We start from the raw sequence: 284,582 nt of genomic DNA on the forward strand, positions 1-284,582 counted from the left end.
AGACTAAACCCAATTCTTTCCATTCAGTTCTTTCCTCCATCGATCATGTTTTCTAGACTTTTACTCCTCCTCTTGCTCATCTCTGGACCTTCTCTAATTTGTCCACATCCTTCCTGAAATGTGGTATGCAGAACAGGACACAATATTCTGGTTGAGGCCTAAGAAGTGTAGAGTGGAGTGGAAGAATTACTTTTTGTGTCTTGCTGACTTTTTGTGTCTGCTAATACATCCCGAAATTATGTTTGCTTTTTCTGCAATAGTATTATACTGTTGACTCATATTTAGCACTGTGATCCCCATACTCCTATCCAGAGTAGTCCATCATAGGCAGGTATTTCCCATTGTGTATGTGTGCAACTGATTGTTCTTTCCTAGATGGAGTACTTTGCATTTGTCCTTACTGCATTTCATCCTGTTTACTTCAGACCAATACTCCAATTTGCCAGATTATTTTGAATTTTAGTTCTATCCTCCAAAGTACTTGCATCTCCTTCCAGCTTGGTATCATCCTCAAACTTTATAAACAAAATCTCTATGCCATTATCTGAATCACTGATGAAAATATTGACCAGAGCTGGACCCAGAACTGATCCCTGAGGGACTCCATTCAATGTGCCCTCTCAGCTTGAGTGGGAACCACTGATAAGTACTCTCTGGTAGGGCCAGTCCTAACCAATTGGCAGCCCCGGGCCAAGTAAAAAAAAAAAAGGTCCAGCTGAAATGTGGTCGCAGCTAACACTCGCTCAGTCGGTGGCCCCTTCAAAATGGCCCACCCCTAAAACAAGCTCTGCTCTCTGGGAATGGTTTTCCAACCAACTATTCACCAAGCTCATGGTAGCACCATCAAGGATGTATTTCCCTAGTTTGTTCATAAGGAGGCCATGTGAGACCATATGAAAATCCTTACTAAAGTCAAGATTTTAGTGAAGTCTTGAAGTCGTAAAGACTTTACTGAAACAATGAGATAGTGAATACTATGGAAAGAGAAAGATGTTCACATTTTTGATGCAAGCAGTTTAGTTTTCAGACACATTGAATTTCAGGATCATTCATTTCAATAAAACATTTTTCTCGCATGTAAATTTTCATGTAGTTCAGATGTTTTAAATTCTCAGATCCTCACCACCATCTGTAACTCTATTTCTTAAAAAATTACAGACATCTGTTTAAATACCCATCTCTTCCTTCACACAGAATATCTGATTCAGAAACTGATCTCTAAAATAATACCAAAGTTGGGTTACATTTCCAGGCAACCATGGGAGACTGGCATTTAAAATTCTGTTGGATTGGCTGAACTGCACTCCACACTACATTAGCCATTGTCTAATTGATATCAAATATTAATATTTAATGGAACAGTCAAGTCATTCTTTTAATTTTTTTAACACTGAGATGTTCAGAGTGGAACAGTCACATTTTTGGTTCACAGCTTTGAACAGTCAGTCTGTTTTCTTAAAGGTCATTAATTTGCTCAAATCTACGCTATAGTGACCGGCTGCATCGGTGGAGATAATCTATAATCTCACCCATGTTGATGGAAAAACATTTTCTGTTAGGTTCTCCCTACAGAGTTTCTTTTCAGTTCTTCCATTAGTGGAGAGTGGGAATAAGACCCAATTCTCTTCCCTGCCTCCCACACAGAAAAAAAACCGGAATCCCTAAGTGACGGGGTACAGATGACCCCCCGGGGGTGCCTCCCGGGGTGCTGACATGGCCACTGCCACTCGCCTTCCTGCTCTCTGGGGCTCCTCACCTCCTGGTCCTGCTGGGCCAAGTCCGCTGGTCTCCCCAGCCAAGGCCCTGAGCTGAGGTCCCTGCCCCCACTGAGAAGCAGTACTGACACTGAACCACTCCAGGTCCAAGGAGAGTGCAGTTTAGGGCCCAGCCTCCTAAGAGAGCACTCCCCGGATGGGATCAAACCCCAAAGAATTAGGTAAGCTACCTTTAGCAATGAAAGGGGGAATGTGCACACTGGTTGCCCCTCCCCCCAGGTAACAATCGCTTACACTGGGTTTGATAGAAAATAAAAATGGTTTTATTAAGTTGAAGCAGTAGGATTTAAGTAGTAATAAGAGAAAGTAGGCAGAGCAAAGCAGGTTACAAATCAAAAGAAACAAAACTGCTTGGCTAATTCTACGCTGGAACCTCAGTACAAACTTAATCCAACTCACCCTAAAACCTCTTTTCCATCTGCCCCTCCAAACCAGGGCTCTCTACCCCCTGGGGTCCCTGGCTCCTTCCTTCAGGTGCAGCCCAGCCAAAAGGCCCAGACCTCTCCTCTCCTTTTTGTTAAAGGATTGAGGCCACTCCCTACCAACCACTGCTCAGGCTGAAGACAAAAGAGATAATTTAACAGTTGAGGGTAACACCCTCCATCTCTCTCATTCATACATTTGAAACACACAAATTATTCCCCACTCTCTGGGTCTAATTTTACACACACAAATGATACATATAACAGAGTAAGCTAAAGAGAAACAGTGGATCGTGACATGGAGATTGATGGGTTACACAAAACGATTTGCTCTAAACACTTTTGAGATATGTATATTCATGTCCATAAGTCCAGTTCATAAAAGCTGTGTTTAAGGGTCCCAGTGAGGCAGGCGTGGGCTGGATCCAGTGGCTTGGTAAGCCGGATCCGGCCTGCTGGCAGCCTCTTGCCCACCCCTGCTCCAGACTCTCTGCCAATGTTACCATGTTTTTGGGCAATAGCACCTGGAATAACCCTCCACTAAAGGAACCAGTCTGTATTAACTCCTGAGTGGATGCCCTGCAGGACTGGGTGATGCATGCGTAAGTGCCATGGGAAAAGTGACACGAGGGTCAGATTTTCAATGTTAGCTTCAAAATCCATATGAAGACACCGGCCTCTTTTTCAAAGATAGTCAGCATCCAACAGCTCACATTGAGGGGGAGGCACAGCTCCACATTCCTCAAAAGAGCAAGGCCTCTGGCAGAAGAGGGGGGGTCAGGGGAGCCATCCTTCAGCGCTGCCTGGACCAAACTTTGTCCCCCCCAAGTCAGCCCTTAGCATCACCAGGATTACAGGCAGCCCCCGGGTTACGTGCAAGATAGGGACTGTAGGTTTCTTCTTAAGTTGAATTTGTATGTAAGTCAGAACTGGTACATATTGTAGGGGAAACTCTAGCCAAATATTTCTCCAGAGCTCAGTTTTATTCTCCCACACCTCACTTCCCTCAGTCCTTTATTCTCAAGCTGAGGTGTCTGCTGAGAAAAGCCGCTCCGCGTCTCCCTGGTCTGCTGGGGGGGGAGGGGCGCTAGCTTCGCGTCTCCCTGGTCTGCTGGGGGGAAGCAGCTAGTGCGGGGTTGCCTCACCCCATTTGTAAGTAGGGATCCGATGTAAGTCGGATCCATGTAACCCGGGGACTGCCTGTATATTACTCAAGGCTCTGGTGGCGATCTAAAGGACCTGGGGCTCCAACCACTGGTGCCACTGCCACACTAGTGGCAATGGGGGCTGGGAGCCCCTGGGCCTTTTGAATTGCTGGGCCCCAGGGCAGTTGCCCCTTCCCCCCCCCCCGCCTACCCCGTCAGCAGGCCTGCTTACTATAGGATCCACACTTTTGTGCACCATTCTGTGAAAAGGGGCTTGATTTTCTTTGATGACTCACGTGCCTACTCTTCGCTCACAGGTAGTTGGATGGAAACCAATATAGACCTGTTTGAGAGGCAGAATATTTCATGCCTCCAATAAAATATAGTTGGAAAAAAAAAAACATTGCTCAGCTGACTTACACATCAGTCAAATAAAATTAAAACCTTTGATTTAAACAATTCTTTGAGGCCATCCTCTGCCTAACTACAATTAATTATCATATATATAGTAGCCCATTGTCTGTAATGCTGACGTACATGGCTACGCCCCCTGGCCATGTATGTCAGCACCCCATCCCCCTTCCCCTCCCTCCGAGGCGCACTGCGCCACTCAGCTGGGCTCCGGTGGGGGAGCAAGCGGAGGCAAGCGGCAAGCTGGGCCCTGGCGGGAGCACCACTCAGCTGGGCCCTGGGCGGCAAGTGGCCATTTGGGGTCTGCATTCCCCACACGTGGGGAGCGCAGACCCCAAACGGCCACTTGCTGCCACTTGCTCCCCCGCTGGGGCCCAGCTGAGCGCTCCCAGCTGAGCACACCACAGAGGGAGGGGAAGGGGGCGGGGCTGTCTGGGAGGGGGGCGGGAAGCAGAGCGGGGGGGAGATCAGGGGTTGTGGGGGTGGGGGGGAGGATGGCAGGGCCTGGAGGAAGGGGGACAGGAAGCAGCGCTGGTGGGGGGGGGTGTCCGGCAGGAAGAGGGGGCGGGAAGCAGAGCTGGGGGGGATTGGGGGCCATGGGGCTGGACGGGAGGAGGGGGACAGAGGCAGGGGGGCGGGAAGCTGACCTGGTGGGGGGGGGTGCAGCCACTGGCCGCAGCCAGAGTCCTTCCAGCCGCGCCCCTGGCAGGCGCTCCCTTTACTTGCCAGCAGAAGGCTCCCAACCAGAGGCTCCCAGCTGAGAGATGGGCCACGACTGGCACTGGGAGCCTCTGGTCCCGTGCAAAAGCCGGGCTGGGGGTGGGGGGTGGCTGGGAGTCCTGGCCCCCGCCCCACCCGGCTTTTCCATGCGACCACAGGGCTCCCAAAGCCAATTGCACTCCGCCTCCCAGTCACTCCCCCGCCCACGCCAGGCTTCCCTCCGGCGCCCGGCTGGAAATTCACAAAATACCGGATATTGCACATGTCTGGTATTTTCTGAATTTTTCTACCGGACATACGGTGCAAATACCAGACTATCCGGTAGAAAACCGGACACCTGGCAACCCTAGCCCAAGCGGGAACACTGCTCAGCTGGGCCCCGGGCAGCAAGTGGCCATTTGGGGTCCGCGCTCCCCATGCATGGGGAGTGCAGACCCCAAACGGCTGCTTGCTGCTGCTTGCTCCCCCGCCGTGGTGCAGCTGAGTCGCACTGGCGCTGCGCCGCTCAGCTGAGCCCCAGTGGGAGGGTGGGGCACTGACGTACACAGCCAGGGGGTGGTGCCATGTACGTCACCACCCCCCTTCCTCCTCCTGCCGTGGCGCTGAGTGATGCACCCCTCAGCCGGGCCACCGCGAGAGAGGGGAAGGGGGAGCGGTGACATACACGGCCCGACCCCCTGGCCGTGTACGTCACCACCCCGCCCCCCTCCCTCGCGGCAGCCCGGCTGAGCAGGCAGCACTCAGCCAAGCGCCACGGTGGGAGGGAAGGGGAAAGGGGGCAGGGAGAGACGGAGGGGAGAATGAGGCAGGAGGAGAAGAGAAAGGGAGAGTGAGAGGCAGGAGAAGGAGAAGAGAAAGAAAGAGACGGAGAGAGAGGCAGGAGGTGGAGGAGAGCTGAGAGAGAGGGGGATAGGCAGTAGGAGGAGAGAGAGAGAGAGAGAGAGAGAGATGGCACAAGAGCGCTCAGGAGAGAAGACCTGAAAATCCCATCTTATGACGGGCTAATTGGCTAGTTAATAATAATAATAATAATAATAACAATAATAATAATAGTTACAAAGCCATTAAGTTACGTGCAGCCCACGCAGAATTTGCACTACTTAGACTTCACCAGTCGAATCCAGGGAAAAACAGGAAAGTTGTTATAGACAAAAGCACAATAAAGATACAAACATCACAATCACATGGAACTATTTTACATGCTTCAACAGAAATGCACTACTTTTAGAAAATTCTGTAGAGAACCATGCAACTGACTTCCCTCTTCAACTAGCAGCTTCACTAGATTTCTGAACAACATATCATCAAAATAATTTTGAGAGACATATGTGATACAGAAGAAGCCAAAGATGCTATTAAGAACACAAAACCTCATAAAGACCTTGCCTTATATGGCTTCCTTGCTGAATGATACCAAACATGTGTAGACCAAATACACTCTTTTGTTACTTAAGGTGATAAGCAGAAACTAAGACTAGGAGAAAACTGCTTCCTATGTTCTAAATGGCCCTGATTACTATCTTTTTAAAGCCAGGTAACTCTGCAAAACACTAGTAAAAGTCTTGCTATAAAGGCTAGAAACTACAGTACTCTACTTAATATCACTCACTCTAACCAAGAGCGATCAGTCCACAACATGTGTAATTCAAGCAACCTAATTCCAATCTCATTGCTCTAATGACTCTCTACAAAGACTCTGTTGACCACATTCATTAGTAAATCATTTGATGCCGAAGATGCACTCAGTAAAGCGAGCTAGGACTTCTTTTTCATCAGCTTGGAGAAATATGGTTTCACTATTTACTTTGGCTAAAACTATGTACAGAATCCAAAGCATCCATCAGTACAAATAGCCTCGTCTCAATTTTTTTTGCCCAAGCTATGGCATGCAACAGGAGTGCTTTTTTCTTTTGTGTATTTTATATTGCCAGAGTCCCTGCCTATGGTGCTTTATGCCCACCTTTACATATAACTGAAAGCAAAATCCATCCATGTGAATGCAAAACAATGATATCAGGTAAGGTCGATTCCCCCACAATTTCTTTACAGGTATTCAGAGCAATGTCAGGATTAAAAACTATTTGGGACAGATCTGATATTCCCCCAATATTTAGAAGGCAGAAATTCTGTTTAACCAGTTTACTTTGTAACCAGGACTTTACATCCCTAAAATGGTCAAGACCTTGCTTTTTCTCTCCAATAGGAGAGATGACACTGCTAGCAGTAAAGCATCTGCTCACACCCTGCTATTGCATCATTTTACTGCTGAATTACGAACATCACTTCCAGCGACATCTAAGTGTTCTTTGCTCTTATCCAAGTCCAATGCCCGAGTGAATTCCTGGCTTCATTAAAGTCCATGGCAAAACTCTCATTGACTTCAATAAGGCAAGATTTTCACCTGCAGCATGAAACTTGTTGGATCTGACAGTGACTTTTCTCATGACTGTGAGATCTTTGTCATTTTTTTAGTAACTGAGATCCTTAAATAATATTTATAACTAGTTTATAACATTTTATAACTTTTCCCCCCACTTTAATTAGAATCTTACTTCATTGTTCAGGTTGGCAAAGTCTTGTCTTTGTAATATGCTGTGTAGATTCTAGTGCTCTGAGATTTGCTTTCTAACTGAAGTGGTTACTCAGGAAGTTTGCAGTATTCCCAAAGCAGCATTTAAAATAAAAGTTCCTGTATTATTTTTAGAATAAGCAGCTACAGCATGGTCCAAAGGAGCAATCACACTCAAAGCATCACCAAAACCCTGGTATATATATTTTGTATGTGTGTGCTCTTTTGTCTGCTTGTTTTTTAATGAAGTCAGCTCCATCAGGACTTCACCACTTGTGCTCAAATGTAAAGTTTCATCTTTTGAAAAACTTAGTACTCAGTACAAAATGGAAGTGGTGCTCTGCAGTCCAAAGGAAGCCTCCTGGGCTTCTCTGCAGCTCAGCTGGTATATTTATATAATTCCTAACATGGAGAGATTTCAGTCCTGATTGGTCCCTCTGGAGAGTACTGTAATACAAATATGATTTTTTTTTAAATGGAACTATTTCAGATTCAGAAGGCATGTAGCTCTCCTTAGCTACACCAGGTCAACTTTAGCCCTCTTACTATTCTTATAAAAATTAGGACTGCATAAGAATGCTTAGGAAGTCTCCCTCAAATACATACAAAGGGATGAGCAAAAAGAAACTCAAATTTTAATGCCAACAGTATTTGCCAGTGAAGTCTGCTGGAGAGGGCAATGTTTACTTGTCTGTGTAGGCAGCTTCATTCAGACATATTGAGTTCACAATAAGGATTTTAAGAGGCGGATAACTGACTGACTGTGTAGTTGATCCAATTTGGATTAGTCAATAAGGGAAGGTGCTCTGTCCCCGCTTGCGCCAGTCCAGGAGCTACCTTGGCTGTGGTTCTGCTGTTTAAATGTAGTAGGAGCTGTCCTATTACATTTAAACTGGAGAGGCGCAGCAGGGGTATGTCCTGGACTGGCAAGAATCAATACAGAGCTGGGACCGCTGCAACTCTGCATTTTAAATGTAGTAAGAGTCAGGTGTACTGTAGAATACAGAGCGGCAGCGGTCCCGGACTTGCTCAGTCCCAGCTTGCATTGGGTCCAGCAGCCCCTGTCTGCGGCCAGCCCTGGCTGCCACAAACAGAGGCAGCAGAGTGTGTGTGGGGTGGAGGATGTGGGGGACAGGCAGCCCCACAGAGACAGTTCTGGGGAAAGCGGCTTTTAAGCCGGCTCCCCTCCAGCACCAGCTCCTGTTTCCCTCCCTTGTTGCCTCTGTTACAGGGGAAGCAAGTAGTCAACTCGACTACTCACTTACATCCCTAGTTCACAATTGTTCTCCCATTTAAGGCCCTGGTTCGGTTAAACTCTTAAGAACGTGCTGAAGTCCCACTGTCTTCATCTTACGTGATTAAGCACTTGGTGGAGTTAGAGTCTATAGCAGTTTGAAGCAGGTCCATAACTAATCTTGCTACTCATCCGCCTGCAGGGCCTATTTGTAGCAGGGGTTCTGTTAATAAAATGATCAAGTCCCACATTTAAATCCTCAGATCAACATCTTGGTGGATAAAAATGTGTTTAAGCAGTGAAAATCTGAAGGTGAACTGGGTGACTAAAATGCAGGATGAGTGTCTGAGGGGACTGTTCGATGTCCAGCACACAAATTTCTAATGTATCTGAACTAGGAACAAGAACAGGAATTTATAAAGGATCCTGTTTATTAAGCAAATGTAATTTCAGCTGACACAAAAAGAAATGGATTATAAATGTCACTGGGACACTAAAATATCAAAGTGAGAATAATTACAGGCAGTCCCCGGGTTACGTACAAGACAGGGACTGTAGGTTTGTTCTTAAGTTGAATCTGTATGTAAGTCGGAACTGGCGTCCAGATTCAGCTGCTGCTGAAACTGATCAGTTTCAACAGCGGCTGAATCTGGACGCCAGTTCTGACTTACATACAGATTCAACTTAAGAACCCCAGGCATCCCCAAGTCAGCTGCTGCTGAAACTGATCAGCGGCTGAAGCCCGGGGCAGGAGCTTCCTGTAGTCAGCCACTGGTCAGTTTCAGCAGCGGCTGACTTGGGGACGCCTGGGGCAGAGCAGCTGGGGTGCTGCTGGGTTGGTCCAGTAGCGCCGCCGCTCCTCGGCGCTACTGGACCAACCCAGCAGCACCCAAGCTGCTCTGCCCCAGGCGTCCTGATTCAGCCGCTGCTGAATCTGACCAGCAGTGGCTGAATCAGGACGCCTGGGGCAGAACAGCTGGGGTGCTGCCCGGTTGGTCCAGTAACGCCCAGAGCGGCGCTACGGGACCAACTGGCAGCGCCCCAGCTGCTGTACCACAGGTGTCTGGAGCAAAGCCGTGGAGCACGGGGGCAGCGGGACAGCCCAGACGCGCCGTGGCTATCCTGCTGCCCTCGGGCTCCGTGGCTTTGCTCTGCTTTGTTCCCCGTCCCCCTGGTCTGCAGACCAGGGGGACGGGGAGCAAAGTGGCGGAACACGCGGGCAGCGGACAGCCCAGACGCGTCTGGGCTGTCCGCTGCCTGCGTGCTCTGCGGCTTTGCTCTGCTTTGCCCCCCCCCCCTCTGGTCTGCAGACCAGGGAGATGGGGGGGGCAAAGCAGAGCCAAGCCGCGGAGCGCCCGGCCAGCTGACAGCCCAGACGCTTCTGGGCTGTCAGCTGATCGCGCGCTCCGGCTTGGCTCTGCTTTGCCCCCCCCCGTCCTCCTGGTCTGCAGACCAGGGGAAAGGGGGGGGGCAAAGCAGAGCCAAACAGAGCCAAGCCGCGGAGCGCGCGATCAGCTGACAGCCCAGAAGCGTCTGGGCTGTCAGCTGGCCGGGCGCTCCGCGGCTTGGCTCTGCTTTGCCCCCCCCATCCCCCTGGTCTGCAGACCAGGGGGAGGGGGAGGGCAAAGCAGAGCCAAGCCTCGGAGCGCGTGGGCAGCGGACAGCCCTGTCCGCTGCCCACGTGTTCCGCCGCTTTGCTTCTTCTCCCTGGTCTGCTGGAGACCAGGGAGAGGAACCCCGTTCGTAACTGCGGATCCGACATAAGTCGGATCCGCGTAACTCGGGGACTGCCTGTACTGTAATTTTACTATAAAAGAAAAAGCAACTAAATTCAAGTGCACATGGCAGATATTTCTCTGTCATGCCACAGGAAGCACAGTCTGGCCATGTAGTACATGACTGGAACCCGGATCTCTTGGGTTATATTTTTGGTCCTATCATTGGCTCATTGTGAGTTGCTGGAAAGGTCATTTTAACCATGCTCAGTTCTGCTTTCAGGTTTAATAAATTAATTGAATATGGGTGAACTCCTCTATGATTTATTAACATAATAATGTGAAGTATGGTTATAGTAATCTGAAAGTTCCTATATCCTAAAACAGATAGTTAGGATTTTTTGGTAGGACCTAAGTAACACAGACCAAAACATAGATGGTCAGGTCTAGGGGGCAGAGCAGGAGCTAGGAAACAGAGATCAAATAGGGAGACAGAGTCAGAGTCAAAGGTCAGAGCCATAGTCAGGGATCAGGGAAGAGTCAGTAGCCAAGGGTGGAGCCTTAATGGAGAGATATGGAACATGGGAGGAACCTGGATCAGGACTGGACCAGAGGAATAAGGAGTCAGGTGAGAAAGCAGGGTCCAACGGGGCAGCCAACCAAGAATTCAGCTAGTTTCTCAGAAAACTTCCTGTGCCTCTTTCTGAATAGCAGTGGTGTAGCAAGAAGGGCTCGCTTGGGCAGGCCCTGCCTTCAATGGAAAGGCGATGCTGGAGGTCAGGGTTAAACCCTAGGTCCCAAACCGTGCTCCCCAGCTGCAGAACAGAGTAAGCCCCTAACCTTGCTCCATGGCTACAGCGCCAGGTGGACCAGGGCAAGCCTTGGCCCCGGCCCCGCACCCCATCTGGAGCCCTTATTGGAGTAGGGTAAGCCTTACCACCTGCCCCACATCCTGGGTTGGAGCTTCAAGCAGGGCAGGATGAGCCCTGATGCCCTGGCCGGAGCACCATACTGGAGCAGAGTAAACTCCAGTGCCCCAACACCGCTATCCGACTGGAAGCACTAGGCAGGCTGAGGGGAGGGGGCTGGAAGCAAAGTGTGGGCCACGGCCTGCTCAGGCCAACCCATGGCTATGCCTCTGTAAAATAGCAAGCCTGAACCAAATGGAGAAGTTGGATGTCTCCTACAATTGGTAGCTTTGTGGGCGTTGTCTGTGCTGAGGTAGGATCCACCATTCCACACTCCCTCATGGCTATAGTCTGTGACCTACTAGTAGACCCACAGAATTGTGCTCATGAGCTCTCCCACACAGTTTCTCATTCAAGTACACCAGAAACCTTCTTCAAGTATGAGGGGGAATTTTCTTTTAATACTCACAGATGTAGATTGATACCATCAACCTGGCTCTAACAGGAATGTCAATATTTCCATATTCTAACAGAGCTGCTGAATTATTATATTATTAAATTGTTTGGATATGGATATTAGGCATAAGCCCAAACTAAAATCAGCACTCCAAATAAAAACAAAAATTGGGCAAGAACAACATCTGAATCCAGATACCTTTGCAAATGTCTCCCACGCTGATCCAATATCATCAAAAAATAAAAAAACAAGTCAGCCCAACCTTGGGTTTCCCCAAAATCTAAACTGCAATTGGAACTTGATTTTTGGAACCTGAGCAAATCTCTGACAAATATGGTAAGTCTGGCTTGTAGACATGCTACCATATTTCCTAACTTTCAAACAAATTCTGCATAGTACTTACATGAATATCTGAATACTACTCCTGCTCAGTTTCCTTTGGACTGTCTACATTTCATGAAGTATGCACCAGATTTGAAGAACCCTGCAAATTTGCACATATCTGCTTTATATCGATAGGTTTCTGCATCCTCAGCTCATTGTTGCAGATACAGGCGCCGATACAAATTTTATATTCACACAGGGCTCTACAGATTTTCTATGGTGAATGCTTTTTCTTATCCTTCAGAGACACAGCATGCATATCAGCACCAGCTGCACTGGAGCTAATCTACCTCCCTCTCATATGAGCAACATATGGAGCAGCATGAGTGGCAGCAACAGGGAGGCTTTTTGAACTACTTTCTTTCTGTCAAAAACTCATCTTCTTGCCCTGGTCTTCACAGCTCCACTGAACTACTTTCTTTCTGTCAAAAACTCATCTTCTTGCCCTGGTCTTCACAGCTCCACTGAGTAATGATGAGGAATTTAACATTTGGAAAAGTCTCATAGGGGCAAATTCATCTGTAGTGTAACTCTGCTGAAGTCACTGTATTGCATCAGAGATTAAACTGGCACCATAATATTAAGAAAAAATAAGGCAGTGTGCTACAGTGTGTAATTACTGTCTCAGAAAGCAAAAATAATAAAAATGAATCATTCTTAAAGAACTAGGAGGGCACAGCTGGCTTAGTCATTTTAAAAACTGAAAATAAGAGAAGGCAGCAAGACTTTGGTGATATTCATAAAAAACTGACAGCAGGGTAATACCAGAAACAAGATCCAACAATACCAATTCTAAATTACCATCATGTGAAGAAACTGATGAAAAAAAAACCCAGCCCTTCTGAAATCAAGGGTAAATCAAGAGTAACTTCACTGAAAGTCAAGAATTATAGTATAAATAATAAGTGTAAAACTTGTGGAAAAGGAATCAGTTTCTCCAAAAGCCTAAATGGGTTCTTTGTAACAAAAGCTGACATCAGGAATTGCTTTGTGTGTGTGTCTGTGCATATGTTTGTTTTACTACAAAGGCAACTTTTTTAAGGCAGTTAACATTTAAAGGTCATTGTTACGGGAAGGAAGTGCCCTTTTAGAAATGTTCTTGTGCTGAGCATAGTTGGGAACCATGCATTCCGTTCCTTTGGATGCTCCACATTACAATATCATATGGAGGTTTGGGAAGGACATTTTAAGCTCACTGGTAATACAAGATAATGGCACAGACAACAGAGTGATCTAATAGAATAACTACACAACCTTTGACACATCAGTCAATATCTACCATATTTCAACTTTTCTTGTTACTTAAATGAGAATCATCCAGGCAAAGATCTTTTCTAACCAAGGGAATAATATCCAACAATGAGAACCCATCTTGTAAGTGCAAAAGGCTCTAAAGAAAACAATTCTGAATACTTTTCTGGTATTGGACTACAGAGTTGCATTACTACTGATATCTTTCAGTGTAGTTATATCATTTTAATCAATAACTTATGGTCATTTATTCACTTAGTCTTCTTATGGCATCTCATGCAGAAACCCCAGACTCTCTTAGCTCATAATCAGCAAGAAGTTTCACTCTTACCTCTTCTACTTGCATCGCCAAAGCACAAGATCACATTCTCTTACATGTCAGACACTGCCGTTTCTCACAGTAAAATAATTTAATGAGTCCACTTTTGATGTTACAAAAGAGATAAACTTTTAACGTCAAATAGACAACAGAAAAAAAGCAAAGAAAATACAAGCATTTAAACAATTAACATGAAATCTGTGAAAAGATTTGGAAAACAAAAGGAAATCTTAGTTTTTATAATAAATAAACATACAATACAAAAATATTTGATAGAAGAAAATGCTGCTTCTTTCTTCTCATACCATAATGATCTATTACACTTTCCTTGTAGAAATCTCTACTTACATGGATTTGCTCATATATAAGGAAATTCTCCTTTGATCAAAGAGGACACAATTGCCAGTGATATTAATTTTTAATTGATTTCTCAAAGTACATGTTATTCTTGATTAAAAGGATTCCTCCTGCTGGAAGTTACAGAAGTATACAAAAATGGCAATTTCCTTTTTCCTGGTACCAAGTTGACATTTCATTAGAATGCCTGTTCTAAACATACTAACTATTCCAATATCATGAGTCAGAACTCATATAAGATTGGCATAAAAACCATGATATTTTAAACAAGTAACATTTTAAAATCATATTTCAGGGTTTTTTTTATTTGCCTTTGTAGCATTTGAGTCATCAGGGCATGTTTAGATCACATTTTCCAGATTTTCAACATGGGCATGACATGAGAGTTAAAAACTTACTTTTTCTTTAATTGAAAAATGAGAGCCTTATAAAATCACATAAACAATAAGGAGTCCTGTGGCACTTTAAAGACTAGCAGATTTTTTGGGGTATTAGCTTTCTGAGCAAAAACCCACTTCATCAGATGCATGTATTGGAAATTACAGAGGCAGGCATAAATATACTAGTACATGACAAGAAAGGTGTTACCTAACTAGAACTTATCTTCAACTTGATATGGTAACTCCCTAAACAGCTTGGCTACGTCTAGACTGGCATGATTTTCCGGAAATGCTTTTAACGGAAAAGTTTTCTGTTAAAAGCATTTTCAGAACAGAGCATCTAGATTGGCATGGACACTTTTCCGCAAAAGTACTTTTTGCGGAAAAGTGTCTGTGGCCAATCTAGACGCACTTTTGCACAAAATAGCCCTGATCACCATTTTCGCGATCGGGACTTTTTTGTGGAAAATAAATCTCAGCTGTCTACACTGGCCCTTTTGCGCAAAAGTTTTGCACAAAAGGGACTTTTGCACGAACGGGAGCAGCATAGTATTTCCGCAAAAAGCACTGATTTCTTACAGTAGGAAGTCAGTGCTTTTGCAGAAATTCAGGATGCCAGTTTAGATAGCTGGCAAGTTTTTCCGGAAAAGCGGCTGATTTTCCGGAAAAACTGGCCAGTCTACACACAGTCCTTCTGAAGGTATAGTCTTTTTTGTTATTATTGTTGCTTGTTATTAAAGACCATTTCATTATTTTTCTACACAAAATGGCCTCTATTTATACTTGCAATTATAATACCTGTTGGTTCAAGTGAAAGATGTGCAGAGAGGAAATAAAAGCCTCAGTGCTTTCTGTTCAATTAAAAGGGCAGCCACAGAAGTAAGGATATAATCTTTCAAATTAAAATTCATCCTTGCTTAGAGCCACAGACCTACAGGCTATTTGGATCCTGGTCATCCTCTTTATTCTATGACTGAGTGAGCAATACTATTTTGATTCCTGCAGGACAGCAACATATGACATTTCTGTTTATATTAAACCACAAACAGTTTTACTGCAGTCTTATCTTTCTGGAGGACAGGTGGCTAATATCATTGTTGGTGGAGACTTTTTAGATACTATATGTTGTTATAAATTTTTGTGCTTTATTACTGTGGGAGCAATAAAGAAAAGTCTCAAGTGTAACACTCTTGGGACTATGAACTTATAGAAATCATTGAGGGGATTTTCTAATCCCCCAACACTTTCTCAAATGGAGCTTGAGAGAGTGGAGGGGAAAAGAATCTGGGAAAAAGAGTAATAGTAGATTAGAGTGATGTGGACACCTGTGGCATGGGCACCGTTTCTTCTGTAGGGTTGCCAGATGGCTGAAACAAAAATACCGAAGACCTGCCCCTCCCCCCCCCCCAAAAAAAAACACCGGGGAAAAATTCTGTTGAAGAAAAAAAGACTCCAAGACTTAAGTAAAAGAAAAAATTAAAATAAAACAGCATTAAAACAGCATGTCCCCTTTAAGAGTGAGTGCAGGGATAGGAACAGGGGAAAGGTTGAGCACTAAGATTCAGGGGAGTCATTGCTTCCCCTTGGTCTTTTAGCTGGCAGCCATTTTGTGCTGGCAGCCTTGTGGAACCAGGTAAGCATAGGGTCTGGGGACTGGAGGTGTTAGGGGCCAGGGAGGGAGAGGCCAGGTGCTGAGTGTTTGTAGGGTTGCCAGGTGCCCAGCATTTTTGCCTCCTGGCCGGGGAAAAAAATCAGAAAATACCAGACATCGTAGGTGTCCGGTATTTTCTGAATTTTTTTTTACTGGACAGGAGGTGAAAATATCGGACTGTCCAGTGAATACCGGACACCTGGCAACCCTATTCTTCTGTCTTACAGTCTCAGTTAAATCATACATTTAGAAATAGGGAAGTGAAAGTGTAACCCTGTACCTGGTTAATCAATGAGCCCAGGCTCATCAGTTAACATGCAGTTACACACAGGCCCCCTCGCTGCCTCTGTATCAGAGGCAGCAGTGCAGGGAGGTAGGCGGGATCAGGCTTTTAAGCTGGCTCCCTGCACACACCAGCTCCCGCGGAGCCGCCCCTCCTCCCCCTCCCCCGCTGCTGGCTCTGTATAAGAGACAGCAGCATGAGGTGGCAAGGGGGAGCTGCCTGCTCACCTTGTGTAACCACTGAACTTTTCAGCAGTTACATGATTGCTTAAACACATTTTAACATTCCTGCTTAGAAGGTGGGAGCAAAATCAAACCCCTATATTGCAAACCCTTAGGGGGGTAGGAAGCTGTGGTCATTGTGGCACTAACTTACTGTTGTACAGTCCAGTGTCAACGTACAACACTTCATACATTAGTAACAATAACTTTACTTGAGCTGCAGCTTCTAAATAAGAGAAGGATGAGTTCTCTGCCTGAAGTATTTATGCAATTAGGACTAAAGTCAGGAACATACTTAAGCATGTGCCAAACTTTAAGTACACTGAAGTCAATGTGACATCTCGCAATGCTTAACTTTAGGTTGTTTCGTAAGTAGCTTGCTAAAGCAGGGTCATGTACACAACAAACAGATTCTACTGTGCTAACACAAAATTAGCCATCAAACACAAATCATGCTTCACACAATTTCAAAAATTTCTATACATAAACCCTTTGAACTATGTAGGATTGAGCAAAAGGATCAGTTCTTTTAAAGATACGCAATTAGAATTGTTATAAGTATGTTTTGCTAATTTTATCAATCTGAATATTTTTTTCTGGTTAAACTCAAGCACTGTATATTACCCTTTAAAGAAATTACACTCAAATAGTCCATAAAAAACAACATTTCCAAGTCCTATTTGTATTAGGGATGTAAAAGACTAGTCAACTATCCAAGAAGCAAATGCTTATTTGATAGTCAGTTGACTAGTCAATTAGTTGATTTCTCCTCCCCTTGCTGCCTCTATCACATAGAGGAAGCAGAGGGAGTGAAGGGTACTTGAAAGTGGCAGCACCACAAACTGAACCCGGGATCAGTTGTGCGGCACTGCTGCTTTGAAATGCTGAGGCAGCATTCAAAGGGGCAGTGCCAAACAGCTGATCCTCGGCTCAGCTATGTGGTGCTGCACACGTGGGCTACGTCTACACTGGCCCCTTTTCCGGAAGGGGCATGTTAATTTCAGAAGCCGTAATAGGGAAATCCGCGGCATTTAAATAAAAATGTCCGCCGCTTTTTTCCGGCTTTTAAAAAAGCCGGAAAAGAGCGTCTACACTGGCCCCGATCCTCCGGAAAAAAAGCCCTTTTCCGGAGGATCTTATTCCTACTTTGAAGTAGGAATAAGATCCTCCGGAAAAGGGCTTTTTTTCCGGAGGATCGGGGCCAGTGTAGACGCTCTTTTCCGGCTTTTTTAAAAGCCGGAAAAAAGCGGCGGACATTTTTATTTAAATGCCGCGGGGGATATTTAAATCCCCCGCGGATTTCCCTATTACGGCTTCTGAAATTAACATGCCCCTTCCGGAAAAGGGGCCAGTGTAGACGTAGCCGTGGAGCCTGGGGTCAGCTGGTGACTCCTCAGCTGATCCCGGGCTCCAGTGTGGCATTTCCGCGGAATACGGGATCAGCTGGGAACTCCCCAGCTGACCCTGGGTTCTGGGGAAATGCTGCATGGAACCCATGGTCAGCTGAGGAATCCCCAGCTGATCCTGGGTTCCGCTGAAATGCCGTGGCTCCTGGGATCAGCTTGGGACTCCCTAGCTGACTGCGGGTTCTGCAGAAATGGAGTTCCCAGTTGACCACGGCTCTGTGTGGCATTTCACAGAGGCAGCGCAGCAAGGAGCCTGGGGTCAGCAGGGGACTCTTATGCATTTCAAAGCTGGCACTTGCGTGCAGCCCAGAGTCAGCAGGATTTCCTGCTGGCCCTGGGCTGCACGTGGAGTTCCACATTCCTCCTTTGAAATTACAAGAGCCCCAGCGGTCGTTTGAAGTCGATGAAAATTCCATTGACTTCTTGACTAGTCAATTAACTGCTAGTTAACATCCGTAATTTGTACTTCACAGTATTTCAGATCAGGCCCATAGTGCACAAATGTTTGCAAGATTGGGGGCTATTTTCTCCTGTGAGTAGTTACTCCAATGTAGAATTCCATTAACTTCAATATGTCTCCACGTGTTGGTATGTGTGTTATCCACAAGCATAACTGTTCACAATTTGATCCCCGTTATTTGTTCCCATCTCTTAGCGCCATTTCAAAATATGCCAAGACAACAAATATTGCACTTTCTTCTAGACCTTACATGATAAATTACATCATCCCACCTCAGCCTCAAATATATATTCATTCTCTAAGTAGTAATGAATGTCCTTTGATATAATGTAAGCTGCTAAAAGGGGTTAGCCTCTCAAATTCTCAGTTCAGAGAATTACAAAACAGAGTTGGAAAATACTGATCTTTTAGTCATTGCTTTTTGTTTCAATCATTTTTACTATTTTACAGAAGACGGACAGACACGTGCACTATTGCTATGCTGATGTAAGACGGGTACACTAAATGAAAGCTAAACATTAACATATGGTTCAGAGAGGTAGCTGAGTTAGTCTGTAACTGGAAAAACTTAAAAAACAATTAATAGTCTAGTAGTACCTTAAATACTAACAAAACATCTATACCTTACCATGAGCTTTCATGGGCAAAACCCACTTCTTCAGATGACTGGAGTATTAAAAGTCCAGATTAATACTCCAGTCACCTGAAGAAGTGGATTCTGCCCTTGAAAGCTCATGATACCACCTTCATGTTTTGAGTCTTTAAGGTGCTACTAGACTATTCATTGTTTTTGAAGGTTTTCCATTACATAAGAACGGCCGTACTGGGTCAGACCAAAGGTCCTTCTAGCCCAGTATCCTGTCTACCGACAGTGGCCAGCACCAGGTGCCCCAGAGAGGGTGGACCGAAGACAATGATCAAGCGATTTGTCTCCTGCCATCTCTCTCCAGCATCTGACAAACAGAGGCCAAGGACACCATTTTATCACCTGGCTAATAGCCTTTTATGGACCTAACCTCCATGAAATTATCTAGCTTCTCTTTAAACTCTATTATAGTCCTAGCCTTCACAGCCTCCTCTGGCAAGGAGTTCCACAGGTTGACTACACGCTGTGTGAAAAAGAACTTTCTTTTATTCGTTTAAAACCTGCTACCCATTAATTTCATTTGGTGACCTCTAGTTCTTCTAGTTAGGGAACTAATAAATAAATTTTCTTTATCGGCCCTCTCCACACCACTCATGATTTTATAGACCTCTATCATCTCCCCCCTCAGTCTCCTTTTTTCTAAACTGAAAAGTCCCAGTCGCTTTAACCTCTCCTCATATGGGACCCGTTCCAAACCCCTAATCATTTTAGTTGCCCTTTTCTGAACCCTTTCCAAGGCCAAAATATCTTTTTTGAGGTGAGGAGACCACATCTGTACACAGTATTCTAGATGTGGGCGTACCATAGTTTTATACAGGGGCAGTAAGATATTCTGGGTCTTATTTTCTTTCCCTTTCCTAATAATTCCTAGCATCCTATTTGCCTTTTTGACCACTGCTGCACACTGCATGGAAGTTTTCAGAGAACTGTCCACGATAACTCCAAGATCCCTTTCCTGATTTGTCGTAGCCAAATTAGCCCCCATCCTACTGTACGTATAGTTGGGGTTATTTTTCCCGATGTGCATGACTTTACACTTATCCACATTAAATTTCATTTGCCATTAAAATAGGGGTTACACTTGCTATTCTCAAGGAATGCTGACGTGAAAACTATCTTCCTTAAGAGCATGCAACTAGCTGCCTACATCAGCTCTCGCCTTCACGTACAGTTCACACGGTGGCGGGACTGGCATGAGAAGTCCCACATCACACAGACCCAGGGGAAGAGTCAACAGCCAAGCGGAGACGCCGCTGTCTGTACGGGGCTATCCCGGGGCTGCCCCGCGAGCTCTGCAGAGGTAGGTGACGAGCCGTGTAAGTGCCGCAGAACTGAATAATGACCCAAGTCACGGGAGTGCAGAGAAAGTCGCGAGCGGCCACGCCCGCTGCGGCGCCTCCACCCCCACCCGCACCGGGGTTTGCAGCCTACGGGCGTTAGGAACCGCACAGCGCGCCCCTAAGGCCTTTCCACTTTGCGGGCTGAGCCGGGCGCGCCTCCCCTCTCTCCCCTCCCCTCCCCGCGCTGCGGCGGAAGCTGGAAGCGGCGGGGGCGAGGCCGGGCCCGGAAGAGGAAGGGCTCGTGCTGCGGGAAGGCTTCGGACGGGGGTTGCTGCGCGCTCTGGCTGCAGGGCCGGCGGGTGAGCGGGAGCTGGGCGGGGGGACGCTCGTTGTGTCTGTGGGCGCTGGGGGGGACTGGAGCAGGCGGGGAAGCTGTAAGGGAAATGGGGGGGGGCAGGGTTGCAGAAAATTTGAAGGTGCCTAGAGCTGCCTAAGGCTCGGGGAGGGAGTTTGGGTGCAGGGGATCGGGGTGCAAGAGGCCTGCGGGCTCAGGGAGGGAGTTTGGGTGCAGGAGATCGGGGTGCAAGAGGCCTGTGGGCTCTGGAAGGGAGTTTGGGTGCAGGGGATCAGGGTGCAAGAGGCCTGCGGGCTCAGGGAGGGAGTTTGGGTGCAGGGGATCGGGGTGCAAGAGGCCTGCGGGCTCAGGGAGGGAGTTTGGGTGCAGGGGATCGGGGTGCAAGAGGCCTGCGGGCTCAGGGAGGGAGTTTGGGTGCAGGGGATTGGGGTGCAAGAGGCCTGCGGGCTCAGGGAGGGAGTTTGGGTGCAGGGGATTGGGGTGCAAGAGGCCTGCGGGCTCAGGGAGGGAGTTTGGGTGCAGGAGATCGGGGTGCAAGAGGCCTGTGGGCTCTGGAAGGGAGTTTGGGTGCAGGGGATCAGGGTGCAAGAGGCCTGCGGGCTCAGGGAGGGAGTTTGGGTGCAGGAGATCGGGGTGCAAGAGGCCTGTGGGCTCTGGGAGGGAGTTTGGGTGCTGGGGATCGGGGTGCAGGGGATTGAGGTGCAAGAGGCCTGCGGGCTCAGGGAGGGAGTTTGGGTGCAGGGGATCGGGGTGCAAGAGGCCTGCGGGCTCAGGGAGGGAGTTTGGGTGCAGGGGATCGGGGTGCAAGAGGCCTGCGGGCTCAGGGAGGGAGTTTGGGTGCAGGGGATCGGGGTGCAAGAGGCCTGCGGGCTCAGGGAGGGAGTTTGGGTGCAGGGGATTGGGGTGCAAGAGGCCTGCGGGCTCAGGGAGGGAGTTTGGGTGCAGGGGATTGGGGTGCAAGAGGCCTGCGGGCTCAGGGAGGGAGTTTGGGTGCAGGGGATTGGGGTGCAAGAGGCCTGCGGGCTCAGGGAGGGAGTTTGGGTGCAGGGGATTGGGGTGCAAGAGGCCTGCGGGCTCAGGGAGGGAGTTTGGGTGCAGGGGATTGGGGTGCAAGAGGCCTGTGGGCTCTGGGAGGGAGTTTGGGTACAGGGGATTGGGGTGCAAGAGGCCTGCAGGCTCAGGGAGAGAGTTTGGGTGCAAGCTCTGGCTGGGGCAGATGGCAGGAATGCAGGAGAGAGTGGGAGGGGCAGGCTGTGTGACGGAGCTGGGAGAAAGGGGCAGTCTGTGGGAGGTGTGGCACTTACCTGGAGTACCCCCCTCTGGAAGTGGCTACTAGGTAGGGGTAGGGTTTCTACATGTTGCTGCCCACAGGCACCACCCTCACCGCTTCCATTGGCAGCAGGGATACTCACGGTGGGGACAGCGCATAAAGACACCCCCCCCATTGGGGCTGCAGGATGCATGTGTTGGCAGGCATGCAGAGCAAGCACTGCTCTAGCCCCGCTGTGCTGCTGACAGTCATGGCTAGGGCCGCCAGGTTGTTTTAAATCACCTCAGGGTGGCAAGGAGGCAGCGGGGTGCACTACGAGAGCATATGAGGGCAGCAAGTGGGCCCAGGGCAAAGACCCAGCCCTGAACTTTGGTAGAGCAGAGCTCCCAGACCAGGAATGTTCCTGATGCCTGGGCACCATGGGCCCATGTAATTCACTTCCCCTGATGGGGGATTCAGTGGCTGTGGGGTTCTAGAGGGAGCAGGGGGAGGTTGTGTGTGCGGTATGGATGTTAAGCGTGTAATTTGTTAATTGTGTAGTCAACAAATTTTGTGGACTACACGATTAATCGATAAGGGTTAGCACTGAAAGTATTTGGTCCTGGCTTAAGCTACCTCCACTGCAGCTTTGCAGTAAAAGTAATTTAGGAGCCGGAAGACAGGCAACCCGGTTCAGCTGCAGCAGGGGTAGCTCCTGGGACCCAACACAAGCTGGGATAGAGCCAGGCTGATGGACAGCCATCCAAAAAATTTACTGTTAGGAGGAGGGAGAAATGTATATAGTCAATAGTATTAACTGATCAGCTTTTGCTTATTGGTTAATCGTTTAATCAACTACACTGTTGCATCCCTAGTGTGGATACTGGAGGGGGGGTTTATGGAGGTTGTGGACTGGCAGGGGCATTATGTCTATGGGGATTGGAGGGGGTGGGCAGTGCTGTGTCATGGGGTCTGGTGGGAGGATGCTGGGGGCCATGAAGAGGGATCTCTACCTGAGATCTGCTATTGGTTTATGACTCCATGCATTGCTAGCTGTGGTTGTCTCAGCTTGACTCCTGTTTCCCTCCCCACACTTCTTACTGTGGGCTGGTCAGAAGTGATGCTTGGAGCCCACCAGTTTTGAGGCCTTTGACTGATTGGAATACAACCCAGGTCAGAAGTGATCTAAACGTTAGGGATGAAGCACTGGAATGGGTTACCTAGGGAAGTAGTGGAGTCTCCATCCCTAGAGGTGTTTAAGTCTTGGCTTGACAAAGCCCTGGCTGGGTTGATTTAGTTGGGATTGGTCCTGCCTAGAGCAGGGGGCTGGACTTGATGACCTTCTGAGGTCTCTTCCAGCTCTATGGTTCTATGGTTAGATATTGGGTAACTGAATAGTTGTATAACTGCAAGAAATCTTTGCAGTTACACAACTATTTGATAGTCCCTGAGGGTGGGTCTGGCAGCCAGTGCACTGCCTGGCCCACATCCAGGGAGCCCCCTGCTATCCCGTGCTGCCCCTCTGTATCAGAGGCAGCAGTGCATGGTGGCAGGGGGAGCTGGTCCACCACAGGAATTAGTTTAAAAACCAGCACCCCATGCAGACTGGCTGCCTGCCAGGGTGGCAGCACCCCATGCAGACTGGCTGCCTGCCAGGGTGGCAGCAGCCCCTGTCCGTGGAGGGTCTGAGTTCCGCACAGAGGCTGCTCTGAAGGATGAGGAGCAACCTCCATCCGCGGGGAGCTCAGGCCCCCCCACGGCGAGCTCAGACCCCCCACGGCCAAAGGCTGCTTAGCAGCAGCCTTAACAGGTGCCCTCCCACTCACCACTGCTGTCTCTGATAGAGGCAGCAACGGAGGCACTGTGGAGCCAGTGTGGTGGGGGTGAACCGGCTTTTAAGGTGGCTCCTGCTTCCCTTGGGATGCATGTAATCGAGAAGATTAGCCAATAAGCCTAGGCTTATCAGTTATTCATATAGTCAACTATACCTTGACATACCTACTAAACATACTGCTATATAATAGTTGTCCCTATTAGGTGGCTGAGGTGTAATAAGTTGGTTTCAGTTCTGTTTCTAGTAGATTGTTGTCCCTCAAAAACCTCTCATTATAGTTGGAATGTTTGGTAGCAATCCCGCTGTAAGTGGCAAAGCTTATAAACCAGTAGTGAGCAATCTATGGACTGAAGGCCTCATGTGACCCATTGGGATTCCATGTGTAGCTCATGAAACATTTTGTTTACTGTTCCTCATGTGAAAGGTTGCCAAATTCTGCTGGATTCCGTCCGCATCATTTTTTTTCCCCTACTCATATTACTAAAGTGACACACACATAAAAAACAAGTCATGTGAAGTGAAAGCTGATTGTACACATTGACTATGAGAGCCATATGCTCCCTTTGCATCCAGTCAAAGCACTGTTATGGCTCAGTTGGCATACCGTGCAAATTCTAGGAACACAAAACTACCCTAGCCCTGGAGATTGTCTTCTTTACAACAATCTTCCGCACCACTGAAATGAAGGAGGGACATTTATGTACCCCACTCACTAATCTAGGTTGCCCATTGCTATTGTAAACACATGGAGACTGGACTACTCTTTCCGTCTTAGAAGTGGTCTGTACAATACAAAGCTGAGGCAGTGAAAGGAAATTAATGCTTACCTGAATTTTAGATACTTAAGACAATGTCAGTCCAATACACAACTAATAATTTAAATTTAACAAATTTCATTACTTCAATTTTCATTAAGTGGATTTGGTCGCTGTCCATTTCATGTGTTTTTTAAACTGCTGCAATTGCATTTTATGTCTAATAGGATTTCAGAATGACTTCCACTCTCGAAGTTCCTCTGAATTTTGAAGAGATGTTTTCCCATCGATTCACACCAGATGATGAGGACTATCAAGAGTATCTGAAACGCCCAGCAGATCCACCTCCTTTAGTAGAAGAATGGAAAAATAGATCTGGTGGTAACCAGAGAAATAGAGATCGGTACTAATATTTAAAATTTGTTAATTTCACAAACCACTCTGATGTCATAGCTAGAATTCTAAGATATTTATCTGCTTCCGAGTAAAAAGCAGGTTTGCTATATATACCAGATTATTATTTGGCAGGTCTCTTGATCTGAAAGAAATTCATCTCTCTCCAGGGTAACAGATAGGATTTTTCTAAAATGATACTAGCAATGTTTTTTTCATTCTATATAAGAGTATGAAGCAGACTGCTATTCTGTAAGGAATGAGCTGGAACCACTTAAATCATTGCCCTTGGGGCCCACAAACTGTCCACAAACTGATTTTTTTTAAGAGGAAAGATCAGAGGTTTGTTTGCGCAACCACAAACAGCTTGTCTTTGGGAAGTATAATTGTCAACAGAAAACAGTCTGCCAACTAACACACCAGAGACACGATAACTCTTTCTACAACTAGCAAAAATATTATTTGCAACCCAGATAATATTTGAAATATTGTGACTAGGCTAGCTTGCATTTCATGTATATATATTCTGTAGACATCTGCCTCTTGCAAGTGCACTGGAAGGTCATATTATATGCCTACCAAAAATGTTTTGAATTGTACTGTTTTTCTCCAGGCTGCGAGAGTTGCTTTTTACTCTTAACTTAATCTTGGATACTGACATATGATTTGGGGTATTGAAAAAAGTATACATTCCTGCATTTGATGTTCAGGCAATTTTTTTAAAGTTCTGCTGCTATTGGATTTCATATTAAGTTACCCTAAGTGTTTGCAGACCTGGGACTTAAGTATATCTACACTGCAGAGCTTTTTTCGTAAAAATGGCCGCTTTTCTGAAAAAACTTCACTTACGTAACACACTGCAATTGCATTCTTTCAAAAAAAAAAAATCAAAAGAACAGAGGGGGTTTTCCAACATTGGTAAAACTCTTTCTACAAGGAGGAAGCCTTTTTCCGAAAGAGCTCTTTCGGAAAATGACATGTGAACAGGGAGTTCTTTCAAAAGAAGAAGAAAAAGCACACGTGCCCTTGTGGCCATTCTGTCCATAGTAATCAGAGCTTAAATGTGAGAGTGTCTCCACACTGAATGGATGCTAGCTTTCGAAAAAGCAGATCACTTTTTTGATGCGCTTTTGCTGTGCCGATTCTCTCTTTCAGAAGAAGTTTTTTGGAAGATCTCTTCCAGAAAAGCTTCTGAAAGAAGCCTGTAGTCTAGGCATAGCCTTAGACACATCAGTGAAATTTCTCATATGCATTAAGTGCTTAAGTGTTTGCTGAATTGGAGCCTTATTTTTCTAACAATAAATCCAACATTTTCATTATTCTACAAATTTGTCATTGTCTTCACATTTAAGTTGTAAATTACACTTTACCCAAACTAGTGATTGTTGAAGAAATTACGTTTTCAAAATCTGTCTTATGAATTACTTATGAACTTTTATGCTAAGTTTTAGTAAATCATTACTCTTCTGAGACTTTCTTTTTAATCGTTTATTTGAAAGCTAATATTTTTTCCTCTACAAGACAGCCAGTAATTTGTTGTGTAGTATAAGTAGTTGATCTGTCTTCCTATCTTTGGTACTAGGATAGCTGTGAATAATTACATCTTAGACATATGTTTTGTCCTGAAGAGAATTAGCAGTTGTTAGTGGATGCAATGAACAGGAGCCAGATTTTAGAAATGCACTGAAATAGTTTGTTTATGAAATTCAGTATCCTCTCTCTTTAAAATCTCAGAGCTGGTGTTCATGCAAGTTTCTTTTTTTTTTTTTCTTTTTTTTTTAATTCAGGTTTCAAGATGGCAGGCAATTTAGAGGCAGAGGGGACTGGCAAAGTGGTAATAGACATAATCAGTGGCCGGGAAGAAGCTGGGGTAACAACTACCAACAGCACAGACAAGGACAGTCTTACTACCCCCAGTATGAATATGGCTACAACTCCTATAATCCAAGGCCTCATTATGGTCGCTATTAATATTCATTGAAACCATTTCATTTGAAGCCAGATTGCTCAATTATCTTGTATTTTCTCTGTAACTTTAAATAATGGTTATTGGTTTTAGAGAACCTGTTGATGTCATTTTGTAGTTCAAATTAACACAGATGTGACCTTTGTTGTGAGTAATAAAAAAATTCTATAAATAATCTCTATTGAGCCCACAGACATGATTAAATTTTTCCTCCAGTTCTTTTTGGTAGGTGCACATTACAACAGTGTCTTCCTCTACCTTGTTTTGAACATCATCTCATTATATTACATCTATTAAAATTAATAGTTCAGATAAACAGATGTTTGCTTTGTGCATAAAGGACATGGCAATGACTGTGCATACATACCAGGGGGGTCTTGAAATTCTGATGCATATTGTGTCCTTTGCTTTGGAGGAGTATTGCTTATTATGGTCATCCATAATAAAAGACAAGCATGCAATCTGGGTGGGATTTGTTTTTCAACTGTTAGTACTACTGAGCTAATTAACAGTGTGGGAGTTCATGTAAGTTCAAGGAAGACATTGCTGTTTGTGTTTTAACTAATGTTGACCAAAAAAGCAAAGAAGAGGAAGAATTGTAAAAGATGTGAAACAAGACTCTTTATATGATATGTATTTCTCCCTGCTGAATCCGTAGTTTAAAATTGTATCCAGTGTTCCTCATCTATTTCTTTAAAGCACTACCTTTCTGCAATATTTTTCTGCATGACAGTGCTTCCTATGGCACACTGATGGAGAAAATTCATAGACCTAAAAATTCAGCTCCATTTTAACCTTTGTTATATATTTTCAATGGCATAAGTATTTTCTTTAAAAGCAGCCTAAAATGTGAAATGAAATAACTCAGTTTGGATGTATTTGTTTTCTAGTTCCAATAGATCATCACTGAACTATTTTTATATGTACTTTAACCTTTTACATCCTTACTTTTAAACAGTTACCTGGTAAGCATTAGCCTTACTGACATGGTTACCAAAGCAGCCTCCCTCAGTTAACTGGTTAAATAATTTAGGCAGTTTTTACATCCCTACTTAAAAGTGACATATCAATAATGAGTTTACATACTTTTAAAATAAACTCAGTAGGTGTACAGGTCTCTTTGGGAGTCTTGTTTCCTTTAATGTCAACTATGAGATTGTGATGGCTATTTTAAACAGTTTTTTCCCTTCTGTGTGGTTGTCCTACCACTTTTGTCTGTTCTTGGTAGTTTTCTTTTATGAATGCATATAGTCTTTTGCATGAGAAAAAAAGCAAGTACAATACAAGGAAGTATACTTATTACACTTTTTTATTAATTGAACTCTTGTATTTGCTGAAAAATGGATTATAACAACAAAATAAACATTACTTAAGATTCAGGAATTGCTATGAATAATATTTATGAAACCTGCTCTTAGAATGCTATTATGTCATAACACTGGCATTTTAGATTGACAGCTACACAAGAAGTGACATTTACTGATGAATGTTTCATACTGGGCAGCGGTTGATTGAAAGAAATGGTTTACTAATTAAGGCAGACTTACCATTAAGAGGATGAGACATTGTAATTGATTAGAAGTCTGGAGTGCTAATCTACTACCTTACCCTGTATTATACTAGGGTCACAACCCTTCAGTTTATCTGATAAGCACATTTGTGTTGGGAGAAGAGTGGGTTTTCTTTATTTAACATTTCACTGAGCTATTCTGCAGAGTTCAAATCCAACCAGGCCACTCTTATCATACAAAGATACACACTGCTTTGAAACTATTGTGATATTTAGTAATAAGAAAAAATATTAAAGCCTCTTGATAGAACATAGAGGAAATGCATAATTCATACTAGCAAAAAAAGTCATGCTTTTTACATTATTTTAAAAGTAATTTTATTTTTATCTACAATTTTATAAATCTGAACTGTGGGTAATTATATAAAATTAAGGATGGAAAGAAGCTATGGACCTCAAATGTCTAGCACCTAACTAGTAAGCATTTATTTTTATTTCTATTTTATTCCTCTGTCTTTTTCCTTTTAATAGCTTCTGGTGCAAACTGTTAGTATATTTCCCATAATAATCATCTTTAATTTTATTTCTGCTTGTGTAATCTCTTACCCATTCAGTTCTCTAGCATCCAGTTTAGTTTAGACCTCAGCCCTATTCATAAAATATTTCAGAAGGTAAAATTAACCTCTATGTGGCCTGCAGAAAATTCTCCTCAAACATCAAATCATCACAGCTGTCAGTGGAGCAGTTGCATGGGAAAGGGGGAGGCTGGGAAAATAAATGGAACCACCTTGCTCTCTGCATGCTGCAGATAAATTCTCAGCATTTGTTCTGGAAGTCACCAGCAGTACCATAGGATTCACTGTTGTATAGATTCACCTTGTGCAAGATTCTTAACATCCAGAACTCAAAGTTAATGGGAACTAAGATGTGTCTCATCTGCAAAGATCAGGCCTCCATAGTGCAACTGCGGGCCAGGTTACTCTTCTATTTCATAGGCTGGTGTGGCATGTCAAAAAGGATACACTGCAGCCTGAGTGGAGGTAGTGGATTATGCATCATCTGTTCTTTGTCTGAGGCCCACATACTTTATTAGGTGGAATTACCCAATTTCACCTATAGTAAATAAAAGATTTGGGTAGGGGAAAATAGATAGCTGTGACCCAGTTGTAGGTGGAATTAGTTCAACTGTTAATTGTGTTTATTCTTTCATTTTAGTGGAAGTCTGTTTTGATTTTAAATGATTTAGCAATCCTTTTAGTAATAACTTTTAAGCCAGGAGTTACTTGGTTAAAAATGTTATTAATAAACCCTTTAACTGGATTCATGTGCCAGTAACTTTTTTCCAATTTATAGAATAGTTCTGCCCATAATCCCTATGAACCTGAACATGTTTAAATTTTTCAAAGTTTGTCACACCAGCTAAGACCTCAGCCCTAACTGTCGCATCGGAGGCGAATAGATGTCCTGATACTTACCATGGTTAGATTCTGTCTCATTGACAAAGTAAAGAGTAGCTAACTGCTGAACCTGCTGCAAAAGGTAGGTACTTTCCACCAAACTCTGGTCTCTTTTGAGCCTTGTACTCTCTCGCCAATTAGCTTGCAGCTCTTCCTCTTTAAGAGACTGGAAGCTTTTCTAAAACGTACGCTCAAAATTTGGTCTCTTCTGGCTGTGGAATCTGTATAGAGAATCCAGCAAGGCCCAGAGTCTTTTTCTATTCCATGCAATTCTCTCCTGACACTATGATCTGCTCTGTGAGTAAGCAGCAGGCAAATTTGTTGAGGGGAGCTGATAAAGTCTCCATTGTTTTTTCTGGTGCTTCCCCCCTAAGAATTAGATGGATTGATTTCAGAGGATGCATCTACACTGTACTGTGACGAGAAATAATATATGCAGTTTGAGCTACGCAAATTGCATAACTTATTTTAATGCTATTTCAAAATAGCTTATTTTGTCATTTGGTGCTGTCTACGCAGCACTGAATTTCAAAGTAAAGAGTTATTCTGAAATGTCCCTTACTCGTCATGGAATGAGGTTTACAGGGATGTCAGAATAGTGAGCCCAAAATTACGCTGCTGTGAAGACGCGGGATAGCTATTTCAGGATACTTCAGTATCCCAAAATAGCGTTGTTGTGTAGACGTAGCCAGCTAGACGTAATTCATGCAACACTCATTTCAATATAATTTGAATGTATCAATCCGTAACTTCAAGTGCTTGAATAGTTAAAACATACAGAACTGTCTATTGTTCATCTACATTGTAAACTCCTTGGTCCAGTGAAGAGACTGTCACTATATAATGCTCTGAACTGATAGTACTTTACTTTGTCAAACAGCTATACCAACAGTTAACCCTCACAATATTCCCTATTAAGTAGGCAGGTAGGTAGCTGCTATTACACTATGTTATAAATGGGGAAACAGAGACCATGTGATTTGTTTAAAGATCACCCAAACTACTGGCACAGCTCAGGAGTTCCCAGGCACAGGACTAAAATCCAGTCCCCTAGACTCTGTTTTCTCCTTGTTCTTGCAAGTCTGAATAGTGTTATTCATATAACCTTCTTCAGCATTAAAGCTTTTGCTGCGTCTCCAAAGTCAGAGTAGAGAGTAAATGTCTGCGTGCTGTGAAAAGCTTCTGTAAACTAATAGAGCTGAAACCTAATTTTGTGCATGAATAAAACATTTCAAAACAAATCTAAGCTAGCCTCACACTGAACTGAAATATAATTGGTCCTCATCTAGGCCGTGGCATCTTGAGATTAGTTTATTGGCAGCCAGGGTTGCAAACATGAGTGAATGTTTCCGACAGACTGCACTCTCTCGTCGTTTTCGTTCTCTATCACGTTAAATCCATCTAGGAAGTGTGCACTGTGACAAAAGCATTTCTCCTCTGCTTGGGGTTATGTTACTGCTGATGAAACTCGAGTCTGGCATTTTTTAACATGTCTTGCAACTTCAGATACTAAAGATACATAGTGATTAGTGTTTATATAACACTTTGCCTTTAATATGCCATAGGGTTAGTCTGAAATACCAGTGTCTGGAATCTGATTTTGAAAGATGCCTGCCCTATAGACCTTTGTTCAGATGTCTGGGAGGAAACTAAATAAAAATGTTCAAAATAAAACACTTATACATAACTTTTTATTGTTAGTGCAAGTGCCTTAATGCCATATTATAAAGGATTTAGTTACAATAGGCAACTGGAAGATCCAACTGTGGCTCCTACACCAATTCTAACTGCCCCTTTGCACATATGTAGCAACTGGAAAACATTTATTCTCCAAAATATTGTATAACTGACATGATGCCCTATTATAGATGTTGAGAGACCTATAACGTTGACTTCTCTGTTCTTTGTACCTGTCAGTTCTTGACTGTAATATTAAATATAAAAAATGTCTTCAAAGTTTTTCCAAGCTGGAAGAAACTGAAAAACATGAGAACACTTGTAGATGCAGAGTTTACATTATGCTTTGTGAGTTACAGTTATACAAGCATTCTTTGATATTTAGCCTTTGTTGATTCTATATTCTTTGGTTTAATTCTTCAAGTGGCTGTTGTAATATGCAGACATTCCTGGAAGATTTAGCTAAAAGCTGACTTACTTTTAAGAGGCACAAGAGCCTCTTAAAAGATATGGATGATGGAAGTCATTTTTGTTCCATACAATTTCTGTGTAAGGATGCACTTCAACTTCTAGCCCAGAAAAATGTATTTGAATTGTAATACAGTGGAAGCATTAGTTTGCTGTTTAAGTGTTCTCTTGTTAATGTATTTATTAATTAGCTTACTAACAACGTCTTACGGTCTTTATTAGAGTAGGTGGGGAGGAAGAATAACTTCAACTTCATATAAACAAATACAGTAATTTAAGATAAATTGTGCTGGTGTTTTTTTAGGTCTTTACTAAATAAAAGGAATTCCCTGGATGTTTTTAAAGGCTCTTCAAAAATATTCCAAGTCCCAGATAAAATGAATTTTCATGTAAAATATGCCTACTAGCCAGCATGCAACTACTAACCAACAAATAGCTGTTTCCCGGCTACCCACAAATAGTAGACTGTTTGGTCTTTGTGAAAAAGTTGCAGTACTTCTAGCAATAATTAAAATAAATTCTCTTGTGAATGGAATCCTTAATTTGCATCATTCTTCAGAACGAGAAGTTAAGCGAGGACACCTCTGTTTAAAAATTGAATTATGAAATTGACAATGACATCAAAATTACCTTCATTGTGAAAAAACTGAATAGTTTATGAAATAATTTGACTGGCCAATAGACAAATGAACATTATTTTGTATATTTAAAGTTGTTGAAATTAAGCAGTATGTAAATCAGCCCACCACTAACATTTTTAGTATTGTGTTCAGTTCTAACTATAGAAATTCAGTGAATAATGACTTAATGTTCCCTGGCAATCAACAATATGTACTATATCCTCATGTCTCTGTTTAAAGCAGAGCTGTATAATCCCTATTTAAATTAGGCATATCTGGTATTCTGCCACTCACCAAATAAGAAAGATTATGGACAGCTTAGGAGTCCTTCAGAGTGCTTAGGAAAAATGCTGCTTGATCCAGGACATATGCACGTAAATCCAAATGATCAAAACAAGGGCCACTGTCTCTGGAACTGTCAATACTGTATTATCAATGGTAACGTTAGTGATGCATAATGGTCTCTTTCCTCTCAGGATTATTTTTTCATTATTCCATGCAGACCTGAATTTATTTTCATATTTACCACAGAATAAAACTTATGCCAAAGCACTGACTCTTGATTGTCGGGCTCATTTTGTTCTGCTTAATGTAGATACCAAAATGCTATTTTTATACAACTGATCCTTTGACCTCTTAAGTATATCTCTGTTTTATTAAATGCAAATGTACTAAAAAGGGTGGTGAAAAAAATTTCAAACACATTTGCCTTTAGTCTGCTCATAACACAAACTAGTATATATCAGCATTTTTTCCTGTCTGGCAACATGTTATTTTATATTCCTCTTTTGGAAAAGGAATATAAATTTACAGGCTAAAAATATTTAATATAATTTCCCTCTCTCCCCATTTTTAAAAAAAGTCCTTTATTAGGGAAAATGGAAGCTGTTGATCCAAAATGAGTTTGCCTGTGCAGGTTTTGGAAAGTGTTTTCTGGATGCATTTGTTAAAGGTGCATTATCTTTAAGTACAGGCAGTCCCTGACTTACGCGGATCCGACTTATGTCAGATCCACAGTTACGAACGGGGCCCTCTCGCTGGTCTCCAGCAGATCAGGGAGAGGAAGCAAAGCGGCAGAGCACGCGGGCAGCGGACAGCCCAGACACGTCTAGGCTGTCCGCTGCCCGCGTGTTCCGCCGCTTTGCTCTGCTTTGCTCCCCGTCCCCCTGGTCTACAGACCAGGGGGACGGGGAGCAAAGCCGTGGAGTCCGAGGGCAGCAGGACAGCCACGGCGCGTCTGGGCTGTCCCGCTGCCCCCGTGCTCTGCGGCTTTGCTCCAGACGCCTGTGATACAGCAGCTGGGGAGCTGCTGGTTGGTCCTGTAGCGCCGCTCTGGGTGCTACTGGACCAACCCGGCAGCACCCCAGCTGCTCTGCCCCAGGCGTCCTGATTCAGCCACTGCTGGTCAGTTTCAGCAGCAGCTGAATCAGGACGCCTGGGACAGAGCAGCTTGGGTGCTGCTGGGTTGGTCCAGTAGTGCCGAGGAGCGGCGGTGCTACTGGACCAACCCAGCAGCACCCCAGCTGCTCTGCCCCAGAAATCCCCAAGTCAGCCGCTGCTTGAAACTGACCAGCAGCTGACTTGGAGACGCCTGGGGTTCTTAAGTTGAATCTGTATGTAAGTCAGAACTGGCGTCCAGATTCAGCCGCTGTTGAAACTGATCAGTTTCAGCAGCGGCTGAATCTGGACGCCAGTTCCGACTTACATACAGATTCAACTTAAGAACAAACCTACAGTCCCTGTCTTGTACGTAACCCGGGGACTGCCTGTATTGATAATTTTAAGTCTACTATCTGATTTCTTTTCAATTTCACTTGATTCATAGCATGAACTAAATTAAGTCTGAAGAATATTGTTTCAGCAGTTCTAATGGCTTGAACATTTGCATTCAGCAAATGGAAACCTTTAGGTGCTTAGATCTAGTCAGTGCCCGAGATCATTTAAAACACTGGGGGCTGTGAAATAGGGTATCTTTGAATTGATCTAATCTATTGCTGCAGCTAGACTTCTCTATGGGTACATCTACACTGTGGAGCTATTTCAGGATCCCAGAAGTATCCCAAAATAGCTATTCTGCTTCTATTGAAGCAGCCCATTATTTCAAAATAGATTTTGAAATAACAGACAGCTTATTCCGACATCCCGGTAACCCTCGTTCCACGAAGGTTAAGAGGCATTTTGGAATAGCGAGTTATTTCGAAATTTGGCGCTGTGTAGAAAGTGCCAAATTACCAAATAAGCTATTTTGAGCTAAGGGTGCTGGGTAGATGCATCCTATGAGGCTTATCCTTGAATTGCTATCAAGGGCAAATCTTATATTTCTCTCCCTGTGGTTGCAGAGGGCACTCCCTGCAACAGAATTGCAGTACAAGTTGATCCTCTCTAGTCTGGCACCCTCGGGACCTGGCAGATGCTGAACCAGAGAATTTGCCAAACTATGGGATAAATGGAACTAATGAAGAGAGACAGGTTCAAGCCTGAGTTCCAAATCAGGAAGTGCAGGGCCTAGAAACTTGTGTTTCCCCCAATTGGAGGCAGTGCCCTAATCACTGAGCTATTGGCTGTTCTGGAGATAAGTGTGTTTGTTCTGTCAAACATATCCTGGACATATGAGACTTCCAACAAAATTTCAGTATCAACAAAACCAGTTAAACATTTCCCAATTAATTTTTCTCTGTGGTGATAAAGGGGAGTTTTAAACCTCATGCAACTACTTTGTTCTCCCTGCTTCATGGATCAAATGGCCATTTCTTCCAGTATCCTGAGCCTTTTACCAGAGTGCAATGTCAGTAGGTAAGTGCGGGGGCCCCCAGTGTGAGGCATGGGGGAAGGAGGCAGAGAGGGGGTGTGTGGACCACATATGAAACCCCATGGGGTTTGCATGCGGCCTGTCAGCTGTTCTAGGCCATGCTCTTCCTGATTTGGAACTGGATCTTTGAATCACTGGACTATAGAGCCAGTCACTCTTTTTCTCTGTAACCCAATGATGCCTTATCCAAATTAGTAATAGAGATGTAGCCATGTTAGTCTGGTCTTGCTGAAACAAAATACAGGACTATGCAGCACATTAAAAACTAGCAAGATGGTTTATTAGGTGATGAGCTTTCGTGGGCCAGACCCACTTCCTCACATCAAATTGTGGAAGAAAATTGGCATGACCAATTTTATATATGGTCATGCCGATTTTCTTCCACAAGTTGATGTGAAGAAGTGGGTCTGGCCCACGAAAGCGCATCACCTAATAAACCATCTTGTTAGTGCTGCATAGTCCTGTCTTTTGTTTATACAAATTAGAACAGCTCAACTGATTCTATTGTAGATGTAGGATTTTAAAACTCTAAAAAGATGACTTCATAACAAGGCAAGTTATCCCTATTCTATAAAAGGGTTAAGCAGAATATTGGTCACGTAATTAAAGCATTGGACTGGGGCTCTGGGCTTAATTCCCACTTCAGCCACAGTCTTCCTGTGTGACCTTGGACAGGTCATGGAATGCCTTTGTGTCTCAGCTTCCCATCTGTAAAATGCTGATGATAATCCTTCTTTCTCCCTTTGTCTGTCTTATAGATTGTCAGCTCTTTGGGACAGCAACTGTCCCAAAGGTACAGAGTTTGCCACAACTGATCCTAATACTAATTAGGGTCTATAGGCTACACCATAAAACCAGGAGGGAAATTTTGGTGGGGGAGGGGAAAGGAAAATCACTACCCTGTATCTCTCATCTCCTAACTGAATGCAGACCAAGGATTTGATCTAAATGCAGCCTGTCTTACACAACAGTATGGCATGTAACTTATAGCATGTGCATGGCAGATAAGGCTTTGTGCAGCCATGATTCTGTAGCCAGTAAATTTACTGCAAAATGTATCCCCTCCTGCAGAACTGTACCACTGAACCAGGCTTCCATTAAAAATAACTATGAAAATACCTTAACTACCATACTGTATGTCAGGGTGGGGCTGTCTTGAGGCATCTGCAGACAGCCTAAGCAGTAGCAGAGAGGCAGGAATGGACGTATTGGCAGTCAATTGAAAACTAAAGCTTGACTATATTTCACGCTAGTCATTTAAGCAGAAATATTGTTGTAGCAGTGAATATCCCACAAACCCAAACTGTCTCCCCAGGTGCCAAAAGTCCCAAACCTCTATCCAGGGGTGAGTGGGTGCCTGTGGGGGAAGGGGATGCAGGGAGGACTACCCAGAGAGGCAGGGAGGGGGCACGAAAGGATGCCCCATTTAGCAATTAAAATTTTGGTGGGAGCATACGGGAGCAATGCACTTTCCAAGTGCCTGCATGAGTCACCAATGCCTCTTTCTTAGCTTTGCATCTTCATTCCCTCCAAAGAAGAGGAGATGGAATAGTGGCCACTCTAATTCAGCTCAGCATTGTCAATACAAACAAATGTGACGTAATGCAAACTAGAAATGTGACCAACATAAACAAACTGAAATTAAGATAAATGGAAATAACACAGACTATTTCATTGAGTCTACTATTTATTTTTATTTTAAATAATTTAAAAGTTATATGATGCTGCTGCAATCTCTACAGTCCTCACCACTGAGTATAGTTCCTGCTTGTTGCAGGGTTCACGAGTCCTTGACTGAAACAGTGTCTAAGATTCTTATCTGTATTGCATGAGTTATGACAATTTTACATAATTGGATGCAAAGAAAGCATGTAAATGCAACATGTTAAGTTTGCACAGTTACACATTCAGGTGTCAGCGGTGTGAAAATTAAGACTGACCTTTGTCTCCTTGGCAAGCAGAAAGAAGAGCTAATCTGATGGGTGAGGGAAAAATTGGCCCAGGAGGAAGGGAAAGGAAGTGAAAACTGGACAAGAAAGGGAGGGCGAGGGATAAACCCCAGGGGAGGTTTAGATTGGACATTAGGAAAAAATTCCTAACTGTCAGGGTGGTCAAATATTGGAATAAATTGCCAAGGGAGGTGGTGGAATCTCCCTCTCTGGAGATATTTAAGAACAGGTTAGATAGACATCTGTCAGGGATGGTGTAGACGGAGCTTGATCCTGCCTTGAGGGCGGGGGGCTGGACTCGATGACCTCTCGAGGTCCCTTCCAGTCCTATTATTCTATGATTCTATGATGGAGCTCCAGCATTCCTGAAAAACTGCCTCTTGCCAGAAATAAAAAAAGTCCTGTCTCTAGAAGAGTCTATAGCAAGGTCAAAGAGTTGCCAGGAGCAGTAGGGAATACGGAATCGTCTGATTGACTATAAAATACAAATCTGCTTAAAAGCCAGATATGTTTAATGAGAACTGGAAGAGAAAGGGATGGCATCACGCTGCCTTGGCATAAAAATCCTTCCAGATTGCATCTGTTTTTCACGAACGCTCTGGGGGAGGTTCCTAGACCTCCCACCCATTCCCTCTGTGATTTGGATTCAAAACCTTCCACAAATTCAGCTGCTCTTTGGCACAACTCCACCGATTACTTACACACACACACACACACACACACACACACACACACACACGACAGAGTGCAAGTTGTTCAAATGACCTCAAAGTATCCATTTCTGTATTTCCAGGCCCTACCTCAATACACATTTTTAAAGGCAGTAGCCTGTAAATATTCCTGGGGCTCCCTGGCTAGGAGGTGAGTCTCCCAGTGCATATTCTAGGGAGGCTGCTCGGGCCCAAGTGGGGCTCCTCGAGTTTGCACAAACACTATAATTAATTATTAGAAAAAGCACACAAAAAAGAAACCAACAAACTAATATTTTGGAGTCTCATCTCCTGAATTATGTCCAAACTTTTCAGAAAACTTCTAACCTGAAATAAAATCCAGCTCTACATGTCAGGTGTCTTCATTTAGTTTGGCAATGATAGTGCAGGATTTTTTTTTAAAGCTTATATTTGAAAGATTGATATACCCAGAGAGAGGGACTAATGAATCAGTAACTTCTGGTCAGTGATGGACTGATCTAATGGGCTCCTTTGCAAACACAATTTTTAAGGCAGTTTATAGGTGTGACTTCAAAACAATTTAGTTTAATTATTGCAAACGGCTGAGTTTAGGCTATTATTTTTATTTAAACCGAATTTCTCATGTCCTCTAGTGGATTTCACTCTTAAAATGAGTTAGCTTCCTTGCAGAGTTATAAATTACTGGTGTTCCTGCAGCGGACTGTTTGGGAGCAAAAAGGCATTTTCATAGTTCTGGGTTTTTTTCTTCTAGTGCACAGGGGCCATGATATGACACAGAATCAACCTCCATCTGACCACTCCTCCCAGAGGAAAGTAGAATGGTTGTCTTCTTAACACATAATCAAACACCGCTTTAAAATCTATTTTGTATTTATGTTTGCTGTAGCTGGGTCCGGTCTTCCCTTTTGCATTCCCTGCAATAAAAGACATCTCTGAAATAAAGTACTCTTTGTATCTCAGGCTATGTCTATACTACAGGCTTATTGTGCAAGAAGCTTTTTGTGGAAGAGATCTTCCATAAAAACTTCTTGCGCAAGAAAGCGTCCACACTGCACGGATGGTCTCTCAAAAGAAAGCGCTTTTTCCTCTTTCCTGTTTTTACACAAAACCCCCGTTGCCCATCCACACACACCTTTTTGCACAAGAACTCTTGCGTAAAAAGGAGTTACTCCTTGTAGGAGGAATACTTACACCAGAAAAAAACCTCGGTTCTTTTGTTTTACTTGCGCAAAAACATGCTTGAGGTATGGACACACTGCGAGCTTTTGTGCAAAAACGGCTGTTTTTGCACAAAAACTCTGTAGTGTAGACCTAACCTCAGGCTGGCTCTATTGCAGATCTCCTCAGATAAGGAAGAAGCATGTGTTCATGGGTCCTCACAAGAGTATAGCTCTAAATCTAAAGTTGTGGGGCACCACAATAACATTTAAAAAACACACACACACAAAATTGAAGTTACTAAATGAAGCTTGAAGAATCTACTGAAGTTTAAAGAAAAGCCTCTTCTGCCTAAAATGTCCCCCTCTTTTTAATGTTCTTAAGCACCTTAGTTCTATGAGTCTAAAGTTGTTTGTTTAAAAACAAATAAAAATGTCTGAAGAAACTGTCACTATCACATCAATGAGATTTGTCTGATTTCACATTGGCGGTACCTGAGAAATCACCTGTTTCAAATGTGCCTATTATAATGGTGTCTATGTGTTAAGAAAACCCAGAGTGGTCTAAGTAACCCAAAAGTGGCCAATTTGTTTTCCCTATGATATCCATTACTGCAGGAACATTATGCTCATGTTCCCGACTATTTCTTTTCTCATGACACATTCCCAGTTTCTTTAATCTTTCCTCAGAGGGAAGGTTCTTTTTGTCTCTTATTTTTGCTATCAGTGTCAGCAAGATAGATATTAGAAGCAAGGGAGCTATTTATGGGGGACTTGGTGGGGAGGGAGCAGGATTTCACATTGGAGGTCTGCTTAAAGCCCATGTCCTGACTCCAGAGGCCTCTTCTAAATGCAACAGAGTTTGAGGTGCTTGCAACTTTGCCTTTGGGGCAGGGAGTTTGTTAATATAAAGAGGAAGGCAGATGATTATGAAGAGCAAAATGCTGGGCATTCAAGTTATTGAAGGATTGTTAGATCATCATGAAAACATTTCTGGGTACTCCACTTAAAAGATAGGGGGAAAAATAGAGTAGGAATGAGTGTTCTGCTGCTGGGATTTACATTTGAACCATTGCTGTTAAACTTATAAATGCTCTTGAAAAAGTGGTAAACGGTGACTAATCCAAAGCTGACTGCAGAGTTACAAAGGGATTTCACAAAATTGGGTGATTGTGCAGCACAAGGGCAGATGGAATTCAGTGTTTACAAATGCAAAGTAATGCAGATGGGAAAATACAATCTTAACTATAGATACAAAAATGATAGGGTCTAAGTTAGCTGTTACCACTCAAGAAAGATCTTGGAATCCTTGTGTATAGTTCCCTGAAAACATCTGTTCAATGTGCAGTGGCAGTCTAAAAACTAAAAAGCTGACAGAATATTGGGAATCATTAGGAAAGGAATAGATAATAAGACAAGATACCATATTGCCTCTATATAAAGTCATTGTATGCCCACATATTGAATACTGTCTGCAGATCTGGTCACCTCACCTAAAAAAAGATATATTGGATTTGGAAAAGGTACAGAAAGGGCAACAGAAATGATTAGGGTTAAGGAACAGTTTTCATATGAGGAGAGATTAACAAGACTGGGACTTTTCAGTTTGGAAAAGAAATGACTAAAGCATGAGGGCCGGGGAATATGTTAGAGGTCTACATAATCATGAATGGTGTGGAAAAGTAGAATAAGAAAATGTTATTCATTCCTTTGCTAACATAACACAAGAAGCTGAGCCAATTACATTTATGGGCAGCAAAATTAAAACAAATACATTAAATGATTTTTTCAGTCAACTTGTGGAACTCTTTGCCAGGAGAGGATGGACAGGTTCAAACCATAGCAGGGTTTCAATAAGAACAAAATAAGGAGGATAGGTCCATGAATGGCTATTATCCAGAACGGGCAGGGTTGGTGCCCCTAGCTTCTGTTTACCAGATGCTGGGAATGGGGGATGGGATGGATCATTATGATTGCCTCTTCTGTTTATTCCTTCTGAAGCAACTGGCATTGGCCACTGTTGGAAGACAGAATACAGGGCTAGAAGGACCATTAGTCTGATGCAATATGGCCATTCTGATGTTCTTGTGTAGAGCCCAAATATATCTGAGTTGTAACACACTAGACTTCATTCCCCTTCCAGAGCTGAGATCGTCAGGACTCCTGTGCTCTGAGAAGCTGTCTCTCCAGAGAGTTAGTATCAAAGTAAGAATATACATTACAAATTTAAGGCCAACCACTGTCCCTCAAGTGACTTGTCACACGATGTCAGAACATGTTAGTATTAAAGCTGAGTGGGTCTTTTATGTAATTTTCTTTCTTTTATATAGGAATTAAATACAGTGCTCCTGTCAGTTAATTGCTAAGTTGTCTGCCCAAGAAAGTTGAGCTTTCTGGTTTCTTAGCAGCCCCTGATAAAGATTATGTATGTAGGGTGAGAGGGGGAAGGAGGGAAGATGGGTTGGTTCTCCCCCACCCCGATTTGGTGCTCGGCTTGTACTGAGCATGCTCAGTAACACTGCTAAAACCTCTGTCCTAAGTCTGCCCCCCATGCTCTCGCTCTCTTCTCCTCCCCCATTACTGAATGCACAGTTCTCTCTCCCCCCCCCCCCGACCAAAATCTGAAGAGGTTCCCCTGATTAGAAGGGGTCCCAAGTTCAGAATTTTATTATTTTAATTCTGATTATTTGTAAATTGCTAAATGAAATTTTTCAGTAAGACTAGAATCTTGAATATGTAAGTACTATACACAGCCATACTTAAGTCAATCAGCCCAACACAGTCTCCTGGATACCTAAATGAACATTACAATGCACTTGATTGGGCTCTAGGGCCATCAGCCTTGCCTGGCTTCCAGGATCCCCTGAGATTGCTACACTCCCAACTTCATCATGAAATTGTAGGACAACACCCAGGCTAGCTGCATTACTCTACCATCTATTCTCAGCCCTTCAGCAAACTATTTAATCACACTGTCAGGTTACCTTGTACGACCATTCACTCTGAGCAGCTAGGGATTTAATCTTGAGAACATTATTGAAGGGAAAATGGCATGACTTGTGGAGTGAGGTTACAAGTAAAAGTAGCATCTTGCAAAACATATGTTCAAGACTTTGACATAGTTCATCATTCTTGGGTCCAGGCAAAACAATTTCCACTCCATTCATATGCAGTCACTTGTGTATTTCATGTAAGGGCTGCATCACAGTTTAGGATGGGAAGTACCACACAGGCACTACCTTCTTACTTAGACTAGTGATTGCCCTGCTTACCTGTCTTATGCTGATGGCCTGGAAGCAGCACTGTTGACTGGAGACTTATATAATGGAGCCAATTACCAGTGAGATGAAGCTAAATGAAGAATTCCAGCACAATATGGGAAACTTACATTTTAAGCTTGTGTGCCAGAAAAACATTTGAATAGAATGGTGTTTATTTTTATGATTTAATCCAATGAATTATCTTTTATCTTGCATCCTTGACTTACCTAGCTTCAGTTTCATTTTATTATATTACCTGAGATAGAGACCTGAATACAGGCAAGTGCTAAAATGGGGTTAAATTAATAAACAACTTTATAATTCCTCTCCACTGGCCTGCTGCCATAAAACTCCAATGTAAAACATTGAAGAGAAGGGGAAATAAAATTAACTAAAAAGCCCAACCCTACTCCGCATGTTTGGAGAAGCCGTAATAATGGACATTTTTGATTAATAGAGGTAACCTCCATGAACCCTGAAGCAGCACAATCTTTAAAGAAAAAACGGAAGGAAAATAAAATAGCATTTTCCATGTTTGCCATGAGGCTGCTCTTTTAACTGTGCAGTGCAAGGTGTGTGCAACATTTCTAACATGCTTATTGCTATCCTGTGGAGCTTGTTTCAGCTTGTGCACTAGAACAGTGTTTCTGAAAGTGTTCCGCAGAATCATTCTCAGAAACACATTAACTGGCTGCCCCGCTTTGTTTATTTACTGGCGCCGCAGCCATGGAGCCTTGCGGCTCCCATTGGCTCTGTTTCATCCTTTGCAGCCAAGTGGAGCTGCAGGAAGTGGTGGCCTGGCCCATGTGTTTCTGAGAGTGATTCCGCGGAACACTTTCAGAAACACTGCATTAGAGGATCAGGGATCCAAACCTTTGTTCTTACAAAAAACCCTTCTCGTGGGATGGAGGTGGGAAGTATTTCCTTACACACGCTGTAGAATAAGGGCCTGATCTATTTGAGGCTATACAAGACAGATGGTCTGTGGCCCACTCAAGAAATCCCCTAGGATGATACTAATTTTGAAATGACTGAACTGTCCAAGGAAAATCTTATCCTTAGAACATGTCACTCAGCGAACCCCCCCCATAGAAGAGGTGTAGAGAGGAAGGGTGCAGCAATGCTACTGCTTATTTTCAGGTATCTGCCACCTGGCACCAAATCTGGCACTCCATATCCTGCAGGAATTTCTCTACCTCTAGCAGTCCCTGACAGGCCTGAGTGGCATGCTGGGTATTTCCTGGCAAGCCTTGCAGCAAGTAGTTTCTTTCATTTTACAGAAGGGGGAAATCTCCTTTCTGCATGTGCATGTGAATTTTAAACTCATGGCAGACTTGCCAGACTGAACTGCTGCCATGGAAAGAACAGCCCTGGGACCAAAAGCAGTTCAGTGACTGCATACCCCAGCCATTCCTTGGCACCTCTGGTGAGACTGCAATCAAGGGTGCCAGTTAATTCCTCTTTTCTGGACCAGCAGGTTTTCCAATGTAGACAAAGACCAAAACAAACGATTGCAGTGACCCATATGAAAAGCTGCTGAGAGAAATGATTTTTTTTACCACCAGCTCGGGATGTATTTGAATGACCAGAGCCTCAAGTTACAAGGCTTTTATTCTATTACCAAGCACTTGAACCAGCCAGCCTCCAAGTTAGAAACCACCCATTTTAATACCTGACTTCTCTCATCCATGAATGCCAGCATGTCAGTATTGAGGGCTGGGTGAAGCTGCAGTTCTATTGTGGAAAGGAATGGTCACCAGTTCCATCTATCAAGAGGTAGTGCAGAAGGCACCACTTCCTGACTTTGCGATTCACGTTATGGGAGGAACAGACAGGTATTCAGCTTGACAGACCCTTCCATCCTCTCTCTGGAGTTGGGAGACACATATGTCCCAGCCAGGCTAAAACTGAGTTTCCCTGACACAGTTGTTTAGGCAGTTAATAAATAACTCCCCTCTAATAAGGGCATTGTAGAGTTGCCAGTGTTGGTTGGATGCTTTCCTGGTGATTTAATCACATGACATAATCATTAATTCCTAGATGCTCCAGGCCAATCCTGGAGGTTAGCACCCCTAAGGCACTGAGGGAGTGGCTGGGACTTTCTGATACTCCAAATAAACATACAGAAGAGTCTCGATTTTCCGACCTTCACTTATCCAACATTCCATTTTAGCCAACGTGACGAATTGACGAAAAAGAACCCCAAACGTACAATAGCCAATCACAATCAGTGCCATGCATCCATACCGCGCATGTGAGCGCAATCATACTTTTGTTTGATGACACCAGTACTGTATTCTTACAAAATACTGTAGATTGACATTTCTTTATCAGCATAGCAAGTGAAAAGAAAAAGAAAGTAGTTGTTTCAATGGAAACTAATTTACGTTGAGCAACAGTGGGAAGCGACCGCTACAGACTTACTGCTGTTCAGACACTGGCGTGATCTTGCCGCGAAGAAAAGTAAGGATGGCCAAAAACAATTCCCGATCACTCATTTCTTTAAAAACTAAACTTTTTTATATTCACAAAAGTGTGGAAAATTCTATTTTTGTTCGATGAAATATTCTATTTTATTTTTTCATTAGAATTAGTAACACATTGAGTTCATACATATTTGTACCCATGTTTTTTATTAGTATTCCGTATTATTTGACATTTCCTATATCTGACCATCCTCTGGTCCCATTTAGGTCAGATAATTGAGACTCTAGCGTATCTGGTTCTTAAGGCAGAAGGAGGGAGTCCATCATATTAAAAGAGGGATTATAAGGAAGCTATTTAATCTATTGCTCTACAGCAGCATCTTGAAATAAGGAGCAGTTTCACATCTGTGATTCTTTCTTAACTCAGCAGCCTCATGGTCTTGATCTGGCTATATCAACTCCATAAAGCAGTGTTTGACACAGCTTTTAGCTCAGACAGCAACAGGACATTAGCTGTCAACCTACAACTGAAAAAAGCCGGCATAATTTTGTGGCCTCCATTTAATTTTTAGCCTACAATGAAACAGTTACTCTTGTCATTTCCAAACCAAAATCTAATCTCATGAATGGTTTTATTCACTCTAAATTGAAGGAGACATTGAATTGCCACAGGAATTAAGATGAACATCAGGAAGGATGTTATAAACTGCAGGAACATTTTGTTCTATCTGATGCTTTACTGCACACAAACAATTTGAACAATTGGATTATTTTTCTGTTAGATTCACTTCTTTTCCCTGCTAGTTCTACAGCATAAATACCAACCTGGAAAGGCCCCAAGCTCTGCAACTAAAACTGAGTTGTGTGAAAGGCTACAACACAGGGTTCATGAATTCCATGGGCTAACTTGGTATAAGTATAAGAGACAATCGCAGATGAACACAAGAGAATCTAAATAGAAGTAAACTCTACACAAGCCTGTTTAGACTAGACCTTGGCAGGATCAGAATCCTTAAGTACCTGGCTTCTAGGTGCCTACCTTTCTACACACAACACAAAGTAAAGTAAGCACATTTAAGCTTACATTTGCAAAGTAAGCACATTTTAAAAACCTTGTTTAAGGATAGGGAGAAAAGCAACCACAGTGACAGCCTTCAGCTAGCTTACACCTGGCGCAGGACCAATGGTCTTCAACATCAAAGCGGCCAAGTCAGTCAAACTTTGTGATGAAGACATGGCCTCAGCTGTGTAAGGTCAATAGTTACACAGAAGTCTTTCTATTTTCAAAATGATTTTTACCCTGGGCACTACTAAATGCAGCCAGAGACAACTGCTCCCAGAATACTAAGAAGTAGGAAGGCATTTTTGAGTCATCTGTAATCCTTCCTTGTCAGAACAGCTTAATATCTCCCAAGTGAATAACCAACTGTATTTTGTTCAATCCCCTTGGCCCAGAATACAGAAGAGTTAATCTTGGCTCCAACCTTTTGAAAACGATTCAAGGTTATTTTCCAGGCCATGCATCCAATGTGCGTGTAATAGAAGAATGCCAAATAGGAATTTCAGCTCCTTCTTAGAGTCCTATGATTTGCATTCACTTATTTTCACATTCTATTTAATGGCATTATAATTACTGTAAGTCTCTAATGTTCAGCATTCACGCAAAACTAATACAGCCTTGATTATGGTGTCATTATTAATAATTATTTGTATTACACTTGTGCCGAAAGACCTCAAAGCCATGCTGTACACAAAAAGAACAACAGCATGTCTCAAAGTGATTACATAAGGGGGTATAACACTCTAGAGAGGAACAGGGATAGGAAGTCAAAGGGGACAGTGGGTTGCCATCCATTTTATATCCTCTGATCCTCTCACTGCTGACTTTTTAAACCCTTCTCTGGGAACAATTCCATCCTTCATGAAGTTGGAAACAAAGCGGATCGACAGTACCAGTCTCTGAAACCTGATTGCTATGTATTGTTTAAACAGTGGTCTCCAATCTTTTAAAGCACAAGATCACCGTTCGAATTTAAGTGCAACCCAGGATCTACCTCAAACCAAATATCCTTTCCTTGCCTCCTTTCCCACCCCGTATCCTTGTCCCCCCCGCCCCACTCTTTCTGCAAGGGCCCACCCTGCTCACACTGGGTCAGGAAGTGAGTGTGAAAGACAGAGTGTGTGTGTGACAGACACATAGACAATGTGTGTGAATGACAGAGATTCGCATTGTGCTCAGCATACTTAAAAGGGGCATTCAGACATAGGAGCAACTGCCAGCAACCTCCCTCCATCCCAAGCCCTGTCATGCCCCCTCCCCTGGTGTAGATGGGGGACAGGGATGGGGAGGGGACACCTAACATCAGCTCCCCTCTCCTCTCTGCCTCTTCCACCCTGCACAGCAAGCAGGGAGTTCCCAAGACGCAGCTCTAAGGCAGAGAGCAGGAGTAGCACAGCAGTGAGGGGAGGGAAGAGCACCTGAAGAGCCAGCACTCAGAGCCTTCCCGCCAAACCAGTTGGGATTACCTGTAGGGTTGCCAGATAGTTTCGCAAAAAATACCGAACACGGCGGGAAAAAAAATTGGTTGAACAAAAAATAAAAAACCCGCACAAAAAAAGAAGTCACATCCCCTCTAAATCCCCACACACTCCCACACTCACCCAGCCCCCACCACACTCAGTGGGGGGAGAATGTCCCAAGCAGCCTTCCGTCTGAGAAAAACCGACAATACCAGACATTTTACATGTCCAGTATTTTCTGGGGGTTTTTTGTTTGTTTTTTTTACTGGACACATGCGGCAAATACTGGGCTGTCCGGTCCAATACCGGACACCTGGCAACCCTAAACCTGTCAGAGGTTAGATCCCCATCTAGTGGTGGTGACTACTGGTTTAAAACAAGCCCCCCTTCAAAATGCATAAACAAAGAGCAATTGGCGCTGCTGCCAATCAACAGTTTACAATAGACTCATAGTTTACTATCTACTGCTAGTTCTCCCTGCTATGGTCACTGTAGCTCAGCGGTCAGAGCCTTTTCCTGGAGCCAAAAAACCCTGGCTTAATTTCCCATACACAGATGTGGATGCCTACTCAGAACCATGCTGAATCACAGAACGACAGGGCCTGCACTATGGGCTAAGCAGCATTTTGGATGGGGCACTAAACCAATGTCATTTCTGTTGCTGTCTAAGTGGAAAACAGAGTGAAAGACATGGTCTCTGATCTTCTCTTGGGCACCTGGGATTATTTAGAGACACGAATTCATCCCAAAACCTGAGGTTACCTTTCCTCCAGGACTTCACCTTAACTGTGCAGCGTAGTCACCTTTTGCTATTTACTCTTGTGATGGGGGAGGGCGGATTAATATAGTAAAAAGGGTGGATCTGAAACTGATTGGTTGAAGGCAGATTTGTGGTAAGATTCCCCGTGCTCTGCTTTATGAGTAGGGCTGTAAAGCTGTCTTTTCACAGATCCTGAAATGAGGGATGTTCCCATGCTACAGCAACTTATTTGTACCATTGTCCAAGGCTATGTGCCCTTTGCTGAACAGGCTCTCCCAGCGTCCACTGAACTGAATCAGCATGTCAGGAGGGAGCTCTTCCCTCTGCCAGTGGCTTGGGGCACTTTTCCCAGAGTTGCCAAGTTAGCACAATGGGAATCTGCAGAAGCTTTCACAACACTTTGCTGGCAGCTCTGCTGATGAGACAGGACCCTAGAGAGAGATGCAGAGGGCAAGCTTGTGCAGCAGAGGGATGTGCCAGTGTCTCACAGCAATTACAGGGGCTTAGACTTGCCTCGCTGGGAAAGATAACAGTTCAGCCAGGAAAAAAAATGGGAAAAACCTTAGGTTATAGCAAGATTCAAGCAACTTAGATCAGGTGGGGGAAATATTTCTGAGGGGTTCATAAACCATTCCCCCAACCCCTGTCATGTAAAACACTCTCTCCTACAGTAGGGCAACACACGAAAATGGCCTTTTATTGGTACAGCTACATTGCCCCAGATTGTGCTCCTATCTGCCCCTGCCCAACATTTCCCCTTATAATACTCTGTTTTCAGTTGCTTATAATGTAGCCAAATATTAAGTGTTTGCACTGAAATTTCCCAAGCCAGGTGTTTGCCTCAGGCTGACTTCTTCTGGAACATTTCAGCCTGAATGGTGCAACCATTTCTGAGAATAAGACTAGGCTAAAACACATTGTTTTGTCCAGGTTAAACAGTTATGGAGATCTTCTCTGAGAAGCTCTAGGACCTCTATCCTGCATTGGAGCAGGGACTCGAGATTTGGCAGGGCATGGCCTTTTGTTGTCCCTGTGAAAATCTACCCAAATCCAGCGAATGTATCATCCTTTGAAAAAAAATCAGTTTCCACCTGCTCAGTAGAGACTTGTCAGAACATCACAGCTTTAAATTCTCCAAAAGTGATGTCCCTATCTCCTGCCAGTTCTTGTCATTGTTGCTCAGCCTGTCAGGCCCTTTTCCTGGAGCCAAAAAGTCCTGGTTTAATTTGGGATTATGCTGTTTTGTGAATGTGTCACAGGGTTGTACACTCACCCCACCCCGGGAGAAGTACTTGATTCCCAGGACTCTTAAAGTTACACCGCAACCCCCAGCCCTCCTGTTACAACCATAGGGCCTAACTGCAGCAGTTAGTACTCAACCTGCTCACTGGGGCAGCATGTCCTAGAGGTCAGAGTCACGAATTAACACCCTTCTCACTGGGGCAGTGTGGCCTAGTAGCTGAAGTCAGTAACAAATACCTGTCTCGCTGGGGCAGTGCGTCCCAATAACAGGAGTCACTAATAAACCACTCTTGCTGGAGCAGTGCGGCCCAGTAGCCAGAGTCACCCCTCTCACGGGGCAGTGTGGTCTCATAGCCAAAGTCAGTATAAACCAGGTGCAGGCCCCACTGGTTAGGGCAATGAGGCAAAGGGGGTAGGGGGACCCAGGCCCTCCCTATTCTACCACGTCCAAACCCAGGGCCCTAATAGCAGAAGTGCAGGCCACTGCTCACTCAGTGGAGAATCCTACCACAACACACTGACCTTCTCAGGACTCTCCTGCCCTGGGCTACTTCCTACCGTACTCAGCTGAATGCCCTCCAGGGTCCTTCCTCCAGCCCTTCCATAGCACTGGTGCCCTGCTGGCTGGATTCCAGGGCTGGTCTCTCTGGTGGTTCACCTGCAGGAGTTCTAGCAGTTCCTCCTAATCCTCGCCAGGGACATGCATGTTTCGCTGGCTGGTTCCCAGCCCTGGTCCTGCCTCCTCAGTAGCCAGCCCTGACTGAGCTTTTCTCCAAGCTTTTATGCCTGGGCTGCAGTCTGAGCATACCCAGCAGGGCTGGGGGGCAGGGCTTATTCAGCCAGGTGAGCCTGACTTTCCCAGAGCGGGGCTGGTACACCCCCTCACAGTATGCAATAAATAAATACCCTGGAAGTGTGATAAAAATAGTTGCTAATAGGATCCTATATCCCAAAATACACCTGAACAAATATCTGCCAATCAAAAAGTTAAATTAGTGTTTTCCCATATTTATGAGGTCACTGTGATTCAACTGTTTGAAAGTGAAGGGCATTGAGATATGACATTGTGTGAGCAAAGTGTTCTATCCAAATGACTATATACATGGATATTAGCATTTTAATCACATATCCATAGAGCCAGTTGAGCTGCAGTAAAAAATTGACTTTTCAACACAATTGATCATTATTCTTTTAAAATGGAGAACATGTACAAAAGCAACTTACCTGATGCTGAACTGAATTACTAGTCTTACAAGGCCACTGAAAACATGACTAGAAACATGTTATTCCTGTGACACATTCTTTTTCTTCTACTCTGACTTTATTGTCCACCATGTCATCTGTATGGGGCAGATTTCCTTCTGGCACAGTGCAGCCAAAGCAACATGCAGCCAAAGCTATCTCCAACCAGACACCCAGAACTGTTAGCAGCTCAATCACCTGGGAGTTGGGGAGAATTCCATCCACCCTAATAAGCTATTATATTTCTTTAAATCACACACTCCTGCGTTAAGCTAGCACAAGCAATCCAAAAGCAGATTCTTGCTATAAAGCCTAATGAAGTTAACCCTTGCTGGGTACAACATACTGCAACAAGAGGCCATAAATCAATCAGGGTACATCTACACTGCGGCGCTATTTCAGGATACTTCTGGTAACCCGAAATAGCTATTCCACATCTTTTGAACAAGCCTGTTGTTTTGAAATACAACAGGCTCGCTATTCTGACTTCCCTGTAAATCTCATTCCACAAGGAATAAGGGATGTTTCCGAATAGTAGTTTATTTTGAAATTTGGCACTGTGTACACAGTACCAAATTATGAAATAAACTATTTCGAAATTAATTTGAAATAAGCTATGCAATTTGTGTAGCTCAAAATGCGTAGCTTATTTCAAGCTTAGGGTGCAGTGTAGACGTACCTGAAGATTTTATCTAGACAATGAAGAAATATTAGCATCTTTAATTAGCTTTGATCAGCATGTTTTTATCCCTGTGAGCAGTTATTGCTCAAAAAAGTGTCATCATTTGGCCATCTTAATGCCTGGGGATTACTTAAATGAGCTCTTTGAATAAAGGTTTGCAGCTCTCAACCTACATTATTAGTGTTAGCAACATGACTAGATGCAATGGACAGAGCAAATGTCTCCATGTCCAGATGAATATTCTACTCTATTAGTTATTGATGTCAAACATCCAACTTACTATGGAAAAATGATTATATATAGGCACTTCTTAGATGGCTTTGGTAGGATATAATCTGAATCATTTACCTTCACAATGTTTAGGCTGCCAATTTGTGAGAATTAGTTAAACACTAGAATAGCAAATAAAACCACCTGAGACTGGAACTAAGAGTCTTGGTCTGAAATCTGGACAGTCTTCAGAGCAGTATTTCCAAACACCACATTTCAAAACTGTGTATGGTTTTGCTGATACCTGATTGTTTTAAAGTGGATTTTAGCTCTTGAGAAAGGGATTTGAAAGTCTGGAGTCTCTCTTCAAAGCTGTAAAATGGGGATGATAGTTACCTCCTATCGGAGGCTGCTAACATCTCAAATCCAGTGGCTTTTTTCCTTCTTCTTCCAGATTTCACCCCTGGTAAATCTCATCATCCCCGTTTTCCAGATGGGAAGACCATGATTTAGGGAGATTATTTGCCTTGGCTAGGGAGCACTAATGGAGCATGTATAGGGATGAAAATCAGAACTAACCCTTTTTCTGACAAGAACCTTGGGCACACACAAATGCTCTGACTTTGTTTCCCCATCTTTAAGCATGGAGATAGTAATATTTACCTGTCTTGCAGAGGTGTAATGAAATCTAACATTGTCAAGGGCTATCTAAGCGTAAATCATTCTGAAGGCCAATGAATGACAGAGAAGAACTCCCAGCCCCTCTGTTTTTCTTTCAGATTACCTGGACTTTAAGGAGCTCCTACTGCCTTCTCAAACTACTGTACAAGAGTAAAGTTTCTTAGCAAAGGTGGCTTTTAGTTCCTCTGGCAAGAGCAGAGGTGAAAGTAAGCAGGTGTGCCCAGTTGCGCAGCTCTGGCAAGAGCAGGTTGAGCTGCAGCAAAAGCCAGCAGGGAGCTCTTTAAACAACTGACAGGGACCTGGGTTGCAACAGGACAGTACCTGTAAGAAATTTTAAGTTACTTTCATTGCTGGGCAAGACAGAAAGTATTCCACATGAAACTGAAGCAACTTTTTAAAATGTGCTCCAATGTCCAGGAAGATTTGAGAACAGACCAACTTTAAAAAGGGGCTTTATCTTTTGCAGGAAATCTTTGCCCAACTATGGTAGCCTTGGCATAAGCTGTCTTTACTGCATCTCAAATGTAACTTTTTGCAAACTGATATTTGCTCTTTAAAGTAAAAGTGGGTAGGTCTCCCTCTCCCCCGTTCCAATTCCTAAAGAAAATACATAACAACATTGCTTTGTTGAATGCTAGAGACAGAAATGAAGGTTTCCCAGACACAAAGGGAGTGGTTCCCTAGCAGTGTGGGTAACCATTAGTAACTAGTTCATTTCACAAGTTTCTTTCCTTTGCACTAACTGCTTTAAAAAGGCTGTTAACAACCGTAAGATTAAAATTCCCAGATGAATATAGTGTTATGGTCTAATGACATCTCAGCATAGCATCACCTAATGAACATCTGTGTGAAAGCCAAGCTTCCTAGCTTTCATTTTAAATATTTCAAAGGGTACCTTTCAACCTCAAATCACATTGTTCTAAAGACTTTTTTTTAACCTGTGACTGTTCGTAATGTTTAAAGTAACTATAAATGAAGGACAGTAGAATAAAATGTCTTTTACCCCTCTACTTCATTCCTTTACTGACACTTCATAGGCTCAGTTTTACTCTTCTCGCTATATAGTAGAGATGGTCAGAAAATCGTTCCTTTCCTGCAGAAAATTTCTGCTTCACACTGAAAAAAAGTTTGTTTTCAAGTGTTTCGCCTTTTAATTAAAAAGCAAGTGTTTTCCATGGACAGGAGATACTTTCCGAGAAAAAATATTGTGCAGGAAAAACACCCAGTTTTCCATCTAAAATGATTCAGTGGCTATACTGCAGCCAGTCCTGCTGTAAAGTCAGGTCTTGTCTATACTACGGAGAAAATCAACACAACCGCAATTGATCTTCCGGGATTCAAATTAGCGGGTCTAGTGAAAACTCGCTAATTCAAACTGAGAGGGTGCTCCTGTCGGTGCTGATAGTCCTGCTGTGTGGAGGGCACCAAAACAGGAGTTAAGATAATTCAACTCCAAGTAGGTAATTATCGTAGCAAGAGTTGCATATTTTAAGATAACTTTCCCCTTTAGTATAGACTAGGCCTCAGTGAGTTAGTCAGTTTCCCCTGTTGTTTGAGTGTCTCTCTGGGTACGTCTACACTACAGCGCTAGTTCGAACTAACTTAGTTCGAATTAGTTAATTCGAACTAAGCTAATTCGAACTAACGCGTCTAGAACTAAAAACTAGTTCGAATTAGCGTTTTGCTAATTCGAACTAGCAAGTCCACATTGAGTGGACTCTGAACAGGGCTTAAGGATGGCCGGAAGCAGTGCCGGCAGGGCATCAGAGGAGGACTTAGAGCATGGAGATGCTGTCTCAGGCTAGCCGAGGGCTGCGCTTAAAGGATCCCGACCCCCACCCCGGACACACAGTTCTAAGGGGTGCCCCGCTTGCAAAGAAGTTCTGGCTTGGAGTGCCCGGAGTACCCACACTGGGCACATCACACCACTCGGCCATCAGCCCGGCTGCACTTGCCGCAGGCTGCCATCTGGGGAGAGAAGGCAATTGGGGGGCTGCAGGAGAGCTTCCACCCCCAGAAGCCCGCAGAGCCAGCCCAGTCCTCCCCATCGGGGGCTCGTACCCCATTCCTCCCTCACCTCCTTCCACTTACCCTTCCCTAGCCCCTTCTTATTGATGTACAAAATAAAGATAACGTGTCTTCCAACATTGACTCTGTCTTTATTGAACAAAACTGGGGGAGACTGGGAAAAGGAGGTGGGAGAGGGGAAAAGAGAGGCTAGGAGAGGGGAGGGCAACTAAAATGATCAGGGGTTGGGAACAGGTCCCATATGAAGAGAGGCTAAAGAGACTGGGACTTAGAAAAGAGGAGATGGAGGGGGGACAGGATAGAGGTCTCTAAAAGCAGGAGTTGGGTGGAGAGGGTGCATACAGAAAAGTTCTTCATTAGTTCCCATAAAGAAGGACTAGAGGACACCAAAGGAAAGGAATGGGTAGCAGGCTTCAAACTAGTAACAGAAAGTTGTTCTTCACAAAGCAAAGAGTCAACCTGTGGAACTTCTTGCTGCAGGAGGCTGTGAAGGCTAGAACTAGAACAGAGTTTAAAGGGAAGTGAGATCAAGTCATGGAGGTTGGGTCCATGGAGTGGTATTAGCCAGGGGGTAGGAGTGGTGGCCCTGCCCAAGGTTTGTGGAAGGCTGGAGAGGAATGGCATGAGACAAATGGCTTGGTCACTGTCTTCGGTCCATCCCCTCCAGGGTCCCTAGGGTTGGCCGCTGTCGGTAGACAGGCTACTGGGCTAGATGGACCTTTGGTCTGACCCAGTACGGCCATTGTAAGCTCAGGGCTCAGGGTCGGGGTTCTCAGTGGACCCCCTTGATTCTCTTGCACACCTGCTCCTGGGTGGCCAGGCTGGCAGCTCTCCTAACCTAGCCGGCCACTTTCCTGTGCCTAGTGCAGAGATCGTGGACGAGGTCCACGATGTCTGCACTAGCCCAGGCGGGTGCCCGCCTCTTGCGGTCCTGGGCAAGCTCCCAGGAGCTGCCAGCCTGGTCCTGGGAAGAGGGGGAGGGCTGGGGGGCATCGGGTGGGTGGCTCGATCCGTGCCAGGTGCAGGGTCTGCTGGCTGGGTGCTGGCAGGCTTGCATCTGGCACGGGCACCGTAGCCAGCCCGTGCCCCTTTAAGGGGTCCGGGGCCGGGAGGGGGGCAATAGAGTTTCCCTGGTGCTGGCCAGAGTGGCCACCAGGGAAAGCTGGGGAGGGCTAGCCTCCCACTAGTTCGAATTAAGGGGCTACAGAGCCCTTAATTCAAACTAGTAAGTTCGAACTAGGCTTAATCCTCGTGGAATGAGGATTACCTAGTTCGAACTAAGCGCTCCGTTAGTTTGAATTAAATTCGAACTAACGGAGCGCTAGTGTAGCGCCTATCAAAGTTAGTTCAAACTAACTTTGTAGTGTAGACATACCCTTACAGAGAGAGAATAGTGAGTCGGCTTTACAACCTTAGCTAATAGCCAGCTGGCTTTTAGCTCAAGCGGTAGAGCAGGGGTGGGGAACCCAGGGGCTGGACGCAGCCCCAGGTTTGCCTGGATCTGGCTCCTGAGGCTCAGGGCTCCACTCCAGCACTGGGGAGTCCATTTTGGTGCTTCAACTCCTACACCATTTCACCATAGGGCTGGAGCGCACAAAATCTACTAGCCTGGGCCCCCCAGGCTCTGGTGTGTGAGGGGAATGTGGAGAGTGTCTTTCTCCTTTTCAGTCAGGGGCTATGTCAATCAAGGTTTGTTTTGTGTTGTTATTAATTAATAATGATCTATTATCTATTATCATTATTTTGCTTCTTACTTGTGTGTGGTCCCTGACTGATTTTCCTGTGGGTCAGCTGCCCCGACCCAAAAAAGGTTTCCCACCCCTGCAGTAGAGGTTCATGCACTAAGCTCCAGAGGTCTCAGGTTTGGTCCTGCCTACCAGTATTGCAAGTGGGGGCTTGTCCGGGATTTCAGCTTGGATGTCTCTTGAAGCTGGGGATGCATTTCCTCAGCTCGGGGAGATATTAGAGCTCTCCCTTGCTTATTGCACACAGATATTTGGATACTGAATGACCAGCCTTAACTGTTATCAATGTACACAGCATACTGAATTGACAGCTATAATCAAATTAGTGTTTTCAAATGCTCTGATTTAGCAAATCTCAACTTGTGGGTCAGGATTCAAAGTGGGTTGCAACCCAATTTTAATGGGGTTGACAGGGCTGGCTTAGACTTGCTGGCACACAAGTAAAAGCCAAAGTCTGAGAACTTCAGCACTGACCGGCAAGGATGAGGCTACACGCCCCCTACTTGAGACTGAAGTCCTTGGGTAGAGGCAGTTGATGAAGCTGCCGTTTGGGGAAGCAAGCTCCCCAGCCTGTGGCCCTGCTCATACTTTACCCCTGCTCTGCTCAGGCCCCGCCCCCTCCCACTCTCTAGCTTTTCTCTTTCTTCACCCTCCCTGCTCATCCTCTTGCAGACAAATCCCTGAATCCAAATGTAGAAAATAACATCTGAAAAAAACCACTCATCTATAATTTCTTTCTAAAGAAAATGGAGCATGTTTTCTACTGCATGCCAGATTGTGAAGACCGGATGTGCAGAAGGTATCTAATTAAAAGCACTAACTTTGGGAATAAAAAAAATGTCAGTCACAGGGTTTTTGATATATCCTGAAGTTTGTCAGAGATGTATTTGCAAAAACGTTGCAGTAAGGGCAAGTCAGTTGTCCTGCTGAATACAATGTTAAATATTATGGAATACATGATGCCATTCTTCTCTGTTTTACATTTTCTTAAAAGTATTTCTAAGCTGATTTTAAATATACTCTTAAACCTTCATAAAGTAATCATTTCAGATTACTATATATTTAATGAACTGAAACAAAACCATTGTTTTAAATTAGAGTGATTTAGTGATAACAAAGTTTGTTGCTTTTAGAAAAAGGTAATTCTAACTTATTTTGTGTGATCTCCATAACAATAAGCATGTTCATGAAAATTCTCCATCTGTTTATGTTAAAAATGGGTTTCCAAAGAGTTTAGGCATGACAAAGACTTTTCTATCTTAATAAGGCACTGATTTTGGTGGAGGGTTCTCTTGAAACTAGGTCATCAAATAATCAGAAGTAAAGAAAGGGAAACACATCCAGCTATTCGGAAAAAAAAGGAATGTTGTCCCTTTAAGAGTTCTCTTCAAAAGGGAGGGTGAAAGGAGAGAAAGGATGAATAGAAAGGACAGAGAGACTTTGGAAGCAAGTTCTTGTATTATAATAATTAAAATGTGTATTTTAGATAAGGATGGGGTTTTGAAGAATTTATTTAAAAAATTATATGTCTGAAGATCCAAATGTTTAAGGCTAGAGATGAATACTCAGACTGTGTATCTAAAAATGTATGCAAGGATTTTGAAGAGATGTGATTTTATAATATTCAGCAACAAACTAATGGAATAATTAAAGCAATTTTTAAACTGAAGGTCCTGTAGACATAGTAATGCACAACTGTTTCTGTCCATACTTTCAGGGTTGGTAGATGCCTGATAAATGGCTTCATTACCACTTAATGGCTCTTTCACAGGTCCAGTGTTATGCTAGTAAGTCTGGCAAGCTGCAAGACTTCACTTTTAAGTTAATAGATCCACTTCTGGGAAATATCTACCAGTCTGCACTAAGGATGTAAAAAAAACATTAAAAAAGTAACCATGTAGCCATTACAATTCCTAGTGGTTACATGATCACATGAGCTGCAAGTGAGCCTGCAGTGCAGCTAGCATCCCAGGAGCGGGGCTAGCAGCCAGTGCATGCCAGGAGCCAGATGATGCTTATGGTTAACCAGTTAAACTCTTACAACCCTAGTCTGCAGCAGCCTGCTATGGGAGCCTTCAGGAACAGTCAGAACAGAAGACTTTGACTCCCTCAGAGAACTGATGCTAACATGAAGGGGAAAGGAGAACTGGCAGCATTTTAAAGAAGCCTTATTAAAATAGTCACAGGAAGAAACCATCCCAATGCGCAGTAAGAAAAACAAAGGTGGTAGGTGATCAGCTTGGCTTAGCAGTGAAAGCCTTGGTGAGCTTAAATACAAAAATGAAGCTTACAAGAAGTGGAAACTTGGATTGATGACTAGGGAGGAGTATAAATATATTGCTCGAGAATGCAGGGGAGTAATCAGGAAGGTGAAACCACAATAAGAAATGCAGCTAGCAAGGGATGTGAAGGGTAATAAGAAAGGTTTCTACTGGCATGTTAGCAATAAAAGGGTGACCACGGAGAGTGTGGGGCCCTTGCCCTTACTAAGTGAAGGAGATAACCTAATGACAGATGATGTGGGAAAAGCTGAAGTACTCAATGCTTTTTTTGCCTCTGTCTTCACAGACAGGGTCTGCTCCCAGACTAATGCACTAGGAAAAACAGTGGAGGAGGAGGTGGGCAGGCCTTGCTGAAGAAAGAACAGTTTAAAAACTATTTAGAAAAGCTAGACCTACATAAAGCTATGGGCCTGGATTTAATGCATCTGACAGTACTGAGGGAGTTGGCAGATGTCATTGCAGAGCCTTTGGCCATTATCTTTGAAAACTCATGGAGATCGGGAGAGATCCCGGATGACTGGAAAAAGGCAAATGTTGTGCCCATCTTTAAAAAAGGAAAGAAGGACAATCTAGAGAACTATAGACTGGTCAGCCTCACCTTAGTCTCTGGAAAAATCATGATGGGGATCCTCCAGGAATCCATTTTGAAGCACTTGGAAGAGGGGACAGTGATCAGGAATAGTCAATATGGATTCACCAAGGGCAAGCCATGCCTGACCAATCTGATTAGCTTCTATGATGAGGTAAACTGGCTCTGTGGACATGGGGAAGTCGGTGGATGTGATATACCTTGACTTTAGCAAAGCTTTCAATATGGTTTCCCACAGTATTCTTGCCAGAAAGTTAAGGCAGTATGGATTGGATAAATGGACTGTAAGATGGATAGAAAGCTGGCTAGACTGTCTGGCCCAAGGGGTAGTGATCAACAGCTCGATGTCAGGTTGGTGGTCGGTTTCTAGCGGTGTGCCCAACGATCTGTTCTAGGACCAGATTTGTTCAACATCTTTATTTGACATGGATAGAGGGATGGATTGCACCCTCAGCAAGTTTGCAGAGGACACTAAGCTAGCGAGAGAGGTAGATACACTGAAGGGCAGGGATAGGGTCCAGAGTGACTTAGGCAGATTAGAGGATTGGGCCAAAAGAAATCTGATAAGGTTCAACAAGGACAAGTGCAGAGTCCGACACTCGGGACAGAAGAATCCCAAGTAAAGGTTGTGGACCGAATAGCTAAGTAGCAGTTCAGCAGAAAAGGACCTGGGGATTACAGTGTATAAGAAGCTGGCTATGAGTCAACAGTGTGCCCTCGTAGCCAAGAAGGCTACTGGCATATTAGGGTGCATTAGGAGGAGCATTTCCAGCAGATCTAGATAAGTTATTATTCCCCTTTATTCAGCATTGGTGAGGCCACATCAGGAGTACTGCATCCAGTTCTGGGCCCCTCACCATAGGATGTAGACACATTGGAGAAGGTTCAAGGGGAAGGCAACCAAAATGATTAGGGGGCTGGAGCACATGACTTATGAGGAGAGGCTGAGGATTTGGACTTTAGTCTGCAGAAGAGAAGAGTGAGGGGGGATTTGATAGCAGCCTTCAACTTCCTGAAGGGAGGTTCCAGAGAGGATGGAGAAAGGCTGTTCTCAGTGGTGACGGATGGCAGAACACAGTCTCAAGTTACAGTGGGAGAGGTCTAGGTTGGATATTAGAAAAAACTATTTCACTAGGACCGTGGTCCCCAACCCGGTGCCCGCGGGCGCCATGGTGCCCGCCGGGCCCTTAACATGTGTCCGCGGAGCAATCTGGGCTGGCCCCGCCCCCGGGCGTGCGGCAGGTGCCAGCCCCAGGCGTATGGCTGGCCCCGGGTGCGCCGCGCGTGCCGGTGCCAACCCTGACCCCCGGCCCCGGCCCCCACACGTGCCCTTGCTGGCCCTGGCGCCGGCCCCGGCCCCGCCCCCGGGGGCGCTGCGCCGGCCCCAGCCCCGGCCCCACCCCCAGGGGTGCCACGCGGAACCTGGGCAGCCCCTGCCTGGGATCGCAGCACATGCCGGTGCCGACCTCGGGCGTGCGGCGCATGCTTGGCCACACCCCCAGTCATGTGGCCTGTGAGCAGCCCCACCCCCATACGCGCAGCGTGTGAGCGGCCCCGCCCCCAGGCGCCCGGTAGCCCCAAAACATTGGGGACCACTGCACTAGGAGGATGGTTAAATACCAGAATGGGTTACCTAAGGAGGTGGTGGAATGTCCATCCCTAGAGGTTTTTAAGTCTCAGCTTTACAAAGTCCTGGCTGGGATGATTTAGTTGGAAATGGTCCTGCTTTGGACAGGGGGCTGGACACAATGACTTCCTGAGGTCTCTTCCAGCCCTAGAATTTTATGAACAGGGATAGGAAGGGGTTGAGCACTAAGATCCTGGGAAGGCATTGCCTCCCCTTGCCTCTTACCTCCCATGCAAGTGAAAGCACTGCAGATGCCACCGAAGTGTCCGGAAGACATCGACGCTGGATTGCGTAATGCTTTACAAATGTGTGATGAGATGCCCAAGTGGCTACTCTACAAATGTCCCTAAAGGGGACACCTTTAAGAAACGCTGGTGACACTGCCATGGCTCTGGTAGAGTGAGCTCTAGGCCACGCTGAAAGCGGTATGTTAGGCATTGCATAGCATTGGGTTATGCAGGAGACAATAGTGTTGCTATTCTTTGGGATGATATAGGCTCACCCTTGGACTGCTTGGCAAAGGAAACTATGAGCCAGTCGGTCTTTCTAAATGGTTTTGTGCATTCTATGTAGAATGCAAGGGCTTTACATACGTCCAAGGTGTGGAGCGCTGCTTTGCATGGTAAAGTGTGTCGTTTAGGGTAAAAGGATGGTAAAACGACTGGCTCATTAACATGGAAGTCTGAACAGACCTTGGGAATAAAGACTGGGTGGTATCTGAGAACAATGTTATCCTTGTTGAAAATGGTGTATGGAGGTACTGCCATTAGCGTCAATATCTCACTGACAATTTCATAGTCAATGTCTGAAGGGGTATTGTAGCCAACGGTTCAAAGGGTGGTACGGTCAATGTCCCCAGTACTAAATCCAAACTCCATAGTGGAGGAGGAGGAGTTCAAAGGGAAGGATTCAAGTTCGTGAGACCTTTGATAAATCTTTTTGTAAGAGAATGGGTGAATACTGATACGCTGTCAACAGGTTGTCAGAAGGCAGCAATTGCTGCTAGATGGACCTTGATCGAAACTAAAGCTAATCCTGTTTGTTTCAGGTGCATAGCGTATTCCAAGATGCTAGGAAGAGGAGCTACCTGAGGTTCTGAATGGTGCGCAGAACACCAGGAAGCAAATCTATGCCATTTAGCCAGGTAAGTAAAACGTGTGTTGTGTCTTCTACTGTGGATCAGGACCTCTTAGACCTGTGAGGAGCAGAAGTTCTCTGATGCATTGAGACAACTAGGAACCACACTGTCAGCTGTAGAGTGTGTACTTGCGGGTAGAGAAGGGAGCCCTGGTCCTTTGTGAGTAGGTCCGGAAGTAGTGGACGTAGGTATGGAGGGTAAGGTGACAAGCGTGGGAGAAGAGGAAACCAGTGCTGTCGTGCCCACGCCAGAGCCACCAGTATTACTGTGACACTGTCCACTTTAATTTTCTGAAGGACTCTTGGGGTGAGGGCTGTGTGTAGGCATGCATATAGGAGAGGACCTCTCCAGTTAAGGAGAAATGCATCTCCTGAGGTATGTTTAGACTACATGCCTCTGCTGACAGAGGCATGTAAATTAGACATACCGACATAGTCAATGAAGCGGGGATTTAAATATCCCCTGCTTCATTAGAATAAAAATGGTCACCGCGTTGTGCCGGCTCAGCTGTTTGTCAGCACAAAGTGGCAGTCAAGATGGGGATCGGTCAGCAAGGAAAGCCTTTGCCGACCGATCCCCGTCTTGACTGCCGTTTTGTGCCGACAAACAGCTGAGTCGGCCATTTTTATTCTAATGAAGTGGGGGATATTTAAATCCCTGCTTCATTGACTATGTTGGTATGTCTAATTTACATGCCTCTGTCGGCAGAGGCATGTAGTCTAGACATACCCCTAGAGACTGATGACCCAGTCCCGCTCTGGAGCAATAGAGGTGGCATTTTCTGTTGTTGTAGGTAGCAAAAAATCTATCAGTGGTGTTCCCACCATCGAAACAGGGAGCAAAGGACTTCGTGGTGAAGTTCCCACTCGTGGTCCGACGTGATATTCCTGCTTAGAGAATCCACAGTCATGTTGTTGATGCCAGGTAATTAGGATGCCACAAGAGTGGTGCCATTGGTAATGTACCAGTTCCAAAGCCAAGTTCCCTCTGCATGTAGAGATAGGGAGCATGCACCTCCCTGACAATTTATATAACACATTGTTGCAACATTGTCCATAAGGATTTTTACTGTAGTGTTGCAAATTTGATTGCGAAAATACTTGCAGGCGTTGGCGACTGCCCTTCATTCTAGGAGATTTATGTGGAGTAATGCTTCCTGAGGTGACCATCGGCCTTGGATGGACATAGTGCCCATGTGCACTCCCCAGCCGATGAGTGAGGCGTCTGTTGTAATATGATGGAAAGGCTGCGGCTGGTGGATGGCGACTCCGGAGAGGATGTTTTTCTCTCTGGTCCACCACTTGAGAGAGGCTCAGACTCAACTGATCTGTGCACGTTGTGTTTCGTGAAGTTGTAAACTGTCGCTAGCCAGTGCTGTAAGGTACGGAAATGAAATCTGGTGTGGGGAATCACGTTTGTCGTAGCTGCCATGTGACCCATCAAATTTGAGGCCTGAAAGTATTTGTACTGTACATCCATAGAGGAAAGCATATATTAACTCCTGAATTGCACGAAACACGTGGATGGGTAAATAAGCCCTTGCCGTAGTGGCATCAAGATGAGTTCCAATAAATTCCAAGTCCTGAGTGGGTTGGAGCGTCAATTTGTGTTCGTTGACAAGGAGGCCTAACAAGTGGAATGTTCGTCTGGTGATGTGCAGCTTTTGGAAACCTCTGCTGACGACCAACTCTTTATGAGGCAGTCATTGAGATATGGGAATATTATAACTCTTTTCCGTCTCAAGTGGGCAGTGACTACTGACAGTGTTTTTGTGAACACTCTGAGGGCAGTAGATAGCCCAAAAGGCAGGACCCGGTATTGGAAGTGGTCTGAGCTAATTGTAAAGCGGAGGAATCATCTGTGTGCAGGATGAATGGTAACATGAAAATATGCATCCTGGAAGTCAAGAGCAGCAAACCAGTCCTCTAGATCCAGAGATGGTATTATGGATGCTAGGGCTACCATCTTGAATCGCCATTTTTTGAGATATTTGTTTAGTTCTCTGAGATCCAATATCGGTGTCCATCCTCCCATTTTCTTTTGTACAAGAAAATAACGAGAGTAAAACCCTCTTCCTCTGAATTCTTCTGGCACCCTTTCTACTGCCCCTATAGATAGGTGGTGGTCAATCTCGCTGCATAGCAAATCTTTGTGAGAGGGGTCCCTGAAGAAGGACAGGGTTAGTGGAGTTGTGGGAGGGATGGAGAGGAAGGGTATCATATAGCCAAATTGTATTATCTTCAAAATCCACTTGTCGGTGGTGATGGCAGCCCATTGATGGTAGAATGGACGGAGGCGGTGATGGAACAAGTGGGTGGGGGAATCGGTTCGATGAGCATGTGTGACTGTTTGCGTGCTCTCGACCAAGGAGTCAAATCTGCTGCTTGTTATTGGGCCGGTTCTGCGAGCGGTTGTTCTGGTTGCAGCGTCACTGCAGTCTCTGACGCAAGCATGACGGATCAAAAGGACGCTGCTGTTGCTGCCACTGCTGCCTGTTGTGGCTATAGTTGTAACATCTCTGAAAGGGGGTGTAATGTCTTCTCCTGTAAGGTGGGGTGTACATTCCCAGGGTGCGTAAGGTTGTTCTTGAGTCCTTGCTGGAGTGAACTACTGTATCTCTCTTCTCTGCAAACAACTTGTCTTTATCAAAAGGTAAATCCTTTACCTTTTTTGCAGGTCCCTAGGAACTCCCGCTGACTGGAGATAGGACACCCGTCTCATTACTACAGTGGTGGCTGTAGTTCGTGTTGCTGTCTCTGCTACATCCACGGCTATTGCAAACCAGCTCTCATGGAGGCGTAGCCTTCTTGTATAACTGCTTTTAAGATGGGCCTCTTGGACTCAGGCAGGGACTCCATTAGTGTTGTCAGTTTTGTATAGTTATCGAAGTTGTGATTCGATAAATGCACCAAGTAAATAGCTATCCTGAGGAGGAATGTGGAGGATGTATAAACTTTTCTACCAAATAACTCCAAACTTTTAGTATTCCTGTCTGCTGTGTGGTTTCTGTACTGTGGCGTTTTTGCTCTCTGTTGCGCCGCGTCCACTACCAAATAATTTGGCTGAGGGTGTATAAATAAGAACTCAGAGCCTTTGGGTGGCACAAAGTACTTTTTATCCACTCTTTTGTTGGTGGGTAGAGCAGATGCTGAAGTTTGTCATAGCTCGTCAGCGACCTTGAGAATAGCCTCATCCAATGGGATGGCTAATTTAGAGCTCTGTGATATCTGAATATTTTTAAGGAGGAGATGTTGTTTCTCCTTTATCTCCATGAGCTGTACCTCCTGGTTCACTGCTACCCAATTAAATAACTCCTGAAACTGTTTAAGGTCATCAGGAGGAGGAATATTTCCTGGGATGACAGTTTCTTCGGGTGACGAGGATGATTGATCTGTGGGAGATACATCTGGTGGCTGTACTTCCACTACAGAGGGTTCCTCTGGTTCGGATTGGGGAGGCTATGGGGATGCAGGGTTCTGGTCCAAAGTGGGTGGAGATGGAGCAATTGAATGTCTAGATGTGCATTCGCACTGAGATGTGTAGTGATAGGAGTGGCGGTATGGTGAATAGCACCTGCGGTGATCATGGCAGTCATAACGGTCATCATGGTGATAATATGAACTATGTGAGGGGGAACATCTGAACATGTGAGATTGTCTGTTATTCCCCCCAATAAGCAGATCTCGGTGATCATGGCGAGGAGGAGAGGGGGTGTAAGACCTCCTTGGAGGTGGTGATGGAGAAACAGAGAAACGTCGGTGAGAATAGCGAGGCTGCTCCCTGGGTGGAGTGAAAAAGGGAGATGGTAATCTTTGAGATCAGTGCCGTCTAGTCAGCTGGGGTGATATTCTTGGTGACATCAGTGCCGGTGGCAAAGGTGACAGTGCCAGCGCTGGCGAGAACACCGGGGATGGGGAGCATTGTGCAAGACTCAAGTGCCGATGCGTTTTTGGAAGTGCCTTCCTCAGTGTCGCCTGTTCCGGTGCCGAGGTCAGTGCCGGTGAGGGCGATTCAGTGTGTATCAGTGCCGGCTGTTTATGCGGTACCGATATTGATGATGGTGCCGGCAGTTTTGGTGCAGGAACCAGTGGTGCCATAGTCTTTGTCAGTGCCGGTGAAAGGCATGCAGATGGCACCTCTGTGTCCGTCTTTTTTGACTTGGAGGCCACGACTGAATTGGTATGGGGAATGGCCATGCCAGACATGCCAGGCTTGCTGCCAGGAGCGGCCCGAGGCTGGCTTCGGCAGTTGGTGCCCCAGGCGGGTGGCACAATTGGTGCCTCCCCACACAACCAGTAATGGCTGTGACATCATCATGGGGTGCCCCAGCGCCCCGTGACGTCATCATCGAGTGCCCGGGCCAGCGGCGCTTTAGGCAACTGCCTAGTTTGCCTAGGCTCATGGGCCGCCCCTGCTTGCTGCCAATACTCAATCTGCTCTGAGAAATAGCAGGCAGAGATCTCACCGGAGACGGTTTATTTTTTTTGACGAAGCAGCAGTCTGGGATGAGGTTCTATGCTTCTGACCCTGTTGATGTGACCGGGTAGGGGGCAGGGGGAGGCTGATCCCTCTGGCTTAAGAGTCTTGTCAAAGAGGATCATACATATACATGCCAAGTGTCCGTCTGAGGCGGGCATGGCCTCGCGGCAGGCCTCGCACTTTTTAAACCCGGGGTAGCCAGGCATTTTTAAAAAGTTGGTTTCCTTTTTTTTTTTTTTAAATATGAGGTTATCTATTGGTAGGGATCAACTATGTACACTAAGGAAGAGAACTTAAGACTTAACAATGACTAATTAACATATATACACATATATATTTTAAATAACTCAGAACCGTAGGGAACAAAGAACAAGAGAAACAATGATATTAACAGACTAAAGAGTTGGAATTCTCTCACAAAAATGTTGACTTGAGGAGAGCAGTTCACTAAGTCTGCAGCCTGAGGTGGTTGAGAGGAACTGGCTAGAACTGGACCGCATGATGCAAAAGAGCGCAAAAGCTGTGAGACGTCTCCACACATGCGCAGTCTGGCCAACTACTGCTATGAAAAGTCTCCGATCTGCCGCGCTGGTGCAAGCCCAGCACCTACAGTGGAGCACCCACGGGGACATTACTCAAAGAAGAACTTTTGTTGTCAGAAGGACACCATGGTGCAACGAAGTTTGAGAAGCCCTGCTCTAATTTCACAACGGAGACTCTGGTTGCCAGTAATATTGCATGGCATCACCATGTATAGACAGTGACTCTGATTTGTAGGAGTCACAAACAACATGACCTTGGAGAAGCAGGCAGGCCAAAGCTATCATTATAATCTGCTAATTATCTCTTTAAAATGTCCTTCTTAAAACTCTGGGGTTCCTTAGGTCTGCTTTACTTTCACTAGCTTGACCTAAACTTGGCAATGAGGTGACTGAGCAGAATGAGACATCCTTATTAAGCAACAACTACCTAAGTACAATTTGCCTAACTGGTCCCATATGAATATTAGCGCTGATGCTTTTTCCATCTGTGATGGGCTCACTTATGGCCTTCAAAAGAAATGAAAATCCATCAAGTTTATTAAGAGCAGACTTGCATTTTCTCTGTAAAAAGACTACCAAGAACCAACTAAAATACTGAAGAAAATCTCTGCTGAGAAGTTAATCATAGTAGCTAAGAGCAATTTTTCTCACTGCAGGAAACTGACCTCCCATGAGCTCAGGATTATGGCTCTGAGAATTACTGAAGACAGAAGGAGGTATTTTATTAAAAGGACAAATGCGAAGGGGGCTGCAGATCCTTTACATGACCAGACGGTGCCAGAAGGAATAAGGCTGCCCTGTGTTTGTAATGAATATGCTGCATGGAGACTTCATCTTCCCGTAGGCAAAACATTTCAAAATGCTGTTGGGCCTAGAACACTGGATAGCAAAAATAACCTTTAAAATATATAAACATTTAGAGGGCCTGAGCATCACCTGTAATATTGAAGAAACAGGAAAGAATCAATGGAAAGAGCTACAGCCACTTACAATACAATAAGAAGGCAGAGGGTGCTTTTACCTGTAGCAACAGGAACAGGAGCAAAACTGAAGAGGTGATAAACAGGTATGTGCTTCCTTAAAGTAGGCACGGTTGGGACCTCATTGATTGACATTGTTTCTCTAGGAAATGCACACCTCTGTTAGTGCCCTACTTCCTACTGACTTATAATAATGCTCAGGGTTCACCACACCCACAGGGCCAGAGTGCAGTGTTCCAGGCCCTCTCTCTATGGTAAGTAATGGGGGAGCGGTAGACACAACTGTCAGGTTTATACTAGGGTCCCTTATTGTTCCTTTATTTAGACTAACTTTCCAGCTGTCTTACCCAGCAGCACAAAACAAGGTTTGGCCATTTTTTTTAAACGTCCCTCTCACCCCACAAACCTTCATCTATTGTTACCGTGATTTATCTTCACTGCATCTGTACAGATTGACTACTCAGAGGAAAGTCTAAACATTTCTGTTACTCTTTCTGGCTCTTATTTGGGTCTAGGATTCTATGAAAAGCTAATATACCATTTAAGCAATGTTCCAAAAAGGTAGCCCCAAATTACATCTGCCTGGCATTTTTAGAAATAGCCCATGGTTGGGCTTCTTTAAGAATCTCCCTCTCAAAATATTTCACTCAAGGTCTCCCAGCTTTTACACAGACATATAAATCAACACCACTTAAATACAGTATTTGAAGATTAAAGAGCTATGTAAGACTCCTCAAACGACTAAAAACCAAAGGAGGGAGAGGAAAGGAATTCACAACAGCAGTATCAGACTCCCACATACAGCAAGTGTTTCATTTCTTAAATGTTGCTTACAATGGCCCGGTGAAGGACTCTGATAAAAGGCTTCTGCCTTTTATAGCAGAGAGTAATAATAAGCAACATATGCTTTACAAACAAGGAAGGCACTGTGCTCCCAGAGGGAAACTGAGTGGTGCATCTTCATACTGGCTAATATGGCAATGGATCATCTGCCTGAAATAAAAGTTAAAAACATGAAGAGGAGAAATACAGTAGGTTGGGATAACAATCAGGTCTCAGCTGGTTCAGGTTTTACATGCACACCAAAACAGCAGGAGAGGGGAAATAATGAGGGCAAGAGGAGTCTGAAGTAATGAGGAGAAATATCAGGTGTGTCTATCTGCCTGGAGGCTAGAAGAAGGAAGATATTAAACTGTGCTTTCTGGTAAATTGCCACTGCCAGTTATTGACAAAGCTGTCAATTATACAAGACTATTTAGATTGATGAAGGTGGAGGGAATGTGGATTTAGAGACACATGGGATTATGGGAAGGGTAGAAATGAGTTGCAGATGATAAATAGACTGGACTTCAAAGGAAAGGAGCAAACAGGCCAGCTAGCTAGTGTATCATTAAATATCCTTAATTTGCAGGTTAGAACAGGGTAATATAATCACACAAACCCCTTCAAAGTCAAATTTCAGAAAGTAAATCTTATGAAATCAGAAAACGGAGAGTACATGGCCTGGAAGACAGAGTCTTAGCAAAAAAACAAGACAGCTGTATGTAGCAGGACTGCTGGCATGGCACTCGCTCAGGGAATATAATCTTTGCGTTACATCCATGTTTAAATAACTTATTTGAAAATGCAGTTCTGCAGTAGCTGGCCAGCTCTGTAACTGCTAAAATACTATTTGGCACATGATTGTCTGACATATCTGATACCTGTCAACTAGTAGGAGAGAAAAAATGAGTATTTACTCAAGTGCATGCCTAACTTTAAGCAGGTATTCAGTCTTATGGCTTAAATGCTCATCTGAAATGGGGACAGACACGGTTAATCCTGGATAGTAGCAGCTGTGCAAATTTTACAAGCTGCTTCAAAGACATGTTGGGACAGTATTTATAAAGTCTGTAAAGTCCTTGAATGAACAATTTTATAGAAATGTAAAGTGTTACCCTTTTGAAGAATTTACCCTGCTTAGGGACGGTTAGGGAAGGATTGCCACTCCTCCGCCTCCCAAGGGTAATGGAAGGTGTTTAATTTTGGTAAAGTGGGTATCATCTCTTTTTTCACACACAAAGTTTGATACTGCAAGGGGAATAGTGATAGAGATGCAGCCGTGTCTTTTGATACTGCAAGAGGCTTTCATCTATGAGAAAAGGTGCACCCACACTTCAATGTACAGTATGTATAATACTGATTTCTAAAATATGTAATTTCATTTACTCATGCCAAAGACATTTTCTATTTACAGAACAAGTACGGGGTAGGTAGCCACAGTGCAAGCTCTCCCACACCCTCATCATGGGCATCTCAATCTTCGGCAGAAGACAGCAGTGTTAGGGAAAAGTGAATTTAATTTCCATGCCTCTGCTGAGATGAGGTGTCATTTGTCATGGCTCTGAGACACTAGGACCTGTACCAAGGCTGTCAAATATTCTGCAGTTGTGTGGGGCTGAGAGCCTGGTAGGTGTTAAGTACACGCAAACAAGGAGATTCAGAAGGAAAGGAGGAAATGGATCAAAGATCGGGGCAGAATGCTCATTTCCCAAGAACTAATAATCTTCCCTGCTGGATAGGGCAAGTCTGACTAACATCAGTGATCAACATGTCAGTAAGTGTCAGGCCCATATTACATAAACTGGAGTGCGGTAACTAAGGCACCTTTGCTGTATTCAAGGCATAGAAGGCAGAGACTGAATGATTGGGAAGAAACAATGCAGAATGCCAGCTTGAGGAGTTCAGGACACATTAATTCTCCACAGTAGAAGCTGCTGACGCTCTTAGGACAGAATAAATGTATCTTTCAGAAAAAAAGTATGGAGGCTTATGTTGGCTAAAGCTGCAGTGAGATATCTGTTAAAAGATCAATCGTGTATATATTAATGGATTTGATCTCCTTCCAAGACTAAACATACCTTTGGGGACATAAAGTGGTAAAAAAAAATGTAACATGTTAAATGTGGAATTTTGAAATAATGGTGTAGATCTGCTGCCTGGGGAGAATTTGGTCCCTCTTTTAAAACAGCATGTATGTAGCTACCTGCAACTGGAGAAAATCATATAACCAAGATGTAAATCACTACTGCAAAGTTTTTTGTGATAGAGTTCTTTCTCTGATGGAAAACTCAGACATAATACATTTAGCAAGATAAGTAGCTGAGAGTTATGCAGAGGGAACTCCCTAATTTCTTTCTAGGTAGGGCATTTCCACTTCACTCTAGCAAGTACTTAGCAGCACCCAGAACATAAGTATGTATCACTGAGGACTACAGATGAAAGCAAACATGTATCTGTTTTAAATTTCCCCTTGAAGAAGCCTGTGATGGACAAAGTAGTTGGAGCAACAAGAAGCATCAATGTAAAGCTAAGGAGTAGAATGCCAACTGGGCTAGGAAAAAAGCAAATGATCTCAGCTGAAATGACACAGTGTGACAGGACTGCAATGTGGGAAATGAGGAGATGTATGTCGAACAGTAAATATATGGCCAGCAGCCTGAGGAAGCAAAACATGAACTCAGCAGTATATCATATTTACAGCCTTTATTCCTGTAGCAACTAACCTTAGTAGCACATACATAGAAACATCCTGACAGAACCATTAGCAATATCCTTTTACATTGCTAAAAATGGAAGGGGGTGGGAGAGACTGTTAAGGTGAAAAGCAGTTTTTTATCATAGAAAATTGAAACTTGAGATGTGTAGCTTGTTGCATTATGCACAGCAGGCAAACCTTATTAAAATAATAGAACTGTATTTAAAATGTGGATTTTTTCCAGTGAAAAACACAGAACATTAGTAGGGTTTTAGACCTGTTTATTGACTTTTAGGCATTAAAATTACAAAATCACATTTACACGTTACAGCTGTTGGAGAGAAACAAAGTAGAAAATAATACAATCTAACCCATTACAGCTGCAACCTAGAAGGATTGCTAAAGCAGCTCCATACAGTGACACCATATATATTAGTGGGGAACACAAGCTTGCAGTCCAGTACTTTGTCAAGAGTTATTAAGACATTACATCTACTTTTCCCATTTCATCTCATGTACAATCTTTGCTCTCTGTACCATCATCCCAGGTTAAGACTTAATTTCTATGGGCTAGAAACTGATTCTTGAACACATCTAATTTATTTAGATCAACACAAGATCATCAATTTTATTTTGTTCTTGGTAAGACTGTCTAAAAAACACAATTATGTTTTACTAATGAAGTCACAGCCAAAAAATCCACTCTTATTGAAAATACAAAAAAAGTTGATAAAGTTTAATGCTCAGTGTTTTTTTATTAAAACAAAACAAATAGCTAAATTTCACACATAAGGTAAAGATACCACTTTTGACCATTCTATTAGAAGTTCTACCTTTATTAGGCATTCTTTGATTATAGATTCCTAGTGACTCAAAGCAAGCTTAAATACTGTATCAGTTTCTCATATTGCAGGCTCAAATTATTCTGATTATTTAAGGGGAAAAAGTTCTGCTCCTATGTAAATCCAGGGCAATGCCACTGGCATCAAAGGCATTATTCTGGATTTACAGTGGTGTAGATACAAGTAGAACTGCACCCTAGGCATGCCACTATACATTGCACTGATTGCCCTTTTAGACTCTCTCATCTAAACTGATTTTTCATTCTGCACCATATTTCTCTTGACATTGTTCCAGTGCTTTATCATAAGCCTGTCACTCCAAGCCTTTTACTTTGTGAACCAAAAATAATTATGCCTGCATTCAAAAACACTGCCCAAATACTCATCAGGGCTGGATTTATGCGTCAGATGCTATTTTGAAGATAACTCTGGACAAAGAGCCCATGAAGTCATGCTGAATTCATGATGTAGATTCAGCTATCAGTCAGGGTAAAATGGCTTTCCTATCCAGTGATAAATCCTGCTTCAGCTTCTAGTCTGGGCCTCACTCTTGTGGGATTATTTAAACCAAAATTCAGAATAGGGAATAATAGGGAAGAGATTCATAATTTACAATGTAGTTAAATGTATCAATACATTTACACAAAATAATCTTTGTTTCTCTTAATGTATGCCCTCATTTAAGGATGTGCTTCCTCCTCTTTACATGAAAAGCATTTTTCCAGTGCCTGCTTTTGTTTTGTCTCAACTGGTAGCTTCTTTTTTCAGTTTTTCTAAAACCTCATCTGGAGTCATCGACACCAAAATCTTCACCACTTTTTCCCGAGATTTACCACCCTGTTTCAACACAAAAATGAATTCAGAGAACTATTTCTTTGCTTCCAAGTACACAGTTTAAAACTATCCAGTCAGTCACAATAGTGGGTACTTTGTAAACAGTACTAATCTTATACCCAACCAACAATAGTGAAAAAAGGTTATTTACCAGTAACTCTAGTCAGTTATTTCCTCGGTATAGTCACATTTGTGAAACATTCTCTAGTGCAACAGGGCTTCAGAGACTTTATGGAAAGTGTGTGCACCCTCTTGTGACACCACACTTTCTAAGTTGAGGGTTATAGGAGGGCCATGTAGTTGCAGCAGCCACAACTTCCATCACCAGAGCTCTCAGAGGATGATGGACAGTTAGTAAAAAACGCCACAAAAAGCACTCTCAAAGTACTAGATTTTATTGCTAAGTAACATTTTTCTTCTTCAAGGTGCTGCTGCCTGACTTATGCAAGTCTAACAAGCAGCAGACTGGGGTGTGCAATTCAACAAGAATGGCAGAACTACTCTTCTCTTCTGAAATAAACATTGAATCTAGATGACTAAGTGTTCTAAGTAAATGTGTGAATGACATGCAGGCAGTAGCTCTGCAATGTCTAAAATTTTTCTAATGTTACAGAAGCAGGCCTTGGATGCCAGCTTGGCCTTAGCAGAACAAACTTCAAGACAGGCTTTAAAAACCCACTTATGTGCTTATCCAGGGAGAGAAGATTTTCTTTCTGGGTAAAGGGGGCTGAATAGGCACAGGGACCCAATGTCATTGTTAGTTATTCCGAAGATGGGAAGGAGCAGAGTTGCTGCATCTGTTACATATTTTGAAGCAAGCAGGCAGGCTTTTTAGAGTGAGAAATAGGATGATCTCCAAAAGCTCAGCAATGCATCCTGCATGTGGGACTATGCAGATGTCACCTACAGATGCATATACTGAAATACCTGAGTTTATTTTTACCCTGAGGCTAGGGTGGCCAGATGTATGGCATTCAACTGGAATGCCTGGTCAAAAATGGAACCTGATGAGACTGGTCAGCATTGCTGACTGGGCTATTAAAAGTCTGGTTGGTGGCCCCGTGGGGCTGCCTAAAGGCCAGCTCCCTCTCTGCTGCTCTGGCTTTGTGTAGTTCCAACTAAACATCCAGCAGGTCCCTGCAGCTCCTAGGCATACATGGGGGCCAGAGAGACTCCACACACTGCCTCCACCCCGAGCATCAGCTCCATAGCTCCCACTGGCTGGAAACCACAGCCCTAGGCAAAGCTCTCATGCCTCACCTCCCTGCATCTCAACCCGTTGCCCCAACCCTGAGAGCCTCCAAACCCTTCATCGCTGGCCCAATGCTAGAGCCCACACCTCCAGCCAGAGCCTTACCCCCTTCCATGTCCCAATCTGGTGAAAGTGAGGAAGCAAAAGGGAAGATAGAGGAAAGGGGGAGGGCCTCCGGGAAGGCACAGGACAAATGTTTGGTTTTGTACCATTAGAAAGCTAGAAACCCTACTTTGAGAATATACTTCACATATACTTGTTGCTTTGCATCTAAATTCTCAGTTTGATATATAAAAAAGAACTGCATTGTATGAAATATAGAAACAAGCTAGGTTGTTTGTGTGTAACTGCTGCCTTAAATCAGAGCAGTTAAGTTGTGTGCATTATTCACATCCTTTCTGTACAAATGCATTGAATAGCTCATGCCAAGTTAAAATTTATTACAGGTGTACACATAGAGCTCTCTTCACTATCTTGTAAACAACTAAAAAAGTAACCATGCGAAAAGAACACAATCTCATGACATCTTTAGTATGAAATTTTGTTTTTACATTTCTAAGGTGCTTGTCCTTTTGACTTTGATGAGGCATTATTTAAATAATAGAATCATAGAACACTAGGACTGGAAGGGACCTCGAAAGGTCCTCGAGTCCAGTCCCCTGCCCTCATGGCAGGACCCAGTATTAATAGTTTGGCCAACAGATGTTTATTTTTTATAAAGATTCTAAATCTTGTATAAAAGTTCAATTGAAAGTACAAATTAGCAGTTTTCCATCTTAAAGAGACTGCCCACAAATCTACTGAGTACAATTTCTTCCTGTATGTTAAGATAATCACTGTTGAGAAACTGAAAGCAGTTTCTCAAGTTGTGGCTTAGCCATGGGGAGTTATAGGATAAAAGTTCTGTTTAAGGTAAGACAAATAAGGGCAACAAATGTACTTCTGCATTTTCAATTTTAGCTTGGACCTACTTTTCCAGCTAAGAATGATTATACAATAGCTGAGAGGTAAGAGAATGCTAGGAAGCAATCTCTCTCTTTTCTTCTCTTGGCGATCACTTAATATTGAGTAGGATGTCTTCCTGTCACCCTCCTATTTGTGGATCCGTTGATGGCTGACCAGCCCGATTCTGGAGCCACACATCTCATCACAGAAGGAGCAGGTGCTGGTGGCTATTGGAGAAACATGGGGCAGTTTTTGCTGCTCTTTTCTTCTTCTCTGCCTCTCCTCGTCTGTGCTGCGGTGGGACCTCTCAAATTGCTCCACCCCCCTCACAGTTTACCGTTCTCCCAAGTGTTGACACCGATGCCATACTGCTTCATGTTTGCCTTCAACATGTCCTTAAATCGCTTCCTCTGGCCCCCAGCGCTTCTTCGTCCTTCCTTCAGCTCAGAAAACAGTACTTAGGTAGCAGTATTCATATGGCATTAGCCTGTTCACATAGGTTGAAAATCTGGCTGAAGTCACAAGACCAACACACTTCATAACTTAGACACAGTTCAGAATGATTGAAGGTCTGTGGCTGACAAGTCCAAATTTAAAATAGCCTGAGTGCTGCAGGCCAGACTAGAATTACCAGAGATGACTGGAAAAGGTTGAACAGTGCTGCTCCTCATTATGCCTGATGCTGCTTAGCAATTATATAGTGCTTTTCAAGTGTAATCTAATTAATCCTCAACATGGCTCTGTGGTAGATAAACAAGTGTTATCCTCTTTTATGGATGGGATAAACTGAAATAAAGGTTAAGTATCTTGTCCAGCCTGCAGCAAAGCCAAGATATAAATCTTGGAGTTTCTATCTATCAGCCAAGTAGTGCTCAGTCCATTAGACAATGTAGCCTCTAATAGCTATTTAAAAAAAATCTTATGTATTTAGGTTTAAATACAACATAAAAAAGCATCCATTCCAGGCACTCTCTTTATCTTCATGACACTATAAATGAATACATTTAGTTGATAGCTCATTCTCCATCCACTTTTCATACAAGACTAACTGGCAGTCTTCTCAAAACAGGACACAGACTTTTCTATTTCCTCTCAATGTCCTATCTGTTGCTGCTACCCTAACTGAACAGTTCATTATTGGGTGGTAGAACAATAATCTTCCTAGCATGACTGCAACAGAAGTTAACCTCAATTCTACTATTTGCTATTTTCTTAATTTATTTGTATACTGAAGTTCTACTGCCTACAATGGGTTAAGATTCAATATTTGTTGTTTTCAAAAGATAATGAATTTAATCTTTTCAGTCACAAACATCTACATCAATATGTAATTCATAGAGTAGTGGTTCCCAACCTTTTTTATACAGTAAAACTGCATTGGTCTGGCATCCAATGCTCCAGCACTCCTGATGGTCCGGCACCATCGGGAAGTTGGAGGTGCTCCGGGCAGCCAGACAATTGGAGCTGCTCTGTGCCCGGCTTCCCGATTCAGCCGCTGCTGAAACTGACCAGCAGCTGAATTGGGGACGCTAGGGGCAGAGCAGCTGGGGTGCTGTGGGGTTGGTCCTATAGCACTGTATCCCCCCCACTCCACCCCAGACCTCTTATAGCCCCCACTTCTGATAGTCCGTCATATCTGATAATCCAGCAGCCCCTGGGTCCTAAAGGTGCCAGATTATCGGAAGTTTACTGTACCATGTACCGGCAAACCCATTCACAAACTTTGGCAGACCAGTAACATAGTATTTCCATTATGGTAATTTTAGGAGGCCTTTTGTTGTTTTACGTCACATCTGTACACACACATATGTCCTTGTAGAGATCTGCAAACTCTGATCTCTTACAACACTAAAAAAAAATTTGTTAAAAGAATCCTTTCCTTTCTTATCTTGAGCCATTAACACCTATGTAAACTTTGTGTGAAACGCAATCATGCAAATGTCATGAGTGAGGCCATTTGTTCTGTGTCTGCAGCCCACAGGGAAACAAGTTAGACACCCCAAACTCCCCTCTGTCCCCACCCCTGGAGAGAGGGAGATGCGCACAGTGAGGCCCCTCAGCCTGCATGCCCCACATGAACCAGGCAGAGGGGCTCCAGCCTACCTGATGCCCCTGAGGAAGGCAGGAGCAGTTGCAACATAAGAAGGCAGGATGCTCCCACCCACCTCCAGGACCGAAGGACATATATGGGGCAGGCGGGAAAGTCTCACATCTCCATGGGGAGGAGCTGCTGGAGTAAAGACTTGGCCACAGGAGCAGAACTGTGGCAGCTAGTGCTCCACAGTGCAGGCAAGGCACTGCGAGCCGGCCTCTCGCTTGTTTCCGCCCCAGCAGTTCCTGCCCTCTGTTGACCTGACCAAAGGGGGTAAGGTAGCCAAGGGCCTAGCACTCCCATCAAGTCAGGGGAGAGACCAGCACAGGGACCACGGAAGGCGTGTTCACACCCACCCTGCGCACGGGCCCGTCAAGACATGGGCATGACCTGGCAGTGTGACACAGCCTGGGAGCCAGCAGTTCATAGCCTGACACTTGTCCACAGACCGGTGGTTGGCAGAACCACTGGCATAGAGGACGTCATTGTCCAAATCTGATCTTAACTATAAAAGAGAGAGAGATACTGGAGAAAACTGACTTTAAACAAAAGCTACAGTGGTAGAAACAAATGCATTTTCTGTTTAATCATGTAGAGAAATCAATATAGAAGTTCTGATGTTACTATCATTTTCACAACAGAAGCAGAGCTATCAAAGAATTGACATGCTGACCACTGTGGAATTGAGTGACTTGGTAGATACCTTTTACTTCAAATATTTAAAAAAATCTTTCTAAGATAAAGAGAACAAAAATCATTTGCAAAGGTGTTCTGTGCAAGATGTCCTCATTTTCTAGGAAGTTAGACTAAGTTTGAAGAAAACTTTAAAGGTCATAGATCACATGAACCACACACTGACTTAGAAAATACCATGTAGCAGCATGCTTGATCTGAAAAACTGATTGAGAAAGACTAAAATAGGTTATTTTCCATAACTGAGTTACATACCTTAATGTCCTCATGCTTGCTTTCTGAAAGCTAAAAACTTGGTCTGCTATAGGTGGAAACGTCTCTATTACAATACCTCTTTAATCCAGCAACTCTGGGAAACAGGGTTTGCCCAATAAAAGATTTTTCTGGGCTAGGGAGGGGGACAGAAGTAGGGCATGTACTTGGTGCTCCACATCCCATTGCCCCCAGGCATAAGCCCTCCATGGATATTGGAGCCGTGGGGAAAAGCCTCTGGCAGGGGGCTTCACTGCAATCCTGCTCTTCCAGATGGGGAGAGAGCAGCAGCATGCAGAGCCACTTCCACCTCTGCCTACCAGGGTCCATACCATGGGTGTTCCCATTAGGGACACCCGGAATAAGGAGCTTACAATGCATAAGTTTCAGAAATCTAACTGTAGCAGAAAAGAAAAAAGCTTTGTACCTTGTCTAAAACAACTTCGCTCTTCTTCACTTCTAGAACCTTAGAAAGGTAGCGACACAGCTCTGCATTTGCCTCCCCTTCTGATGGAGGTGCAGCAATAGCTACACCTACTGCCTCAGCTGTCACATCTATAACAAATATTTTAGGATTTTTATCTTCAAAGCATTAACAGACTTTTGTAATTTATAAACAAAGGCTTATTTGAAACCAAGTAGACAACTCCTAGAACACTCCAGCTGATGATAGATCTTACGACTTCTATTGTATCAGAAACAACCACTTAATTCTACTGCCTGTTCTTTCCCTTTACAAGCAAGCCTAGTTAATTCCTCAGAAGAATGTATTAATAAGCAGTCCTTATAAACAGGGAAGAGCGAGTGATCTGATGGTCCTAAGAATTGACAAATTTCTTGTTGCAGTTATCTGTAATCCATTCTAGGAGTCTGTAGGATACAATGAGGCATAGCCAGGCTGCAGACGCTGCATAATTTTCTTCCAAGTGTGAATGCGGGGTACTGGACCCTTCACAGCCACTTCTACTGCTATTCCTACTTCCCAACTTGAGTTCAATCTACAATTTGATTTTGAAATATTAATATTCCAGTAGCTTTTATAATTGCATTAAGCTTTGATTTTTATCATCTTTTTTGTGACAATACCTACTAATGTCCATCTAAGTAGGATAATCAGCATATGTTTTACCAAAGATAATGGACCTATCTAATGAGTGTAGTGTGTGCACTCTTTATGTAAGTATGCTTCTTGTTTGCCTATAAGCATGAAGATGATGGCCAGTCAGACTTCTATTAGTTGCTCCTTGGATTGAAGCATTTAAAGATTTTAAAAACATATTTTGAGCATTTAGTCAACATAACTAAGCATGCATCAGGCATCAAAGGTGATCTGCAAAGGAAAGTAATTTGTCTTGTATTGTTTATTTTAAAGAAAATGTGAAGCATATTTTCTGTTGTTTCTAATTCCTTGCTTTTTTCATTGCAGAAGTTCAAGTTTTGACTACTTTGGGGAACTTTCCAATTAAGATCATCATCTGGCATGCTGAATTTTACTTTATTTTTATCAGATTCTTCCTGTATGTACAGTGGGAAGGGAGGGAAAGAATGGGGGGGGGGGGGGGGAGAGAAGAGAAGGAAAGAAAGGAGAATGTGTGTGTATACCAACAACAACAAAGATCACAATGCTTGTAGTTTTTTAACAAAGCATGGTTCACTACAAAGAGATCAGGCTTGATTGAGTTTTGGGGTTTTTTTGGTTTTGTTTTGTCATAAATGGTAAGTAGGCTCCCCCTGCTGAACGGAAGAGAAAAAGAACAAGAGAAATGTTCCTTTGTTGTTCCAGAAATGCCTGTAGTGCTCATAAGATGGCACTAGTCTATTTTATACATTTTTATATATAATTTATTTTCATTATTCATTTAACACACTTGCTTACACACATCAGCTTTAAAAAAAACAAAAACAAAAAAACCTCTAATTCCTACCAATATAACTAGTCTTTTTCTTCCTTTGCCCTCCTCTGAAGATAGGTGAAATATTCCAATAATGCAGTTTAAGGAGTTATATTGGAATATAATTAAAATCAAGTGATTACCAGGAATTACTCTTTGTGCTTTTAAAAAGATTAATTTACTCCAACACATCTTTCCAGTTTTGTCAATGCAATCCACTACACCTAGTCAAATGGAGTGCAAGAAACATCAATTAATTTACTGGTCATGAAGCCACATTACACAATCACTTAGACCTTTAGAGGAACAATAATTTGTACAAAGAAATGGGTGTAGGGAGAAGAGGAAAATCTTGCCTTCCTAAATAACTTTATTTGTTTAATTAAGTGAACTATTTCCCTCATAATTACAATTTTCATGGGGGGGTATACCTGTTATAGCATTTTGTTTGGATCCAGGTTTGGCATGAATAGCAATAGTGATGGAACCACTTTTGTCGGTTACAACTGGACCTGAAGGAACAGTCGGTTTTACTGAGTCTTTACACTTTTCTTTTCCCTGATCAAACAAACAAACACACCAGCAGCTGTTAAAGCAAGACTGTACATTGGAAATCCAGCCAACCAATGCAGAGATTAAAATTAGTTTCAGCCACTACTCCTGCTTCAGAGTCTTCCCTTGGCTCCCAAACAACAATTACGCTTTTAATTGTTAATATGCTTTTGTTTTCCAAGAGGCTTCCTTCCAGATGCTGTGTAATCAACCCCACTACCAGTAGGGAAACAGCTAGCCATGTCACCTGGCTGGAGTTGCCAGGTGTCCGTTTTTTTATTGGAACACTGGGTCAGAAAGGGATCCTGGCAGCTCTAGATAGAACCCTTAAAAGTTTAGTTGGCAGTACAGCAGGTCTAAGGCAGGCTCCTATTTGTCCTAGCTCCAAACAGCTCCCAGGAGTCACTGGCATATCCCAGGTGCCTTAGGCCAATGAGAGCTGTGGAGGTCCTGAAGTGCACAGACCCCTTTGACCTTCCACCTAGAAGCCAGATATGCCACCCACTTCCTGGAGCTGCATGGAACCAGGAGCCTACCTTAGCCCCACTGAACCACTGAGTTAGAGCTACTGAGGTTAACTGCCACCCAGTTGGAATCTGTGTCCAAATCCCCCTGCCACAACCTTTGCACCAGCATGTAACCTTCTCCTGCACCATAACTCCTTCCCAAAGCACACATGCCAACTAGGGATGTAAAATCCTATTTAATTAGTTAAATGTTTAAACAGAGCAACAACACTGCATTTAACCAATTAATTTGTGAGTGGATGGGTCGGGATACAGAAGCCCTGCCACAAGCAGGGGCTGTTCCAGCCTGGCTGCTCCTGGGCACCGGTTAACAACCGTTAGCTGGCAAGCATCATCTGTTAAGGGTGATGCTTACTAGGTAACCGTTTCACCATTAACATCCCTAATGCCAACCCTCTACCCGGCCCGAAGGCATCCCTAATGCCACCCCTCCCCCAACCTCCCTTCTGGAACCCTCACGCTGCACCCCCTCATGCAGCCCAGCCCCGAGACCCCCTGTACCTCAAGCTTCACGTCCCCATTCTCCCCGTCTGCAGCCCCTCCCCCACGCCACCCCCTGCCCTGCCCAGCGAGAGTGAGGCGGGGCCTGAAGAGAAAGGACGGGTCGGGGCGCCATTAGACAGCTGGCAGCCCTACGAGACAGGAAGCCAGGCCGCCCGGCCAGGTCTCCGAGTAGCAGACTGAGCGAATAGGAAGGTCCCCGGCGGAGGCCCCGGGCCGGGCCGCCCCTGCTGACTGACCCTCCGTGGCATGGCCCCGCTCCGCACGCAGGCACTGGCGGCACCCTGCCTCCAACCGGCGCTCCGACGGAGTCCGATCAGGGCCAGCAGCATCCCAGACCAAACTGTGGGCGGCTCCGAGCTGCACTTCCGGCCTTGCCTGTGCCCCGCGAGACCTGCCTGAAAACCATTCGGCTTCCGGGGTCAGGCAGAGTGCTGCGCACGCGCAAACCGAACAAGCGAAGCAAGATGCTGTAAGTGCTGTTGCTCCGCTTGGTGGTGGCGGCTTAGTCTGGCCTCGACCTTAGCTGGAGGCCACTCCCCGCTGTCGCAGCGTAGAACGTGTTTTCAGTAGGGATGTGGCACGAGGAGCAGTGACCGATGCTATGGGGTATAAGACGCTGTTACCTGATGTAGCAAATGGTGAGTGGACAGGAAGCCACGGGGGTCAGGCTACAGCAGCCCTGCCACAGGCACGGGCTTATGGAGTATAAGACACCGTTACCTGATGTAGCAGTTCTCCTACCCTGGTATGTGTAAAGCTTAGCTCCTGCTTCTCCCCCGTCGCCGATTATGCTCTTCAGCCCGTTTAACCCTACCCCGAACTGCTTGATCCCATTGACCAATTTTCAACCTGTGCACACATCCGGTGCCTCCTCCATTTAGCTCTCCAGCCGCTGTAAAAAGCAGTCATCAAATATTTAACAGAAAAATTAGGGCATGGCGAAGGTCAGAGGACTGGCCAGGCCTTTTAAAAAAAAAAAAACTGATTACTTTCATATGAGAAATGACTTTCCACATTTGCTATTTTCTGTATCAAATATGTACTCAAGTAATTTATCACTTGTCAGACAGGAAGAGAGCAGAACTATTTCTAATATATTATCAGAAAAATAGGCATTGAAGAAAATACATTACTTTGTCAGCATGATAGAACTAGATATTTCTTTGCACTTTTCACTGGTTTAATAGCTTACTACATTTCAAGGTACACTAGTATGGAATATTCAACATTATCCCAGGGTTCTATGCAGATGAATTTTCTCTAGTCGTGCAGTATACACATCAATGATTTATCCTTTGAGGTAATAAAAATAGATAAAAGTAACACTAAGGAGAAAAGGCAATTTCCAACCTGATTATTAGGTTTCTGTAAGTTCTATACCCATCTAGATAGTGGTAACATTGTTTTCCATAAAACAGCTGAGAAGGAAACAGTTTTTGTTAATGTCTCTGCCCCTACACAGCAGGTTGGCTGCTTGCACTTTTCAATTATATTTTCCTCTGCTAAAATTAAGATTAAAAGATCTTTCCGTTTGAATGAGGCTTTAGAGAGGGAGTTCTCGAGGTAGAGGAGAAGCAGATACAGGAGTCTTGGGGGAAGTGGGTGTTGTTTTTGGGGCTTTCTTGCTGTGTGCTGAGCTTGTGTTTGTGAGTGAGGGTTGTGTGTGTGTTCTTTCTTGTTTATTTATTTATTTTCCCCTGTGTTTGAGAGTGAGGCTCCCCCCCCCCCCAAGGAGTTTGTGCTGTGATTGGCAGGTGGAAACTGTTCTAATTAAAGTTTGAATTATAGAAACCTCTGCTGAGATTGGCTGAGCCCTGGTAGGGGGAGGGGCTTTATAAGACAGTGGGCAAGCAACCAAGGAGCTTGCAAACAGATGAGTGCTAACCGGGAGTTGGGAAGGGTGGCAGGTTCTCTTGCCTTTCTTTTTAAAATCCCTTTTCCAGGACAGTAGCGATGGTTTGTGATGGGTCTGCTGTTGTTACCTGCACAGCATGTGCCATGTTTGTCTTCCTCCCGGATGAGAGGAAAGTGATTAGGAATAGTCAGCATGGATTCACAAAGGGCAAGTCGTGCCTGACCAATCTGATTAGCTTCTAGGATGAGGTAACTGGCTCGGTGGACATGGGGAAGTCAGTGGATGTTATATACCGTGACTTTAGCAAGGCTTTTGATACAGTCTCCCACAATATTCTTGCCTGCAAGTTAAGGGATTGTGGATTGGATAAATGGACGGTAAGATGGATAGAAAGATGGCTAGAAGGCCAGGCCCAGCGGGTAGTGATCAATGGCTCGATGTCAGGATGGCGGTCGGTTTCTAGCGGAGTGCCCCAAGGTTCGGTTCTAGGACCGGTTTTGTTCAATATCTTTATTAATGATCTGGATGAGGGGATGGATTGCACCCTCAGCAAGTTTGCGGATGACACTAAGCTGGGGGGAGAGGTAGATACGCTTAAGGGCAGAGATAGGGTAAAGAATGACTTAGACAAATTGGAGGATTGGGCCACAAGAAATCTGATGAGGTTCAACAAGGACAAGTGTAGAGTCCTGCACTTGGGACGGAAGAATCCCAAGCATAGTTACAAGCTGGGGACCAACCGGTTAAGTAGTAGTTCTGCAGAAAAGGACCTGGGGATTACAGTGGATGAGAAGCTAGATATGAGTCAACAGTGTGCTCTTGTAGCCAAGAAGGCTAATGGCATATTAGGTTGCATTAAAAGGAGCATTGCCAGCAGATCCAAAGATGTCATCATTCCCCTTTATTCAGCTTTGGTGAGGCCGCATCTGGAGTATTGTGTCCAGTTCTGGGCCCCCCACTACAAAAAGGATGTGGATGCATTGGAGAGGGTCCAGCGGAGGGCAACCAAAATGATTAGGGGGCTGGAGCATACGACTTATGAGGAGAGGCTGAGGGATTGGCTCTGTTTAGTCTGCAGAAGAAAAGAGTGAGGGGGGATTTGATAGCAGCCTTCAACTTCCTGAAGGGAGGTTCCAAAGAGGATGGAGAAAGGCTGTTCTCAGTAGTGCCAGATGGCAGAACAAAGAACAATGGTTTCAAGTTGTGGTGGGAGAGGTCCAGGTTGGATATTAGGAAAAACTATTTCACTAGGAGGGTGGTAAAGTACTGGAATGGGTTACCTAGGGAAGTAGTGGAGTCTCCATCCCTAGAGGTGTTTAAGTCTCGGCTTGACAAAGCCCTGGCTGGGTTGATTTAGTTGGAATTGGTCCTGCCTAGAGCGGGGGGCTGGACTTGATGACCTTCTGAGGTCTCTTCCAGTTCTATGATTCTATGAAATAAAAGGAGATCTAGATACGGTTTTCTATATTCTCTAATAACTCTGGAAGAAAATGTATGTGATCCCTTATTAACACCAAACTAAAGAACTACCAGGCCAATAGCAGCCTATTGGCACAGTGGAGCTCTATGGTGAGGATCAAGGACTGAATATAGTAAGTCTCAGCTCAGGTGTATTTATCAGTACACCATTTTAACAAAAATACACAGTACAGTTTGAAAGTAAGAACTGTAAAATGCTCTCTCCAGCTCTCTTTCACACCTATAAATATAGGTTGTACCAAAAGAAAATTCAAGAGCACAAAGCTAACACAAGCCATGGTTTACATGGTAAATGTTGCATTTCTCTTTTCACCTAATATATACTGATACTAGCCAATTAGCCCGTCATAAGAAAGGATTTTCAGGTCTTCTTCTCCTGAGCTCTCTCGCTCTGTCTCTCTCTTTTCCTACTGCCTCTCCCTCCCCCCCAGTTCTCCTCTGCCTCCTGCCTCTCTCCCCGTCTTTCTTTCTCTTCTCCCCCTCCTGCCTCTCACTCTCCCTTTCTCTTCTCCTCCTGCCTCCGTCTCTCCCCACCCCCATTCCCCTTACCCCCACCGTGGTGCTTGGCTGAGTGCTGCCTGCTCAGCCAGGCTGCCATGGGGGGGGGGGGGAGGGGGGGGGGGGGGGGACAGTGACATACACGGCTGTAGCCATGTACATCACCGCCTTCCCTACCCCTCCCACCTGGGGGAGCCCAAACAGCCCCTTACGCTGCTGGCTCCCCTGGCAGTGTGGCTGAGAGGCACAGCACTCAGCTGAGTGCCACAGCAGCAGCAGCAGAAGGGGGGTGGTGACGTACACAGCCCCGCCCCTTCCTGTCCCACCAGGCCCACCTGAGCAGCGCTCAGCTGGGCCCCGGCAGGGGAGCAAGCGGCACCAAGCAGCCTGTGGCTGCAACACCGCCCCCCCCAACCAGGTCTGCTTCCCACCCCCGTTCTCCCCTCCAGCCCCACAGCCCCCGATCCCCCCATCCTGCCCTACAGCCCCTGATATCCCCCAGCTCTTCTTCCCACCCCTTTCCGGCCAACCCCGCCCCCTTCCCCTCCCTGCGTGGCGCCCCATCCCTCTTCCTTCCCATCCGTGGCACACTACGCTGGTCCCAGCTGAGTGGCACTCCTGTTGGGCCCCAGCGGGGGAGCAAGCAGTGGCAAGCAGCCCCAAAAGGTGGGCCTGGCGGGAGCGGCGCTCACCTGGGCCCGGGGCGGCAAGCAGCCGTTTGGGGTCTGCGCTCCCCACACGTGGGGAGCGCGGACCCCAAAGGGCCGCTTGCCACCGCTTGCTCCCCCTCCGGGGCCCGGCCGGAGCGGAAGGGGGCAGGGCTGGCCAGAATGGGGGCGGGGGGGTGGAAAGCAGAGCTGGGGGGGATTGGGGGCTGGAGGGGAGGATGGGGGGAGGCCGGAGGAAGGGAAGCTGCACTGGCGGGGGGGGGGGGCCTTCGGGGGTCCCTGCAGCTGCTTGCTGCCACGGAGCGAGGGGAAGGGGGCGGGACGCTGACGTACACGACCAGGGGGCATGACCATGTACAACTGTTTATTACTATATTGCATGTCACAAGGACTTCAAAAATCTGTATCTATATAAATGGCACTAGGAAGAGCAATCTAAGGAAGCTTAAGTTTCACCGACACCTATTTTCACTTTAGTTATCAAAAAGCTTATTTTAAACTAAAGATTACAAGGTTTTCTGAAGAACCATTTTTTCTACATAACTTAGATACTTTGCTATTAATGCCATTTCAACCTTAAAGCTGCTCCAATTCTACCTCAGTGGTTATTATACACATTTAAAAAATTACAAGGCTGAAATGTGCAAGCAAAGAATGGTATAGGATTTTACTCATTTTAAGCTCACTTTAAACATACTATATTATCTAATTACTTATTTATCTGCTAACAGTGGCATTATAAATAGTGAAAAATAACTGTATACCTGGTACCATAGGTATGCTATCAAGGTTCCCTGTAAGATGCACACCTGCACAGGCGCGCACCAAGAATTTCATTCCTGCCCAACCCCCTCAACAGAGCAGCACAGTTACAGCCCAGCTGCTCCCGAGGGTGGAACTGCAGCTGTGTGGCAAGTGATCGCCCACCCCAGGAGCAGCTGGGCAGCCACCACGCAACCTGAGTGGCAGCTGCCAAAGCTGAAGCCTGGGCCATGGTACTAAAAATAGCACTGTGGCCCGGCTCCAGTCCTGGCACACAGGGCAGCCAGCTGCTGCATGACCCAGCCCCTGGGAGTAGCTGGGGCCACAGATGCGTGGTGGCTGCTGGGGACGGGACCGCAGTACTTAAAAAAAAAAAAAAAAAAAGGCAGCACTGTGGCCCTGGCTCAAGGCCCAGCACACACAGCAGTCACCCACCATGCTGCCCCACCCAGCAAGTGCAGGTGTAAGGAAGGCAGAAGGTGAGAGAAGGGGCAAGGGGATAATTAAGGGGAAGGTGGGGGTGAGGAGACAAAAGGGTTTGTGCAGAAGAGAGGGGAGGAGGCCAGGGCAGGAGAAGAAAGGGGAAAGAACGAAGGGGCAGGGTGGGAGGAGAGACAAATGCCAGGGGGCCAAGAGGAGACAATGGGGCGGGGGGGGGGGAGAAGGGGGGTGAGAGAATGGGAAAGTGTCCATGAGGGTGGAAGAGGGGAGGGAACAGAGTGATGCTGGGAGAGGAGAGGGGAGGAGTAGGTGACAGGAGAAGAGGGGTTGAAAGGAGGGGTGGGCATGAGGAAGGGAGGGGACAGAGCAAGTCATGTGTGAGGGTGCACAGGGGTGTGAGGAGAACTGGGGCAGAGGGTGGTGAGGGGGTGGGCATGAGGGAGAAGCATGAGGAAAGGGGGAGGCACCAGGAGGGTGCAAGGGGTAAGGGAAGGTGCAGGTGCCAAAGGCATTGTGGGGATAAAGCAGAACGGCAGACATGGGGAGGGGAGAGATGGGCACTAGAGAACAGAGGAGAGAGACAGGGCAGGTGGGTAAAGGGAGGTGTTAGAAGAAGGGATGGGGAAGGGAGCTAGAGGAGAAGCGGGGGGGGGGAGGGTGAATGCGGGGGGGGGGGGGAGGGTGGAAAGGTGGGGTAAGACCCAGGAGGGCTGAGGGGAGTAAGAAGGGCAGGAGCCAAGACAGCAGAGGATGGTGAGGGGAGGATGGGAAACACAGCAGCAAAGGGGAAAAGGGAGAGGCTTATAACTTAGGTGCCACAGAGGCACACGTCCGAACAAGCACGCATGACCTCAGTATTAGAATCATAGAATAATAGGACTGGAAGGGACCTCAAGAGGTCATCGAGTCCAGCCCCCCGCCCTCAAGGCAGGACCAAGTTCCACCTACACCATCCCTGACAGATGTCTATCTAACCTGTTCTTAAATATCTCCAGAGAGGGAGATTCCACCACCTCCCTTGGCAATTTATTCCAATATTTGACCACCCTGACAGTTAGGAATTTTTTCCTAATGTCCAATCTAAACCTCCCCTGCTGCACTTTAAGCCCATTACTCCTTGTCCTGTCCTCAGAAACCAAGAGGAACAAATTTTCTCCTTCCTCCTTGTGACACCCTTTTAGATATTTGAAAACCGCTATCATGTCCCCCCTTAATCTTCTTTTTTCCAAACTAAACAAGCCCAGTTCATGAAGCCTGGCTTCATAGGTCATGTTCTCTAGACCTTTAATCATTCTTGTCGCTCTTCTCTGTACCCTTTCCAATTTCTCCACATCTTTCTTGAAATGTGGCGCCCAGAACTGGACACAGGACAAAAATTCACAAGTGCACAAGACAAAAATTCACTCCACTCATGGATGTAAAAATTTTAAAGAGGGAATGCTGTACACTAGTACAGGTTAAACCTCTCTAATCCAGCACCCATGGAACCTGCCCAGTGCCAAGCTTACCAAACCACAGGAAGTCAATATTGTCTAGCCACATTACCAACACTGCCACTGCTTACCGGGCTCTTAGAAGACGTTTAGGGATATAATAGCACTATATAGCAGCACAGAACACTGAAAACCAGGACTGGTGACTAAACAAATTTTATGGGTCTGCAGGAGACTTGGCCATACCCATGATAAGTGGACATCTGGCTATCTAAAACCATGCTGGACCATGGATATTGCTGAACCAAAGAGTGACAGACTAGAGAGCTTCAACCTGTAATGTAGAGCATTAGAGAAATAGTCAGTGCTTTCAATTACATACTAGTTTCTTGTGGTTATGGTTTATAGGAGTGTGCAGGATCCCGTGGGATGAATGGAATTTTCACATGTTGTTTAAACAATTGCACAGAATGCTACAGAGTACACTGTATATTCACTGCACCTTTCAATGGACTGCATTGCTTCAGACCATTTGTAGATATTCTCTGGAACTAAATGCACAAACAGAAAAAGTTAAATCACATCAAGATTTTAGTGTTAATGCTTGAGCATCCAGGTCCTAGAATACTATTAACGGAAGTCTTGCATATTCATATCGTCACATTATACAATGTTGCAGACATATTTATAAACAATAGTCATCACCATACCAACTTACACGCATGCTCTAGTGCATTACTGTAAAATACACATTTCTGAATGAAACCAAGGGCATTCAAATATTGTACATTGCAGATCTCAACGATAAGTGTGTGCTATATTTCTTTAATACAATTCCAGGTACTGTTTACAGTTTTAACCCACATATTTCTTCATGGCTCATTTAAGAAAAAGAATATAAATCCAGTTTTGTTGCTGTAACTAAAGTTGTCAATTGAGTCCATATTTTAGAAGGAAATGCAATCTGGGACAAAGTAATATAGATATTGCATATTTAAAGGAAAAAAACCCAAAATTCCATAACAAACTCAAAGATCTAAGGATAATTTCACCAACTGCTGAAGACAATGTAAGGAGTCAGAAAGTTTAAAAAAAGAACAACAACAAAACACAAGAAAATGTTTAAAAATACCTTTACAATAGAGAGTACTTCTTATTTTCAAGGTTTTGTAAAGGTAAAAGGAATTACATCTGTTAGCTGACTGATACCCTGCCAATCATGCAGAGAGAAAAATAGATTTTTCTGATATCTCCTATAAGAAATTTTCTAATTCTTATTACACATGGAGATTATATATTTATGTTAATTTCATAGAATTTAATAACTGCCCCCAATAGAAAGTACTTTAAATCAATATCAGTCTATACATTGCTGCTGTATTATAGCAGATGTACTATACTGTGTAATTATGTATAAAATATTATTTCTGGTATTTGTCCATCCTCTATCGATGTACCATTGTTGTTACCAGGTGAACTAGAGAAAGAAAAGCAGGTTTTGCTAGCAGTGGGAGATTCATGGATTACTTTCTTCAATCCTTTCGTACCATAATGGGAATCAGGACCCTAATATAAACAACAAAAGAAGTTAGCTACATTTTCTCCACTTTAGTTATTTAGTGAGCAGAAAGATTTAATTTATATAAAACTATCACACACACACAAATTTTAATGACATCCTATACTAGTACTATTCAAGATTCTCCACAGGTACCACAGAGTCCTGGAGCTTATTATAACCTTTGAAAGGAGAATTCAAATACACTTTGTCTGCTCTTTATCTGGCAACTAATATGCCAAAATTATTGTATTGTGTGTATTCACTATATAAGCCTGTACTAATCTTTAAAGTGTTAGGAACTTCTGGTACGCAGATTTGTTAAAAACTTTTTATTTTTATTATCCTTCCCCCCCCCACCAAAAAAACCCCTCACAACTTTCCCCCCCAAAAAAACAAAACAAAACTCAGGAGCTTTTAATAATGGACAAAGCAGCCCATTATGTTTAATGGAGAGCTTTTTTTAGTAGAAGTAATACAGGTAACAGTTAAATCTGAGCTTAAGAAAATTTAAAACATTTTTAAGTATATAATTGATTATTGAGGAAGATATCTACAGCTAACACAAAGGATAGATTCAAGTTTTGATGCAAATTTAACACTATTGCAAATGCACATTTCCACCGTTGCAAATAAACAGCTTCAAAATTCTATCAGGTAGTAACATTTTTTGAAAGTAAATCAGCCACTAAAGTTATAAAACTCTGCATCTCAAAATTTGTCTACTTACAAACGGGACACTCCATTAAACTTACAGGAAACAACTACCACACAATAAAAAAGAAGCATCCCATAGGAGATTTCCATTTTTATTCCAGCCCTAGTACGCCAGGTAGAATTGTGTAATAATCCCAGCTTTGGCCTTGAGGAGAATTTCTCCAATGCAGGCACGGAGGAATAGACACTGGCTCTCTTTCAAGGGCTCTCTCGCAAACTCTAATATAGGGGACATGTCACAGATGGGCTGAGAGCAATAGAGAGAAGAATTGCAATGCTGAAAAATGTAGGAAAAGTTGTTGTCCATAGGCAGCAGACAATAGTTACAGTGAGATTTGCTCCAATTCCTGGAACAGCTCAGCACTCAAAAGGCATAAAGTCACATCAGCTCCACCATCCCCTTAACAGCCTACTCCAAAACTAATTGTCTAGTTTTGCTTTTGATGTGCTTTAGAAAAAAAAAAAAAAAGAGACTTAGAGGATGTTTCCCTACCAGATAATGGTTTAAAGCTGGGTAAAACAGATTCCAAACAACTTTATTACATTCATTTTACACTCTTACTCTTAAGGTATGCTTACTTTGAGTGTTGCACAAGCTGTGTAGGAGATGGTTGGCAAAATTTCTATAGGTTCTTTAAACATAACTCTGAATGTATTAGCAGTTCCATCACAACTAAATCCAGTATCATTTTGTCCCAGTGTTTGATTTTTTTCATATTCAATTATCTGTATTAAAATAAAAAATAAAAGTGTGTCCTTTTCCTTGTTAACTAGCTTACAGTTTTGAAGAAAACTCTAGTCACAAAAAAAAAAAATCCAACCCAGCATCAACATAGGTAACTGTCTCATTCTGGGATACAGTTCAAACTAGCAAGAGGTTTTGTTGTTGTCCACCTCACAATGGTTTGTTGTTGTAGCTCCCAACGTAGGCCACTTCCAAACAGCTTACCAGCATGCAGGTCACACCCGCAGTGTCTGTGTATACCTGTAGCTTAGGGATGTTAGACAGAGTGTAACTGCACAAAATTTTAGCAGTTACACAACTATTTGATAGTCCCTGAGGGCAGGACTGGCAGCTAGTGTGCTTCTGACCCCACTCCTGGGAGACCCTGCCACCCCACACTGCTGCCTCTGTATCAGAGGCAGCAGTGCAGGGTGGCAGGTGGAAGCTGGTCTACGAGGGCAGTCGGTTTAAAAAACAGCTTCCTGCCTGCTGCGCCATGCTGTCCAGGCTGCTCCCCACAGGCACCAGCTCCCGTCTGCCCTATGCTGCCCCTGATACAGAGGCAGCAAATGGAGGAGGGAAGGGTGAGTGTAGTTGACAGGATTAACCAATAAACCTAGGCTTATCAGTGAATCATGTAGCCGTCTACATGCTGACATTCCTAATGGAGCCATGATCCAACAGCTCTTCAAATAAGTGATAAAGTTAGAAATTACTACAAACAAATACAAGTGAAAACATATCTAGAGAACTAAAACTTAATCTAGAAGTTTTTGTTCAAGGCATTTTTTCAAGACTGCCATTGCCCCTTGCAAGCAAGATGGTACCTGACCCTTTCCTTGGTCAGGTTTTCTCCTAAAGGCCCAAAGTTGCTTGTGCCTTAAGAATCTGGGTTCCCTATTCCTTTATTTTATAGTCCAGTGAACCTTGGAAATAAGATTCTTCTGAAGATTACTATTCAGAGTAAAATTTATCCAAGCAGTAAGGAAGGCAACATGGAGTTTGATGATGAAGGAAGATCAATGCTTTCTTCCCCACTTGTTTTTACTGAAATGCAAATTGTTCCATTTCCTGTCACCTCTTTCTCCTGCTAATGGGCCTATTTAATAACTTATTGCCTAGGCAGGGGCTTTCTGGTTTTATCTTATGCTAAGAATATCATACAGAGGGAATTCATAACTTTACATGTACTGTTGCTACATATATTTCACTATGATATTATGAATAATGAGTTATTAGTTTTCACATGTGACCCTATAAAACACATTTTGTACAAAGATTATTACAAAGGTGTGTAAGATGTGAATAAACAGATGCTTTCACTCCAAAGAAGACTATTTACATTAGAATAAGCATTACAGGTTCCCTGTTCCATCCAATTTAACACAAAGGGTAGTACAAGCTCAGTGGGGGAATCTGCTGATGAGACAATTAACAGATCTGGAATTTTAATGAATGGGATAATTCAGCCTGTCGTGCTGAGAAGCAAGACCCAGGAATATCAACCTATTTAAAAAATTAAAAATGTCCTGGAGAAATATTAGGACTTAAGTAAACATATACTGCTGTCCAGGACACCTTTAAAGAATACATATATTTATAAACAAACAGGTGCTCACTAGGGGTGTAAGAGACTAGTCGACTATCCAATAAGAAAAGCTTATCGGATACTCAAAAAGTGATGCAAATAGTCACTTCTCCCCCTTTGCTGCCTCTATTGGAGAGGGGCAGCAAGGTGGAGGAACAGGAACGTTTTTCTCCAGCACTGTCTCCATGGGGAGCAGGGAAGGTAAGAGGCACAGCGGGGAACGGCACGAGAGGGGACTAAAGCAGTCTCTGCTTGTGCCGCTTCTGCTGCAATTCTGCTTTTGAAATGTACAAGAGCCCTGCTGGGGCTCTTGTACATTTCAAAGTCTGAGGTGCAGAAGGGAGCACGGGGCCAGCGGGGGTCCCCGACTGGTCCCACGCTCCCTATGGGGTTTTCGCTTTAGAACTGTAGCAAGAGCCAGCAAGAGCCAGGGAGGGTTCTTGCTATAGTTCAAAGGTGGAGGTGCCCTTATAGACTAATTGAGTAGTCAATGGAAATCCCATCAACTATTTGATTAATTACCTAATCTAAATTTAACATCTCTAGTACACACTGACAGATCTTCAAGCATATCATTGCATTCTTGAAAGAATGCAGGAACTAGGGACGTAAAATCCCACTTCATCAGTTACCTGATTAAATGTTAGTTTGACCTAACATTTGACCAGGTAAATAACTAAAGTGGGATCTGAACTGGGGACTACTCCAGCCCAGCTGGGGCTGAGGCTGCCACCATCGCCTAGAACTGCTCCAAACGAGAGCAGCTCCTGTCCATGGTGGGCCACTTGTGGGGTTGGAGCAGCCCCCTGCCCACGGCAGGCAGAGAGCTGCTCCATCTCCCACCAGTTGCCAGTTAACCTTTCACAACCCTAGTAGGAACAACTGTTTCAGAAGGTTGAAAAAGCTACCAGAGGAGAAGCTGTTCTGGATTTGATTTTAACAAATAGGGAGGAACTAGTTGAGAACTTGAAAGTGGAAGACAATATGGGGGACAGTGATCATGAAATAATAGAGTTCATGATCTTAAGGAAAGGTAGAAGGGAGACCAGCACAATTGAGGTAATGGATTTCAGGAAGGCAGATTTTGATAAGCTCAGAGAACTTGTAGGTAAGGTCCCATGGGAAGCACGACTGAAGGGAAAAACAACTGAGGAGAGTTGGAAGTATTTCAAAGGGACGTTGTTAAGGGCCCAAAAGCAAACAATTCCGCTATGTAGGAAAGATAGAAAATATGGCAAAAGATCAGCTTGGCTTAACAAGGAGATCTTGCATGATCTCAAAATAAAAAAGGAGTCATATAAAAAATGGAAACTAGGACAAATAACAAAGGATGAATTATAGGCAAGCAACACGGGAATGCAGGGGCAAGATTAGAAAGGCAAAGGCACAAAATGAGATCAAACTAGCTACAGGCATAAAGGGAAACAAGAAGACCTTTTATAAATACATTAAAAGCAAGAGGAAGACCAAGGACAGGGTAGGCCCACTGCTCAGTGAGGAGGGAGAAGCAGTCACAGGAAACTTGGAAATGGCGGAGATGCTCAATGACTTCTTTGTTTCGGTCTTCACCGAGAAGTCTGGAGGTGTGCCTAACGTAGTGAATACAAGCAGAGAGAGGGTAAGTTTAGAAGATAGGATACACAAAGAACAAGTTAAAGATCACTTAGGAAAGTTAGATGTCAGCAAGTCACCAGGTCCTGATGAAATGCATCCCAGGATACTCAAGGAGCTGATAGAGGAGGTATCAGAGCCTTTAGCTATGATCTTTGAAAAATCATGGAAGACAGGGGAGATACCAGAAGACTGGAAAAGGGCAAATATTGTGCCCATCTATAAAAAGGGGAATAAGAACAACCCAGGAAACTACAGACCGGTCAGTTTAACGTCTGTCCCAGGGAAGATAATAGAGCAGGTAATTAAGGAAATCATATGCAAACACTTGGAAAGTAATAAAGTGATAGGGAATAGCCATCATGGGTTTGTGAAGAACAAGTCATGCCAAACTAATCTGATAGCTTTCTTTGATAGGATAACGAGTCTTGTGGATAAGGGAGAAGCGATGGATGTCATATACCTAAACTTTAGTAAGGCATTTGATACGGTCTCGCATGATATTCTTATTGATAAACTAGGCAAATATAACTTAGATAGGGCCACAATAAGGTGGGTGCATAATTGGCTGGATAACCGTAGTTAGAGTTGTTAACGGTGCTAAATCCTGCTGGAAAGGGATAACGAGTGGAGTTCCGCAAGGGTCTGTTCTGGGACCCGTACTGTTCAATATCTTCATCAATGATGTAGATATTGGGATAGAGAGTACGCTTATTAAGTTTGCAGATGATACCAAACTGGGCGGGATTGCAACTTCTTTGGAGGATAGGGACATAATTCAAAATGACCTTAGCAAGTTAGAGAAATGGTCAGAGGTAAACAGGATGAAGTTTAATAAAGAGAAATGCAAAGTGCTCCACTTAGGAAGGAACAATCAGTTCCATACATACAAGATGGGAAGCGACTGTCTAGGAAGGAGCATGGTGGAAAGGGATCTAGGGGTCATAGTGGACCACAAGTTGAATATGAGTCAACAGTGTGATGCTGTTGCAAAAAAGGCAAATATGATTCTAGGTTGTATCAACAGGTGTGTTGTAAGCAAAACTTGTGAAGTCATTCTGCCGCTCTACTCTGCACTAGTTAGGCCTCAGCTGGAGTACTGTGTCCAGTTCTGGGTGGCACATTTCAAGAAAGATGTGGAGAAATTGGAAAGGGCACAGAGAAGAGCGACAAGAATGATTAAAGGCCTAGAGAACATGACCTATGAAGCTAGGCTTCATGAACTGGGCTTGTTTAGTTTGGAAAAAAGAAGATTAAGGGGGGACATGATAGCGGTTTTCAAATATCTAAAAGGGTGTCACAAGGAAGAAGGAGAAAATTTGTTCCTCTTGGTTTCTGAGGACAGGACAAGGAGTAACGGGCTTAAAGTACAGCAGGGGAGGTTTAGATTGGACATTAGGAAAAAATTCCTGTCAGGGTGGTCAAATATTGGAATAAATTGCCAAGGGAGGTAGTGGAATCTCCCTCTCTGGAGATATTTAAGAACAGGTTAGACAGACATCTGTCAGGGATGGTGTAGACGGAGCTTGGTCCTGCCTTGAGGGCGGGGGGCTGGACTCGATGACCTCTCGAGGTCCCTTCCAGTCCTATGATTCTATGATTCTACAGTATCATATGCCTACACAATTCTGGTTTTATTTTATGTTCATTTTAGAGATAATACTCTGGACCATAAATTCCATGCATCTCACATAATTCTTGTGTTAGCTTGCTAAAACTATTCCTATTCTCCCCTTAAAAATAAGAAAGTAACACACCTCTAGGATTCTTGCTCTCCTTGACAGTGGCAATTCCTGATCCATATAACTGGGACAGTTCTTGTAGAACTTGGCCAGCAAAATATCAGGATAATATGCCTACCTAATTTTTCTTGTACTAGCAACCACAAATCTCAGTTGGCAACAGGACCCTATTATTTCTCATTGTGTAATATTTAACGCATGAAAGAATTGCAATAAAAAAAAGTTTGCACAGAATAGGGCTGAAAAAGCTTAGTTTTATTTCTCAGTCATACTCAAGGGACAAACAATAGAATCATACTGTTGTAGTCAATGCACATTTTCATATATGTCATACTCTATCTGGACTGAATAACTGCTCAGCCCACATCAAATTCATAGTAAGCCTTATTTAAGTATTGTTCCTTGTACCAAATTTAGTTTCTACAAAGCGAATTAGTGAAAAATTTACTATACCTGTATATTGACTTGATAATCTGTGGGTCCATGAATAGATCCATACAATCCAAATCCCACTATGGAAATCCTTCTATTAACTGTGAACCTGACACAGGACAAAGGCTAGTTATATGCATCACATTTCAACAATAGTCACAGGGGTCGGACCTTGCTCCCAACTCAGTCAGTGGAACATAGGGATGCCAGCGTGTAGTCAACTACATGATTAACCGATAAACCCTGGCTTATTAGTTAATTCTGTCGACTACATGCACTTCCCCTCCCCATTGCTGCCTCTATATCAGAGGCAGCAAGAGGGAGCAGGGGCCGGTGCCCATGAGGAGTGGGCTTTAAGGAGACTCTCCCCCCAAGCACCAGATCCTCTGATAGAGACGCAACAGCATGAAGGGTGAGGGGGGCAGGCTGTAGCCGATACGCGCGGGGAACCGACTTTCAAGCGGGGACATGTCTGCCCCCTCCCCTTGCTGCCTCCTAGAAAGGCAACAAAGTGGGGAAGGCAGGGGCTGATTCTGTGGGGAGCCAGCTTAAAAGCCAGCTCCCCCCAGCACCGGGTCCATGGTGCCACCTGCCTCCCTCTCATGCTGCTGCCTCATGGACAAAAACTGCTCTGCATCCCATAGAGCAGACTCTAAACTGGCTCCCCTGATAAACCAGTTCCTGCCTCCCACCCCACACTACTGTCTCTGTAAAAGAGGTAGCAGCGCTGTATAGCAGTGGGCACCATGGGAATGGGGCCAGGAACACTCGCTGGCTGCCGCCATATCCCCAGGGACTATCAAATAGTCAATAGCCGCCAAGATTTCATGCAGTTGCACAGCTATTCAATTACACAATATCTAATGTCCCTAGTGGAACAACTGCCCTGGATTTAAAAGGTGCTGGATCAAGCCCAGGATCTGGTCCTATATACAATATAATACAGCAAACCAAGAGATGGCATCCTAAGACCTCAATTTTACTGTTAAAAGCACCAATATTCCACAAGATTCATTCTGAAGGACTCAGCATCCTGAATCATAAAAATACCTCTACTTTGAAGAGCTCTGAAAGGAACATTTTAACAGTTGCCATTTAAAATGTGACAATATACCTCAATCTATTCTTCAAGAATTGGTCTTTATTCTAAAAGCTTTTATCTATGCATATGCACATAGAGTGTACTTTTTTGTAATAGACAGCAAATGTTGTATCCATGCTGAATCAGTATGTTGCTACTTTCAATACCACAAAGCAGTATTTGAGTCACATGTTTTCTTCTCCTTGGACACCTCATGACAAATACCTGATTCGGTCACTTGTTCCGCTGTACCCCCAACGGCTCTCCACTTGCTGGAACCTGTTTATGCTGCATTCTTTTCCTCTGAGGCAACATCTTGGTCGGTCAATATAATCAACTCTAGGTTTAGGATTGACCGTAAAATGCAGAAAGAGATTTACCACTTCCCGATCTGACAAAATTCCAGACTGAGCAGGACCTAGGAATAGAAGAATCATGTTTCTGAGAAAATGATACGCTTTAGAAATTAGTTTTCAATTGTCATATAGCTTTTTTTAAAATAAACCATGCAAAGATTATTATGATTATCTCAAACTAGTGCTATTTTTGCAAGACGGACTACTTTGACAGCAGGGTATGAAATGCATGTGTTACTAACCCGGTAGTTATGAAAAAGGACTAAACTTACACCTGTTAGTAGATCATATTTCTCCAAATTACATTAACATATTAGTAAGATAAAGTAGCCCACAATTACCTGCTGCAAACTCTTCAATAGTCATTAGTGGAAAACGGATTAGAGATAAAGCTTTTCCAAGCACTTTCTGTTTGTTTCCTGATGTCACAGGCAGCTGCTGTCTTTGACACTCTGCTTCTGCCCAGCGAACAACAGCTCCAAAGAGTCTATTTTCTCGAATACTAAGTGTGTCTCTTTCTAGTACTGCACATAGTGTGTCTGAAGAAAAAAAGTGATTAATAAATTTAAGTAATTATCTCCTCTCATAGCAATTTCAGTCTTTACAGGTTAAGTCATCTGAAAAGTAGTTTTTAAATTATACAACGTAAGTTAAGAATAAGCTACTTGATTAAAGAGCCAAAACTACTTTAATAGAACAGAAAACTGATTAAATACACATGTAAGATCTGTTTAAGGACTAAATAAATGTACTGAAAAAACAAAAAACCCACCACAGATAAGACAATTTTGTCTTACGTGTAAATCAGTCTTCTGGGACAGTGTACAGCATCCAATCCAACAGGTTTTGTCCTGCCCGCCTCCTGCTATAAAACAGCATATGAACTTTCTTCTTGATTCCTGAGACTAGGACTACATATCTATGTATAGTGCCAAACTGCAGCTCTCATTGTCCCAAAGAGTATTTCCAAAACTAGAGCAAGATCAAAAAAGGAAGTGATCGAGCAGATTGGTGAATGTACGACTATAGGAAAGCCAAATTAATTATAATGTCCTCATTTGAGTGTCCATCTGCCAATCTGGATCAACTATTGAGATGTAAAAACCAGCAGAATGCACAAAAAGAAAAAAAATACAGTGTAAGGATATATTAAAAGCAACCTTTTAAACAGACAGACATAACATCTGAAAAATGAAAAGCTGCACTAGGTGTTCCAACTCTTTTATACACACACACACACACACACACACACACACCAAATTTTAGTGGGATCGTGTAAGTCATAATTTTACAGACCTCTCCACATGAAAGTTTTGTTCTTCACACAGAACCTATTAAAATAGGCACAAATCTATGCCAGGAATGCTGCTGATACTAGAAAAAGCTTCAGTAATGGCCATCTAATAGGTGACTATAGATAATTTGTCCTTCTTTGGTAACCTCTGTAAATGTGACCATATCCATTTTCCTAAAAAAAATTGTTCCTGTGGAAAAGAGTAATCACTTCTGACATTCATAGATTGTAATTGCATCTACTTAGACTGGGAAATGTCCTGATTTAAGTGGAAAGGCAAATTAATTATTATATTTATTCCACAGTTGCACTTGCTAGCCCTAATTATGGCCCAGTACCCATTATGCTAGACACTGTACAAACACAGACCAGTTCTGTAGAGAATTTCAATAAACATTTTCCTATAGCCTTGATATGATCTAAGCTATGAACCTAGCCCCGCCAAGAATAGCAGCAGTAGATGACATTCCAGAACCTAAAGATGACTAGAGGTGTTCCTGAGATTCTTCTGAACTAGTCACCCAAAGTAAGGATTTCAGGATCCCAATCAGGAAGGGAGGGTCTCCTTGCACTCAACTGGTCAGCCCACAAAGACTTGAAAAGGGTACAGAATAGACAATTGGACAATGTCTGCACCTGAGAACATAACACTGAAGGCCCCAACTGTTAGGTATGAATGATGTAGGAGTTCTCAAACAAGGCTAGAATGGTTGAAAAAGCTCTGTCTAGAGAAGATGATGAAAGAGACAATGATATGAAAACCAACTCCTGGGGAAGAATGCACTATGGCAGAACAAGGGAGGGTTTTTTCCTAAAGTAATTCACACAACACATTTTATGATTTTAAAAATAATTTAAATATTTTCCCCTTGTTTACCCATCATAGCACTTTCTGAATAAGACCTGTGAATATTTTCTAATAAAATATTTGAAAGTGTGCCCAGCTCTACTAGCCTCCCCATTTATCAAAACACACACCAGGTATGCAGAACTGATGTTTTGAACAAGATATATTGGAGCTGTTTCTAAGTATTTGGACCAGAAACTTATTCAAATAGTGGAAAAATCGGATTACCTTCCTCCTTAAGAGCTGGTTACTGCAGTACTCTGAATATGGAGAAAACACTGTTGGTGCCAGATGGAAAGGATCATGTACTGGAAACAGTCCCTATCCAAGTAGAATCGAAGAAACTTGTGAAACGTGGGGATGAGCACAGACAAGCAGTTATACAAATCCCAACACAGGAAGTTTAAGGAGAGGGTGGTTCAACTTTCTTTTTTTGTAAACAATATCCAGAATATCCACCCTCAATCTGAACTTTCTTCTTTGCATCCAACTGATTTTGAAACAAGTTTTGGATATAAGTTCCATCATGACTGTGTCTCAAACTGGATTGACAAAGGGACTGGGTCCTGAGTGAGTACTGAGATAACTCATTTCTGTCCAGATCATGAGTGCACATGGGAGACCATAGGCCACAAAAGGATACATTTAAACCATAATATACACCCTGTCTTAGCTGAACTCCAGTCAGCAGACCCTGTATTTGTTAACTTAGGTCTTAAGCATTTATTTATAACCTCAAGTTAGGAATTGCTGAATCCTGGGTCCCAATTTGAGGCTCCAGCACCTGTGCTGCAGTATGCAGGCCCAAATTCAACCATCCATATTTCAGATTTCCTAACAGATCAGGAAGTATAAGGGCCATACCCTGCACCTCAGTTGGGTTCACGCCAGAAAAGAAACCAGATATCCTTTCCAGAGAGCTGAACTCCCCATGGAGCCTATGGTTAGCTGCAGTGGACAATGATGATGCTCCTAAGCCAGCCTGAAGAAAAGCAAGTTGTGGCCACAGAAGATGAAGGATAGAGTGAGCTTGGCAAAGAGCTGGGGAACCAGGCCCCAGTGACTTCAGAAACCAACCTAACCAGATGCCAGTAAAAAGAAGCTAAGAAAAATGAGACTTTGGGACTGTTGTGTTTCCAAGACAGTGACCTCATGTTTCCCTGCTGGCCCCATCTTGGACTGTTGTTCCAAGACTTTGGTCTGGAACCTGGTGGAGCAGAATAGGCCAGGTCCATGTACTCCCAGTCCCAGTGGGGCTAGGCAACCACTAATTTCTAGATTAAGGAACCTGGGCCATTGCCTGTTTGTTTCTCAGCCTAGGCCCAGAAGGTCCGACTCCTTATCTATCACTTTAGCCTTCAGGAAGGAGCCCCTAGACACGGACCTCTTATTAGTCCAGCCCCCATCCAGGAAGCTTAAGCTACCACATGCCAAGGGGCTCAAATGCAAAGAAGGATGACTGGTTGCCCCAGTCAGGTATAAGCACCAATTCCCCACCATTCAAGGTGGTGCCCTAGAAGTCAGCATGTGGGACTGTGGAATATTTTTGGCAGGTACTCAGAGCACCAGTCCAATGGGGCTGCATTTTATACTGTAATGCAACAGAGCTTATCCCAGCTTGAGTCAGGCTCAAACTCTTCACCCCCATGGGGTCCAGGCCCCTCAATGAGAGTTCTGAGTTAAGACTATTTAAATGGATGGAGTGCTAGATTTGAACTCTGAATGTACACTGCAGTGTGGATGCACCCAAAACGTAGGGAAGAGAAAAAGACAATATTAGTAAGATAGAAAACTCAGTAGCTGAACGTTAGTAGTTTTCTGAAATAGTAAGCATGCATCTGCACTAGCTGCAAGGAAGGATTGTATGTATTTTGCATTCAAAGGCATGCCAGGTATTTTACAAACAGAAAAGAGGAAAAGTTCCTGTCCCAAACAGTCAGCAGCTAAAAAAGAACATATAAACTAGGGACAGTGGATAAAAAGATGCAAATTAGCATATTATGCTCTTAGCACTCATTTTCTTGTTTATAATTTATCCTTTAGTTTTATATGTAAGGGCAATCTGAATCAACTTGAGCCTAATTTATTCACTGTTTAATCCTTTTCTGAATTCCAATTCATCCCACTGTCACCCGGCTCCAAGACAAATACATGAATTAATTTTAGTATAGAATTCTATTGTTTCTTCCTTCCCTGGCCTCCAACAAAATAAGCTTCTGTCCCATTTTTTATTGTGTATTTAAAACCTCATATTATTTCCTCCCCCTTACCTCTACACAGACACTCTTCCTAACACTAAAACATTACTGAGATTGATTCTCCTGCCAATAATCTGTTCCCTCCTGGGAGTCTAGGCCTGAGCCCATTCACAGGCTGGAAACTGCTGTCAGTTTGTGCTATTTACAGTAATATGTTTAATCAAGAAGAATACACATATGCTGCTTTCATAGCTGAAAGTAGGCAGGACCTACTGGATTGGCAAATGGACACTCGAAGAAGAATAATTAAACCATAATGCTTCAACTGTAACTCAACATGCCACAAAGGAATTTACAAAACCAATTTCTCTTTTTTTGAGAGACTGACAGCAATTTGTTGTAAACCCAATGACAGGCAGTATCAGTCACAGTAGTGAACTAAAGCAAAATTAGAGGCAGCTCTATAAATACGGCATCTATAGTAAACAGGACCAAGCCAGAGGAAAACACTCCAGACTTCTAAGTCAACAGGTATTCAAGCTTTTTGTTTTATTTTAATTTTATTTTCCCAGATTTAATCAAACATCACACACAAAGTATTATTAGAACAGAAATGTATAGCCAAATCTCAGAACAAATCTTCAAACATGCCTTGAGGATATGAAAGTGTAACAATCACAGCAAGGTACATCTGATTTTAATGCATTTAGATCTTGTATTCAAACTTCCTAATTTATAGCAAGTGCTATAAAATTAACTGATACTAATGTTAGTGTATGTTTCTTCTGCCACGATAAAAAATGAGTACACTATAGTAGGGATGTAATAGTGAAGTTGGTTAACTGATTAGCATTAATCGATAAGTTTTTGCTTTAGACTACAAGCAAATTCCTTGCATTCCTTCCCCTACCAGTAATTTTTTTAGCAGGCTGGCCAGCAGGCTGGCTCAGTCCCAGCTTGTGCCAGGTCTGGGACCTACCCCTGCTGCAGCTCTGCATTTAAAGTGTATTAGAAGCCAGGCAGGCAGACAGCCTGGCTCGGTTCCGGCTTGAGCCGAGTCTGGGAGCTCAGACCCGCCCTGGACAGGGGCTACTGCCACTCTGCACTGCTGTCTCTGTATCAGAGACAGCAGCACTGGGCGATAGGCAGCTAGTCTGTGAGGGGAGCTGGTTTTTAAACTAGTTCCCCTTGGGGACCAGCTCCTGCATGGCACCCCATGCTGCTGCCTCTGATAAAGAGACAGCATCACAGAGTGGCAGAGGGCTCTTTGGGAGTGGGGCTGGAGCACAAGTAATCGATAAGAATTCATGCGGTTAATCAACTATTCAATTAACTGATATTTAACATTCCTATACTATAGTGGCCCAAATAATAATGTACCACTAAAATTCATAATCTAATTAGCCAACATAGACTAGCACATAAAAATGTTTGCTTCATCTTTTAAAATGGTCCTGAGGTAAATTCCTTGCACTTTTGTTCTAATCAATGTGAGCATACATTTTAAAAAGCTGATCATAATCATGGTCAAGTTAAAACACCAGTTTCAAGACTCTAATATCCTGAAACCCACATGATGAGAAGGATTTATATGGTCAAGTTAAACAAGTCAATCAGGACTAATTTATTTTTTTAATGGCTAAGCCTTTGGCAGTTCTCTAATGTGGAGATTTTTATATATGAGAATCTTTTAGAACCTATGCCTTGTACATGTTTCAGTGCAGGCTTTGAACAAAAGGTAACTGTTTAACAGTGCAAGTCAGTAGAGTTCTTTTACAAAGATTAAATACATATTAAGATAATAAAAGGCAACGTACCTATGTCAATATCAGTAAAACCTTCTGCACTTATTGCATCCATTGTGCTTTTGTCTATAGTATCAAGACAAAGACTTGCAAGCTGAGGTTCATCAAATAATCGAGCCTATGGAGAGAATATATTGTTTGCAGACAAACGGTTTGAATTTGGTGTTATAACCAACAGATTTATGAAGTAACCCAAACAACTACTTTTTTAACTCCACAACAATGGATACATTCTATTTAGACAGCCTCAATTTACCTTTCAAGTATTCCTTGAATGTGTGTCAAACAGCTCTTGAATGATGTACTTCATTAATAGATTTTGTATCAGATTTCTCCAATTCTCCTTCCTGAATATTATTATTACACTGCCAAAGACAAATCTCTATATTTGAAATTGCAAGTCAAAACTACAATACTGGATCAAAATAGACAAGGTTCTCAGAGAGCCTTAGATTCATTCATTAGACTATTAATGTTAATAGCACTGAAAAGAGAACAGGCCCCATATGTTTATGATGTTCCAATAAATATATAAAATAAGTTTATTTACAAGGCCCTTTTCCTTTATGTTATTTCCTACTCAAGAAGCTGAGACACATGCAAGCTGAGTGACATTGGTATGACACAGATTACTACACAGACTATACTACCTAGAAATCTAACACCATGTAAAATAGTAACTCTTTGGTGATGATTTAAACAACATTTTCATAATAAACCAAAATTTTATTTGAGTTACCTGGGTAAGAAGCATAAAGGCATTATCTGCTCTAAGGTGTTTAGTGAGAAAATCCACACAATGTGCTTCCAGGGCTGGGACTGCATATTTCTTGGCAGTGTAAAGAGTAGTCATAACAGTTTCAGGACCAATCTGCACTTCATCTGAATAAAGAAACCTGGAAATAGTACACAAACACCAAAGGATAAAAGAAATGTATCTGAGGAACACCTCAACATACCAACTACGTTTAAAAACAGGATTAACAGCCTCTTTGTACTGACAAAACAAATTAAAGAATTGCACTAAAAATTGGCACTACAGGCAGTCCCCGGGTTACGTACAAGATAGGGACTGTAGGTTTGTTCTTAAGTTGAATCTGTATGTAAGTCGGAACTGGCATCCAGATTCAGCTGCTGCTGAAACTGACCAGCGGCTGACTACAGGAAGCCCGAGGCAGAGTTGCGCTGGTCAATTTCAGCAGCTGCTGACTTGGGGATGCCTGGGGCAGAGCAACTTGGGTGCTCCTGGGTTGCTCCAGTAGCGCCGCTCCTCGGCGCTACTGGACCAACCCAGCAGCACCCAAGCTGCTCTGCCCCAGGCGTCCTGATTCAGCTGCTGCTGAAACTGACCAGCAGTGGCGGAATCAGGATGCCTGGGGCAGAGCAGCTGGGGTGCTGCCGGGTTGGTCCAGTAGTGCCCAGAGCGGCGCTACGGGACCAACCGGCAGCGCCCCAGCTGCTGTACCACAGGCGTCCGGAGCAAAGCCGCGGAGCACGGGGGCAGCAGGACAGCCCAGACGCGCCGCGGCTGTCCCGCTGCTGGCGTCCTCTGAGGCTTTGCTCCCCGTCTCCCTGGTCTGCTGGTCTCCAGCAGACCAGGGAGACGGGGAGCAAAGCCTCTGAGGACGCCGGCAGCAGGACAGCCGCGGCGCGTCTGGGCTGTCCGCTGCCCACGTGCTCCCCGGCTTTGCTCCCCGTCTCCCTGGTCTGGGGAGACGTGGAGCAAAGCCGCGGAGCACACGGGCAGCCCAGACGCGCCGCGGCTGTCCCGCTGCCGGCGTCCTCAGAGGCTTTGCTTCCCGTCTCCCTGGTCTGCTGGAGACCAGCAGACCAGGGAGACGGGCAGCAAACCCCGTTCGTAACTGCAGATCTGACATAAGTCGGATCCACGTAACTCGGGGACTGCCTGTAGTTAAGATGCAGCAGCTAGAGAAGTTAAAATGTAGTTATTTGTGTAAACAGATAACCGCTGAAAAAAAATTCAGTGGCTACATGTTTATGCATGGTGGGGGGAAGGTGGTACTAATGGGAAGTGGGCTTTTAGCCATTTCTATGCCAGCACCCGCTCTCATCTCCCGCCTGCCTCCCCTCCCCCTCTGTGCTGCTGCCTCACTGAGGGGAAGTGGGGGGCATGCAGGAGCTGGCATGTACAGTGAGCTGGCTTGAACTTTCCCCTCACTCCCAGATGAAGGGAAAAGCCAGCCATGTTCCCATATAAATGCTGCGGGGGGGGGGGGGGGGAAAGAGAGGAAGGGGAGGAAGCCTGGGGATGGGAGGCATTGAGCTGGGGTAGTCCTGGACAGGGGTAGAGGGGAAGGAGGGAGTGCACCCAGCCAGCTCCTTTCACCTGCTGGGTGATTCTGTCTCTTTTCTGTATGACTTTATGAGAAGCAATCCCATTCCAAGCTGCAATGGACAGGAGGAGTGCTGACCAGCACCCGGTGACTAAGGAGTTAAGCTCAGGTAGCTAGCAAAGGTTTTGGGGCCAGGAGAACCAACCAAAATAGAGTGTTGAAATTTCAACTGGATATAGGTGTCTTGCCTGTTTTGTGTAGGAGAGAGAAACCGGGGGTTGAGACACACAGAAAAATTTAAACCCAGGCAGGACTGACATGTCTCCAAGTAATTCAGGGTATGGGAGAGGGCTGAACAAAGAGAAAATCAGAAGTAAAAGGGAAAAGTGAATCCAGTCGCATTCAGGGTAATTTTCTTTATTTTGTGGTTTGGTTTGAACTGCTCTGTGTGAATCTATGCCTCCCCTCCCCAATGACTACCCTGCATTGTGCCCAGAGACTTTTCTTTGAGTTTTTTTAATTTCTTTTCCTTAGCGCTCTGTAACATCTAGCAACCAAGTATACTTTATCAAGTTTATCTTTTGTTTTGTAATAAAAATCACTTTTTTTAAGGTGAGGATTTGATTCTTGTGTCCTGGAAGGTCTGTGTGTACCTGCATGCCTCTGACTGAGGGTCAGCTACCAGAGACTGCAGCTTTTTTTCCCCCCTCTTTTCAAGTTCTTTTGGGGCAAAAGAGCTTGGGATACCCGTGGGGGTGATTTCAAGTGTTCACCCCTGGTTTTTAGGGACAAAAAGGAATTGATGGTGGCATTGATTCCCCAAAATCTGTGGATTATGAGTCTGGGGGGGAGTTTTTGTAACCAGTGCCTGTAGAGGCAAGGTTTTGAAGCTCTCTTGTGGGCCCTCACCTTCTGCACTCCGAGTACCAGAGTGGGGAACAGCCCTGACATAAGCACATCCCATTTTCCTGGCACAGTCAAACCCTTACCTTGCTTTAAGTTATGATAGGAGGAAGCTGTATACTGTATTTGGTTGTCCTAGCTTTTACCATTTAGGAGGGGTTCTTGAACAAACAAACAGACAGATGTACACATAGACACTCACACAAACTCCCTCAAATATATAGCAGAAGTACAACTAGTGAAAAGCATCTGCACTGGCAGAATTACTTTTAACTTATTAAATAGTTTTTGCCATTGAACCAGATCATCTCCAATTTGATCCTTTAGTTCTATATCATTGTTCTCAATTCACAGAAATTGTACACTATCCTTCCATCCAGAAGAGGAAACACATCAAGGACTTCCACTGCAATAACACCTTAATTTCAAGTCAGCATTTCTCTCTGCAGGAAATTAATATTTCAACCAATAACCTCAAGTCTCTCTTTTTCTGCCACAAGCTGAAACTCTGGTCTGCCTCCAGTGTTTTGGAGTATGCAGGATAGGTTGGGGTTTTAATGATAGCAGTGAATCAAAAGACAAGAAGTCTGCATCAAAGGCAACAAAACTAGCTTTTCTGAAAGCTGTTACTTGTTGAGACCAGGGAGTACTGATTCTAAGGTACCAATCACTGGCGGTTGGAATTGTTTTTAAACCTGTTGTATCCCTGAAGCAAGTATTTCCTAGTCTGTCACTACTTACTCTCTAATTTCCAGGAGAGCTAATCAAAACTTACAGAAATACACAATAACTTGTAATATACATAAATCTTTAAAACATAATATTGTTGAAACATAACAAATAATACTAACAGAGGCAGGGATTCCAATGTCAAGACTAAAGATTAACACTAGAAGAGCTTCAGCAGCATAGATGCAACAATACAACTGGTGTTGCTGGAGCACCATGGTGTCCAACCAGTTCTGAAGCCACTATACTGGTTACTGCTATAGTGAACTACCACACTCAACCTGCCAAATAGCCACATATGGCTAGTGTCTAGCATGTTGGACACCACAGCTGTAGCGCATTTGGTGAAGATGCTCTATGCCAATGGGAGAGAGCTCTCCTGTCAACAATGCATCACCCACACTGGCACTTAGGCTAAGAGGGACAACAATATATTGTTTAAGAGGGACACAATGTTGATCTTTAAACAAGATTAGATTCTGAGAGCGCCCAGACATGAAGTTAGCTACTTAAATTGCAGGTTTAAATTGAAGCACCTTGATGTGCCTCAGTGTTGAGGGGTCTCAAAACAGTGCCTTTGCTAAAACAATCAATACTTAACAATACCAAAGTAACAAGAGGGAAAAAGAAGGATTAGCACTTATTTTATCTAGAGATTATGTCAGTATAGCTTATTGCCCAAGAGTGTGACTAAGTCATAAGTGGTGTAACAGAAAGGGAAAAGTCTGCTAGCAGGGCCGGTTATACTATATAATGACAACAGAGGACAGCAAGAGGCCAGAGACAGGGACCTAGATAGCTATAACCCCCCTGGCGTAGCAGGGGGCAGAGGTGGAGAAAAAGATACAGCTATATACAATTTATTTGAGACAGTTTGTGTCTTTGTGTGTTTGTTACCTAGCCAAAGGACATGCACTCCTTTGTCAACTGTGCCTGCTGCAGCAGACATGGACAGGCACTTCTCACCTGGCCCCAAGCTGCAGTGGTGAGAGAGGGCTGGGGATGTCCTCTCTCCTCAGAGCAGCCTGCATACTGAACCCCTCATCTCCAGCTCTACCCCAGAGCAACGACTAAAATGAAGAAAAACAAAATATAATTTAATTAAGGAGCCAAGCAATGCTAGATAAATCCTCTAGTTTTGTATAATAGTAGTATCTGTGACACCCCTCAAATCTCCCAGACCAGATCATTTCCTGACAGAGAACAACTGCCCTCCCCAATTTTTTTTTCCCAATGAAGTTCATTAGGCCCTCAAACAATCAGTTCTGTGGGCACTGGTGATTTTATTTTCTTAGAAAGCAGGAAAATACACAAATACTTCCATATACAAGAATGAGAAGTATGAGCAACTGTTTAGACTGTTCAATTACTGATGGGCATTAAGTTCTTAATTTTCTGTATACTTTTTCCAGAAAACAGAGCTGAAAATACAGTTTCAAATGGAGTGGACTAACCTTCATGCTTATTTCCTCCGCTTAAATGTGTTATATGCAAATAAATGTAACTTTTTAACCTTTTTTATTTTAATTGCTCCTTGTCCCTAATATTAAAAGCAAGCAGAGAAGATAGAGGCAGATTTTCTTAAATTTTAAAAACGGATGTAGATTCCAGTTGCACATGTAGACAGACCTACCATGAATAGCATCTTAGAAACAGGGAGGACTGACTTCCTGTTTTTATCTGCTGATTTCTGAGTTAAGTAATGTGTAATTCTGCAGGAATTGATAGTCATCACAAACTAAAGCAGTGCAGAGGAGTGTTTTACAAAATACTGACAAACTCCTGTCTTGGTAGGTAGATAAGAGGGAATTATTTTCCATGTTTAAGTCTTGTATATTTCCCCAACAAAAAACCCCTTCAACCTTAAAGTGATAGGTTGAAAAAGAAGAGTTCAGAATGATCGGGGGATCTTCTGTGAGATTGTTCTTAAAGGCCTCCTAGATTCTTAGAAAGTTTTGCTGGCATATTGTATATCAGTTAGAGATCGTTTCATTGGTTGTGGGGGGTTTGGTCAACATTAAAAAAAAGGATACAGAGATGGCAGTGTGACAACAATAATTAGCACTGTTGTCACACTGCCAGCCAGCTCTGTATCCTTTTCTTTCTCTCTCTCATATCTGAGGAAGTGGGTTGTAGCTCAAGAAGGCTGATACTCTAATACCCTAATAAATCTGTTAGTCTTTAAAGTGATACCAGACTCTTCATTGTTTGTACATCTATATTAAGATTTGACAGTATAGGGGTTAGGATTAGGGAGACTTTCCAAGGACACAAAAGTGCAACTAGGTGTCCAACATCAAAGAGTTTGGAAATTCTCACTTATGGTCTCAACAACAACCACCTCTTCTTTACCTGCAACTCATTTGCTATACATAGACTGGAGATCACAACCTGCATCATATTCTGCTACTCAGCACTCATTTTTGTCCCCTAGAACATTTATTACAATGCAGCCTTGTAAAAGAACACTAATGCTCGTAAATATGCCAAGGAGTGTGACAGGGCAAGAGTCTGGACTTGGAATCTAAAGACATTATTTTCTAGCCCTATATTTCTTGGGATTTTAATTGGTTTTTATAATCTAATTGAACATACTGAACAGAATCTTAAGGGTTACCTGCAGTTGATTCAAGTTAATGTAACCTTTTTCCCCTCATGTAAATTGCCATTGACAATTGCCACAGACAAGACATTTACCTAAAAATTGGCTAGTTTTGTATAGGTTTGAAAATGGTTAGATGAGCACTTCCCTGTGAAATCCCTTTGAAATCTTTGGAATGCCCACTTGTCATAGCTAGCATATGGGTAAGTTATCACTGAATAAACAAGAAAATCAATTCTCTGTCCCAACTAAGAAAAATGACCCAACACCAGGAAACATTTTTTTTGTTTACTTAATCCAAGAATCATAACAAATAAGAATCAAATCAATAAGAGCACAGTACAGGAGATTCAATTCTTCCTTTATGCATTATTTGGAAGTAAGTCGTTGAAACACAAACAAAAGAGAGATCTATTGTTAAACTATATCTCCTACTGTCTTATTTCAAAGGTACATCCCTTTGCAAGGACACTTAATTGTCCTGAGGTATGAATTTTCTTCAGGGAAAATGAAGAGGAGCACAACAGGAGACTGAAAAAAGACTAAGGAGGGTACAAAACGAAATAAGAGTCCAAAATCACAAAGTTATTGAGCAGAGCAGTGGCAGTTTGACCTTCTTTGCCAGAGCACACGGTGGCTGTGCCTGGTTTCTATCTGTTTTGTGCCAGGTACGAATAGGTCACGAATACATTAAGCAGGCTGAATCAGTGACAAAAGCACAAAGGTGTAGGGGAGCTGGGGAGGGCGAAGGAAAATGCAGCAGCAAGCAAGGGGCAGGAGTGAGAAATGGCGAGAAGGTCAGGCATCATCAGCCCTGAGGGGATATAATTAGGGCTCCTCCACCCGGCCGGCTTACAAGCGCTGGCACGCAGAGCCAGGCACACAGCGACCAGAGGGGCAAGGGCAAGCGTACACGCAGCAGCTGCTGTCGGGCTGCGCAAGGGCAGCAGCTTAAGATGCAGAGCCAACCCCAGCATTTGAGTAGGGCAGGCCCCCGCCTTTCTCTCCCCCCCTTCCCCCAGCTGGGGCTTCTCTCCCGTGCCGCCCTGACCTGAGCAGTGCCAAGAAGGCGGCGGGCTCTACGTCGGGCAGCTCGATCTCGGCCGAGGTGGTGGCCATGCCACCGTTGAACATGGCGTCGAAGACGGCGCTGCCGGCGGCCAGCAAGAAGCGGTGGGCGGGGATGCGCTGCTGGCCGGGCCCGCCGCCGCTGCCGGGCTGTCGCGGGCCGCCCTTGCCCACGACGAAGCGCACGTCGCTGAGCAGCTCGTTGGTGAAGAGGAAGGCGAAGCGCTCCTGCAGCGAGCCCTTGGTGGCCTGCCAGTTATACACGGGCTCCCGCTGCAGCGCCGCGGGGGCCGCCTCCGGGGGCCCGCCCGAACCCCCCGCCGTCGCCATCGTAGCCCCGCGGGTCGCTCACTCCGCCCGAGGCGCTCGCATCCCTGCCACCGCGGGGGCCTCCGACGCGCGTCACTGTCCCAAACGGTTTCCCGTTGGCGCTAGTGCGCATGCCACTCCAGCGAGCTGCGCATGCTCGGTATCAGCGGCTGAAGGCCTTGCCCGGACCTTGCCCTTCCTTGCCGTCACCATCAGTCTCGGGAGCGGCCAGGGGGCAGTTCTGTCGTAGGGGGCAAGAGGGCAGAAGAGGGCGGCACCATAGGGTGGAAGAAGGGGCGGGGGAGGGGGAATAGGGCAGAGGAGAGACACTGCAGGAGACGGGACCGAGCGGGTAAAAGGTGCTGTGCGGGCAGTGCCCGGGATAGGGCCCACGTGGCACAGGGTTGCATTGCTCCCTGCACGGTGGATCGTAGCCAGCGCTTAATTGCAGCGGGAGAGGGCCTGAGTGGAGGCCCAGTAACTGGTTTCAAGCCCACTGGCGGGTTTTGGGGGTTCTTGTGGGTTATTTGCAGTAAATCGGGGAAAGGAGCACTAATAAGCTATGCCCCCATGCCAGCATTCCCCTCTACATCTGTATGTAAAAAGCACAGATGAGGCTGCTCTAACTCAAGCAATATACTGAGATGCCAAAAAGAACATAAGAATGGCCATACTGAGTCAGACCAAAAGGTGCATTTTGCCCAATCTGTTATCTAACAGTGGCTAATGCCAGGAGACCCAGAGGGCATGACCAGAACAGGTCACCCTGAAGTGATCCATCACATGTCACCCATCCCTATCTTGACAGAAGCTAAAGCCATCATCCCTGCCCAGCTTGGTTAATAGTCATTGATGGCCCTATCCTCCCTGAATGGCTCTAGTTCTTTTTTGAACCCTATTAAAGTCCCATCCTTCACAATATCTTTTGGCAAAGAGGTCCACAGGGTTGTGCTTGTGTGAACACTTCCTTTCATTTGTTTTAAACCTGCTAATTCCATTTGATGACACCCCTGGTTTTTGTGTATGGGAAAAAGTAAATAACTTCTCCCTATTTACTTTCTCCATGCTAGTCATGATTTTATAGACCTATCATATTCCCCTTTAGTCATCTCTTTTACAAGCTGAAAAGTCCCCCTATTATGAATCTCTCCTCCTGTGGCAGCTGTTCCATACCTCTAATTATTTTTGTTGCCCTTTTCTGAACTTTTTCCAAGAAACTTGATTCAGTGAAATATTTCACCCTCACCTCTCCAAATATTGGAGAGGATGAGAGAAAGAGTATACACACAAGCCATATATTAGAACAGATAAAATATAGGATTGCTTTGATTAAGAACAAATGCTGTTATCAGTTAACATATAGGCTACGTCTACACTGGCCCCTTTTCCGGAAGGGGCATGTAAATTTCACCAGTCGTCGTAGGGAAATCCGCGGGGAATTTAAATATCCCCCGCGGCATTTAAATAAAAATGTCCGCCGCTTTTTTCCGGCTTTTAAAAAAGCCGGAAAAGAGCGTCTACACTGGCCCCGATCCTCCGGAAAAAGTGCCCTTTTCCGGAGGGTCTTATTCCTATTCAAAAGTAGGAATAAGACCCTCCGGAAAAGGGCACTTTTTCCGGAGGATCGGGGCCAGTGTAGACGCTCTTTTCCGGCTTTTTTAAAAGCCGGAAAAAAGCGGCGGACATTTTTATTTAAATGCCGCGGGGGATATTTAAATCCCCCGCGGATTTCCCTACGACGACTGGTGAAATTTACATGCCCCTTCCGGAAAAGGGGCCAGTGTAGACGTAGCCATACAGATTATTCTACTATGTCTAAGGATCAGGCTTGTGGGGCTGGATTACCCAATAGGTAGACTAACCACATGCTTAGGGCACCAGCAAAGCAGAGTCATCCCCCCACACCCCAAAAAAGTTACAGTATAGTATTGTTTTTATTTTGAATTACATATGGGGGGCACCATAATCTTTTCAGTGCTTAGGGCAGGAGTCTCCAACCTTTTTAAGCATGAGATCCCTCTTTGAATTTAAGTGGAATCCGGGATCTACCTCAAACCCAAACACCCTGGCCCCACCTCCTTTGTGCCCCTTCTCCGAGACCCCACCCCTGCTCACTCCATCCTCCCTCCTTTTCACCAGGCTGGGGCAGTGGGTTAGGGTGCAGGCTTTGGTCTTGGATTAAGGGATTTGGAGTGTGAGAGGGGCTCTGAGCTGAGCTTGGGGCAGGTAGTTGGAATACCCGAGAGGGTTCTAGGTGCAGGCTCTGGGTGGGTGTTTGGATGCAGGGGTGCTCGGGGCTAGGGCAGAAGCTTGGGGTGTAGGAGGGGTTCATGACTGGGATAGGGTTTTGGGATGTGGGGTCTGACTGGTCACTGCTTACCTCAGGTGGCAGTGCAGTGGGGCTAAGGCAGGCTCACCCCTGCCCTGGTCCCGCACCACTCCCTAAAGCAGCCAGCAAACTCCATCCCAAGTCCTGTTGTGCCCGCCACTCTGGAGATAGGATACAGAGTGAGAAAGGGGGCACCTTGACATCAGCACCCCTCCTCTCCCTTCCCTGCCTTGCCCAGCAAGCAGGAGGCTGCTAAGGATGTGGGGAGGTAGCCCCAAGGCAAAGGGCAAGAGGTGTGCAGCTTTTTGTGGAGGGGCAGTTGAAGTGCTGACGTTTGATAGCCTCTTGGCCAAACCGGTCAGGATCACATGTCACAGGCTCCAAGATCTACCGGTAGATCCCAGTCTACTGGTTGGTGATCACTGGTTTAGGGCCTCTAAAAGTCTTAATCCGGCCCTGCTTGTGGTAATACAGCCACATGAATAAATCTCTCATACATCTAGTAGCACCATAATGTGATTATAGGTTATAGCCAGCTAGAAAGTGAAATTCACAGAAATTAACTTCAGCCAATGTTTGTGTATGACTTAAGTTATAGTATTTTTGAATAACTAAGAAATTAAAAGTTTCAGAGGGGTAGCTGAGTTAGTCTGTAATAGGAAAAACTTTACCACACCAGCAAATAGTCTGGTAGCACTTTAAAGACTAACAAAACATGTAGATAGTTTCATGAGCTTTCATGGGCACACCCACTTCTTCAGAGGATACCATAATAAATTAGAAAAGTAGTTAGGTCTCATTTTAAGGTAGCATCTGACTCCTGCAATTGGTCATGTGTGTTCTCTCTTCCTGGGGAAAAGAACTGAAATATCACATAAGGGAAAAAAGTACAACTGCACAAAGTGTACAGTTGTGATAGCTACAGAAATGTACATTGCAATACGCATGGGCCTGAACTCAAATTTACAGTTTAATAATTTTAGTTTAATTTTTTTTTAGTTTCTTGAAAGTCTGCAGGTTTACCAAATGATATTTTAGTGCACTTGTGACCAAAAACATAAAACTTCAAGTTTAACAATAAGTTTAATTAAAATTTATTTACTTACATTTTTTAAATATTGAAATGACATCTATTATCCTCTTCTGAAATTTCAAGTTGACAGAGAAGCTCCATCCAACAGTTGGTGACCCCCTGGATCAGGTATGTGGAAAGGTACGGTGCAGCAAATTCTGACAAAGACCATCTCTTTATTATCCTTAATTCTATGAAAAAGGGAATGGAAAAAATGGTACACTGTCAGTGTCAGTTTCTGAGAGGAAACCATTTCTGACACATCCCATGTTCATTGTACTGAAGTGCAGCTGAACTCCACATGAGATGTCTCAATGGAACTGTGATGGACAGGAAGGTGGAGGTAATTATAATCTGCCTTCTTACTATTTCCTGCATAAATTCAATTATATAAGATGTCCTTTGCAACATACCCAACTAGAAAGATAAATATCCATAAGAATATAGAATAAATTTGCAAGAAGTTGTATGAATGCAAGTTCATTAGCACAGTAATCTGGATCCTTTTGCCATCTGCTGGAGTTTTGCTGTAACTACAACAGCAATCTTAAATTACTTGATGACATTAATCATCTCTCATGGCTTCTCAGGCTTTGTGGAAGCATGTGCCTATCATAGGAAAATAATATGTCACCACCCCATGTGCAGGTTTATAATTAGGACAAAACTAAGAACAAGAATGGACTGATCCTCTGAACAGAAGACACTGAAAAAGGCGGAGGCAATTTCATTGTGATAGGCAAAAGCAGGACACAAGGGGTGCATCTATACTGCACTGTTATTTCGTGATAACTAGCATTATTTCGAAATAATGCGATTGTCTACACAACTAGTCCATTATTTTGAGATCATTTTGAAATAATGGATGGCTTATTCCGAAATCTGTAAACCACATTCTATGAGGAATAATGCCTATTCCGAAATAGCTATTTTGAAATAAGGCATGTGTAGCTGCTCCACTGCTGCTATTTCGAAATAGACCCTCACCAGGACCATTCTACATTATACCTCCCCAGTGCCTCTTGGGGATCTAAATAGAGATAGCACATCCACATTAGGGAAGCCTGCGTCGGACTAATTTTGAGGCTTCCCTGCAGCGTACAAGTGGTATATTGAAATAAGCTATTTTGAAATAGTTTATTTCAAAATAAGCATGCAGTGTAGATGTACCTAAGGAAAAATAGCATAGCAGCTGCTGGCCAGAAGTAGCACTGAACAGGAGATCTGTGTTGAAAATGCATTCACTCTACTCACTTGAGAAAATACAGCTAGAAAAATCACCATCCTTGTGCTTCTGATCTTTGGTGCAGCTGGAATACACACAGGCCTCCAGAGAGTAGCAGTAGGGCTGTAAATGCAGCTAACAGCATTATGCCACCAAAGATCAAGAAGGTGAGGATTCCTCCTCCTCCACTCCACCTCACCCCACTGGAACCATTCTAGTCGAGCTTATGGAACCAATACTGTGCCCTTATTGGACAATTCATTTATGGGAGTCAAGTGCCAGATTTAAAGGAAAAAAAGAAGTTAGTTGCCATGAAAAGATGTGACAAGCCATGGAGAAAAAGAGGGAAGCTGCAAATTAGAGAACCACGAGGTTATCCAGGAGACCAACCTTTATTTTCTAGAGATGCTATTTCAAGTCAACAGGTATCTGGGCGTCATTAGGGGAGGAGGTTTTGGGTACTTATTTCCTCCCTCTCCCTTTATAGAAAGAAAACCTAAAATTCACCAGAGGATACACAGTCCAATAACTGGGCCCTACTAGCCTCTGGGACTCCTGATTATTAAAATAATTATCCTTGGTAAAATGTATGCAAATTGCATTATGCACCAGGAAGAGAGGAGAAAGGGCCGTGAACTAAGGTAAGGAGAGTGGAAGGGGGGGGAGGGGGAGAAAAGAAAAAAAAAGAGGACTGGGGCTGGAATATAGAGAAAAAGAGACAAGGTGGATTACTGTGAAAGAGGGGAGAAAGTTATGCTGGAAAAACAGAAGGGAAAATAATTGAGAAGCACAGAAGGAAAGAAAATAGATAAGAGATAGAGGAAAAGGAATGAGAATGAAAATAATGTTAAAAAAAATCACAAAAATACACAGAAACAAAAGAAAAGAGACACTGAAAGGAAAATAAAACATTTATGCAGCAGCAATCCCAGGGACATGGAGGCCCAGGTTGATCAGCCACAAACTGGAGACACCAACTCAGAAAGTTTGGGAACCACAGGGCTAAAAAAACTATTATCACAGCTGTCTTTGTCAAACTTGGCTTTCCATATGTGAACACTGAGGATCAGACATTTGTGTTACCTTGTAATCTTTGTGCCAGCTCCCTGGTTCAAAAATGTTGGCTAGTTTTCTTTGGCAGTATCAGTATGTGGATCACAGCCATTTTTAAATGTGATATCATGGGATTGTACTTACCCTGCACAACTTAGAAATAACACACAATGTTTCCCAAAATGGGTACAAAAATCCTTTTCTTTTTTAGCACACTCAGTGTATCTAGGAAGTTCAACAAAAATTAATAAAGAGGAAAGTGTTTGAGACATACAGTGTTAATTGACCAAAAGCAATTTCCATTTGGTCTCATTTATATATGTGAATATATGGATAAAAAGACTACAGACAATGTTCAAATGGATTATATCTTATGTCTGAGAAGGTTTTGCTGATCACTAGCAAGCCCCACAGAAGGTCAAAGGGTGGCAGAGCTTTTGTGAAGCAAGCTTCTGAAGTTTGCATGGTAAATTGAGCCAGCATAGGCTGACCATAGTGACTTTCTTGTTAAGAGATCAATTTTTCTTCCACTATTTGATCTGAGGAAGTAGGTCTGGCCCACGAAAGCTCATCATTTAATAAACCATCTTGTTAGTCTTTAAAGTGCTACATAGTCCTGTATTTTGTTTCTTGTTAACGAAATCCTTGGGAATAGGCAAGTCCCACAATGGATTTACCTTTGAATCATATCTAGGTTGGGGTGGAGAAGGAGGTCTATTGGCACAGGATATAGAAGCAGAGGATTCAGCTCTCATGCTTCAGAGATTCCTGAGATGCTTCTGATTCTTAGGGGTCTACCAGAAGCATGAGGATGTCTGCCCAGAAGCCTTGTTCCACTTTACTAGCAAGTGAGGGCCAGCTCTGTAACAGCGATCTCAGAAGGTTGCTACTGAAAGAAGAGATTGTTTTCAGCCATTTGTTGCTGGAATTACTTCATTCTCCTTTCTTATGAATCCTGTCAGCATCTCACTTTCCCTAGAAGGGTTCAGTTTCGTGTGTGTGAACACTCAGTCAGCCTTAGCTGGTCTGATATGAGTTTTGGAACACAGATGTATTTTTAAAATGATTACAGATTGTTCTGGTAAACAGTCTGCATATTTCCCCCATTACAAAAATAGAGAATGCTTCATAGCAAATAATGTATTTATAGCTTATTGTGTTCCATGGACCATGATTAGGAATAATAATAAACCTAGATTTTATATGTTGCCTTTCATCAGTAGATCTGAAAGCAGTTTACAAAGGAGGTCAGTATCTTTGTGAAAGATTAGTGTCTAGAACCCTATGGAGTCCTTTCCTTTTCATTCTCCATTAGATGTTTATAAACATCCATGTATCTGATGGATAGGCTGTAACTTGCAAAGTCACTCCTGTTATTAGCCACACTACTCCTATAATACACAATTCCCACAAGTTGTGAATTTGCAACAACAACTAAAAAGTGATGAAATCTCCTTTAGAATGCTCTGTGTGTCTTCTGAATCTTTTCTCTTACAGTTTGTCTATACTGCAGGGCTTAACTTGAAATAAGCTATGCAAATTGAGCTATATCAATTGCATATCTTATCTCAAAATTGGGAGCGTCTACAGAGTACATTTAGAAATAGAGCACTCTTCCTCTGACCTCCCTTATTGCTCATACAATGAGGCTACATCTACACTGGCGCGTTCTCATGCAAAAACTCCTTTGCGGAAGAGTTCTTCTGCAAAAACTCTTCCAGAAGAGAGCGTCTACATTGGCATGTGCTTTTGTGCAAGAGCATCCATGCCAGTGTAGATGCTCTCTTGTGCAAGAAAGCTCTGATGGCCATTTTAACCATAGGGCTTTCTTGTGCAAGAAATTCATGTTGCCTGTCTGCACTGGCCTCTTCTGCAAGAGCTCTTGCAGAAGAGGGCTTATTCCTGTGCGGGAGTGTCAGAGTTCTGGTGCAAGAAGCCCTGATTTTATACATTAGAACATCAGTTTACTTGTGCAAGAACATGCGGCCAGTGTAGACAGGCAGCAAGTTTTTGCACAAGAGCAGCCGCTTTTGCGCGAGATCACGCCAGTGTAGACACAGCCTGAGAGTTACAGGAGTTGGAGTAAGAAGTCCTCCAGCTTGACAGTATTTTGACACTATTTTGAAATAACTTAGTCCGCATCTACACAGCAGGCAGTTACTTTGGAATAGTGCTAGTTATTTCATAGTAGTGTTGCAGTGTAGACATACCCTTAGGCACTGTTCCTCCAACAGAGTCTGTGCAGGTAGCTCCCTGCAGTTGCACAGAGCCTAAAATTGATTAGCCTAAATTAATTCTAAGACTCTACTTGTGAAAAAATCCAAATGTTTAATCAGGGCCTAAGCTTTAAAGCTCATAGGTACAGAGATTGATTTTATCTTTGTATATTGAAAAACACCAAGCATAGTGTTGACACTTGGCATGTATCTGTTCCCAGTTTGGATGAGTATAGTTCTTGCAACTCTGTTTTTCAGTTAGGGTTGCCAGATGGCTTCAACAAAAATACAGGACACACTTGACATTGCATCGCAAGCTACATTACATCTTATTTAGAAAATACTGGACATTTATATTTTCCTCAGTTTGTTTCCTGAACAGAAAGCTCAAATACTGGACCATCCAGTTCAAAACTGGACACCTGGCAACCCTATTTTCAGTGAGAATATTCATGTTTACAAGTTGTGTAATATTTACTTACCATAAATATGTTGTGATATTTCCTTCAAATTCATGGATCATTGATACTCAATTTAACAATGAAATGGACTTTTATCATTGCCTCCTCTTTGCATGTTGTGTGTGTGTCATGAGTGGCTCAATAGCGCATACATAATATGGCAAGGTCCTCACTCAGGCCCCTTGCCCTGGGACATCTTCTGGTCCACAAATCAGCTGGAGACCGCTTCTGCTGCACTCACCCATGCCTTTTATTGTCAGTTTCCTACCACCTTCTATTTAGGGTTGCCAGATGGTTTCAACAAAAATACTGGACACACTTGACATTACAGCACAATCTACATTACATCTTATTTAGAAAATATTGGACATTTATATTTTCCTCATTTTGTTTCCCAAACAGAAAGCTCAAATACTCACCTGCAACCCTACTTCTATTTAGAGAGCTTTTGGATGACTAGCAGCTAACTCAGCCAGACTCTCCTTCTGGCTTGGGAGCACACTCAGCCATACCCTGGCTCCTCCCTTTACTTCCCCTCTGGCTAATGAGGCCCATAGCTGCTTCCGTTAGCCCTTCAGGCCTAGGCTTGCTCAACTGACTGTAGTGGCAGAGCTCTGGTTAACCAGCAGCCTGTCACATACCTCCCCTCCTATGAACTGCCAGGTTCAGGCCTGTCCTGGCCCTCTCAGGGTCCCCTACCCTGATGCCTCAACCCCTCCTTCAGCTGAGTGCTTAGGGCAGCTTGCCAGTCCTTAAAACACCCCAAAGGGTGGAGAGACTTGTTCCTCTTTCTTGGGGCCCTCCTTGGGGAGCTGTTCCTTGCTCTTGGGTTCCCCCTCTCTGGTCCTTGCCAAGGGAGTCCCTGCAGGGCAAATTCCCACTTGTGCCCAAGCACTCCCTCGGGGCTTCTTCAGGAGGCTTTCATTCCCTCCCTGCAAAAATTGAGTAAAGGTGTGTGCCCCCAGAGTGTGAGATTGACAGAGAATTTTGTGCAGGTAACACCCAAAGTTCCACAGCAGGACATTGACAGAGCTGGGAATAGAACAAAAGTTTCCTGACTCTCAATGCAATGTCACATCACTGTTTCAAAAACTGATGCTCCATATTAGACAGGATTTACAACATTATTTGTGAAATGTATAGTCTCTGCTCACAAGCGCTTCAGCAATCCCATAGGCTGGATTGAGGATTGTTATAGCTCTGCAATGAGTTATGTGGGGAAGCTTTTGAATCATTTTGCTTATTGTTATAATTTACATATATACCTGTTTACTTTCATGAGCATCACAGAGCCTAATACTGAGATAATTCTTCCCCCCTCCCAACGCTACTATATAGCATTGATGTGCAAAGTCAAGCAGTTATTGTGTAATACCCACAAGTGGTGGCATTCTCACTACAGAATTACAAAGTTGCTATTTCGTAATCAAATATGTTTTGCAACATTAAAATGACAAATTTCAATGCCTAAGTGACAATAAATGGAAAGATTACAATTCTCATGGCAACAACAACTCACATTCATTGTACATATACAATAGCTTTATTATTAGACTGTTAAATGTATTGTAAACCTACCCTTCTTTATATAATAAACATTGTAATTGTATGTGTCACCAGATGGCATTGTTACACATAGTCTTCAAAGTTTGTTTTCTTCATGCGCGAGCAAGTTTTTAAATTCTGGAAGAAATGTAGGTGGTTGTGTTAATATGGGGATACACGAGGGTCTAGGCAAAAGAGTGACAAGACAGTTTGCTTTCTGCCTTAGTCTGTGGTTTTGAGGCAAAGTTACTCCATGGGTGTGTCTACACAGCACCCTTACCTCAAACTAAGCTACGCAATTTGTGCTACACAAATTGTGTAGCTTATTTCAAGGTTATTTTGAAATAATGCACTATTTGGAATGAGGGTTACAGGGATGCCGGAATAGCGTGCCCCTTATTTTGAAATAATGGCATGTTTAAAGATGTATAATAGCGATTTTGGGAAACCAGAAGTATCCCAAAATAGCTCCGCTGTGTAGACATAGCCCATGATAGCTGGTCTCTGGTGTAAAGGAACATATTGCCAATATATTTGCTCCAGTAATAGAGCAGATAGTGTAAATAAAGCTAGTTACACTTAGACTATTCTTGTTATTAATTTCTCCTCCACTGAGAGGTGTGCCTGCATCCGCTACTGTGTGGCATAGGGGCAACATTGTTGTCATAAAGGGACAAGTGATGGAAGACGAGGCAATAGTATATAGAGTACTAGCAGACGTAGCTGGCATTGCCTTCAGGGCAGGGCCTTGGGAATATGGGTAGAGGATGTGCAGGATGCTGGGAGCCAGGGGAATGTTCTTTCCCTCACCCCACCCACCCGGGGCCTGTTTCCCCCCCACCCCAGACCACACCCCCTATCCTGCCAGGGCCAGCTCTTTCCTTCCCAGGCCACCCCCCAGCCTGCCCGGGGCTTATTCTCTTCTCCTCCCTCCAGTGCTGCAGCCAAGGGCTGGGAGAGGGGGGAAAGGTTTGGGACTGGGGGCCAGTGTGTTAGGAGGCAAGATGGCAGAGCCAAGCCCTGCTGGCCACTCCCTTAGTGGTACATCTGCCCCTAGTGGACACTCTGCAATATAGCTCTCCTCTGTGGGCTCACAGCCCCCAGTGGCCACTCTCATAATGCATCCCTTCCCTTGGCATGTTATGGAAAACTGTCCTTTTCCTGGGGCTTCTGGTTGTCCTGGCACAACCAAACCCAGAACCTTATTTTAAGTTAAGAGAAGAGGCAGTGGCATACCAAATTTGGCTGTTCTAGCACGTACAATTTCGAAGCAGTTCTTACACAGATGGACTCACAGCCACTCTTATAGATATGCAATGTCACTGAGTTGTGGGTGCATACATAAAAGGGAATAGAGAGAATGGTATTCTCTCTGTTGCAATTAAATGAACAGAACATTTTGGGAAATGATGGTATGCTGGAGTCAGAAGGGTCTGTAGTTGGTGAGAATGACCCTTTAGAACCTCTCTAAAGGAAAGAATGGGATGTTGAAATCTTTGAAAGATCTATGCCTGTTAGTCATGACATCTGGGACTCCTTTGAGAGGAAAATGTGTACACAGCAGTATAACAAAAAGTGCATCTACACTACAAACCTTTATTTTGAAATAATGTCGAGCTGGAGGACTTCTTACTTCAACTCACGGTAACTCTCATTTCATGTGGAGTAAGGGAAGTCAAAGGGAAAGTGTTCCTCCTTGGACTTCCTGCTGTGTAGACAGCGCCAAAAGCCAAGTTAAGCTATTTCAACTTACGCTACACAATTGACGTAGCTGAAGTTGTGGAGCTTAATTCGTCTTTAGTCCTGCTGTGTAGATGTACCTATAATGAAATACTGGAGGCAGAAAGTTCTTTGACCATTGGAAATGGCAAGTGGAGCTCCTTTTACCAGAAGAAAGAATGCAGTATTGGAAAGCTGGTAAGTTCTATGGCAATAGGACCCTGTAGCTGTAGACAGGATGGAATTTTTGAAGCTGAAGGTTTGATTGTGGTTGAGAAATCAGTTGGAATTCTCAGTAACAGGAGAAGGGTAGAATTCTCACTTCTTCACTCCTTTTATCACTTTCATTCTTATCTCTATGTATTCATCTACACCAAGAGATTCCCAATCCCACTGTGCCAGGCACTGACCTACTCTTTTTTGAAATCCAAAGTCAAAACTCATGTCTTCTGTTAAGGCTGCTAGTACTAATCCATATCAGTAAAAGGCTGCCACCTTCCCATATATAAAATGTAAAATTCCTCCTTTAAAATAGAACCTCCCTCATCTCACACAGGGTGTGGTTGAATTCTGTTGTCTGATTATACAAACTGCAAACATCTGAAGACTTGTGTATAATACTGAGCAAATTTTTGAGTATTGGCAAATAATAATTAATAGTGATGGTCACCATCTTGTGGAGTGATAGGGAATACAGAGAAAAGTCTGAAAGATGCCTGAAAAGTGCATTGTAGAGAACAGAATTGTGAGCCAGTAGGTTGGCTAGGAAACATGCAAAGAAAAATAGAGATGGAGACTTTGCCAGCAATGAGGACAAGACTTGCCTGGGCTCACAAGCAGCTGTCCCTCACAGCCACACACATAGGCTGTGTCTAGGCTGGCCAGTTTTTCTGGAAAATCAGCCGCTTTTCCGGAAAAACTTGCGAGCTGTCTACACTGGCTGCTTGAATTTCTGCAAAAGCGCACTGACTTCCTACTGTAAGAAATCAGTGCTTCTTGCAGAAATACTATTCTGCTCCCGTTCAGGCAAAAGTCCCTTTTGTGCAAAGCTTGTGTGCAAAAGGGCCAGTGCAGACAGCTCAGATTTGTTTTCCGCAAAAAAGCCCCGATCGCGAAAATGGCGATCTGGGCTTTTTTGCGGAAAAGTGCGTCTAGATTGGCACGGATGCTTTTTCGCAAAAAGTGCTTTTGCGGAAGAGCGTCCATGCCAATCTAGACGCTCTGTTCCGAAAATGCTTTTAACGGAAAACTTTTCCGTTAAAAGCATTTCTGGAAAATCATGCCAATCTAGACGCAGCCATACTGTTGAACACATGCCAGATAATGGAATGGGCCATTACACAGAAAATCTAAGCACTATTATGGTGGGGGAGAAGAAGAAAGATTCATTGGAGTCTGCTAAATTTCACTGCACAAAAATTTAGTTATGGGTTGGTGTAATTTCAGGACAGCTGTTTCACCAATACAGCTCTTCATAATAGGTAAGGGAGATTTTCTAGGGAAGACAAACAGAGGTACTGCCACAGGAGACCTGCTGGAAGAGGTTGCCTTGGGAGGTGTACTGATTCAAAGCTTCTCCTGGGTTCTGTGATCCTGTTTCCCTGGGTAGCCCTGCTGTAACTGTATTGTGCAGCCCCATCTGAGTGGAGTTGTGGCCAGTCTGGGTTACTTGCAACCACACTCTGGGTGGATTTTTTGCTACCAGACAGATACACACAACCTGGGTTTTTCTGGCAAAACAAAAGTCAGTGGATCTCTCAGGCAGTGAAACTGCTCTCTACTCTTTAGTGAATATTTGCTCACCACACTTTGCCACGGTTGGGACTCTGCTCAAGGGTTGGAAGAGGGCTGGAACAGCACAGAATGTTGCATTTCACTGATAGTAATAAGATTCCTTGGCAGAGCAGTGATGGGAAAACTTGTTTGCAGTAAATCTGCCTCTAGCCATACCCATCTATTAAAATTCACACAATTTAAAATAAAAATGCTATACAGTGATTTATTTGTACATGATAGTAAAAGCCAAAAAAATTCTTCTTACTCGCAGAAATCTGTTCTTTGAATCAAAATGGTCATTAGCTTAAGAGCATAAGAAAAAGAACATAAGAATGAGTGTAATGGTACAGATCAATGGTCCATCTACCCCATTCTGTCTTCTGGCAGTGGCCAATGCCATATGCTTCAGAGGATGGGCAATTATCTAGTGATCCATCCCCTTATTGTCCAGTCCCAACTTCTGGCAAACATAGGCTTAAAGACACTCAGAACATGCAGTTGCATCTGTGACTCACTGGCTACCAGCCAGCAATGGACCTATCTTCCATGAACATGTCATTCTTTTTTGGCCTTCACAACATGCCCTGGCAATGAGTTCTACAGGTTGACTGGGCATTGTGTGACGTACTTTCTTATGTTTGTTTTAAACCTGCTGCCTATTAATTTCATTGGATAAGCTGTGGTTCTTGTATTTTGGGAAGGAATAAATAACACTTCCTTATCACTTTCTGCACCATTTATTCCAAACTAAAACTCCTAGGCTACGTCTACACTGTAGGCTTCTTGCGCAAGAACTGTTTTGCGCGTTTCTGCACAAAAATACTTGCGCAAGAGTGTGTCCACACTACCATGTACTTTTGTGCAAGAGATGTGCTTTTGTGCAAGAGCATCCATGGCAGTGTGCATGCTCTCTTGCGCAAGAAAGCTCTGATGGTCATTTTAGCCTTGCGCAAGAAACCCCTGTTGCCTGTCCACACTGCCTTCTTGCACAAGAGGGCTTATTCCTCATGGCGAGAGGAACAACTCTTGTGCAAGAAGTCCTCTGTTCCGATGCTTTACTGTACATTTACTTACACAAGAATGCACATGAAGTGTAGACACTCCGCAAGTTTTTACGCAAGAATAGCTGTTCTGCGCAAAAAGCCTGCAGTGTAGACGTAGCCCTAGTCTTTTTAAACTCTCCTCAGATGAAAGCTGTTGTATATCCCTAATCATTTTTTGTTTCACCTCTACCTCCTCCCTTTCTATTAAGTCTTTTTTGACACATGGTTTCCAAAACTGCACATGGTATTCAAGGCGTGGGCATACAATGGATTTATATAATGGTACAGGTTGAACCTCCAGTCGAGCCTCCTTGGTATCTGACAGGTGCTGAACCAGAGAATTTGCTGAACCAAGGATATCCAGTATTGTCTAGCAGCTTTACCAACACTTCCACAGCTTACTGGGCTCTTAGAAGACATTTAGGGCTAAATTAGAGCTAAATACCAGCACAGAACATTGCCAGGAATAGTGGCTGTAAACAAACTTCATGGCACCGTGGGAAATTTAGTCACACCCATGATAAATGGACATCCAGCTAACTAAAATCATGCTGCACCACAGATTTTGCTGGACCAGGATGCCAGACTAGAGAGGTCCAACCTGTATTATGATATTTACTGTCTTATTTTCTATCATTTTCTTAATGGTTCTTAGCATTCTGCTAACTTTTTGACTACCACTGTACATTAAAGCAAATGTTTTCAGAGAACTATCCACAATGACTACAAGAAATCTTTCTTGAGTGGTAACACTAATTTAGACCCCTTAATATTGTACATATAGTTGAGATTATGTTTTCCAGTGTGCACTAATTTGCCTTTTTCAACACTGAATTTCAAGTACCACTTTGTTGTCCAGTCACCAAGTTTTGTGAGATCCTGTTTTAACTTTGCACAGTCAGATTTGGACATAACTATCTTTACTAATTTTGTATCTTCTGCAAACTTTGACACTTTACTGTTTACCCCTTTTTCTAAATCAGGGGTTCTCAAACTTCATTGTGCTATGGCCCCCTTCTGCCAAAGCAAAATTACTATATTTTAGCGCATATAACCTGTGGGTTATATGCGTTTTTACAAATCCTGCACCCTGCCCCCCCTTGGGGTATACTCAGGTGGGGGGTATACAATATTTTTTTTACTCACCTGGTGAGTTCCTGCGCAGCTGCAGGAAGGGGTGGGGGAGCGCTCATTCCCCGGTTCTTGCGCAGCCCAGGAACCAGTGGATAAGTGCTCTCTCGCGCAGGGCCAGATTAAGGCATGGGCTAGCTGGGCAGCTGCCCAGGGCATCAACCTATGGGGGCGCCTGATGGTAGTTGTAAGGGGCGCACAGCGCCCCTTATAGCTGCCATTAGGCACCGTGCGCCCGGCTCCCGGATCGCAGGCTGTAGCAGCTCCCAGCGGCCACCCTGCAGCGGCCGCCCGGGGCGGGGGCTGTGTTAACCCTCACAGCGCCAGCCATCAGCGCTCGTCCCCTCGGCACTGTGGGGCCCTGCACGGCCAGGCTCGGCCTCCCCCGGGCTGAATGCCAGCGGCAGTAGCCAGGCTGGGCAGGACCAAGCATGTGCGTCCTGCTGCCGCCGGCTCCGCATGCCCTCCCCTGCGTGCTGGGCGGGGCCGGGTCTGCGCATGTGCCTTCTCCCAACCCGGGGCGCAATTAAACTGTCTGCCCGGGGCACTGGAATGGCTTGGTCCAGCCCTGTGTCCCACCCGGAGGTTGAAGGCTGCGCAGCAACTGGGGCGGTGAGTGCCCACAGGAACCAGGGCGTTTAGGCTGGCTAATTGCCCCCCTCCCCACTCTGTAAATTAGCTAATATACCCCGGCACAGTTTGAAAGAAAAGTCTTGTATACCCTGCGGGTTATACTCGTGTGTGGGGTATACAAGATTTTTTTTACTCAATTCGGAAAAACCGCAGGGTATATTCGGGTGTGGGGTATATTCGCTAAAATACAGTACTACATAATTCCAGGAGGGGAGATTGAACCATGAGCCCACACAAGTCCCACTGCACCAGGCCAAAGCTGAAGCCTACGTCCCACCACCCTATGATCAAATATAAAGTCTGGGGGCTTCAGCCCTATGCAGATGACCTGTAACCAGAGCCCCACCACGCTGATGTTCTTGAGCTTTGGCTTTGGCCCTGGCCAGTGGGACTTTGGCCCTGAGTTAACCCCGTTAAACTTACTGTTTAACCAGTTAACTTTTCAAATGGGATTTTACATCTCTAGCGGAGAGGCTTGAGTTTTGGCCCTAGCAAGTCTAAGCCGGGATCACTCAGCTTGCTGGTAGAAAACAGGCAAGTGGTTTTCACTTTTGTTTCTAGAGCAGTCAGACATGTGCTGCAATCACAACATTGCAAAAAGTCCAACCCGGGTTGCCAGGGCGGCCACATAACTAGCCTGGGACAATAGAAAAGTGATTTTTATAGGCGTCCTCGCCCTGATTCCTCCCCCACCCGGCTCCCTCCCGCCTGTGGCTGTGCTGCCGGGTGATGACTGCCTCTTGGCTCGCTCCGGCCAACCAGGTCACAATAGCTTCATGCCGCTGCTGGCTTCGGCCGCAGGGAGCGTCCCGGGCGGGCGGCTGTGGAATGAAGCGAGGCAGCCGCAGTTGTCAGTCCCGTCACTGCTGCTGGAAGAACAACGGGAGGCTCCGGTTTCTGCCGCCGCGGCGGTAACCTTTGCGGCGCGCCGCCTGCCCGGCCCGGGGGCTCGCCCGCCCCCAGCCAGCGAGCGATGAGCGGGCTCGCCGGGCTGAGCCGCGGAGGGCAGGTCTAAGGGGCAGCCTGGCGCTGGGGCCAGGGTGGGGAGACTGTCTCGGGCGATGCCAAGCGCCCGGTGAGCAGGGGCAGGGAGCCGCGCTGCTGCTGGGATGAGCGCCTCGGCTGCCACCGGCGTCTTCGTCCTGTCCCTCACCGCCATCCCCGGCACTTACCTCTTCAACTCCTTAGCCGCTAACACCAGGTGAGGGGATCCCCGGGCTGGGCTGGGCGCGGGGCCGCTGGAGGAGGCTGATGGCCGGGCTGGGCTCGGGGAGCCGAGCGCCCGGGGCACGTTCCCCGGCTACTCGCTGTGCAGCGTATTTTTAGCAGCTGGACAAATGGGGACCTGCGGGAGGTTCAACAATAACCGGGCAAGGGAGCGGGCGGGCAAGGCCGGGCCGCAAGGGCCCCGGGGAGAGCGGAGTGCAGGCGGGCGGGGTGGAAGCTGAGAGCCTGGAGGGCGGGAGAGTTAAACTGAGACCAGAGCAAGTGATTTGGGCGGGGAGTGGGGCCTGGAGCGGGGGAGCAAGAACCTGAGCTCCGTTGGGGCAAAGGAGCTGAGGTAAAGCGCTGAGATCAAACAAGAGGCATGAAAGGACAGAGAGATCCTGCATCGGAAAGGGCTTGAGGCGAGATCTTTGAATCACAGGGGTGCCCTAGGGTTGTCCCCCAAGCCACTGACCACTGCCTTCTTGCCCTCTGGGCTCCTCACCGCCCTGCCTGCCAAAAGCTCTGGTCTCCCAGCCAAGGCACAGAGTTGGGGTAACTGCCCCCTGCAGGACAACTTAAACACTGAACCAGCTGAGATCTGGGAGAGCTTAGTTACAAGGCCATTGGCGGCGCTCAGGAACGCAACCTCCCAAATGGACCAAAATGCCCAGTGAATCCTCTGTATGGACGTTTTACACAGAGACCACTTATATGTTTGCCCTCTTTATCAATGAAAGAGAAATATGCACAGTGGTTGCTCCCCCTCAGATAACAATTAGTTACACTGGGCATGATAATAAAGAAAAGTGTTTTTATTAAGTACAAGTAAGATTTAAGTGATTGCCAGTGAAAAGCAGACAGATGGAAGTAAGTTACTAAGTCAAAATAAACAAAACAGGCCAGCTAATTCTTCCCCTAACAGTTGTAATCAACTTTTTCACAAGCCTCTTAGGTTGGGCCTGACCCTTGCACCAGTTCAGACTTAGATTTTAGGTGGTAAGTGGGGGTCTCCTTGTGTCTGGTTACCTCCTGTTGTTTGGTTCCAACCATTTTTACCCTCTTGCCCAAGGCAGGAATTCTTGTGTTCAGTTCAAATTTTGCTCACCTTGAATTGAAAAGTACCAGATCCAGAATGGGTTCCAACATCAAGTGGCCTGACAACATGTCTTGGTAGGACCACCCACAGTTTGGGCTTACAGGAAAAACAAAACCATTCACAGGTCATTGACTTGTAGAATATCTGGACTAATAAAACGGGTTCCCACTTAACATTTCTAACTTCACATACAAGAAAGATACATGCACAAAAATAGAATATACACATTCAGGGGATCACAGGCTCTTAAATGATAGGTTACATTACTTGTTTTTCATAATACATCTTTGCATTATGCATATTCATAAGCCAGTTCTCATAAGGCACAAGGCGACCTGTGACACTATTGAAATATTTTTTGCTTGGGAAAGCTAATGTTTTTCTTTTTTCTTTTTCCCACGAAAGCTTATGCTCCAATAAATCTGTTAGTCTATAAGGTGCCACAGGACTCCTTGTCTTTTTTCTCTGTATTCTTGAGGATTTCCATCATTTTCCTGCCAACTGTTTACATACCCTCTGAAATGCATCCTCCAGGCTTTGCATAGTGGTCTTCATCCTTATGGAAAAGGAGGTCTTCCTGTGCAGAACCCATCAATTCTATTTGCAAAGCTTTCACCATGAGTCATACAGAGCACTCCTCTCTAAGCCTTCATCTACACTACTTGTTTTTTCCAGCAGAAGAAGTCGTGATCTCATTAGCATATTTTCTGCCATTTCCTTTTGCGCAAGGGGTTTTTACGCAAAAAGAAGCAGTGTGGACTTTTTTTGTACAAAACCCCCATTTTGCGCAAGATCCTTATGCCTGTCTGGGACCCTTTGCGCAAAAAGAAATGGCAGAAAATATGCTATTGAGATTGCAACTCATGCTAATGTGTCCCTCATTAGCATATTTTCTTCCAGAAAAAACTTGTAGTGTAGATGTAGCCTAAGAGTCTGAGAATACTTCTTTAGCATTTCCTTACATTGGCAATCAAGGGCCTAGGAGGGAGTCCAGAAATTAAACCCAGAGCTATCAGGTTACTGCACAAAGCTATCCCTAGTTCACCAGGGTGACTATTTTTTTTTTTTTTTTTTTTGTAATTTTACTTTGTAAACATGTCCTTTCACACATAGGTATTTTACTGTAGCAGTTCACTAGATGTTCATAATGGTCCTTTCTGACCTAAAAAATGTATGCATATCTGACTTTCACAGCCTATTTGTTCTTGTTTTTGCTAATTGCTGAATTTAGGCAGGCAATCTAGTTTTCTGGACTACTTGTTTATCAAACTATTTTAGAATTTTCTTTTTATAGATGATCACATGTAACAAGCGGGCACGGAAGTTCTGCAAAACAGTAAAAATGTATAATGTAAACTCCGCAAGGATTTTAAAAAGCAAAAAAACCATTAACAATTGCAGTTAATTTAAGGGTGCGTGCTTTCGCTTTTCAAAAGCGATCTCTTGAAGTTAGCTATTAAGATAAACTGCAGAGTACAAGGGAGCACTTAGGCACATGTTTTTTAATTCCCTATTTTTTTTTTAAATAATTTCAGTTCCTGGGCAATTGTAGCAGTCGGATCCCTGATTTTGATTTTTGTTGCTCTAGTAGCTCGTACTCTTGTCAAAAGAAAACCACCAAAAGACCCACTGTTTTATGGTACGTATTAGTATAAGCAAAGCTAATTAAGAGTTTATTCATTTGTTTGAAAGTTACAACTTACATGGATATATTTTATAACTGTTACCATTTGTGTCTGTAAAAAGGGTAATATGCATTTAACTTGATAGGAACCTCTTAATAATTTTGGGGCCAATGCTTTAGGATGATAAGTAGGTCTCAAGTTGAAGGAGTGCAGCAGGGGTTGAAATATGGAGGGGAAAAAAGTATTGTTGTACTGCTTTTCAACCTTGCCAACCAACCAACTCCACTGTTTGAAAGTCAAAATGAGATTCACAGAGGCCTGTGAAAAGTTAAAAATCTGCTGTGCTGGGCCCATCCAGTTTGGTTCCTCATGATGACACAGTGGACCTTATTGAACATGTCAGGCCTGATGCCTGCTCATTGGGGCCCATTTTCCTGCTGGACTCTGTGTTCTTCTTTGATATTTGTGACCCTGTAGAGGGAGAGGGGGTTGGATTCCCCATCGGGCTCCACAGAATTGGCTGCCTCCTAGATAGTACAGATTGTTGTAATCTGATCATCTCTCTTCATACTTATACAATAAATGTTCCACTAATAATATCTAGTAGCCATCATTAGGCTTCAGTGTTAACACCAAAATGTGATGAACAGGGGTCATTCTCACCTCTCAATGCTACCATTTTAGGCTCTGCAAAAATCTAGGTAAGCATCAATACGCTCTGGCTGCATCTAGACTGGCATGATTTTGTGGAAATACTTTTAACGGAAAAGTTTTTCCGTTAAAAGTATTTCTGCAAAATTGCGTCTAGATTGGCACAGATACTTTTGTGCAAAAAGTGCTTTTGTGCAAAAGCATCCGTGGCCAGTCTAGACGTGATTTTGCACAAGAAAGTCCCAATCGCCTTTTAGCCATCGGGGCTTTTTTGCGCAAAACAGTTCTTCCCTGCCTACACTGGCCCTCTTGAGCAAGTATTCTTGCACAAGAGGGCTTTTTCCCGAGTGGAAGCGTGAAAGTATTTGCGCAAGAAGCACTGATTTTGTACATTACAAAGTCAGTGCTCTTGCGCAAATTCAAGTGGCCAGTGTAGACAGCTGGTAAGTTTTTGCACAAAAGCAGGTGCTTTTGCACAAAATCTTGCCAGTCTAGACGCACCCTCTATGTATATTTGAAGGCTATTGTCACAACCATAAGACCGGGGAGATGTAATTGTTTTTTAAGTGAAAGCTTAGATTCTGGAGTACCATATGGCAATCTACAGCAAAAATTACTGATTCATTTAGCTGCCTCATGCTACAGCCATTGCAGGATGGAGCCTATAGCACATACATACTATATATTTTTATTCTCTGCTACTCATCTTATTACCATACACCTTTATTCTCCACGGTGCTACATATGTTCTGAGTGGTGCTGACTCTCAGTTCATAAAAGGTTTTCCTCATGGGGTCATTCAGCATCTTGCAAAATAGGTCTCCTATGTGGTCATGGCTTATGATGGCAAAGCAGGTTCACTCTGTTCCACTCCAGAAAGGGCAAGTCACGTTTTCCTTTCTCTTTCCGCCAGTCCTCCCCCCTTCTTTCTTTTGAGTATAGTTCACTTTTCCTGAAGGAAGATTAGATGTTTGCAATTGAGACTGTCTACATTATATGATTGTTTCTATGGGCTTACCTAGTCCTCTTCCTGGGATGCCAGTCACCAAGGTCACTGGGAGCTGGGCATATAGAAGTACATGTAATTAAGTGTAGCTATCTTGAGGGGCACACTTTGTGGCAAAATATTGGTATCTTAAAATATTTAAACTGTGTATTGGTAGGTAGCATGTTATATTGTCTATTAGATATCTGTCTAGACATTTTCCTCACAACAGATAAATCTCCCCCTAGTTAGATGCTAATCTCATAACAGTTTAATATTGGCAGATTGAGATTTGCAAACCTTTTTATTTATAGTTATTTCTTTTCATATTACTACAGTTTATGCTGTATTCGCTTTTACCAGTGTAGTGAACCTTATAGTTGGACTTGAACAGGATGGAATTATTGATGGATTCATGACCTACTACTTGAAAGAGGTAAACAATAATTTTACTTATGAATTTAAATAAAATCTTTATTATTGATGATTGGATACATCTTTATTACCAAAATGCCCATGACAGAAAAAAGTCATAGGGTATGTCTATACTACCCCCCTAGTTCGAACTAGGGGGGTAATGTATGCATACCGAACTTGCTAATGAAGCCCGGGATTTTAATTTAATGAGGTGTATAGATAGTTCGGAATAACTACATAGTTCGAACTATCTAGCCCGTGCCGCGTGTAGCCGCGCGGCACAGGGTTCGAACAAGCTGGCTTTTAAAAATGGCGGATCCGGCTTTATGCTAATGAAGCCTGGGAAATTAAAATCCCGGGCTTCATTAGCAAGTTCGGTATGCATACATTACCCCCCTAGTTCGAACTAGGGGGGTAGTGTAGACATACCCATAGAAAGTTAACAGAATAGGAATTTCAGTCTTATAATTTATTTCATATGCTTTGGACATTAAAGAGGAAGATACTGTAATTTATGTTTTCATAGAGGCGTTTAAATATATTTACTGCTGCTATTTGGCTTTTCTTCTAATTAAATATGAGTATTTATGTGTCTGAAAGAATCTTCTTGGGTTTGATTCTACTCTTATTAAAAAGTGACTTATGGAACTTTCATTAACTTCATGCCCCAGCGTTATTATTTCATTTAGTTCCAATAATAATGCTCATAGTTGACTTATATGACATTACTGTAGTTAATACACATATTTCTACTGAACTAGTTAATGGATACATTTCTATAGAGCTCAATAGAAATTCAGCAATCACTAATGGAGAGTTAAAGTGAAATATTACAAAACCTATAAGCTTCACTTAATCCTTTTAGTAAAAACAAAATGGCAGAATTTGTTCCCTGCGGAATCTCAGGGTGCATCTACATTGTACCATTATGTCGAGATAACTAGCGCTATTTCAAAATAACAATGCAAACAGCTACACACCAATTCCATTATTTTGAAATATTTTGGAATAGCTTATTTTGAAATGTGTGCAGTGTAGACAGACCCTCAGTGTCCACTCAAAATAGCACATTAAGGGCCTGACTCAACATTCACTGGTGTAATTTAAAAGACGTTTTAGACTTCAGAGAAATAGTTGGGCCCTTTGAGCTTACCTTGCTCAGCACTATTGTTGAGTCTCTAGATTGGTAAATATCTGTGCTGAATTAAACCAACCAGTCTTCAGATTTCATCACTGATGTATATGTCATAACTGAAGATTTTTGAACTTTTTTTTAAAACAGGAATTTTCCATAATGTTGCATACCAATGATTGTTGTTTCAGTAGCCTGTTCCCAAATACTGAAGAGCAAGGCATAACCCCCATCCCACCAGAATGCACCTAATTTTGCAATACTATATTGTAAAGTAGGGGTCGGCAACCTTTTCAAACCAAAGAGCCAAACTACAGCAAAATTCAGAACAAGTGGTCAATGAAGAGCCATATAAGAATGTCCATTTGCATGACTGAAAATATACATCTTAATATTGATAACTGACATAATGATTAATAAGAGCATAAATGAAACATTGTACTCACAGACTTTATTTAATGGGACTTCTGCTGCTGCATCTTTTCGCACTTTTCTTTGAAGTTTACATCATAACTGGTCACATCCAGCTTTGTGCACGCATTCAGGCTGTCTTCTGTCAATCTTATAGCAGGGGACTGAGGATGTGGGGGTGCAGGAGTCTGGGGATATGCGGATGCAGGAGTTTGAGGATGTGGGGGTATGAGAGGCTTAGGGCAGGGGGTTCAGGGGTATGATGGACTCAGGACTGGGGGCATGGGGGGGAGGGTGCAGGAACGTTATGGCTCTGCAGCCAGATGGGGGCTGGGCTCCAATTGGGGACTTGTTGGCCACGCTTCATTTTGAAATAAAGTAAAATATTATGCCCAACACAAAAAGTTTTCAACATTGTCTTTATTTATGGCAGGGGCGGGGAACCTTTTTTGGGTTGGGGGCCACAGACCCTCAGAAAAATCAATTGGGCACCACACAAGAGAAAAGTGAAAAAACAACCCCTCCAAAAAATCCCAACACTCATTGATGTGACACCCAACTGAGGCACCTCACTCCCCTGGTGCTCCAGCCCCATCGGGGAGGGGGAGGCAGGGAGGACTGATGTTCAAGGCCTCAGGCCAGATTATTTTTTCTGGAGTTCTGGGGTTAGAATTAGAATCATAGGGTTAGTGGATTTTGTGGGCCCCCTAGGCTCTGGAGTGGGGCCAAAAATGAGGAGTCCAGTGTGTGGGACAGAGAAGCTAGAGAGTGGGATAGGGATGCAGGGTCTGGGTGAGAGGTAAGGGGTAGTAGCAGGGTGTGGGTGCGTGTCTGGCCAAGGGGGAGGGGCAGGAAGGGTGCAGGAGCAAAGTGAGGGTGAGTGTCTGGCCAAGGACAAAGGGCAGGAGCAGGGTGGGGGTGCAAGGTCTCAGCGCAGAGGGGTGACACTTTTTCCCCCCAGTGTCTGTAATAGGGTTTATTCATTGTAATAGTCACTCCCACACCAGTCATGGAATAAGTTAGCAGCCCAAGGGCTGAGTGTGGAATGGAGGCCGTGCCTCGCCAGGAGTGCGGGGAGTCCAGCCAGCAGTTCCGGGCAAGCTGGCCAGGATTCAGCCCACAAGCCCCAGGAAGAAGGTGCTCAGGCTGACGACGGATTTCAGCGGCCCCATGGGACTCTCTAGCAAGTGTGAGAGCATGGCACACACAGGCAGTGTGAGGCAGGGGTGGAGTAGCGTAGACAAGACGGCGGCAGCAGCAGGTCCTTCATGGGCAAGATGGTGGCCGGGTATACTTTTGCCCCTCACACTGCTCTCAGACTCCCTGTTCAATCCATGGCTCCCAGCTGCTCCAGTGGCCAAATTCTGGCCACTGGAGCAGTGGGAAAAGCCTGCAGGCAGTGCGCCTGTGCACTGTATTGTTCCTCCAGCTAGGGGAGGAGGAGGAGGATGGGGAGCACACGCTTGGAGTCATTTATTGCTCCGGCTTTTTCCCTGATCGCACAGCAAGGCTCAGAGCTTTCTCCATCCTCCTACCCCTGCAGGAAGCCGGCTCCACTCTTGCATGGGACACGAGGTTGGATCACCAGTGCAGGCTTCCCATTGCAGGGGGGAAAGCTGCGGGACTGAGCTTGAGCCATGAGCCATATTTGGCTCCTAAGTGAGCCATAGGTTGCCGACCTCTGTTCTAAAGGGTGAGTCTGTATGGAAGTTATTTCATCCTAACCCCAGATAATGATATGGATGTCTTGAAATATGAGAGCTGACAACCAGAAAAAAATGGATACCTACTACTGAATGAAACTGGTCACTTTACTCCAGCCTGTTTACCTGCTATGCCTAATACACTTCTAAGGTTCACTGAATCTCCTTTGCTGTTGCACTGATTTAAAATCCATTTTCTTTAGGGCGAGCCTCACCTGAACACTGCGTATGGCCATGTGATCTGCTATTGGGATGGCTCTGTGCATTATCTGATGTATCTCTTAATGGTGGCAGCTATTGCATGGGAGTAAGTCAGTTTGATGTGTGTGTACCATTTCTTTAGCTTTGCACATCCTGTGGAAGCCACAAAGGAAATTCATTTCCTGTAGCTATGCCATGTTTAGATTTTGGAGTTTTTAAAATATTATTTTGTGCTGTGTAAATTCCTTGGACCAAATTAAGCCCTACTGAAATTCCATTACATTCTGTAGTTAGATTACAACTGGATGTGGCCTCTAGTTTCAGATGCACAAGAGGGAGCAGATAAATCAACCTGCATTCTCTTGCCTTTGCATTATAATTCAAAATGGATGTAGTTATTTAGTTTGGTTAATTAGTATTTTGGTGGTGGTGATGGTGGTGGTGGTGGTAGTTTTGTTTGACAAAGTTAAAGAACATAATTATTTAAGTGCACATTGCAGGGAAAATATTTCAAAATATGCTATTTTGAAACATGAACCTTTTGGCAACGCTAACATTAAAGCAGTGGTCACCAACCAGTAGATCAGGATCTACTGGTAGCTCCTGGAGCCTCTGACAGGTGTTCCTGACTGGTTTGGCTAAGAGGTTATGAAGCCCAGCACTTCAGCTGCCCCTCCCCCCACAGCTGCTCATCTCCTGCCCTTTGCCTTGGAGCTGCCCCTCCCCCTGGGGAGCCTCCTGCTTTCTGTGCAAGGCAGGGGAGGAAAGGGGTGGTGATGTCAAGGTACCCCCTCTCCCACTCTGTATCCTTTCTCCACAAAGCATAGAGGGGGCACAATAGGACTTGGGATGGAGCTCGCTGGCTGCTTTAGGGAGTGGTCCACAGCCAGGGCAGGGGGGAACCTGCCTTAGCCCCACTGCACCACCACCCAGGAGCCACCAGCAGTGCCCAGCATCTCTAACCCACATCCCACATCCCTATAGCCTACATCCCTAACTCCTACGCTAGTCATGAACTCCCTCTTGCACCCCCAAGTTCCTCTGCATCCAAACACCCTCCAAGAGCCTACACCTAGAACCCCCTCCTAAATCCCAACTGCCTGCCCCCCAGAGCAGCTCAGAGCCCCTCTCACACTCTAGATCCCTTAATCCAAGACCACAACCTGCACCCCAACCCTCTGCCCCAGCCTGATGGAAGTGAGGGAGGATGGGCAAGAGAGGGAGGATGGAGTGAGCAGGGGCGGGGCCTTGGAGAAGGGACAGGAGGGAGGCAGGGACGGGGCCTTGGAGAAGGGACAAGAGGGAGGCAGGACAAGGGTATTTCTATTTGAGGTAGATCTTGGATTGCACTTAAAATTAAAAAAGTGATCTCGTGCTTAAAAAGGTTGGAGACCACTGCATTCAAGCAATTGATTTTCAAAGCCTGTGCAACATGTTCCCACTCAGCCCTTTTAGAAGTGTGAGTAAGTGTGAGTAAATCTTCCCCAAAACAGGTAATTATCTTGTTTATACACAAAAATGGAGAGTGCCCTTTCACCAGTAGGTTTGTTTCCACTGCTCCCCTGTGTCCACCATTCGCAAACACGTTAGGCTCAGATCTTCAGACGGGACTAGGTGCCAAATATCTTTGAGGATCTCACCTTCTACAATGCAACTAGCAGAAATCAGCATAATCTTTGAGGACAGGTTTTGATAATAGCATTCTAGGGATGGTGCATTAAATCCATTATTTCTGTTTCAGAGAAAGTTACAGAAACATTGGCCTATACTGGTTAGGATCCATTGTCATGAGCATTATTGTCTTCATACCTGGAACTCTTGTGGGTAAGGAGATAATTCATATACCCAACTTTCCCATGTGAATCATGAAAATTGTTTTGTTTTCTACTTCCCATATTGGGTTAATAAAATATAAGGCTACATAATCTCATAACCAAAATATATATTGCTCTTTATTTTTATATAATCTTGGAGACACCTCAGGAACGGATCAGTTAACCAGATACAAAGGAAGTATTGTATGCGGATTTACTGTTCCATGCTACCAAAGAAGTTTATCATCTTATCTTGCCATTGGCAATAAGGCCCTTATCCAAAGCACACAAATCAATAGAAGATTCCCATTGACTGAATAAGTATTAGTTTGGGATACAATAAAATAACTATATCAGTATTTTAAAATTGTTCATCTAGCCCTGGTCTACACTTGGACTTTATTTCGAAATATGCCTCCTCAAGCATGAATAATTTATTAGCAGAGCATCTAAACTACCACAGCATTTGAACTCTGTACTCCTGCTTTTCATCAGGAGTAATGCTAATTATGAAATAGTTATTTCAAAATAATGGTAGTGTGGACACTCCAGTGCTGCTAATGTGAACTCCCCAGACGAATTACTCCCCAGTGCTTCCTGGAGTTCTAAGTCCAAGGTAGCGTGTCTACATTAATGGAGTCTGCTTTGGACTGATTTTGATGCTTCCCTGTAGTGAGAACATGCTAGTTCAAATTTGTTAAATCAAGAGTTACTAAATGAAATTTAGTAATTTCAAAATAATTTCCTATTGTAGACATAAAAAACACTGTGTAGCACTTTAAAGACGAACAAGATGGTTTAATATGTGATGAGCTTTCGTGGGCCAGACCTACTTCCTCAGATCAAATAGTGGAAGAAAATTGTCACAACCATATATACCAAAGTGGGTCTGGCCCACGAAAGCTCATCACCTATTAAACCATCTTGTTAGTCTTTAAAGTGCTACACAGTCCTGTTTTTTGTTTCAGCTGCACCAGACTAACATGGCTACATTTCTACCATTATTGTAGACATGGTCCTATAGATTAGCATAAAGAACACATGTTTTAGAGTACAGATGTCAGCGAGCAGGCAAAAGGCTCTTAAAGGCACTTTTATAGATTTACTCTGGAATGTATTCTCTTCCTAAATGAAACTTTGCTTTCCTGGAGTTTTGGATAGATGAATTTACAGCTGTTGGGGCTTGAGATGTTGTTATTAAATCATGTTTATGTCATAAAATTATTGACTTGAAATGCTTTACACTTTCCCCCTAAATAAATGATTTCCTTCTTGCAAAAAGCCTAAAATCATGATTTTCCAAAGATGAGTGGGGGGAGAGAGCAGCTAGACACACTACTACCATAACCAAATATGAATGTTTACAATCACTAGTTGGCTTTGCAAATCTCGGCCCAGGTATTTATAACTGGGATGGAGCATTTGTGGGTCAGCCTGATCATCAGTTGCTCGCTCTCTAGCTCTCTCTTTCTCTCACTCACGCTCTCTCTGGGTATGTCTACACTACAGCGCTAATTCAAACTAACTTAGTTCGAATTAGTTAATTCGAACTAAGCTATTCGAACTAACGCATCCAGACTAAAAAACTAGTTCGAATTAGCGTTTTGCTAATTCGAACTAGCATATCCACACAGGCTACGTCTACACTGGCCCCTTCTTCGGAAGGGGCATGCTAATTTTGAACTTGGGAATAGGGAAATCCGCGGGGGATTTAAATATCCCCCGCGGGACTTAAATAAACATGGCCGCCGCTTTTTTTCCGGCTTGGGGAAAAGTAGGAATAAGAGATCCTCCGAAAAAGGGCTTTATTCCGGAGGATCGCGCCAGTCTAGACGCTTTTTTCCGGTTTTTCCCCAAGCCGGAAAAAAAGTGGCGGCCATGTTTATTTAAGTCCCGCGGGGGATATTTAAATCCCCCGCGGATTTCCCTATTCCCAAGTTCAAAATTAGCATGCCCCTTCCGAAGAAGGGGCCAGTGTAGACGTCGCCACAGAGTGGACCCTGAACCGGGGTTAAGGATGGCCGGAAGCAGTGCTTGCAGGGCATCGATGAGGACTTAGAGCATGGAGATGCTGTCTCAGGCTAGCCGAGGGCTGTGCTTAAAGGGACCCGACCCCCACCCCGGACAGACAGTTCTCAGGGGGGCCCCGCTTGCAAAGCAGTCCTGGCTTGGATTGCCCGGAGTACTCACACTGGGCACATCACAGCACTTGGCCATCAGACCGGCTGCACTTGCTGCAGGCTGCCATCTGGGGAGAGGGAGCAATTGGGGGGCTGCAGGAGAGGTTCCACCCCCAGAAGCCCGCAGAGCCAGCCCAGTCCTCCCCATCGGGGGCTCGTACCCCATTCCTCCCTCACCTCCTTCCACTTACCCCTCCCTAGCCCCCCTTCCTGATGTACAAAATAAAGGACAATTGTGTTCAAAAATGGAATCTGTCTTTATTGAACAAAACTGGGGGAGACTGGGAAAAGGAGGTGGGAGAGGGAAAGAGAGAGGGTGGGAGAGGGGAGGGCAACTAAAATGATCAGGGGTTTGGAACATGTCCCAAATGAAGAGAGGCTAAAGAGACTGGGACTTTTCAGCTTAGAAAAGAGGAGATGGAGGGGGGATATGATAGAGGTCTATAAAAGCATGAGTGGAGTGGAGAGGGTGCATACAGAAAAGTTCTTCATTAGTTCCCATAATAGAAGGACTAGAGGACACCAAAGGAAAGGAATGGGTAGCAGGCTTCAAACTAATAACAGAAAGTTGTTCTTCACAAAGCAAATAGTCAACCTGTGGAACTCCTTGCTGCAGGAGGCTGTGAAGGCTACAACTAGAACAGAGTTTAAAGAGAAGTGAGATCAATTCATGGAGGTTGGGTCCATGGAGTGGTATTAGCCAGGGGGTAGGAGTGGTGGCCCTGCCCGAAGTTTGTGGAAGGCTGGAGAGGGATGGCACGAGACAAATGGCTTAGTCACTGTCTTTGGTCCATCCCCTCCAGGGTCCCTAGGGTTGGCCACTGTCGGCAGACAGGCTACTGGGCTAGATGGACCTTTGGTCTGACCCAATACGGCCATTCTAAGCTCAGGGTCGGGGGGTCTCAGTGGACCACCTTGATTTTCATGCACACCTGCTCCTGGGTGGTCAGGCTGGCAGCTCTCCTGCCCTAGACGGCCACTTTCCTGTGCTTAGTGCGGAGGTCGTGGACGAGGTCCATGATGTCTGCACTGGACCAGGCGGGTGCCCGCCTCTTGCCGTCCTGGGCAAGCTCCTGGGAGCTGCCAGCCTGGTCCCAGGAAGAGGGGGAGGGCTGAGGGGCATCGGGTGGGTGGCTCGATCCTTGCCAGGTGCAGGGTCTGCTGGCTGGGTGCTGGCAGGCTTGCACCTGGCACGGGCACCGTAGCCAGCCCGTGCCCCTTTAAGAGGTCCGGGGCCGGGACGGGGGCAATAGTTTCCCTGGTGTTGGCCAGAGTGGCCACCAGGGAAAGCTGGGGAGGGCTAGCCTCCCACTAGTTTGAATTAAGGGGCTACACACCCCTTAATTCGAACTAGTAAATTTGAACTAGGCTTAGTCCTCGTACAATGAGGTTTAACTATTTCGAACTAAGCGCTCCGCTAGTTCGAATTAAGTTCGAACTAGCGGAGCGCTAGTGTAGCGCCTATCAAAGTTAATTCGAACTAACGTCCATTAGTTCAAATTAACTTTGTAGTGTAGACATACCCTCTCTCTCTCTCTGTTCTTTGTATCAGGAAACATGCAAATGCTACCTAGCTGATTAGCAGAACTCCCACGACTAGGCTACTTCTACACTGCGCTGTTCTGTGCAACAAATATGCAAATGAGGCAAAGCATGGAATATTGTCATGCCTCATTTGCATAATTAATGAGCTGCTGCTTTTTTCACAAACGGCTTTTGCGCAAGAGCCATTCTTCCACTTTTTTCAGGAAGAAAGGCTCTTGTGCAAGGGTGTTTTGTGCAAAAAGGAGTCGTGTAGATGTTTTCTTTTTGCGCAAAAGCCTGTTGAGCAAAAATGGAGCATCATTAATTATGCAAATGAGGCATGGCAATATTCCACACTTTGCCTCATTTGCATTTTTTTTTGCACAAGAGAGGGCATTGTAGATGTAGCCTTAGTATACATTTGCACATGTATTGGTGCACATAAAAATTGTTCTGCACATGGATGGAAATGATTAGAAAGAACATTGATACACTCACACAGACATTTTGCATATTTACTGTTCCACAGATGCACTTTACCTCTCTAGGGCATCCTCTCTGCCACTGATTTTGATATACGGACCAGATTCTCAGCTGATCCAAAAGGCACAGCCTCCAATGATTAGTGACCCCTTTTTCCAAGGGTCCCTTTTTCCACTGCCCTGCCTTAGAAATTAAGATTTAATAAGAAGAACACAATATCAGACTTAAAAGTGTCAGTTTTTCCTTTGTGAAAGATGCCTTTCTCTAGAGCAGACTATATTAACAGCTTTCTGAGCTTCCAGCCCTGTGGGTATGTAGAAATGAGGTCAGTGGCTGAGGCAGTTGACTGTCACAAACAGAAAAATCTCATCTTTGAAACAACACACTCTATTGTATCTCGTTGCTACCTGCTTGTATGTGGCTTTTCCATTTGCCAGCTCAGGCTTTTCCACCAGATTTGTATGCTGGGTCATAAGCATTTAAAACCCTTTCAGCAGCCAGCATTATTGTAGCTATTTGGTGTGGATGCTCCATGGGATATGCTGTATTTTTCTCCATATAGTATATAAATTTAGTATATAAATTCTTCGTGTTTTCTGATTATTTCTTTTAATAGGTAAATATGGAGCAAGAATGTGTCCTGCTTCGTTCTTAAATGTACCATATATTTGTCTTCCTATATGGGCTGGGTTCAGAATTTATAATCAGCCTTCAGCGACTTACAATACCCCTGTCAAGGTACTGTTACTGTATTAAATGTAAACTGCTTTTGATGTTATATATACACTATGGATTCTGTAATTTCCACTCCAACTCATCTGATGAAGTGGGTTTTACCCACAAAAGCTCTTGATATAATGTCTGTTAGTCTCTGAAGTGCCACAAGACTGCGAGTTGTTTTTACTGTATTAATGACATTAAAAAAAGACTAAAAACTTGCTCATTACTCCTGCAGAGTTTTTATGGAGTACACGGTAATTATTTTTTATTAGCAGGTGAGGCCTGTCATTGACCAGGCAGTCATTTTGTGTAGATTACACTTATAGGAAAGTTCAAGAAATTAAATATATGTAATAGAATTTTTTATTACTGTGCTTGCAAAAGGCAAGTAAAAGAACAGTTTTAAATTTGTAGGATTTCAACTGCAAACATCATTCATTTTATTGAACAATTACCATACATAGTAAATTTGAATCAGAAACTCGTAAAGCTTCCATTACTCTTTCTGTAACTAATTTGAATTATTTTGTGATTTGTAACAGTAAAAACATTTTTTGCACTAAAATGACAGTTGAATAGGCAACTCGATTTTAATTTTGTTAGCAAGTATTTTTTTATGAACTGTAATTATAACAGCCATGATTTTTTTCTGATGAAAAACAAAAATAATTATTTAAATCCGTGTTTCTCAAAGTGGGTACATGGACCCACTCTGAGAATGCTGCTACTGGGCCATTCCAGTTTGTTTATTTACTGACTCTGCAGACACAGAGCCTCGTGGTTCCTATTGGTTGCAGTTTGCCATTTGAGAAACACTGATTTAAACCTTTCGCCCAGCATATTCTGGTGTAAAATGTAGTGCATTCAGCTAATTGAAGTGGCAGGATTGTTTATGCAAAATTTGGTATCAGTAGGTAATCACAAAGTGTGACTTTATTTTGCACAAACAAATCCACAAACAAACACTTAAAAATCTATAGTAGATGTTTGTAATGGAGATTGATGAAGTATCATGCATGCATGGTGAAAATATTTCTGCTGCATTCTTCATATAATATTTTAGTTAGTTCCATTGTGGTGTGTAGAGGGAAGCAAGGTCATTAGAGTGAAGGACTAGGGGTAAGGATGTGTGTATTCTGTTCCTGACTATCATTTACTCAGGGCAGATAGATTCTTAAAACACTGTAATGGTGCACTGTAGTGCTTCTGTGAAGATGCTACCACGCTGATGAGAGAGTCTTTCCTGTTGATATATTTAATCCACCTCCTGCTGACATAATGCTGTCTACACTGGTGTTTAAGTCAGTATAACTGTGTTACTCAGGGATGTGGATTTATACATAGTTATACATTTATACATAGTTATACCAAAGTAACTTGGTAGCACAGACTTGGCCTCAGGGTATATGACCTTTATACTCCCTATGTCTCAGTTTCCCCCTCTCTGTAAAACAGAGATAGTAATACTTCCCTAGATTAGTAAAGCTCTTTAAGACACTTAGATAAAGATGCTATATAATGGCAAGATGTCGTGTTATGTAGATTACTGTGTGATTTCCTATAACTGAACACCTGCTTGCTTTTTAAAATGTTTGCATTTCTTGCTCTTGGATTTTTATAGGCTCCCTAACCATGTCTACAGTACAGAGGTTTTGTGCAAAAACAGCTATTTTAGCGCAAAAAGCCATGGAGCATCCACACTTCAAGTGCTTTTTTGCGCAAGAAAATTTACAGTAGAACGGCAGAATAAAGGGCTTTATGCGATGTAGGTATACCTCTTTCTACAAGCCATAACTCCTTTTTGTGCAAGGAGTCCTGTACCACCTTATCGACTAACAGATGTATTGGAGCATAAGCTTTTGTGGGCAAAGATCCGCTTTGTCAGTGCATCTGACAAAGCGAGTCTTTGCCCACGAAAGCTTATGCTCCAATACATCTGTTAGCCTATAAGATGGTACAGGACTTCTTGTCGCTTTTTCAGATCCAGACTAACACGGCTACCCCTTTGATCATTTTTGTGCAAGAGTTCTTGTGTAAAAAGGTGTGTGTGGATGCTCAACAGCGGTTTCGTGCGCAAAAAGAGTCTATCGGAAAAAGCACAGGTGCTTTGATGGCCAGTCTGTTAATGGCAATCAGAGCTTTCTTGTGCAAGAGCTTCCATCGCTTTTGCGATGTGCTTTTGTAATGTGGATTGCTTTTGCACAAGAAGTTTTTGTGGAAGATCTCTTCAGCAAAAAGCTTCTTGCACAAAAAGCCTGCAGTCTAGCTCTAGCCTGTATATACAGGTGATATTGCAGAACACAATAGGTGTAGAAGAGATACTGGAAGATTTTCAAAAAGCTTGTGAAAGACAAATCAATAATGGTTCAATTACAGTAAAGGATTTTGAGGGTAGTGAGGTGGGTACAACTCCTAAATCTGAGTCTCAAGAGGCCTTTCTGAATAGCTTCTGCCTTACTAATTTAGGGTTCATTTCCGTGGAAGCTAACTAGGTGAAAGCTCAGTGCATCTTCCAAATTGCATCTGTAGAGAGGATTTGAGTACTGTGTAAACAGAACCCTCAGAAATCTAATGAAAGGTATGAAAATGGGATAGAGTAAAGCTATCCGGGCCAATAGTAAAGCTATTTGGTCATGCTAATGGTGACTTCTTATGCAACAACATTTATTCATGAGGTGAATATGGTGTTTGTCTTGTGTAGCAGTGTATAAAAGTTTTGATTTTTCTTCTTAGTCCCAGGAACATTACAGAACTGCTGCCTATAGCTAAAATATGGCAGCTTGTCCACAGAAGCATGGCCAAGCTTCTTATATTTATGAGTTTGGTAATTACTACTACTTTGTTAACCAGATTTAATGTGTCACATTGATGCATGTTTCAATCAAGTTTAATTTCTACAAAAATGTGTTTAAAAAAGGCAAATGCATAGAAAGCAAGTGTTCTGAACACTTTTTAACTTCAGTTTTTACTGAACAACTAACTCTTTTTTGTGTAAAAATTGAAGCCTTTTAGTTTCTATTCTTTGAAGGTCATAGGAAAGTCCTCAGTATAATTCTAAATATAGGATCTTTTCCTCCAAGCGTTCAATTTTTTTAAATGAAATTGTCTTTCCTACGGGAAAATAGAACTACATCTTCACAGCCAATTTAAGATCCGTAGAAGACAAGAATAGCGGAGCACCTAGCACACATACTTACATTTAGTAACTTTAAAGTTCTGTGAAAATGAAATAAAACCAATTCTAATATTTTAGGCAATCCTAAATGAATTCTAGTTTTCAGAGGATAGTTGTGTATTAATATTGATCTGTTTAATTAATAATTAACCATACTAAATCCTACAAAGATTTGCTTCCTTTTCAGAAGATCTTTTAAATATTTACAATCAGCTTGAAAATCCAATTGTAACTTTTGAACTAGCATTGGTAAGAAACAATAATAAGGGATTTAGGAAACAAATGGCATGACAGTTCTTAAAAATGTACACATATATACAAAGTATTTACATTAAAACATTATTGGAATTAATTTATCTGGTGCTGAATAAGTCATTAATTATTATAGACTTAATGTAAAATACATATACTTGGATTACAGACAAGCTTCAGTTTTCAAAGCAGAAGTAGAGGCATGGGGGAGTTTTGCCACCGTTTAGAATCAAACGGAGTTGCAATGTGGTATTTACAGGGCTTGGTGGATAGGTCTGTAAATGTACTAGTAACACGGAATAGTCTCAAGTAATTTAAACTCAGGAAATGTTTATGAGGTAGAGGGCAAAGCATACTTTGCACATAGCTTTGCACATGAATGCTGGTGGGACTTGTTTTGTTACATTCAGCCTGTTGACTCTACTTGACTGTTCTGAACTGTTAGAGCCTGAACCTGGGAGGTACCTTCAATAAGGCTAGGAAAACAGGAGAACATTCTAATTATGCCTGCAGATTTCCTTCCGCCATACAAAACAGCAGTGGCAGCACGACTTGTGAGGAGTTGGTTTGTTGTTTTCAGCATAAAGGAAGCCAATAATGGATCAACTTTGACCTGACAGAAGCGGTTGTTGCATTTAATTTACATCAGGGTATGCTGGTATGACTTTGCTGTATTACAAAAGAGAGAGATGGGCACAATAGCTCAGTAGACAAGATATTTCAGTCCAGCACTAAGTCTTTGCATAACATGTTGCCTTTCTTTCTATTTTAGTGATTTACATTTTCATTGCCTTTATGTAAGTATATTCATAAAGAAAAGAAAAGGCATGAGTTTTCTGTAGCCTACCTATTGAGCTAGCATGAGGAAGCAAAAAGATATAGCAGAGCTGCCTCAGAGATCTGTTTCTGAAAATGTACCCTGTTTTAACGATTTTATGAAATAACAGCTCTACATATTAAGGATGTTAAGAAGCGGGTCATTGACGAATCATGTACTCAATACAATTTGTATTGAGTACACAGTTAGTTGATAAGGGTCCCCACTGTGGCTCTGCAGTTTAAATGTAGTAGGAGCCGGGTGCACAGGCAGCCTGGCTCCTACTAAATTTAAAAGCCAAAGATGCAGAGTTAGGGACCTGGCACGAGCTGAGTACTTGCTCACGCTGGATCCCGGACCTACCCTGCTGTGGCTCTGCCTTTTAAATGTAGTAAGAGCTGCATGGCAACTACCACATTTAAAGGGCAGAGGCACAGTGGTCAGGGACCTGGCACGAGCTCTTACTATATTCAAAAGGCAGGCAGCTCTTACTACATTTAAAAGACAGAGCCACAGCGGGGTAGGTCCGGGACACTGTGCGAGCCAGGACTCAGCAGTCTCAGCTTATGCCAGGTCCCTGACCCCTGCGCCTCTGCCTTCTCTGCCCCTCCCCATCTGTACCATGGAGATGGTGCTAGGGGGAACCAGCTTCTAAGCCGGCTTCCCTCAGCACCGTCTCTCACTTTTCCCGTGCCCTTGCTTGCTCCCTCTGATATAGAGGCAGCAAGGGGAGGGGAAGCGACTAATCGACTACTCTTTTACATCCCTACTACATATAAGAATTGGGTTGGGGTTTTTTTTTGTTAAACTATGAGCCAAATTCTGTAGTCCTTGCTTACAAGTTTTGCCCAAACAATATTTTTTCCTGCTTTGTCATGTGAACATTAATGTTTATAATCAGGTTATTGTACAACATATTTTGATACAGTAATGCAGTAATATAACAATAAGGAACTCCATTTTGTAGGAGGTCTTTTTGTTGTGTGCCTCTCAATAAATGGATTATTGTTAAAAAGAGAAGTGGAAAGGAATGTGTCATATAAATGAAGTGCTTATATATGAGGAAGATGGCTTGTTCTCTCAACTGGCAGGAGATTGTGTCTGGTATGTGCATGCTGGGCAAGAGTGCATAATGCTGAAAAAAACATGCATCCTGGAATGAAGCTTTGAGTAAGAAGTCTGCAGTGAGTGAGTTCTCTTGATTGCCGCAGACCATTTTTTAACTGAGCTACTTATACAGCATGCCTTGCATAATTACCTCACAACATTCCTTGGAGAGAGGGATTATCTCAGTTTTATAGTGAGGGAACAGAGATTTATGACAACTAAAACCTCGTCTACACTATCCCCACTGTCAATCTAATCTACGTGATTTCAGCTCTGTCGACAGACTTACTGTGGTGTCTTGTGTGCAGTGGCGGCCCGTCAATACAGGCAAACTAGGCGGTTGAGGGGTTTGGAGGCGGGAGCGCCGATCACGCGCCAATTGTGCGTTTCGCCTAGGGCACCAGTTGCCGGCAGCTCGTTTAGGGCCACACCTGCTTGTGTGAGGTAAGGTCAGTGGGGGCTGCTCTCCTGTTGAGGCTGGCTACTCATATCATCCTGGTGGAGTACCAGCATCAATGGAAGAACGCTCAGAGATCGATTTATCGTATCTAAGGAAACACGATAAATTGACAGTCAGTGGATCAATCGCTGCAGCGTTGATCCCCGGCGTAGTGGAGACAAGCTCTAAGCAACTTGCCCAACATCGCACAGGAGGTGCGTGTCAAAATAGGGAAGTGAACCTGGACTACTGGTGTTTTAGGCTACTGCCTTAGCCACTATGTCATCCTTCCTTTCCTTTACTAAATAAATAAATATCTGATGTATATTTATGATTACATGATACATTTTCTTATGGACCCACACAAGTGGGTATGCACTGCAGTTTTTAGAATTAAAAAGGGCATACATAAAATAGTGGAGCAACTAGAATGGATATGACAATGGGTATTTTATTATCTTTGCATAAATTACTATGGAAGGTGTCACCAACTGATGAAAGGTAACATGAAGATCAACACTGATCCTCTCTTAGGCAGATCATTAGAGAATCTTTCTAAAGTGTGGGTTAGCTTAATTTTGAATGGTAAAGGCTTGATTCTTCTTTCTCTTATATCATTGCTCTATGTTACTTCTTCCACATAGAAATGCTGCTTCTCCCCCTTATACACTCAAATCAATGGTGTGACTCTGCATTTACACTGGAATAGCTAAGAGCAGATGTCCCTTTGTCTTTGTCAGGGTGTTTCACCACTTTAACTTTCTTTAGAGACAGATTTGAAATTAAAATACATTTAATGAAGAATTTGTGATCTGTTCTTAATCCAATATTGTATTATAGATGGTTCAGAAAGTCCAGAAGAAAGGACTCCTGAGAAGACCATTAGATCTAATGTTGGCTATATACCTCATCTTAGCAACTGGGTTTTGCATATTTAGGGGCATGGTAAGTGTAATGGGCAATAACAATGTGGGGTCTCAATAAGTTTTATTGCCAAAGCTGTTACATCTGTTTATTTTCAAAAGGAAGATTTTGTGTGTGTGATAAACAGTATGTACTATATGCAAACCAAGGGCCCAGTCAGCTCCCAAGTAAGTAACTGGAAAACTTCTCACTAGGAGCAGGAATGGGTCCTAATAATATAAATGAGAAATAAAGTGTCTCTGGCATTAGAGAGACCAGTTGCGTGAGGTAATATATTGCACCAACTTCTGCTGGTTAGATAGAGAAGCTTTTGAGCTCACCAAGAGCTCTTCTGTAAGCTTCCCTTTCTCACCAACAGAAATTTATCCAATTAAAGATATTACCTCACTTACCTTGTGTCTGCAGTCACCTGGGACCAACAAGGCTACAATAGTGAAATGTGGCATTTCTGTAATTACTGTTGTTTTACCTCCCTGTTTGCACTTTGTGAAATTGTTTTTTGAAAGAGACTAGCTATATGACCACCAAAAAGCAACAGAGTAATAGAAGTACATCATTCATTGTTTTTTGGTGGTATAGTTAAAATTTTAATGAGCAATAAATAGTATGGTTGCACATAAACTAAATTAGATCTGCATTCATGTCTTTCTAAGACATAGACACGTAACTAAACTCATAGAAAAACATGCAGCTTGCATTATGAGTGTCATATGTTTATCAAATTTAGATGTTTTGAATTAACTTTATTGATTTATAGCACATTTTTGATAGATTTGAAATTTCAGAGGGAATCACACAATTTAAAATAATCGTTTCTTGGAGAAGTGGTAAACCTAGTCCTAGTGTCAGCTCTGAAGTATTTACTGCCTGGGGCAAAATGGAAATTGCACACCACTCAAGTAAACAATCACTGCCTTAGACAACTCCCAGGTCTGCACAATTGGTGGAATTGACCCTGTCTAGACCATAATTCATATATCACATGATCAGATGTAACCTTAGCAGCAATTTATTCTACTTAGTGCATGTCACTCTTTTCTAGTTCTGCTGGCTGGCATTACTGCTCTATTTTGCTCTCTGATCATATTTCTGAGAAAATTTGGCTTCCCAAGTCTTTTCATGTCTTTTCACTTCTGTCTTGTTATTGCAATCTTCATTTGTGGTAGCTGGGGATACTCCCTAGTACTGTTGGTGCTGGCTAACCAAATAAAACACAGACAAAGCAACATGGAAAAGAGCAAACACATTTTTCACAGGGTAGTCTCTTGCGCAAGCACCCAGCTATAGGGAGCAATGCCACTTCCTCATTTTTTTCTGAGCTGCTTTTATCCAATTTCACTACCCAGTTCCTCTCTCATCATAGAAACTGATTCAATTACTTCATTTTCTTAGCCATCAAAGGAGTGAACAGCTTTTTATAAGGCTCTAGTAACTGCTGCTCTATGGATTGGCAAGTAAACTGTGGTTTCTTCGTATAGACATACACCCGTCTCTCATATACCATGTGTATCCTTCTCCAAAACATGTTGTTGGCATGTATAAATGGGAATCTTTGTATTTTTCACAAAGCCAGACTTACACATGCCAGTGCAGCAGGCTGCTACAATATATCCACCTGGGCCTTGTCAGTAATTTAGACACCACCAATGCCTCATGGGAAAGCTCTTATTAAACTACTGTCAAAACTGATGAATCGTTTTAGAAAAATACCGCATACTTTGTAGTCATTGCTGTTTATCAGGAATTCAGTGTTTTAGCACAATAGTTGGAAGAGTTTATTGGCAAGTTTGTTGGATTTTATCTAATGGTAAAGAACAATCTCTTTTTTTCTGATTACATTTTTATAGTAGCTGGTTTAGCTTAGTTGTCAGTGCAAATAAAAGACTGTTACACTCTTATCACAAAGTGGACCACACATACCTGGTATGCTAGCTTAATTACTTTCCAGCAGAAAGACTGCTGTTGGCACAGTAGTTAGCATCCTGAATTCACCCTCAAAAGCCCTAAGTTCTAGTCTGGCTTTTGCCATTAATATACTGGTTGACTTTAGGTAAGTCATTTCCCCCGCTCTGTGTGTCAGTTTTCTCATCTGTAAACTGGGAATAATGATGCTTACCTTTAGTGCCTTTGAGATCTACTGATGAAAATGCTATATAAGATAGTCTGTCTTATGTAGATAATATAATCTTGCTCTATGAATTGTTTAAGGGGATAGGAGGCAGGCAAAGGGAGAATTACATTTCAACAGTGATGGCAGCTCATTTCTATGGTGGTGACCAAGTGAACCTCCTTAGCAAAGGACCCAGTCCCTTCTGGCCTGTAAGCAAGTCTTCTGCGTGGCAACAGCGAGCAAAGTTGGAAAGCCCAGAAGGGCAAGAATCAGGTTGATTTGTTTTTAGTGTGACATTTTGATAATGTGCAATTTTTAACATCTCTGTAGATTGCTTTGGATTGCCCTGCTGAACTCTGCCGATTATATATTCAGCTTCACGAGCCCTATATCAAGGATCCTGCTGCTTATCCTAAACTTCAGGTAAAGAACTAGCAATTCAGTATGGGATGGGTGAACAGGCACAACTGTGAAGCCATAGGGTTTATGGGGCTTACCAGTGCAGAGGGCTAATTGTGATGTGGCATCTGTTCACTGGGAGTGAGACTGAGACCATTGAGCGTTTCACCTCAGCCTCATGACAAGATACTATTTGTTCATCACTGAACTGGACTGGAGTCAGAAAGGGCCCCCGCAAGGATGAGTTACATAGTCTATCATTTGACCAGCCAGTCTCCTTTTCATATATTCCCAGGCCAATCCTTTGCCCCTCTGTAGCCTCTTTGTGCTCCTCTGGAAATGCAAAGTGGACTTAAACTTGCCTTTGAGGCACCAAATGAGGATTCCTCTAGGGTATGTCTACACTACCACCCTAGTTCGAACTAGGGTGGTTAATGTAGGCAACCGAAGTTGCAAATGAAGCCTGGGATTTGAATTTCCCGGGCTTCGTTTGCATCTTGCTGGGCGCTGCCATTTTTAAATCCCAGCTAGTTTGGACTCCGTGCCCGTGGCTACATGCGGCACAGACTAGGTAGTTCGGATTAGGCTTCCTATTCTGAACTACCGTTACTTCTCGTTCAACGAGGAGTAACGGTAGTTCGGAATAGGAAGCCTAATCCGAACTACCTAGTCTGTGCCGCGTGTAGCTGCGCGGCACGGAGTCCAAACTAGCCGGGATTTAAAAATGGCGGCACCCAGCAAGATGCAAACGAAGCCTGGGAAATTCAAATCCCAGGCTTCATTTGCAACTTCGGTTGCCTACATTAACCACCCTAGTTCGAACTAGGGTGGTAGTGTAGACATACCCCTAGTGACTAGCATCCTCAACTGGTGCAAGGGTGGTGTAGATAGTAGAGTTGCCAACTTTTTACTCAATCCAAACACCCCTGCCCTGCCTCTGTTCCACCCCTCCTCTGAAGTCCTACCCATGCCCAGACCCTTCTTTTAGGCCATACGCCCACATTGGGCCTTCTCTGAGGCCCTGCTCTCTCACTCCATTCCCCCACCCTCTGTTGCTTGATTTGCCCACTCACCCTCATTCATTTTCCCTGTCTCAGTGGGCTGTGGTATGGGAGAGGGTGAAGGCTCCCAGCTAGGGATGCAGGCTCTGGGTTGGGGCAAGGACGAGGTGTTTGGGATGCAGGATGGGGCTCCCACCAGAGGGGTGGAGACAAGGGGCTCAGAATATGGGAGGGGGCTCTGGGCTGAAGCAGAGGGTTGGGGTTTGGGCTCTGTGCTGGAGGTGTGGTTTCTGGGGTCTGGCCAGAAATGAAGCATTCAGAGGGTGAGGGGGAGCTCTGGCTGGGGCAGAGGGTTGGGGTGTGGGAGGAGTGAGGGCTCTGGCTGGAGGTGCAGGCTTTGATGTGCGGGTGACAAGTTTGGAGTTTGGGAGGTAGTGCTGGGCTGGGGCAGGTTGTTGGGGTGCAGGGGAGTATGAGGGCTCTGACTCTAGGTGCATATTCTGGGTTGAGGCTAAAGGGTTTAGGGTTCAGGAGGATACTCCAGGCTTGGATTGAGGGGTTTTGGAGGACAGGGGAGGGACCAGGGCTGGGGAAAGGGGCTGGGATCCACAGTGAGGGCTTCAGAATGGGGCTGGGTTTGGGATGCAGAAGAGTGCTGAGGGGTTTGAGATGGAGGAGGGTGCTCCAGGCTGGGATAGAGAAGTTTGGAGGGTAGGCAAGGAATCAGTGCTGGGATTCGAGTCTGGGAGAGGGTCAGAGTGCAGGTTCCAGGCTGAACTCAACTCAAGCAACTCCCCCCACTTGCTCCTACACAGAGGCACGGCCTGGTGGCTTTGCAGGTGCACTGCCCTGTCCACATGCGCTATCTCCATGGCTCTCATTGGCTGCAGTTACTGGCCAATGGGAGCTGTGAGGGTGGTGCTTGGGCGGGGGTAGCATGGGGAGCACCTTAGCATGAAGCGAGAGGGGGGTATATGCCAGCTGATTTCCAGAAGCTACGCAGCACCAAAGCTAGCGAGAACCTGCAGCCCTGCTACGTGACATCACCAGCTGATCAGTCAATGGCTCAGGCCGTGCTGCTGTCCAGAGCTGGCAGGTTCCCTTTTCAATCTCATGTTCCAGTTTAAAACTGAGCACCTGGTCAACCTAATAAATAGGAAATCTAGTCCTACATTTACCATTCCTCTTTCCTGGAAAACCTCACAGCAACCCTTGCAAAGCCTGTTTACTCGAGCTTCACTTGAGGGTGGGGGATGACCTGAAAGTTCTTAATACCCACAAGATTTCTATTTTTAAAATGACAATCACTGAAGTCCATAGTGTCCTGAACAGTGAGGCAGCCATATGAGTAAACCTCAAATAAGGGATTTGACTTTCCTATGAGAAATTCATTCTGGTAACAAATTGAATGAAAGAACTTCACTCTGAGGTGGTGGGATTCTGGAGTATTGGTTGTACTAACACAGAATCTGTTCAGAATGTTCTATTTATCTAGTGCAGGGTGGGGAAATTCTAGCAGGCACTTCTGCAGGGTTAGTCGCTGGTGGGCCCCCACCTCCATGTTTACCTGCACCTTCGCTGGTATCGGAAGATCGCAGCTCTCGTTGGCTGCAAATCGCCATTTGTGGCCAATGCAAGTGGGGGAAGCGGCGTCCTGGTCCGCAACACTTCCTGCCGCATGCATTGGTTGCGAATAGCGATTCACAGCCAGCCAGAGCTGTGCTCCTCCAATACCTGTAGAGGCGCAGGGGAACATAGCAGCGGTGGCCCGCCAGGGACTAACCCTGCAAGCTGCCATTTTTTTTTTAATTACCCACCCTGATCTACAGGGATATCTTTCATCATTGGCAAACATCTCCTAAGGTACGTCTAGACTGCAGGCTTCTTTTGGAAGAAGCTTTTCCAGAAGAGATCTTCTGAAAAAACTTCTTCTGAAAGAGTGTCCACACTGCCAAAGCGCATTGAAAAAGCAATCTGCTTTTCGAAAGATAGCATCCACACTGAATGGATGCTATCTCACATTTAAGCTGTGATTACTATGGATGAAGTGGCCACCAGAGCACATGTGCTTTTTCCTCTTTTCTCTTCTTTCGAAAAAACTTCCTCCTCCACGTCCACACACGCCTTTTTCCAAAAGAACTCTTTCAGAAAAGGCGTTCTTCCTTGTAGAATGAGGTTTACCAATGTCAGAAAATCCCTGTGTTCTTTCAATTTTCTTTCAAAAGAACGCAATAGCAGTGTGGACGTAAGTGAAGTTTTTGCTGAAAAATGGCTGTTTTTCCAGAAAAAAAAAAGCTGCAGTCTAGACGCACCCCTAGAGAACATAATTTTGGAATATTTCAGTCTCTCTGTCAGCAATTGGCTGATTCCTAAATAGACCTCTTGGAAAACACAAAACAGCTAATGTTTTTGTTTAAAATGCAGATGCTGACATACATGTTCTACTCTGTGCCTTATTATATGATTGCACTGTATGGCCTACTGGTGCCTGGTTGTTCTTGGATGCCCGACTTAACCCTTATACATGCTGGAGGACTAGCTCAGGTATTATGGATATTTCTTTGTAAAGATATTCATTGGTCTGGTGAATTTTCAGCTGATAATGCTGTAACTAGAGAAATATCACATATATAAGAAGCCCCAATTCACTTCACTCTCAATCCATCTCCTTAGGTTGGTTTTATGCCTAAGTAATTAATTTGACTTGAACAATTACGCCATCATAAAACCAACATCAGTGCATGGAGAATCAGGCTCAATACATGTCTCTCAGGTATTACATCATTGTCTTGTAAGAGAGTTTTTTTCTTTAGCTGCATATTGTTATATGGCTTGTTTGTATTATTTAAACTACATTTTCCCAAAGAAAGAAATATTTGGGATAGGATGAGGTGAGGGTGTTAATTCACAGCACCTATCCACTTTTTAAAGACACAGTTAAATACTCTCATGGAGCCACTTAATGTTTTGATCAAGTGAATGGCTTAAAAAGAGCTCTAGTGTGAGCAGCTATTAGTCACATGGTGAAGAAAGCTGGTTATTTTCTTAGTATGACAGCTACTTCTATGGCACAGAAGAGCTCCTAGTGTCATTTCTAACATATTTCTGTTCATCTCTAAAATTTCATATTCCTCCCAAAGCCCACACTTACACAACTCCTGCCATCCTGATTTTATTAAATAAACAGCTATGATTAAATGGTGACCTATATAATGATGTACAATAATTAATGGGCACTGGTGATGTAAGACACAAACTGTAAGACAAAAAAAATTGTAAAAAGAAAAATCCTCACAGGTAAATTGACCTGGTCTACAATGCACATACAGAGCAAAAGGAAATCTAGGTACCTAGGAATGGCTTATTCCCTGATGATATATGATTATAGAAATCCTGCACAGCAAGGCAGATCTTGCTCTAGTTATAGGATTGTCAGTCCATTGGCAAAATGTGCACATCTGCTGGATGTCCCAGTTAATGTACTGCAAACAACTAGTTGAGAGCTAAATTTTCATATATATTGGCAATGCATCTTACCCTTTGAAACAGGATGCTTATAGAAAGTCCAGTATAACACAGCTAATTGATTTGTGCTATATGTGGTGAAATGAAGGATCCCTAAACATTTAGAGGATGCAGACAAATTGGGTCTAAAGCTGTAACTATAACTTGAGGATACTGTGAGAACACGAGGATACAGAGATAAATGTCATGCTGTTGGACTAATTGAGATTCTTGAATGTACTGGTGCATCTAGGCTATAGATACAGATCTGTGATTGCTATACATACAGCAAGTTGCCAATATGTAAAAGGCATTTCCTTTAAATGGTTTAGTGTACTACAGAGTGAACTCAAATCATTGTCCAACTAACAGCAATTACACTGATTTAGTCTAGTGCCCATGTCTGTTAAGTACTCAGAAAGAAAATGAGGGAGAGAGGTTGCATTTTAAAGGAAGTTAGAGGAAGGGGGCAGACCAGGGTATAATTTTCAGATGGGGGGGGGGAGGGCTTTTTAATACAAGTGACACTATTTCTACAATTGTATTTGTTCAGTTTAAAACAGCTGTAGTTACTGATTAAAACCTATGGTTTGTGTTCTGTTATGGACAAAAAGCCATGCCCCCTCACCCTCCAGCCAGGAAACTAGAAATTGGAAGATGGCAAGCCAAAGTATTGTATCCAGTGAATGTCTCTAGTGAGAGCTACTTAAGTAGGAGACTTTTTTATTTCTGCCTTTTACAATGTATATGTTTTTGCAAATGTCAATTTCTGGATAGTGTTGTTTTTATTAAAAAAAGAAAAAAAAAGGAAAAAAAATTGGAAAGGGCCTAGCTAGTAGCATGGGGAGAGGAGACCTATTGCTCAGAACCCTGCCATTTTAAAGTTTACGAGTGCAGCACTGTAGGACTCTGGATTTTACAAAGACTTTAGTTATCCTCTACAGACCCTACTAAACCCAGCAGTTATCTATCCAGAGAAACTGAAGACAGGACTTACATATGAAGTGACAAAGGGTTCCGTTTCAGTGGTGAAGCAAAAGAATTCCCTTTCTCATCCCATATAGACATAGCTCAAAGAATTCTCCCTCCCCACATCTGCAGGAAGTTTCTCAACAGTTGCTAACCAGGCCCAGCTGAGAAATCTAGAGGGCAGACCACATCCTCCCTCAGCTTGACTAGTTCAGTGAAACATAGAAAAAACTGGCTCACTCAACCCCCACTGCCTGAGTGGCTAGTCTAGAGAGATTCCTACCTAAATGAGAACACAGTGTGCTCAAAAGGGCTTGCTTGGTTGCCATATATCCCCAGATTTTCCTTAATAACTTTCCTTGGCCTCAGAGAGCTCAAAGAGCCTGATGCAAATCTCCTGGAAGCACAGCTGACTCATGGTAGCACCTGGAAGGGGCACCACTCCCCATATCCTTGCCATAATTTTAGTTGCTAAATTGGGGGTGCTCCTCCTTGCCCTTTTGGGTGGCCCTCCCTGTACCCCCACGGGCACCACTTGCCTATGCTTGGAGTTGCAGGACAATATAAACACTGAGACACCCTCAACCAGCAGTCGTAATAGGTCTGCAACCAAAATGGGGTTGAAAAACCTTTGTGAACAATGCCTGCAAACTAGAAGTGAGTGATCAGGCAGGACAGTACCATCCCTGGCATTTAGCAGCTTAGAAGCTGCTGAGTTACCCTGAGCTTCAGTGACTAGCAGATTAGTAAAGATTGAGATAGGGGCTTCTTGGCAATTGATTAGCAGCATTTCAGTGGTCCACAGGGGGATCAGATGTTTTATAGGGATGCTCCCAATATTTGGGGCTTTTTCTATGTAGGTGCCCTCTAGTCTATATATTATTCCCTCCCTCCCCATGCTGATTTTTCACTTTGTCTGGTCTACCTGATGGTCCCAGCATGGGCTTCAGCTCTAATGAGTTATCCTGTTAAAGCCCTGCATTCCCCATTCTAAAGGTTCAATATCGGAGGGCACCTGGGAATGGCTTGCTAGTGGTATATGATTGATCATAGCTCTCCATAGCCGTGATGGGCAACCCAGGCTAGTGAGTGGGATGCACGAGTGGCCTCCTTTATCACAGTGGGCCACAAGATTGTTGTAACCAGCACGGTCTCTTGCACTAAGGTAGTTTTGCTAACTGAGCTTGTGTACCTAGAATTTGCAGGGTGATCCAACTGAGCCACAGCAGTGCTTCCATTGGATGAGCACACAGCGTTCACAGCCACTGTTGTCTCATGTCCTGGCTTTACGTGCATGTCATTTGAGAAATATCAGTAGGGAAAAAAACTCCTCAGACAGAAACCAGCAGAATCTGGCAACCCTGCACGTGGGCAACGGTAAACAAAATGTCTCATGGGCCATACATAGAACTCCGAAATTGCCTACCACTGCTCTACAGGCATATTACATGTTCATCAAGGGAAACCCTTTGTGAACTTGAGTGTACCCCATAAAAATGAGACTTGGCACAGGGGCACTCAGCCTCTCTCTGCTGCTTCTCATTTTCCAAATCTCCACCAAAGGATTTTCCCCCATCCAGTCACTCCTAGTTCCTTTCTCACTAGCCTCTGCAGAACTTTCACCTTGTGTGCCATAGTTTTGTTAGCATGATATGAAAATCCTTGTCCATAAATGGAAATCTGCCCCAAGCAACTCTAACTTTCTGGCCAGTTTGGTAGTAAAGCAGTTACCTAAAAAGTATTTTACCCCTGCCCTGACCCCATTTCTAGTTAAGACAGCATGAGTGAACTCTGGACCCCAATGGAGTGAAGTCTCCCTTCCTGCAAACGGGGCTTCTGCAAAACTCGTAAAATAGTCTGGACTAGCACATCCCTTGCCATCTGAGCACTGATCTGGCTCCCAGCTGAAATCAGTGGGATTCTATCCATTGGCTGTAATGGCAGCTAGAGCAGGCTCTGAGTGACTGACAGGCAGAGAATTCCATTGTTTGAACTGATAGCAGAAATAGAAAAGGCCCAGAGCAGAGCAATGCAAATGATTAGCAGCATGAGCCAGCTTCTAGAGGAGAGAATATAATGGCGCTGAGGAAGTTGAGGAAGAAGTAACACAGAGGAGGCATATAGGGTAACAAATAAGGAAAGCGGGTCTGTCAGAAGTGCCTGTGGATCCTCTTTGCTAATACAAGAAACAGAGGCTCCATAATTAAATTAAAAGATCACAAACCTGAGACTGATAGAAATAATTCATTTCACATGATGCATAATTAAGTCAGTGAAACTCAGTCCATGGAAATAGAAATGAGGCCAAAGATAGGATCCAAATTCTATTTTTGTGACTAATAAAAATAGCCAGTTTCATTAGCTCGGATCAAACTGTAGAAGGGTTATAATCTTTTATGTGCCCAGCACTCACGGCCTGACATAAAGAGTGATATTCTCCTATAGAGGTGAGTGCATAGTTGTTCATTACAGGCACCATACACTGTGAAGCACAGAGTACTGTCACAGATAGGATACTGGATTAGTGGGCCCCTTGGGCCACCCTAACATGGCAATTTGTAGGATATCCTCTCCATCGCCAATGTTCTTCTCTACACCCCTAGATATTTTAGGGTGGCCATACGTGCCTAGACAGGCAGGCCCACATTAGACAGCTATGAGCATTCTACTCCTTACCTCTGCTGCTGGTGTTTTCAGCACAAGATGCTTTAGGTTCCATTCCAGGAGGTCCTTGCCTTTGGAGTTTGCTGTCTGTCTGAGCTGCCTGTCCCAGTGTGAAACGGGGACTGGGGGTGGAGGTCCCAGGAACAATGGAAGGTTGAGTCAGGTTCCCAGCAGTAGTGAGCTGAGAGGGGATAGGAGCTAGGAGTATGGAGGAGACCATCTGAGTTACTAGTCCCTTAAAAAATGCAATTTCTGGTGTGCCACTGAGCTTTGGCTTGTTGAGTAACAGATACTTAGGGAAATGCCAAGTATCACTCTGGTCATGTGGGTTTCCATTTGAATTCTTTCATTTCTATGTTTCCTGGCTTTCTAGAGCAGCGCTCTGGTTATAGATACTGAAACTACTAGGTCCTTTCCTATTTTAATGTACATTCTCTAGGTCGGGGTGGGCAACTTTTTTGGGGTTGGTGGCCACTGACCCACAAAACAATTGGGGGCCACACACAAGTAAGAAACAAACAAAAAACCCACCTACACCCTCACTGACATGGCACTTGAATGAGAAGGAGAAAGGTACTCCCCACATTCCCCCACGCACAGCTAAACCTGGGGGGCTCAGACTAGTAGATTCTGTGTTCTCTAGCCCTGAATGGGAGGAGCTTGAAGGGCGGCTGGAGCACCAGCGTAGATTCCCTAATGCTCAGGGTGAGCCTTGAGTCTCGGGAACTAGGTCCAAGAAAGCCAGGGGCCACCTCTGGCCCCCAGGCCTTAGGTTCCCCACCCCGGCTCTAGGTGACCTCTTTGCAGAAGATGGTATATTAGAACAAAGCACATAGGCCGTATTCATCTTGTGCCCTTCTGTGGGCATGAAGCAAAATCTGTACACTCGAAACTGCATTGGGATCTATTAGTGCAGACCTCTGTGCTCATGAGGACTTCACTGGGACTTTACATGGCCCCTGCTACATGAATGGGGTCTGGCAGAAAATACTGAACTTGTTCACAAATACAGGGGCTGCTATCACATAGGGCCAGAGATTCAAAGGGTTTGGAGCTCCCGGTCACCGCTGTTGCTACTGTGGCAGTGGCTGGAGCCTTGGACCCCTTTGAATTGGTGCTGGAGTGCTGCTCTGCACAGCTGTGAGGGCTGAGGGTGGGACATGCCATCGTCTGGGTGGTGCTGAGGGCTGACTGCTTCTGGCCCCGCCCTTTCTGCCTGAGGCTCCCCCCACACCTTGCCCTGGAACCTATGATGGCTGTTGGTCCTGCTGCACATGGAAATTTATTTGTATTATATCAAGGCAAAGACTTCAGATCAGAGAGTATTTTTATACTGAAGTCCTAAAGAATGATGGAGGATTGGGATTCAAGCATAAAGTGTGTTGCTCAAAAATGTTATTGATAATATATGTATGTGATCATAGTAATGTCATTCCAAAATATATATCATGCTTACCCAGTCTTTTATATATATATATCTGCCACAGGCTCAGTTTTCCCATATTGGTGCTTCTCTTCATGCTCGAACGCCTTATATCTACAGAGTCCCCGAAGAAGCAAAATTCTGTTTTCTAGTACTAAATATAGTATATGGACTCCTTCCCCAGCTGCTGGCTTATAGGTGTGTCAACAAACCAGAGTTTTTTATGAAAGCAAAAGAAGAAGAAGAAGAAGAAAAAGCTCAATAGAAAGACTGCTTCCACTTCTTCCTTTTTGCTATGTATATACTTGTTTTCTGATGTAACTGGAGTCTCTTACAGAATCCAAATGACATTTGGCTTATCAAAAGTGTATGTATCCTTAATGTAAAGAGAGAAAATAAAGGCAACTGCCTTCAATTAATGCTTCTCAACAGTTTGCTTTTACTCTGTCCTGGAGATAATTTCTAAAGCTATTCTTGAGAAGAGTAAGCTTTGTGGGTTTTTTTTATTACAACCACATGAAGTTAAGTAATAATTACTTCAATGTTCTGCTTGCACAGACTACTCTTGGAAAAACTCAGCACCACTGCACAATGCAGAATTTTGTAGAAATTAATGGGAGGTGTGCAGAATTTCCTTTTCCCCCCAAAGAAATGGGCTGCAGGACTGTTCACCATCCTTAGGGGGGCTGCTGGACCCAACAAAGCCCAGCCTATAAATAGAAGACAAGAGTGGAGGGAGGAGGAGGGAACTGGAGGCTTCCCAGCAGCTACATGCCCGAAGGAAGAAGGCAGCAGCATGCAGGAAATGCCATACAAGACCAGGAGATGGGTCCCAGCATCAGGCTGTTTCTCCTTTTGAATGTCTAGGGTGTATGGGTAAAAGATTGAGTGTCTGAACCAGGGGAGAGGCAGCCCACGGCTGGGCTCTGGAGGGGGGAAGGAGTGTGTGTGTCTGCATTAGGGAGGATGGCTGGGCTTGGTGTATGCTAGGGGTTGTGAGAGTCTGGACCCATTGGGCTCTGTGGGGAGGGAGCAGAGAAAGAGGAACCAAGTTGCCTTAGGAGTTTCTTTAACTCTCTACTCCTGTTACACATGTACTTGCTGACAGGTATGTCGAAATAAATTATCAAAATAATTGAAACTGGCATGATTATATAGTGTTATCTGGACAAAGAAAAAATGCCACATTTTGCAGAATTTTTCATTCTTTAGCATAGAATTCCCTCAGGTGTAACAGGCTGAATTATTTCAGCATTACCAACTCTCATAAAATGATTGTGTATTGTTTGAGTTAATATTTGTATATGTAAACAATTAGTGTACATAACATGGTTATGTACACATGTTTTAATGATCAAAAACTATTTCTTGCAGGTAAGCCCTGTTAAAAATCCCAAGACATCTTTTAAAGACGACTCTCTATATGTGAAAGGCAAATCATGTGATTGTCGAAATGCTGCTTAAGTATTCAATCTGCTCCATGCTGAGCACTCCAGGTCTCATCCAGCAAAGCATGTAAGCACATGCTTAATCTCTGAAATTGACAGGACTGTTCATATGCTTAACTGTAAGCATATGTTAAACTGCATTGCTGGAGCGGGGGTTTGAGTGTGCAGCTCTTTGGAGAATACAGGCCTTAAATCAGGGGTGGGCAAATTCCAGCCAGGAGGCTGGATCTAGTCCACAAGGTTAGTCCCTGGTGGGCCCCCATCTCCATTTTACCTGCGATCCTCTGATACCTGAGGAGGTGCAGGTAAACATAATGGCAGCGGCTCACCAGGGACTAACCCTGCAGGCTGCCATTTTTTTATTGCCCACTTCTGCCTTAAATACTTCCATGTGTTTTCAGAGAGGAGTTTTTCCACTGTACTTCTCTGCATTGCTGCTTTTGCTTCTGATATTTTGCTATAAAAAAGCAGCAGCTAATATAAAATTTAATAAGGCCTTGGTTGGTGGAGCTTATGTTTCTATTTGCAGTTAGAAGTATTTCTATTACATCTGAATATCTTTATACTAAAAATAGAACACTTCTGTCTCTTTTATGGGTGAAAATAGAGGGTAAACTTAACTGGAAACATTTCATGCTTGGGTGTTTCAGAAGTTCTAAATTTGCAGGGTTCTTTTTTCTTTTTTATAGTCAGTGCCGGCTCCTGTATGTGTACGTTTCAACCTAAATGGGGAGGGGGACTTTCAGAACAGAGAGCGGTTCATACTTTAAGGCTACGTCTAGACTGGCCACATAAGACGGAATAGGCATGCAAAGCAGGCAAGTCAGAATAGGGAAATCCGCGGGGGATTTATATATCCCTTGCAAGTAGGAATAAGAGATCCTCCGGAAAAGGGCTTTATTCCGGAGGATCGCGCCAGTCTAGACGCTCTTTTCCGGCTTTTCCCCAAGCTGGAAAAAAAGCGGCGGCCATGTTTATTTAAATCCGGCGGGAGATATTTAAATCCCCCGCGGATTTCCCTATTCTGACTTGCCTGCTTTGCATGCCTATTCCGTCTTATGTGGCCAGTCTAGACGTAGCCTAACTGAAGAATGTCAAACCCAGAGGGGCAGTTCACAGAAGTAGTCAGAAGAGGGCATCTACACTTTTACGCTTTACAGCTCTTGCCAAAGGGGCAGGATGCACAACTACCATAGTATGTGTTGGTTGCAGTGTTGTTGTAGGTGGTGTGTTGGTCCCTGGGTATGACAAAGATGGGTGAGGCAACATCATTTATGGGATGGGGAGCTCTGTGGAGCTTCAAAGTTGGTCTCTTTTACCAACAGACATCGGTTCCATAAAAGATATTACCCCACCCACCTTGTAGCACATGTCTGACTGGGAGAAAGGAGTTCATAACATTTACCTCCTGGGTGTGAAGTCCTCCCTATACATCTGAATTCAGGTCAGCCAGTTCCATCCAGCACATTCTCCCCAAGAAAACAAAACAAGAGCTGTTCAGCCATAGTAGGATATACTGTCTCACAAACAGGTATCATATTCCCAGTGTGCTTTCTTCTAGTGCTTTCAAAGAAACTTTGAATATGGTCAAGGTGAATTTAATAAGCTCCTGTTTTCCAGAGGAAAAAAAAGCAATGTACAGGGGAAAAAAAAAGATCTCACCTAGACTTGTATCTATTATTGTCAACTCAGTGTTAACAGAATGTTTTGCTTTAATACTTGAGTTACATTAATACCTCACATTATTACACGTATGAAGCCAAATATGACGCTAACTTACTTGCTTACAACCTCAAACCTTACTCCCAATACACATTCCAATAAATTTATTCTGTAAAAACAATACATTTTTGTTTTTGTTTGTTTTTTGTTTTGTTTTTTACAGTAAACTTGTCAACTACAAACCTTGAATACGCAAAAGATGTTCCAAGGACAAGCATAACAAGGATTGATAAAACCAGACTAAATATGTTTTCACAATAAAAGCTGGCATAAAAATAAATAAAATTCTCTATTATCACAATAGCAACAATAATGTACACAGAATAATGGTTTTGGAATGCTTACTTCCTAGTCTAGGTCTATTTCCAAAATTAAAAAAAAAATCCCAAAACAGAAGAATGACAGGATCATTTTTTTAAGCCTTTCAATACTGAAAATTTGATGTTTTGGTTTGGTTTAATAGGGTTTCTGTATCACAATGAGCTTAAAAATGGAAAGCATCCAAATGAATGAGCTCAAATTGTGTTGACATTGGAAAAAATCTTTGAATTAATGTAAAGAAACACAAAAATACTTTCACTAACTCCACATATAGGTACTAAGCCAGATAGTGTACATTACATCGTGATTTTGAGAAATATTAATGAGTATAACTATCTAGGTAATTCTAAGAAGGAAAGATATTCTATTACAGTATTGACCTTTGCAATGATCTCAGCTGAAGAATTTTTCTTTCATTTCGTAGGTGAATCAAAAAACAAGAAAGGTGGATATAGTGTAATTTAAAGTTATGTTTATAGGTGGAATAAATTCTTGTGGGCTTGCATGTAGGGCACTCTCAATTCCTAAGGTTTGCTTGTTTTACAAAAAAACACAGATTTTGGGCAATTTAATTTGGAGTTTCTGCCTTTTCTCTTTAGAAAAGGTTTTTACCAAATGTACAACTCTGCAATGTCTCCATAAACCTCAGTCACGGGAAAAAGGCAACTCCATGCAACCAAATAACATGAAAATCAAAAGATATTCCTTAGAAAAAGGATAAAATGTAATTTCTGCAAACACAACAGATAGGAATGTGAATAATGTGCATACAAACTGGGATGTTGTTGATGATACCAATGAACAGATGTGCTGACTCATATCAAATCCAAGAATATTAGACAACCAAACACGTAACCTTCTTGTGTTTTCCCTTAACATGTAGAAGTCATTATGTTGGTTAAGTCTGAAAAAGAGAAAAAATTGTATTTAATTTAAGACTGAATGCATTAAGCTATAGAGTACATGATTCAAACAAATGCCTTATCTTTACATTTCAAAGTTACAGTTCCACTAACTGCACAGTACATTGCAATGACAAAATTTTTTTTAAAGGAAACAGTTTGTATTGCATCATAAAAACACACTACCACAAAACATTAAAGAACCAGGCTTGAGCATTTAGGGCTTTATTCAAATCAAAAGCTTTGTTCTACTAATGTTAGATTTTGTTTCTTCCCCACAATTTCATTATGAAAGGTGTAGGATACACCAAACACAACTATGTTCTGTCATTTTCTGTTTCATCAAACCTTTGATCATGCATCACACAAAAGGTTAATCACTGCTCTGTCCACAGGAGCTCCTGGGCCTTGGCAAGAAGTCACTAGACATGGCTATGTGTTCTGCTCAAGCCAATGGACACTTGCCCACACAGAAAGAAATACAAACACGGAGGGTGTGTATTGTTATTGCTGAAGATGGAACAGTCTGGCTTGGGGCTCTCTTTAGGGTGAAAAACAGAGGAGGAAGAAACTCCCATGTTACTACTGAGGTAAGGCCAGCTTGTGTGCCCATTAACATGAACAGCAGCAGAATCAGAGCCCCCGTGTGTAGCCATGGCAGGTCTCTTGTCTTCATGCCTCAGTTTCTCCAAGTAAAATGGAGTTAGAATACCTACCCACCTCACAGGGATCCATTCACATTTGTCTCTCTCTTGGAAGATGCTGTATGAATACTGCACCCTCAGGTGAGGCTTCCCTTTGGAGGCTGCTCTGAATCCTTTCTTTACAAGGGATTTCTAAAGTGTTACCTGACGTATCCACCCACCCACAAATTACTATGGAAAGAAACACACCACACAGTCCAGGTGAAGCAATCAGCAATGTATTTGTTTCTGTTCATGCAGAAAAAAAAAATCAACAGAAAAAAAAAGGTAGCAAGGGTAAATCCACAGGGGACACTGTAGTTTTCATTTTACACAGGATCTGGAAGAGAATAGGAAAAAGAAAACATTTTAACACTGCAGCACTTGCAACTCCCCTCCTGAGCTTTTGCCCTGCACAACCCTGTGGGAAAGTGTTACTTGTCTCACCACAGCTGTGGGGGAACAGCTCTCTGACTCAAGTGGGCCAGCTGACAATGGGCCCCCAGTCTGGCTTATGGCTCTCGGGGACAGTGACCATCTTTTTGTTTATATAACACCTATCACAGTGGGGGCTAAGTCTGTGACCAGGGCTCCTAAGCACTACTACAGATAAGTTTCTAATTAATAGAGGTCTGTGATTTTATTGCTGGTTTTTGTCCCTTATACGTGCTAGGGGTTGTTACAAAATACACCCCATACCACATGTGCAATGTCCTTCATGGCCCTACCCCCTCAGGCTTCCAGGGTGGCGATGCTCTGCTCTCCACTGCTCCCACACTATCCCTCTCCTCTCTCCTGTGTATGCGTCGCTAAGGTTATACTTACAGGGGTTTTGGGGATGTTGCCTGGAGGTGCTCTCATCACCGCTGTGCTTCCTTCCTTCCCGAGGGAGGTGCAGACACCCGTTAAAACAATTACAGAACGATTAGTTAACCAAACCCTGGTTGCCTTTTGCTACAAATCCCAACAGACACGGTCCTTCTCCCGCATTCACAAGAGAGGCAGGGGCTGCACTAGTCATTCCGTACAATATAAATGTTACGTTCCACATACAAAGCTGCCCCACCATAACGTGCAGGCTTAGCGCTCACCATGAATAACGTGCTCAAGGGGTTGAACTGAGGGGGCAGTGGTGGCCACCCAGCATTAATGTGTGGCTCAGTCACACATTAATGCTGCAGCCCCCCTGCCCAGAATGACAACCTACATGCTGGGCCAGAGCTAAGCATATGAAATAGGATAAAAACAAAAGGGTCAGCTCACTACCTACATGGCTGCTGCTGCACTAGTGACAGAAATTCAGTTTGATATCCCCACTCCATCACATCTCGCTTACTGGCTGATGTAGAAGGGGGGTTGGCCTCCAAATCAGCAGCTCCCCTGATGCTCTACACTGCTCCCACGAAATCCACAGTGACCCCGTGCCTCTGCTCAGGCTCCTTGATCTACCCACTCTTCCTGCTGAAGCCACGGTGCCAAGTTCCCCCACTGGCTGCTGCCCCAGAGTTCACCTTCTAGAACTGCTCCACTGCAGGGATGGGGCAGAGGTGACAGCTGATCCTAGCAGTGTAACATATTTGCTACTGTCCTATGGGACATGGGGATTGGGATGGGCAGGATGCTGCATGGAACAGCCCGCAGCATTGAAGTGAGCAGGAAATCCCATCTGCATGGAATTGATAGATGGGGGTGGCGATGCTGGGGGGATGACTAGCCCCCTGGCTCTGCCCCAGATCAGCACAGGTTTCATCCCTTCCACTATATGGCATCCACAGAAAGACAGCTACAACTCTGAGTGCCTTGACTTGTATTGCGTTGAGTCACTCTGCTTCCGTGCCAGAGTGGTTTTGCACTGTACTAGCAAGATAACAAAACTGGCCTGAAAACCAGGGACCTGAAAGCAGCTCCTTGCAGCCCTGTTGGAAACTGGGCACAAAAGACTCTGGCCACCTGTAGGTAAAAAATATGTGGGGAGTCAGGAAAAGTGCAAATGGAATTATGGCAGAAAACTAGAGAGCCCAGCCAGAGAGGAGGCAGCGGCCTGGACATAGGACTACTACCAAGTTCAAATCCTAGTGCTGACACTGTGTGGTATTAGGCAATTCACCTAATCTCTCTGAGCCTATTTTCTCTTCCTGTAAGATGGGAATAGTGGTATTTGTTTATCTTCTGCATTCTCATGTTGTGACAATCAGGGATCAATTCTGAGGTCACAGGGATTGCAGGAACCAAGCCTTCCTAAACATGTGGATACAAGGTTATTATTGTAGTGGAGAGAGCTCAAGAGCTCTCCTGGCAGCTATTGCTGCAGTCTAAGGATTTGCTTTTTTTCACAGGAGTCACTAGAGATGTCGCTCTTCCACAAAAACACCAAAGTCTCAAACACAAGCTGTTTTGAATATGTTCTCTCAGTAGTAGCGGTATTGGATGGTAGCCACTTTGCTCACACCGGCATGAGCCAAGAGTCATTTCCAGGAGTCATTCCACTGCCTTAAATCAAAGTCTCAGATCACCACGGTGAGTAAGGAGATCACAATCAGATCCTTGGAACCATGAGAATCCCTGGGCTGTGTTGGGGAAAACCACAGTTGCTTTACTTTAAACTCCATTATGCATTATTTTCAAGAGTTCACAGAACTGTCTACCCCCTGAATGATGATTAATTCATCCTCGCACAAATGACAGTATGCAAAAACAATACCTATTATGTTTTAATATCATGGTGGTGTTTCTCTAGCTAAACAAGGATCAGTCAGGCAGGGAAAGTTTTTAAGGGGTGCTATGACCCAAAGACATATGTTGATCTCCTATTTCTCAGTCAAAGCAATGATGATTAAAAGATAAACCTTGTCCCCTCTGAAGATGAAAGAGGTTCCTTTAGCACAGGAGGGGTGCATTTACACTGCACCATAACTTGAAATAAGATACACAATTTGGGTAGCTTAAATTGTGTATCTTATTTCGATACTATTTCGAAATAGCTTATTTAGTCAGAGCCACATTTCAGAATAAAGCGCTATTCTGAAACATCACTTACTCCTCGTAGAGTGAGGTTTACAGGGGCGTCGGAATAGCGAGCTCGAAATAACGGCATTGCTGTGAAGACGTGGGATCGCTATGTCGGGATACTCTGGTATCCCATAATAGCGTTGCAGTGTAGCTGTACCCTATAAAAGCATCTAGACCCTATACAGGCAGTCCCCGGGTTACGTACAAGATAGGGACTATAGGTTTGTTCTTAAGTTGAATCTGTATGTAAGTCGGAACTGGCGTCCAGATTCAGCCGCTGCGCCCCCCCTCCCCAGCAGACCAGGGAGACGCGGAGCAAAGCCGCGGAGGATGCCCGCAGCTTTTCTCGCCCCAGAGAATGCAGGCGGCGGGACCGCGGCTCATCTGGGCGTCCCGCCACTCCCGTCCTCCGGGGCGAGAAAAGTCCCGTTCGTAACTGCGGATCCGACAAAAGTCGGATCCGCGTAACTCGGAGACTGCCTGTACAAATGCAGTGACTACTGTGATATTATTAAGATGAAAAGCATTTTGCGACACTCATGAATGGCCACAGAAGGATGCATGCTGGGAGCACCAGAAACAAGGGGTCTCACCTGTGAGAGCTCTGCTCCCCCAGGTAGCACTGCAGTTAGGCTGAACTGAATGTTTTTAAGCCACCCACCACTCTAGGAGGTTTCCATGGCTTTCTACAGCTTGAGAGGCCATGAGGCTAAGCAGGGATCCATGCATTGTTCAGCTCCATGCCAAAAAGGCAGGGCTGACCAAGCATATTCCAGACTAGGGATGTTAAATTTAGATTAATTAACTAACTGAATAGTCAGGACTGCCATTGACTATTCGATTACTCTATAAGGGCGCCTCTACCTTTGAACTGTAGCAAGAGCCTAGCAGGGCTCCTGCTACAGTTCAAAAGTGGAAGCCCCACAGGAAGCGTAGGGCCAGCTGGGGACTCCCCAGTGGGGCTCCTCCCTGTGGGGCTTCTGCTTTTGAAATGTACAAGAGACCCCACTGGCTCCCCGCGGGGCCTCTTATACATTTCAAAAGCAGAATCATAAAAAACAGCACAAGCGGAGTCTGCTTCACTCCCTGCTTGCACTATTTCCTGCTGTGCCTCTACCTCCCCTGCCCTCTGTGGAGATGGTGCTGGGTGGAACCGGCTTTTCAGACCGCTCCCTACAGAACCGGCTCCTGCTCCCTCTCCCTGGCTGCCTCACTCTGTTAGAGGCAGTGGTGTGGGAGGAAGTGACCAGTCGCATCACTAGTCAACTATCTGATTAGTTTATGCTTAGTCGACCAGTCGCTTGCATCCTTATGCTAGATAGCCGCGTTAAAGAGGCTGCTTGTTATTTATAATTAGAGGTGCAAAAGTCAGGATCAAAACCACCGATTTCCTATTCCTAGTCTTGCATGGGATCCTGCTGAAACAAGAGCATCCCTGAGATGGAACAAGCAGCCCAAAGTATGTGTTTGTATTATGTTCCTGGCACCTTCTTATGACCAGATGAACCCACTGAGCTTGATTCCTCTCACTCCCACCTAAGCCAGGTCTATCTTTTCTGAGTATGATGGGGGTACGTGAGAAGAGGAGCAGGCTCACTCTGTTCAAATGCTCTTTCATGGATCTCAAGGCCAAATGGGACCATTAGATCAGCTCGTCTCACCTCTGGGTGAAATTCTTTGGTTTGTGACGTATCAATTACCCCTGCCTTGAGCCTCATAACTTGTTTGACTAAAGTGAATCTTCCAGAAAGGTATCCAGTCTTGATGAGAGGACATCAAGAGATGAAGACTCCACCACTTCCTTGGAACAGGACTTTAAAAGGACAACTGGAAAACTCTAATGAGAAATCCTGAGGAAATATACTCTCCGTGTGCAGAGGCGCAGAAGTCCCTTAGCACAGCAGAACCAGTGGTTATGCTACATGCAAGGTGGGTAGCCATGCCCTCAAATCTCTACATCAGCCACTCAGAAACTGTGGAGTGGCAGCGTCTGTGGTGTCCTGGAGTAGTAACAGCGAGTGAACGATTGCCTGGAGTCAGTGCTTATGAATCCCCTTGGAAGAGGTGTGCAGGGATTGTACACCCTGTTCCAGCACAGGGCCTGGAAATGCTGACGAACAGCCCCTCTCCCTGCGTGTGGTGTGGGAAGGTGAGTTTCATCCCACTCCAACCTCCGTGGAGTTAGAACTCTCACACATTGGGCAGGAGGGAGAGGTGTATGAATTTCATCCTTACATGAGAATATTACCATGGCATTTTATGCCATAGTCGCTCACCAAAACCAAACAATCATCATTTCAATCCTGACCTGGAGACTATCCTGAGCTTTGAAAATTAATCTGGTCTATTATTAAGAGCAAGCAAAACTCTAAGAAGACAGCACTTTCCGACAAACTCTGAACATGGGAAGTAACCTGCTGCGATGCTACTCTCACGAATGTGTGTCTGGGAGTCTGACCCAAGCATCTGGCAGGCACTTTGCACCAACACCGTGCCTGAATCAGTGCTGACTTAGGGTTCTGCATGCAAGAGCGAGGGCCAGCCAGCCCCAGTGTACATTTCAGTATAGGACTCAGTATTTAGAGCAGTAAAACAATGACAACCCTCACACAACCATAAAGTACTGTGATGGGGGAGATCGGAAGATACACTTGAGAACATGGGGCAAATCGCTCCCCACAACTAGACCAGTTATCTGTGCAGAGTGAACAGAGTACGACAATGCAGGGTAGGAGTAGTTGTTTTTTAAAAGGTGGCTGCAGTTCACCCATTTGGACACAAACACACCACGACACAGTTCTCCTGCCCAACACTCTCCCTGTCTATTGCTCGGCTCACAGTAACAATGGCAGGGAGTACCATGGGCACAAGCGTATGTGGATCAGAGTTCTGAGGGATGTAGAGGTTTCATGCTCTAGGGTAGAGGTTCCCAATCTTTTTGATACTGGGGACCAGTAAACCCATTCACAAGCTTTTGGAGGACCGGTAACATTTATTTGCATATTTGAATATTCATTAAGCAAATGATGAATTTGCAAATAAATTGTGTCGCTGGCCCCACTTGTCCAGCGGGTTGTTCCCCCCCCCCCCCCCCCCGGCCCCAATCCCTGCCGCTTTATCGGCCTTCTCCTTGGATCCTAGTGCCCACCGGATCTAGCCGCGCCGCACAGGAGCATGCCCGGCAGAGACGCTGCAGCGGTGGGCTCTCTACCAAGAGGGCCATGCCACTGCACTCGGTAGTGCAGGGTGCTGCTGCCCCATCACACAAATTAATAAGATCATGTGCGATAATTTTGCTAAGAACCAGTATTTTTTTTTTCAAAGGACCTGTACTGGACCACAAACCACACTTTGAGAAATGCTGCTCTAGGGCAGGATGCCATTATATGCCCTCTTCAGCACAGTGAAACTCAGAGTAGGATCAGCCCAGAAAGCTGCACACGCACAGCCTGATTCTCCTCTGACTTGCCGTCTGTGTCAATCAGAAGCAGCTCCAAAGAATCTGGAAGAATATTGTAAGTGTGAATCATGCGGGAGAATGAGCAGGCCCACTGCATGCAGCAAGCCACAGTGCACAGGCCCTGATTCTGGTCTCATGTCAGTTTTGCATCAGTGCAACTTCACTGACTTCAGTGGCACTACTCCTGTTTTATGATGGTGTCGGTGAGAGGAAAAACCATGCCCACAGTGTTTACTACGGCTCGCTCACTCATAAAGGGTGACATTCATCCCTGTGTAAGGCCAACACCACTTGCACCCTCAAAGCAGGAGTTGAGCAGGACTTAGGTAGTGTATAGACCTCTGCACAAGATGCCCTTCACCGATGAGTTTGAGGGTCTGTGATAACAAACGGCACACAAAGGGAATGGAACGGAAGATTACCCCTTCACTGGTTTTCTGCAAATCTGAAGTGTTTCTTGTGTCATTGCCTGCGTCTCCAGCATCAGAGCCGCTCTTATTTTCTTCCTCTTTGCAGTCCTTATCATCTTCATCTCCGGGAGATTTCCGTGACTGCTTGGAGGATTTCTAAACAGATCAACAACACAGTTAACAAACAAAAACCAAACTTCAGAGCGAGAAAGATGTAGCTTGTGTATCCTAATGCACGTGCGATTCCATTCTTCTTGTTCTAGCTCATAGGCCCATTTGACGCTCTTCCTAGATACAGTCAATGGGGATGGAAAACATATTTTGGTTTCAATATTCAGAGTTACAGCAACTGACGAAACAAGAGGAGAAAGTAAGTAACAACGGATATATGTGGATATCTAATCAGAGGTAGATAAGGTAACAGAAAGGTCATCTGTAGGTTTGGTTAGTGAATGAAATGTTGGTGCCAGAATGACAAAAGTTTTGATTGCACACAGAGATGCAAATCGAGAGCAAAACTGGCAGAGCTGTTTTCCATTCTTTCTTAGTGCTTTCAGTTTTGATATATTAACATTAAAGCCACATGGAACCAAGACATCTTTTCTCTTCCTTTATGTTATGCAATTCTCCAGAACAAAGGGATAGATTGTGGCTTTAAGCCACCATCCTACTATTCTCCATTCATCCAGAGTCTTTCAGAAAAAAGTGGTCGATAAGACCTAAATTTCTAATGTGAAACACACAGAGGGAAAAAAAAAATCTTTTAAAGTATTTTTTTGTAAACCGACAAGTTCTGGAGCGTTGAGATCTAGGGCCTTTGTTCAGGCCCCAGCTCATATCTAATGCAACGCTCAGCAAATCTAAAACTAGTTCTCCAAAAAAATTAATTAATGGCATATTTTTCAATGATATTGTAACAGGCCAGATTAGTAAGACAAAGTAAATCAAGCACTAATTCCTACACGGGATTCTTTCCCTTGATTTCAGAGGGCTTCAGCTAAGGCTTATGATTAAACCAGGTTAAAAATTAAAAAAAAGAAAAGCAAAGCCATCTTGAGCAGTTCTTGGGAGCACATTAATCAAAGCATGACTCTTCTGGCAGTTTCATCACACATGCAACTGTGATCAGTGCCCATGTATTCCACAATTGTACAGTCACAGATGTCACCCCTTGTTGCAGAGTCATGCTCCAGAAGCCAAGATTTCATTAAAAGAAGAATATGGGCCATATTGTGCTACCAATTTTCAACTCCTTGGGAGCTCTTCTTAAAACCCCCGGCCTGATATGGCCCTATCTTTCTAGTCCTTGAAATGTGAACTGAGGGTAAATCAAAGAGAGTTTGCAGGCAGCTTAAAACAAGAACTCAGAGAGAGGCAAGCTGCTTCATTCAACCCATGCAGTGTGAAGTCTGAAAACCAGATGACAATTCAAATGCTGACCTTGTCAAATGTTTCATTCATCTTTTATCTTTATGTAAATGTGCTTGTCTCACCACCCCAAGCTGTCTGGGGCCCAACTCAGCTGCCAATGCTTGAAATACCCATTACACAGCTGCCAACTATCCACCTTCCCTTCACCACCACCAGTGTCTCTGACCTCATAAAATGACGATCCGTGATAATATGTTGGGGCAGATCCATAGCGGGTATAAATTAGTATTGCTCTGTTACCCTCTCCACCCCTCAAGCTGTGCTGATTTAAACCAGCTGAAGATTTGGACTGCTGAATAAAACACCAGTGCCACTGCACTGATAGACAGGCAGAAATAGGAAACGAATAATAGGATCTCAAGTACCTATGCAGCTTCCATTATCACAGTGCCTGAGTCCCTGGCAAGCTTTAATGCACTTATCCTCCCAACACTCCTGTGAGGTAGGGAAATGCCTTTAACCCCATTTTACAGAGAGGGAAGTGAGATGCAGAGAGACCAAGTGTCTTGCCCAAAGTCATACAGGAAGTCTGTGGCAGAGCAGGAAATTGAAACCAGGTCTCCCATATTTCAAGTTAAAGCCCTAACCTCTAGACAAGCTTGCCTCCCTAGTTCAATAAACCCCACTATTTTGGAATAGGAATCTAGATGCTGCACAAAACAGAGCTAAGCTGCCATTACAATGCACATCAGTGACAATGGAAAAGCTCCTGGATAACCTTTGAAGTGTAGGATTTTTTTCGTTTTGAGCCGGCTTTTTCATTCTTTCTTTTGCCTTTTCCATCCTCTTCTACCCGATCACCTTCCTCCTCGCTGCTCGCGTCAGCCGTATTTCCTCCTTCTCCCTCAGTTTCTGATGAGCTCTGTTGCTGAATTGCCTTTGAAATAATAAAGAATAAATATCAACCAAAATTTCCCCCAAATAATTAATTTTTGCCATGTCTCATACTGCACAGTTAATCATTTTATTCATGAACAAATTAGCCTGATCTACTAACCATCAAAACAGAAGGCTGGCAGAGGCAATTTCATCAGTAGCCACTTGAAAATAGTTCTCAGATGCACATTCTGAGATGCCGTACTCAGAAAGGTTTACAGAGAAACAAGAAGTGCTGGTGACAGCAATCTGCACAGTGAAGAACTAATGACTCTGTTCAATAGAATCTGTCATTTTCCAGGTTTGTGTCATGCAGTGCAAACTCAGAGATCTTGACTGAATGGAAGAGTGACCTAATCAGTAAAAAGTGTGGCCCCCAAAACCAACATCTACCAGGAGGGAAGTTTCAGATTTGACTAGCAGATGAAGAATTTAGGTCCCGGAAGGTCAGGTTAAGGTATGCAATTCCAGCTGTGTAAAATATGTCGCTGAAGTCAGCTTACTTTAAGCCAAGGTTGGAACCATCTTCACAGAGGGAGGCCGATGGGAACAAATGCTTCTGTTGGCTTCCCTTACTCCTCACGACTGTCAGGAGTACCATGCTGACTGGGTCCGCCCTCAGCGTTTGATTTAGCGGGTCCAGAAGACTGATCTCTGGCCTGGCATGTGGCAACGTTGCCTCAGGCTCTTCTCCTCCTGCAGTCAACAAGCTCCCTAACCCCTACATACAGATCATCTTCATACACGGTACTTTGAAGTACTCAATGGATAACAGCTGTCCTCCATCTTTTGGAGGTGGCTTATGCTCTTGAAGGACCATATAAGATATTCTGGACTTCTATACCTCCTTGACTGTTCCTCTCTGCCTGACTGATTCTGTTCCTGACCCGATAGGGACAACTCTTAAATTGAAGTTACTGTCCCTGTCAAAGCCTCCTGCTCTGCCTCCTCCCCTCCAATTTCTATTGTTGTTCTGCATTGCCAATGCAAAAATCTTTAGCCCATTGACAGTGTCAAGTCAGAGGGCAGCACACTGCTATAAAAATAAACAGCAAAGGAACTGGGCACCAAATATTCATGTTTACATTGAATTCAAGAAGTAGCCTCCATTTTTTAATTTGTCTAAACCTGCTGAATTTTCAAGAGAACTGCACAGACCGAGGGGCTGCGCTGTACAATTAAGATCCCATTTGTCACAGAGGACAGGACTGTGCTGATCTTTATGTTATGCAATTACATTCTCATTACCAATTCAGAAACCCGTCAATCCCGCCCAAACCAGGGCCTCCTAGCATCAGCGATACAGTAATTACACAGATAAGATACCCTCAAAAGGAATATATGTAAAAATAAGGAGGAACAAAAGAGAAGTTTTCATTTACCTGGTATCCAGTAAACTTGACTCCAGGGTTATTTTCTATTTCCCACAGTCCTTCATTAAATCCTTTTCGTTTGTTCGACTTCCCAAACTTATCTTTATATTCTTTGTAAGGGAAGAGGTCTTTGGGCCCCAGGAATGCACTGCATTTTGACAAAAGTGACATTCAAAAATATTTTTAGGATTTTTCCCCTGCAAATTAAGCATATATTGACAATATGGTGCCTGTTCTTTTGTTCATCGCATTACAACATTACACACTGGCTGATTTTGTGGTAGCGCTGTGAATCTGAGTTCATAGATTTTACAGCCTCAGTTAGGACCCCAACTTTTGAGGTTACAAAATCATGCTGTGAAGCTCTGAAGACAATTATTACTTAGTCTCATGTATTATATTAATCACTTCTGAGAATTCTGCAAATTGGGAAAGGTCTAAAAATAATACTGTATAAAAATTGAAGTGTACGGAGAATTGCTAGAACCCAAGAGCAAAAATCTACCCCTTTGTTATGTGGCAATAATGGGTATGGGATTTATTATTATTGCCTCAGGAGCCCATTGTGCTAGGTGCAGTACAAACACGAACAAAAAAGATGGTTCCTGACCACAAACACTTATAATTAAGTATAAGACAAGAGACAACAGGCTGAGACAGACAGATGGGGGATAAGGTTCCTGGTATCCCCCATCAGGGTTCCCTCTAAGCTGCACGGGCAGCATGGCCCTGCACCTGCTTAAGAAGTCTTGCCCAGCCAGGGGCTCAGGGCTCCACCCATGGAGCTTCTTGGCTGGGGAAGGGGCACTTCTCCCTCAGAGACAGCAGCAGCTCACTGCTAAGGACAGAGCAGCAAGTCTCTCCCAGCCAGTAGGAGAAGAGCCCCTCCCCGAGTCAGGCAGCTCCATGTGCAGAGCCCTGAGCTCCTAGCTCAGCAAGGCTCCTTAAGCAGGTGCAGGGCCATGCTACCATGCAGCTTAGAGGGAATCCTGACTGAGGATACTAGGAAACAAGGGGATGCTATTGCTCAGCATCTAGCAGTGCTATCAGCAACCCAGGTGCCTAACTGTTGCCAAGTGATTTTGTAGGCATCATAGCTAAGAGACTTAGCACTATCCCCCTTTATAAAGCAGCTCTGTTCAGGTCAACCAGTCCCCAAAATGCAGAGGGGAAGAAATAAAATTAGCAAAAATTTACTTCCAAAAAGCATAGCTATCACGATTAAAAAATCCTACTCACATTCTATGTGCTTCCTGGCATGCACAAACTTTGGAAACTATGCCATAATGTTATACATAAAACCTAAAAAAAATCATTTCTTCTTCACCATTTCTTGGAGACTCGTATTTTTACAATTCCATAGCCAGTCATAATTTGTATTAAGAATGACGGAGGGAAAAAAATCCACTTCACTCCCATTAGACAGCCTCCTGCCCCCACCAAAATAAGCTCATAGCTACATAACCACTTTATCTTTTACTGTAATTCTTTTCCTTCCTTTGGTAACTAACTTGGGCACTTTTATGGCCCTCGTCATGGCAGAGTCTCAAAGCTCCACAATCTTTACCCGCACAATAACTTGTGAGATAAGGCAGTGTTAATATCCCCATTTCACAGATGCGAAACTGAGGCAGGGAGACACTAAAAGACTTGCCTAAGGTGACCGAGGGATCTGTGACAGAGCAAGGAATTAAATAAGGATCTTCATCACACCATGCTAGCACCTTGACCATTGGACCATTCTTCTTCCCACTTGTGCCGCTTCAGTTAAATTAGGCCCTTGATCCTGTTGTCACTTACATGGGAGAGTAACTTTATTCATGAGTTGTGCCTTTATCCATGAGGGGACAGAGAGCAGGGAGACAACTGCAGTACTGAGGCCTTAAATTGTAAGCTCTTTGGGGCAAGGAGTTGCTCTTACTGCGTATCTGAGAAACAGTTAGCACAAGGGCACCTGAATCTGATGTGGCTGCTGAGAAATCCAAACTTAATAATAATGTGGAGAATAAAGGTGCAAATAAGCTGGAGTGCCCCATTGCAGCGCACTGATGAAAGACTGGCTGGCTGGGGACCATGGGCAACGTGGCCACGGCACATCAAGGCTCCACCCCCAGTGATTGGGTGGATGGACAATGCAGTCTCTGCTGCCCTAGCCAGCTCTGCAGATCTGGTGGCCAGGCAAGCCTGGTCATCACACACCCATCCCGAGCTCCCCCTACACATCCCCACCCCCTGCCCTGAGTCCCCCACCCCAGCCCCACAACTTCCTGACCTGACTCCTGCAGCCCTCCACACTTGTGCTGAGCCCCATTACCCCTCACCCCTGCCTTGACTCCTGTACCCCCACCCTGAGACCTCCCACCTCCCAAGCCCTGCCCTGATTCCTGCAATCCCCAACACCCCTTCCCTGAGCCTCCTGCATTTCATCCTACACTTATATTCCTTACAGTTACTGTCCTATTGAAACCCATCCCCACCCCCTCCTGGGCTGACCCCCCCCTCACAAGGTGAGGGGTAGCAATACAGCAGTACCTATAAGAAATTTATTTCATGTCTGGTGGAGAATGTAAATGTACTTAAAAGCTAAATAGTGATCTCCCAACAGACCGATGATAAAGGTGACAGGAAAGTAAAGAACCCCTTTCCTCTATCTCTAAGGGTATGTCTACACTACCACCCTAGTTCGAACTAGGGTGGTTTATGTAGGCAACCGAAGTTGCAAATGAAGCCCGGGATTTGAATTTCCCGGGCTTCATTTGCATCTTGCCGGGCGCCGCCATTTTTAAATGTCCGCTAGTTCGGACTCCGTGCCCGCGGCTACACACGGCACGGACTAGGTAGTTCGGATTAGGCTTCCTATTCCGAACTAAAGGTACACCTCGTTCCACGAGGAGTAACGGTAGTTCGGAATAGGAAGCCTAATCCGAACTACCTAGTCCGTGCCGCGTGTAGCCGCGGGCACGGAGTCCGAACTAGCGGACATTTAAAAATGGCGGCGCCCGGCAAGATGCAAATGAAGCCCGGGAAATTAAAATCCCAGGCTTCATTTGCAACTTTGGTTGCCTACATTAACCACCCTAGTTCGAACTAGGGTGGTAGTGTAGACATACCCTAATGAAGTATTCCCTAATTTTGTTGTTACAGAGACATGACCAAGGGTTCCAAACAAAGCTACAGAGAGAACAATTAAAGAGGATCACACCATGAGACACCTGACTTTATATCACCCTGTAGCCAGACAGACCAACCCCCCATATCATCCATCTTATTTGCCTCTCTGAAGCATGCAGGGCAGAGAAGGAGCAGTAAAATCAGCATAGTCTATGCTGGCTCATCTGATCCTGAGAAGCTGAAAAAACAGATATGTGGAGAGAGAGAGTGATTAAGTCAATAAGCTGGCCTCGAGGCTGCGAGAACTGCCCCGTCTGGCACCCATGTTGATTCGAACACACATACAGTCCCTGGGAGAGGAATTTCCCACTGAGAAAAGAATCCCCCAGTAATTCCAATTTAGTTATCTCTTACAAGTGTAAATTAAGTTCACAACTCCCTTGTAAGAACTGGTCTCACAAAAGGCAGACCAGCACTATTTGGCATCACAGATAAGAAAGAGAAATACGTGACCCAAAATGGGTATAAAAGATGGGTCCAGCACACACTCACTTTGAGTGTCATTCTACCCTCTACCTGCTGGTCGGGTTAGGTGTTTGACCTCCCGAGGTTCTATGGGGACGCCCACCTCGTATTTTCGTCTTTCCTAGGAATTGAGGGACCAGCCCTGGCCTGACATGCTGGAGTCGAGAGGCACAGAAGGGGGTAAAAATTGTACCTGGATGTGGTCCTCTGTCTTAAGTGTACACATAGAAAGAGTAAGCTGTTACTTGGTACCATTATTTCTATTTTTCTATCTTTATCTTCTTTGTAACCATTTTTAAGATCTATATTTTGCTAGCAGTTAAGAAATAGAACAATAGCCATTGCAACCATATGATTTATAAGCTTCCTCAATAAACCTGTAACTGTTTAAGTTTTAACCTGACTCCTTCAGTTGCTGTAACAGAACCAAGCACAATTTAAAAGAACTTCAGCCGGTCATTAGGGACAGATATAGGGAGAGCTTGGGCGTTTGGATTTGTGTCACACCCAGGTGGCAGAATCCACTGGGGCACCTTTCAGTCTTTCCCCAAGGCTGCCCGCTGCGAAGGAATTACGAATTCTAGCAGCTGAAATCTAAGGTGTAATAAGCTCTTCCTATAAACTCGGGGCGTCTGAGAGCCTGTTGGCTGTCCTCTGCGACGGGACCCCGGTCCTAGCAGTAAAGTCACAGACGTTAAACTATTTTTCGGGGCGCCCTCCAGCCTCCTAGGCTGCCCACTGCAACGAGACTTTGTGTCTCAGCAGTTGAAGACTTGGGTGTAACACACACGCACACACTGCCCTGACCGTCAGCTGACACACCCACAACATATGGAAATTTTAGGTCAGTTTTTACAGAGACAGTAAAAAAACAAAAATAATCCCAACTTGGGTTTGATATCTTTGCATTGTCCTTGGTGGAAGAGGATAGTTTTCATTGCTCTGCCATAAAGAGCTAAAGAGATGCACATTGCTGTTTATTACTAATTATTCTTTGTAAAATATGGAGATAACTGCACAGTTTGTTTTTGTTCCTGAGGTAAAAACCAGATCACAGGCTAATAATAACTCTTGAGGCAAACAAGTTCATTAACCCCAAATTAAGCCACTGCAGAATTAACTGTAAGCAATGTCTAATTAAAATTATTCTAATTCTAAAATGTGGTAATTAATTATTTTGAGACTCTTTACTCCCACTTGTTTCTCCCCCTCCTCTGCCATGGTTCTACCCATACTGGTCCTTCTACCATTCCTGCTGCTCCATCCTCCTCCACTGCACAACACAGAAGAATATTTATTTTAAATGCTAAGTGGAAATAATGTGAAACTCCTGATTCATCTTGGCTCTTCTTCCATTTGCCTACCCCCAATCTTCTCACTCTGTCCTATTCTATGTTTATGTATAAATACGAGTTTACAGGACCAGATTATTAAAAGTATTTTGGTAGCTCATAGGATTTTCAAATGCATCTTGGTTCCTACGTTCCCATTACTTTGAATGGGTTTTAGGTTCTGACAGGCTTTTGAAAATGTCATAAGGCACTTAAATATTTTTTTTAAATCTGGTCCATGATCACCAGAAAATCTCTGCTTTTTCACTGGCTTTGAGTCAGTTACTCCCCCAATGTACAAATTAGATGCACTCAAGTTTCAATTGAAAAACAGACAGACATTTTCTAAACCCCTCTTGATTACTGAAGGAACAAATTCTGACCCCTGTGAAGTCAATGGGATCAGACTGGGCCCAAAAAGGTGCTTGAATATAATACATTCATTATGGTTACTTCAAGTACAATGCACTTTTCTCATAAATCTTGCTCCTGGTGATCCATTTACATTGTCATTTCAAAATATGTACATGGAAGAAACATGGGGCCTATATACCATTGACACACTAGCCCCAGTGCACCATTTTGGTACTAAACAGTGGTATTCACAATTACACTCATGTTAAGGCTTCTTTACACTCCCAGAGTCAGATTCAGGCTCATAATATCTAGTTCTAATGTCACACTGGTTTCTGTCGAGACCTACTCTGAGAGACACAGGAATAAGAATAATTTGAGTAAAAGGAGATTCAGGCCACACAATTCAAAAGAAACTACCAGGTTCATTCACTTACGTTTCATGAGTCCCAAAAAAGAAGATAGGGTACTTATTTGCTGGAGGCTTCACAGCTCCCTCGGGGAGTTCATCAATCTGTGGGATAGAAAGGGACACAGGATCGTTCTATCACATTCCATCCAATCTCAGAAGCCAGAAAAAACACAACGGTGTGATAGGAGGTTTCACAACTTCTCAGAGGTCCCATTCTGTGCCTGGAGCTTATTTTAATTAGTTTATATGTTATGGCAGGTGTTGGTGTTTGCGAAGCACCGCATCAGCGAATTTGAAGAGTTAATTCCTCTATTTAGTCACAGAACAGGTACACAGGAAGCAGCCATAGGGCAACCTTCTACCACCACGCACTGCCTACATATCTATATGTGGTATTTATATGCCCTTCATAACCACAGTATCTGAGAGCCTCACAATCTTTCATGTTTCTATCCCCATGATACCTGCTAGTTAGAGAAGCACCATTATCCCCATTTTACAGATGAGAGACAGACTAACTTCTCCTGTTCACCTGCACTGAGAACAATAACTTCATCTCCAGATGGTGCTTAGTCCTGCTGTGAAGGTAGGGGACTGGACTTGATGTCCTCTCGAGGTCCCTTCCAGTTCTAATAGTCTATGATTTTGTGATTCTATGATCTCCATGACAATTTGGTCCCTTTGTCTCTGCTGAGGCTACTGTCAAGGCTACAGAGGAGTATCCCTTGTGGGGTGGGTTTTTGTGATGTGTGCACTTATCTCCCAAGAACGGGACAAAGACCATCAAGATCATGTCACAGGTCACCATGTAGATAGAAGGCAAGAACCTTCAGTACAGATCTTAAGGCCAAATCCTCAGCTGGTCTAAATCAGCCTCGGTTCACTGACTTTAGCCCAGTGGTGTCACGTTATATCAACTGATGAGCTGGCATGTCATGAAAACTTCTGCACAATTTTATCTGTGCTAATGTAAGTGTTAAGGATCTTATTTAAAATTCTATAAATGAAGAGTAAAGAGTAACTGAGGGTTCAGACTAGCAGCACGTCCTTAGCTGAACTCTGTAAGGACACAGACAGGAACAACTTCACAAGCTAGTCTGTGCATTCAGAAACAGATGGAGGGAAGATTGTTCAGGATGTTACCTGAGCCCTAGTTTCACTGAAATTCATTGTGTGAAATGAGGGCCTGCCAGTCAGATTATTTCCCAGTTAATTCCTATTTTAAATACAGGTACCAGAATAGCTGCAGGAAAGTAATGGAAAAGGAAACATTCAGACCCTGCCACTCACTTACAAATGCACATTAGTAGCAAGGGTTTCCATGGCTTTCAGATAGCAACCAATATTATGCTACTTAAAGCTGGAAGCATCTAAAACTTCACACTAACAAGGTCTACAATGACAATTTAGCAGGAATCTGGGGGATGAACCCAATTTGCAGGCCTGGGTCATACTGCAGTCATCTTCATCTTCAGTATGAATGGGAGAGAAATTAGGTTCAGAATGGGCCAGACAACACTGCTAAAAGGATTGCAGTGGCAGTCTCTACAAGCCACACCTCCATATGGAATCTGAAGTTCAGCCAGGGACTGCATTGGAGATGGATGCGGTGTACAGAATACAGTACCTGTGGAGTGTTTAGTCTCTCAGAATAAAACCAACAACTGCAAATCGTCAGTAATACAGGGGAATGAAGAGATGCTTAGTGTGGACTGCTGATCAGAAGGAACATTTCTTACACAGAGTCCAAAGGAAGGAAATTCACGTGACCCTGGGACTCTGGGCTGGGGTGTTATATGAGATGATATTCTGGACTGTGAAGGAGTAAGGGCCCTCTCCTGAGCATTGTTTGCAGTGCAGTCAAAGCACTTGTCACATTCCCTGGCAGCCTCTGTTGCTTGCTGTGAGCAGCACCGAAGAGGTATGGCACAGGGAGGTGTGAAGTTCTTTGTCTTACTGTCACCTGTTCTCTATTCCTCAGTCCCTCCATCCATTGACTGTCCACCCCACTGCCTTTGTGTCATCCTAGGAAGTCATCAACAAGCTTTTCACTGAACACCACAACCTTTCTGAAAGTTTTTAACATAAATCTGCACTGCACAGCCCCAGGATGGACTTTTAGAGTTCCCACTGCATCACACTCTAACCTCCCATTGTGTTGCGAAGTGTTGTTACCAGACGCTTCGTACCTTCTCTGACAGGGCTGCGATCTAAACTCTACAGAGTTACGTCTCTCAGGGTATGTCTACACTGCCACCCTAGTTCGAACTAGGGTGGCTAATGTAGTCATTCGAACTTGCAAATGAAGCCTGGGATTAAAATATTCCAGGCTTTATTTGCATGTTCCCAGGACCACCATTTTTAAATGCTCAGTAGTTTGGACTCCCTGCCTGTGGCTACACACGGCATGGGCTAGGTAGTTCGAATTAAAGCTCCTAATTCGAACTACCATTACTCCTCCTGCAACGATACTGCATGGGGGTAGAATCAGCCTTTAAAGCTATGTCTACACTACAATAAAACACACATGGCACCAAGTTTCAGAGCCTGGATGGATTTGCAGGTATGAGGTTTCAGGGCTCCAAAATTGCAGGGTAGATGTTTAAGCTTGGGTTGGAGCCATGCAAGGGGGAAGGTCTCAAAGCCCAGGCTCTGGACCAAACCTGAACATCTACACTGAAATTTTCTAGTCAGACAGCAGGAACCCTGTGACCCACCTCAGCTGTGGTCATTCCATGGGTCTTTTATCACAGTATAGGCATGTCCTTAGTGCCATCAGGACCCCATCCTGTTACTATTGAACTCAAAGGCAAAACCTCCCATGAGTTTAGGGGAAACAGAACTCGACCCTTAGTAACACAGAAGGTTTGCTGTTATTTTTCTCTGTTTTATAAGACTCTGTGCAGACTGCACATGTGAGACTATTAGGAATAAACGTGCCTTACCTTACATACTAAACAGGAACATGTCAGGCCCCTTTCAATTGACTACTGAAGTTGTAGATGCCTATTATTTGACTAAGGGTACATCTACACAGCAGGGCTAAAGCCAAAATAAGCTACACAACTTGAGCTACGTCAATTGCGTAGTTTAAGTCGAAAGAGCTTATTCTGGCTTTTGGAGCTGTCTACACAGCAGGAAGTCCGAGTTAGAGCACTTTTCCTCCAACTTCCCTTACTCCCCATAAAAGGAGGGTTACAGGAGTCGGAGTAAGACTCCTTGCTGTGCAGATGCGGGCCATGTTATTCTGAAATAATGCTGCTGTGCAGACACAGCCTGAGTAATCTCAGTGCTCTGAAAACTACCACCATTTTACACAAAGGGATACCTAAAAGGACAGCAGCCATGCTACTAGCCTCCAGCTCCAAATTACCACCACCCTGCATGATGTTTTGGTTAAATCCACTAAGATTTGGATCTGATATTTCCCTCACAGTCAGCAAGATCAAAGTGAGGGGGAAAGTCCTGAATGGCTCAAACCAGGAACAAAAGAGATAAATGCACTCACACTAAGACAGCATGCTGTAGTCAGAGAAACATAGCTAATGACTGAAGCATCTGTCTACTACACAGCCTCACTGCCGTTTCATTTTGTTTCTGGAAGGAAACAAACAGATTTTAAAGGGCCTGCTATAACCAGCAATCAAATGGGAGGTGTTAGGTTTTTTCTAAAGCTCTTGCTCCAGCTGGAGCTAAGCTGCAGTGTGTGTGAATCTGATCTGTGCATCGACCACATCATAAACATGTATTTCAATTACTGCTAAAATAAAGCAGGTGGTTTCAGATGTCCTGTTTTCCTCTCCTTTACTTCCGTTGCTTTCTTCCGCTTAATGAATAACAATTGTGTTCTTACCAAACAAGCTCAGCACAGCAGTGGTTCACAGCTTTCGTTTGCTAGCCGAATGCCCCAGCTTTAGAGCCCCTTTACTAGATTTGTGGTAATTAAGTGCAGTCTTTGAAGTGCAGGCCTGTGAGGCGAACACATACTCCCCACATCATTAGTTGACACAGGGATTTTAGTAAAGCATGTTGCTAAGGCCAACAAACATGAGTAACAGCTCAATTTCCTGCCATATCCTTGAAATGCCTTATTATATTCTATGTATGTATTATTGTGGGCTCAGATTGTATGTAACTTCTGTTTTCACAGTACTGAGAATGTGCCAAACCAATATGGAGTTTTGGGACAGTAAGTTTTAAATGGATTTCCTGGGAAATTCATAGGGAAAGGTTACTTCCAAAAACTAACCATTTGATGCTACACCCTCAGGAAAGGGTCACTGTCTGATGATTAACAAAGAAGAAGAGCAGAGACCCAAGCTGTGTGAAGTAATGACTGGTCTGCCCAGCCCTTGTTCTGAAGCAAAGATGGATGAACTTGTAAACAAAAAGGAAAACATCACTGTGGGGTTTGAAGGACTAACATCTACCAGAGCCTCAGGTTGATGTTGTGGGGAGCCTGGCTCGCTTGTGAGATCACAATGCCAATTAGGAAGCAGGGCAACCTTAAAATCCCTGGTGAGGAGGGTGTGAAACACAAATTTCTACATAGAGGAGAGGCGACGGGTGGGATCTGAAAACCTGAAGTTGGTGGGCTGTGGAGAAGGAACACAAGGTGCAGTTGATCAGAAACTGCAAAAACATGCAAAGAATAATGTAATTTTTCATACACAAATCCTTTTAGTTTATAAGCAACCTCAAGAAGGGCCCAGCCTTGTGGCTCTTAGTGCCACTGCACAACATACTCCTCATGTAGTACTCCCAACTGTCTCCTGAAGGCTGGATTCTGCAGCACTTAACCCCCAAGTAGCTTCACTGCAACTAAGGAGACTGTTTGGAGAATGTGATACTGACTCTATGGAATATACGGTGGCTTTTAATCCACAGCCCTGTTTGGGGGTAGTGCCAACATGCATAATCTTAGGAGAGGCACAGGTGAGACTCTGCGTCAGAGAAGCCCAAACCCGCTTAGTGCTGCTTCTCGCACATGGGAGAGATGCAGTGTGCTCTACCCACTAGGAAGGAAGCAATTATTCCCTTGTAGGGCTGAGGACAGACTTTGCCAGGCCTGGAAAAGGGCAGGCCTCAGGCAGAAGAGGCAGAGCTGGGGGCTAGCCTTCCCCATCCAGGCCTTCAGGATTGCCAGGAGCATGCAGCTTGGGGCTCTGGCAGTGATATAATGGCAACAGCAGTGGTGGCCAGGAGCCCCGGGCCATTTTAAATCACCGGGCAGTTGCTCTCTCTCCCCCACCCCAGCTCTGTTCCCTTGCATGTGATGGCCCCAGTAGAACTGCCAACTTTCTAATTCCAGAAAACTGAACACTCTTGCCCCCACCCACTTCCCTGTCCCTTCTCTGAGGCCCTGCCCTATCCCACCCCTTCTCAAAGCTCAGCCCCTGCTTACTCCATCTCCCTTCCTTCTATCGCTTACTTTCCTTCAACCTGTCTCACATGCTCGTTTTCATTGCAAGGCCCAAACAGGCATATTATTATTCTGATAGAGGTGTTATGCTAAGTTAAGGTTTGATTTGTTCCAGGACACTAGAGCTAGAAACAAGAGTCAGAAGGGGCAATTTAAAAAAAAAAGAAATTTCACAAAGGTTTTCATGATTTTTCCCTGCCTTCTTCCCATTTTTTGTAACCAGCTACATGTTTCTTATTCACTAAAGTTATCATAATTTCATGTTTGGAATTAAGACCACATTGTCACAGCTGCAACGGGTGCACTAAAGGCCCATTCCTGAAACCCAAATACAAATCCACAGAACAAAACCACAGAAATGCACACCTATCCAAATACCTACATAAATAAATCTGTCAAAACAAATTCCCCACCTACATGCAGATACACACATGTATTCATGTGTACACATCTGAGCATACACTAACACTGAGGGTATGTCTACGCTGCAGAGTTTTTCTGGAAAATGGCCATTTTCCTGGAAAAACTACATTTAACGTCCACACTGCAATTGCATTCTTTCGACAGAAAGTCAAAAGAACACAGGGGTTGTTCCGACAGTGGTAAACCTCTTTCTACGAGGAAGATAAATTTTTCCGAAAGATGGGGAAGAGGGGTTTTTTTTTTGAAAGAAGAGACCTCCAGGAAAAAGCACAGGTGTCCTGGTGGCCACTCCGTCCATAGTAATTACAACTGAAATGTGAGATAGCATCCAATCAATGGACGCTATCTTTCGAAAAAGCAGATCGCTTTTTTGACGTGCTTTTGCTGTGTGGACGCACTCTTTCTAAAGAAGTTTTCCAGGAGATCTCTTCCAGAAAGGCTTCTTCTGAAAGAAGCCTGCAGTCTAGACATAGCCTGACATTCCTCATTATTTAATATTGCCATTATTGTTTAGGGCCTAGAGACCCCAACTAAGATCAGGGTTCCACACTGATAGGTGCTGGACATACACATAAAAAGAAAGAGTCTGCAACAAACAGTTTATGATACAGCTAGACAGAGGCAAAGACAAATGTCTGATACATTGGCTCTATTGGAATTACTAGTCAACAACATTGATTTTTAAAAGCTTGTTATGAAATGCATACACACACTGTCACTACTTTTTGTGTGTGCAAGCCAAGCAAACGGAATACAAGTCAAAGAGTTAGGCCACAAATTTTAACCGGACAGGCATGAACACAGGTGGGAATACATGCACCTCTCTATATAAAGGCAAAGTCCCTTACACACATATCATACATTCATACACTTAGCTACATGGAAACACTTTCCCAAGGTCTGCCTAAATCACCCAGCTGGAAAGGGAGGATGAGCTGAAGGGGAAAAGATGGAGGGTAGGGAGGAAAGAAGATGGAGAAAGAAAGAGGCCACGGATGAGAGCAGGGTAGGGATGAGAGAGGCAGAATAGGCCATCAATTTCCAGGCCTGTTGCTATAAGGAGCACAGGAGAGCTATGTATGCAGCTCCCAGCAAAGTCCCAGCCTGGAGTTTTCTTCCTGCCCTTCTGCACCAAAGAGGAGAGGCTGAAATACTGCAGGGGAGAAGGCACCTGCGGCAGCCCGCTCCCCAGCCTCCTGGCCGCTGGGCATGGGCACTAACAGGGGGGCAGGAAACTGTAGCCAACAGCCCCCTCCCCCTAAAAAGGGCCCCAGGAGCGTCCTGAGCCTCTCAGATTCATCTACCCCAGCAGGGTCCTGCACTGCAAGGCCTCATCCAGGGCAGGCCCCCCCCCCCCAGCTCCCACAGCGTGTGCCACCCCTCCAGCAGCTCACCAGACCCACTCTATTCCCAACTCAGTGACCAGCTCCACAGCACCACCCCCACTCACCCCGGCCCCGGCTGCTTGTGGGCACATCACTGGGCTCTGACAATTTCAGCCCAGTTGGCTCCCAATGCCTTCACTGAGCAATAAAGCACATTTACACCCCCCTCCCGGACCACCCCCCTGCCCATGCCACATATTTTCCTGCCAACTTTACTGGGGATTTGTGCCTCTCCCAATGCCCCCAATAAAATAAAAATGGGATGCAAACCTGTCAGCCATTTTAGATCTCTCCTTAGGGAGCACCAGTCCCTTGTAGGAGGTGGGAGGCTGGAAATGCCACCACAATCTCCCCTTCCCTAGGTGAGTATAGGGGAGAGAGGCAAGATGCTGGGGGAGTGAGGCTGGCAAAAACTTGGGGGGGGGGTGTTTCTTTTACCTTAGACCAGCTACTGGCCTCCATTGTTGGAGAATTCAATGGCATTGACACAGCCAAAGTGACCCAGGGCCTTCTTGTAGAGATTTCTGCAGCCCCGCAGGCATCTCCTCTGAAAGTCCTGGGTGAGCAGCAGATCCCTCTGCAGGCCCCGCTGGGACAAAAAGCCCACCATGGACCTCACATGCTGTCCCCCAGCCCAGGTCTCCTCTTCATGCTGCTGCCTGTGCTGCTGCTCTCCATCGTCCCCTCACTTTCTGCTTTCTCCCCTCCCGCTTTGTTATAGTTATGATGATGTTTTTCTTTAGCCAGTCATAGTAGCAGAGGGAGATGGTACAGGCTGTACCTCTAAAAACCGGCATTCTCTGGTCCAGCAACATCCATGGTCTGACAGGACTAGAGAACCTGGGACTCTAAGGGTAGGAGGGACAGCTGGGGCTGGGGAAAACAGGGTCAGTTGCAGGCAGCGCAGAACCAGGGCTGGCGCCCCTGGAGCCCATAGCGGTGCACAGCCAGGGATGGAGTTCCCTGGCAGCCCCCAGCAGCGTGGGGCAGAATCTCCTTCCAATTCCCAGGAACACAGGGCCAGAGCCTGACAGCAGCCCGTGGAAAGGTGGGGCTGGGATTGGAGCAGCACAGGACCAGAGTCCCCTGGCAGCCTCCAGAAATGTGGGGCAAGAGCTCATTGCAGCAGCCCCTGGAGTATGGGGCTGTGACAGGAGCCACATGATAGCCCCTGGGAGTATGGGGCTGGGCTGGAGCCCTGCAGCAGCCTGCAGCAACAAGGGGCTGGGGCTGGAGAACCTGGACAGCCTGTGTCCTCAGAGGGCCAAAGCCCTGCAGCAGCCCCTGGGAACATGGGCCCTGGGGCTGGAGCCCTGCAGCATTCTGGGGCCGAAGTCCCCTGGCAGCATCCAGAAATGAGGGGGCAAAGCCCATGCAGCAGCCCCCTGGAATGTGGGTCTGGGACTGGAGCCCCACGGCAGGAGCCAGTGCTGCTTAGGGAGCTGGAAGCAGCTAGACAAGCCTCCCAGCCTGTTTTGGGTGGGAGGGCGAGGCAGGGTACCTAGGGCAGCCTGCCAGCAGCAATGAGGAGAAGGAGGGCCTATTACTTGCTTTCATGTGCTCCCAACACAATGCTCCCGGCAGCACCTCCAGCTACTCCTATTGGCTGGATTCCGGAGCATCCGGAAAAGACTTCAGGAAGTGCCCCTGTGCTCCTGTTCCCCCAACTGGGGAGAAGGAGAACAGCAGCGCGCAGCCATTTCTATCTGTGTTTTGAGCCTCAGGGCTTTCCAGGACATTTCACTGCTTCATGGGGACACGAGATTTAAAATAGGGACTGTCCCAGAAAAACTGGGACATATGACAGCATAATTATGGCTGACAAAGTATTCTACAGTGCAAACATATTTTGCTATGGAGAAAACATGGAGCAAACAGGAAAAATTAAGTTGATTGTCCATAAATATGTATGTGGATGTAGAAATCACAGGAACAGGGAATGTAAATTGATTGTTATGATATGCAGTAAGTGCCTTTGACTAGCAAAAGCACTGCAGAGATCCAAATCTGCCACTGAAATGTCTGGAGTCAGAGCACAGTAATCAACTGGTTAAAGTTGCTTATTATTACCAACAAAGACCAAGCGTGTTGGTATTTTGCAATTAGCTAATTATAAAAAAGAATGGCTAAAAGCAGCCTCCTTCAGAATTGATCACTGGAACAGATTACTTGTTTTCCCCCATGCTGGCCTTTTTTACCTCCCATCAACTTACACATTTTAGCTAAAGATGGAAAGTACATGTTTTTTTAAATACAGTAGTATAGGCTATTGGGAGGCACCAGAATAAATAGATCCTTTTTACAGCAATTATTTACAATAATACAAAAAAAGCAGTCATGTAGCACTTTAAAGACTAACAAGATGGTTTATTAGGTGATGAGCTTTTGAGGGGCAGACCTACTTCTTCAGATCATATTCTGAAAGACTAAGACTTTCAGAATATAATCTGAAAAAGTGGGTCTGCCCCACGAAAGTTCATCACCTAAATAAACCATCTTGTTAGTCTTTAAAGTGCTACATGACTGCTTTTTTTGTTTTACCACAACCAGACTAACAAGGCTACCTCTCTGGTACTTTAAAATAATACATAATTCAACAAATATCTAATATCATGCTTTTCTTCCCAAAGTACTTCATAAACTATGAACATATTGTTTTGGCAAAATGCAGCCACCACTACTGCTCTACCAAATGTAGCCTTCCTTGCACGTTGTGTAATGGAGGATAGAGTCTGTTTACATGCAAATACCAGTTATGCATTAATATAACTTGCATGCCAAATACTCTGCATGCAGACAGACACCTCCACTATTTGAAACTTTGGTCCAACAAACGTTTTCCATCGCTAGTGTCTATTATCCTAATCCCGTGGCACTTAAATCAAGCCAAATTTCCACCAAAGTTGCCTAAGAATTGCAGAATTTGGCCCTTAATTTTCAGGACTGCACATCATTTTAAGTGCAGCATAATTCTTCCTCTGCTGTACATAATACCCTAAAACTACAAGTGGGCGATGCTGACACATGCACATTTTTTCACTAATTAAAAAAAAAACTTGACAAAAGGGTGGAAGCAGAAGCAAACTTAATAAAAATAATTGCTCTGCTCTAAAAGTGAAAAAAAATGAGTCAAGGCATTTGAAAGTAGAATCAGAAAAAAAAAGATGAAAAAGGGCAGAGAGGCATCTCTAAGCACTGCTGGAAGCGACTGAAGGACATTGAACAGACAGCAAGAAATGACAGTATAAAGGCATCAATCCTTCTCTTGCCTCTGTGCATGCTCAGAAACAGAACAAGATTTAAAGAAGACAATAAAGAGTTAACTGAAGCCTGAACAACCCTGGCAGGCCCTTGCTAAGGAGGAGCAGCCATCCTACAGCTCAATACAGCTCTAATTAGCAGCATTCTGAAAAAAAAACCCACCACCACCCAAAGCTGATTTATGGCGGGGCTGCCCATGTCTTCAAAATGAAGCTGGGACCCTAGAGCTAATGACTCTGATCCAACAAACCACTTAAGCGCATGCATAACTTTGAAGCCAGCGAGACTATATGCTTAAAATTATGCATGTGCTTAATTTTTTTTTTTTGCTGGATCGGGACCTTCTCTTCCCAGAATACAAAACTGCACTTTGAGCCAGATGGTCACATAAAGGTATCTGCAAATTGCTCCATTTTCAGCTAACAAAGTGTATCCCTGACATGCTGAGGGCTTGTCTTCATTTCCAGGAAGACTGGAGCTCTGGAGGTCAAACTTTCGGCATTTGATTTAGCGGGTCTGGAGAGGACCCACTAAATTGAACACTGAGGGTACCCCTGTGGATCCTGGAACTCATTGATGGGAGAGTTTCTCCTGTCAATCTCCTGCTGTGGGGCCACCCCAGAAAATCAATGCAAGGTACACTGATTCAGCTATCCAATTAACGTAACTGGAGTTGTGTATCTTGCATTGATTTTCACTGTGGCTGTGTCTACATTGGCACCCTTTTCCGGAAAAGGGATGCTAATGAGACAAGTTGGAATTGCAAATGCCGCGGGGGATTTAGCTATCCCCCGCAGCATTTGCATGAACATGGCTGCCGCTTTTTTCCGGCTCGGGGCTTTGCCGGAGAAAAGCGCCAGTCTAGATGGGATCTTTTGGAAAATAAAGCCTTTTCCGGAAGATCCCTTATTCCTCTTAAAATCAGGAATAAGGGATCTTCCGGAAAAGGCTTTATTTTCCGAAAGATCCCATCTAGACTGGCGCTTTTCTCCGGCAAAGCCCCGAGCCGGAAAAAAGCGGCAGCCATGTTCATGCAAATGCCGCGGGGGATATTTAAATCCCCCGCGGCATTTGCAATTCCGACTTGTCTCATTAGCATCCCTTTTCTGGAAAATGGTGCCAATGTAGACACAGACTGCCAGTGTAGACCTGGCCTCAGTGATGTTTCTGCAATATTATTATCAGCCACCAGATGGTACTACTGCTAGGTCTGTTTCTCTGAATGCATAGGGAGTTGAGAAATGTTATTGACAACTTTGCAGTTGTTTGAAACAAGTAAACAGAGTAGAATTTGTTGTGTCTGAATTTCTCTGACTGAATAATTCCTTAGATGCAGAGATGCTGCCTGCAGATTATATCAACCCAAGCAAACCAAACTCTACATGTTGCCAAAACAGGATTGTCTTTGAATGGACAAAATTTGGCCACCCTGGTTTGTGATCTTACCTCTAAGATATAAAGATTTGTAAATCCTGAGTAAAGAATAAATGAGCATGGTACTGGTCCATATAAAAAATAAAAACCAATTAAGTAAAGTTTAATAGTTGACACAGCAAATGAGAAATTTTAGGGGAGGGCAGCATTAGCACAAATACCTCTTTCTCTGCTTCCAGCTTCATTCTCTTGAGTCTATGAGAGAGTCCTGCTCTCCGCTATGCCCAGTGAAAAACATCCTGCCACATTCTACATCCTCTCCCCACAGATGTTGGAAAGGGTGGACCCGAAGGCACAGCATGCTCATTCACCAAACTGGATTTGTTACTGTTGGGTCTTACAGTGGGGAAACTGGAATTTTATTGCTTTATGGGGGGTAGGGATAAAGTGGGAAATGTCAAATCAGGCTTGAATTCAACTATTTGGGCTTGTCAGCGAGATCATAACCCTTTCATCTACAATTCTACATGTAGGGTGCTGAGAGTGTAGACCTTTGGCCAAATGCACTCACCCAAATTGTTTAACCAGAGCTTCATGTCTTCCACGGTGCTATGTGCTCCAGAATCCAAGCCTTCATTTAAAAACAAAAAAATGTTGCCGAAAGTAACCGCAAAAACGTGAGCCAAATGTAAACAAATCCTGAGCTGATTTCTGTGGTCCGTAGACTGACTTTTACTAGTCATTTTCAGATTTAATTCATTTTTTTAAAATTCCCTCCATTTTTAAATATGGGTCTGTCACACCATTTCCAATCTGCCACAGCAAATGTCAGGAATCTTGCTACAGAGTTTTGGTTCAGCTTTCTGCAGAGTACACAAAGCCTAGTATATTATATGGCCCAGAACCAGCCCTATTTAAGAAAAATGGGACCCAGGAAGACTGCAGATACCAAAAGCAGAAGGGACCTGGCAGATACTAAAAGATGTAATACTAGAACTAGAGGCTCAGCATCAAGCTATTCTGAGGCAGAGGAACGATAAAAGCCACAGGAGGCCAATGTGGCCGCACAAGGAGGTATTCAGCTATTTAAACCCAAAAGGGATACATACAGAAAATGGAAGGAGGAACATGCCATCAAGGAAGTATACATGGAAATAGTGCGAGGTGTTGGGACAATATTAGAAAAGCCACAGCAAAGAATGTTACAGCTGGCAAAAAATGTAAGAGGGTTCTTCAAATGTCAGACAAAATAGAAAGATAAAGGATGGTGCAGGCCAACTGCTCAATGGAGAAGGTGAGAAGGTAACATAAGATGACAGAAAGGCAGAGCTGCTCAATGACGACATTGCTTCCGTCTTCTCACAAAAAATAACACATGACCGAGAACTATCAAAGTTACCATAGACAATAAGGGGAAAGGGATGCAGATCAGGATAGGGGAAGAACAAGTCAGAAACATCCTGACCAATATGAATGAATTCAAGATAGCAGGGCCTGATGTCACAGGTGCTGAAGGAATTAGATGAAGGTATTTCAGAACCATTGGCAATAATATTTGCAAACTCATGGATGATAAGAGAGGTCCCAGAACACTGGAGAAGGGGGAAAAAGAGGAGCTAGCTTGACCTCAACACTGGGGAAGCTACCAGAATAACATATAAAACACTCAATTTGCAAATACCTGGAAGATGAGGGGTGATTAAGCATTGACTAAGAACCAACCATGCCAAACCTGCTTGATTTCCTTCTTTGACAAGGTAAGTGGTTTGGTGGATGGGGTAATGTGGTGGACATAATCAGGGCTCGACAAATTCTGGAAAACCCTACTCGCCAGACAAAAAAGGGACTCGCCACTCTCCCCCCCAAAAAGTGTTTTTTTAATAGCATAAATTCCTAATAAGAATAAGAACAGTAATTACTAATAAGTTATTAATAAATATCTTATAAACCTCTACCTTTTCCCTCTGCTGCCCTGTCTCCTCCCCTTGCTCCATCAGCTCCCCTGGTGCCTGCTGCCCCCCAACCCCTCACCCTCCTCTGCTGTCCTGACTCCTGCCCTTCTCACTGCCCTCAGCCTTCCTGAGACCTGCCCCCCTCCACCAGCCCTTTTCTCCCCCCTGTGCCCAGTCCTCCAGTAGCCCTACTCTGATCTGATCCTCATCCCCTCTCCTAACACCTCCCTCTACACACCTGCCCTGACTATCTCCTCTGGTGATGGTCCCTCTCCTGCAGGTGTCTGCCCTTCTGCTTCACCCCCAGAATCCCCTGGCACCTGCACCCTCCTGGTGCCTCCCACTTCCCTCACTGCCCCTGCCCCCTTTGCTCTTGTTTTCCCTGATGCCCACCCCCTCACCACCCTCTGCCCCCGTTCCCCTCATGCTCCTGTGCCCTCCCACACAACTTGCTCCATTCCTGCCTTCCTCATGCCCACCCCTTCTTTCTAGCCTTCTCCTAGAACCTCCCTCTCCCCCCCACCAGCGCCCTTACTCTCTCCTCTCCCAGCATCACCCTCCCACTGACACCTCCCCTCCTGCTCTTTACCTCATTGTCTGCACTTGGCCCCCTGGCATTTGTCTCTCCTGCATCCCTGTCCCTAGGTGCCTTCCCCCTTCTTCTTCTTCTCCTGACCTCCTCCCCTTCCCTTCCCTCAGCACAAGACCCTTCCCCATATTTTCCCCCTCCCCTCCCCACAGTCCAGTCCAGTCCAGCCCCTTCCCTTCCCCCAGGGCCAGCTCTAGGTTTTTTGCTGCCCCAAGCAAAACATTTTGCCCTCCCCCCCCCTTTTTGTTGTCTTTTACACGTTTGCATTTTGCAATGGGTTTTTTTTTTTTTTCATTTTTGTCCCGGCATTTTAGCCCTATAAATAGCAAATAGCATTTTCATTTGTTTTTTTCCATAAAGGCAAAGGCGCTTCAAGTGAACTCCCCCTTTCACACCCTGCTGGGTCATAGTAGCCTTTTCTGTCCAGCCCCTCCCTAAGGACAAGCACCCCTCACTCCCGACCCACAGGGGAAACAGGGTGCAGGGACAGCACAGAGCCAGAGGGGTGCAGGGAACAGTGGGCGGGGGGAGGTACAGGGGTGGTGTGGGGTACAGGAGGCACAGAGCCAGAGGGATGCAGGGTGCGGGGTAGGCACGGAGAATGGGACGCGGGGAACGGGAGGGGCACAGGGATTGGGGTCTAGGGGCAGTGCAGGGAACGGGCAGCACAGAGCTGGGGGCAGGGATCGGAGGGGAGCAGAGTGCAAGGGCAGCGCAGAGCCAGAGAGACGCAGGGAAGACGGAGAGCAGGGGGTCCAGGGTACAGGGAAGCAGGGTGCAGGGGTGGCTTGGGGAACGGGCAGCACGGAGACAAAGTGGTGCAGGGCAGGTGCAGCGAGCTGGGTGGTCGGCTGGGAGTGGTCTTTCACCGGCGAGGGGGTTGGGGCCATGGCAGGACTGGAGCCGGCAGGGCGGGGCCTGGCTGCACCACAGCCAGCTCCGGGGGCCACGCAGCCAGAGCCGAGCTGCTGCGCCCTTTAAAATCAGCGGGGCTATGTCATGCCAGAATCCTGGCGTCTGCCGCCATCCCGCCACTGGCCCCGCCTCCTTGCGCCGGAGCTGCACACGGGCAGCCCGGCGCTGAGAATCACTGCGCTTCCCCCTTCCCGGCGGCACTCCACTCCTCCACCCGGCCAGCGGATCGGATTGGGCCACACCGGCCATAGTGCGGGCTTTGGCCAGCCCGTCACAACTGCCCACCGGGCCAGTCCGCCCCTGCACTCGCCAGCTGATAAAATCTACTTGCCACGGGCAAGCGGGCGAGTGCATTTGTCCAGCCCTGGACATAATATACCTGGACTTTATCAAGGCTTTTGACACAGTCCCACACAACATTCTCATAAATAAGTTGGAGAAAGACAGGCTTGGTATAACTACCATTAGATGGATACATTATTGATTAAGAACTTCAACCAAGTGTAACTCTTAATAGAATGATGTCATTCTGGATCGGGTGTTACTTAACATCTGTATTAATGACCTAGAAGTACAAATAGGGAGCGTACTGATCAAATCTGCAGATGACACAAAGCTAGAAGGGGCTGCAAACCCCTTGGAGTATAGAGCTAAAATTCAAAGGTATCCTAATAAATTGGAAAACTGGGCTATCGACAGGAAACTGAACAAAGACAAATAGAAGGTGCTACACTTAGGGTAGAAAAATCAAATGCACAATTACAGAATGGCAGATAACTGGCTTGGTGGCAGCACTGCTGAGCAGGATCTGAGAGTTGTGATGGATCACAACCTCAGCATGAGTCAATAATGTGGAGCTGTTGTGAAAAAAAAAAAGCAATCAAACAAACAAATGCAATATTGGATTGTAGTTACAGAGGCATAGCATGTAGGTCACAGGAGGTGATAGTACCATTCCACTTGGTGCTGGTTAAGCCTCAATTGGAGTACTGTGGCCAATTTTGATCACTGCTGTATTAGAAAAGGTTCAGAGAAACTGGAAAGGATCCAGAAGCGAGCGACAAAGGGACGGAATGCAGCTATATGAGCCAAGGCTAAAGGAACTGGGGATATTTAGTTAGGAAAATAGGGGTAGGTCTACACTTGGTCCCTAGTTCAAACTAGGGATGCAAATGTAGGCGACCAAAACTGCTAATGAAGCGGGGATTTAAATATCCTACATCAGGTAAGGATGTTAAGTAGCGGGTAATTGACTAATCGAATATTTTTAGTTGACTATTTTGCATGGTGTAGGGATGGTGTAGGTGGAGCTTGGTCCTGCCTTGAGGGCGGGGGGCTGGACTCGATGACCTCTTGAGGTCCCTTCCAGTCCTATTATTCTATGATTCTATGATTAGTTGATAGGACGCCTCCACCTTGCTACACTTCAAAGACAAAAGTGCCTCGTGGAGCTGAGTCCCTTGCTGATCCTGGGCTCCATGTGGTGCTGCTGCTTTGAAACGCCGCATACAGCCTGGGGACACCCCAGCTGGCCCTGGATTGCAGAGGTCTGGCCCCAGGCTTCAAGTGGCGCTGCTGCTTTGAAGTACCCTCTCTTCTTCTCCCCACTTGCTGCCTCTTTCTGATAGAGGCAGCAAAAGGGGGGGGAGTGACTAGTCGACTATCTGACAAGCATTTGCTTATCAGATAGTCAATTAGTCCTTCACATCCCTACCTTCGGGCAGGCAAACAGAGACCTCCTGCTTCTCTCAGTCAGCCCCCAAACTGAGCCTTGCTCCCCTCTCCAGGCCTGGTGTTGGCTGCAGATATAAGACTAGCTGAGCTCACAGGTTTACTTTAACCCTTGCTGTGCCAGACAACAGTTTCTCTGCTCCTTCACAGGCTCTTAGTCAAACTGTCAAGAGCATCCTAGCCTGGGTAGTCACTGACCTTCTCCTCCACAACAGACATTTCTGAGCACACATAGGAGATAGAATTAGTGTGTAGAAAAGGCAAACCAACAGTCTGCCCCAGTGGTTTTCAAACTTTTTTCCGCATGACCCAGCTGAAAAAAATGGTTACTATCCGCAACCCAATGTAATCATATTTTTTATTAGAGTGAGGGTTGTGGGGTGGGGCCAGATGGGGCTGGTGCGTGGGAGGAGGAGAGGGCATCACCTAGGTGTGCAGGCTCTGGTATAGGGTAGGATGAGGGCTTGGGAGTAGAATATGGGGCTCCAGGCTGGGGACAGAGCAGAAGGGTAAAGGGGTGAGAGGAAGGGGCTGAGGTGGTGATGGGTTTCAGGTTGGGTGCAGGTTCTGGGGTGGAAGAGATGAGGTGTTTGGAGTGTACAAGGGGGTTCAGAGAAGCTCAGGGCTGGGGCAGGGGATTGATGCTCGGGTTTTGGGCATGGGCTTTCCTCTGCCAACTCCCAGTTAGCAGCACAGCAGAGGTGCTGAGACAGGCTTTCTGCCTGTCCTGGCACCGCGGACTGCACTGTGCCCCATAAGAGGCCAGCAGCAGGTCTGGATCATAGGCAGTGATGCACAAGTGGCTCTGTTCACTGCTTTCACCCACAGGCACCAGTTCCTAGAGCCAAAGCCCAGGGTGGAGGCAGTGCAAGGAGCTCCATCAAGCCCCACATAGGAGCTGGACCAGCTGCTGGCTGCTTTTGGGGCACAGCAGGGTCTACAGTGCCAGGACAGTGAGAAAGCCTTCAGTAGCACCCCCTGCTGGTCACCCTACTGCAAGACAACCCAGCTCCTGACATTCCACGACCCAGTACTGGGTTGCGACCCTTAGTTAAAAAATCACTGGTTTACCTCAAGGTTCTGTGCTAGCACGGATACCTTTCAGACTACATAAACAAACTTCTGCGTAAGGGGTCCTGCGTATTCATGTACACAGATAGCAGTTGCCCCAGGTAACCCAGCACTGTCACTTGCAGAACCTGAAGATGCCCTAAACGCTGATTTGATAAGGTGGCTGAATTTGGGGGTCAGTGTCATTTATAACCAAGCAGGACCAAGGCAGTTTTGAGTTCCACCTTCACAACTCCAGAGCAGCTCAAGAATTGAATATCTTTCTCAACAAACAGGCTGTGACTACATTGGCATCCCTTTCCGGAAAAGGGATGCTAATGAGACACTTCGGAATTGCAATTCCGCCGGGGATTTAAATATCCCCCGCGGCATTTGCATTTACATGGCTGCCGCTTTTTTCCGGCTCGGGGTTTTTGCCGGAGAAAAACGCCAGTGTAGACGCGATTTTCTGGAAAATAAGCCCTTTTCCGGAAGATCCCTTATTCCTACTTGTAAGGGATCTTCCAGAAAAGGGCTTATTTTCCAGAAAATCGCGTCTACACTGGCGCTTTTCTCCAGCAAAAACCCCGAGACGGAAAAAAGCGGCAGCCATGTAAATGCAAATGCCGCGGGGGGTATTTAAATCCCTGGCGGATTTGCAATTCTGAAGTGTCTCATTAGCATCCCTTTTCCGGAAAGGGATGCCAATGTAGACACAGCCACATTGTTTGAGATCTGAAACATAAGAACATAACATAACATAAGAACGGCAGTACTGGGTCAGACCAAAGGTCCATCTAGCCCAGTATCCTGTCTACCGACAGTGGCCAGCACCAGGTGCCCGAGAGAGGGTGGACCGAAGACAACGATCAAGCGATTTGTCTCCTGCCATCCCTCTCCAGCCTCTGACAAACAGAAGCCAAGAACACCATTTTATCCCCTGGTTAATAGCCTTTTATGAACCTAGCCTCCATGAAATTATCTAGCTTCTCTTTAAACTCTATTATAGTCCTAGCCTTCATAGCCTCCTCTGGCAAGGAGTTCCACAGGTTGACTACACGCTGTGTGAAGAACTTTCGCTGATTAGTTTTAAACCTGCTACCCATTAATTTCATTTGGTGTCCTCTAGTTCTTCTATTTAGGGAACTAATAAAAAAGGGTATGTCTACACTACCCCGCTAGTTCGAACTAGCGGGGTAATGTATGCATACCGAACTTGCTAATGAAGCCCGGGATTTGAATTTCCCGGGCTTCATTAGCATAAAGCCGCGCCGCCATTTTTAAAAGCCGGCTAGTGCGAACCCCGTGCCGCGCGGCTACACGCGGCACGGGCTAGATAGTTCGAACTAGCTAGCTATTCCGAACTATCTGTACACCTCGTGGAACTAGCTAGCTAGTTCGAACTATCTAGCCCGTGCCGCGTGTAGCCGCGCGGCACGGGGTTCGCACTAGCCGGCTTTTAAAAATGGCGGTGCCGGCTTTATGCTAATGAAGCCCGGGAAATTCAAATCCCGGGCTTCATTAGCAAGTTCGGTATGCATACATTACCCCGCTAGTTCGAACTAGCGGGGTAGTGTAGACATACCTTAACTTTTCTTTATCGGCCCTCTTCACACCACTCATGATTTTATATACCTCTATCATATCCCCCCTCAGTCTCCTCTTTTCTAAACTGAAAAGTCCCAGTCGCTTTAACCTCTTCTCATATGGGACCCGTTCCAAACCTCTAATCATTTTAGTTGCCCTTTTCTGAACCCTTTCCAAGGCCAAAATATCTTTTTTGAGGTGAGGAGACCACATCTGTACACAGTATTCAAGATGTGGGCATACCATAGTTTTATACAGGGGCAGTAAGATATTCTGGGTCTTATTTTCTATCCCTTTCCTAATAATTCCTAGCATCCTATTTGCCTTTTTGACTGCCGCTGCACACTGTGTGGAAGTTATCAGAGAACTGTCCACGATAACTCCAAGATCTCTTTCCTGATTTGTCGTAGCCAAATTAGCCCCCATCATACTGTATGTATAGTTGGGGTTATTTTTCCCGATGTGCATTACTTTACACTTATCCACATTAAATTTCATTTGCCATTTTGTTGCCCAATTACTCAGTTTGGTGAGATCTTCTTGGAGTCCCTCACAGTCTGCTTCTGTCTTGACTATCCTAAACAGTTTTGTATCATCTGCAAACTTTACTACCTCACTGCTTACCCCTTTCTCCAGATCATTTATGAATAAGTTGAAAAGGATTGGTCCCAGGACTGACCCTTGGGGTACACCACTAGTTACCCCTCTCCAATCTGAAAATTTACCATTTATTCCTACCCTTTGTTTCCTGTCTTTTAACCAGTTCTCAATCCAAGAAAGGACCTTCCCTCTTATCCCATGGCCATGTAATTTACACAAGAGCCTTTGGTGAGGGACCTTGTCAAAGGCTTTCTGAAAATCCAAGTATACTAGATCTACTGGATCCCCCTTGTCCGCATGTTTGTTAACCCCTTCAAAGAACTCTAATAGATTAGTAAGACAGGATTTCCCTTTACAGAAACCATGTTGACTTTTGTCCAATAAATTATGTTCTTCTACATGCTTCACAATTTTATTCTTTACTATTGTTTCGACTAATTTGCCCGGTACTGAAGTTAGACTTACCAGTCTGGAATTGCCAGGATCGCCTCTAGAGCCCTTTTTAAATATTGGTGTCATGTTGGTTACCTTCCAGTCATTAGGTACGGAAGCTGATTTAAAGGATAGGTTACAAACCACAGATAATAGCTCAGCAATTTCCCATTTTAGTTCTTTTAGAACCCTTGGATGAATGCTATCCGGTCCCGAAGATTTGTTAACATTAAGTTTTTCTATTTGTTCCAAAACCTCCTCTAATGACACTTCAATCCGGGACAGTTCCTCAGATTCATCACCCACAAAGGATGGTGCAGATTCAGGAATCTCCCCAACGTCCTCAGCCGTGAAGACTGAAGCAAAGAAATCATTTAGTTTCTCTGCAATGGCTTTATCGTCCTTGATTGCTCCTTTTATAGCTCGATCATCTAGGGGACCCTCAGGTTTTTTAGCAGGCTTCCTGCTTCTAATGTACTTAAAAACATTTTGTTATTTCTTTTTGAGTTTTTGGCTAGCTGTTCCTCAAAATCTTTTTTTGCTTTTCTTATTACATTTTTACACTTGATTTGACAGTGTGTATGTTCTTTTCTATTTATCTCACTAGGATTGGACTTCCACTTCTTAAAAGATATCTTTTTGTCCCTCACTGCTTCTTTTACACGGTGGTTAAGCCACTGTGACTCTTTTTTAGGTCTCTTGCTATGTTTTTTAATTTGGGGTATATATTTAAGTTGGGCCTCTATTATGGTGCCTTTAAAAAGTTTCCATACAGCTTTCAGGAAACTCCTCATTTTTGTGTAATTCCCCTTTTTGAAATTAAATGCCAGGGTGCTGGACTGCTGAGGTGTTCTTCCCACCACAGGAATGTTGAATGGTATTATATTATGGTCATTATTCCCAAGCAGTCCTGTAATGGTTATATCCTGGACCTGATCCTGCACTCCACTCAGGACTAAATCGAGAATTGCCTCTCCCCTTGTGGGTTCCTGCACCAGCTGCTCCAAGAAGCAGTCATTTAAGCCATTGAGAAATTTTATCTCTGTTTCTCTTCCTGAGGTGACATGTATCCAGTCAATATGGGGGTAATTAAAATCCCCCATTATTACAGAGTTCTTTATTTTGGTAGCCTCTCTAATCTCCCTTAGCATTTCAATGTCAGTATCGCTGTCCTGGTCAGGTGGTCGGTAATATATCCCTACTGCTAATTTCTTATTATTGGAGCATGGAATTACTATCCATAGTGATTCTATTGAACATGTTGATTCACTTAATATTTTTATTTCATTTGATTCTACATTATCTTTCACATACAGTGCCACTCCGCCACCCAGCCGGCCTGCTCTATCCTTTCTATATATTTTATATCCCGGTATGATTATGTCCCACAGATTTTCCTCATTCCACCAGGTTTCAGTGATGCCTATTATGTCAATCTCCTCATTTAATACGAGGTACTCTAGTTCACCCATCTTATTAGTCAGACTCCTAGCATTTGCGTACAAGCACTTTAAAAATTTGCCACTGCTTATTTGTCTGCCCTTCCCTGATGCATTGGATTCCTTTGTATGCGGTTGTTTGTCTGCTCTGGCCCATGGTTTGCCCTCTCCTCTCCTCTCTTTCTGACTAAAGCTTAAAGAATCTCTATCAATGGATTCTCCTCTAAGAGAGGTCTCCCTCTGATTTACGTGCATCTCCGCACCAATCGGCTTTCCCACCTGGTTTACCACAGAGCAACCCCTAGATAGATCTATTACATATTTCACAACCTGAGGAAAACTGCGGCCGAAGTGAGGTTGCATAATGACCTTCTAAGCAAACTGGCGAGCACTTCATGGGAAGCAATTGTTCAGACTCTCCAATTATTCAGTTTACCTAACTCTGTGGCTCTGCAGCAGAATATTGTGCTGCATTCCGGTTGACTCTTCTCATGTCAAGTTGGCTGACGCCCAACCATGAGCTCCAAAACTGGGATAATTTGACCCACACCAGTACCAAGGCTCACAACATCAAGCGACATCATTCCCCCCACATGCCGTGAGGCTACTATCGGCAGAATGGCTGGGAAGTTCAGGGCAAACCCACACCTACTACTATACACAGATCTCTTCTACCATCCAAAAGCACACCTGTCATTGAGGCACCTATGGTGGGCCTACTTGTCCTGCCAAGATTTCTCTTTGACATCAATGCAACAAGAAGAATGTTCCGCAGCTGATGTCAGAAACCAGTCTCTTATAACTGATCCAACTATGCATGTACCAGGCTTTACATTGCTATGGTGCTCATAGACCCTTCTGAACAGGCTAGGGTCAGGGTGTAGGCAGCCTTTACACGTGGGGCCCACAAGCGGATTCCAAATGCGGTTGATCACTACCCTCTGACCTGATAGTGGGCTGAGGCCTGTGCACTTTGCTACTGAGGATACCACAAATAAGCTCAACAAGCTCTGATCTATCAAGATGATGACAGATTACAAGATTCTTTAGTGCCTGGCAATGCAATATTGTTTTGATCTCAATTCTATTTCAACAGTACAGTGTATTCCTGGGTGGTATTTGCCATTCCAACAGGAGTGGACAGATACTTAATAGACACATGATGGATGGTGTTTTGCAAGTGCTGGTGCAGAGATCACTGACTTAAAATCACTGATGCAAATGCCCGTAACAATGTAGCTGTTAGCAAGATCTGGGCTACTGTTAAGTTTCACTGTTAAATTCATCAGCTTGGGTCACATTCTTTATGCCTCTATTTACTAATGTGTGTGATATCTTTCATAGAATAAAGGTGTTAGTAGCCCAGGGTGGAATTCACACTGGAGACAAAGGCACTTTGCACAAGATGGAGCTTTGGGGAGTAAGTCGAGTGGCCATGCAATGGGGTGGCTTTTGCAGTCCCTGGATTTAATGAAGAAAGTCTTTGAACTGGTCCGACACAGAGTTGTATTGAAGGCAGGATAGGAGAGGGGGCATAGGATTCGTGATGACATGGGTCTCATAGTCTTAAGTGTCCAGCGTGAATGGTATGGATAGACTGTGGCAGTTAATTCAGCCAGAAGGCTCCAAGGAAAGAAGGAGCCATATACCATTGTCTTGAGTCCTAGCTTGGGGGGGGCGGGGGAGGGGGTTGCAGATTGGATTTTGCCTTCCAAATTAAAGTCTCCCCCATAAAGCCCTGTTACTCTTGGTTGGATGGTTGGTTTATTTTTGCAAGTTAAGTGAATTGCATCAATATGAACTCAACCAAGAGGAAATATTATAAACTGTAACTGAGTAACAGTGGAATTGTAGAATGAAGTGTGATTATGTTTAGCTTAGATCTAACATTTCTTTCTCAACCCCATGGTAAACTCTAGTGGTAAAAATTAAGCACAAGATCAATTATTTGCTGTACTGGGGCTTAATCTGTAGGTCCCTCTTCTCCAAAAACATTAAAATATTTATATTTTCCCATATTAAAAACATGTTATGTTACATTTACGCAACCTGACTTAATGCAGCCTTAACTAAATCTAATTTGTTGTTTTTCCATTATGTTAATATTAAATATTGTAACCAGTTTTTTCTTTAAAACAGAAACGACATACATAGAATGCAAGAGACTTTGGTTTTCACCATGCTGCTACCATAGTACTTCATTAAAAATGTTTTACATCAATTTACTATTTTGTTTTCCACAGCAGCTGTGAAAAAACAGCACATTGCAGTGACTCATCTTGCACAAATGACTAGGCAAACGTGATTAGATAGAGAAGAAGACATGGTTACTAAGATCTATGTTTGGAGCTGATAAGAACACCAGGGAACACTAAACGTACATAATTCATGCTGGGATCCAAACACCTAGCTGAAGTAGACCTCAATCCTCTCCACTGAGTTCAAACATGGGCCTGTATTGTCTGCTTTTCCCATTTCAACTCCATGTTTCTTGTTTTGCTATTGTAACCCACAATAGTGAAACAGAGAGAGTGAGAGTGTGTGCGTGTGTATGCACGCGCGCATGCATTTTTTACAGGTCTTCCTCCTTTACAGTGTATATAGAGAGCAACACCTTACCTTATGCTATAGCAACTTAAACTTTGTAACTCTGAAGGTCCCCAGTTCAGTTCTCAGTGTGCAGGACAAGATGACGACCATCTTGTTATGTGGATCTTCCATACTATAGACTACGTTATATTGACATTTGTGTCACATACAAGGCCAACCCTATTGCTGGTGCGTGACAGGTAACTAACAATAACGGCACTCATCATCTAGCTGCAGCTGCTGTAGAAGCTAATTTCCAATGTAACCGACTCTTCCAACAGTTCTAAGGACCTCTCATCATCATCATCATCATCATCTTCATCTTCTTCCTCTACCTTTAGTCTCATCTCTGTGAGGTTGGCTCTTTGAATCCTCCATTCCAGTTTGCCTTGAAAAAAGGGTGTTGGAAAAGGTAGGTGTAACAAATTCTCCTGGCTCAGGGGTGGGAAAACGACAGCCTGCAGGCCACATCCAGCCCATAAGACCTTTTCATTCAGCCCTCAAGCTCTCAGTGGGGAGTGAGGTGGAGGCTTGCCCCACTCCGCTCACTGCTCTAGCTGGGGAGCACTGTCACAGAGGCTCACCCTGCTCCACTTCCTTTTCCCCTGCTGGAACACTGAGCAGGAGGTCAGAGCTGGGGGTGGCATGGGAGAGCCTATTTTTCTAGGGCTCCCCAATTAACTGGAGCTTCTGGGTATGCCCCTTTGGTCCAGTGGCTAAATCCACCACTGGGAAGAAAGCAGGCTAACAAGCATCTCTGGCCCACCATACAATTTGCCTACTCTGATGTGGTCCTCAGGACAAAAAGTTTACCCACCCCTGTCCTAGCTCTTCAAGATCCATTTGCAAGTCTTCCTCCCTCCTCTGCCCTCACATTTCTGCTTTTCTGTGCAGGATCCATTTAACCAGATTTGGGTTTGCTCAAACTGTATGCTCTGTATGCATCAACCTGTTAGTTAGTAAGAATATGCAAGATCAGATCCCCTCCAGAATAATAATGTGGCCATCACAGTAAGTGAATGAATTCATTTAAGAGGTATGCTATTGTCTAAGAGGCCTTGTAAAAATATCAGGACAAAATGTTAACAGTGTTTTAATGAGGAGCCCTGTCTGATAAATACATCCTTTCTAATTTTTCACCTCTTAATGCAGGACTTTTTGTCATTTCAACAGATGTGCCAGTTTTAAAAAAGCTCCTACAGAAACCTGACCCAAATCCCCCACAAAAACAAAAGTCCCAGGACAGACTCATTCCAACAACTGCAGGCAAATCGGTTCAACCTCCAAAAGAAGCTTGGTGTCAGGGTTACATAAATTGCCATTTCTCAGTTTTCAACAACAAGACTTAATAACTTTCTGCTACCTGTGTCTTCAAGCATGGGGCAAAGAAACAGGCATTTGCGATCAATAGGACAAAAATTCCCATTCACATCTCATCTTCCAGAACTGATAAAAGATGGAAGACCCTGAAAAAATAGCTAGTGATAAAGAGCTGGAAAAGGAATACTTGAACAATGTGAACATGTATGAATTAGGGATGTTAGAGTTTAACCGATTAACTGTTTAACTGATAAGCTGGTGCTTATCGGTTAATGGTATCGATTAAACTCTGCTGACTCCCAGGAAGGTGGCTTCACTGCGGCAGGGCAGCAAAGACACCTCCATGGGAGCTGGGGAGGCTTCATTGCAGGCTCTACAGTACTATAAAGCTAAGCTTTATACTACAGAGCCCTCAGCATGTGTAACCATGTAACCGCTGAGATTCTTAGAGGTTACATGGTTACCAGATTACATGATTTGTAACACCCCTAGAGTGAATCAGTTGGTCCAGACAATACACAAAGGGACTCACCATCCGTGGAATCTGCTGGACCACTGACAACTACTTTTAAAAAACCTCAAGTAGTTGGAGAGGTACTGGAATAAGCAAATATGCTGATTTGGGAAGATGGGTGCACTTTAGGCTCCAGCTTTGCAATACATAGGCAGAGCCTAGCACCTGCATGCAGCTCTACCCACTTCAATGGAGCTCTTCACAGGCAGGGCAGTCTGTTCATGCAGGCAGCACAAAAATATCAATAAATGTTTGATGGGATAATGGAAAAATGAGTAACACAAAGCATGGGACTATGACCAGCAAAACAAACATGAGCCCCTAATATTGCAAATGCTTCCACGTATGCGCAATCCATGAATGGATGTAATCTGATTTGATTTCAGGTAACAGCATCTCATAAAATCCTTACTGAAAAAGGGATTCACATTGGCTCAGATAGAAACAGCATCATCTGGACTGAAAGCTGATTAACAACTGACTGATTTAAGCAAATGATCATGCTGAAAAATAACATCATATATTATTTGCAGGAGATGTCTGGTTTGTATGGGTTCGCTGTTAGCACCAGCATCTTGTAATAGTTTAACTGGGTTCTGGAAGAGGGAGTATGAGATAGTACACTGGGAAAGGTTGCAAACACAAGTGAGGACAAAGATTTGATTTGGCTCTCACACCATCATAAGCACTGAGAAACCTTTATTATAATAAATATTACTACACATCTGCTGAGGCCTTCTGACAAAGAAACTGTCTATCATCTAGTAAGATGTGGACATTGCTTTAAAGAAAATGTATCTATAAAAAACATTGGCATAAACCCTGGATGGAAGTCATCAAGCCTCCAAAGTACAGCTGAGAGTCTACAAGAAGCCCACAAGCAAAATAATTTTTTTAAAAATTTATAATTTTTTATATTGTCCCAGATAAAAGTAAGAAAAAGACATTTTAAAATGAGACCCACGCAGAAGACAACTGGAAAATTAATAAAAACAAGCAAGAAATAAAACAACTAGAAGGACTATTTTATTTTGTTAATTTTTGGTCTGTCCTTGAGAGCACTTTTACTAGTCCTGCTGCTTAGGCAATGCAAGATATTTGAGGGGTTTCTCAGTATCAGTCCTATGTGGAAAGGAAGCTATCAAGATATTTCTTGTATTTTTTGACTGCCTAATATCTTCCCCCAACCCTGTAATGGCATATTAGAACAACGCAGTTATGTTTTGCAATTTTGCCAGAATCTGGGAATGAGCAACAGGGGATGGATCACTTGACAATGCCTGTTCTGTTCATTCTCTCTGGGGCACCTGGCACTGGACACTGTTGGAAGACAGGATCCTGGGCTAGATGGACCTTTGGTCTGACCCACTGAAGCCGTTCTTATGCTCCTATGTAAACTGCACTGAGGCCAAAGGCATTAAGAAAGGAGTGAGAGTAGACAGAGAGCTCTTGACCAATTAGAACTGAGGGCTGAAATGAACAAACAGAAATGTTGCTTGGAAAGTGAAAGCAATCGGACATCATGCGAGGGAGATATCTGGGAAGCAGCAATGCTGAACAGGCCTGGGCAAAATACAGCCCGTGGACCATATCCAGCCCACCAAGCCACCAGATGCGGCAGGAAGGCTCTCCGCTTGCCTTGCCCCACCCACACGCCACTCAGAAACGCACCTGCGGGGTGGTTTCATTTTAAAAACTGAGCCTCAGTTTTTAAGAGGAGGGGGGAAGTTTTAGGAGCTGCTCCTGAACTCAGCACAATCCCATTGGCCAGCTTCTTCCCAGAAGCTGGCCAATGGGAGCTGCCAGTTTCAATAGGCGGCAGCCTGGAAGCACAAGGGGCTTGTAGTTATTCACAGAGCACATGGCTGTAGCCTGTGAGGGGGCAGGGCTCTCAGGGAGGCTGATTCAGGTACAGGCTACTGACTGATAAGTCTCCTAGCCAAAACCTGCCTCTGGCACCCCCACCCCTCCCTTCCCCAAGCCTCTGCCCCCCACTCTGGCCTCACCACTCCACATACCCAAATCCTCTGTCCCCCTATACTCCTTCCCAGATCCGGCACCTCAATCCCCTGTCCCAAATCACAGTTCCCTCCTGTCCTAGCACACAACCCAAACCCCTGAACCCTCTCCTGTACTCCAATTACCTGTTCTAGGTCATAATCCAACCCCTTGCACACAGTCCATTGCCCCATGTCACAACTGCCTCCTTCACCCAAACTCTCTCCCTTACCCCGAGCTTTCTTCTGCACCCAACCTCCATCCCATACTGCACACTTCCTCCATTAATATCATGGAACAGTGCAGCCCTTGACCACTTTTCAAATTCTTGGGATGGCCCCCCATAAAAAATTATTGCTCACCCCCGGTCTAGAGAAATAGTAGAGTGCAGGATAGACATGAACGGGCAATGTTATATGGCTACAAAAGAGGCCAGCAAAATCTGGGCTCCTTATGCAGACACACAACCTGTCACAGAGCATGGAGTATGATCAACCCTGCACTGGTGAGACAAGGGTTAAGGAGCTGCTCTGGATGAAGGAAGCCACACTCGCTCGCCTCTGCTGGGCATGCTCCCAGTGGTACAAGCATTTAAAAGGGAGCCGCTCAGCTCAGTCTGGGTTGGCTGAGGACAGCAGTGGGGTGCAGCAGTCTCCTGCCAACAAGCCACTGACATGCCAAGCTGTGAGGGCCGAGCCTCCTAGCCAAACTGCTGGAAGCAAGTCAATTACGAGAGCCAGTGCTGGTGACTCTTTATTGCCAGGTGTGACAGGGTGCTTGCCCTGCACTGGCCCTTTAAGGGCAAACCCCAGCCCTGAGCAAGGGTTGGGAGTAAAGCCCCAGCTGAGGCAGGCCTTGCTGATTAGGGCCCAGCTGGGAGCTATATAATGAAGGACTCCAGGAGGCTGGTGGGCTGTTGCTCTGGATGTAGGGCAGTAAGGACCTGGCTGCCAGAGAAGCAGGCGGCTCCCTGGAGCTAAAGCAATGCTGGGGAAGCAAGGCAGGGCTAGGGGAGTTCTGGCTGCAGGGCCTGAGACATGGCATGCTGAGTAAACAACCACCCCCGGAAGGGGGACTCAGAGATTGATGTGGGCCTTGCTGGAGGGCAGTGTCCCAAAGAGGATGTGGTGACTGGGAGAAAGAGGGGAGACACCACCAGAAGGAAGGCACCCGGCTGGCAAGAAAGAGCTAATTCCCAGGACTGATGGCTGGTGGTGCTGCAGTGGTGAGTTGGCCTCCTCACGCCAGGGTAGGGGCTCCAGAGATGAACCAGGGAGGAAGCCAGATGGGATCCCAAGTCTGAGCTGTAGCACCAACGGAAGTACAGGAAACAGGTAGGAAATGACTCAGAGCATAAGAAAGGGCATCAGACCCTAGGCCGTGTGTATGGCCTACTGCTTTATAGCAGTCATGATTGAAACCTAGTGGAGTAGGGTGGGCCCTGGGCATGCCCCTTTGGTCCAATGGCTAATCCACCACTGGGAGGAGGGTGGGTCAACAAGTATTTATAGCCCACCAACAATTGGCCTACTCAAATGCAGCTCATGGAGGGGGGAAGTTTGCTCACCTCTGTCCTAGCTTTTCAAGATTCATTTGCAGATCTTCCTCCCTCCCCCGCTCTCACATTTCTGCTTTTCTTAGCCTACCATGGTCTCTAGCCTTGCGTTCCCCCTGTGCTGGTTCCCTTTTAACCAGATTTGGGTATGTCTGAATCAAAGCACTACCCCACCCGAACTCTCCTTTCAGGTTAGGATTTATACATATTTATGACTGGATTTCTCTGTTATTTATACTTGGGGAGCTTTCTAGTGTCCTGGCTAGTAGTAAGAGACCTCGAAACCCACCTCACATGCTGGAGCACTACAGTGTAAGCCAGTAAAAGAAAAGTACCCATGGCTCACCAAAAGACTCCACATACTTTGTGCTGCATCAGTGGCAGAACACTTGCCAGTTTGGCTTACCTGGCCAGCTGGCTGAGTAATGGCTGCTGTGTGTCTCAGAGCAATGTAACACTTGCAGCGTATACCAGTTAATCAAGGCCAGCAATCTCCACAATAATGGCCCCTCAAACTAATGTTTCTTTTAATCTTTTTCCATCCATGTGCTGGATTTTGTCCCATTAATGTGCTGAATAATTTTTTATGTACACTGGGGCATGTGCACTACCATTAAAAATTAGCAGAGAGCTTTGTTAATTAGCTGGGCAGAATCTGAATCTCTCCTGAGCAGCTGCAGAAGTGCTCAGCTTACAGGGAACCCTGGCTGACACCCCTCAGCCCACAAGCATCTTTTCTCTAGTCTGAATGAAGCCTCTAAGCACATTTGTTCTCGTTTAAGGCCCTTTGTCAGTGAGAGGCTGAAAGAAGAGTGCATGTGAGGTCCTGGTGTGATTCAAAGGATTCAAGAGCTGCTAGCCATGCAAATACAGATGGACCTGGCAGTGCAAATGGTCTCACTGCCTTGCCAGCTGGCCTCTTGTGTAGAGCATGCACGGGGACAGAAAAGAACCCATGTGGAACTCCTTGCAAGTGAGCCTGTGGGCAAATATGCTATTGCCCCAACACTAATCTCTAGGTCAGGACCTCTCTGAAAGAAAAGAACATTGTAATATCTCTTGGTTACAGAGAGCTAGGGATCTGCAGAAGAGAGAGTATCAGAACATCAGCCCTCAGGCCAGAAGCTCCCTGTGCTATCTCACTGGTGTTTCATGAACGGAACTGACCAAGAGTTTCGCCTACTGAGATTGTTCCTTGTGTGTCCCTTGTAAGCTCTTGTGTTTAACTAGCTGCACTGGTGCATGCTGAAAATTTGCTATGCCTTTTAAAAGACTTGTTCCTCACCTGCCCCCCACTGACTGGCAATACATTCTCAGATGTTTGACACAATCTCCTGCACTCCCCAGTACATGCTGGGAACTGCAGGAGATTTGGCCCTGATTCTGCCAACATTTATGCATATGTTTAAATTTAAGGATGTGAGCAGTCCCACTAAAATGAACTCAAATGTCTGTAGGATAAAGGCCTTTGTTTGCTGGCTGGTGCTACTATGTATCTATTTTTGGTAAAGGTAGTAACACTCTGATATGGGTCTGCTTCCCAGAAACAGCTTGCATTAACAGTGTGTCTCTTTCTTAGAATTTCTTTTACCCACTGTCTCAGCATGTTTTTGTGCAATTGCATTACCAGGTCCTAAGAGTGAACATAAATGTATTGGTTTCCTAAGCTCAAACAACCTTTTATGATGATCATCCCTGGCTTCCTACCAGTCCCAACCAGGTCACTGCAGTCTGCTATCTTTTCTCCATGTCATGGTTCATCTATTTTCCCTTTCTTCCTTCCCTGCTCACTTGGGCTATGTCTACAGTACAAGGTTTTTGCGCAAAAATGTTGTTTTTGTTCAAAAACCGGTGAACGTCCACAACTCAAGCGCATTTTTGCGCACACAAAAAGTTACAATAAATCGACAGGACAGAGGGCTTTTGCCGATAGTTATTCCTCTCCCCACGAGGAATAACTCCCTTTTGCACTACAACGCTTGTGCAAAAAGGCATGTGTGGATGCTCTGCAGGGATTTCTTGCACAAAAAGAGCCTCTCAGAAAAAGCACAGATGCTATGATGGCCATTCTGTTAATGGCAATCAGTTTTCTTGCGCAAAAGCGTCCATGAAGTATGGACGCTCTTACGCAAAAGCACATCACTTTTATAAAGGGTGGACGCACTTTTGCACAAGAAGTTTTTTGTGGAAGATCTCTTCCGCAAAAAGCTTCTTGTGCAAAAACCCTGCAGTGCAGACAAAGCCTTGCTCCAGCTGGGTGTCATACATACGTTCCTTTGTTAACTTATGGTCTTAAAGAAATTCCTTGGTGTGTATATATAACATTCATGGCTTGATTTCTTCTCTCTGGTGTTATGTGGTGCCTTGGTTCCAATAGCTAAAATGAAGCTGGCAGCTAGCTTCTCTGTAGGCTTTTCCATACTGCTGCAAGGCAAAATAACCTGTTGCTTCCAATTTGTATTTTTAGGGCTGCAGCTGTATGCTAATCATCTCTCCACTCCAGTGGAAGAGGCTATTTAAAGGGATTTATGGATATACTACATTTTCATAAACCAGGAGATATATTCTGCAGACTTCCACTCCTTTAACCTTAGGGCTTTGTATTGAACAAAACACTGCAGCATGTTGTGTCCAAACTTTTATGCTGACTTCTGAAGGCATTTCTAGACTTTAGGAGGTCTTACCAAGCTGGGAGATGAGTATTAAATCTTGCTGAAATCCAAGAACATTTTACATCTTTTGAGAGCAGCAGAGATGCAAAAGATAGTATTTGGGTTGACCCAGGATCACTTAGAAGATGTGGGACTTTGGAATGGAGAAATGGGAGTTAGAACATGGCCATGCTTGCCTGCTATTTTATGTTACTGTCGTATTTATTCTAATTAGTTTTTTTGTTTGTTTTCAGCACAAGGAAAAAAAACAACAGGTTTGTGTGTCCTTCAGCTTCTCTGCCAAACATTAAGAGAAAAAACAAAGCAAAACTGGAAATGAATCTGCACTTTATTTCAGATTTCTGTATCTGATTTAGAACTGGTACAAAAATTATGTAATACTGAAAAAATCCAAAGTCACAAATGCAGAGCCTTTTCTGAAATTATGAAATGAGGGCAGCTAGATCCATTTCGTCCTTTAAGTTTTAGCAGGTTTACCTCATGAAATTACCTCTTCTGCCAAGTATTTCTTGGACTTCTTTAAAGTACTGTTTATTCTAGTGGCTCTACTTATGAATCATCCAAACTACTGGAGCCTTTTTTGTTGATGCTGCCTCCGTCAGAGTGCACATTTAAATGGCATGCTTTCATTGCAATGTGCACATGCTTTCATTGCAATGTGCACCATCTAGGTTTTAGGTTTCTGTCTCTTATATAGTTCACAATTTTATTTTTTCATAGACTCAGACTTTAGAGACAAATGATCCATTAAGTCATCTAGGGGACTATTGTTAAGGCATTTTGGTCCCTAGAGATGCAACTAGGCTTCCAGGCACTTTTGAAAACTCGCTAGGTGCCTATCTGAATCCTAAGGCAGCTGAATATCTTTAAAAATATGCCCCCTCATCAACATTTTGCCAGTGAAGAAAGATTGCCTACACTGTATTTTCTAGTTATTGCTACTACTTATGTGCATTTCAGTAGCACTAAAAGGCCACTATGCTAGCTTACATGTAGAAAAGGTCTCTGCCCACAAAGGGCTTACAATTCAAATCAAGATTTAAATCTCCAAAGAAGGTGCTTCTCTATCTCCATTAATCCATACAGCTGTCAGGAAGTCCTTCTGATCTTTCCTCAAAGCACAGTGACATATAGTGTGTATAGTCACCAATCATATTATTAAAAGATATTATAAATATACTAGCTGGAGTTACCCAGCGTTGCTCGGGAAACCGCAGGAACAAAAGGTAGAAAAACGGTAGTCCATTATCTTTTTTTGAATTGTAAAAAAGTTGCACTGATTTCTATAGAATTAAAATATAGGTCCGTGTCATCTCCGGAGGGGGTGTTACACATGAGGGGCGCCCCAGCTTGTGCCCAGGGTTGCAGGTGCCATGGGGGGCAGGGCTGGTGCCCAAGCCATTGTGTGCAGGGGGGGTGGGGCACTGTGTGCTGGCGCGGGGGGGGGGGGGAGAGAGAAACAGGGTGGCTTATGTAACCTCACAGGTGGGAGGGGGCGAGTCTTGGACGATGCTGGGGGCAGCAGGCATGGGACCTAGGGTGGGTGGAGCAGCCCTTGCAGCGCAGCACAGCAGGTTACTTTTTGATTTTTACAGCTTGAGCTCAGACCTGATACGGTCAAAGTACCTTAAAACGTTCTCCTGGATGAAAGGTTATCCCATGCAAAGTTTGGTTGCAGTAGCTCTTATAGTGTCCAAGTTATTAGTGCACAAATTTACAAACATTCTCCTTTATATATTAGATATTACTAGAACACTCCTCTTTCTACATTGAGCGTATGTTTACACTATGGGCTATAACTGAATTAAGATACGCGACTTCAGCTACGCAATTATCTTAACTCGACTTTTATCTTAACTCTTCCACACAGCAGGAAGTCAAAGGGAGAAAACTCTCCCTTTGACTTCCCTTCTTCCTTGCAGAAGCAGGACTACCGGCATCAACCGGAATGCCCCTTCCCTAGACCTGCTAATTCAAACACTAGAAGATCGACAGCAGCTTCGATCTTCTCTATAGTGTGGACATAAAACAACATTGAGTGCTTGGTTTCCTAACCTTAATCAGGAAATGCAAACAATGTTGAAAGCACAAACCTGAGCATTACTATCTGCATTTACTTTAGTTTGTATTGTCCAACAGAGGGCAAATCTCAATTGGAGCCTCTAAAAGCTACTTTAAATCATATAGAGTAAGAAAAGGAATGTGTACACTGCAAGTATCATGCTCTATTAATGGACAGAATGTATGTGTCAATTATAATACAAACTAGCAAATTTTATACTTTATGGGGTGCATTACAGTTAAATACATACAGGTTTCCCCCACTTAACACGTGCCCACTTAACACGTTTTCGCGATAGCACGATTTTTTTTAGGGAACATTTTTCAAACATGACCCTAGTCCCGCAATAACACAATTTCCCCTAGGGCCCACCGGTGGCCTGCAGCTTCATGAGGCTTCTCCTGCCTCCCTGCAAAGCAGCGGAGGTTTGCCGCTCGCCGTGCAGTTCCTCAGTGACCCCCTCTGGCCAGATGCCTTGTGTCCGGCCAGAGAGGGTCACCGGGGAACGGGGTGGCGAGCAGCAAACCTTCACCGCTTTGTAAGAAGGCAGAGGAAGCCCCATGCAGCTGCTGGTGACTGGCCAGCTGGGGAAACCCAGCTGCTGGCTGCAAGCCTCCTCCCCTGTCCTTCCCTTCCCTTTTCCAGAGCCAAACACCACCCTTCCCTGCTATAACCTAGTCCCCTTTCTCCCCCAACCTTATGTCCTGGTCCCAGCTACTAACAAGTGTAGGCTGAAGCTGCGAGCGCACGTGCTCTTGAAACACAACCCCAACCTTTTCCATTATTATCAATGGGAAAAATTGACCCCTGCATAATATGTTTTCACTTAACACGATCATTTTCTGAAACGTATCTACCATGTTAAATGAGGAATTACTGTACAATATTTAATCAGGGGACAGATTCACTACTAGCATAAACAAGATTTCCACAGGATTGTGTCCACTTATAAGAATGGTTTTGAGCTGAATTGCACAAAACAAGCAGTGACTGAACACTAGTACAGTAGCATTAGTTATGAGGGGAAAAAAAAGAAGCCCAACAGAAAAACCTGGTGCTTATGCGCAAAAAACTTTCAATTCTCATAGCTTCAAAATTACTGAATCAATCCCCTTCATCCTTGCCTATTTGTTAAATTCACTTAGATTTACAAAAAACATTCTGTGGTTACACAAAATATGTCCAGCTACTGATATTTATATACAAAACTCTTACCTGAACAATTGAAGATGGTAGTTTAAAATAACAAACCAACAAAAAACTAAGAAAAAGATTAATTGTGCTGTAACTTCCCTGGAACAGTTAGTTATGTCTGGGCTGAGTCCAAGCATGGAATATTTCAGCCCATAAAAGAATTTGTTTGCCAAGAGTTATGAGCAATTGAAATAGAAGGTTTAATGTAACTATGACCCTCAGATGAATTCTATTTTAAAAGACGCTGTACTTCAATACAGAGCACTAAACAGCGAAATTAGAGAACCCCCAAATACCAGGGAAATTTACATTTCTCATGATTGCTTTTAGAAAATGAAGAAAACAGAACCAATGTATTCAGCTAACAATTTTAACTATTAGTGCAATAAGCCAATGCAGTCAATGAATGAGCACTCTCTTACATCTGCCCCAATATCTGCAAATAAAGTTTAAGTTCAGATTATCTAAGCAAAATATGATAACTCAATGCAAAATAATTATTTCCTCCAAGGGCTTATCTCAGTACACTTCACATACATAACATTGGCTGAAGTCATAGGAGCTTTGCATTAGGGATGTTAAAATGCAGGTAGCTGTGTAAATGTGAAAAACTCAGAAGATACAATGGTTACATGTGCCCACAGCTGATCCAGAGGCAGCAGCATGAGGTGGCAGCCAGTTCCCCAGGACAGGAGTGGTAGCCTGTCTAACTGTGAACAATAACTAATAAGCCTAGGCTTATTGGTTAACTGTTTACTTGGTTATACGTTCACATCCCTACTTTGCATGCAGAACCCCTTTTGAAGCAGTAACAGATTGATCCAATATGGGAAATTAATGCAGAAAGCCTATGCACAATTCTGAGAGTGGCCAAGCCCCAAAATAGTGTGAAAAGGTAATATTAGTAGCACCCTTGTCACTGGGTTTGCTGCATATGGGGAAGAGTGCAGACTTAATTGAATTCCAAGCCACTGTGCAATGCAGGATTTTGCAGAAATTAATGCTGCGTGTACCGATTTTCCCCACAGAAATGGGCTGCAGAATTGCTGGCCATCACTAGGGGCGTCTGGACCAGGCAGAACCCAGCTCATAAACAGAAGACAAGGGCAGGGGAGAGGGGGTAGGACCCAAAAGGGATTAGGGATGTTAAACAGTGGTTAATAAACTAATGGAGTAGTCAATGGAATTTCCATCGACTACTTGGTTTGTCAATAAGGAGGTTAGCTGTGAGGCGGCACAAGTTGGGACTGAGCAGTCCTGACTCGTGCTGGCTCTGGGACTGCTGCGGCTCTACTTTTTAAATGTAGTAAGAGCCTGGCAGCAAGAAACTCTGTGCGAGCCCAGGACCTAGCATCAGGCTTTCTCTCACTCTGTATCCTTGGGCTCTGGTTGGGGGGGTAGAGGATAGGTCTAAGTTGAGGAGGCCTAAGCTAGCTTCTGGGAAAGCAGGGATGTGAGGGTCTTGGCTTGGGGGACACAGCTGGGCTCTGGAGGAGTGGGAAGGTGAATATCTGGACTTGGGAAAGCCCATGGCTGGGCTCAGGCAGGGCGGGGAGGCAGAAAAACAGAAACTGGATTGTCATAGCATTTCTTGAACTCTACTTTGGAGGGAATTTGTGTGTGTGTGTCTGTATTGTTACAGACATACTTGCTGACAGATTCTGAAATAAATGACTAAAATATTGAAACTGGCATGATTACATAGTGTGATTTTGACAATCTGAAGAATTTTAAAATAATCTGAGGAGAACTTTAAATTTTTGATGCAGAATTCCTCCAGGAGTAAGCCATTTATACATTTTCAGTCCAGCGATTGTGAGCACCTGAGGGTAATCACTGGGCTAATGAGATATTTGGGAGGATCAACAAATAATGAGGAGGAACAGGAAGCAAGGGTCAGCTCAGAGTGAAGGTAGTCTGGATGCCTCTACTCACTGCATGCCCACATTACACTATCTTACTTTGTAAGAAAGGAATAAACATGCACCTTGGTAAAAAGATAGCCACTTGGTGTATGTTTGTGACCATGAGACCACGTAAATTGGCCAGGAAGTGGAGTACAGTAGGGTACATCCTGTTTTAGGAGGGATGGTCCCTTTTTTAAGCCCTGTGCCAGCCATCATGATTTCTCTGCCAAAAGTGGGTGTTTGTCCTGTTTGCTCTTGCCAGCTGATCATATAGGGGGTAAACAAAGATGCCAGCCCAGTACAGGCAGTCCCCGGGTTACGTACAAGATAGGGACTGTAGGTTTGTTCTTAAGTTGAATTTGTATGTAAGTCGGAACTGGTACATATTGTAGGGGAAACTCTAGCCAAACATTTTTTTTAGTTTTAGATAGCATAGGGAAAGGTTAACTCCCCTCTAATGTTTGTTTTGCTGTCTGTTCCCCTGTTCAGAAGATTTCACATCTATTTCTGTCCCTGTGACAAACTCAGGACTAAAGGAGTAACTCATCAAATACCAAACAGCTCTGCACCATGCTTTGAGCTAATAGCTTTATTTTCACACACCACCCAGGGTTCTAGGAGGAGGGTCCTTTTTTTGCTAACACAATGAGGCCAGCACTTTGTTTGTTTTGGTGGAGTCTTTGTTTGCCCAGGGAGCCCAGCATGTATAGGGGGAGGAGGGGCGGAGAGGCTGCTTTTGTCTGCTGTTCGGCAGCCTGTTGCTCAGGGGAGGGGGCAGCCTGTTGCTGGCCGTGGGGGGGGGGGGCAGCGGGCGTGGGGAGGCACTTTTCCTCTGCCCGGCAGCTCTGCGGGATCCCTGTCCCTGTGGCCAGCTGCTGCAGGCAGAGGCCAGTTGGAGCCTGCTGAAGAGGAGGAGGAGGTGGATTCTAGGACCCAGGTGAGCGAGCCCCGGGACGCTGCTGCGCTCCGGGAGCCCGGCATGTATAGAGGGGAGGAGGGGCGAAGAGGCTGCTTTTGTCTGTTCGGCAGCCTGTTGCTCAGGGGAGGGGGCAGCCTGTTGCTGGCAGGGGGGTGGGGGGGGGGGGCACTTTTCCTCTGCCCGGCAGCTCTGCGGGACCCCAGTCGGAGCCGTCCCGAGGAGGAGGAGGATCCTAGGACCCAGGTGAGCGAGCCCCGGGAATGCTGCTGCGCATGTGCGGAAGTTGCCTCACCCCGTTCGTATCTAGGGATCCGACGTAAGTCAGATCCACGTAAGTCGGGGACTGCCTGTACAAAGGGGAGGAAAGGTTCCTGAGTGTGGTGGGGAGGGAGCTGGCAGAGTTTGAGTGACCACTGACTGTCGAGACTGTCTGGGATATGTTGGGCGAGCAGCTTGGCTCAGTGCATGGAGTCCTGCCTTGGGCAAGCACCTGGGACCAGTGTGGTGGCCAGTTTTCCCTTTGGGAAATATGGTTGCCCTTAATACCCGAGGTAGAGGAAGACACACCCTGTGACACTTGGGGGCTTGTCTGGGATGAGTAATTCCAGACTTGAGGGTGACCTGTGCAAAGGGCAAGAGATCCTGGCAACAAAGACGAGATGCTGCGCTGGCCAGTGGTACAACAAAAGGAGCTGCAGAAGACTCAACAGGCAGAGGTTCAAGCACTTCTGAGTTAGCAGGCAGAGCTCCAGCAAACAGGGCTAGCATCCATCAAGCAGCAAGATCGGGTACAACAATAGCTCCTGTAGAGGCTGGTAAATTTCAGTGAAGGGACTGGAACTAGAATTATGGGCCTGGTACTATATAAGAAGGAACCAGGGGATGACCCTGATGCCTTTTTACTACCTTTGAGCTGGTGGCTATTAATTCAGGTGGGCACTTCAGCCAGCCCCTTATCTGGGCAGTGAGGCCCTCAGGCAGCCTACTAGGACAAAGACAATGTACACTAAAGACTGTTATTTTGGACAGGATTGCCGTCAGATTAAAAATCACAGAACGTGAAAGAACCCCAAAAGGCCATCAAGTCCAGTCCCCTGCATTGATGGTAGGGCCAAGCACTAACTAGACCATCTCTGACAAGTGTTTGTCAAACCTGCTCTTAAAAATCCCTAACGATGGAGATTCCATAACCTCTCTAGGCAATTTATTCCAGTGCTTAACCACCCTGACAGTTAGGAAGTTTTTCCTAATATCCAACCTAAACCTCCCTTGCTGCAATTTAAACCCATTGTTTCTTGTCCTATCATCAGACATTAAGGAGAATGATTTTTCTTCATCTTCCCGCTCCAACTTTTTAGGTACCTGAAAGCTGTTTTCATGTCCCCTTTCACTCCTCTCTTTTTCAGACTAAAGAAACTCAATTATTTTAATCTTGCCTCATAGGTCATGTTTTCCAGACCTTTAATCATTTTTGTTGCTCTTCTCTTAACCTTCTCCAACTTGTCCACATCTTTTCTGAAATGTGGTGCCCAGAACGGGACACAATATTCCAGCTGAGGCCTAACAAGTGCAGAGTAGAGCAGAAGAGTTACTTCTTGTGTCTTGCTCCCAACACTCCTATTCATGCATCCCAGAATGTTTGCTTTTTTTGCAGCAGCGTCACACTGTTGACTCCTATTTAGATTGTGGTCCATTATAAGCCCTATAGATCCCTTTCTGCAGTACTCCTCCTTAGACAGTCACTTCCCCTTCTGTATGTGTGAAACTGATTGTTTCTTCCTAAGTTGAGCAGTTTGCATATGTCCTTATTGAACTTCATCTTATTTGCCTCAGACCATTTCCCCAGTTTGTCCAGATCATTCTGAATTATAATCCTATCCTCCATATCACCAAAAATTCAGCACAGTCAGCTGGAATGATGGGATATGTCCCAGAGCTTTTGCACAGAAGTTATCAGACTGGGTCACTTGATGATTGCATATGGCCAAATAGACAGGACATCCAGGCCCCAGTGGACTAGGGATGTCATCGTGACTGTTGAGGACTACACAATTAACTGATAAGCCTGGTCTTAATCTATTTGTCAACTACATGCATTTCCCCTCTCCCTTGCTGCTTCTGTATCAGAGGTAGCAAGGGGGGATGGAGCAGCAGCCAGTGCCTGGGAGGAGCTAGCTTAAAAGCCGAATTCCCAAAAATCCTGGATCCACCTCCCCCCCCCCACACACACTGCTGCCCCTGATAGAGGCAGTAGCATGGAGGATGAGGGGGGTAGGTTGGAGCCAATATGCGCAGGGAGTTGGTTTTCAAGCCAGCTCCCCACACGTATAGTCTCCCACAGACCTGCCCCCTGCCTTGCTGCCTCCTACGGAGGTGGGGGGAGGGAGGGAGGCAGGCATCGGTGCTGGCGAGACTGGCTTAAAAACCAGTTCCCCACTGCACCAGCTCTGCAGTGCCACCTGCCCCTCCGCCCGAGCTTCTGCCTCTATCAGAGGCAGCAGCGTGGGGGCAGGGGAGGCTGCCACAAAGCAGCCTCTGTCTGCGAGGGGTCTGAGCTCCACATGGACAGAGGCCTGCTTTTTGGCAGCCTCCCCTCCACTCCCCCAGAGCTGCTGCCTCTGTCTGTGGGGAGCTCAGCCCCCCTGTGGACAGAGGCTGCTGCCACCCTGCGCTGCTGTCTCTATCAGAGGCAGCAGAGTGGGGCAGTAGGCAGCTGGTCTGCATGAGGAGCTGGTTTTTAAACTGGTTCTCCTCTCAGAACAGCTGCCACCTGGCACCCCATCCTGTTGCCTCTGATGCAGCAGCAGCAGCAATGCAGGGTGGCAGGGGGCTCACCGGGAGTGGGGCTGGAAGCACACTGGTTGCCAGCGCCACCCACGGGGACTATCAAATAGCTGACACACTGCTAAAATTTCAGGCAGTTACACAATTATTCAAATACACAATAACTAACATCTCCACAGTGGACCCCATTATTCTGGAGCAATTTACACAGCACCTCCCTGAGAAACACGGGTCTAAGTCTGGAGGCACCAGCCAGAGTCATTACAGATGGCGGTAAAATTAACAGAGAAGTTTGGAGGCAGACTTTCCAAGGAATCCTATAATCCAGGGTATGAGAGAGAAGACTGAAGAACCTCATCTAGCAAAGCCTGGGAAGGGACTGAAAAAGGCAAGCAATGATGCACTAGCCACACATACTGAACTCTGCTACCAGTGCAGGGGTAAAAGAGAGACTGCCCCTACATGGGCGGTGGGTTTGCAGAGTTCTGTGTGTGGACAGGCATAAAAAGGCGACCAGAAATAAGATCGATTCCCACTGAAGTAGGCCAAAGAACAACATGGAGCATTATGAATTCCGCAGCAATTTGTTCCTGCCTATGGAATATCTTGGTAAGGCTGCAGTGGCAACTAGCAGGGTCGATAACTATTTATTGTATACGTGTGGAAAAGAGCCCTTGGCGGTATCCCCTTAGAAGCAGAAGGAAAGTGTGGGTGGTAGTGAGTAGGGCTAGTAAAGTTTTTGCCTTACTGGGTAGTGTTAACAGACTGGACCCCAATCCCTTTATGTAAAAATGGTTAATGATGGAGGAAGGACCCCAACTGTGGAAAAAAGCTCATGAGTGTAGACCTTGCAGGCTCAGTATGTGATTACAGACAGATGGTAACAAGCTTAGAAAGATGAAACACACTGGAGGACTTGTGGGAAGAAGGGGAAATGAAGCAGGGAGTGCTAGATCAGGGACACCTAGAGGAGAAGGAGGATGGAGGCTGAGCCAACTCCCAAAAGAAACAAGTCCTGGGCAAGGGGCCCAACAAGGAAGCCTTGGAGAGTGAACCTACCCAGACAATCTCAAACCCAGGGGCAAGATACAATGGAAAGACAAGGATCCTGAAACTATGCCTTTAGAGGGAAATTCATGTAGGTAGATATAAACCAAGAGCCAAGTAATTTGGAGGAGGGATCAGTGAGGTATGACTGGTTCAATGACCAAGTGAAGAAGTGGGGAAAACCTCCACCCCAAACAATGTCCTCTCTACTCTTATTCTTCCATGTGCAGAATAAATTGTATGTGCACCACCTAGGCTACGTCTACATTGGCATGATCTTGCGCAAATACTCTTTAACGCAAGAATTCTTGCGTTAAAGTATTTGCGCAAGAGAGCGTCTACACTGGCATGTGCCTTTGTGCAAGAGATGTGCTTTTGCGCAAAAGCATCTGTGCCAGTGTAGATGCTCTCTTGCGCAAGAAAGCTCCGATGGCCATTTTAGCCATCGGGCTTTCTTGCGCAAGAAATTCATGTTGCCTGTCTACACTGGCCTCTTGCGCAAGAACAGTTGCGCAAGAGGGCTTATTCCTCAGCGGGAGTATCATAGTTCTTGCACAAGAAGCACTGATTTCATACATGAGATCAGTGTTCTTGCGCAAGAACTCCCCGCCAGTGTAGACAGGCAGCATGTTTTTGCGCAGAAGCGACCACTTTTGCGCAAAATCATACCAATGTCGACACAGCCCTATAGAAACAAAAAACCCAGTTGTGGGTGGTCTGCTAATTCCCTGGGTGGAATCTGAATCTCTCCTAAATAGCCACATAAGTGCACATCTTACAGGGAACACAAAGTGTACTTTTTGTGGATGGAGGGCAGGAGACCATTAAAAGAACAGGGACACCTAGCAGAATCCAACCCCAAGAAGATGGTGGGGGCACAGGGAACAAAGAAGACTACTTCCAGAGACAAGGAACAACCTCAGGGGAAATAAATGGGAAGGTGTAAGACAGGTTACAACTTGCAGCACAGGGGTCACTGGGTTTGCTGCAGCACTGGGAACAGTAAGGCTGGAATGAAGCCAATCATACGCTTTGTGTTGGGGGATTGGAAGTATCTGGATGGTCATAACTCATAACTAAGCTAATGAGGCAACTTGGAATACACTGGGTAGCAATATTTATGCCCTGAGACAAACAGTTAGAAAGGGAGGAAAAGTAGGAATAGGCTGGAAGTGATGAAGGAAGAGAAGGAGATATGAGAAATCCAGATTTAGCAGCAGGGCAAAAAGTGATAGAAGACCAGAGCAACAACGAGGAAAGCTGGAGAAGCAGCACAAAGTGATCTTTAAACAAATGAGAAATGATTAGACAGGTTCCAAAGGGCCAAAGAGACTGCAACTGGCTTGGGCATGAAAATATAGAGAAAGATCTGTTGTGTGCTCTTAGAATCATAGAGCTTGAAGAGACCTCAGAAGGTCATCAAGTCCAGCCCCCTGCTCTAGGCAGGACCAATTCCAACTAAATCAACCCAGCCAGGGCTTTGTCAAGCCGAGACTTAAACACCTCTAGGGATGGAGACTCCACTACTTCCCTAGGTAACCCATTTCAGTGCTTTACCACGCTCCTAGTGAAATAGTTTTTCCTAATATCCAACCTGGACCTCTTCCACCACAACTTGAGACCATTGCTCCTTGTTCTGCCATCTGTCACTACTGAGAACAACCTCTCTCCATCCTCTTTGGAACCTCCCTTCAGGAAGTTGAAGGCTGCTATCAAATCCCCCCTCACTCTTCGCTTCTGCAGACTAAACAGACCCAAGTCCCTCAACCTCTCCTCATAAGTCTCATGCTCCAGCCCCCTAATCATTTTGGTTGCCCTCCGCTGGACCCTCTCCAATGCGTCCACATCCTTTTTGTAGTGGGGGGCCCAGAACTGGACACAATACTCCAGATGCGGCCTCACCAAAGCCGAATAAAGGGGAATGATGACATCTCTAGATCTGCTGGCAATGCTCCTCTTAATGCAACCTAATATGCCATTAGCCTTCTTGGCTACAAGAGCACACTGTTGACTCATATCTAGCTTCTCATCCACTGTAATCCCCAGGTCCTTTTCTGCAGAACTACTACTTAACCGGTTGGTCCCCAGCTTGTAACTATGCTTGGGATTCTTCCGTCCCAAGTGCAGGACTCTACACTTGTCCTTGTTGAACCTCATCAGATTTCTTGTGGCCCAATCCTCCAATTTGTCTAAGTCATTCTTTACCCTATCTCTGCCCTTAAGCGTATCTACCTCTCCCCCCAGCTTAGTGTCATCCGCAAACTTGCTGAGGGTGCAATCCATCCCCTCATCCAGATCATTAATAAAGATATTGAACAATACCGGTCCTAGAACTGAAACTTGGGGCACTCCGCTAGAAATCAACCGCCATCCTGACATCGAGCCATTGATCACTACCCGCTGGGCCCGGCCTTCTAGCCATCTTTCTATCCATCTTACCGTCCATTTATCCAATCCACAATCCCTTAACTTGCTGGCAAGAATATTGTGGGAGACCGTATCAAAAGCCTTGCTAAAGTCAAGGTATATAACATCCACTGACTTCCCCATGTCCACCGAGCCAGTTACCTCATCCTAGAAGCTAATCAGATTGGTCAGGCACGACTTGCCCTTTGTGAATCCATGCTGACTATTCCTAATCACTTTCCTCTCATCCAAGTGCCTCAATATGGATTCCTTAAGAATCCCTTCCATGATTTTTCCAGGAACCGAGGTAAGACTGACCGGCCTATAGTTCCCTGGATCATCCTTCTTCCCTTTTTTGAAGATGAACACTACATTTGCCTTTTTCCAGCCATCCGGGATTTCTCCTGATCTCCACGACTTTTCAAAGATAATAGCCAAAGGCTCCACAATGACATTTGCCAACTCCCTCAGTACCTTCGGATGCACTAAGTCCGGACCCATGGATTTATGTACGTTTAGCTTTTCTAAATAGTTCCTAACCTGTTCTTTACCCATCACGGGCTGTCCATCTTCATCCCATCTTGCGTCACTTGGCGCAGAAGTCCAGGAGCCGACCTTGTCCGTGAATACAGAGGCAAAGAAAGCATTGAGTACTTCAGCTTTCCCCACATTTGTCACTAGGTTACCTCCTTCATCCATTAGGGGCCGCACACTCTCTCTGATCACCTTCTTCTTGTTAACATGCCTGTAGAAACCTTTCTTGTTATCCTTCACATCCTTAGCCAGTCGCAATTCCATATGCACTTTCGCCTTCCTGATAACCCCCCAGCATTCTCGAGCTATACCTTTAAACTCCTCCCTGGTCATTTGTCCAAGTTTCCACTCTTTGTAAGCTTCCTTTTTGTGCTTAAGTTCACCAAGGATTTCCCCTGTAAGCCAGTCCGGTCTCCTACCATGTTTGCCTCTCTTGCTACGCGTCGGGATGGTTTCTTTCTGTGCCTTCAATAAGGCTTCTTTAAAAATACTGCCAGCTGTCCTGGACTCCTTTCCCCTTCATGTTAACATCCCAGGGGATTTTGCCCATCAGATCTCAGAGGGAGTCAAAATCTGCTTTTTTGAAGTCCAAGGTGTGTATTTTACTACTCTCTTTTCTTCCTTTCGTCAGGATCCTGAAATCTACCATCTCATGATCACTGCTTCCCAGGTTGTCACCCACCTCTACTTCCCCTATTAGTTCCTCCCTGTTTGTGAGCAGAAGGTCAAGCTGCGCACAGCCCCTGGTTGGATCCTTCAGCACCTGTGTCAAGAAGTTATCCCCAACATTCTCCAAAAACTTCCTGGATTGCCTGTGTACTGCCATATAGGTTTCCCAGCAGATGTCAGGGTGATTAAAGTCCCCCACGAGAACCAGGGCCTGCGATCTGGAAGCTTCGCTCAGTTGTCCGAAGAAAGCCTCATCTACCTCATCCACCTGATTCGGTGGCCTGTAGCAAACACCAACCACAACATCAATGCTCCTTTAAACTTAACCCATAGACTCTCAACAGGTTTTTCTCCCTCTTTATACTGGAGTTCAGAGCAATCGTAGTGCTCTCTTACATATAGTGCTCTTTGAAGTTTTCTGGATCTAAACTGATTTCATCTGTCACTTTTTGACCAAAAGGATAAAGCTCTGCCAGGGAAATCCTACCTCTTCTTGTCTTCTGTGCAATAAGAAAACAAATGGTCTCTTTGATATTTTAAACACTTTAAAACAGTAGTGGGGAACCTAAGGCCCAGGGGTCAGATATGGCCCCCATTTTGCCTGGATCCAGCCACTGTGACTTAGGGCTCCCCCAGCATTGGGGAGCCCACTTGGATGCTCCATCACACACACACACACTATCCCCCTACAGGGCTGGAGCACACAAAATCTACTAGCCTGGGTCCCCCTAGGCTCTGGTGTGAGAGGGGAATATGAGGTGTTTCTTTCTCCTTTTCTGTCGGGGGCCATGTCAGTGACGGTTTTGTTTTTTGCTTCTCACTTGCTGGCCCCCAACTGATTTTCCTGTGGGTCAGTGGTCCCTAAGCCAAAAAAGGTTCCTCACTCCTGCTTTAAAACGTACAATCTTACTTCCATGGTTGTTTGAGGGACTGATGAGCACTGTGACCATGCATAGTCCTATAGAGGTTCACATTAGTGGATCCCAATTCAACATCAGGGCCATAGTTCATTTCTAAAATGTCTATGCTTGTGCCTTAAATGTATTTTTCCACACAGATCTTCACTGTTTTATTGAAGAGTAAAAATTAAACTGCTGGAATTATTTCACACTTTGATAGTATTTTTTTAGGTTCTTTAATATGATAGTACTGTAGTAACAGTGTTACTCTTCTAGGCAACAATCCAACAAAGCATATGCTTAACTTTAACTTCAGTTCCACATTTGGATTTCTCATGTGCTTAAAGGGCTTGTTAGATTTGGCCATAGTTAACAATAGGGTTACAATATGTTGAACTGGAAATTACGAGCCTACACTTGTATCTTATTTAGGGAAGTTAAATGACATTTAATCAGCTAATTGACTAGTCAATGGAATTTCAATCGACTACCTGATTAGTTTGATAAGGGGGGAAAACTGCAGAGCCATAGCCACGCTCTTAATACATTTAAAAGGCTGAAGCGCAGCGGGGGGACCAGGCGTGAGCCGGGAATCAGCTGTCCCAGTTCACGACTGGTCCCCTCTGCTGCATTTGTGCTTTGTAAATGTATTAATACATTTAAAATTAAGGCCCTCCGTGCCTGGTCCCCTGATACGCCTCTGCATCCCCTGCCCCCCTGCAGAAATGGTGCTGGGGGGAACCAGCTTTTAAATCAGTTCACCCCAGCACCAGCTCCTGCTCCCCCTACTTGCTGCCTCTCTCTTTGAAAGAGGCAGCAAGGCAGGGGGGAAGTGACTAGTTGAGTCACTAGTCTACTATCCAATGAGCATATGCTTATCGGAAAGTCAACTAGTCGCTTACATTCCTAATCTTATTAAAGTAATTTCTTCAGCTGAACATATTACAGACAGTGATTCTCATTACAATGCCATCATCTACTAAGTTACTGGCAAGATGTATCAGATCATACACTGATTCCCTAAAATGTATAAATAGCTCAGAAAACCATTTTGTGGTAATTACCAGCAAATGTTGCCTTCTTTAAACATGACTCTTCTACGTGTACCAGACAGCACCACATGTGCTTTCAAACTTCTCTAACAAATATTATATATAAGGGAATGTCAATCAAAAGCAGCAGCATGGAATTATAAAGGAGAAGGAGAGAGAGGTGGGTCTACAAGTGAAGAAATTCAGATTCCCAAGAGACTGTACACTTTAATTACTGGTGATTCGTTAATGTAACATAATCACTCTAAGAGATATACTCTCATCTGAATGAGACGTGAAAAGCATCTAAACCTTTTGTGCATGGCAAATTAAAGTTCACTGCAATACTTCTGTAGATCTCTTTCGTACTGTTCCAAGCCAACATAACCGTCCTTGCACAAACTATCTGCAGTGTCTTCACGCTGCAGAAGATCGCCACTGCTGTGATCGATCATCCAGAGTTCGATTTAGCGAGTCTAGTTAAGACTCACTAAATCAAACTCAGAAGGTGCCCCCACCAGCATCCCGTACTCCTGCTCTAGTGAAGAGTAAGGGATGATGACAGGAGCATTTGCTCCCATTGGCCTTCCACTATGGGGATGCCACAAAGCTCAGCTTAAATTAAGCTGACTCCAGTTACGTATTCTAAATAGCTGAAATTGTGTACCATAAACTGAGCTGCTGGGTCTAGTGTAGACCTGGCCTTAGTCTACCCAAATCACATTCTCTTATCCCAAGCCACATTATCTTACATTTTATTCAGTGAACTGTATAAGTCACTTACCTGGGCATACTTGCAGATTATTCAAATCATTCAGAATTTTGTTCCTCTCTTTACATTTGCCTTAACAGTCTTTTTCTTATTTGTTAATCACCTGCACATTGTGTCATCTAATTGCTTATTATGTCTTCAGAACCACTGATGAAATGAACACAATTATTGATTTTTTTTTCCTTTCATTTAACCTCAAGTGGCTAACCAATGGCCAATATTAAAGCTACCAACAAACCAGAAGAATATGTCTGGAAGATGAAATGAACATTTTCCTATGAATCTAGATAATGATACAGCCCCCATCCTGGTAGCAGCTGAGCAAGTCACAAATGCTAATTAATGTACTGACACTCACCCTTGGTAGGTAGGAAAGTGTTGTTGTTCCTGTTTTACAGTCAGTGAACTGAGGCCAAGAGAGACAGTAACCCATCGTTGCACAGGAAGTCTCTAGCAAAGCTGGGACCCAAACCTATATTTCCTGTCTCAATCTAGTACCTCAGCCACCCAAGCTTGCTTCCTGTATGCACACTTAAATGCCTCTTCTGTCTATGCAATCTATGTATTGTCAGGGCTGGATCCTCAGCTAGAGTAAATCAACATAGTTCCATTTACATGAATGGAACTTTGCTTATTTACCCCAGCAGAGGCTATGGCCACTTAGAATTTCTCTCGTGACTTTGAAAAACATCTTTGGACAAGGGATGTAAGCGACTAGTCGACTATCCAATAAGCATATGCTTATCAGATAGTCGCTTCCCTCCCCTGCCCCCCCCTCCCGCAGCCTCTATCAAAGAGAGGCAGCAAGGTAGAGAGCGGGGATCAGGAGCTGGTGCTTGGAGGAGCTGGCTTAAAAGCTGGTTTCCTCCCAGCACCATCTCCATGAGGTGCAGGGGAGGCAGCGGCATAGCAGGGGGTTGTGTGCAAGCCAGGAATCTAGCTATCCTGGATGCCACAGGGGGGACCAGGCATGAGCCGGGAATCAGCTGTCCTTGCTCACCCCAGGTCCCCCTTCCGTTGTCTGCTGCGCTTTAGTCTTTTAAATGTATTAAGAGCCACCAGGAATTTCCATCTACTAGTTGATTAAACACCATTTAACATCCCTACTTTGGATGCATGAAGTATTCAATGTGCTACCTGCATCTTATTACACCAAACTGCTACTCTTCCTTTTGACACGAGATAGTATTTGATCCAGTCACATAAAAGTCACCTTGGAGACCAGTGTTCCCTCTAATTTTTTCACCTATGGGCAGGGCATTCTGCACCAAGCCATATGCATATGTGCATCACCAGCAGAAACATGCGATGCCAGCTGTGGGTGACGGCGGGCACTCTGCTGATCAGCTGAGTAGCACCTGAATCTTGCCTGGGTGGTCACCTTACAGGGAATACTACTGGACACCAAACTTACTGACTTTGGCTCAATTCCTGCCATCCTTACTCAGCCTGCATGATCAAAATGGAGAAGTCTTTCAGATCAGTATGACTTCAATGGCATCTTTCATATCCCAACTATCTAAAAGAGCGTTACAAAGACAAGTGTTTTGTAACGCAAGTCTTTTTAACAGAGCATGGAGACACCTGAGTGACTATCAAGTAGAGTCTTGACTGAAGACTGCAGGATTTGGTCCTTGGTAAGTTGTTAATTGGTGAGACGATGCTCAATATCACAAGGTCTGTGAGGTTCTACAGCTGTAGCATGCCATTGGTTTTTAGGCATTGGTTTCCCTATTGGTTTCCCAGCACATCAGCCACTTTCCACTGTGCTGAGCATCTAAACTTTGATTATATAAAGATCTTCCACCTAAGCAAAACCTCTTGATAACTAAGGTTCAATTAATCAGGAGAGCTGACCTGACATGTCATCTGCAACAATCTCGACTTCTCTCCTCACTTGCATACCACAACAGACTCCTTGGAGCACAGTGAGGACTACTATAAACCCTGTGGCCTAGTCTTCACAAGGAAATAGGCATGTTGTTAACTTGTGTTCACTAATACATGATACCTAACACAAGGTAAAATACTACTGAAGACAAAGCAATCCCATAGCCTTTACCTCAAACTGCAAAACCTCATGTTAAAATTATAGATAGATGGCTTTGTCTTCACTGAAGTCTTCACCTAACACATGTTAGCTAACACAACTTTTTCCCTAGTGAATCCATATCTTGAGGGTCATAACTTTGACTAGCCAACTAAACACATAATCAAAGATGTGCCCATCTGCATTCTGTGCATGATAAAAAAAATTAAGAAAAGTTTACTGAAAGTTTTCCAATGACTTCAATTAGTCGCCACATTAGCTAATATGAGTTAATATTGCACCCTTTTTTACTCAGAAGGACAAGGCCACAAGCTTAGTCTTCACTGCACACCAAAGATAATGTTGCTGCATGCAAATGAGAAGAGAAGAGATTTTAGCAAATCAAAGAGTTATGCCAATGACTTCAACCGGAGCAGGATCAAACCCAAAGCTGGAATGATCTTGAGGTGTTAAAGTCATCTGCTGATCCATTTTCAGATGAAATTAAACCATTATTGATGTCAGAAAGAAATTGATTTACAATAAACTCCATTGTTCTCTGATGTAAATCATCACCTTTAATATGATGTTGGCCATCATAAAGAGATATAAGAACATAAATGCTGATCAGACACATTAATTACAAATGCAATGTAAAGTTTAGACATGGATCACTTGAATTACTTGTTCTGTTCATTTCCTCTGAAGTACTTTGTATTAGCCTGTCTTCCAACAGTGGCCATCGGATTAGATGGACTTTTGGTCTAATCCAGCATGGCCGTTTTTATAGGCTATGTTCTTATGCTCTTATGGCTATTCACAAATAAATTTCAGCCTGCTCTGCCAAAGCAATTGAGCGTACATCCTTATGTCTGTTCTACTTAACATTTAGCATCCTCTGATATTGCTCTTCTCTATCAATCTTAATTTAAGCCTTTGATACTGGTGTATCAAAGGCTTGTACTGTACAGTATCCTTGTACTGTGTCTACAGCTCAACACTCTGTCACATTCACAATGTCCACTTTTCACCACTTACATGCACCCTTTTTTCATTGCCTTGACCCCACTTCCCTATGCTTCCCTGCAAAGTGTGTTCCACGCTTTATAATCTTCAAGCTCTCTCAGATTATAAACAACAACTTTCTTTTACTGGTGACTGAAAACAGAATGTAGCATTGAATAGGTGTGATTTTCCCTAGCAGGATGGAATGGACAATGAACAAACACTCCTTCAACAAAGTCCATTATAGTGACCAAAAAAAGGGAAGGCTGTAAGTATGCTATGGTATCAGAACACAAAGCCTTGCTTTGTTAGTGGGCCTATACTGAATATGGACATTAAAGATACCATAGAATGCCTATTAGGTTGCCAAATACCCATGATGCTTTTCCAACTCAGTGATTTCAAAGCCATTTATAATCAAAGATGGGCAAGGAATAATAATAAAATAAAAAGCTCACAACCCCCAAACCACCACAAAATCAAACCAGTCACTGATTCACAAGCCTAAGACTTCTCCACATAATCAGCCCCTGAACGAAAGCCAATGTGCCTGCATTTAGAGAGGTGTATGGAAGAATGGAAGCCAGGGATCCCCAACTCCTCCTCCTCAAGGAATAACTCGCATCCCTCAGGATTGGGTCCATGTTAACACTAATCTCTTTACAGCAGACCATGCCCCCTCCGCCCACTGCAGCCCCAAATATGGTCTATTCTGTGTATCAGGCACCTTGCAAAGAGTTGCTGCCTGAATTCTAGGCCTTGCTCTCCTCCCAAGCGTGTTTCCCAGGCAGGAGGCACTTCCTGGGCTGAGAGAGACACAGATCCGGCCTTGTGATGGCTGTGCCTGTTTGTCTCTCTCCCTCTCCGTGGCTTCATATTGTGGCTAAAGGCAGCTTCTCTGCCACCGCCTGCCTGGCAATGTGCAGGCGGGTGCTCTCAGTAGTGTGTGGGGGGGGAGAGAGGCAGTGAGAGGGGAGGGCGTATAATAAATAGCATCATTTTCATGCAGAGCTGCCAGTTCCCCAGGCCTCTTCCCCACACTAATAATTCAGGTACAATCCACTCTCACCCCCTCCTTCTCGCGGAGGGGGGAGGGGGAGAGAGAAATCTGCACATCCCAGCAAAGATGCACAATAACCGAGCCGGGAACAGCCCCAAGCCCGAGCTAGGCTCCTCGCTGGAGGAGGCATGGAGAGGGAGGGGGTCTGCGGCTGGGCTTGCAAAGGACCCGGCCGCGGGGAAAGGGCCGCGCCGGGCGCTGGCTGAGCGGGCTCCCTACGTTCCCCACCCCCACCCCGGTACTCACGCACCCTGGCCGGCCAGTGCGGGTAGCCTTTCATCTTGGCGAACACCAGGTCTCCAGCCTTGTACTCGCGGGGCCTCGGACGCGCCATCGGCAGCTTCCCTCCGCCGCCTCCCGCCTGCCCCGCGCCCCCTGCAACCAGCGGCCCCTGGCGGGGCGCGATCCGCCCAGGCGAAGGCAGCCGCCGCCGCAGCAGGGACGGGCCCCGGGCACCAGCCGCTTCCCTCGGCGGCGGGAGAGGTGGGGGGCGTGTGCAGCGGGGAGGGGGCGGCCTTGCCCTCAGCCCCCGCGGCCCCCGGGCCGAGGCCGAAATCCCGCTGCGGGCGGAGAGAGCGTGGCCGAGAGGCGAGCCCGCTACATGGCCCCGCGCTCCATCCTCGGCGCCGCAGCCTCGGCGGCAGCAGAAATATGGATCCTTCTCCTCCAAATTCTTCCTCGGGCAGCGACCGCAAACAGGATCTTCGTATTTTCCCCCCTTTGCTTTCCCCTTCCTGTTATTTTCTAGGTCCACGGATCGGTTTCTAGGAAAAACAGCAGAGCTCAGAGCGGCTCCTCGCCGCCTGCCTGCCTGCCTGCCTCCCCAGCTCGCTTTATGCACCGTTTCCACGGGGGGCTGAGGGCAAAGGGAAAAGCCGGATCTACATGGATCCTGCCAGATCCTTGCACCCAACCCCCCACTCCCAATTCCACTGTTTAAATACAAAACACGTCCAATCTTTTCCTACCGCTCCAGTGTGCCCTAGTGCCACAAAGACCTGGAGCTAGGACATAGAGGCTGTTGGCGTGTCATTGTGCCTGAACCCCCAAAGTCCACCTCTGATGGAACACATGCAACCACTCCTACTGCACCAAAACCTCAGCAACCTTAGGGCTACAAAAATCTGGATCCAGGGCATGATGTAAGGCACCCTTGCCCCCAAATATAACCACTTAAATTAATAAGAAACCTAACCCATTCTAACACACCAAAAAAATCCCGGAGCCCAATGTGTCCCAGCTCAATAGCACTACAAAAGCCTAGTTCTGGGGCATGAAGTTTTGCACCCAAACCCACAGATCTAGTAACCTAACTACGGAACACATCCAATCCTAAGTAGGGCACACACACAAACAGAAATTCTAGAGTAGACCATTCTAACTTTCCAGCATATCATGCTACCAAGTCCTGTCTCTGGAATCCTGCTATATCTTGCTGATTTTTGTGCTGAGACCCCCAAATTCTATTGCCTGATTACAGAACAAACCAAGAAGTCTTACTTCACTACCAAGTTCTGGACACCAACGTGTCCTAGTGCCACAAGGACCCAGAGTGGGATATGGATCCTTGTAAATTGTAACTGTCGCCAGTATCCTACAATCTTAAAAACCCATGAAAATTAATATGTAAAAATCTTCACTGTAAAGAAGTGAGGGTTGATATATAGATGCCTCACTGCAAGGAGAAGGACTAGATGACCTCGAGGTTCCATTCATCCTACATTTCCATGATTCTATAAAATATTACCAACACACACCCAAAAAAGCAAGAAAAGTGAAAAATGAAGTCACCTCTACTATTCCATCTATGAGCACATCTCTTATGATTACAACTATCATATACCACAAACCTCACTACAATCTGAACACTGCACCCTTTGATCCTTCTGCACACACCCATTTGCTAAATTACAACTACTAGTGTGGGGGGGGGGAATAATTTGGTAAAAGGGTATCAGCAGGAGGGCACTTAGAGGGCAATGGGAGGTTGACATCTCTAGGGGCAGTGCCACACAGGTTGTGTGGAAAATATTTTAGCCATCAGAAGTTGTGTAGGTATACATCTCAGTAAACCTTCTTGAAGCTGTGGGTGAGATGTGGTAGGGATACAGTAATGCCAACTAGTGGCTACAGTATGCATTGGTTGGCAGGATTTTGTATTCTCCTCCCTGCTCTGCTGTTGCTTGCTGACTAAGCCTGCTGTCACATTGTCTGGGGTGGCTCACAAGTGTCAGTGCCTACCTCAGGACAGACTGTCAGAAAACAGGGCAGGCACCCAAGCTAGTGATAAACTAACTAAAGGTTTATTCACTATAAAAAGGAGGTAAGAATTATTGAGAGGTTAAAGCAAGTAAAATATATGCACAGGTGAGTCAGAGTTTGTAATTTCAAATAGTGGCAGTGATGTAATAAACTGCTAGTTTCCTAAAACTCTTTTTAGGGCACCCAGATTGTCTCTGGGGATCTCTGCTTTGCATCTAGTAACTTATCTGGATGAATCTAAACAATCCAGAGATGCTGGATCCTTCCTTGAATCCATACTTACAGTTTCTTCTAAAAGAAAACAAGCTGACAGCATCACTGCTCACGTGGGCTTTTCCTTTGATGATGAAGAGGGAGGAATGCATTTTGAGTCTTGACCTCTGATCATCACACACAGGCCACTTCTATACTGATGGGAAGATCAACGTGATGGCAGTCAATCTTCCAGCGTTCGATTTAGCAGATCTTTACTAAATCAAACACTCAGGGCACCTCCGTCAACTGCAGTACTCCTCACTGTCACAAGGACTAAGGAAAGTTGACAGGACCATTTCTCCCAGCGAGCTCCTGTTGTGGGAATGGCACAAGAGTTCAGTTTAAGTGGTCAGTGTGGCCAGATCTATAACACAGGGGAAGGTCAGCTTAATGTACGTCAACTCCAGCTATGTTATGTACATAGCTGGAATTGCATACCTTAAATCGACCTTCCTCTGTAGCATAGACCTGGCCATAATGACCACTGGCTTTGAAATTAGTGTGTTTCTGTTGAAGTTCTTCATTTGCATTCCATAAGGTTTCTGTCTCTTTTGATGTGATATTTAATTATAGGGATATACACCACACAGATGTTTGCTGTTACATTATAACAGCATACAGATGAGTGAGAACAATAAATGTAACATTTCATTAGTTTTCATGAAGTTTAAACACCAAATGCACACTTCTACATTTAACAATCACATTCTCTGTTTCCTTGGTACGAATTATTTCTATCAAATTTCTGTAGACCTACACTCCAATTGGCCAGACTTAACTGGCAAGATTGTATACTCCATTCCAACTTCTGGGCCCTGCTCAGTCCTAGCAGAGCATACTGGGCAAAAGGGGAAATATAGAAGCAAATCTAGGAGGAGGTAGAGAACATGCTTGAAATCACTAAGTCAAAAAGCTGCTTGGCATCACCTATTGCAGTGGTATAAAAAAAATGCAGAAAACCATCAGATTTTCAATGGATTATAGGAAACTAAATACTGTCACCCAGCCTGGCCCAAACCCTACATCCCAAAGAGAGGACTCACTGGACCTCGGTGAGAGTGCTATGGGAACAATTTCCAGATTACTGTGTTGGAGTCTAGCCCTACAGGAATTTGATAGAAATCTATAAATATACTTTAGAGATTTCTGCATGTCTGTGTGTCTGTCTGTGAGTTCGTTTGTTCAATAACTCGTCCTAAATGGTAAGAGCAAGGACCACTCGTCCTAAATGGTAAGAGGAAATTTGGAATGCCATTTCCTCTTACTATAACTTAAAGCAAGGTTAGGGTTTGGTTGTTCCAGGAAAACAGGAAGTTCCGGGAATGGGACTGTTTTTCATTACATGGAAAGGAAGAGTCAGGGAAGAAGGACGCGTTACTGAGAGTGGCCACTGGGGGCAGCAAGCCTGCCAGGGAGAGAGAGAACTGCAGAAACCACAGAAGGCAGCCATACTACAGAGGGCATGTCTATACAGCAGGGCTAAAGCAGAAATAAGCTATGCAACTTGAGCTACGTCAGTTGCATAGCTTAAGTCAAAATAGCTTAGTTTGGCTTTTGGCGCTGTCTACACAGCAGGAAGTCCGAGAAAGAACACTCTTCCTCTGACTTCCCTTATTCGTTATAAAATGAAGGCTACAGGAGTCAGAGTAAGAAGTCCTCCAGCTCGACATTATGTCGAAATAACTGCTTGTAATGCAGACACAGACTGTGTTATTTTGGAATAACATAAGTTATTCTGAAATAACACTGTTGTGTAAATGTACCCCAAGAGAGTGACCAGCACAGTTGGGACTCTGCCACCTTGCCTGCCACCAGACCAGGTAAGTAGCCCCTCTGCCCCTGGCCCCTCCACCAAAGACCCCGGGGCCCACCTAGGAGGCCCCACCAAGAGGCCCTGGACAGGCGGCAGGCCTTCAGGCTATGGGAAGGGAGGGTGCTGGAGGCAGGGGCCCCCAGAGCCTTTCCCACCCTTCCCAGGCTGCAGGCCATGGCAGTGGGAGGAGCTGCTAGAGGCCGGGAAACTGGCTAATGAGAGCTGCCTGTTTTTCGGGCAGGCAGCATGCAAAGTACCCTCCTTCCTGGGCTCACAGCACTCAGAGCAGCATGTGGCCTCTGCAGCTGGCTGATTTGAGTGGCATGTGGGGGCAGGCAGGCAGGGAGCCTGCCTGAGAGACCTGCCAGGCACTGGCTAGGAGCCATCTAGGTAAACGCCTCCCAGCCAGAACCTGTCTCTAGCACACAAGTCACTCCCTGCCTCCCTCCAACCCTTTGCTCCCCCTCCTGCACTCCTGCCTCACATAACCCAAACCCTTTGCCCCCCCACTCCTGCACACATACCCCCCTCCCAGAGCCTGCACCCAAGCCCCTGCCCCAGGTCACAACCCAAATCCCTGCACCCCTTCCTGCACCTCTGCCACTGGTCACAACCCCCTCCCAGACCCTATACCCCTCCTAAACCCCTCCTCCAGGTCAGAATCCTCTCCTGAACCCATACCTATACCCCTTCCCAAACCCTGCACCCCTTCTGCACCCCAGTCTCCTACTCTGAGCTCTCTTCTGCACTCAACCTCCATCCCAGGCCCTGCACCTCCTCCATTAATATCATGGAAGAGTGTGGCCCTTGACCACTTACCAAATTCTTGGAGTGGTCCCCCCTTCAAAAATTATTGCCCACCCCTGGCACTAGGGACACCTTTCCTGTCCATTCTGGCTAATAGCCATTGATGGACCTATCCTCCATGAACTTATTAAGCTCTTTTTTGAAAGTAGTACTTTTGCTTATGTCTGCATAATTAGTCTGGGACTGAATTGGGATTAAACTGTTGGATGCCACCAGAAAATACCCTTCCCCACACACAGTCACCTCAAAATGCTTTGTATCACTGCTGGTCAATGTCCTATCCTGGACCCTTTATAGACCCATACTCACTGCGATCCCAGATAAAGCAGAAGATCTGCAGCGTTGTATCCCATTTTGCATGCATATGAGTAAGTGCAGGCCACACATCTGCTCTTTGGCTGTGATGTTGCTAGTTTGGGCTGTGTGTTCCTGCTGTCTTGTGACATGGCGCGGCCCACAAACAGGTGTGGGACATGCCTGTCATTTCCCATATGTGCATGAACCATGACACAAAAGACCAAAGCCTTTTCACACACGGTATGGATGATTTTTTTCTATTCTGCTGTTTCATGTCACACAAAGAGCCAGATTCACTCTTCTGAAGCATTGGGATGGGAATGGCACATCTTTATGACAGTCTGGCCCATGGAGCCTTATGGGATATTCACCCAAGGGATGGCAGGCAGTGGTCTCACCTCCTGCCTTTCTGTAGCATTTCTATTAAGGTAGATTTCATCTCAGAGAGGCCTACGTAGGAGTCCTGCTTGTAGACCTGGCCTAAGGGCATTTTTTTTGCTCCTGCCAGTGCACAAGCAAGAGTGGGAAGAAGAGCAAAGGGATCCTTTTCTAGAATGCAAGGAGCAGGGTAGGATCATACATATGCAGGGCATTTGCTAATACTCTGGCCTGACCGCAAGCCCTTTGAAGTCAACGGAGATTCATTCGTATGCACCTGTGGAGAATTTGGCCCTATTGCTGGTTGAAAATTTCCATCAAGAAAATTCCCACTGACTTCAGTAGGTTTTGGGTACATCTTAAGAGAAAAGTATACAGCCATAAAAGGCTTGACTCCAAGAAGCAGCATTTGAAGTCATAACTAATTTTAAGCACACAGATTTGTTTTGTGCATGAAATGTTCCATGGTAAGTTTTATCACATACCCCTTGGATATTTTGCATACAAATTAAGTAGCTACTATTGTGACATGGAACTACCTAGCCCCTATGCCCAAGTTCCAATATAGCATAAGCATATTGGCAAATACGATCATCTGTGAAAAGTTAATGAGTTACAGGTTTTAAAAATTATTGTCCTACCACCTGAAATTTTGTTTGTCCTTAGCCATCTCTAAGTGGCTGGATACCACTCACCCCTTCCCACTGAATACTTTCTGAAATGACGCTGTAAACTCTAGCGTGGGGACCAGATTATTTACCTTTCTGGAAGGTGCTGAGATGCAACAAATAGTAACACTTTTCTTTTAAAATAACTGGTAAGTGCCTCTGCTAGAACTGTCTAGCCCTGATTTTATTGTCTTTCTTCCTCCACCTCCTTTCCCTACAGAGAAAAATATGTCTGTAATGACAGAGATTGCAATGTTTAGTCTTTTGCCTATGTCCACAGTAAGTTACTGATTGTCTGATAAATATTTTAATAGGAAATTGGTCTGGACCACAATTGCACCATTCCCTTGTGCAAGGCCAGTCTGAAAGCACTATGTGCAATTACAGAGCAACTCCATGTCAGGCAGAAAGAGTTCATGATGTTATATGTCCATCTCGACATGCACAGAAAGGCACTTACCAGGCCCATTAGGATACCCTTAATTACTGGAGGGAGAGGAAGTTCACCAGGAGACCTCAAATATTCTTCTGTAAACTTGGGAGAGAGAAGGGTGCATATCACTGCAGGCACAAACTTATGGACTCAGCATCTTCTTATGTTACTAGTGCAATCTACTGAGTATCCTACAGGCTGATGAAAGTGGTGGCTTTGCATGTTACAGATTTTGTGTGTGGTTCTGTCTACACTAGGAGCGAGGGGCATGATTCCCATACTCCCACTACTTGATCAGGGCTAGTGTACTAAAATAGTAGTATGGCTATGGGAACATGGCAGTGCCAAGTGGTGGCATAAGCTCGCTGTGCTGGGTATATACTTGGGGGGGGGGGTTAGGCCGGTTGTACCCTGCCTAGCTAGCACATGCCATTGCTGCCTGTGGTACCATTTTGGGGTGAAGAGCAGAGTGGGATAGGAACAGGGGGAATTAGAACAGAGGACAGGCAGAGTGGGTCAGGCTAGGAGAGAGGGGTAGAAGATGGGTGGACAGAGGCAGAAGGGGCTATAACTACCACTGTGCACTGCCTTTCAGAACCTGGAATATAATCCAGGATTTCTATATTCAAACTTTTTTTGTTTTGTTGAAACACACTGACAATGTGTGCATCTCCCTCAGTGACCTGATGGGCAGGATTCCCTGGGGGGCTAAAATGAGGGGGAAAAGGAGTCCAGGAGAGCTGGCTGTATTTTAAGCAAGCTTTATTGAGGGTACAGGAACAAACCAGCCCAATGTGCAGAAAGAATAGCAAATATGGTAGGCAATCAACTTGGCTTAACTGAGAAATCTTCATTGAGCTTCACCACAAAAAGAAAGCTCACAAGAAGTGGAAATTTGGAGAGATGACTAGAGAGGAGTATAAAAATATTGCTCGGGCATGCAGGAAAGTAATCAGGAAGGCCAAAGTGCAATTGGAGTTGCAGCTAGCAAAGGGATGTGAAGGGTAAGAAGAAGGGTTTCTATCGGTATGTTAGAAATGAGAATGAGGTCCGGGGAATGTGTGGGGCCCTTAATGAATGGGAAAGGTAAGAGATTATGTGGGAAAAGCTGAGGTATTCAACACTTTTTTTGCCTCTGTCTTCACAAACAAGGTCAGCTCCTAGACTGCTGCACTGGGCAGCACATTATGAGGAGGAGGTGAATAGTCCTCAATAGTGAAAGAGCGGGTTAGGGACTATTTAGAAAAGCTGGACATGGACACATCCACGAAGCTGACTGCAATGTATCCAAGGGTGCTGAGACACTTGGCAGATGTAACTGCAGAGCCATTGGCCATTATCTCTGAAAACTCCTGGCAATAGGGGAAGGTCCCAGGTGATGGGAAAAAGGCAAAGGCAGTACCCATCTTTAGGAAAGGGAAGGAGGAGAATCTGGGGAACTACAGGCTGGTCATCCTCAACTCAGTCCCTGAAAAAATCATGGAGCAGATCCTCAAGGAATCCATACTGAAACACTTTGAGGAGAGGAAAGTGATTAGGAACAATTAACATGGATTCACCAAGGGCAAGTCGTGCCTGACCAACCTAATTGTCTTCTATGATGAGATAGCTGGCTCTGTGGAGATGGGGAAAATGGTGGACATGATACACCTTGACTTTAGCAAAGGTTTTGATACAGTCTCCCACAGTATCTTGCCAGCAAATTAAAGAAGTATGGCTTGGATGCATGGACTAGAGCAGGGCTACTCAACTTTGGAAGCCCTGGGAGCCACAATGATACTCACAGCGCATGCCAAGGGCCACAGCCTAAGTGTGGTTGCTTCCACATGCAAATATATGCAAATAGTATCTTTCACACTGACGGGCATGAATACAAAGATTAAGGCAAGACTACACAACATGCAGGCCCCATTTAAGTCAGTTCTGCTGATATTAATAAAATGCAATATTTTCCCAATTTCCACCTGTTTGACAGCACTTTTAATGAGCAATGACAGTCCAGGAATTTAACTACTAAAATGCATCTCAACAGAAGACCATTATTTTGACTACATATTTGTTTTGGCTCCCACCTGTGGGCCACAAACAAACGGGCCATGGGCCATGTGTTGAGTAGCCCTGGACTAAAAGGTGGATAGAAAGATGGCTAAGTTGTCAGACTCAAAGGGTAGTGGTCAATGGCATGATGTGTATTGGCATGAATGCCCCCGGGTGGGTCTTGGGACTGGCTTTGTTCCATATCTTCATTCATGATTGGGATGGGTTGCATCCTCAGCAAGTTTGCAGATGACACTAAGACGGTGGGAGAGGTATTTATGCTGGAGGGTAGGGTAAGGGACCAAAGTGATCTGGTCAAATTGGAGGATTGGATCAAACAGAATTTTGATGAGGTTCAACAAGCACAAGTGAAGAGTCCTGCACTTAGGACAGAAGAACCACATGCACTGCTACAGGCTGGGGACCAACTGGCCTAAGTGTCAGTTCTGCAGAAAAGGAGCTGGGGATTACAGTGGATGAGAAGCTGGATATGAGACAATAGTGAGCCCTTGTTGCCAAGAAGACTAACAGCATATTGGGCTGCATTAGTAGGAACATAGCCAGGAGATCGAGGGAAGTGATTATTCCCCTCTATTCAGCACTGGTGAGGCCACATCTGGAGTACTGTGTCCAGTTCCCCTCTTCCTCCTGCCCCACTACAGAAAGAATGTAGAGAAATTGGAATGAGTCCAGCAGAGGGTAATGAAAATGATTAGGCGGCTAGGGCACATGACTTATGAGAGGCTGAGGGAATTGGGCTTATTTAGCTGGCCGAAAAGAAGATGGAGAGGGGATTAAATAGCAGCTTTCAACTACATGAAGAGGGGCATTCCAAAGAGGATGGAATAAGGTGATTCCCAGTGATGGCAGATGACAGGACAAGGAGCAATGGTCTCAAGCTGCAATGGGTGGACGTCTAAGTTGGATATTAGGAAAAACTATGTCTCTAAAAGAGGGGTGAAGCATTGGAATGGATTGCGTAGGGAGGTGGTGGAATCTCCATTCTTAGAGTTTTTAAGGCCTACCTTGACAAAGCCCTGGCTGGGATGATTTAGTTGGACTTGATCCTGATTTGAGCAGGGAATTGGACTAGATGGCCTCCTGAGGTCTCTTCCAACCCTAATCTCCTATTAGCTCATTCTTGTTAAGTGGGTACTTCACACAGAGGATAGGAGTTCACTGATCTACTTACACTTATCTATTAACCTGAAGAGGAAATGGTCTGTGCAGTGGATCTTGTAAACCTCATTTCACGAGGGATAAGGGATCTTTTGAAAAAGGTTTTATTTTTCAGAAGATCAGCCTCTAGCCTGCCGCTTTTCTCCAACAAAGCTCCGTGCAGAAAAAAAGCGGCAGCCATTTTTATGCTAATGAAGCACGGGATATTTAAATCCCTGCTTCATTAGCAATTTCGATGTCCTTAATCTGCATCTCTCTGTCAGCAGAGAGATGCAGTCTAGACACACCCTCAGAGCATGAGGAATACATGATTAGTGACTCCTGATTAAAAGTTTGGTGTAAGTGACTTGGGCAACACCACGTAAGAACTCCAGGGCAGAGGCCGGGATAGAACTGGATATATAAAGGGTTAACCAGTTATCCGGTAAGCATGCACCTTACAGGTATGCTTACTGGGGAAACCGGTTAACCAGCTGGGCCTGGCCTGGCTAAAGCAGCCTCTCCTCATCCATGGCATGGTGAGACAGACTCAGCCAGGCCTGGCTGGAGCATCACACAGCCTGGTGAGCCTGGTGTGCTGGAGCAGTCCCTGCCTGTCACACAGTGCAGCGGGCCCAGCCAGCCTGGAGCAGCCACCCGCCCATGGTGTGGTGCTGCTGACCCAGCTAGGCTGGAACAGCCCACCTGCCTCTGGTGGGTCTGGTGGGCCTTACCTGGCTTGGCCAGAGCAGCCCCATGCACAGTGTGGTGGGCTCAGCTTGGCCGGAGCAGCCTGAAGTGCAGCGGGCTAACTAGGCCAGAGCAGCCCCCCACCGCAGGATCACAGTTAACCGGTTAAACATTTCATTTAACCAGTTAACTTTTTAATCAGGATTTTACATCCCTAGATAGAATCCAGTTCTACAGGGCAGCATTTCATTGCCTTACCCAGAAGGCCATGCTCCGTTCTCTCCCTACAGTCCCATGCCTTATTCATTACCCACATTCCAACATCTGCAACAAATGAAGCATGGGTCCCAAATAACAGTCTCCACACTGGCTGAGACAAGGAGTCTTTGGAAAAAGCAGTATGTGATCATATAATAAAATACTGCATCACAATGCGTATGCACAAGAGGACTGAATTAAAGTAACAGAGCTAACATTAATTCTGGCCTTTCATAACTTCTAAGTACTTGACTTTATGAAGTTAATGTTCTTTTAATATAATTTATTCTGAATATAATACATGTTAGTAGGGCATTATCATTATACATTTGTTGAGAAGTACATACCACAAACTGGTAGCTTTTACTAATATACCCTAAATAAAGTGACTTCTGCTACTTAGATTATCTTGGACATCCATTTCCTTCAGCATCCCTGCTGCCTTCTTATTAACTTTCTGTTGGGTAAAACACATCATTCACTAATGGGAATAGTCTGATCTGCTTTTGCTACACCAATCTAAAATGCCTTTTAAAGCAGTCCTACCTATAGCCACGTGACACTTCATCCCTAAAATTACAAAGCCACAGTGCCTAGGAAAGAAAAATGGCAATAGATGTTCCTCCTCAAAAGAACAATTTTTAAAATGTGCTATCTAAAGCTATGAAAATTTACAAGGTGAGAAATATGTTGAGAACTGACAGGAACAGTAATTTAGTGCCAGATTCATGACACTTGCCTGATCATATGTTCCTCTCGTAAATACTAGTGGAAAGCATTTCTCTAGTCTAAAAAACCCATGGTAAAACAATCCAAGTGACTTTCTAAATGTGACTTAATGAGTAATTATGCCCCAAAGAGGACAACACTGCATATTTAAGAAGTGCTGTAACTTCCCTTTTACTTCACCCAAACATCCATACCAGATGATGGGAAATAAGAAGAAATTGTATAATTTGCACATAGCCCCTGGGATTATCTTTGTGTCACTTAGATTATAAAACAATGGTTTGGGATTCGAAGCTAGCTCACCTACATTCATTCCTAGATCTACAGCATCCTTCATCCAATTCTGCATCTCATCATTTGTACAGCACACAAGACTAGGTAATTATGGTTGTCAGGAGCTGCCACAATATAAATGCTGAATGATACTATTAATAATAAAATAAATAACAACAACAACAACAAATTTCATCTGCTACCTGTTCTTTGATCTTGTGTCATCAGTGTAAATTTAACACAGCCAGAATGGAGCTGCTGGATTGAAACCCTGACCCCATTAACTTCAGTAGGGCCATGCTTTCATTGCTATCTTTCCTCACCGATCTGCTCCACGTACCCATTCTCTGTTGTTGTGGACCACACCACCATCCCTCTTTCCATAACTCAAGCCTGTCACAGGAGTGTCATCCTCAACTCTCCCTTCCTCTTGCATCACGCATCCAGGTCTTGCCCAAATCTTGCTGCTCTTTTTCTCAAAAGATTTTAAAGCTCTAACTTTTTTTCTCCATCTGCACCCTTATTCCCCATTACGAGTGCGATAACCTCCTCCTTTCTGATACTCATATCACCTCCTTGGAATGCACACAAACCATGGTTGTGGAGATCCTCTTCCTCGCCCATTTGTGTGACCATTGCACTCATTTTGGAATCCCTCCCCTGGCTCCTCCATAACCACTACATCAAGGTCAAGCTTCTTGATATGCTTTGCAAGGTCCTACATAGCTCCACCATTTATCAAATCTTGTCTCTTAGGCTGCGTCTAGACTACATCCCTCCTTTGAAAGAGGGATGTAAATTAGGCAGATCAAAAGTGCAAATGAAGCACGGATTTAAATATCTCGTGCTTCATTTGCATAGTCGCATCCAATTGCTGTTTCAAAAAAGGGTATTTCAAAATGAAACCGCAGTCTAGATGCAGTTCTTTTGAAAAAAAACCCCTTTTTCGAAAGATCCCATACTCCTCATTTTTTCAGGAGTACGGGATCTTTTGGAAAAGGGTTTTTTTTTTAAAGAACCGCGTCTAGACTGCAGTTTCACTTTCAAAATACTCTTTTTCGAAACAGCAATCAGACGCAAATACGCAAATGAAGCACAGGATATAGTCTAGATGGATGTAGTCTAGATGAGCCCCTAGCATGCTGCAGTTGCAAGCTGTTTTCCTCTTTACCAACATCCTATTTGTCCACTTCACCCAGAGCCGCCTCAGTATTTTCTTCCACACCACTCTTCTCCTCATGCACTGTCCTTCCCGAGCGTCTCCTCAAAATCACCACCTTAAATTACTCCCAGAGGCATGGTTCTCCCATGATACCTGTAAGAGTTGGCTAAGCTATCTACTTATCCAGGGTTGAAGTGTTGCTGGGTAAGGTGTGAGGAGACTGGAAGGAGAGCTGGAGGTTAATAGGTCAGGGAAACAAAGGGGATGAATGGGCAATGGTGGAGAGAAGGAGAGGAAATTACCATGTATTACTAATAACAAATAACTGCAACAAGTAACTAATATGATACGTATCCATTAGCTCCCTGATCACTTCTGTATGCTGTATCACTTTCCCTTGCCTGTAATCTGACATTGTCTTTCTACCCTTGTACATTCTTCAGGGCAGAGATTGGGGTTTTTTGTTTCTGTTTGGAAAGTCAGACAATTATAAATAATAAATAAAAGTAATCATAATAAATCAGGGCCTCTGCACTTACAAGCGAAGGGCCAATATACACCCTAAAAGGGTAAAGAGCTCTATGCTCTTCTTGGTTACATCCTGTTAACTCCTTTGGCTACAGTGAAGTTGCTCCTGATTTACACCATTGTGAAGCGAGATCGCCCCCATACCATGTTTATAACTTACTGAGCTGATAGAATAGCAATGTTACTAAATAATACATACACATTTGAATAGATTTTTCAGACACACTATTACAAACAGGAATTGTAGATGTCACCAGAGAAGTGATGGCATTACTTTTTAATTAGAATATAATGAGTTGGTGAGGGCACAGCTTGCTGTTAGTGGTGGGTCATTTGGGCTATGCCTACACTTCAGTGCTATTTCGGGATACCAAAGATATCCCAAAATAGCTATTCTGCGTCTTTGAGTGTGCCCTTTATTTCAAAATATAACAGGTTCACTATTCCAATGTCCTTGTAAACCTTATTCTACAAGGAGTAAGGGATGTTTGGGACTAGTGGTTTCTTTCTAAATAAGTGCTGGGTAGACAGCACCAAATTTTGAAATAAGCTATTTCAAAATAAGGTACAGAATTTGTGTAGCTCAAGTCGTGGAGCTTATTTTGAGCTACGGGTGCAGTGTAGATGCACCCTTGTTTAGTTCCTTTTTTTCTTCTGTGGTAGTGGTGGTTTTGTTTATGATTAAATGGATCCTTGCTTATCAAAAATCCATATTATCTCAAACTTTTACCAAAAAGTTCTCAGGGCTAGAATGTTTCAGGATAAGCAGCAGTGCAATACCCATCTTCACAGTGAGTGAGAGCAAAGGACTTTGCAAGAGGCTGCAAGGCACATGTATAAAATATTTAGTCTGGTTGGTATTAAGAAAGTCAAAGGATATAATGAGATGAAATGTCAGAGAGAATTGACAATGACAGGCCTTGTGATAGGCTGGTGTTTATAAACTGTGCCCTCCCACTGGATCCAGTCCTGCAGGCTTTATTTAGGCAAAACTCCCATTGAAGTCTTCAGTGAGAATTTCACCTGGCGAGATGCTAGGTAAAACTTCAGGACTGCTGGATTCATTATCTGTGTCTTCAGCCTACTGCAGGCTATTTCAGTAGGCATCTTAGTTTGTTATTTACTACCCTACATCTGCAAGTCCATGGAAGTTGAAGCACCTAGTAAAATCTGATCCTATGTAGACTAAAATAGAAGTTGATGGCCTCTCTTCCATAGAATGCAACTCCTATTGACATGTGTGGCATGCTGCCCACACAGAAGAAAATAGAGGAATGGGATGTGTAATGTAGAGGCAACAAATGCTGCACCTATTAAATTATCCCACCCCATATGCTTCCGATTTGAGCAGAGAGGTGGGTCTATTACAGCCTACAGCATCTCTGGCATCTTGGAGCAAAAACTGCCCTATGTGCAGGACAGCCGCAGAAAATATGCTCCCTTTATATCCTTGTGAAGAGCAAGTCTCACATGTCTTGCAAGTTGTGTATATGCAGGAAACTGAGATGGTTTATATTGCACACACATGGCCGCTCTGCACACAAGCATTTCCTCTCAGAGTACTTTTACACAACGCACAATTAATTCACTTGCCCAAGACCTCGCTGAAAACAAGAATTTACCAGGATGCCAAAGGAGATTAGCCATTTATATGAATACTAGGAATGACCACAGCTTCAGCAAAGACCAGTCACATTAAAGAAAAAAAAAAGGAATATAAACCCTCATGTTTCAGGGCATAAGCCAGCCACTAACAGATAGAATCACAGAATCATAGAGCTGGAAGAGACCTCCGGCGGTCATCAAGTCCAGCCCCCAGCGCAAGATAGAACCAATCCCAATTAAATCAATGCAGCCAGGGATTTGTCAAGCTGAGACTTAAAAACCTCTAGGGATGAAGATTCCACCACCTCCCTAAGTAACCCATTCTAGTACTTCACCACTCTTCTAGTGAAGTAATTTTTCCTGATATCCAACCTAGACCACCCTAACTGTAACTTGAGACCATTGCTGCTTTTTCTGCCATCCGTCACTACTGAGAACAGCCTTTCTCCATCCTCCTTGGAACCTCCCTTCAGGAAGTTGAAGGCTGCTATCAAATCCCCCCTCACTCTTTTCTTCTGCAGACTAAACAAACCCAAATCCCTCAGTCTTTCTTCATAGTTCATGTGCTCCAGCCCCCTAATCATTTTGGTTGCCCTCCGCTGGACCCTCTCCAATGCATCCACATCCCTTCTATAGTGGGGGCCCCAGAACTGGACACAATACTCCAGATGTGGCCTCACCAGAGCCGAATAAAGGGGAATAATCACTTCTCTGGATCTGCTGGTAATGCTCCTCCTAATGCAACCTAATATGCCATTAGTCTTCTTCGCTACAAGGGCACACTGTTGACTCATATCCAGCTTCTCATCCACTGTAATCCCCAGGTCCTTTTCTGCAGAACTGCTACTTAGCCAGTCGGTCCCCAGCAGCCTGTAACAATGCTTGGGATTCTTCCGTCCCAAGAGCAGGACTCTGCACTTGTCCTTGTTGAACCCCATCAGATTTCTTTTGGCCCAATCCTCTAATCTGTCTAGGTCACTCTGGACCCTATACCTGCCCTCCAGTGTATCTACCTTTCCCCCTAGCTTAGTGTCATCTGCAAACTTGCTGAGGGTGTAATCCATCTCCTCATCCAGGTCATTAATAAATATGTTGAACAAAACTGGTCCTAGAACCGATTCTTGGGGCACGCCGCTAGAAACCAACCACCAACCTGACATCAAGCCGTTGATCACTGCCTGTTGGGCCCAACAGTCTAGCCAGCTTTCTATCCATCTTACAGTCCATTTATCCAATCCATACTCCCTTAACTTGCTGGCAAGAATATTGTGGGAGACCATATCAACTGCTTTGCTAAAGACAAGGTATATCACATCCACTGATTTTCCCATATCCAGAGAGCCAGTTACCTCATCATAGAAGTTAATCAGATTGGTCAGGCATGACTTGCCCTTCGTGAATCCATGTTGCCTATTCCTGATCACTTTCTCCTCTTCCAAGTGCTTCAAAATGGATTCCTTGAAGATCCCCTCCATGTTTTTTTCAGGACTGAGGTAAGTCTGACCAGTCTGCAGTTCCCTGGATTGTCCTTCTTTCCTGTTTTAAAGATGGGCACAACATTTGCCTTTTTCCAATCATCCGGGATCTCTCCCGATCTCCACAAGTTTTCAAAGATAATGGCCAAAGGCTCTGCAATGACATTTGCCAACTCCCTCAGTACCCTCAGATGCATTAAATCTAGACCCATGGATTTTTGTATGTTTAGCTTTTCTAAATAGTTCCTAACTTGTTCTTTCCCCACCAAGGGCTGTCCACCTCCTTCCCATACTGCGTTGTTTAGTGCATTAGTCCGGTAGCTGACCTTGTCCATGAAAACAGGGGCAAAGAAAGCATTAAGTACTTCAGCTTTTCCCACCTTATCTGTCACTAGGTTACCTCCCTCATCCAGTAAGGGCCCACACTCTCTCTGATCACCCTCTTATTGCTAACATGCCTGTAGAAACCTTTCTTGTTGCCCTTCACATCCCTTGCTAGCTGCAATTCCAATCTAGGTGACTCCAAAGCAGAAACTCAGAAGGCGGGGTCAGAGTTCTAACCTTCCACTGATCAGAGGACAGCCCTACCCATGCCATGAGACGCAGGGATCGCAGGCCCCGGAGGCAAAGCCTGCAGAAATCCCGCATAATAAGGTCCAGGTACAGCGGGAGAGCAATCAGCATCTCACAGGACAGGCCCAGGAGGGACGAGATCCAGTGCTGCCTGGGCCATGCCAGTGCAGTGAGAATTATGGAGGCCCTGAACTCCCAAACCTGCAGAAGCACTCTGTGGATTAGTGGGAAAGGCAGGAACATATAAAGTAGGCCCTCAGGCCAGGGAACCAGTAGCATATCTACCACAAAGTCCCACCCCATCCCATGAGGGAGCAGAACCTCAGTGTTCTGGGACCCCAGGAGATAGGAGGCAACTGGGTGAATATCTGCCCCAGTGCATAGTTCCCATAACTGAAAGGCTTCCCGACCAGGGTTGGATTAAGGGGGGACTAACCGGGCAGCTGCCCGGGGCGCCAACCTATGGGGGGTGCCTGATGGCAGCTGTAAGGGGCACTGCACACCTGGCTGCACGGCGCCCCTTAGAGCTGCAATCATGTGCCGTGTGCCCGATTGCAGCTGTAAGGTGCGCAGCGCACCGGGGGCAGGGCCGTGGATGTGCCGTGCGCCCGGGGCGGAGCCATGCATTCGTTGCGTGCCCGGAGTGGAACCGCGCATGTGTCATGCGCCCGCTGCCTGGGGCGCAGGAATGACTCGAGGCGGCCCTGTTCCCGACACAGGAGAGGGGATCGAGCCCTGCCCTGCCTGTTGATATATGAGATTGCTGATGTGTTGTCGGAGAGAATGAGGATTGTCCTGCCCATGAGCTGAGAGAGGAAAGCCACACAAATGAGACGGACTGTCCACAGCTCCTTGACATTGATATGCAGGGAGAGATCGTCCCATGACCACATACCTTGTATCCATGTGTCCCTGAGATGGGCCTCCCAATTGGTGTCTGATGTGTCCGTCACTAACTGAAGGGCCAGCAGAGGCCTGGAGAACAGGACTCCAGTGCAGACCGCCTCCTCCTCGGTCCAGGGAGTGAAGGACCTTGGGGGAAACGGTTACCACTCTGTCCCATGGATGGAAGGATGGGTTGTGGGTACGTGCAAGCCACATCTGCAGTGGGTGCATGCGAAGCCTGGCGTGTTGGATGACGTAGGTGCTTGCAGCCATGAGACCCAGGAGGTGCATGCAGACCCTGGCTGTGGTGATCAGGAACGCCCGCATGTCCGGGACAGCCGCCTTGATTATCAGAAAACAAGACCTTGGTAGGGAAGCCCTGGTCGACATAAAGTCCAGGCTAGTACCCACAAACTGTATCACCTGGGTGGTGACCAGGGTCAACTTGGTCACATTCAGGAGCAGTCCAAGCTCCTGATAGAGGCCTTGCAGTAGAGCAGTGTGAGCCCATACCTGGTCCGAGGAACAGCCTTGAAGAAGTCAGTTGTCCAGGTAGGGGAACACCTGGACACCCTGTTTTCTCAGTGCGGTGGTGATGACAGCCATGCACTTTGTGAAGACCTGAGGGGCTGTGGAAAGGCTGAAAGGGAGGGCCGTAAACTGATAGTGGTCCTGGCCCACCATAAAGCAGAGGAACCGCCTGTGGTGTGGTGCAACGGAAATATGGAAGTAGACATCTTTTAGATCAAGGGCAACATACCAGTCTCCAGGACTTAGGGAAGGGATGATAGAAGCCAGGGCCACCATCTTGAACTTGGCTTTGACAATAAAGGTGTTGAGGTACCTGAGGTCCAGGATGGGCCGGAACCCACTCTTGGCTTTAAGTACCAGGAAGTACTGGGAGTAGACGCCCCTGCCCAAGAACCTTTGGGGAACTGCTTCGGCCCCCTAGGGTCAGGAGTTGATGATCCTCTTCCCGGAAGAGATGCGCATGAGATGGTCCCTGAAGAGGGATGGGATAAGGGGATTGGGGGGGGGGGGTAGAAAGGAAGGGGATGGTGTACCCCTTCCTACCATTTCTAGGACCCAACAGTCCAAAATAATGGAGTCCCATGCCTGGCAGAAAGGGAATAAGCAGTCCCTGAACAGGGGGGTTGAGGCTGGTAAGCTGTCCTGGGGCATACCCTCAAAACCCTTGGTGGGACCCTGGGGACTTGCTGGATGGGCCCTGACCCTGGTCCTGGACTGACTAGGAATGACATCGGTTATTCCTCCCATTGCCATTTCTACTGCAATGGCAGAAGAAGTCCGGGTGCGTGCCTTGCTGTGAGGGCCTACGGGTGTTCCTGCCTGCAGGAATATGTACACCTAGGGACTTTAAGGTGGCCCGGGTATCCTTGAGGCCATGTAGACGCTGGCAGGTCTGCTTGTAGAAGAGGGACAGGCCCTCAAATGGCAGGTCCTGTATGGTGTTCTGGAGCTCGGGGGGGCACACCAGACACCTGCAGCCAGGAGCTGCCGCATAAAACCAGCCCCGTGGCCATAGCACGGGCAGCTGCACCGGCTGCATCCAGGGCGGCTCAGAGGGCGGCCCAAGAAACTACCCTGCCCTCCTCCATGAGGGCTCTAAACTCGGACCGAGAGTCTCTAGGGAGCAGTTTGGCAAACTTGTCCATGGCTGCCCAAGTGTTATATGCAGAGCAACTCAGCAGAACTTGAAGTTGAAAGCCCGTGGATACATAGGCTTTTCTGCCCAAGAGATCCATTTTCTTGGCATCCCTACTTTTAGGGGTAGTGCCCAGCTGGCCCTGCCTCTCCCTCTTCACCGCCTAGAAGACCAGAGATTCAGAGGCAGGTGGGAGAAGAGGTGCTCATTCCCCTCTTGTGACACAAAGTACCTCTGCTTGACTTTCTTGTTCGTTGGCAGGATAGAGGCTGGGGTTTGCCAGAGGGTCTCTGTGATTCTGGCCACAGACTTGTTGATTGGTAAGACCATTCTGATTGGGGTGTCAGGTTGTAGGATATTGACTGTGGGGTCTGAATCCTCCAACACCCTTTCTGTCTAGACCCCCCAGACTCTGGGCAAGGTGGTGAAGGAGTTCCTGGTGGGACCTTGAGTCCATGGAAGACATGGAGGGGAGAGACTCACTGAGTACCTCATCTCGTGAAGAACACGAGGACCCTTTCATGCCACCACCTCAGGATCATGGGCTTGAGAGGGGGCCTGTGAGGGATGAGTGGCAGGGGTCCCCTCTCTGAGTGGGGTGTCGGGGAGGCCTGGCCTGGGGGAAGGGACCACCCTGATGTCAGGGACCGAGTCAGTGGGGTTGCCGAGGGAGGCATCCTAGGCCCAGAGAAGATCGACTCCAATCTAGGGGGCCTGCATCCTGGCTCTGGTGGTAAGCCCAAAGGGTCAAAAAGGGCCACTGAGCCGGGGCCTGCATTTAGGCTTGAGTGCTTAGCTCTAAATAAAACACTTAATACCTACTTAAGTAGCTAGATAAGAACAATGAACTGTGAAACTTTAACCAAGAACTAGAAGACTAGTTAAAACTGCTAAGAGGCACTAGCAGAGCAAGAGCAAAAGCCCATTCCAACGACCCTTGTGTGGTAAGAAGGAACCGAGGGATTAGAGGGCCAGCAGGGGTATATATTAGCCTACATGCAATGGACATGAGCAATCACTTGAAGAAGAATCCTCCTTCACAGAAAAATGTCCTGATTGTTCTGGACCAAGACTAGTCCAGATTAATCAGGATCTTAACCAGAATTTATGGCCATAGGACAGGGGACTGTTTTAAAGGCACAATACTGCTCCTGGGTTTAGTTTCCTTCACATGCCAAAACTGATCAATCCAATATCTTTAGCCTTCCACAGACATTATTTCCTGTTGTATATAAACAAAATAAATGTTTCTAACCATTGTGTGATACTGGAGCTTCATGATCAGCACACTGCTTTCTGCCTCTTTCATGATGCACAGATTGCAAACTATCATAGATTAACCAGCCAACCAAACTTTGCTTGAAGGCTAACATCCCCACTTCCCGAGAAGTCTGTCCTGCTCTATCAATCGCACTGAAACTTTAATGATCATTCTTTATACACGTAGCCACCAGCATGTTCCGCTTACAGTTCATTTCACACTATGGAGAGTTGCTTGCGGGTAATGAGTGGATGTGATACCCAGTTTGGGAGAATGTGTTAAGAAGCCATTTTCTAGATGAGCTGAAAATCACTTGGGAGGTCTTTCTTTACGACATACACTCATGCTGTTTGGGCTTGGTCTAGACACCTCCATTATCGTTATCATTTGGGGGAAAATAATGAAGTGCTGCTGTCATTCCGTCAAAGTGGAACCCCCTGTATCCTATTGTCATGAGACAAATAAAAGACTCTTTAAGTCTGTACTTACTGAACATGAAATAACCCCCAGGAGCAGAATTTGCTGCTCTCTTAATAGCAAGGACTGCATCAGAAAGAGGTTTTAAGACAATGCAGTACTTTCTTTGTTTGGTAGCCCAATGGGCCAAATCCTGCTCTCCCTCAACACAGCCTGCACGGAGAGGAGAGACCGGTGGTTTGTTTCCAGCCAGGCACCTGAAACAAAAGGCACCAAACTAACAAGCAGAGTCAGAAATAATAAGGAAGCACCCTGCTTTGCAGGGCTCAGGGAGGGAGACTGCAGCACATTCATCCTTGGTTTTTGCTGTTTGTAGTTCTGAAGCCAGCACATTCTGCTGAGAGCAAGGTAATGTATTAGCCATCTGACAGTCCAGACTCATCCTCCTTCCCATTAACCATGCTCCTTGGGGGCCATGGTGTGTGCCTTTGAGCAGTGGACAGCCTTACTTTCCCTGTTCTATTACATGCTGTTGGGGGGGACATATGCCCCCCCCCACACACACACAGTGGCTCACTAGCACACCACGGGCTTGGTGTGTGGTTTCTATTGCCATTGGCTGATTAAAGTGGAGGGTTACAGTGGGATGAAAGATAAAAGAAACCCATTCAGTCCAAACTGAAGCATTTACTCCCTAAAAAGGAGCCATTTGAACTGACAGCAGAGAAACAGAGAAAGACCATTTACAGCCTTTAATTTAATCTCCCTAGGCTTGTGACCTTGCTTCCCAGGTGGGGTTCCAAGATCTTTCAGCTCCATTGTACAGTGATTGTTAACAGGTGTGGAAAGTGTCTCGTAGTACCAAACTGTGCCCAGCAGAGGTCTCTGCCTACTAAGAATTAAAGGAAGCAGTGCACAGTAGATGGGGCAAAAATCCTGTTAAATCATGTCCCTCTTGCCAGGTCTGAATGTAATTTTACTGGGAGAAGCAAAACCCGGATTTCATGACTGCAGGCGCCTGTAGTTCTGCTAGGAGACAACAATTCACAATTGCATGTTACAGTGAGAGAGAGGCTCCCTCTTTGGGAATGGATGATTGTACAATGGCTGCGTGTCTAGGTTCCGGCAGAGCCATAGTGCATGTGGTATTGCAGCTACAGAAAGCAATACACAACAAGCGGTTTAGGGGTTGAAACAGCTCCTATGGCCTCTCTTAGGTCCACAAAGAAAGGGTTACATTGTAAAAGGTCACACTCCTGGGTGTAATGCAAACAGGTTCTTTTCTTCCAAGGAAAAGTCTACTCTTCCCTCTTTCTCAGAGCAGAAGCAAAACTCCACAACTGGGACTGGAAGGAGCGGCTGAGAAACAGAGACATGAAAGTCTGTCTACACAGCAACTGGACAGCTTGCAAGGGCTGGCCTGTATCAGCTGAGCTGGGCTTGTGGTAGGGCTGGTTCCTTAACATGTGATGTCAGAGCTCGGGTTGGATCCCAAGCCCTAGGATTCTGTAAGGCAGGAGGGGGAAACTCCTTAGTTCTAATCCTGGCTTGTCTGACTGCGAGCAGAGGAGTGGTGTTCTGTGCCTCAGTTTACCTGTCTATAAAACAGGGATAATTCCTACTTATCTACTTCCCAGAGCGACTGGGGAGGGGACTCTGAAAACACAAAGTGCTAATGATGATTATTACACAGTTCCTCCTTTCTGTCTGATCACTGACTGCTCCTTGATTGTTCCTGCTCTGCTGAGAAGCCTTAAGAACTTTGAAAGGGAGGCTCTTTCCTTCACTGCTGACAGATCAGATAACATCTATAGGGTGACTCAGGGTCCCGTCCCATCACACAGGAAAAGAGATTAATTCTCTCAGTGCCAAGCCCTTTGCTAGCTACGTACACTAGGCTGCAGTCTGGCAGGGATGTCATGTTACAGGACTCCCACAGCATGGGGAGCCAGCCCGCCTGAGAGTCAGGCAGTGCAAGGAGCCAGCTGGTGCCAGAGTCTTCCAGCTGCAAGGAAACTGGAAACCTTGCAATCCCGGGGTTGAGCTGGGCTCTGACAACTTCAGAGATGCCAGGCTCCCAGTTGTGCAGCAGGGAACCTGGGAGCAAGGGCTGAAGCCAGCACTTGGCTCTCAGCACTTCCAGGCCCCAGGGACAGTGGGAACCCAGAGGATTCAGCTCAAGTTGGGGCTCCCAGCTCTATAGCAAGTCATGCTGGAAGCCTGGCGCCCAGCTTCAGGACAGTTCCCTGCCCGTGGTTCCCTGCCAAACATTCAGTGGCCCCAAACTGTTTTCACAAAACATTTCGGGTTCAATGAGTCACCATTTTTTAAAATCAGAAAACCCTTGTTGGTCAGAAAATTTCTGATCAGCTGTAGCTACAAATCTGTCCCTGGTTGTTTCCTGCCTTCTCTGTGTCTCTCTGTGGAATATTTATTTTTCCCTCTCTCCCCACAGCTACAAACCAATTAATCCCATGCATTTATCAGACCCCAGGCAGGAAGTCTTGGGCCAGAGTCCCTAGCTCTTACTCCAGCTTGAAGGGCACCTGTTACACCCACCTGACCTCCTGCATAGCAGCAGCAATTAATAGCACAGTTACTGCAGGCCAATGGCTGCGCTTTCCCTGCCTAGCATCATTGTACTCATATTTTACTCCACACGCTATTTTGCTTTGTCTGAACTACTCCCAAGATCTTTTTATTGTAATTTAAAATATTTAAAGACTATCAACCGCCGCAACCCCATGGCTACCTCTACACTGCGCTGTTTTGCACAAGAAATATGCAAATGAGGCAAAGCGTGGAACATTGTCATTCCTCGTTTGCATAATTAATGAGCGGCTGCTTTTTGCGCAAGAGACTTTTGCACAAAATCCCCCTCTTGCGCAAGAGCTGTTCTGCCTGAAAATAAGTGGCAGAATAGCTCTGGTGCAAGGGGGAGGAGGTTGCACAAAAGGAGCAGTGTAGACTGCAAAAGACCCTTGTGCAAAAATGGTGGCTCATTAAGTATGCAAATGAGGCACGGCGATATTCATTGCCACACCTCATTTGCATATGTTCTTGCGCAAGACTGGGCAGTGTAGACATAGCCCTTGTGTATTAATATCACACAAATCCTGGTAGAAGGACAAACTGCTATTACTTGTCGTCTATGTTAAATGAGTCAACATGAATGGTTTTGCCAGTCCCTGCATTGCTGTGTGTAATGCACACAGCTTCCCTTTCAAAGGCACAGCACTAGGTCTGAATTTGTTCGAAGTCCAGAGACCACGACAGCCTCCCTCAGTCCTCATCATCAAGCTCTGCCACAACAATCCATAAAAGGGTGAGTTAATTTCCCAGAATACTAGGAGAAAGCGTGCTATGTTATCCTGGCGAACACACACTAGTATTGTATAGAACCTCATCTTTTTAACACACCAAGAGCAGAGCCTTTCATCTGTAACACACCACACACTATTTAATAGGCTGTCTCCCTACACTCCACAGTGGTTCTAACTCTGCTCTCAATTACATCTCTGAGACAGAAGGAAACGTAACCCTGGTGGGGGTTAGATAGGTGTAACTGAGGGCCAAATTAGGGCCCGGTGTAGCAGATTTCTCACCACAGTGCAACAGCAGGATAATTCTCAGCTTCAAACCTTCACACTAGTGCACAAGTGCCCAAAAGATGCGCATCCAACTCACAGATTTTGTTTAAGTGGTAGCTACCCACTCTCAGCCCCCTGCTGTTTCTGAGCCGGTGAATTATATGCAGGGGTCTCTTGCAGCTGGAGTAAATATTCACTCCTGCTTCAGAATTTACTTGCAGGTCAGTACTTTGATTGGCAAACTCTTGGGTATGGACAATTTGACTCACTCCCCTTTTCCTCTTTCTGGCAAATATCTGTGCAGCATCAGCCCCAGGGTTGTTCAGGCAGGATTGCCTCAGTCACTACAATGCATAGTGGGGCACTTTGGTTATGCATAACATGCCAGTCTCTCTTTTGTGCGTAAGTTCCCACATGCCTGTCTGGAAATCAGTGTGGGTATTGGATAGCAGTGACACTGCAGGCAACAGTCAGACCTGCCTAATCTCTGGCTTTTTGGTCTCCATTCCACTTCCCTGATAATGTCTCTAGTTTTTGTCCGGCTGCCACAGTGGACAGAGCCAGTTCCATTTCTTCTCCTGCTTTCTGATTGGTGGAGCACTGAATAGCTACCCAGCAGATTGACCACTGAAAAAGCCTGTAAGAATCTTGAGGGCAAGAGTAATTGATGGAGAGAAGGGGGAATTGATTTCACTGGGAGGTGTGGCTGCTATGCACCTCTGAAATCTAGTTTCAGGGGCCCAGATCCTCAACTGTGCTAAGGCTCCCAACTTGCATTGGTTTCAATGGAACTTTGACACCTAAATACCTTTGCGAATCTGAACCAGGGTGTCTTGGTTTGTCACCTAACATCACAGCTTATTTCTAAAGATGTGGTCCATACTTTCTGCACCTCACTTTCCCTGACTCTGAATGCGGACAATAATGCTTCCCTCTGTGATGGGGGTGTTGTGAGGGCTATTTCATCAGTTCTTAAGAGCACCATAGAAATGTCTGTAGATATATTTTCTCACCTGATCCTTCTTTCTCGCCAGGCTGAGGTTCTTACCATCCCAAGAGAATCTTTCCATATGGTCCTGTGTTTTCCCCAAGTATTATATAAGGACAAGATTCCTGTGCTTGAGATCATGCTTGCGCAATTGGTACACACTTTGCAAAGGCTCAAGAAGGGGAAAGAAAAAATGTTCCTATACATCTACTTCAAAGGTACAGTGGTCATGTTTGGCCTTTCTTTGCTTGCATTTCTACAGTTAAAACTTGTCCCACCTGGGAGGCTGCTGGCACTTATCATTAAAAAGATTGTAGAGCAGTTTTTAAACTAAGGGTTGGAGGAAAGCCGACGGGTGTGGAGAAGCACATGGATCAGACAGAGACATCTCTTAGGGGAGAGTCTATTAATAGAGATTCTCCATGTTCTAGTTAGGAGGATTGGATGGAAGTATGGGTCAGAACAGATGAGACACAATCAAATGAAAAAGGGTCTAACACATCATGAAATGGCAGACAACCAGTGACAAATTTTTAAAGGGCTTATACACAAATGCTAGAAGTCTAAGTAACAAATTGGGTGAACTAGAGTGCCTCGTATTAAAGGAGGATATGGATATTATAGTTATCATGGAAACTTGTTGGAATGAGGACAATCAATGGGACACAGTCATACCAGGGTACAAAATATATCAGAAGGACAGAACAGGTTGTGCTGATGGGGGGTGGGAGTGGCGATGGCACTATTCATGAAAGAAAATGTAGAGTCAAATGAAGTAAAAATCTTAAATAAGCCAAAATGTTTCATAGAGTCTCTGTGGATAGTAATTCCATGCTCTAATAATAAGAATATAGCAGTAGGGATTTATTATCAACCACCTGATCAGGACAGTGTATAGGGACTATGAAATGCTAAGGGAGATTAGAGAGGCTATCAAATTGTAAGCAGGGGCTGAACTGCTGCTTGCTGTCAGCCAGCTGAAAGGAGGGGTGGGTGTGCCCACTACAGTTGTTTAGCTCTACAAGGTAATTAACTGTTAACTGTTGACATGTAAACACTGCTCAGGAGAGAATCCAAGGTGTGGCTATGTAAATCCCATTCAGCCAGGGCTGATGGAGGGTCAGTGTTGGAATGGAATGTGGAGAATTGTATATAATTTGGGACTGTTGTGGGGGTCACTAATCATACTACCCCTAAATGTGGGAACTGTCAAACATGCCACCAGTGCTTGCAGGAGAGACACCACCATCATGGAAAGAGGTCTCGGAAGAACAAGCCTCCCCCCTTCCAGAGTTGAGTAGACAGAGCTGGGGGAAAGGGTTAAAGGACTTGAGTCAGCCTGCTTCACACCTACCAGGTGTGAGCTATAAGACTGGCCCAGCCTGCACCTTTCCCCCTTTGTTTTAAGGACAGACCTAAAGCAGACTCCCTGAGGAGTCTTTTTGTTTACTAGTCCAGTGAAAGCTGGATTCATTTGAGAGCTGAAATCACTGGTTTGGCTGAGAGTTGAAATCACTAAGCTGAAATCACTGGTTTGGCTGAGAGCCAGACCTACTGCAGCCAGTAGAGTGGCAGCAGGCGAGGAGCGGCGACTAGCGGTGTGGCGTGGTGCGGCGGCAGGCGAAGAGCAGCCATCAGCGGCGTGGCGTGGAGTGGCGGCAGGCGAGGAGCGGCCATTAGCAGCGTGGCGTGGAGCAGTGGCAGGCAAGGAGCGGCCATTAGCGGCGTGGCGTGGAGCGGCGGCAGGCGAGGAGCGGCCATTAGCGGCGTGGCGTGGAGCGGCGGCAGGCGAGGAGCGGCCATTAGCGGCGTGGCATGGAGCGGCGGCAGGCGAGGAGCGGCGACCAGTGGCGTGGCGTGGAGCGGCAGCAGGCGAGAAGCGGCGACAGGTGCCCAGCGGAGCGTCCAGAGGTGTGGGACGAGACAGCTGGTGAAGCGTAGCGGAGTTTCGTATAAGGTGCCCCCTATCTATCTCCCCACCCCCATTTCTACCCAGGTTGGGAGGTGAAACCCTGCGGGTGAACTTTGGGACTCTGGGTGGCACAGAGACTTTTGGGGAGTCGGTGGACTTCGGGCGAATCTTGGCCGGGGTGGGGGCTCATGTTTGGGTTATGAACTCTGTTTGTGGTGTTTTCTCCAAGCTAATGCCGTATGAATTCTTCCTCTGTTTCATTAAATGTTCTTTCCCTACACTCAGACTCAGTGCTTGCGAGTGGGGAAGCATTGCCTCTCAGAGGCGCCCAGGGGTGCGTGAATTTCCCAGATCACTGGGTGGGGGCTCGAGCCGGTTCTTTGTGAGATTGACCCCAAGATATTGAACCCAGCCCTGGTTCCTGCCAGGCCTACCCGGCAGAAGGGCTACATTTTGGGGGCTCGTCCGGGATTTACTGGGTCAGTACCCCTCGCAAGCACATGTTGAGTGAGTTGCTGTTGTGGGAAATAATTGTGATTTGTATTTGAGGGCATTACTGTTTGTATCATGGCTTGTCTGTCAGGTTTGTTGGGCCCTGGCCCAGAAGCCTCTAGCTCAGAGGCAGCAACCTCAGCAGATGATTGGGCAAAAGCCCTGGGGCAAATCTTGGAGAAATGTGTGCTATCCCATGCTATGGCAAGCTCCTATTGTAAGTTAAGATTATTCCCTGGGGAAGAGGAGTTTGAACCCTGGCTGGAACACACCACTGAAATGCTAGAGCATTGGGCTGTGCCAGACAGAGAAAAACGAAGATGTTTAGTAGACAGTCTCCGGGGCCCAGCTTTAGATGTGATTCGCACCTTGAAGCTCACTAACCCTGAGGTCAGTGTAAAGGACTGCCTAGAGGCCCTCACTCACACCTTTGGGAGCATGGAGGGTCCTGAAGACAGTTTTTGTAACTTTCTCAATGCTAAGCAGCACCGAGGAGAGAAGCTCTCAGCCTATGTACAGAGGTTGGAGAAGTTGCTGCAGAGAGCTGTCATTAGGGGAGCCGTGACTGCTGAGCAGATGGACCAGACCAGATTGGCTCAAATTGTAAGAGGAACTCCATATTACAGCCCGATTCTACTACACCTCCGGCTAAGAGAACGACTGGAACACCCCCCTGCGTACTCCCAACTGATAAAGGAGGTCAGAGAGGAGGAAGAAAGGCAGGCTACCAGTGGGCTTTGGGAGGCCCAGAGGCCTAAGCCAACCAGCGCTGCACCCCGACAAACAGCCGATATGCTCATGGTGAGCACCAGAGGAGACATTGCCCAGCAAGTTCAGGTCCTGACAGAACGGATTGCTGAGTTGCAGAGAGCCATTGACCAAGCGCGGATTTGCAGGGATGAGGAACCTCAGGCTGTGTTGATGGATAAGTCAGCGCCTGGAGCTGCCATCCCACCCAGCCAAAAGAGGAGAGGATCATTCTTCTGCTACCGGTGTGGTCAAGATGGGCACAGGGCTGCACATTGCCCAAATGAGGAAAACCCCAGTTTAGTTTATGGAAAGCTGAGAATCAGTCATGAGACGGTTGGGGAACAGGGACCACCCAGGCCCCCAGGATTTGATGGATTCCCCAGAAAAGACCACTCAGCTAGGATCCCTTCAGGACTGATAGGGCCTCGAGCAGAGGTCACTGTAAGGATTGAAGGGGCGGAGTGCAAAGCAGTGCTTGATACCGGATCTCAGGTGACAATTATATTCCAGTCATTCTACCAACAGGTGCTCAGGCACCTGCCTATCCAGCCATTGACTGGCCTTGGCCTGTGTGGTCTCAGCATGAACGAATATCCCTACAAAGGGTATATCATAGTGCATTTGGAATTCCCTGAGGAGGTGGCAGGGGTAAGAGAAGAGGTGGACACAGTAGCCTTGATATGCCCTGACCCTAAAGGGGTCCCTGATGTGTCAGTACTGATAGGGACCAACTCCAGTCTCTTCAAGGTGCTCGCAGAATACTGCAGACGACGGGCTGGGGACCAATATCTGGATACCCTGATGATCCATACCCTTTGTGCTGAAGCCTATAGGAAGATTGAAGATGCTAAACAGGAGATGTCTGAGCTACCAATGGGTACTCTAAGGTATGCAGGTGCAAACCCTTTAGTAGTGCCTGCAAGGACAGAGCAGGAAGTGCTCGTCATGAGCACCTGGCTGAAAGGCAATAAACGAGTGTTCGCCATGGTAGAACAACCAACTGAGGGAGAGCTTCCTGATGGGGTCCTGGTCCCCTGTGGAGTTATAACCTTACCAGCAGCATCCCAGGACACAGTCACAGTACTGATTGCGAATGAAACAAGTCGTGATATTATTGTGAATCAAGGGCAAAAGATAGCAGATCTTTTCGAGACTGAATCGATTGTGAGTCCCCAGTGTGAACCGCACGTTCAGACTATAGATCCATCAAGGTTTGACTTTGGAGATTCACCCTTGGACGAAGAGTGGAAGGATCGCCTGAGGAAGAAGCTCTCTGAAAGACCCAACGTATTCTCACTGCATGAGTGGGATGTGGGGTGTGCCAAAGGGGTTGAGCATAACATCAGACTACATGATCCCCGACCTTTCAGGGAGAGATCTAGAAAAATTGCACTTTCAGAGATGGATGATGTGCGACATCACCTTCAGGAACTGGCTGCAACTGGCATCATTTCCGAGTCCCACAGCCCCTATGCTTCACCCATTGTGGTAGTCCGAAAAAAGAATGGGAAAATTCGGATGTGTATTGACTACCGCACCCTGAACCGCCGTACTGTGGTTGACCAGTACACAATGCCCCGAGTAGAAGATGCATTAGATTGTTTATTGGGAAGCCAGTGGTTCTCAGTATTGGATCTTCGAAGTGGATACTACCAGATCCCCTTGGGAGCAGAGGACAAGGAGAAGACCGCCTTCATCTGCCCATTGGGGTTTTATCAGTTTGAACGCATGCCTCAAGGGATCTCTGGGGCCCCCGCCACATTCCAGCGCCTCATGGAGAAAGTTGTAGGGGATATGAACTTACTGCAAGTCTTGGTCTATTTGGATGATCTGATTGTATTTGGAAGGACCTTGGAAGAGCATGAAGAGAGACTTCTTAAAGTACTTGACAGGTTGGAGGCCCATGGGCTGAAACTTTCCATTGATAAGTGTCAATTCTGCCGAACATCAGTGAAGTATGTTGGTCATATTGTGTCCCAAGAAGGTGTGAGTACCGATCCGGATAAAGTAGAAGCACTCACTACCTGGCCGCGCCCCAGAAACTACAGAGAGCTTAAGACTTTCCTTGGGTTTAGTGGCTACTATCGGAGGTTTGTGAAGAATTATGCCACCATTGTAAAGCCTCTGAATGATCTTACCAGGGGATACCCGGCCATCAAGAGGAAAGCTAAGACCAAGAATAAGGGGAGACCCCCACGACCTCCCGATCCAAGACAATATGGCCCCCTAGAGCCTTTTGGACCACGATGGGAGGAGGGATGTGAAAGGGCTTTCCGAGAGATCATTAGCTGTCTAACTCATGCTCCAGTCTTAGTTTTTGCTGACCCAAACAAGCCATTCCTCCTACATACAGATGCCAGTTTGGATGGTTTGGGAGCAGTCTTGTACCAAGATGTGAACGGCAACCGTAAACCTGTGGCCTTTGCCAGCCGAGGGCTGTCTGACAGTGAAAGTCGTTACCCCATCCACAAGTTGGAGTTCCTGGCCTTGAAGTGGGCCATCACTGAGAAATTTCGGGACTATTTGTACGGTGCTAATTTCCAGGTATGGACAGACAACAACCCACTGACTTATGTACTGACAAGTGCTAAGCTGGATGCTACTGGACAACGATGGGTGGCCGCCCTGGCCAGCTATGAGTTCAGCATACAGTACCGATCAGGGAGAAACAATGTAGATGCAGATGCGTTGTCTCGGCGTCCACAGCCAACAGAAATTGGTGAGATTCCTGTAGACGGAGTGAGAGCTATCTGCAACGGTAGTTATCAGAAATCCAAGGCACATGAGAGTCCTCATGGGTGTGTTGCAGAAACACTGGGCCTACCCCCTGAGAGTGTACCCTCTGTCTCCGTGAACTACATTATGTTGGACCAGTCCCCCTTGCCCAGGCTCAATGCTTCTGACTGGCAGAGAGCACAGCTGCAAGATGTCAACATCCGTAACACACTACTTGCAAAAAGAGAAGGGAAAAGCCCTAGTGCAGTTGCCACATCCACCCCTGAGGGTAAGCTACTGTTGCGGGAGTGGTGCAAACTGGAACTAATACAGGGGGTGCTGCACCGGATCACCGTAGATCCTTTGCAAAATCGACGAACGCAACTAGTGCTACCAAAAGAGTACAGAGCCTTGGCCATGAGAGCCCTGCATGATGATTTTGGGCATTTGGGAATGGAGAAAACCCTGGAACTTATCCGTAGTAGGTTTTACTGGCCCCGAATGGCTGAAGATGTACGAAAAAAATGTGAGACCTGCGCCCGATGTGTTCATAGGAAAACTCTGCCTATCAGAGCTGCTTATCTGGAGAATATCACCACCAGCAGGCCTTTGGAGCTGGTGTGTATTGATTTCTTGTCTTTAGAAGTGGACAGGAAAAATATGGGGAACATTTTAGTAGTGACTGACCATTATACCCGATATGCACAGGCATATCCCACACGTGACCAGCGAGCCACTACTGTGGCACGAGTTTTGTGGGAAAGATATTTTTCAGTGTATGGTCTCCCAACTCGGATACATTCTGACCAGGGGAGGGACTTTGAGAGTCACCTCTTGAAGGAGGTGCTACGATTGTCCGGAGTTAAGAAGTCCAGAACAACACCTTACCACCCCCAAGGTGACCCTCAGCCTGAGCGGTTCAATCGGACTCTACTAAATATGCTGGGGACTTTACGCCCAGACCAGAAAGCATCCTGGAGCCAGCATGTCGCATTTTTGGTGCATGCCTACAATGCTACAAGAAATGATGCTATAGGGGTCACCCCATTCTTCATGATGTTTGGACGAGAGCCGATGCTGCCTATAGACATATGCTTTGGAGTATCAGGAGATGGCGAGAGTTATGAGACACACTTGCAATATGTCTCCCGATTACGAGAAAAACTGCAGAATGCCTATCGCTTGGCTACTGCAGCTGCCCGGAAAAATGCAGACCGTAATAAACACCGATATGATGCGCGAGTGCGCCCACAAGAGCTCCAACCTGGGGACAGAGTTCTGCTACGAAATATGGGTATTGCTGGCAAACACAAGATTGCCGACAGATGGAAGGCAATGCCTTACCGGGTGGTGGAAAAACTTAGAGATCTACCGGTCTACAAGATTAAACCAGAAACTGGGCCAGGGCAAGTAAAAACAGTACATCGGAACCTTCTGCTGCCTGTGGGAGAATTGGTAGGCGCTCCTTACGAAATGGACCATGACATGGGGCCTCAGCGAAAAAGAAGTGTCCGGCCAAGTCAACCACCCATCATGTGTGGTGAGTCCTGTGAAGCTAATCTCCCTCTACCCAGCACCTTTGAGAGTGAATCTGAAGAGGAAGATGATCCCATTGAGTATACTGGGATGCAGACCAGATTCCGGACTCCATCAATGAGACATGGAGAGAGCTCCACTTCTTTGGCTCTGAATCCTATGGCTGAGACATTTAGGCCTGTGGAAGGAGGTTCGGTGTCCTCACCTAGACAAACCTCGGAGGATGAGTTTGTCCCATCTACATCTTCAGAACTTCTGGGAGAGGAACAGGCTTGTGATGACACACCTGTGTCAGTGGACAGAGAGTATGTTCCAGGGGAAGGTGTCCCCAGTGCCCTGGACATCCCAGCATCTCAACAAGAGGTGCAACGGCATGTATCTGAAGAGAGGGTACCTACACATAACCCCTTGTCAGCCCTTCCCCCAGAAGAAGTCCCCACAGTTCCTGCTGTGCCTGTGCTCGATAGGCGTGATAGGGTTATAAAACCAGTGAACAGGCTAACTTACAATGCACCAGGAGTGGTTAGTGAGGATGTGATACACCTGGCACACAGGCTGGTAGAGGCCATGGTGGGGTTCCTTAGACCCTTTGAAGAGAACTCACGTTGCTGGTATAATCAGGAACATATTTTGCCGGGACGGCAAATTTTTGACTGGGGGGAGGATGTAAGCAGGGGCTGAACTGCTGCTTGCTGTCAGCCAGCTGAAAGGAGGGGTGGGTGTGCCCACTACAGTTGTTTAGCTCTACAAGGTAATTAACTGTTAACTGTTGACATGTAAACACTGCTCAGGAGAGAATCCAAGGTGTGGCTATGTAAATCCCATTCAGCCAGGGCTGATGGAGGGTCAGTGTTGGAATGGAATGTGGAGAATTGTATATAATTTGGGACTGTTGTGGGGGTCACTAATCATACTACCCCTAAATGTGGGAACTGTCAAACATGCCACCAGTGCTTGCAGGAGAGACACCACCATCATGGAAAGAGGTCTCGGAAGAACAAGCCTCCCCCCTTCCAGAGTTGAGTAGACAGAGCTGGGGGAAAGGGTTAAAGGACTTGAGTCAGCCTGCTTCACACCTACCAGGTGTGAGCTATAAGACTGGCCCAGCCTGCACCTTTCCCCCTTTGTTTTAAGGACAGACCTAAAGCAGACTCCCTGAGGAGTCTTTTTGTTTACTAGTCCAGTGAAAGCTGGATTCATTTGAGAGCTGAAATCACTGGTTTGGCTGAGAGTTGAAATCACTAAGCTGAAATCACTGGTTTGGCTGAGAGCCAGACCTACTGCAGCCAGTAGAGTGGCAGCAGGCGAGGAGCGGCGACTAGCGGTGTGGCGTGGTGCGGCGGCAGGCGAAGAGCAGCCATCAGCGGCGTGGCGTGGAGTGGCGGCAGGCGAGGAGCGGCCATTAGCAGCGTGGCGTGGAGCAGTGGCAGGCAAGGAGCGGCCATTAGCGGCGTGGCGTGGAGCGGCGGCAGGCGAGGAGCGGCCATTAGCGGCGTGGCGTGGAGCGGCGGCAGGCGAGGAGCGGCCATTAGCGGCGTGGCATGGAGCGGCGGCAGGCGAGGAGCGGCGACCAGTGGCGTGGCGTGGAGCGGCAGCAGGCGAGAAGCGGCGACAGGTGCCCAGCGGAGCGTCCAGAGGTGTGGGACGAGACAGCTGGTGAAGCGTAGCGGAGTTTCGTATAAGGTGCCCCCTATCTATCTCCCCACCCCCATTTCTACCCAGGTTGGGAGGTGAAACCCTGCGGGTGAACTTTGGGACTCTGGGTGGCACAGAGACTTTTGGGGAGTCGGTGGACTTCGGGCGAATCTTGGCCGGGGTGGGGGCTCATGTTTGGGTTATGAACTCTGTTTGTGGTGTTTTCTCCAAGCTAATGCCGTATGAATTCTTCCTCTGTTTCATTAAATGTTCTTTCCCTACACTCAGACTCAGTGCTTGCGAGTGGGGAAGCATTGCCTCTCAGAGGCGCCCAGGGGTGCGTGAATTTCCCAGATCACTGGGTGGGGGCTCGAGCCGGTTCTTTGTGAGATTGACCCCAAGATATTGAACCCAGCCCTGGTTCCTGCCAGGCCTACCCGGCAGAAGGGCTACAAAATAAAAAACTTAATAATAGTGGGGGATTTCAACTATCCCCATATTGACTGGGTACATGGCACCTCAGGGTAGAATACAGAGATAAAATGTCTTGATATCTTAAATGACTGCTTCTTGGAACAGTTGGTTCTGGAACCCACAAGGGGGGAGGCAATTCTTAATTTAGTCCTAAATGGAGCGCAGGATCTGGTCCAAGAGGTAAATATAACTGGACCGCTTGGAAATAATGACCATCATCTAATAAAATGTAACATCCCCGTGGTGGGAAAAACACCTCAACAGCCCAATACTGTGGCATTTAATTTTAGAAAGGGTAACTACAAGAAAATGAGGAGGTTAGTTTGACAGAAATTAAAAGGTACAGTGACAAAAGTAAAATCTTGGCAAGCTGCATGGAAACTTTTCAAAGACACCATAATATAGGCCCAACTTAAATGTAAACCCCAATTAAGAAACACAACAACAGAACAAGAAAAGTGCCACCATGACTTAACAACCAAGTAAAAGAAGCAGTGAGAGATAAAAAGATATCTTTTAAAAAGTGGAATTCATATCTTTGTGAGGAAAATAGGAGCATAAACATTGTCAAATTAAGTGTAAAAATATAAGAAGAAAAGCCAAAAAGGTGTTTAAATTGCTAGCCAAAAACTCAAAAAGTAATAGTAAAATGTTTTGTAAGTACCTCAGAAGCAGGAAGCCTGCTAAACAACCAGTGGAGCCCTTGGATGATCAAGATGCTAAAGGACCATTCAAAGATGATAAAGTCATTACAGCAGGCATGTCCAAAGTCCGGCCTGCGGGCCAATTGCGGCCCGTGTTCCGGTTTAATACGGCCCCCGCTTCCTCCCCCTCTCCTGGCTCCCCAGCGCTCTTTTGAACTGGCGCGCCCAACGCGCCGCTTCCGGCCGCGCCGCCGCCGTCCATGGCCTCCGCGGTCCTAGAGCCTGCCCTGTAGGGCACGTCCGCAGCCCCGCTCCCGTGCTCGGCTGCGGGTTCACCCTGTCCCCGGGCCGCCGTGAGGCCGGCGTGCCCTGCGCTCTCCGCCCGCCTCCGACCCCGCGGGCCCTCCGCCTTGGGGCTGAGAATGCGGGGACGGCCCTCACACATGTTCACTTCTTCAAATCTGGCCCTCTTTGAAAAAAGTTTGGACACTCCTGCATTACAGAGAAGCTAAGTGAAGTCTTTGCTTCAGTCTTCACATCTGAGGATATTGGGGAGATTCCCCAAACCTGAGCCATTCTTTTTAGGTGACAAATCGGAGGAATTGTCCCAGATTGAGGTGTCATTAGAGGAGGTTTTGGAACAAATTGACAAACTTAACAGTAACAAGTCACTGGGACCAGATGGCATTCACCCAAGAGTTCTGATTTGAGTCTATAAAGATCTGTAAGGGAAAATATTTAGTAATGCACTCTTCAGTCTATTAGACACAGATATAATGTGGCTGGAAGTTAACGTTAGACAAATTTACATTGAAATATGGTGTTAATTTTTAATATTCAGTGTCTTTAATCTTTGAAACAAAGTTATGACGGTTTCTCAATACTGGCCATGACTGGATATTTTGTAAAAGCTCTGCTCTAGGAATTATTTTTGGGAAGTTCATGGCCAGTGAAATAGAGAAGGTCACACTGGATGATCACAAAGGTCCCCTCTGGCCTTGGAATCTATTAATCTTTGAAATGTGACACATTATATGTTAGAACATACATATTTGGATAGAGAGGTGGCATTTGCTACGGATTAACATATAGGACTAGGCAACAGGTGTGTAAAGATGCAGATTCTATTGGGATTTTCAAGATATCTAGGTGCCTAACTCTCATTGACTTAGGTACCACACTGCTTTTGAAAGTGATTATCTGCCACTTTAAATATCTAAATTGCCTTAAAAATCATGCCCCAGGATTCCTGAGTTCCATTATGGGTACCCTTTGTGACCTTGGACAAGTCATCCAGCCTCTCACTACCTTAGTTTAACTAGCTAAAATAGTATAAAATAGTTATATTGCCTCCTATTAATGTGTGTAAAGTACTTTGTGATTCTTAAATAAAAGTTGCTAAAGTGTTCTAAAGCATTAATATGGTTACAAGAGTGGTGACAGTCAACTGATTGGAGAACCAGCATCAGTGGCTGTAACTCCAGTTTTGGGCTGAAATATGTTTATTTGTATCTAAAACCTCCAGCCAACACGTTTTCTTTTAAATTAAAAATCTGCAATGCAGAATGAGGGTGCATCTACACAGCACCCTACATTTGAAATAAGATACACAATTTGTGCTATGCAAATTGCATATCTTATTTCAAAACTATTTCGAAATAGCTTATTTTATAATTTAGCGTGTCTACACAGTGCCAAATTTCAAAATAACATGCTATTTCAAGCTATCCCTTATCCCTCGTGCAACAAGATTTACCGGGATGATGAAATAGCGCATCTGTTATTTTGAAAAATATTTCAAAATAACAAGCGGCTTCAGTAGACATGGGGTAGCTATTTCGGGATACCTCTGGTATCCCAAAATAGATGTACCGTGTAGACATACCCTGAGAAAAAAAGGTTTCCTGCTGAAGAATGTTTTGCTTGCATGTCCATGACAACAGGATTAATTTAAGACACCATAACTATAATGGTTATTTACAGCAAAAAGGGAGGATTCACACTTTAAAAATTCTCTATATCTATTCATAGATAGTCTATTGTGTACAGAAATCCATCTATTACAACTGATATATTAATATAAGAAAATGTTTTATCTACCCTAAAAGTTTCCATAATATGTTCGGAGAGTATTGGCCTAGTTGCTAATTACTAGATGAATAACTAGGATTTTCATAAACCAATTATTTTACCAAAATACACATTCAAATACCTGGAAAAGCAGAGATGCAAACTGAAAAAAAGGCAGCAAATTCAAACCATATGGGTGTGTCATGACTTCACTGTCCATCCATAAAGAGACACCCAACCAGTCCTATGAAAACATAGTTTATGCTCTGGGAATATGGGCATTAGAGTCAGAAAGTTTATGGCCAGAAGGAACTGTGGGATCATCTTGTTTGACCTTCCGTGAGTCACAGGCCATTAAATATCACCCATCCATGGAGAAACCAAAGTACTCTTATATCTGCCTGCTTTGTCTTAGGGTACGTCTAGACTACAGGCTTTTGTCGACAGAAGTTTTTTCGACAGTATCTGTCGACAAAACTTCTGTCAACAAAGAGCGTGTAGACTAGATTCAGTTCTGTCGACAAAGCAAGCTGCTTTGTCGACAAAACCCTGTAGTCTAGACACAACCCTACATGCAATAACACCTTCTGTCGACAGAACTCTGTCGACAAAAGGCGTTATGCCTCGTAAAATGAGGTTTACCAGCGTTGACAAAACTGCTGAGTTCTGTCGACGTTATGTCGACAGAACTCAGCGGTAGTGTAGACGCAGGTATAGTTTTGTCGACAAAAGTCCACTTTTGGTCGACAAAACTCTGTAGTCTAGACACACCCTTACTGGGAATCAACATGATCCCTTAACATTAATTGTGGCTGCCTTATTTAAGGACATATCTCACCTTTAGGCATAACCCAAGAGTGTGTGGATAACGCTGAGCCATCCCACATCAGCCCAGTGGGAGTGCAGAGAGACACCATGCCTTGAGGAGCTCCCTCATCAGTAGGGAGAATGTACTCAACTTCCCTATCAATGTTTATTCACTCTGACTGCCCCAGAGTCATCCGCCTAGGGTCATTAGGTGGATTTCAGTAGCACCTTTCACAAGAATCAAGGATCCTTACCACAATAAGAGAATCAAAATCAACCATGATACGTAACAAATGGAGAAAAATGTAGAGATCCTAGGGGAGTCCCTGAAAAAATATCTGGATTTTAATATAAAATTGCTACATATGAAGGTTCAGGTAGGTCACTGGAAGTCAGAAAACCAAAGTTTTGTATCTTTCTTTGCCTTGGACTCTGAATTTGGTATTTTTGTTTATACTCATTGTACAGACTCCACTTTCATATATTAATGTCCAGAAATTTATTCCTGAGGATCCCCACCATTATTAAGTACTCTGAGATCCTTGAATTAGATGCGCTATATCATTGAAAGTGTTTGGAACAGATCCTCACCTTACTCATCAGAAGTCAGTGAAACTGTGCCCATTGCTACCAGCTGAAGTTCTGCCCCTAATTTTTTCATAGACAATGGCATCACATTTATTTGGAATTAAAAGCATTTCTTGGTGTGCTTTTTAGAGAATTTATTCCAAAACTAATCACAGTTGCTTTGAGCCTTTTTTCAGCTTTGAAGGGAAAAAAACCTGGAGCTTCCTACAGACAAATTTACTGAAGATTGCAGAGGTCGTGAGCAGGACATATGGAGAGCTTTCAGTACAGTATAAGCCTTTATGATGAAGGTGAATATCTGGGAGTTGTTGCAAAAGGGATCAGATCTGACCATGTAGTCAGAATGAATAAGAATATTACAAATTTGATTTTCATACTATGCTTAGCACTAGGGTATGTGAATATACAATAGGGTAATAATGAAGGGCACCCACAATATGGCTATTTTAAACAAGTAAGAATGTATATTATATATATATATATATATATATATATATATATATATATATTAAAAAACAAGGGCGAGGCAAAGGAAGATAACTGCTCAGGGTGCAATGCTCTGAAAATCTTTCTTCCATCATTTGGAATTAGGACCCTGACAAGATCAGTCTTGCTTTGTTCATGTGAAGTCACTTAGGGCTTATCTAGACTACACGGACCAGTCGAAAGATGATATGCAAATTCCTCAGGTCAAAAAATGAGGTTTACGTGGATTTACGACAAAGGGGCAGTTTGCCGAAAAAGCCGTGTCTAAACTACTTTCACTTTCGAAAGCAGTGCTTTCAAAAGTGTGATCGGAAGAAGATTTGCATATCCCCCTAAAGAGGATAGACAAATTCTGCAGGAATTTGCATATCTTCTTCCAATCACTTTTTTTAAAGTGGATCTTTTGAAAGTGAAAGTAGTCTGGACACTTTTTTAAAAAAAAAAAAAAAACCCTTTTTCGAAAAAACCCCTCTCTTCCAAAAAAAGGAGGTTTACACGGTTTTTCGAAGAAGACTACTTTCCAGACTACTTTCACTTTCGAAAGACCTGCTTTCGAAACAACGATCGGAAGATATGCAAATTCCCGTGGAATTTGCATATCCTTTTAAAAAAAAACCACGTAGTTTAGACGTACCCTAGATTATTTAGAGGAAAACATCCAAAGGTACTGTTCAGATCATATCTTAAAAAGGAGCATGGATTCATGTATTGAAGTATTCACAGTGCCTTGAATGTCTGACCAAATCTGGGGGTGCCTTCTTCCCAGTAACATTCCCACTGAACAGGGCCACAGACAGCCATCTAGGACCAGTAAAGTAAGAATCAAGCCAGTGTTACCACTTCTATTTGTTACCCAATGCTCAGCCCTCTGGCCTTAGAGGCTGCAGGCCCGGAACACTGGGGAGTTTTCTCTTTCTGGTTGGCTTATTTCATTCGAGGATACTTTTTGTATATTGGATTAAACACTTTTATCTTGATTTGAAATGCCTTGAGACTCCCTTTGATGTTGCCAAGACTGTACTCTCTTGCTTGCTCTGTAGAGTGGATTTAAAAAAAAGTAATGATGACAGTAGCAAAAGGAATAATTTTTGCACTTGAGAAATACTTATAGCTAATGACTGCAATTCATTGACTATTAGAATTTAGATTGTAAGCATAAAAAAGGGGAAGCTAACTGAAGCTCAGAATGGGATTCTCTTGTTCTCTCTCTGTGTAACTGGACAGGTGCCTTGAAGAGTATTTGATTTTTCTCTAAAGAATCTGTTATCAGCTGGATACCATTCTAGATGATAGTAATGGTTTATTCTGCTCAGGTATGTTATGTAGGGGTTTCAGTGTATGGGCACTTACATGCCCACTAGTTTTACATTAGAGAATTGGCAAGTTGTTAATGTTGCACGTGCTGATGATCTTTTCCCCTTATCTGGTATTTTCAATATGTATTTATAATGTTAGTAAAACATAGCATTTCAAATTGAGGTTGGCACGTTTTAGTAAAAGGCTCTGCATACTTCTTGAGGATTGTGGCATGTATTTCAATGCAAACCTATGTGCTTGATTTCCTCTGGGTGTTAACAGTTGTTATTACTGACCTGGAAATGATTCCACTTTCCTTTATCTTGTGTGAGCATTGTTTTGTCTGGATTGTACCAGATGTGCAGTACTTGAGTGCTTTCTGTACCACATGGCTAATCTTTACATTGCACATTTAATTTACCTTGTGCAGCTCCGAGCACAACTACATTAACCTGAGTTGCATGTTTGGACTTGTTTGCTTAAAATGACCAATAAATCCAGTAACAAAACAGACACTAAATGGTAACAAACCTATCACCATGTTGACACTACACAGCTGTCTTTCACATGAAACTCACCACAAGCGTGAGATCTTAGAACTTAGATCTTCCTTCTTCAAGAACATAGCCATCTACCACAGGATAGAAAAGAGAATCGCTATTAGTTGGTAAGCAAGGTAAGGCCTGATGTGGGCAGCTCTGAAAGCACACACATGCCCAGTTCATTACACTATTACCACTAGGGGATAAGTTCAAATTAAGATACACAACTTCAGCTACATTAATTGCGTAGCTTACGTTGAAGTAAATCGAATTTTGGCGCCATCCACACTGCGGGAAGTCAAAGGGAGCACACTCTCCCTTTGACTTCCCTTACTCCTTGCAGAAGCAAGATTACCAGCAGCAACCAGAGTGCCCCTCTCAGTTCGAATTAGCATGTTTTTCACTAGACCTGCTAATTTGAATCCTGGAAGATTGATTGTGGCCGATTCGATCTCATCTGTAGTGTAGATGTGGCCTTAGACACAGAAGAAAGATTAACAAACTGTACCAACTCCTGGCTAGTGAAAATATGACATTACAAAATTATTTAATTGTAAGTTTAATGATAGCTTCCCAGCCCAGCCCATCACGCCATGGAGTGAGTGAAGGGGAAAGCAAAGATCGAATATATACACTTGCCAGTTTACCCAGTAATTTCCCCTGAAAGCATCACCCATGAAATACTATCCCCCACCATTCAGTCCACACCCTATTAATGTTTATGTCCCCCATCCATATCTTCCAACTTCTGCTGTTCCCTATAGCACTGGGCCCCAACTTCACCCCCAGGAGAAATGGGACCCAGCCTGCTGTCTACACACACACACACACACACACACACACACACACACACACACACACACACACACACACACACACACACACACACACACACACAGACACACTCTCTCTCCCTCTCCCTCTCTCCCAGGAAGAGTCAGGAGCCCCGGCATTGGGAACTGCAGGAGAGGAGGAGCCGAAGAGCCAACTGAGGAACCAGACTGAACAACTTTGGTGGCTCTAGCAGCCTTTAGGATAAACAGCTCAGCCTGCTTTGTATAGTGAAAGAGGAAGAAATTCTCTCAGGATACGGTGCAGCTTGGACTGGCTGTCCCTTGCCAGGAGGCTTGGGAGTGAGGAAGGGAGCCAACTGGAGGGTTTCCACATAGATTTACAGGTACTTCTCTAAACCCTATGGTAGGGTGTGAAAAAACTCACACTACAGAAACCCCATGGAGTTGGCAGCCTGGCTTAAACATCTACTAAGGATAGAGAAAAAACAGTTTGTGAATGTGGTTATGGAGCCCTGTGCTAGGCTACAAGGGATGAGGATACTAGTAACACTGGAGAGAGCTCATCCAAGCTGCTTGCTGTCTGACAAATCTGTATACACCCAGGCTACGTCTACACTGGCATGATTTTCCGGAAATGCTTTTAACGGAAAAGTTTTCCGTTAAAAGCATTTTCGGAAAAGCACGTCTAGATTTGCAGGACGCTTTTCCGGAAAAGCACTTTTTCTGGAAAAGCGTCCGTGGCCAATCTAGACGCGCTTTTCTGCAAAAAAGCCCTGATCGCAATTTTTGCGATCGGGGCTTTTTTGCGGAAAACAGTACTGTGCTGTCTACACTGGCCCTTTTGCGCAAAAGTCTTTTGGAAAAAGACTTTTGCCCGAACGGGAGCAGAATAGTATTTTCGGAAAATCACTGACGATCTTACATGAGATCGTCATTGCTTTTCCGGAAATTCAAGCGGCCAGTGTAGACATCTGGCAAGTTTTTCCGGAAAAGCAGTTGCTTTTCTGGAAAAAGTGGCCAGTCTAGACACAGCCCCATTGTTTGCAGATGGCTTCTCTATGCTCAGGAATCCTTGGTAAGGTTTATATCCTCCCACACCGAGGTGCGGATGTATGCTTCCCGGAGCAGCAATAACGTGTCTCTTCTCTAGTAACTTACAATTTTGCTATAATCTCCTCTGAAGTAGTTATGGCTGCTGCCAATTCTCCCATACTTCCACAGGCCCCATACTCACAGGCCTGTGCTCTGTGAAGATTGTTTTGAACATCTTTGGCTGGAGACCATTTTAATACAAGAAAAAATGGGCTAGATCCCTAGGTGATCTAAACTGGTACACCATCACTGAAGTTACAGATGCTATGCCCTAATCTATCCAATGACATCCCACCAGAAAAGCAGTTTTGGCTTTTGTTTAGGATCTCAAACCATTTCTTGCACTAGTGGAAATTGCTTTGCATTTAATTGCATAGGCCATGGGACAATATGTCTCTAAACTAGTTCTTCTATGGGGGGGGAGGGGAAAGGGGAAGAAATGATGGTAAAATTTGCATTTTCAAAATGTTGTTTTTCAACAGCTTGACTCGGCCAATGTTTTGGGTGAGTCTGAACATTCTACATTTAGGGTGAAAAACTAAACAATGCACAAAGTCCTGGTTCTGATCACATTTGCCCTTTGATTAAAACAAAAGATAAAATACAAGTATGACTCTACCGATGTCAGTATAACTACTCTTGATTTACACCAGTGTAACAGACAGCAGAGTGGAGCTAAATATGTGTAAACAGCCATGCAGATCTGTAGTAAATCTACATGTTAAAAATGCTTGTGAATATTTGCAAGAGTGAGCATCTATTGCAGCTGATGAAGTGGTTTTTCCCATGAAAGTCTATACCCAAATAAATCTGTTACTCTTTAAGTTGCCACAGGACTCCTTGTTGTTTTTGCAGATACAGACTAATATGGCAACCCCTCTGAGATGTGACTATTTGTATCGTAATATACGCACAAATACAGCTATGTGCAGAAATATGAAACTAATTTCTAGTGTGGAATAAATCTATCATTTTTAAAATCTGGCAAGTTTAGTTAAAACCCAAAACAAAATAATTTTGGTTGCAAAGGAGCAGAGAAAAAAAGACTAAAATGATAAAGCCTTGTTAGGTTGGAATAGCTATCATTTTAAAATAATCACACTCATTGTGACATACAATGACAAGTCACAGCCAGAGCTTCAGGAAGAGTGCTACTGACCCACAGGAGGAGATGAGGTACAATGTGGGCTGGTCAGCACAGTCACTAGCCATAGTGCAGGCACAACTCATGAACCTCTGTCTCGTATGAACAGAAAAACATAAGAACGGCCAGACTGGGCCAGACCAAATGTCCATCTAGCCCAGCATCTTGTCTCCTGACAGTGGCCAATACCAGATGCTTCAGAGGGAGGGAACACAATAGGAAATCCTTATGTGATTCCCTGGAAAGTTAGGTTAATATTACTTACCTCCTGTTCAGCAATTTTGTGGGTTAATTAATTTGTCTGGTCTAAATTAAACCCTGATCTGCAGTCACCTCATAGAGAAGTGTGTATGGAGGGATGCTAAGTCTCCCCCACCTCAACATGGTCTTGCCTGGATTGTGACTGAGCACAAGGGAGAATAAAGGCGTAGGCCCTGAAGTGAGGAGGAAAGAGTATGGCTGTCTAGATATTCAGCTGAGTGGAGGAAGTATGGTCTACCCTATACAAGGGATGCAAGGTCTCCATAGCTCACTAAAGAAAAGACTCCCATTGACTTAAATGGACTTTGGATTCAGCCTGAAGTAATTTTCTCCCTCCCTTAACTCACCTGAGGGGCTCTTTCTAAGGCAAAATGTCTTCTGGGTTTCCTGCTCCGGCAATGCACTGACAAGTCATTACTGACTAAGAGCTGTGACTCAGTGCTGTAACCCCACCTGATCCTTTGTACTGCTACTGGACGAGTCACTCTTGGGGCGTTGCTAGGTTCTATGTTACTGGGTTGGACGTTCCAACTTTTGTGAAGATGATGAGAGCTGGATGCAGAAAGCACCAGTAACAGACAAATTACACAGGAGACAAAAGTAGAAGCTATATGACAAAGAGGTGACAGACCCAATATTTAGCAGTTTTCATCTAAGGACCTTGTTCCTATTTGACATGTCAGTGGAAGCAGGATTGGGCCTTCATGTATTACAAATGAAAAGTGAAATAAGAATTGCAAAAGGATATTACTGGCATAGTATGGACCAACCTGCTCCTAGTGAAGCTATTAATATCAGCAGGGGCAGGCAGGGCAAACAATGTGGATAGCCGTTGGTGCCAAATCAACATCTGGGGAGGAGCTCTATCATTTTTCCTCCTACAGCTGTTCACAGCGTGCTGAGAAAGTTTTCTGCCCTGTGCGATAAAATACTTAAGGCCAGCCCTGGGAGAAGATCAAATACCATGCAAGTGGCATTTATATACATAGGTAGTTGCCTGCATCGCTGAGCAGGAGCCCAGAGCAACTTCTCTGCTGGCAGCCTACATGCCCCTTCAGACAGCGATAGCCATGCAGACTACGATCTGTTTGACTTTTGAGGATGGCAGCTACTGAGGCACAATGTGTCCAGTTCTCTCCTGGCTGAGCGCTTCTCCAGCACTGTAAATGGATGCAGAATTAGTTTGCTAAGATCCTCACTGAACAGGCATTGCCAGTGCGGAACAGATGTTTTGAACAAGTAATCAGCTTTAAAGAACAAACACAAAACTTATAAGGGCTCCACTGTGCA

The 284,582-nt window shown here is 44.7% G+C and overlaps 5 protein-coding genes across 8 annotated transcripts; 2 read left to right on the forward strand and 3 right to left on the reverse strand.

The window, feature by feature from the left end:
* The first annotated feature begins 20,199 nt into the window (after positions 1 to 20,199).
* Positions 20,200 to 27,925, forward strand: RAMAC (RNA guanine-7 methyltransferase activating subunit). The gene is made up of 3 exons (XM_006139242.5): positions 20,200 to 20,353; positions 24,415 to 24,590; positions 26,368 to 27,925. The coding sequence occupies exons 2-3, from the start codon at positions 24,424 to 24,426 to the stop codon at positions 26,549 to 26,551; spliced, it is 351 nt and encodes a 116-aa protein (XP_006139304.1). The 5' UTR covers positions 20,200 to 20,353; positions 24,415 to 24,423; the 3' UTR covers positions 26,552 to 27,925.
* Positions 27,926 to 71,099: 43,174 nt separating this feature from the next.
* On the reverse strand, positions 71,100 to 85,094 carry C14H15orf40 (chromosome 14 C15orf40 homolog). 3 transcript variants are annotated; one of them, XM_075897141.2, is made up of 4 exons: positions 81,457 to 85,087; positions 80,069 to 80,195; positions 78,173 to 78,300; positions 71,100 to 72,514 (listed from the first exon to the last, which is right to left on the reverse strand). In XM_075897141.2, the coding sequence occupies exons 1-4, from the start codon at positions 81,547 to 81,549 to the stop codon at positions 72,422 to 72,424; spliced, it is 441 nt and encodes a 146-aa protein (XP_075753256.1). In that variant the 5' UTR covers positions 81,550 to 85,087; the 3' UTR covers positions 71,100 to 72,421. The 3 variants fall into 3 exon arrangements, with proteins under 3 accessions (XP_075753256.1, XP_089638179.1, XP_089638178.1); XM_089782053.1 differs by lacking the exon at positions 71,100 to 72,514 and adding an exon at positions 72,521 to 75,195 and having other exon boundaries at positions 81,457 to 85,093; XM_089782052.1 differs by lacking the exon at positions 71,100 to 72,514 and adding an exon at positions 75,202 to 75,448 and having other exon boundaries at positions 81,457 to 85,094.
* A 3,835-nt stretch (positions 85,095 to 88,929) lies between these two features.
* BTBD1 (BTB domain containing 1) lies at positions 88,930 to 112,349 on the reverse strand. Its single transcript, XM_006139243.5, has 8 exons — positions 111,889 to 112,349; positions 105,049 to 105,205; positions 104,322 to 104,427; positions 98,507 to 98,704; positions 98,035 to 98,227; positions 96,750 to 96,837; positions 91,211 to 91,357; positions 88,930 to 89,922 (listed from the first exon to the last, which is right to left on the reverse strand). Exons 1-8 carry the CDS (start codon positions 112,233 to 112,235, stop codon positions 89,764 to 89,766), a joined length of 1,395 nt encoding a protein of 464 aa, XP_006139305.1. The 5' UTR covers positions 112,236 to 112,349; the 3' UTR covers positions 88,930 to 89,763.
* A 16,781-nt stretch (positions 112,350 to 129,130) lies between these two features.
* TM6SF1 (transmembrane 6 superfamily member 1) lies at positions 129,131 to 163,767 on the forward strand. The gene is made up of 10 exons (XM_075897137.2): positions 129,131 to 129,618; positions 132,258 to 132,361; positions 134,322 to 134,419; positions 137,850 to 137,953; positions 139,589 to 139,671; positions 144,465 to 144,586; positions 151,199 to 151,303; positions 153,723 to 153,815; positions 157,217 to 157,336; positions 163,417 to 163,767. The coding sequence occupies exons 1-10, from the start codon at positions 129,527 to 129,529 to the stop codon at positions 163,615 to 163,617; spliced, it is 1,122 nt and encodes a 373-aa protein (XP_075753252.1). The 5' UTR covers positions 129,131 to 129,526; the 3' UTR covers positions 163,618 to 163,767.
* Positions 163,768 to 166,494: 2,727 nt separating this feature from the next.
* On the reverse strand, positions 166,495 to 238,675 carry HDGFL3 (HDGF like 3). Of its 2 annotated transcripts, XM_075897140.2 has the most exons (7): positions 238,097 to 238,675; positions 184,746 to 184,822; positions 178,997 to 179,135; positions 177,457 to 177,615; positions 175,320 to 175,463; positions 169,254 to 169,307; positions 167,946 to 168,768 (listed from the first exon to the last, which is right to left on the reverse strand). In XM_075897140.2, the coding sequence occupies exons 1-7, from the start codon at positions 238,178 to 238,180 to the stop codon at positions 168,700 to 168,702; spliced, it is 726 nt and encodes a 241-aa protein (XP_075753255.1). In that variant the 5' UTR covers positions 238,181 to 238,675; the 3' UTR covers positions 167,946 to 168,699. The 2 variants fall into 2 exon arrangements, with proteins under 2 accessions (XP_006139308.1, XP_075753255.1); XM_006139246.5 differs by lacking the exons at positions 167,946 to 168,768; positions 169,254 to 169,307 and adding an exon at positions 166,495 to 167,747 and having other exon boundaries at positions 238,097 to 238,672.
* Between the last annotated feature and the right edge of the window lie 45,907 nt (positions 238,676 to 284,582).

This window comes from Pelodiscus sinensis, chromosome 14, assembly GCF_052426305.1.
Source record: "Pelodiscus sinensis isolate ZL-2025 chromosome 14, ASM5242630v1, whole genome shotgun sequence".
In the NCBI taxonomy this organism is placed as follows: Eukaryota; Metazoa; Chordata; order Testudines; family Trionychidae; genus Pelodiscus; species Pelodiscus sinensis.

What these genes read in the sequence shown, in the direction of transcription:
- RAMAC (XM_006139242.5), top strand. Translation starts at nt 24,424, where the DNA reads ATGACTTCCACTCTCGAAGTTCCTCTGAATTTTGAAGAGATGTTTTCC. An exon ending in AACCAGAGAAATAGAGATCG is followed by an intron (nt 24,591 to 26,367) that starts GTACTAATATTT and finishes TTTTTAATTCAG; the next exon opens with GTTTCAAGATGGCAGGCAAT.
- C14H15orf40 (XM_075897141.2), bottom strand. Translation starts at nt 81,549, where the DNA reads ATGCTGCTGGCCCTGATCGGACTCCGTCGGAGCGCCGGTTGGAGGCAG. An exon ending in GCGGGGCCATGCCACGGAGG is followed by an intron (nt 80,196 to 81,456) that starts GTCAGTCAGCAG and finishes TTGTTTGATCAG; the next exon opens with GGAAAAGAAAAGTGTAAAGA. An exon ending in GCGAAGTTGTTTTAGACAAG is followed by an intron (nt 72,515 to 78,172) that starts GTACAAAGCTTT and finishes GTGTTGAAACAG; the next exon opens with GGTGGTAAATCTCGGGAAAA.
- BTBD1 (XM_006139243.5), bottom strand. Translation starts at nt 112,235, where the DNA reads ATGGCGACGGCGGGGGGTTCGGGCGGGCCCCCGGAGGCGGCCCCCGCG. An exon ending in TATTGAAGAGTTTGCAGCAG is followed by an intron (nt 98,228 to 98,506) that starts GTAATTGTGGGC and finishes TTCTATTCCTAG; the next exon opens with GTCCTGCTCAGTCTGGAATT. An exon ending in GGAACAAGTGACCGAATCAG is followed by an intron (nt 96,838 to 98,034) that starts GTATTTGTCATG and finishes GTCCTGTGTCAG; the next exon opens with GTTCACAGTTAATAGAAGGA.
- TM6SF1 (XM_075897137.2), top strand. Translation starts at nt 129,527, where the DNA reads ATGAGCGCCTCGGCTGCCACCGGCGTCTTCGTCCTGTCCCTCACCGCC. An exon ending in TGACCTACTACTTGAAAGAG is followed by an intron (nt 134,420 to 137,849) that starts GTAAACAATAAT and finishes CATTTTCTTTAG; the next exon opens with GGCGAGCCTCACCTGAACAC. An exon ending in GTGGCAGCTATTGCATGGGA is followed by an intron (nt 137,954 to 139,588) that starts GTAAGTCAGTTT and finishes TTTCTGTTTCAG; the next exon opens with AGAAAGTTACAGAAACATTG.
- HDGFL3 (XM_075897140.2), bottom strand. Translation starts at nt 238,180, where the DNA reads ATGGCGCGTCCGAGGCCCCGCGAGTACAAGGCTGGAGACCTGGTGTTC. An exon ending in ACCCGCACTGGCCGGCCAGG is followed by an intron (nt 184,823 to 238,096) that starts GTGCGTGAGTAC and finishes TCTATCCCACAG; the next exon opens with ATTGATGAACTCCCCGAGGG. An exon ending in GCAACATCCCCAAAACCCCT is followed by an intron (nt 168,769 to 169,253) that starts GTAAGTATAACC and finishes ATTCTCTTCCAG; the next exon opens with ATCCTGTGTAAAATGAAAAC.